This window comes from Astyanax mexicanus, chromosome 14, assembly GCF_023375975.1.
Source record: "Astyanax mexicanus isolate ESR-SI-001 chromosome 14, AstMex3_surface, whole genome shotgun sequence".
Lineage (NCBI taxonomy): Eukaryota > Metazoa > Chordata > Actinopteri > Characiformes > Acestrorhamphidae > Astyanax > Astyanax mexicanus.
In genome coordinates this window covers 19,787,831-20,076,188 of record NC_064421.1, presented here as the reverse complement: position 1 = coordinate 20,076,188, position 288,358 = coordinate 19,787,831, and the positions used below count along the sequence as shown (strand labels likewise).

Here is a 288,358-nt window from a genome sequence, read left to right as displayed (position 1 = left end):
TTCAATTTGGTAAAATCATACAGCAGTAAACCCTCTCCTTTTTCAATTTAAACCAGTTTAAAAAAGGGGGATGAAATGTGATTGTGATAAAGCAGTACATTTATTATATGAGGCATCATGTGGCACAAGCTGTAGTGTGCTAGTAGTGCACAGGTGGGACGGGTTCTCCGAGACGAGTGGAGAGATGACAGTTTCTGTGTCCACATGATGGTATCCTGATGAGGTGACAGACAAGCAATCATGGCCAGGAGGGGGTGGGTGGGTGGTATTAGTATTCTCCTATAACAGCCTGACCCCTGAAGATCGCCCCTATTTCTCCCCAATCCGGCGCAGCACCCCCCACTCCCCCCTCCCCTCTCCCCAGTCTCCAGCCTCCAGTCCCCTCAGCAGGTAGTGGGAGACCCCACGCCCCCTAGGAATAAAATTATTGATGGCTAAATCAGTCTCGGGGCTCGACAGTGTTTCGGCGCTGCGTTTACAGGCATAATGCTGACAAGGAGTATGATAATGGCCGTCACAGATCAGCACAGGAACTGTTCAACCTTCACAGCTCAGAATAAATTGCATCTCACTTATTTATCCTGCATAATAGGGCCGGGGAATAAAGCGGGGCGAGCGAGGCATATACATTACTATACAGAAGATTACAGGCTGATGGTTGAGAAATGGTGAGATGGAACAGATAATGGAAATGTGTTTTCATGCTTACTGGTGTAAACTCTGAACATTCAGGCCTGATGTTTAGCTGCTCCCTCAGGTGCAGTATGTTCTGATCTGCTGTGCTCCTTGATCGTTTCGTAGTGCAGGTGTTTTTTTATCAGGAGCGTAAATGATTAGTGTTAACAGTACAACCATTCAGGGTACGTGATTGCTATGGTGTCCCTGGTGGTCGCTAGGTGGTTGCTTTGGTGTTGCTAAAGACTTGTTAGGTGGATTCTGTATAATCCCAAGTGGTTGCTACAGTGTTGCTGACTGATTGTTAAATGGTTGCAATTTTGTGTCTTTGGGGTTCTTCTGATATATTAGGTGGTTCCTAAGTGGTGTCCCAAGTGGGGTGATTCCTGTGACATTTCTAGATAATTGCTACATTTTGCTCTGGTATTTTGAAGTGGTTCTCATCGTATTCCAGGTGATTCCTATTGTGTTGGGAAGTGGTTGCTACGGTACCCCAGATAAATGTCGGCAATGGTGTTACAAAGCGGTTACTACGGTGTTGCTAGGTGCTTGCTTTGGTGGTGTTAGGTGCTTGTTATGGTATCCCAGGTGGTTTCTATGCTGTTGCTAAGTGTGTTTGAACAGAACTGTTAAAGCTCATCAGAGTATATACAACTCAAACATGCAAACAATTATACTATACAAACAACGATATTATATTAAACAACATTTTATAATCACCATCTTTACCAAACTTAACTTTTATATTATTTATTATATTTGACCAAGATTGATGCACAGTAGCAGCGTTTTGTAGACCGTAGGAAAAGTGAGTAATGAATAAACCTATTAAACTTTCTCAAAATGTGGCCTTGTGATGTCAAACCAATGGTGAAATATATTTTTACATTTCTATCTGTATTTTACTGTTGGCTTGACATCACAAGATCACATTTTGAGGATTTTAGATTTACTTGTTACAAATTATGTCTGGTAAAGTCTCTAAAGTGCTTCTCGAGCTGGAGAGAAATGCATAAACATGGCCATACGGTGCTCTAATCTTGGTCAGATATAATCCAATAAAAGTGAAGGTAGGAGTTGTAAAGGTGTTTGGGTCACTAAATATATTTGAACCGTAAAAAGGGATTGCACTATAAAAAATGTTTAGAACTGTCACACTTTTTTAATTTATTTATTTGTTATTTTGTTTATACAGTCCTCCAAAGATTGGTCATGTCTAAAATACCCAGGGAGAAAAAATTACTCTGCTCCAGTTTGAATCTAGGCCAAGGCCGGGCCAGGCCGAATGCTGCATGTACTAATACCCCAGTTGCTGAGTATAATACGGCAGTTGGCCCATGACACTTTTGCCAACTCTCTGATTGCAGAGAATAAACCACATCTGGCCCAATTCCACCTGGCCAGTGCTGAATCCCAGCCAATGCTCTCATACATCAGCTGAGCTTCGTGCTATCTGGGTAAAGAGGAAAAATATGACATTTGAGGCTCAGAGGTCAAGGGTCACAGGTTCTGTACACTACCCGTGCCTGTGCCTGCAACAGCACTGACACATATTTGAACACTCTCTCTGAGATTGCCTATCTCACCTAAACAAACAGCAGCCGCCGACTGCTAATAAGATTTGAGACAGAAAGTGGATTGCACAAGGGAAAAGGAAAAAAGAAAGAAAGAAAAAGACTCAAAACTGCCCTGACGAAGAGAAAGATAATGAATGGTGGCACCAGATTAAACCAAAGGGGATTTTATACTTCTAAACATAATTCTCATTAGGATGTTCTATGAATTATGCATTTTATGTCTAAGTGCTAATTAAAATGCTAATAACTTCTACACCTACATGATCCTAACAACATCAAACAGTCTTATAAAAGTAAGGCTGCACAGAGTCCGGAGATGAGGGTGATATCTTTTTTTTTTTTTTTTTTTAATAATAATTCCAATTATTTCTTCATACTCATATAATGTGCTGTGGATTCTTCATTTGTCCAGACGGTTAATCCTAACATTCCTTTAGCATTTCACTCATTTCTCTGACTTCTTTAAAGTGCTGACAGAAGCATGTCTGCTGAATAAACTTTAATTTGGGACCATGAGCGATAAAACCATTCAGAATTAAAATGCAGGATAAAAACATGCACCATTCCCCAGACAAAGTGTCAACAGAATTTTATACAGCAATGGCTTGTAATGAGAGCGAGAGCATGAAAGAGCACTAAAGACCTGGGGGATTCTCTTTAATGAATGTAATTTGTTTTCTGCATTAATAATTGAACAACGTACAGTATTGATTCTAAGCAGTTCACACACTGACATATGAAACAGCTTAGTGTAAAATCTGTACTTTTTAAAATCATGTAGCATAATATTTTCTGTAGCCCAGACACCTCCAGGTGAATGTCTGAGGCAGATAATCTATAACTGGAAACCAGACTAGAGAACATGTACATTTTCTGTGTGAAACAAAGGACCTCAGACATAGTCTGGTATTAGACAAACGCTATACGAAGCTTTTTTTTTTTTTTGCTGTATTAGGAAAATTCACCATGGCAATTAGTAGTGTGTTTTTGTGGCTAATTCTGCTTTCAGTATACAGCAAAGCAGTATAAAGTGTTTTTAAAATTGTGTATAACCTCTCGAATCAGTCCCTATAATGACGCTCTATGTGGTGATCCACACTTGTAATTTGCGCACAATTGTATGCGGAATGCAGCATAGTTCTTAATAATCAACAGCACCTAAATAAATGATAAAAAAATAATTGCCATCATTTATTTTAGTTGCTTAAAACAGGGTTGGTGAGTAAACTCCATATAATATTAACTATGTACTATTTTCCATGCGATGAGACTAATCACTATTGGACTGATGGGAAAAGCTAATTAAAGCTAGCTATGAAATTGTGTCATACTGGAACAGTCACTGGTTATTCTGATTTTTTCTCAATTTAAAGCTGTAAATGAAGTCAAATGTAAGTCATTATAGTTGTGTTTCTAATACTTTTATTGTAGGTTAATATTATGAAGTACGATTTGGGTCAAAAGGAGGAAAAAATGTGAGAATTGTGAGACCAGGACAGAAGGGCTAGAAGAAAGCCCCAGAAGGTTACTGGTTTGATCCCCTGAATTGGCCACAAATCGGAGGAACAGGGGTTAATCCTGCATTAACATTCATGGCTGTCGCACATTTCAGCAAAGCAACTGACAACCAGCTGCTTCCTGGGCACTGACGCGACTATCAAATCACTAGTATGATTTAAAAAAAAAAAAAAAAACAACAACAAAAAAAGGCACTTTTTTTGCTGCCAGGACAACCGCAATTACAAAAAATACAATTGCTAATAAAACAGGCAATACAGAACAACAGTCAGTACAACAACTAGTCCAACAGCTAATACGATAGCCAGTACAAAACAATATTCAGTACAACATATAGTACAACAGCTAATACAACATCCAGTAAAACTCAGCACAACAACCAGTAAAACAGAATATTAGCTAGCTAATACAGCTTGTACAGTAGCTAATACAAGAGCTTGTTTCACAGCCAGAACAACAGCTAATATAGCAGCTAGTACAACAACCAGTACAACAGCTAGTATAACAGCTGGTACACCAACCAGTATATCACAAATTACAACACCCAATACAATAGCATGTTTAAAGCTAATGGCCATAACTTTTGGCATTTGGGTGATTTGGGTCCCTTTCTGGTGAGAATAGGTAATTGCACCGAGCATGCAGAAAAAAAAATTTAAACTGGGTGGGTGTGATGCGGTCTCCTTTCAGCGCGGATGAATCCGATTCCAGGTTATGTTTAGTCAGAGAGCAAGAGCGCACTTAGTCAGACTCAGCATCACTCACGGAGCTCTCTCCACTATTCAAACGCCAATCCAATATTAATCCCGGTTTTAGTGTGGACTCTATCGCGTTCCTTTTTGGCTTCAGAGCTTGCTTTAACCTTTTGTTTCTTTGGTTTTACTATGAGTGAATGAGCTACTGAGGTCTGAGTTTCCCCTTCTGAAGTCTCCATTGCTCCACCAGCAGCTCATGTTCAGTAAAACTGAGCCGGATCCTCTTTAAGTGGCTGTACGCGTGACGTAAGTACGTAAAGACGTGTGACGTGGCCAGAAGAACTAGAATTCATTTTTAGAATGAATAAATTAGGCTTAGCAGGGGTGGTTGTTCCAGCACACAGGTACCATTAAACACAATATTTTATCCCTTCTCCACTCAGAAATGCTTCTGCTTTCAGTTGAGAATCAAAATATTATGGATTGCCACTTTAACAGACAGTGTAGATAATGGGTATGACGGCTAGTACAACAGCTAGTATAACAGTTTATATATATATATATATATATATATATATATATATATATATATATATATATATATATATATATATATATATATAAACCAGTACAGTGACTAATACAATGTCCAGTACAACAGCCAGTACAACGACTACTAAAACAAACACTACAATAGACAGTACAACAGCTAGTAAAACAGGTTATAGAACAGTCAATGCAACAGCTAGTAAAAGAGTTAAATATGCATGAAACATATTGGGACTGCAACCTGCATAGAGTAACATTATGCATTAAAGGTATTAAAGGTGGTTTATGGCTTTGGTTCCTAGTTATTTCTTCTGTCAGACAGACAGTGATGTATTCAGGAGTTTTGTTATTAGGAATATTAATATCCTGAAAGTGTCCACTTTGTCGCCATTTGTGTAAATTAAACCCATTGCTCTGCTTTGGATAGGAGCCATTTTTCTTGGTGCTGAGATGGATGTCTGCCCTTCACGTTAGTGAAATCATATCTCACTGTGCAGATGCAAGCGGAGATTTCCTTTCGGCAGCTAATGTTTTAGAGAGCGGAGGCCTGAAAAGTCTGCATTTACATAAGTGCGGGGGCCATTTACATAATATTACCGTAAAACGATGTAACCAGTTTAAAAATGGAAATAAAAGAAAAGGTCTGTGTGGTATAGGTATAAGATAGCGCGCACAGTCTGTGTTTGAGATATGATCACGTTCACTCGAGGTTTGGAGCTCTGTGGGGATTCCAAAGGAAAAGATCTCCCAGCTATTTAAATAAGGCGTATAATTTATGATTTGGGACCCAGCCAAGAAAGTTATCTTTGCCGTAATGCAATTAGCACAACATGCTATGACTACTCCCGCAGCTTCTGTTCTCCTAAGACTGGATAATATGAAGAGAGATCTCCACACCACTTCAGAAATCAAAGTGGTGGAGCAGACTGGGTCTGTTTAAACCCAATATTAGTATACATTTTTGGCGATTTAGGTTCGGATTTAACTGTATCTCATATAGTTTAATAGAAGTGTAAACAGATTGCGTTTTTAAAATCTGCAGGAAAAACATTAATATGAGCTATTGTTATAGTGTATATTGTCTGCTCTCTTGTGCTGTATGAGTGGGTCAGAACACAGCAGTGCTGCTAGAGTTTTTAAACACTGTCAACTCACTGTCCACTCTGTTGCACACTCCTACCTAGCTAGTCTACTATATACAGTACATGTAAAATAAGGGACAGAAGCTCTGAATCTGTTACTGTACTGTTTGTGTTTGTTATCCTCTAGTCCTTTATAAGTGGAGACTGGCCACAAGACGCTCCCCACAGGATGCTGTTAGTGGACTATTCTCAGTACTGTATTGACACTGAGGTGTTTAAGAAATCCAGCAGCACTGCTGTGTCTGATTCACTCATGCCAGCACAACACACACTTTCAGTGCACGCAGTCATGTCAGTACAATCACTGCAGTGCTGACAATGATACACCTCTTAAATAATACCTGCTCTGTGGTGGTCCCGTGTGGTCCTGACAATTGAAGAACAGGGTGTGTGAAAGGAGGATAATGGAGTATGCAGAGAAACTGCATAGATCTTTAATTGCAGAACTACAAATGATCTTATGTGCCCAGTGGAACAGAAAAAATTATAATCGGTCTGGTAACAATGGAAATGAAAGAACCGTCTACTGTTCCACTGCTTTGAAGAACACTTTAGCCCTATCTGGACGGGATTAGTTTCTCAGGGGGACGTCTGTGTAAAAGAAAATAACACTTCTACTCAGTGATAAAACTCTTGCATCCAGACTGCAATTGAAGAAAAAAAAACAGGAGGACCAGTGAGTTTTCTTTTTACTTTCTCAGTCACGACATTGCATTTGGTAGCTCCTCTATTTCCACTCACTGTTGTGTTTACGTGGAAGTAGGAAGTTCAGCCTGTAATTTTCTCAGAGATTGTCTGAGAAAAGCACGTACGTACATGGTTGTTCCAGACAGGAATAAAATCACAGAGGACCCCCTATAGAAGATAAAATTACCCCAGGACCCCATTAATAACTAATCCTGTCCGGATAGGGTTTTTAAGAGTGTTTACAGTGTTGCCCTCAGCAGGATAATTTTAAAATGAAAAAAACATTGTTCACGAGAAGAAAAATGGAAATAATGCTTGCACTGGTGTTCTTTTTAGGTGGGAAAGTAAAATCAGCCGTCATCTGGTCACTCCGTTAAATCCAAACGCGGCCCCCGTTGATTTTCACTGTATGTTAGATGTCAGATTTCTCTGTGGATCAAAAAGATACCTGAAAGACCCCAAACCTGGATTTGGCTTGCTCAACAAAATGAATTATTCACATGAACCGCACAACACAAATTTGTGGACTTGGACCCTAAATGCCAAAGCCAGGTCGATTTAACCTTACAGATAAGAGTCAAATAGAACCATGAAAACCAATTCAGAGTGTATTCCCAGTTCCAGAATCATGCTGTAATTAGCATTCAGCCCACGTCTGCTTGAAAAATACAACTGACTCGGGTCACTGAGGTCAAGGAGCCAAAGGAGCTTCAAGCCACCCAACAAGGCCAAAACACATATGGCATTATTTTTCCTCCCTATTTTATGTTTTATTATTTTTTTTTGTGTGTGTGCATATTTACCTTTCTCTCAAATATGCTTCAGAATAACCAATAACTATAAAAATGTAAAATACTGAATTTAATTTATAATTTTTTTTTTATACCATGTCGACCACAGCCTATTATCTTTCTCTCCCAAAGACAGCATGTTGACTTACTCTGATTTGGTTATGCGTACATCAAACATTGGCAAACATATTGGCTATAAATATTTCAGCAGTACATACAGTCAAGCATTAGCGATAATAGTGCCTCACCCTGTTAAATTTTTTATGTTTTCGATTGGGCAGGGTTTGGGCACAGCTCATGCTGAGCCTGTCTTATCGATGGCTTCACACTTACGCACTCCTCTGCCTCAGACAAAGGAACATCGAGGCGGAAAAAAGGATTAGAGCAGGTCTGGTTTGTCATCCTGACTGAGACCTGGTGAGGATGCTCTTCAATGAAGTGAAAGAGGCCCCGTTTAGGCTTAGCTCCATCACTCAGCTGCCCCTCCAGTAATGAGCCCATTAACATGTAGATCCAGGTGCAGGGAAGACAGGAGCATGTGATCCCCTAATTCATATTTAAAGCTCAGAATGGACACGTCACACTGGATTACGTAGCAGGGCTTCCTGGCACTGAGACCTCTATGGTTCTTCAGGACTTGAAGTGGTCAGACATGACAGTAGGAGGAGTAGGAGGTCAGCTGTATGAGGATCTATGTCACAACAACTGCTGCAGCTTTGGACAAACTTTGGACAACAGAACATTTGACAAAACGTTTCCTCAGTAAGAGACACTGTAGTCCACAAATACTATAGGGTAATTTCAGAGTAATAATTAATTCTAATGATATTTATTTATTTTATATTAATGGATGCATCAACAACTGATCAAATTTCATATTCCGTTTTTAATTGGGGGGCAGTGCTGGCATAGTGGTTAGAGCAAGGGTATAAGGTGAGGCACTAGGGTACACCAGGGCCCTGGTGCCTCAATGATGGTTGCCCACTGCTCCACCAGGTGTGTTACTGCGTGTTTTATGTGTTCGCTGATGTGTATGTGTGGTCTGTTCACTGCACAGATTGATTAAAGGCAGAGGCTAAATTCCAGCACAAGTATGGTCACTATGTTTGTCTTGTCTAAACACTGTAGGCCCAATTAAAAAGTTCACATCACAAAACCAGAACGAACTATCTGAAATATAGTTGATATCCCAAAAACTAAAAATATGAAGAAAATGGAAGAATATAAATCAGAAAAACAATAAATTTTGGAATTGCTTTGCAATACGCAGCCATAAATAATACCACTGATTAAAGGGATGAGCAGCATTATAGTGTCATTTAAATTCACAGATAAATAATACTAAATATTGGTAATCCTGGTGGTTTTACCTAATTTAAAAAAGTCTGACACATCACACACATTTATTCTTGTGATATCTGAATGATTTATGTCTAATAGCAAAAAAAAACTAAGAAAGCAATTACTTGCAAATTAACTGCATATTAAAGCAAATCTATTTTTAATGTGTTGTACAATTAAAAATATGTAACATTTTGTCTCCAGCATCTGAGCCATCCTGTATAAAGTGGCATGTTAAAATTTTATTTGATTTCAGAAAAGGCTGGGTAACTGAGGGGGTATCATGCTGATTTAACTAACATTAACATTTCTAATACATAAATCAGATTATGCAGATTTTTGTATTAAAGGTGTTTAATTTTCATTTATATTTATATTATATTATTATATTTAGTTACATATTTCCTTGTCTTTGTGGCTGTGTGGGAATTTTAACTGAGACAACACCCACAGTGCCATGCCCCTAAAACCTAAAATGTGTTTCGAAAGAACATCAGAGAAATATCTTATTTCATTTTCTAATAGAAATCTAAGAAAATATGACTGTTGATGCACTGCGCTCAGCAGTAACATAATCCATGTTCCTGTCAATTGGCTGTATGATGCAGAGTGTGAAGATACAATCATGCAGAGATGTGCTAAGCATAAAATAGATGAGAGTAGGCAGATGCATTAAATGTACCTGTAAGCTATTTCAGGTTTTAGCCTGTTTATGTGGGAGTGTTTAGGTGAAGACCCCCATTAGTAGGCATTGCCTTTGTGTTGAGTAGAAGCTGAAATTGCTAACTTACTGTAATTCGGTGTGGTGCAGTAACCAGTGGCGATTCGAGCTTGTACGGCATCCTGGCGACCCCTCCTCCCCTTCACCATTACACTAGTGCCCTTCAAATAACAAACACTTCAGGTAATTGCACAACTGGCATTTAAAACCTCATACAGTACTTCTGCTGAACAGACTTTCCTAGACAGTAGTTAAGGAACTGACTGGTAATTTTTCAGTAATTCAGTAATTTTTCTAAAAGGCTGCTTGTGTGAGAGCAAGTGTTTTTTTTTTTCTTCAATCTCAGCACTATTAGTGCCCATTGATTCACTTGATGATTGATGAGGAATTTGCAGAATTGTGTCATAAAAATGTATTTTTAGATATAAAGATTTGAATAAAAAGATTTGTTATTAGCTGTTGTTATTTTAGCATCTGACATGCCCACATGATTTTATCTATGTAACTGAGTAGTATTAAAAAATGCAGACTTAACTGCGAAATTCAGAACACAACACCCCAAAATCGTTATTAATCTTTAATAATAAAATTATGAATTAGTGTACAAATTGCTATCTGTGCAGAGTTATTTATACCATATGAACAAATGAATAAGATGTGTTGTTTCAGAAACTGTGAAGTCACCTTAAAGCTTAAATCCTCATCAGGCTCACTTTTTTTTAGCTTATGAAACACATTGGGACATAGTTCTTATAAAGATCCAGTGCCATTTATTATGTTAATTATAGGCTAGTTGTTAATGCTGTTATTGATTCATTAAAATGATATTCCAATTAAATGTATCTGTAAATAAGGAGAGGAATGTTGTTGTGTGTGTAATGTGTAGGATGTTTTATTCAGCAGTTAAGAGGCCCTTGTTTGTCGTGGGTGTATTTCACTCATTTTCAAAAAGTGCACACCAAAGCTATGAGTGCCCTTATTTGGAGAAACTTTTTGCCACATTAAATTATAGACATGTACATTAACAATACAAATAAAAAATACAGTACCAAATTATAGTTGATTTGTCTGAAAAACTGTTAAAATAAACCTTAAAATCTGATCAGCAGATCTAATCAACTGTAATCTGAAAAGATATGATTGACATTTGGGAAACTACAAAATGCCTAGCTGCCTAACTTGTTGCCAAAACATGGAGAGGAAAAGAAAGCCATGATCAGCAGTGCAGAGAAAAAAGAAGGCTGGCTTCCTTCTCAAAGCCTTGCTCAGAGATAATTAAACAGCCTGCAGTTGATGACGGTTTTTGGTGTGGACCAGATGCCAGCCAGTGTGGCTACTCACCCTGCTCATACTTACATTCACCAACTCAGTATTTCAGTAACTAACCAACAAACTAAACACACATACTCTATGGTCATTACTTTCCTTGTAAAACAATGACCTTGATGTCTGTGAGGAATGACCGTTCTCATTTTTGCTGTCAAAACACACCCACAGCTCTCAGCCATCTTTGCAGTTCACTGGTCAAGCCTGACAGTCGAAACAGAAAGAAGACTATAGGACGTGTCCGACATGTCCACTGAGCTGTGTGCACAGAGAGCTGCGTTGAAGCTCACAAAGCATGTGAGGGTTAATCCTCCATATTTAATGTGTCTTCACCTAATCTGTCTACAGTAGAGAGGTGCTGTATACAAAGTGAGGAGCCAAGCGCTAATCCAAGGCGTCGCTGTTCCAGTTTCTGGACCCTCGTGAGGTGTGGCTATGGAGATAAATGGAGCTTGGGGGATTAAATGGTCCTGAGTGCACTGACTGGTTAATTGAATCCTCTGTGGGAAAAGAAAACGCAGCCGCAGACCCTCCCTGCAGCTGAAGCTTATTGAGGGAATCTGCTTGAGGTGGGAACCAAAGGTTTTTTTTTTTTTTTGAGTGTAGAGTGTAGGGCATGGCGGGGGCTGCTCAGTGGGTCATGCTGTAGGTGTGTAGGACCAATCCTATTCTTTCACAGTCTGTCAGGGAGAGATGAATTAGCAGGCGTCTTTGTTACACTGATAAGTGATGGAGGTGTGAGTGCAGACGGTGCAGACAGCGCAGACGTTACAGTGGAGCAACTCAATACAGTGCTGCGGTCTTTGTCTCCACTCATCACAGACAAACGTGCCTGTAGGCAGAAATGTGGGGAGCTGTATGTGTTCAGTTATTAATCTGTATATTAGAAAGCATTTTCTTTCTGCGACAGACCGGTGGACACGTCCATCACCGCTGTGGAGGAGTGTGTGAATGAGTGAGTGTGTATGTGTGAGAACAGCATCCAATTACCGGTCTAAACCCACTAAACACCTAGGGCTTGCTGGCTAAATCAGAAATCCATTTTTTAATACATCCAGCATTGTTTACCATGTAATTAGACCACAAAATCTACCTACTCTCTATAATTGTTTACACTGTGTAAGAAATTTGCATCCATGGTTCTCTGGTATGTATGGAATCTATTATTCACATTCTTGCAGTATTATCGACACTATGCAACGACATCAACACAACCCAACAGCATAATACTCCTATATTCCAAAAGTCATGGGATAGCAATATGTGTCATAAAGTAATCTTGAAGTGTTACCTCAGGATATGGCTTGGAAATGGCCACACCTGTATATGTTGTGAGGTGTGAGTTTGAACACTGAGATTTGAGGTTTGAAGTAAGGGCATCACATTTAATTCAATTTTATTTATATAGCGCTTTTTACATCAAAAGTTGTCAAAAAGCAGCTTTACAGAGAAAAACAGGTCCACGCCTCTTATGAGCAGCACCACAGAGATATGCCAATTATTGTGATGACAACAGTGGCAAGGAAAAACTCCCTTTAAGAGGAAGAAACCTTAGGAGAAACCAAGACTCAGACAGAGGAACTCACCTCACCTCGGGCCGACCCGCTCAGTACCAACAAATTACAAATAACAGAACAAAACAACACAGTACAGAAAGATACATTACATTACATTTGGCAGACGCTTTTGTCCAAAGCGATTTACAATAGTGAATAGATAGATAATGTGAGCTATAGCTAATCGAACAGGTACTAATTTATTAATGTAAAAATGTGATGGACACATAATTTGGATAGTGTAGAAACAGGTACTAATCTATCAATGTGAAACAGTGATGAGCACATAATTGATAATGGAGAGATATAGCTTATGTAGAAACAGGTACTGAATGTGTTAATGTTGATAAGTGCAGGGTGCACACTTAAAAATTTGAGTTTTATTATTTTCTTCTGAAGATCCTGTTTGTGCAAGAAACACCTGCTCCATATCTAAACTGTTTTATGAAGATTTTGATTTGCCTGTCTTTTCCAGATAACAATTCCAGATAACAGCTGTATATTAAATGTGTATATTTTCACTGTTAGGGCTGAGTATCGAAATTCAATACCAAAAAGTACCGCCCGAAATTTCTCGATACTATCGAGTACCAAAAGTCTAAAAAAATTCTATGCTTATTTTTCGATACTTTACATGAAACGCTCATAAACGCGCCAAACGTGGAGAGAATGCACAGCGAGGTGCCCTGACACAAACTGTTTTGCTCGCGGTCTCATTCATGCTGTCTCTTGTGCTGTCTTTACCTTTCTCACGCCATCTCTCCCTCTCTCTCTGTGTCTCTTTTTCATTCGCTATCTCTAGCTTTCTCGCTTACTCACGCTGTCTCTTACTCTCTCTCGTTCACTCGCTCTGTCTCTCGCAGTCTACCCCTCTCTCTTGCACTCTACCCTGAGATATCATAATAAGCCACACTACACTATTATCACTGTCTCCCTCCCAAAAATACAGTGAACTCTACGGCATTACATCCTTGTGTGAATATTAACCATTAATATTAACCATTAGGCTGCCCCTCCACTGCACTGCAGACGAACACCCACACGCACTCCTGAACCCGTCACATTATCAGCAGAGACATCACTGAGTGATTGCCGTGAGCCACTGCTGGGTTATTTTAGCGCTTTACAGGAATTAAGTAATACATTAAATAAAACAAAGGAAGCCACGCAAACAGTGTTATCTATCACTGCTGCCCACCCTGACTCTGAGCACTCCATCACACAAATGTAAAATACAGACATTCAAAATACATTTGCATGTGCACAGTGGTTCACTCATACCTAACACTGTTTAAAAAGCAAAGGAAAAGACCCAAAAAGTTATATTTTAAAAGATACTGATGACAATGGTGAAATTTAACATAGCACTCTCACCTTAAAAAAATTCTATAAACTCGATATTACCAATTACATTCATTTTTTTTTTATTAGTTTATTTTCCCCAATTTAGCTATGCCGATTATTCTACCCACTCAACTGCAGCCCCCCATTACTAGTATGCCCCAACACCAGGAAAGAGAAGACTAGCACATGCCTCCTCTGATAAAAGTGAAGTCACCGCCTCTTTTTTTTTTCGAACTGGTGATGGTGCAACATTGCCGTGTAGAATCGCAGCACGCTCGGAGGAAAGCACAACGACCCTGTTCTGATACATCAGCTCACAGACGCCCTGTGCTGTGGACATCACTTTTTAAAGTGATGTGTGAAGAGAGCGCCATCCACCCACCCAGAGAGAGCAAGGCCAATTGTGCTCTCTCAGGGCTCCGGTAGCTGATGGCAAGCTACATAAACAGGATTCAAACCGCCGATTCCTGGTCACAGTGGCAGCGCTTAGCCCGCTGCACCATTTGGAGCTCAAAACTGTTTTAAATGTGAGTAGATACATTATTATGATATTTTATCAGTATGTTAGTGAATTAAAATGACAAATATTGTTTAGCAAAATGAATTCTGGGAAAATATATGTTCCAAACAAAAAAAGTTATTATGACAGGTCTAATTAGACTTTGAATGTTAACAGATAGGCTTTCATATAGATACACAAGCTACTGCAGGGCATGGATCAATATTAGCTATGCGCACTTAGATATTCTCCGTTGTTTCATCATCTAAAATTGATGTAATGCTGGGTGCTGCTAATATCTTTCCATCTATTCTGTACTGGATGATGTCAGATTCCTGGAAAACACAGCAGGTTTAGGCTTTTCAGCGATTAATTACTCACAGAATATTAATTAGAAAGAAAGAAAACAATTTCTTCTTCGTTAATCAGATTAGAAATGCTAACTTGATTCATGATTAGCAGGTTAATTAAACCTCTGTGAGCCAGTGCCTGTGTGGTGCAATCCACACAAAGCTAATAGTCAACATGCTAATTTCCACCTGAAACACGGGCAGAGCTAATTCAACAGGAGAACAGAAAAACAGCCAAATCTGTGTGAAGCAAAGCGTGGGGGTCAACCCAAAGGCAGCGTTCCACAGATGGGTTTTCCTAGTGCTGGGACTGCACTGGGAAAGGGGTATTATTTAATAAATAAAACAAGATCCTCTGGGAGTGTTGTGACTCTGGGAGTGTTCTAAACATTTAGGATCATTTCTGCTTTTGTTTAATTTGATCTTTATCGATTTAATTTGTTTAGTAGAGAGAAAAAGTCTAGGGAATGGGTCAGACAGACAGCTTGTATGGAGTCACCCTAAAATACTGTATTAAACATGTAATCATAACCTGTATAAATTGTAAGTGACCATGCCTAGCAATATTCTTCTCAACAGTAGCAAAAAAATACATTTCTTTGAGCAGGAACACAAAAAACGCTTTTGGTTCCATAATGAACTATGTTTGGGATTGTGAATAATCTTTTAAAGGTTATTTTTAGGATAAATCTTGATGTTTACTTACTTGATGTAACAGTATAAATGTTATTAATATACTCACACTACTACATAACAAACTTCTTTTACAGTAGGGAAAAATCAATTACATTTAAGTGATGGTTTAGAAGCTTTGAAAGGTTCTTTACAGATCTCTTTACTAAACCACTAACAGTGGTTTTGATGATATTGTTCAAAGAACTATTTGCATCACTTACATGTTTTAACTTAATACATACAGTCTAATGTTCAATTGACACATTGTCTTGGGGATTTGTGTGAAACTAAATAAACAATGTGTACCACTTTAAAATAAGACTACCTTTATAAAGGGTTTATAAATGGCATACAATTAGTTTATTAATGGTTACTAGTTAGGTTGTAAATGCCTTAAACATCATTAACAGCAGTTATAACACATACGTAGAAAGGGCAACAATATAGACGGCTGTGGGTTCACTATTTGGCAAACAACAGGTCATTGTTGCCCTTTCAACATATGTGTTATAACTGATTATTAAAGATTTTTAAGGCATTCATAACCTAATTAGTAAGCATTAATAAACTAATTGTAAACCATTTATAAACTCTTTATAAAGGTAGTCTTATTTTAAAGTTGTACCAAATAAAGTCTTATACAGGACTAAAACAATAATTTACTTTTCCAGCCCATGTTTGATTAAAAATTACTGTATATTAAATACATGAGATGTAACACACAGTCAAAACCGTGATATTTCTTTTGCACATAGAGCAGTTTTTTTCAGTAAATGAAGCTATTAATAGCCAATTATGTCTTAGAATGTGCATACTTGTATATTTGTAGAGGTTATGAACATATTGTCACTTAAAAGTGACCCATTGTGCCCAAAATGGAAGTAATAATAATAATTATATTAATAATGATAATAATACAACACAATAATCCAAAAAAATCACCATTCCTGTTGTTTTTCCATTGTCAAACTGTAGGTTGTAGTATAAATTGTCTCACAGCAACTTTAGGGGTAATATTTGCACCTCAGCCATCTGGTGGCACTGTTCCAATTCCGTCTAATCGAAGCCCACTGGTTCCCACCAGTCCCCCCACTGGTAACTTGTATCCAGCAGAACAAAGGAAACACTGATTTGCATTACAGCTGCCAGTCTGCCAGTGACATTCATCACTGTACTGCACTACACACATGGCATATGGCCAGCATTAACCTGGGGTCATTCCCAACAATACAGACATAAATGTTCTCCAGTAAAACAAGAATCTGGATCATTTTTAGTGTAAGAGAGAGAAGATCAGTGTAAATGTGCTGGTGAACTGCCCAGACCAAGCCAGTGTGCATAATTTATCACTGATTTAACACAGCAGTGTGCAGAATTCATCCAGTTCATTTCAGTCAATGGCTGTGAGCGGATGAACTGATGTGCATAAGTGTACTGTCACTGTTAGCTGCTCCAAAAATTTTTTTTTTATATATTTAAGATGACGTCATTTTAAAACAAGTTTATTCCAGATCATTTTGGAGCATTTGTATGTTGGTTGGTTCATCTTGATAATTTGTAAAAAAAAAAAAAAAAAAAAAAAAAAAAAAAAAAAAAAAAAAATTGAAAACCATATCTAGATTATGATTAAATCTTAAAAATGGGGGTACAAGGTTTTTGTGTGAAATTAACAACAAAAAAGCTTGAATCTCCAAAACAACAACTTTACAGGAGATCGAAAAAACATGTTTACTTTTAGTGCAAAACAATGTTATTCCAGATCATTTTTGAGCATTTCTATTGGTTTGTTCATGTTAAAATTTTGTAAACATTTGAAAAACCATATCCAGATTATGATGAAATGTGAAAAATGGAGGTTCAAAGTTTTTATGTAAAAATGACAACAAAAACCTTGTATCTCCAAAACAACAAACAACTTCACAGGAGATGGAAAAAAATACTCTTAACTTTTAATAGCTGTTAAAGTAAAGATATTATCCTAAGTTATTTTGGCACATGACTATTGATCTAGTACAAACTTTGATAGAAAGCTAGATAAACATTGTGTTAAAAAGTAAAACATGGAATAATGGAGATACGCAAGTTTTTTTGCGTGACTCTGACGATAGGAGTATAAATGCTGATTTTAGTTCCTTATGCATTGCATAAGCATACTTGCACACAAATGTTAGAATACACTTTCCACATTCCACACTGTGCACTTGCAGGGCATCAGATTTCATGCGTACATGTGGGAACAGCACTATCACTGAATGGTAAAGTCACATTAGAATTCATTAGGTGAAATTGTGAGGGGCTTTCATTACCTTCTGAAGGATAGTAAGAGCTCATTTGGGTCCGCTAAGACCTGGGCGTGACGATAATTCTTCATTTTCTTTGATAATGCTATCTGGTTGTGGGGAAGATCATTTAAATGTTAATGGACGGCTTCCCTCCACTGTGCTGCTATCAGCAGCTCTCTGGGTGTGCTGAAACCACAGCACGTGGGTCAAATCCACAACAAGCCTCTCCTCTGCTACACTCTAATTACTCGCTCATATTTCATAAAGCATGACACTCATAAAATATGACAATCTTGGAAAATCACATTAATTCCCATTCAATTACAATTTATTCAACTGCTGCATTTATTAATGCTATTAATGAGCCAAGAAGGAAACTAATTCTCATTTTTTATGTTCCACTTTGCACCCTGCAATGGATTAGTGGCATATTCTTGGGTATTCCTACTTTGCACCAAAATATTCCAGGTGGTCTCTGGACACCACTGTTACCCTGATCTGTAAGAATCAGATATTAAGCTGGATGAATGAATGGATGTTTCCATATGCACCATGCAATGGGCTGGTTTTCTATCTAAGGATATATAGAATGCACTCAATGATTGCACCCAATGATTCCTGGTGGATTTAAGGATGATCCTGACCAAGACGAAGTGGAAAAGAAGAAGAATGAATTAATGGATGGATGTTCTGGGTCCACCCTGTGATGCACTGTTCTGTCCAAAAAACATTCCTGCCTAGGCAGCGTCCAGTTTCTTAGGAACCCCTTCCAGTAAGAAGCAGATAAAGAGGTTGGTTGGATGAATGGAAGGATGTTCCACTTTTCTCCTGTGATGGACTGGCAACCTGTTAAGGCAATATTTCTGTCCTGTGTCCATTTAAACTGGAGAGGCTCCAGATCTTATTGAATTATTGAATTGCTAAATTTCCTTCGGGATCAATAAAGCATCCATCCATCCATCCATCCATCCATCAATCCATCAATCCATCCATCCATCCATCCATCGTGACTCTGACCAAAACCATATTCTCTTATGGTTTAAAAAAAAAAAAACCCTTCCCTAGTGAAAATAAAAGTAGATTATAGTGTAGTAAAGTATACCTGTAGCCACATTATTAATCAGTATATGTAAAGAGTGCTAAAATGGAACAACGTTTTGTGTACTTATTATACTTTAATTGTATAAAAATAGTACAAAAGTCCTACTTAAATTGTGCTAAGTGTACTTAACTGTACTAAAATGGAACTATTTTAAATATACTTAAGTAACATTTAAACTTACTACTTCAAGTATATGCTTACAGTAAAATTGTAATACATTTAATGAGTATTACAACTGTATACATCGAGTATATTAGGAATCCACTAAAAATTGATGTTGAATATATTTATATTAGAGTACAAATATGCTTCCTGTTCCTGTCTTTTGTAAGTAGCACACTTCAAGTATACTTCATTGGATATAAATATAGATTTTAATATACTGTACTACAATTTTTAGCATGTTACAAATGTACATTTTATTAGTATTAGTAATTTAATTTGCCTTCTAAAAAGTTAGATGATACATTGTACTTCAAGTGAACTACTGTTACAGCTGTTTTTAACATGATTTGCTAAAAATGTCCAAAAGTATATTTGGAACTAAGTATTTTAGAAGTATATTGAATTACATTAAACTAAAAGTGTACTTCATAGCAGTCTATTTTTAAAAAAATACATTATATTGTACTTTTTAAAAAAAAAGTATGATCAAAGTTTACTTTCAAACATTTGATTTAAATGATAATATTAATGTACTTTTAATATATTTTAAGTAAGTACATAAATCTGTTATATAAGTATATTTACAGCATTGAGACATTTCTCAATAAGTTAAATATATATATTTTTTCACCAGGGTTTCTAAATGCGTTTTCTAGTTCTATAAACTTTAATTGCTATAGAATCTTACCATTGTTTTGAGGTTCTTTTCAACTTTAAGTCTCTTTGGACCTTTTCAAATCCCTTAATAATTGGCTGTTCGAGTTAAAGAACCACTAAATTCACAATATTTATAACACTGCTTTAATAATGTAATGGAAGCTGTAGTGTAAACTGGTATTTTTGGTCTTTTCAATCTGTAAACACAAACTGTGTTAAAATTTAATTTCGCAACATTAAAAGGTAACCAAATTTTAGTCGGCAAGGTCAGCAATGTCACAGATGAAGAATGATTGACAGCCACACTTTGACCACCCCTCTAGACCTCAGGGAATGGGGTCCAACCCCCGATCCTCCTGGGTTACTGGACTTTAAAGAGCTCCTCAACCCCTTCTCCTCCCAAAGTGAGGCCGGCTCTAATGAGCCTTCTCCTGGGGCAGAGGTTTACTCCAGGGGGGGTAAAAAGGCCATCATGTCGCTCATTTACCGCCGACATATAGCCATGACTTTCCTCTAATTGTGAGCTTGAGCTGGCTCATTTGTTTTTGCTCATTAACATTCAGTCCGAGATACAGCCCCCACCTCGCTCGTTCACACAAACACACACACACACACACACACACACATATACACTACACTACCCCACACCCACAAACATGAAAAAACCCACTAACTGGGAAAAAACGCCTCCACCACTGGGAAATTTAGCCGTTCAGGCTTTTGTGGCTTTGAAGAGGCTTGTTTGACCTCCTCTAGATGTGAAGCAGAATAAAACAAGCCTAATAAGCATAAACATGTGCGCACTCAAATGTATGGAGACACACACCCACATAAAGACACACACACACAGACACCACAAGAAAAAAATAACAAAGATATCCACAATAGTCCCCCCACACAGTCTGTATGCAGATAGCGCACACACACACACAGTTTCAAAAGAACAGTGCGGTTGCACGCACACACACACACACACACACACACACACACAAATCCTCTAGGGACTGCGTGATTGCTACTTGCTGCTTGTGGCACATTTGAAAGCATCAAACATCAAACCTCTGTGAGTCTGGCAGAGAGAGACCTTTAGTTGGCTGGTATTAAATATTGATGGACTAAAGATATGCAGATTGTTTATTGACTGTCTTCTGAGGGGAAATGAGGGATGGAGCCTCTCTCTGGCCTACACTTCTCCTTTAATGACTGTTTTGTCTGATTTCGGATTTCCGCTTGAGTATGTAGTGGCGAATCTGTGTGTTAGCCCTGGCTGTAATTACCAGACATTAACGGGCAATTAAAGGAATAATGAACAGAATATGCTCTCTCTCTTAAATGGTATTTAGCTGTAAAATGCTTGCATGGAGGAGTATAAGTCGTAGGAGTGCCACACAAGCGCTCCGCTAATACCCACTAATGGCCTCAATTATGCACAATTGTTGCTTATTCATAATGAACAGGGGGCGCCCCACGTTTCCGACACTTGACACGACGGTGACATTTTCCAGGTGGTGTTTGCCTATATGATGTGCTACTCTTCATCAAACGCCCTATAAACAAATACACAGAGGGATTTCCCATAAGACACGTCGCGTGATGAATATTACACTAACAAGGAGATTGGCTGTTACAGGCTGACCACCTGCTGATGAGAGATAGAGAGAGTGTGAAAGAAAAGAATGAAAATGTAAAAATTCTATCTATCCATCCATCCAATCATCCCTTTGCCCATCATTCTTGGCAATGAATGAAATGAAATGGATACATTAAAGCACATAAAATTGGCTAACAATCACCCAAACATGCCAATAGTCATGGGACAGGAAGTAGTATTACGATTCTCTTCTTTTGATTCTGGACGTTCTTTATCTCTGTACCAATCAAAGGGCCACATGGCCACTCTAGGAAGACATGATATAAAAGCCCAGAATTCTGCACATGACCAAAAATTCCATGACTGCTACTGTGGTAGGCCAATGTAGCAGGTGCCCCTGCAGCCCACACCTCCGCATTGACCACACTGCCCACGTCTGTGCCCAGTTAATGTGCCCGCAATGCCAGGCCCTCATGGGCATCTCCACTTTGGCGCTGTGACAACATGTTCAGGCCTGTCATAATTCTGCAGCAGAGATGCCAGACAAGCCGATGGGAGGTAATCCCCTTATCAGTGGGGATTTTTCTTTATCAGGCACAAATACTGTATCTTTCTGTGGGAGGATTCTGTGATCAGGCTCTGCATACTGAAACATACATATACATATTTGTGCTTTTTATTAGAGAGGATAATTTGCTAATTAAAAGTAAATAATGTGAGATAATTAGGTTGAAATAGAGTAATTAAGACTGTATGTTTTTTTTATATTGTGTACATTGGCAGAACTTGGCAGAAAAGCACTGCATCATAGGCATTGGACTCACAGGGTAAAGTATATGATATATAGCAATGTTTATATTAATATTTTTTCAGAATAATATTATTTCTGAATAACGAAATGCCTTTTTAAAAGAAGACATTGAGAAATTTTGTGAACCACTACTTTTAAGTAAATTTATGTACAACTCATTATTTTTTTTCTATTAACAGTATCATTTATTAAAGTCATTTTAAAATTGAGCACTTAAATGTAGTTTGGTTCTAATCATTGAAAGATCGGGATTCATGTGTGGTTATGAGACAGCATAACTAGCCTTGTTCTCTCTCTGAATAGGTAGGCTGACCTTCCATATCCTCTCATCACATTTGTAAATTAGATATACCAATATTGCTGAACATACACTACAGGATTTTGTAAATCATATCCAATGTAAAACGTTGGAACACACATCACACCTAATTCAGATCTCCTTTAGCTAAATGACGCATGTAAAAATCTCCCAAACCCCAAAAATTTCATGAATCAGCAAAATGTTGCATGGTGTAAATTTATATGTATGTACTTGACTGTCCTTTTGTCAATGCGTTCATGAATAAAAACCTATAAATAAGTATAAATTGTAGCATATTGAATGCATAATAATTATAATCCCATTTAGACAACAACATGTCTTTGTCAAACATCATTGTATTTATTACATTTATATTTTATAAATACATAACTATAGCTTCTGTTTAATTTTTGCGACATTTTCAGCTAGACAACTATTGGCTGAAGTATCTGCCGCTCCCACTTTAGTCATATTAAACAATCAAACATTTGAAAATATCAGAGGGCTACTGATCAGCTCGGTACTTTGATTGGAAGGTATAGAATTGACAGAATTGCAGGTATTGAAGCTTCCAAATTACCAGCAGTCGCTTCAGATTTAGCTTTAGCTTTAGGAATCCATTTCTGATTGGACAGTTTATCAGAGGGGTAACATTGGGGTTAGAATCAGGCAAAATATGTTTATTGTTAGCCAGGCTTTAGTGTTATGCTAACCAGCATGGGTACAAATTAGCTGAATAACAGTATTTCACAGTAAGTGATTTCATTCAAGTGTTTTTTAGCAATCTGATGACTTTTCAGGTCTTTTTCAGGAAATATGCACTGGCACATGCACATTTCAAATGTCTTGGCCTGTGAAGCACAAAGCTATATGTTTCCAGCACTGTTGGGAGGTAGTGGATCAGAACCGGCAATGAGAAAATATTGAGGCAAACATTATACAGCTCTGGGAAAAAATAGAGATCACTTAAAAATGATGAGTTTCTTTGATTTTACTAAATTGAAAACCTCTGAAATATAACCAAGAGGAAGATGAATGATCACAAGCCATCAAACCAAGCTGAACTGCTTGGACTTTTGCATCAGGAGTGGCATAAATTTATCCAAAAGCAGTGTGTAAGACTGGTGGAGGAGAACATGCCAAGATGCATAAAAACTGTGATTAAAAACCAGGGTTATTCCACCAAATATTGATTTTTTAAATCTCAAAACTTTGAATATGAACTTGTTTTCTTTGCATTATTTGAGGTCTGAAAGCTCTGCATCATTCTCATTTTCTGCAAATAAATGCTCCAGCGCTGTATTTTCATTAACAGATTATTATTAAGATGTTGATTACACTGTATAAAAATGTAAATATTTAAAAGGACTGAAGCCAACTGCCCTTCTCTTGGGAAACGATGCTGAAGGCCAGCTTGCACAGTTGACTCACCTCTAGAGACTACATTTCCATAATTCTACATTTCCCCTATATATCTGCAATACCCAGCAGCCCTTCCAGTGTCTGTCAAAGCAAGACCTCACCTGCCAATCAGCAAACCGTTCAGCTGGGTTTTTCCTTCTCTTCTTGTCTTCAGAAGGTCTTCATACATTTGCAGCACCACAGCTCTGTGTAAACTCATGCTCATTAGTGTAACTGTGAACAACAACAATAACAACAGCATGTAAACCAAATGCCAACTGTGTGTAAATGCTTCATAATATATGAGAATAGATGAGGAATTATTCTATGACCGTATAAAATATTGACTTGTTACTCTAAAGTAGATCCTGAAACTGTGTGGGTGAATCATATTTCAAGGTTTGGGATTGAGTATCTATCACTGTAAGCTGTTTCTGCACAGGTACAGCTCTGGAAAAAAATAACCACTTAAAAATAATGAGTTTTTTTTATTTTACCAAATTGAAAACCTCTGGAATATAATCAAGAGGAAGATGGATGATCACAAGCCATCAAACCAAGCTGAACTGCTTGAATTCTTTGCACCTGGAGTGGCATAAAGTTATCCAAAAGCAGTGTGTAAGACTGGTGGAGGAGAACATGCCAGGATGCATGAAAACTGGGATTAAAAACCAGAACTGTACTTTATGAATATGAACTTGTTTTCTTTGCATTATTTGAGGTCTGAAAGCTCTGCATCTTTTTTGTGATTTTAGCCATTTTTCATTTTCTGCAAATAAATGCTTTAAATGACATTATTTTTAATTGGAATTTGGGAGAAGTGTTGTCCATAGTTTATAGAATAAAACAACAATGTTCATTTTAATCAAACATATACCTATAAATAGCAAAATCAGAGAAACTGATTCAGAATCTGAAGTGGAACACCAGGCAAAAACCTGGTGTTCATAAAAAATAAATTAAGGTTTTAAAGAAATGAGTCTATTGGTCCATGCATCACGGAAAAATGTAAACTACAATCACATATATTAAACACATTTAAGAGCCACATCGAAAGAGATCTATCTTGTATTTAAACAAACAATAAATAGATGTATTTACCCTTTAACAGATTTTGTATATAGACATTCTATTCAATTTTTTTTATGCTTAATGCATAAAAAACAACACACAAATTGCCTTTTGAAATTGTCATTTCAACCAATTGGCAACTGGAATTTTTCAGCAGGAAAATGCTTGTTCACACACAGCATTGATGACAACTGGGACCTGCAGTGTGAACAGAGTAGAGATGGACCAACAGGATTTTAGAGCCTCCTTTTAATTATAAATTTTTCTTGATAAACGTATCCTTTCTTTCTTATATAGTAATCACTTACATACTGTATATCATAATTAAAATCACACATATAAATTTCATTCAATTCCAATAACTCCTTCTTGGCATGTTTTTCGACAGTGAGTATCAGTTAGTATAAGGTGTAATAAAACTATTACATTTTTATTCTCTGTATCATATTTTAAGCAAGGTGAAGCTCGATGAGGATAAAGATAAATGTGAATGGGAAATGCTGTAGGGAACATTACTGGCCTACATTTTAACTCTCTACAGAGAAAGGCTGGGCATAGTAGGATTGGCAGTTTTGCTGAACAGGCTTCTTCCCTTCTACACTCTTTCACTCTGGCTACTCTCTCTCTCTCACACCCACCAGCAAACACAATCATGATCAGAACAAAGACTCATCTTCACAGTGGCCGAATAAAAAAATTGGTTGAATAAAAAATCTACCCCTCCCTCCAAAACAAACACACACACACACGCACACACAGTTGGGATCACATCTGCCAGGAGCAATGAGAAACTACAGCACACAAAATACAGAATTCACCCACATGGTGGTCCTGTGCGCACACAGCCCTGCTGAATCCTGCTTTTCACTACAATCTAATTCACTAAACAGCAAACCGGCTTCAGGCCTGGGGGGTTCGTGTCAATTAGACCTATTCCTCACTGTCACTGCCATTACTAATTCAGGTGGCAGGACAAATTAACTCGTAACACATAAACTAACACACAACCATGATAAACACAAGCTGTTGTAGATCTTGAAAGGAAAAAGATTGCTGTCCAGTTTAAAAACAAACAGTCCAGTTTTTGCTTGTTCTTTAAAACAGGCATCTCTATAAAATAGTCACTATTACTAATACACCCTTCAAAATAAACACTTTTTGTGTGCGGTTTTATTTCATCATTTCATCATTTTTTTTCTTTTCAGCACAAGTGTATATGCTGAGTCCGACTCCTCATCTACTGTGAGTCAGTTACTATGGCAGCTTCTGTAAATATCTGTGTTTCTATATTACATTACATGACATTACATTACAAAATATATAATAAGGGGATAGAGACGTGAAGGAGGAAATGAGGTTAGAAGTAGTTAGTTAGTTAGAGGTGTTAGGAGAGTAGGTGCTCTTTGAAGAGCTCTGTCTTCAGGAGTTTCTTAAAGATAGCGAGAGATTCTCCTGATCTGGTAGTGGAAGGTAGTTTGTTCCACCATTGGGGAACTCTGTATGAGAACAGTCTTAATTGCTTTGTGTGAGTGTTTGTTTGGTAAAATGAGGCGACGTTCATTGGAGGAGCGCAGCGGCCGGGAGGTAGCGTAAGCCTTTAGGAGTGATCAGTGCAGGTAGGAAGGAGCTGTTCTGTCATCACCTTGTAGGCGATTGTAAGAGTTTTCAATTTGATGTGAGCATCATCTGGTAGCCAATGGAGCTCAATGAGCAGTGGGGTGACATGTGCCTGTTTTGGCTGGTTGAAGACCAGACGTGCTGCTGCGTTCTGGATCATCTGGAGTGGTTTTACTACACAGGCCAGGAGGCCAGTTAGCAGGGCATTGCAGTAGTCGAGTCGTGAGATGATGACTGCTTGTACCAGGAGTTGGGTGGCCTGTTGCATCAGAAACGGTTGAATTTTTCTGATGTTATAAAGCGCGAAGCGGCAGGATCGAGCAACTGAGGCCACATGGTGCGTGAAGGAGAGCTGGTCATCAACCATAACACCCTTAATTAAAAATCAATTTTACTCAGTACTTGTCAGTTAATGTAACAATTTAAATGATGTGAATATTTGTATACTATGTATACTATGTTTTTTCTATTGTTCTAAGCAGGGCTTTAATGGTCAAGGTGGTTAAAAAGCGTATTATCCCGGTAGGAACACACCCTATAATGGTAAGCTAGCTAATTAACCTGATTTTGACCAGCATAGGGGGTGTTGCGTTTCATTTTCGTCATGGTTAATTATGCTCAATCAAACTCAACTCAAAAACAGCAAAAACCTATAATATACTAAGCTTAACCAGCTTGATCAGCGTGTGCTTGACCCAGGCTGTTTCTAGCTGTTTAGCAGGGTATTCTCATGCTAACTAGCCAAAAAGAATGATGCTTGAGAAAATCTAAAACAATATCTGCCAACTAGTGAACCCACTGATTTTCGAGACAAAGTTCTCCTGTCAATAAAAATTTAAATATGCCAACTACTGTTTTGTTTGTAGGCAAAATCAAATGACAGGAGTAAAATAAAACGTATGGTATTAAATCCTTATCAACAAATTACAGAAACCCTGGCAACGTTACACCTATAGGGTCTAACTATGAATTTATGCTGGTGCGAGGGGGCTTGTGGGTTGGAATGGGATGGTGCTAGCATATGTTAAAACTTTACTTTTTTGGTGAAAATGGGTAAATGCACTGAGCTTGTGGATTAATCTGGTTTGGCCTTGCTGAGATAGTATTCATAAGCCAGAGACAGCTTTCCGAACCCAAAGGTATCGAATCCACAACCCTGCCATCAATAGCCCAGTGATCTAATTATTAAGCTACCTCTAAGCCACTTCTTCACAAACCAGAGCACCTAGTTATGGTCAGGTTGTTTTGTAGGACCCTTGATGTGCTTCCTATAATGAGTGCATGGACTTTGTGTTTTAGACTTAAGAGGACAGTATGAATTCTTTTCTGAATGGTGTGGCACATGTGTGCATGTGACATGGCTGCCATGTACATCCATCATTCCAACTTGGCAAAGTGTGGTGGAAGCAGCATAGCACAGTTTGATGTTATATCATCAAACACTTCTCTGATATCTCTTTGTGCTATTTTATACTTTTGTGCTCAATCAGAAGTGTTAAAAAGAAGCATTTCTTAGGCCGGCAAAGGATGTTTTAAATTGTGTACTTGTGAATTAGCGCATCAGTAATATATGTAATTTCACAGTGCAATATACCACAAGAAATCTGACAAAAAGGCTATTAACATTCGGAGCCCCTACAGTGCATCTGAATGTTAATAATCCATATAACTAAAAGAGAGTATAAGCCAAAAGTGCAAAAGCGCTTACTGACAGAGGATGATAATCGCCTGGAACACTGGTTAACTTTTCTTGTCACTCGCCGCTTGAAGCAACTTGTTTGTTCTCATTTGCAAAATGTCACAGGAACAGCAGTTAGCGCTTCCACAGCTGACAGGGAACTGCAAGGCATGAATATCTGAGGAGTTTGTTGGAAAATCCTTGCCTCTGTTCTCATGGAGAACATCTCAGGGTTTGATGCAGAGGAGTGAAGTTAAAACGATAGCGTAATGGGAGCCTTTAGTGGCAGTGGTGTTGGTTTATTCATGGTACTGCCAGAAACTATCAATGCCGTCTTTTACTTTAGTGCTCTGGGAAAGTCTATGTTGCACACGCTTGCATTTCAGTCAAACAGACCTTTTATCATGCACCAACCTACCAAATCACTGCAGCATTCTCTGATAAGGATTTACACTGGCATGACAAATGATATGGGATATGAAACTATGACTTCCTCCTATGACCTTTTGACTTTTCTAGCCTGACTCCCCCAATCTCCCAATCATTTACTGCACACTGCGCTGTCTGCTGTGGGTGATAATACCTTTTTTTAAGTTTCACAATACAAACATTACGTCCCATATATGGAGCTGGACAGTGTTTACCCTCACTCAAAAGATACCCTACAAATGAAACTTGACATGTCCATGTTCATTGTCAGAATTGTGAAATTTTGTGTCTTGTAAAGGCACATTCCCACCTACCTTGTTTGATCTGGACTTTCAGTTTACTTTGAACCAATATAGCAGGTATGAAAGGTGCTGGATTAACTGAATCACGCTTTCTTAATAGTGTTTGAGTCTTGAATAATAATTTACAAATAAAGAACAAATATTAATAAGAATGTGTGGCCAAACCTTTGACTTATGCCGTACTTTCTTGTAGTGGTGCAGGAAAAAATCGATTCGAGCTCGAATCTCGATTCTAACATTAAACGATTCAGAATCGATTCTCTTTTTAAAAAAAAAAAAAAAAAAAAAAGATTTTTTTGGGTGAAGCTACTGTCGCGTGGAGCTTTTTAAGTGTACCTCGGAGCTCTTTAACTGTTAAAAAGTTCCGCGCGACGGTAGGTGAGCTCCGTGGCGACGGTAGGTGAGCTCCGCCGCGACAGTAGGTGAGCTCCGCCGCGACAGTAGGTGAGCTCCGCCGTGACATTAGGTGAGCTCCGCTGCGACATTAGGTGAGCTCCGCTGCGACAGTTAAAAAGCTCCGCGCGACAGTAGGTGAGCTCCGCGGTACAGTTAAAAAGCTCCGCGGTACAGTTAAAAAGCTCCGCGGTACAGTTAAAAAGCTCCGCGCGACAGTAGGTGAGCTCCGCCGCGACATTAGGTGAGCTCCGCGGTACAGTTAAAAAGCTCCGCGGTACAGTTAAAAAGCTCCGCGGTACAGTTAAAAAGCTCCGCGGTACAGTTAAAAAGCTCCGCGCGACAGTAGGTGAGCTCCGCCGCGACATTAGGTGAGCTCCGCGGTACAGTTAAAAAGCTCCGCCGCGACAGTAGGTGAGCTCCGCGGTACAGTTAAAAAGCTACGTGCGACAGTAGGTGAGCTCCGCGGTACAGTTAAAAAGCTACGTGCGACAGTAGGTGAGCTCTGCGGTACAGTTAAAAAGCTCCGCGGTACAGTTAAAAAGCTCCGCGCGAAAGTAGGTGTGCTCCGCGGTACAGTTAAAAAGCTCCGCGCGAAAGTAGGTGTGCTCCGCGGTACAGTATGTTGCAAAAAGATTTAATACAGTAAGGAACCTAACTTTATTGTTTTAAATAAATGTTCTATTTGTTTAAATTGTCCTTTCATCTTTTTATCTTCTCACATAATTTAAACTAAATTTATAGGCCATTTGAATTGAAAAATCGCTCCAGAATCGAAAATCGTTTTTGAATCGAATTGTGACCCCAACAATCGGACTCAAATCGCCAGACACTGAGAGATTCGCACCCCTACTTTCTTGGATGGTTGAATTATAGGAAGTTGAGGCATTACATAATAAAGAAAGAAAAAAGACCACCGAAATCCAATTACTTTTTAGATTGTATTTTTGGACTATAAGGCGCACTGGATTATAAGGCGTAATATCAATAAACGGCTGTTTTCTGGTCTATTTTCATATATGAGGCGCACCAGATTATAAGGCGCATTAGCACCAGTAAACGCCACCTGATAGCATTACACTGAGGAACCCCAAGTGTTCTGGTGACCCACTGTGCTATCAGCTAACGATTTGTTCCACGTAGCTTGTTTTAACTCAGTAAACACACAGACTAAAGTCCAATATACTCACCTCTATATTAATGCTAATACTGCTACATCCCAGTCTTAGTGCTGGAGAAACTTCACTGAGTGTCTTTACTGCTACTTAATACCTGACGGGTAGAATTCATACATAAGGCTCACGTGAGTTTTTGCGCATTGTTGGTTTTTGGGAAAATTTTTAGGATTTTAAGTACGCCTAATACTCAGTATTGGTGTGAAACTGTCAGTTCCTGTATCTACTGTAACTGTAGATTAACCCTTAAATATAAACAGAAATAAAAGAAACTGGACTGAACCACAGTGTCTCTGATTCTAGTTCAGGTCTCAAGACAATGTCATCCTTGACGCGTGTGCACTAGTGAAGGGCTTAGGTAATGTTTGGAGAGCTACCTCTCATTTGCACCCAGCAGCTCTCGATGTGCCGTCTATACCCTACGAAAAAAGGTGTCACCATGGGTGGCTGCCATCATGCTGTAGATAATTGTCTGCCCTGCTGTACTCAAACCCCCCGGGGCACATCATAGCCTCTGGCCATCGTTTTCAGACAGGGTGAAAATGAAAAAGGAGGAGTACGAGGAGGAACACACACAGAGGAAGAGAGAGAGAGAGAGGGGGGGGGGAGAGATTGAGCGAGAGTAATAATAAGAAGACGAAGACAAACACCTGTTCTCAGGGGAAGATTGGCAAACCGAAGGCTAAAGAGAAAAGAGAACAGTTCTAAAAGCTTCTGATTTGAAGATAATATAAAAGCATCTGATTTTCTGAATACTATACTAAATATAGTTGATTTATTTTAAACTGTTATGGTTAAGAAGACTTGCATTTAGGTGAATAATTAACCAAACTAAAAGCTTAAAAAATAATTTTGTAATGTGCCACAGCAAACATAGAGTTTAAAAAAAAACTGAGGCCAGTACTGCTCACTGATCATCATTCTTATTATTAATATAATTTGAGGGCTGGGCTGGATGCTACATTAAAACTCCTGGTAAACTTGGTAATGCCAAATAATATACTTTGTTTAATTTCTTTATTCTGCCTCAAAACCAGTGTTTAAAGCAATACTATGTAAAGAATTTTACCCTTAAATAACAGTATCGAAATCAATGTAAATCAATCTTTGTAGTTGCCAATCCGAGCTCGGTATACTGCTAACTGCGCAATGTAACCCTGAAAAGTTGGTAGGAATGTGCTTGCATGAACTGCATAACGACTCGAGTCATACCTAAGTTAATTAATTAACGACCTCAGTCCACATGCTTCTGTTTGTTTTAATAATGCTTTTGTATCTTTTACCGTGTATAGAAAAACATGCCCTCAAGGTGCAATGGCTCGAAGTGTAAATTACCCTTACTGTTGCCCGGGAGTAATAAATACCATAGTGTTTTCCATAGTGATAAGAAAGTTTACATGAGTGAAGTATATCCAGTTACTGTTTATTTTTCAGTCACAAGATAACACCTCACAACTTCATACAGATGGTAATACTTCATGATCAGTTTACATACTGCTGTTCCCTGTAGGGCTACACAGAATATTGTTTGAGCATTGTTATTGCAGTGGACACATCGCAAGATGTATAATCTCATGATCCTTAATACAAAAAAGATTTACAAAGTTTACACAACATGCAATATTCCCAGAGGCAGGGGTTTATCTGCCCAGTAGAATTTCACATCTATTTTTTATAGATACGATGCATTCTTAATATCGTTAGATACTGGATCTTGGATATCTGGAAAAACCTTTTTTATCGCAATATATGTAGCAGAAAAGAAAGCTATTGCAGTGTCATTTTTTCCAGTATAGTATCGTGCATCCCCTGTTCTCTGACGTCAAGTCATACAGCTTAGCGTATTTCAAGATTTATTTGTTATTTTCTCCCAATTTAGGTAGGCCAATTGTCCCACCAATGTAGCTGCTACTCAGCTGTATATATCTTACCACTGGTTATGCCACAACACCAGAAGGGTGAAGACTAACACATGCCTCCTCCAGCACATGTGAAGTCAGCCACCGCCACTTTTTGAACTGCTACTAGTGTAGCATTGCCGTAATCTGTAGTCAGCGCGCTCAGAGGAAAGAGCAGCGATTCGGTTCCGATACATCAGCTCACAGATGCCTTGTGCTGATCGACATCAGCCTTAGGAGTTATGCGGGGAAAGAGCGCCATCTAAACACCAGCAAGACAGCAAGGCCAATTGTGCTCTCTCAGGACTCCAGCAGCTGATGGCCAGCTACATGACTGGGATTCGAACAAGCGACCTCCCGATAATAGAAGCAGCATTTTAGACTGCTGGACCATTTAGCCGCCCAGCTCAGCATATATTTGAAGTATCATATTTGTGCTGATGTGCAGTCATAAGCCAAAATAATAAAGAAAATAAATCCTATTTTTTAATAATTTTCGTTGTTTATTAGTATGTGTACTAGTGTACTGGACTAGTTTCCTTACAAATTGGTGATGAAGATGATGATGATTGAAAGTGAAGCTAATTATTCTCACCCATGTTCCTTCTCTGCACCTTCTCATATGGCCTAATATGGACCCACAGTAATAGTGTTTCATGCCTGAATCACACAAACAACTGTTAGCTAATATTATACCTTTTTCTCAGCTTTTAAATACTTTATTTTTTGCTTTTCATGACCCTCCCCCCTACACATGTCTGTGTGGCTGAGCCAGGGTTTCAGTTCCTAAGGGTGACTAACTGAAGCTGCATTCTGACAGCATTTGTGTCCATTTAGCTAAAAATGTGCACAAGGTTCCTTGTGGTTTTACGAGCTTATCTGACTTGGCACCATATCTGTCGCTCATGGCATGCCTGTTGCCCAGAGCGCTGGAAAACAAGGTGGAAGGGAGGGATGTGGGGGGAGTTTACCGATCTTTGTTGGTGCGCCACAGATGTATAAAGATTTACAAGTTCACTTATAGCCCGAAACGTTCTTCCTCACAGGAGCGGGGTTCTTTTTTAATACCTGTGCTGCTGGCGGTGAGAGTGTATGTAAAAATGGGAAAGCCTGTCAGGGTGTCAGAGTTCACAGGGTAGGACCCGAGGCAGTGCCTAAGAGGTGTTAAAAGCGTTAACTGAACCAGCCTTTTCTCCCACATCTCCTGGAGGCAGTGAACATAAAACAACTCCACAGTGCCACTCGTTTCCACTCGAGAGACGTTGACACGGCACAGCAGGCTCTCTCTGAGCCCACCGATCAACAGACAACCCACTCGGAAGCGACCCTGGGATGCGAAGGGATGAAAAAAAAAAACACTCATACAATCAGGAAGGTTATTGAGGAGGTTGGGTTTAATTATAGGCCTCTCTCATGCATGGAGAGACATGCCAATCTGGCTCATAAGTCTACCCCATACCCAACCTACATTCTGTTACACTACATAATTCTTACACACACACACACACAACATCGTAAAGCTATCTTGGTGTACCTGAACATCGCTATACCTAGACCTAAACTGAATTAAACCAAGCATTTTGCTGATTTGGATCAGCAAAATGCAAGTGGGAGACCACTTCAGTTTCTGAATCAGTTTCTCTGTTTTTACTATTTTTAGGTATATGTTTAAGTAAAATGAACATTGTTGTTTTATTCTATAAACTACGGACATATGCAGAGTTTTCAGACTTTAAATAATGCAAAGAAAATAAGTTCATATTCATAAAGATTTAAGAGTTCAAAATTCAATATTTGGTGGTGGAAAACCCCTGTTTTTTAATCACAGTTTTCATGCATCTTGGCAAATTCTCCTCCACCAGTCTTACACACTGCTTTTGGATAGATTTATGCCACTCCTGGTGCAAAAATTCAAGCAGCTCAGCTTATTTTTAGCGGGTCAACCCGAGTAGGATGGGTTCCTCTGACTGAGTCTTGGTTCCTTCCAAGGTTTCTTCCACTTAAAGTGGAGTTTTTCCTTGCCACTGTGTCACCATAAAAAATTGGTGCTGGTCTCTGTGGTGCTGCTCATAAAAGGCGTGGATCTGTTTTTCTCTGTAAAGCTGCTTTGTGACATCTTTTGTTGTAAAAAGCGCTATATAAATAAAATTGAATTGGTTTTATGGCTCGTGATCATCCGTCTTCCTCTTGATTATATTCCAGAGGTTTTCAATTTGATATTCTATATATCAGTGGTGAAAAGGTGGTGTTGGATCAGATGAATACCAGTGTTTTGGAGTGCATTCATGTCTGTGTTTCCTTCTGCTTCTCTTTCTATTAAGTAAGCTGAAGTTGTTGGATACACTCTAAAAATGTTCATATTGTCTAAACACCATAGAACCAATTAAAGCTCCTTTTACCTCTCCTCAATGGCTGTCCTTTTTATTTGATGTCAAAGTAAATTTTTCTTATCATAATGAGGACATTTGAGGACATGTAATCCAAACAAAAATATAAAGACAAGCCTACATGTGCGCACATCTACGTTATTTGCTCTTTGCAGATGCTGCACTTACACAGCAGTCTTGTCTTCGCTGTAGACTGTTTACTGAATCCCCTTCCTCACTGTAATAAAAGGTTGGAGGGCTGAGGCTTATCGTCCTCCATATGGCAAACCTTCTGGCCTACACACACACACACACACACACACACTCAGCACGCTGACGGCGGCTTTCGCCTTTAGTCTGATATATGTGGAGACCAAAGTTCTAATGAGCACTCTCAGGGCCCCACGCACCTACATGCCACATCTGTAGGCACTAAGTGCTAACACACACACACACACACACACACAAGCTAGCTCTCCATCTGCAGTGACTCTGCGTTAATGACATATATGCACTCGCTCACACTCTCCCACACACTACAGAGGACCGAAACGACAAGTCATGACACACGGCTTCTTTACTATTTTGGGTGCATGTTTCCAAGCCTATGCCTGTATCTATAAATCTCTCTCTCCTGCTTGCTGTGTGCATAAACACATTTAATCTTGGCATCGTTCTTTGTCTTCCCATCAATTACAGGCTTAGGCCTCACATCACATTTTCCCAGAAACTGCCTCAATGTAAACGCAGTGTAAGACTGAATGAGTTACGAGGTGAAGGCACCTTTGGGAATTTTGAATGTATATGCATTGCACATTAAATCATATATGTTCATATTATTTTGTCAGTGTTACAGAAAACAGTTGGGCTTTTGAGGCTGCGCTGGTGGGAATAATTCACCGACATTTCACATGTAAACCAACAGAATAAACTCCCTAAAAGCACATGTAGAACGTTTCACAGTGAAAGTCCAAAGAAACGAAATACTTTTTTTTTTTAACACTCATCATCAACGAAGTAGATACAAACATAACCGCAACTATTGCATAGCAGAAATAGGTGTTGGATTGCTATGCTATTTGTAAGGATGTCATATTCATTGAGCTACACATACAGAATAGTATGCATAACATGTATAACCCAACATGCCAGTTGTTGCAGCATTGAGTTGTAGAGGTTCCTAATAGTGTCCTGCGATAATGAATTTCATGCTGCTTGAATATTCATCAGTTCCTGTAGATTTTGCAGCAGGCTATAGCGCTAACTATAGTATTTCACACGTTTAATTTAAGATAGGTCTGGCGAGGTTTAACATGGCATTAGCATCTGTGTCTTTAAGGCAAGCTCCTGAGATGGTAGCATTTTATGGACAATCATTGTCTTGTTGCAATAGGTTTTTTTTTAAGTTTCAACCTTTTAGTGAAAAACTACATAATAAATGGATAATAGTTTCACATTGTTTTTTTTCCTTTTCCTGTGAACTTTTGTAATTTGAAGAATTTTGTCCACAAGCCAAACATTAATATCCCCAGTCTTTTGGTATGTCAGGGTATTCTATGTTTTTAAATAAACTAGGATCATAGTGGCAGTATTTTAAATCTGTCTGTGTACAGGACAAACTTTAACCAATGGAAAGCAGAAGATTAACAGTCTCCAGTATCCAAACAGGAAACTACAGGTCAGGCTAAGCTAAACACTGAATGGCTCAGTGGTCAGTAGTCTGGCCAGTTTAAGCAGTGGTAGATAAAGGAAGACGATGATCTACATGAGAACATGGCAAAGGTTATATAATACGATAAAGAGTCTTTTACATCTATTAATCCATGTGCACTGTACAGTAATCTGTTACTCTGCAGTTCTCCACACTCACTGCCTTGAGAACTGGGAACATTTTTGTGACCAGTTTACAGGGAAACAATATCCAGACATACTTGATTCTTCTAGTTTGATTTTTGAGGGATCCAGAGCCAACTTGGGAATCATGCAACACACCTGATCCAACTGATTAAGCCATTCACAACCATTTTTCAGAGTTGTAATTGGTTGGTTTAATAAGGCATACCAGGAATATGGTTGGGAAACACAGTGTTAGTTGGTGCAAGAGAATAAACAGTTAGCAAAGAGTTGTCCAATAATTTGTAAGGTTTTTTTTTTTCAGTTGCCGAGTGGTTTTTGGGAATATCTGACAAAAACCTTGGATCAGAAGCACATTGTCAGTTACTCTGAGCTCACTCAGTCGCTATGTGAACAAGACTAAAACTCAAATATTTAGCAGGTTTAATATCTGGACCTGTCAGTGACTGCTACAGCCAATGGGAGTGCAGGAAATGGATGGTGTGAAAAGAAAGATGAGCGTGGAGCCCTTCCTTTATTATATTATCCATATTCTGTGTGTTTTTGTAACAAATTTTGTCACTTGGTTCTTATAGAAATTCGTTTTTGGGAAAAAAAAATATATTTTGTGCATCACATCAGTTCTTTATCGTGGAAAAGACCTAACTAGTGGGTGGAATTGACCTTGAATAAACTGGGGAGAAAATCTGAGTAAAATTAACCAAAAAAAAGCAAAAGAAATGTGCAAAAATGTAATTTTGACCCAACCAGAAAAAAAAATGGCTAAGGGGCCTCTTGACCACTTCGGTGAAATCTAAGATTAATGCTAAACGAGACTTGACCAGTTGTGTCTGTAGATAATGATTAAGTTGAGTCATTATAATAACCTGTTATTAGTATATGATGTATTGTAGAAACAGTTGCCTAGTTTCTTGTATTTTGGATGAAGCACAATGTTGGTAACATTGTGATAGAGATGTCTATAAGACATTTGAAACCCAAAAACTAATCATTTTAGAACCAATGATAAGTTTTCTCCATGTCTAGTAGATTCAGTCAAGGGTGAAAAAGGTTGAAGAGGCTTAATGGTGAAGAGCCCCCAAGGCCTGGTTAAATATCACGCTAACCATCAGGCCCATCTGACCTGCAGTGAGGGTTCATGACCCAGCCTGAAGAAAAAAAATGCTAGATTAATGCTAGATAAGACTTGACCAGTTGTAGATAGTCTGTAGCTAATAAATGAGCTGAGTCATTATAAATGATAGTGGAAAGTATAACTGCTAATTGATTTTTTCAGTGAGTTCCAGAAAGAATTGAAATCCTGCACTAAAACAATAGCCATGGTAAATGACATCAAAAACTCTCATCTTCCAAATGAACCTGATTAACATTATAATAAACAGAACAATACTGACACACTGGAGTCTTTCATGCGTATAGCTCACAAATTAAACAGACCGACTTCCACTGTGATACGAATCTGCACTTCCAGACAAAACAACAAAACAGAAGCAGACAAAGCAAATTCACTCCCACCGGCAGCGCGTACTCAAACGCCTTCCATTAAATATGATAAAGAGAACGACAGACAAACGTTCTCATACACATCAGCAGGGGGCAGGGAGCGATGCAGTGAAGTGGTGGAGGGCTGATATCAGTCTGCGGGGGTCCGCTCGGAGCACATGTGCTGCATGTACGAGCATATGTGCCATACAGTGATGGAGCCTGAGCGTGGTTCTATGCGTGAAATGACTTTGTGACATTATGAGAACGCTGGATGGGTAATCTTATAAAAGGCCAGTCAGCTGGAACTCCACCTTGAACCAGGATCCATCAACAGTGAACCTACTGCATGATCATATTGTGGAAATCTATACGAGCACGATGACAAAATATATGATTACAGAAGACAATGAAACTACAGATATATACTGTTCCATATACCGCACCAGGCAGGGGCCATGCAGGAGCATGAAGCGTGAATCTGGTTACACATAAGGCAGTATTTGATACCCAGCATGCTGTCAAAGGCACAACAAATCAGATGTGTTTAGTTTGAGTTCAGGTCACTTCCTAGAGCTGTCCTTTATTTAAACTCTATTTATCAAAGTCTTTTTAGCTTAAGGCCATGTCTTCTGCTTCATCCGTCAACAAGTATTCTTTTCTTTTTTTAGACAGCTCACATTTATCTATGACAAGTAGGAGGTCTCCCAGATTCCCCAAACCACTGGAGTGGGTTTCACAAGGGGCCGGCTGGCGAACATGTGGTCTTTTTTTTTAGTAAATTTATTTTAACATTTATTTTTTTACATGAGCAGCCTGCTGCAAATGAGTGTTTACTTGGTACTCAGCACAAGCTCTTTATGAACAAGGCACAATTCATTAAGAAATTGTAACAAAATGAAAACAACTGACTATTTGTCCAAAAAAAATGTTTGTAGACAGGTTGTATTCCTTTTGCTGCAGTAAAGCCTCATTGCTTGACTTTTCACATTGCTGAGAAAATGTAAGAAATTTGAAATTAAGTGAATAACATTTATCTATCTATTAATACAGATGAGTGTGTATTGTTGTAGAGGTTGTAGAGGTTACTAATGATGTCCTACAATAATACAACTCATGCAGCTTGAATATTCCTGCAGAATTTTATGTTAGAGATGGAGTGTTGCTTGTGTGTCAAATAGCATCCAACCCATTTATCAGGATGGTGGTGGTGGTGATGCTGGTTATGGCGTAGTATCTGTGTCTTCAAGGGGAGCTCTTTGGACAGCAGCAGTATGTGGAAGAGCATTGGCCTATAATGCTTTTTTTTCTTGAAGGCAGAGCAGTCTAACACTTTCTCTCGGTGGTTGAACTATATATGAACCCTCCAATTCTCAGCCACAACATGTCAAAAAGGATCCAATACTTTCTTTCAAATTAAGAAATTGTCATTAGTTACCATGGTTTGACAGATTATGACATTACTGGTGGTTTTAAAAGGCCTTCTTAATGGATCACACATCTTCCAGAGGATGGATTACTGTTGCATTACACAGTCAAGTCAAGTGTCAACAGGCAGGGGATGCTGTTGTGGAGATTGCATTGCATTAGTTTGTATGTTTCTTCTACACAGCAGGACATTTAAACATAAGCACATGTAAAAAAAGTATTGAAGTAAAGTATGGAAAAGCTTTTAAAAAGACTTTATTGTTCCTAAACCTTATTTTCCAATGACATCATGAGCTGTAATGCTCTGGAATGATTAATGTGAAATGTGGAGCAGATCAACATATGGCAATTGTCTAAGAAGATGAATAGGTTATTATACTGTGGATTAAAACATGTCCGAGGGTCAGTTTGCTGACAAGTGGGGTCAATAGACAGATTCCAAGTGGACACAGGTGGATCTGGTGTCCCTCATTTATTCCAGGGGAAGGGTCACTGGAGTCCAGACATCATTAGTCAGGTGTGACAGCATTAATCTTACTGGAGGATTAGTCTTGACCATCACATAGCCTACAGGCCAACAGCCCAGCTTTAATAAGTTGTCTTAGCTTGCTTTGTTTTGGACATTTAAAATCTACTTAGAATTGTTTCTATTAAATCTTTTTAAATTCTAATATATTTTGTAAGACACATCTGCATCTTCATGTTCAATGGGAGTAAAGGGGATAGAAAAGGACACACATTTAAAGGAACCAGAGACACATGGCATCCCAATTGGGTTTCCTTTAACACTTTAAGTATGATTCCAATAGTGGAATTTGAAAATTGGTTGTCAAATGTGTCAAAATTCGGTGAAAATTACCAATAAAACCATAATCCCTGGTATTTGCTTATTTAGGAGTATTTTATCCTTATTAGTAAAACAGATGCAGTGAAGTATCGTAGAAAATTGTCTTTAGAAAATTGGCAATATATCGAGTATCACAGAATCAGAGTATTGAGATGTTGGACGTTACCCATGATAATATCCTATCGTGATACATTTTTAAAACGGATACAAATCCGGAAACAAATCAATAAAATCATACAAACTAATGGTCCTTCCACATGGACACTGTTTATCCATGTTTACTTCTGGTAATTTATCCATATTTTGTTTAATGTCAGTACAGTATACAAAGACACAAGTGTAACACTTACATTCCAGATCTATTTCTACATACAGTACTGTGCAAAGGTTTTAGGCACCAAAGCAAATTAAACTAATCCATGTATCCCAGCAATGAGTGTTTTTACCAGAAAAAGCAGCACATACTGTATGATTTGAACAGATGCACACTTAGATGAGTGGTTAGCTTCTAGGAATCTTCCCGCAACCAGTTGAGTCCTTTTTGCAGCACAGAGCAGTAAAAGTGACTTTATAGAGCGGTTCATTAGCCTCTTGCTTCTCTTGGTCACTTTTTATTAGCCTCAGTGCTGAAAATCATGTTTACCCCGTGCCCTGTGAACCAGCGACAGTGGCAGATTCACAGCAGATTACAGACTCGCTTTGAACATCGAGAAAGCAGCTGTAAAACCCGCTCTCCTTATACCAGAGTCCAGGAAATTTGGAAAGTCCTGCCTTTGAAGTCAAGTGTAAAACAAGCACATGGGTAACAAATCCTTTAAGCTAATCACACTTAAAACCTCTTACTTTCTCTCATTCATTGATTATAAAACATTCTTATTAGAAAGGGCCATGATGGGTTCCCCATGTTGCCACCAAATGCTGTGCAGTGCTGTCGTAAAGCCTGGTTCCTCCTAAATAGACTCTTTTTACAAGACTAGAGCAAGAAACGGCAACAATCAGCAGTATAGATTTAAACTATTGGGATGGAGGGGAAGTTCAAGCATTTCCTAATAGGTTTCTGACACTATGACGTGTTATCTATCAGCACAGAGTCTAACCTGTGGTCTGTTCAAGTGGCTTCTGCCGTTGTGAGCATTTATACAAGATACTTTTGCACCTACATTCCTCTGCATTTACACTGCTGAAACACTAGCATGCTGATTGAGGAGTTAACATCATTTGTTACTTTTTCTTTAGAGAGAAAAGACGCCCAAGAAGGTGATCTGTGTTTCAAGTATAGTCAAGTCAAGTAGTTTTATTGTCAGTACTGCATATGTACAGGACATACAAAGAATTTAAATTATGTTGCTCTCCTTTCCAAAAGTTACAGCAAGTACAGAGAATAAGATTATAAATATAAAAGAATGGGAGACTCTTTATTTACAATACAACAAGGACATAGACATACATGAGACAAAAGTCACAATAGTGCAATATTGATAGGGGGATATAAACAGAACCCATATAACAATAGTGCAAATATAGAGGTATAAAAAAATAGCTTTAAGGCTAGTAAAGTGAACAAGTGCATACAGTTTTTTTTAAATAGATGCTTGTATGGCCACTAAGAGACATGGACTCTACACAATATGTAGTTTCCTTTCTGACACATTCCATGTTTGGTCACTAAAAAGATTCAGTTTGGAACCATAAAATGGCTTTAACACCCAACCGAGAACATTATACGAATGTTTAGGAATGTTTTGAAGAAACATCAGCCTGTAATGTTACAGAAATAACATTCCCAGAATATTAAAAAAAAGTCTAACCTAGTAATGGTTTACATCATAATATTATTAGAATGTTTCTCACATAACATTTCCAGCTCAAAGAATACTGACCAAGTAACATACCCAAAACTAACAAATAAAACATTGAAACAAGCGAGGTTGCATGTGATATTAACAGACCATTTAAAAATGTTAAAAAAAATGTTTTAATCAGAACATTTGACAGATAAAATGTTCTAAGAACTAAAGATGATTAGCTGAGATAATTTTTTTTGCAGATCACATGAAATCCTACAGTTCCAGAAATGCCCAGAAGCAAATATTAAGAATATTTCACTGTGAAGGAAATCTGGAAAATCTAGCTATATCTAGTTAATGTAGTTCAAGTATCTAATCTATTTCTATTTTATTTGAGATTTTGAGTTTTAAGATTAAAGGATTAGATCAGTTTTTAGTCATTTTAATGTATTCCGGCTTATAAGGTGCACTAACAATAAACGTCTATTTTTTTTCATCTGTTTTCATACATAAGGCGCACCGGATTATAAGATGCATTTTATGCGACACTATTAACTAGTAGTAGGAACATGGGTGTCGCCATGTTTTTCTTCTAAATTCAGCAGGTCTCGCCACCTGTAAAGCTAGGCTAAGTTAAGTAAACAAAACTGTAAGTTTTGCAGGCTGTTGAAAAAAAACATTTTCAGACAGACAGTTCTCTCCTGAAACGGTTTATTTGGGTGAGTAAAGCGCTTCGATTGATCAACAGTAAGCTTTTATTTACAGATTTCCACTAAAGCTAGAACATTAGAATTAGCGACCAATGCTGCTCCAGCAGCGCTATCTGGGGTTAGCAGCAGGGTACAGGCCAATAATACTCACCTCTGAACGGTTAAAGAGCTAGCGCTAAGCGTGGTTAGCAGCTAATGATGGTACTGCTGGGGAATTAAACTGAAATTCTGTCTAACGCCGTACTACTAGAGGGGCATTACTGCTTCTTACAATCTGACTGCTAAAATTCCTATATAAGGTGCACCGGATTAAAAAGTGCACTGATGATTTTTGGGAAAATTTAAGGATTTTAGGTGCGCCTTATAGTGCGAGAAATATGGTAAGTATCTGATTGCCATTGGCATTATTTCATTTGATAAAACATTAGCATTTAACATATGAAAACATTTTTTTTAAATCAACCAATTGATGGGTTGATTATTTTGTGTTACAGTCTGTATAATGCTAAATGGTGGGTTATAATCTTCCTCATAGCGCCTGCATTGCCTTTAAAACTTAAACATCATCAGCTAATTGACACAGGTGGATCTTGTGTTTCTCATGTATTCCAGGTCAAGGGTTATGAAGTGTAAAATGTGAAAAATGTATAAAATGAGATTTTCTTGACTTCTTCTTTTCTAAATTCATGTTTAGAATTGGGTGGTTGACATGTGGTTGTTATATTATCCACAAGAGTCCAGTGAAACCCCCCGTAGCAATGCACATTAGCAGGTGTGTGTCTAGACACCCGCGTTGTTGATATTAGGATGGACAGAGATGAGGAGTAAGTGATAATGAGGCACTAGTGTGCTGGGACTCTCAGTCCCTTATGAGTGACGGGTTTCGCTCATCTAACAGCTAAATTATTCCAACCTGTCAGCCGGCCGACACCTCCTGTGAAATATATGTACAGACTGACCTGCAGTAAACCGTCACGCTCTTCAGAAGACCGTGACCCTCAGGAATCACAGATTGTCTGCTACATTTCCTTCTAATGTGTTTTTTCATCAGACCTACAGTATGCCATATGTGTGTATTTCAGCTACACGCCTCGAGAAAAAACACCTCACAGAAATAAGAGAAAATGACAAGTGGTGTATGTCTTGCTGTAAGGTATTAAATCAGTAAATAATGGCACAAATCTAACAGAATTAGTAAAATGATATTTTTTCTATATTTAAATTTCTTTTAAGGCACAGAAGCTGGCTTGCCTGGTCTGTAATGTGGCCGTTCGCATGGGGTATGTATAGAAATAGAGGGAATTATTTGGTGTGCGCTGATTTTTAAAAGCCTATCATTTCTGCTTTGTGAAAGTGTACAAGTAATCCACTCAGAATTCAGAACTGATAGTTACCATTGAAAAGTCTTCAGCAAAGTGCCTGCAAATGGCTACAGTGCCATTTCTGCCTTTTTACAGTAATCACTGAATAGCAATGCTTTAGACTCCCAATTTCCATAAGTAATGTTCTCAGCAAGACAACTGATAAAGCAGCCTGACATCAGTGGAGAGAATTTGGAGAATTGATGCTGCTGCTGCTGCTCTCATGAAAGTGTTCATTTGCAGTGATGACATTTACAGTGGTTAGAGGTTAGGCTGCACTTACACACATGAAATACAAGAAATCTCCTTTGGAACAGAAGTGGGCGATATGGTCCTAAAATAATATCAGTATATTTCATGGTATTTATGTGATAGCGATTTTCTTGGTGATATGACAAAACACTGAAAATTATTTTAGTAAATTAAAAAAGAAACAAAAAATGTTTGTTTTATTTAGTGTAACAATTAAAAAGAAAATCGACAGAAACCAAAATGACTAATTACTGTCTTACTTAGGCTCAACAATTATAATGTGACAGAATAGTATAACATAAAAATAATGTAATATGCATAAACAGCTGTGGAAAAAATAGTTTCTTTGATTTTACCAAATTGAACACCTCATAAAAAACCTCAATCAAGAGGGAGATGGATGATCACAAGCCATCAAACCAAGCTGAACTGCTTGAATTTTTGTACCAGGAGTGGCATAAAGTTATCCAAAAGCAGTGTGTAAGACTGGTGGAGGAGAACATGCCAAGATGCATAAAAAAAACAGGGTTATTTCACCAATTATTGATTTCTGAACTCTTAAAACTTTATGAATATGAACTTGTTTTCTCGTTGCATTATTTGAGGTTTGAAAGCTCTTTTTTTTGTTATTTTAGCAATTTCTTATTTTCTACATATGAATGCTCTAAATGACTTGTTTGAATTATTTGGAATTTGGGAGAAATGATGTCTGTAGTTTATAGAATAAAACAACAATGTTTATTTTACTCAAACATATACCTATAAATAGCTAAATCAGAGGAACTGATTCAGAAACTGAAGTGTTCTCTTATTTTTTTCCAGAGCTGTAAACTGCCAGTTAACAACCCCAGTCAGCATTTCAAGCTTTATTCACAGTTGAATCAATGTCATATCAAGGCTGAATCAGTGTTGATATTGTGATGTTGTTTAGGCATCTTTGCATTCAAATTCTGAGTATTGTTGGAACATGGGTGGAGTCTGTTGTTTTCTGTTTTAAACACGAATTTAGATAATTGAAGTGGTCTTATGATCAAATAATATAAAATATATACAGTGTTGATTTAGAAGTATCTTGTTAACCTTTTTAGAACAGTAAACTTTGTTTCAACATTATACACAAGGATAACTGATATAATTTGAACCACATTTCATCATTGAAGGTCGATTTGCCAGCTGGGATTATTACATATACAGATATTATTATATATACAGATAGATATACAGATAAAATAACAAAATAAATATAAAATAGACTGCTTTCAACACACAATAATGCTATTACCAAAGTATTTATTTTTTTTAGCCTTTTAAATATTATAGTGATATTATTTTGTATGAAGATGCCGCAGTGTGCACCACTGATGAAATGGCTTGTGGTCTGCTGCACACTTGTGTAAGAGTTGCACTGACTGTAATGTAAATTCATCATCATCCAAGAAGCTTCTTGGACTCTCTGCTTTTCTTCTGAACAACTCAATTCCCACTGCGGTCTTCCCTGTGACCCACGCCGGTCACACAATGATGACAGGTCATCTCTTCAGCCCCGTGGACAGATGGCTGGTTGACTGGCCCCAGTACCTCTATGTACAAGGTCACCCACCCCACCTCCCACCCCTTCCCTTTATTTTCCACGTCCCACCTCCTTCACTCCTTCAACCAGAAACCCCCCCATGTGTACGTCCCCTTGCATGGCTTTCCCCCAGACATCGTCAGCACGTGTCACCCAGGTGATGAGGGGGTGCTGACCCTGTTTAACCCCCAGCTCCTCAGGGACGATAGGCTGGATTTATAGAGGGAAGCAGAGAGAGGAGAATTAACCAAAACCTTAAGTGTCTCATTACACTGGAAAGCACTTAATCTCATTTTACTAAATTCACACAGGGGTGTGTGTCCTACTGGACCAGTTAATCATATGATCTGACGCTGAATAATCTGCATAAATACCTAACATATTAGTTTATTCAAACATAATAAGGATCTGATGCTTTTATTTAGTTATTACTTGTTATTACGTCTTGTTGCTAATTAGGCCATTCAGTTCCCATGAATAATATGTTGGATCAAATCTAAACTAGATTTAAAAATAGTTTGAAAATTAGAAAACTGTAATGAAAAAAATAGGGCAAATAAGAAAATGGCTGAAATAAAATAAAAAAAGACGCAGAGCTTTCAGACCTCAAATAATGCAAAGAAAAGAAGTTCATATTCATAAAGAGTTCAGAAATCAATTCTTGGTGGAATAACCATGGATTTTAATCACAGTTTTCATGCATCTTGGCATGTTCTCCTCCACCAGTCTTGCACACTGCTTTTGGATATCTTTATGCCACTCCTGGTGCAAAAATTCCAGCAGTTCAGCTTGGTTTGATGGCTTGTGATCATCCATCTTCCTCTTGATTATATTATAGAGGGTTTCAATTTGGTAAATAAGAAAAAGAAACTCATTATTTTTAAGTGCATTATTTTCTCTTATTTGTTCAGAGCTGTATGTATATATTATATAGATATTTGATCTTCATTTAAACTCTTTAAATCTGCAGATGTATCCTTATACATAATATAGTTGTATTATAACTATTATGTTACGACCTCCTTTAGATTATTATTCTTACATTGTATTCATATAATTCTGACAGACTTTCTCTGTATACCTTATCCCACAATTAAAAAAATATCAACATATGGGGGTGGAACACATTTTTGATGTTGCATTATATTGTATCGTTCCGAAACATATCTATATGTTGCATGAAATATATATTTTTATTGGAACATAGGCACTCTAAACTGTCTTGCTTCACATGGTGGCACTAATCAAATGAGTAGGGCAAATCTGTGATAAAGAATTTTGGTTGTCATCAATAAATCCATAAATTCTGGTATTTTCTTATTTACAAGTATTTTATCCTCTTCAAGGACACAGCTGCTGTAAAGTATTGTACAGATTAAATTGTATTGCAATATCGTTGTTATCGTGTGCAATAAATTGTAATGCATTGTAATAAGATACTCTGTGATTCCTAACCCTAATCAACACCATTTTAAATCCAGTTTGTTCAGTTGATTGTCTGGTGAGACTATTATAGAGCTTTTTTTGATTGGATGCACTGTTTTCACGTAGCAACTTATTTTTACATGTTTTTTCAGAAGGGAATTACTGGGGTTGTATTGTTTTGGCACTCAAAAAAAAAATTTTGTGAATGCCGAAAATGTCACAACAATCATCTTGCTACACTGTAGCACCTGTCTAGCATCCATCCACTTACGAACACCATAGCAACCACCTGGGATACCAAACCAGCGACTTGGCAACACCCTAGCAATTTCCTGGGGTCCATACCATCCACCACATAACCACTTAGCAACTACCAAGCAATACCTTAGCAACTACTTAGCAACACTTTAGCAACCACCTTGAATACTATAGTGACCATCTGGCAACATAATAGAAACCACCTGGAATACCTTAACGCCACCTGGAGTACCATAGCAACCGTGTAGCAACACCCTAGCTACTACTGGGGTTCTATATCTGTTGGTGCTATTTTGGCAGAAACACTGTTTACTGCACTATGTAACTTTAGTGAAGTTGCAAAAGAATAGATCTGCTTTGTAGTTTCAGTATGCACCTATAGCAGCTGTAAAGGGTTGCTGTTGGAGGAAGTTTCAACTCTGTAATGTCCATTTAATCTTGAATATAAATGTAATGAAAATGTTGATGGGTGATAAAACATCTTGAAATAACAACCTTAGTCCAACTAGGATGGAACGTTTTAACAATGTGGGTTTTTTGCATCCCTTCTCATCCACCCCTGAAACCAAGCCCTGAGTAAAATAAACATCACAGTATTAATTTAATAATGCAGGCTTTCCTTCTTCCTTCTGTTTCTTGGTCTCTTGCCAGGTGTCAGTGCCTGTGCTGTGCCAGGACTCTGAGATTTAAACGGTGATAAAACAGAGGACCAGACAGTCGCATAGCGAGATGTTGGGGCCCTAATTATCAGTACATCCCAATCTGCCATCCTAAATCAATGGCCGGCCAGTTCTGGAAGAAAGAAAGCTATTCATCCTAATCCAGAACGGACGAGAGCATTGATATGCTGGACGGGACGGTGAGTATTGATGGCCGGGATCAATGATCTATGATCAGAGGAGGAGTGTACCTGCCAGAGGGAAAAGACGTGCCCATCCGGAAGCTCTGTCTATAAGACACTCCATCAGATCACTTCAGAGAGAGAGAGAGAGAGAGAGAGAGAGAGAGTAAAACGACTTCACCAGCCCCTCCTCCAATCCAATCAGCTGAGGCTTCTTCACAGCCAACTTCCAGATCTTTGTTTATGCAAGCTGCAATTAGTGAGATAGTCAATAAAACAGTAGGAGGCTGTGATCACAAAGCAACTTAGGGAGGAGGTGGGGAGTTTGGGCCTGGCAGATCCTGCGAAGAGGCAACAATGACTAGAGAGAGAGTGAGCTAGAGTATCTTTGACAATTCCATAAAATAAATAAGGTAGAAATAAAAGGGAGAAACGATTCCAACCTGGAAGAAACTGGTGAGCACACAAAATCGGCCTATTTCCAGTCAAGTGGATAAGCAAAGGCAGCAAAATGGAGCCAGGAGCAACGGAATCAATTCTAGCACAACCGAGGTGCCATTAAGATGTGATTTTTATACCTGCACTTCAGCATGCACTGTAAACTTGTCCTGAATATTTATGGCGGTTTTAACTGTCCACCACATCACTCTCGGAGGTGTCACAAAGCAGCTGTAATCAAGACTCGGGAGATGAGTCCCACTCCACTGCTTTCTCTCCTAGCAGTCAATAGCGCTGCGTTCTGCAATGCATGTAAATGCTTACCGCCTCATTCGGCAGCTCATCAGCTGACTCAGGTGGCAGAGCTGCGGAAGCTATACGTGGGCCTAAAGCACGGCTGTTTTGAAGTCAATTACAAATCAAAATGGACTTTTTACTTTGTTAGTTCCGACTCTGTCCTGCGTCATATTAAACATAATTCATCATACTGCATTATACAACATCATTCCAAACGTATACAGACACATATCTCTATAACAAAGCATTGTCAGCAAAATAGGATGTTGTGGAATGTTTACACTTTATTGCCTTTATTACGTTTGGTGTTGTACGTTTTAGATGCAGCTGCTCGGCCATGGAAACCCGTTCCGTGAAGCTCTCTACGCTCTAATGTTCTGAACTAATCTGAAAGCCACATGAAATTTAGAGGTCTGTATTGATTGACTTTGCAGAAAGTTGGTGATCTCTGCACACAATGCGTCTCAGCATCTGCTGACCCTGCATTGTCACTTTGTTATGATGGCACTGACAGTTGACTGTGGCATCTTATCACAGTACCAGGCTGGAATTCACTGAGCTGCTGAGAGCGACCCATTCTTTCACTAATGTTTGTAGAAGCAGTCTGCATGCCTAGGTACTTGGTTTTATACACCTGTGGCCATGGAAGTGATTAGAAACTGAGTTCAATGATTTGGATTTGTGAGTGGATACATTACACAATACTATATGAGCCTTTGGTCAGCATGCCCAATGTGAAATGTAGGCTAAAGGAATATAAAGCCCCCCAGCATGGACCTATGTACCCTAGATGACGCTCCTCTCAGTGGTTTTTGGAATCCAGAAATGGAATCCAGAGACCTCCAGTGTCTGCCTTCACTAATATTCTCATTGCTAAATACAATTGGATTGAACATCCAAACAGGGATTAGGTCTAGTCTTATATTTTCTTTTAACTGAACATTTCCATTTAAAATGCTTTGTAGTTCAGGGCTGGCCTTAGTTCCTGTTTGGGAAACCTGTCCATAGCATATTAAGTAAAAGACTAAAATTTTGTTTAATTTTCTAGCACAATGTTCCTTTCAGAAATCTCCTAAAGATCCTTAAATTGTTCTTGCCATAAAACATTTGGTAACACTTTACTTGGATGGTCCATTTTATGGCCTTGTTGATGCTCAACTGACATTCAACTAACACTGAAGTGAATGTCCATTAAATTTAACTTAACCCTATGTTGAATGTAAATGATTAAAAATAGAACCTAACCCTACACCTAACCCTAACCTTAACCCTTAATTAACCCTAAAATCTAACCCTACACCTAACCCTAACCTTAACCTAAGCTTAAAATCTAACCCTAAACCCAATCCTAAAATATTAAGATAAGCGTTTGGATTAGAGTTGAATGTAGGGTTGTATCCAATAGAGAAGCATTTACTTTCACCTTTTAGTTCATTTGCATTTAATAGACATGTAGTTGAATGTTAGTTGAATGTCAGTTGAGCATCAAAGAGGCCACCAAATGGACCATCCAAGTAAAGTATTACCAAACATTTAATATATGCAGTGTACTGTTGAGCGTATGGCAGTTCTTTAGACATTGACTCTATCACATTTACAAAGGTACTTTTTAAGGGCCCTTTCTAACCTGAATGTTCAGACCACAGTCTAGACCAGGGTTCATGTGCTTGTTACATTGTATTCATTATATAGTATTTGGACTGGTTAGGTTTGGTTTCACATTGCAGTTTCATGAGTACACTTTAAAACTTGCACTTCAGGACAGGCATTTGTCGGACAGGGATGGGTTGGGACTGGTGGCTCCAAAAAGGTTAAGTGTTTAAACATCCATCCATGGCAACACCTCAAAGATCCCATCATTTAAAGTATATAAGGATGTTCAGTTGAATAAAAGCTTATTTTAAATAGTCTCTCTCCCTCTCTCTCTATTATTTGCTCTTTTATTTCTGTTGTCTCGAGGAGCAGAGAGCAGATGTCCAGGAACAGTGGGTTACGCTTCACAGCAGGACTGGAACATGTTAATACCAAAGGGTTGCTGTTTTGTTCTCTGGGTGGGATGACAAAATAGATTACCGCAGTGCAGTACAACACCATTATGTCCTTGAACACGGCACCCATGCCTGGCCTGATGATCTTACTGATGACAAATGAAGGCTAAATAAGAACAATAGAGAGCAGAATTTCTTATCTGTCTCAGAAGAAATGGCTGGTCAGATGTCATTAAAATTTAGAAAACGTTGTGTGATTGCCCTTCATCACAGCCACAGTGGAAACCTGGTGGAAATGGAAAGCCATTCTGTCTGGAGATTTTTAGTCTGGTGTGATGTGTTCTGTTAAGCTTTGTAAGCTTTGTTAGAGTTTGCTCATTCATGCTTTATTGATTGCAGGTCACTGAAGCACCACACGTTAATTAGGAATGTATACTCTTGCTGGAGAGGAAAGAGAACAGAAACAGTATTAGCTGACCAGAGCTTTAACAGCAATCCCTGATTATATCTGTGCCTGCTCCGTCAACCATATCTGGCGTACAAACACAGGGAAACAAAATTGGTGCTGCAATCGAATGAAAGTGAACGAAAAGGTTGCTTAAGCCACGGAGAATGCAATGATGGTAGAGCTGTTTTTGTAGGAAATTACAGCGACGGGGAAGACCGAAGACTTTGTTCTTTTCTCAGACAACAAGCATGATGACTTTGATTCATTAACCGTCCCAACTTCTTGTCCTACAGGTATTTAGATAAGTTTAATTTTTCTTTTTCTTCCATTCACCCACAGGCAGAGAGGAGCTATTTTAATAGGACAAGGAGGGTGCACCCGTGTATGACGGCAGCCCTATGGACATTAGAAAGAGCTAGGTAATACATGCCACATTTGGGTTTCTCTCTCTCTCTCTCTCTCTTACTCTTTCTCTTTCTCCAGTAGTATGACTGGGGGCCAGGGACCCCTACATTCCCGTCTTATCTCCTCTCAGCAGCCATGTCCTGCTGGGGAGAAGCATCCTCATCTACTGGGAATTGGATCCTGTTTTGGGTTATGGTTTAACATTACAAGCAGGCTTTATCATTACACCATGAGACCTGGGCCTTCCCAGGCTCAGACAGCCACAGTGTAGACAAGGGGAAAAAATGGACAAAGTTGTGTCCCCATTTGTAAACAGGCATTTAAGGCATTGATTTTGTAGTCCAGAGGTCGACACTTGCCATTTCCTCTCCTGGAGTCCTGGGAGTCAGCTGGTAGATTAGCTGGATATTAGCATGGCAGGAATTAACTCCCACTCCGCACCTCATTCTTCCAAGACTTAGAAGTTTTTCTCTGCCACATTTCATATTTGCCAGGCTTTCTTCCGCCCTGCACACACAATTAATCACATCAATTTGTATGCGCTTTAAGATCTGTCCTTTTGGAAATTAGGCATCTTCTCAGGCTTCCCGGAAAAGCAAAGCTCAGTGATAATTAAATTCATCGGTGATGGCGCTGGCACCGAAACAAAGAATCCCCTCCCAACAAAACAGTTTTTGAAAAGCCTGGTGGAACAGAGGAAAAGTTAGCCTTCCTGGTCCCGGTGGGGCTGCCTCTTTGTTCCAGGCACAATAGTGAACATCTCAGAGAACATCAAAGGAGCAGGGAGCATTTCCAAACCCCCACGCTAATGAGAGAAGACTGCTCTGCACGCGTGTGATTATGAGGAGGGGATGGTACAGTGAGGGGAGGCTTCAGATGCCATGCGTCGGAAACTCTGCTCTTAATTCGTATGTGATTTGCAGTGCTAGCAAGTGATTGACAGAGGGTTGGCTTTATTGTAGCATTTTAGTTGTGCAAAAGAAAAAAGAGGGCTTCCTATTTATCATGTGTTTGCGAATTGTAAAAATTGTAAAAATTAAAAGAGATTTTTATGCTAGAATGAGGTGGGAAATTCTGAATATCTGAATTGCAAAAAAAAGAGTGACAGAAAACAATAATGTGCCAAGATGTAAGCACTTCTGCCCCGCCTGGTTATACTGTTTTCTTACACTGTTTAAAAAGATTTTTAAACTGTACATATTCATTATTGTACTATGTGCATACTAACAGCAAAGACATGCATAAAAAAAAATACTTTTAAACACCTAACACCTAACACTTAGCACTTCTCTGTTTTTAGATACCCAGAAAATGTGCCTATATACGATTTTCTTAGTTGGCACTGGTGGCTGGTGATTGGAAGCGACTGTGAGCATCTGAAAATGTTGCTGTGTTTGCACTCCCAGATTTTTTTTCGATTAAATTGGCAAAAAAAAAAAAGCAGCACATGTATACAACTCACACTCATACACATAAAACCCAGCTGCTTGGCTTCTGTCTCTTTTAAAGCCTCAGTGCGGGTGAAGTGAGAAGCTAATGTTCATGAAATATAAAGAAAGAGAAGTAGAAACATTGACATAAAGCTGTTGGTAGTTTTTATAGTTTTTATAAGCCATGCCAAGAAAAATTAAGACCGCTGCACATTCTTCCAGCAATCAGATCTTGAGGAAATAAGGCTTGGCTTCAGAACTACTTAACCTTGAAAATGGTTTTCTGACAGGGGAGCACCACTAAAAGATTATTTGTCAGCAGCAGCTCCACTAGTAATGCATCATAGGGCACTGCTACCAGCCATGGTATTTACTGTCTGACCAGGGCTCACTAATATCACTATGGATTATACAGTAACTTTGTCTGAGAATTTACTGCATTTTACAGCCACTGGATTGCTTGGGTCACTTGGTCTATAAATGTGAAGGAAGATGATTCTTCATGGACTGAAAAGGGGGGGGGGGGGGGGGGGCTTGCCTTTTCTCCTTTCTCCAGGTTCCTCTTAACACACCCCAAATCAGGGATTCCCAACCTTTTAAACAGAAGCTGTCTGTACTCTGAAAGGGCAAAGCTGAATAGATTATTGATCCTCCCCCCTCACCTCAAATTAGCATAACCAGTATGAGATCCCCTCAAAAAAATACAAATCTGTGTCTTTCATGCTATCCTGCCATGCCTGCCACCTGCCTTTTCAAACGGGTCTTATCAGAATTTCATGAAATATCAAGTTTAATCACTTTAAGCAGCAACTAATATACAAAACAGTATTTAACCAATGGCGAAAGATCTTGAGTCAAGGTCGAAGGAAGGTTTTTGATAAAAAACAAATTAGCAACAGGCCATTAAATGTCACTGGTCCCAAGAGGACACTTACTGTTGGGGGCTAGTTCTTGTTCTGCCAGTCATATTAACATACACTCATCATCAAAAAAATGGTAGATCCGAAAGGAAGAATGATTTAGACTGAAATGGGCAACTTCTGCTCATCTTTATTGAGCTACAGATATAGACATAGTGTGTATCACATGTGTATCACATGTGTAACGCAGCTTGCCGCACATCTCAGCATGGAGGTGTAGAGATTGTGGTAGGGGTGGAGTAGTGATGGCACATCCAATAGCATCTCACACATTTTCGATCCTGGATTGGTTTGTTAAAGTGGCTGTTCTTGCACAGCAACTGTAATTTAAAGGCAGGTGGTTCAGATAGCAGCAGTTTTTGTTGGAATAGTGCACCAGTGTGGGCCCTTAAAAAACAGTAAAATACCATATTAATGTAACATTTGACACTCTTAAGATGAAGATCTAAAGATGAAGTGAGTGAGAATTGTATGAAATTGCACCTCACACCATGACAACAGGCCTTGTCGACATGTGATACTTGATAACTGTTGATGTTGGCACGGACCCCAGTGCCTCCACACATAGATTTGTTGGTTTTATTCACAAGACAAAAGCAGGATTTTTTTTTTTTTAAATAATTTTATTTAAATTTTTTTCCCATTTTCTCCCCAATTTACCCAACTCAATCATTAGGAATCCCCCTATCACTAGTGATAACACAATATCAGGAGGGTGAAGACTAACACATGCCTCCTCTGATACATGTGAAGTCAGCCACCGCCTCTTTTCAAACTGCTGCTGATGCAGCACTGCCGAGTAGCATCACAATGTGCTGGGTGGAAAGCGCTGCGACTCAATTCCGATACATCAGCTCACAGACGCCATGTGCTGATCATCATCACCATTTGGAGGCCAATTGTGCTCTCTCAGGGCTCTGGTAGCCGATGGCAAGCTACATACAGGATTCGAACCGGCTATCTCCTGATCATAGTGGCAGTGCTTAGCTCTTAAATGAAGATGACTCGCTGCTATTTTGATTCACTCTGACAGTTTGGTATAGGGCTGCACGATATATCCTTTAAGCATCGTCATTGCAATGTGCGCATGCACAATAGTCACAGTACAGGACGTGCGATGTCCCCTTAGGCAATTAACTCAAACATGTCATGTTGCAATGTTTTGATTCTTGACCCAAGAATCAGATACAGAGTGTTGTGCACAGTGTTGTCTCTGTGTCTGTGTGAGTGACAGACTGCTGCTGCCTGAGCAGCACAAGAGGGAGAGGGAGCAGGAGTAAATACGATTAACCGCATGACCTCCACATGGCTGTGCACGTGCTTGTAAATGCAGCAACAGACAGCCTATCGAAAGCTGTGCACCTCAGTTCAGCACAGTTTTGAGCAGATATTTCCAGTTTCAGCCAAAATCATGCTTTTAATCTAAGAAAAGCACTCTTATTTACCTTTTAAAAGGCCATTTAAATGCCAGATAAAAGCAACAATATTTGTTGTTTTGCGGTTTTCCTCAAGTTAAATATTGCGATATATATCGTCGAAAAAAACATTGCAATGTAATTTTTTTCCAATATTGTGTAGCCCTAGTTTGGTACAACTATCCACCAAGTTTCATTCCTGTCATGCGAGTCGTTCCTGGTACATTTTTAATAAAATCAGGCTTGTTTTAATCAGTAAATACTCCCTGAAAGACAGCCTGATGTTTAAACTTACTCTTAATCTTCTGCTCTTTTTTCCCCCTCTCTGCCAGAGTGAGTGAGCACTTCCTCCCCCATCATTAGAGCAGACATTATCACACAGAGTTTTTTTATGGTAATTCCACTGGAAAAACACCATAGCAGGGATAATTATCTTGATTATTCAGGATACATTATACAGGGTGGATGGAGCAGAGCCTCTCATCTCTGGCTGCAGGGCAATCCTTTCCCCCCACAAGTGGAAGTAATTGTAATGAGGCAGATGTTTAATTATTATTATTTTAAACATAGCACATTTTAATGAAGTGCATATGATTTGTGCGTTAGCTGCAATTGAATCCTCATCTATTCACACTTAAAAAAAAAATACAACCAATATATAATTACCCTAAATGTATTTATTAAATTAGGAAATGCACTAAATCTTTATAAATGGTTACAGTATATTTTCCTCTCTTTCAGAATCCTCTGGTGGACTAAGCATACGATTTGGTAGCTCATACAAATTCCAAGCAGGTTTTAGCCCTTTTTTAAATCTGTGCAGAAAAATAAATGTCTGTAAAGGGACTGGTCTACCATGTCTCTGAACTGGTCATAACCAGATCAAAAAATGCTTCAAATTCAACATTAGAGAGCATATTTCTCAGAGCACACAGCGCGCCAAGTGTAATTTGACACTCTTCTCATGTAAAGTAAGGCAGACAGCCAAAAAAAAGGCAGATTCAACCTCACTGTATCCAGAAAGAGAAATAGCACTAAACAAAAGAAAAAGAGAGAAACCCCAACCTGATGCTATCAGCTCTTCTTTTTAAATAATAAGAGGAGCAGGCACAGGGGCAGCTGTCTCAAAGGACAACATCTATTATTCATCTAAAGGCCTTATGAATTTGCAATGAGATAATCTATCCATATATGTTTTACATCAAAAACAGTAAAAAAACACAATGTTGCTATTAACATCAGCCTTTCCTCCTTTTTGTTTATAATAGGCAGCCCAGCACTCATGCTGCGCCAATTATTTAAAAAGATTCATAATTAAGATGAATGAAGTGCTTGATAATTCTGTGTAGAATGGATCAATTACAGTGAATAAACTGATTTGGATGTTACTTGTATTTTACATAGAAGAAAGTAAGAACTTGCAGGCTATGAGTATGAGTCACTGAGCTAACCTAAATAAAAATACTATTACTATACTTTTTAATAACATATTCATCACTGTAAACAAATTTGATATAATTAAACTGACAGCATGTTACAGTATATCTTGTTACACCAGCTTTTATGAGTCAAGAGTTCACGTTCTATCAATCAGACTTTTTACAGATCATGTTCTTTGGAATACTAATGCCATTCCTCTGTTTGCTCAAAATATATCTAAGTTGTTTTCTTCTTTGTGAAATATTGCCATTGTTCTCAAGTTACTAAGGGTTATTTCATTATTTCAGGTTTAATATTTATTGTTTTCTCAACTGTTATTGTTTTATCTTGATTGTCCTGTCTACTTTTGCTCATTCTGGTTTTGATCCTTATTCATTTTCTAGCTTTTTCTTTTCGGTTGATTTTTTTTTATAAACTCAGACTTCTATTATCTGCTGCATTTTATCGTCATTGTGTATGCATAAAATGTGTATGCATAAAATGTAGCACAAATATTCTCCAATATTTAGCTATTAAGCATAAACAGCTTTTCAAAAATCAAATCAAAGAAGAAATATAGCTTATAAATTCCCTCAAATGCAGTTAATCAAGATTTTGGGAAATATTTCTTTACCTGCTTTAAATGCATCCAGATCCAGATTGCTTTATTTTGCATGATTAAATAAATATTGTTTAGAGCACAAACACAAAAATATGCTTTTTCAGATGTGGCACCTCTGACCTGTGGGTCTACTATTTTGAGCAACTGTTTAATTCTTAACTGCTTGAATGTTTAAAACATTCTATCTATGGACGCTGAGTGGTCCAGTGGACTAAGCATTGATCCACTATGATCAAGAGATTGCTGGTTTGATCCTGGTCATGCAGCTTGCCATCAGCTCTTGGAACCCTGAGAGAGCACAATTGGCCTTGCTCTCTCTCTGGGTGGGTAGGAGGCATCTGTGAGCTGATGTATCAGAACTGAGTCGCTGCACTTTTAGCAGCAGTTTGACAAGATGTGATTGGCTGACTTCACATATTTTGGGGGAGGTATGTGTTCCCTTTCAGTCGATTCACTCGGTACAACACATAATGTATGGGATATCACGCCCTTGCCCCCTGCATATAACCCCACGTCACCAGCATCACTCCTCAGTTCTTATGCTCTTCACTTCGCTGAGAACACCTTACACCTTTTCTGCTAGTCTAGTTAGCTCAATTCAGCAATCCTTCGGATAACTTAACTGTTCCATTAGGCAAGCACGACAACAACCTCATATTGGTGAGTCGTCTTCCCGCGGAGCGTTATTTAAAGGATTTTGCTGCTTTTAAATCTGCTTTGCAAGTCTCGGGGCTAGCCTGTTTAGCCTCGCTAACAGCTGCCTAAAATGAGCTCGCAAGCCAACCTTACCTCTCAGCCTGGCAAGAAAGCCTCCCGTCCTTGTCCTCAGGGATGTGGTTTTGCCATTACCGAGAAGGACCAACATGATGCATGTCCAGTCTGCCTGGAAATCGTCCATGCTAGGAGGGCCTTGGTCCAACCTGATGCATGTGCGCTCTGTCGCCAGCTCAGGCGGTCGACCCTCGAACGCCGTGTGACGTTCGTTGAGAAAGTTCTCGGACAAGCAGCAGTGGCACGCGAGGATCCCCTGATCTCCGGAAAGGCTGGGCCGTCCTGTTCGGACGTCGAGGAAGCTGAGTACGAAGGGGAACCTTGCCTTAACTGGGCTGAGCACATGGAGAGTCTGGAGATGTGTGAAATGAATTCGCCGTCGCTGACTCTTCCGTGTCAGCCGCAGCTCTCCGAGCCTGCAGCCGAGCTCGAGGACGACGACCCGTTCGGTCTCGGTGTAGACGAGCTTGATTACTCCGAAGACGAGCAGGAGGAGCTGCAGGTTCTAGGTTTAGCGCACACAGGGGCTGTGTTATCCCATATTCAGCGGCTTGGCTTCTCGGTCAATTTAAAAAAGAGCTCTCTAATTCCCAGCCAGAAGCTGTCTTTTCTGGGGTTGGAAATATGCTCTCTCACCAGCCGAGCGCGTCTGTCAGAGCGCAGAATATGTGCGTTCCGCGACTGCCTCGCGCAGTTTCAGCTGGCGCGCAGTCTACGTTTTCGCCAATTTCTCCAGCTGTTGGGTCAAATGGCGTCACTGATAGCGGTAGTTCCGCTGGGCTCACACCATCTCCAGAAAAAGATAGTTGTGACCCAGGGTTGTATGAAAGCACTATCTCCTTGGAGAGAGCCCCGCCTGCTCTGCCAGGGCTCGCCTATAGGCAGAGTTCTGTTTCGTGTGGTGGTGTCAACAGATGCGTCCCTGACAGGCTGGTGTGCGGTGTGCAACGGAGCAGCTGTGAAGGGGGCGTGGTCTTCAGCGCAGCGCTCCCTCCACATAAACTGTCTGGAGTTGCTCGCGGTCCATTTGTCCCTAAAGCGCTTCCTCTCAGAATTGAGGGGGAAGCATGTTTTAGTCAGAACTGACAACACCACCGTGGTGTCTTACATAAACAGGCAGGGGGGCACGCGGTCACTCCCGCTTCTGAATCTGTCCCACTTCCTTCTAATGTGGAGCAGTTTTCACCTACTTTCACTCAGGGCGACACATGTGCCAGGCCGCCTGAACTTGGGGGCGGATCTCCTCTCCAGGGGAGGTCCTCCAGCTTGAGAATGGAGACTCAGTCCCCTGGTGGTGGAACAGATCTGGGATCGGTTTGGCAGGGCCAACGTAGATCTCTTCGCATCCAGAGAAAACACGCATTGTCCTCTGTTTTTCTCTCTAGCAGACCAGGGTGCTCCCCTGGGAGTGGATGCACTGGCACACCTCTGGCCCAACACACTGCTTTATGCATTCCCCCCGGTGGAGCTGATCATGCCAACACTGGAGAGGGTGCGCCAGGGGAACCTCTCTCTGATACTTGTAGCTCCCTGCTGGCCATCAAAACCATGGTATGCAGAAATAATCAGTCTCCTTGCAGGAGATCCATGGGCTCTCCCACTTCACTCAAATCTCCTGTCTCAGGCAGGAGGGGAAATTGTTCACCCCCGGCCAGAGCTGTGGTGTCTCCATGCCTACCCGCTGAAAAGTCTGCCTTGATGGCCAGCGGTTTGCCCTCTAATGTTGTGGCTACCATTCAGTGTGCGAGGGCCTCCTCTACAAGAGGTTTGTATGCTTATAAATGGTGTGCATTTGAGCACTGGTGTCAGGGAAGAAATTAGATTCCCTTCCAGTGTTCCATTGTGGATGTTTTGACGTTCCTTCAGGAGTTACAGGAGCGTGGGCTCTCATTCTCGACAATAAAAGTATATTTGGCGGCTATATCAGCCTGTCATGTTGGTTTTGGGGGATTGTCGCCTGGGGCACACCCCTAGCTATATGTTTCTTAAAGGGAGTGCAACGTCTAAAGCCTGTATCTAGGCCAGCCGTTCCTCCCTGGGACCTCACTATTGTGCTCGAAGCCCTGCCTGGGCCTCTATTTGAGCCCCTAAATTCTCTAGACATGAAATATGTTTCGTATAAGACGGCTCTGCTGCTTGCTTTAGCCTCTGCTAAGCGTGTGGGTGATCTTCATGCTCTGTCAGTGCACCCCTCATGTACCCAGTTTGCACCAGGGGACATCAAGGTTACATTACGCCCTAATGTATCAGTCGAGTTTCCGGTGCTGACGAGAGCGGCAGCCTTCCAGCAGCTCTGTGTAGCGTTTCACCTTAAGTGAACTTTTTTCACTGTTTACTTTCTTTTTTCGTCTCTTACTACGCTGTAGTGTGTGTTAATATGTATCCCATGGATACGGATCGCCAAACTCTGCACATGGGCTACAGAAACTTTGTTTACTCGAGGGAAGAACTTCTCGCGCTGAGAACAAAGAGCCGCGCCGGCGCGAGGCACCCCATTCCGACGGAGCTTAAGCGATGCTCCAGGGGCTGTAAAGCCGGAGCTAAGCTAAAGGCTAAACCATGGGAAAACCGCTGGAGATACAAGCCCTGTATTCCAGCAGTGGTGATGGGGAACGTGAACTCGCTGGCCAACAAGACAGACGAGCTCGCAGCGTTAGTGAGAAACCAGAGGACCTACCGGGAGTGCAGTCTCTTCTGCTTCACTGAGACTTGGCTAACCGCTAGCATCCCCGACGCTAATGTAAACATCCCCGGATTCGTCACTGTGAGAGCGGACAGAGACAGCGCGCGGAGCAGCAAATCTAAGGGCGGTGGGCTCGCTATCCTCATTAACAACAGATGGTGTAATCCTGGCCATGTGACTGTTAAAGAGACTATCTGCTGCCGGGATGTTGAACTGCTCGCGGTGAGTTTAAGACCATATTACGTCCCGCGGGAGTTCTCACACGCCATTGTTGTTTGTGTGTACGTGCCCCCCCGAGCGGACGCGGAGGCTGCGTGTGACGTCATACACGCGACCATCGCTAGGCTCCAGACACAACACCCGGATGCTTTTGTCGCTCTCTCTGGTGACTTCAACCACATCACGCTGGACTCCACACTGACTTCTTTTACCCAGTATGTGGACTGTCCCACCAGAAAAAACAGGACAATTGACCTCCTGTATGCTAACATCAGTGATGCGTACACCGCCATCCCACTGCCCCCACTTGGAAAATCTGATCACAACCTGGTTTTCCTGAAGCCTCATTACAAACCCTGTGTGATGAGGCAACCAACCACAACACGCTCCTTCAGGAAGTGGTCTCAGGAGGCAGAGGAGACCCTGAAGGACTGCTTTGCATCCACAGACTGGAGTGTGCTTCAGGACTCTCACGGTGAGGACATTGAGGGGGTAGCAGACTGCACAACTGACTATCTGAACTTTTGCATGGACATTGTGGTTCCTGTAAGAACTGTTCGCTGCTTTGCCAACAACAAGCCCTGGATTACAAGCGACGTAAAGGACCTCTTAAACAAAAAGAAGAGGGCCTTTAAAGACAAGAACCAGGAGGAGTTGAAGAATATTCAGCGTGAACTCAAGTCCTGCTTAAAGGAGGCTAAGGAGACCTACAGGAAGAAGGTTGAGCAGAAGTTACAAGTTAACAACATGAAGGAAGTTTGGGACGGTATGAGGACAATCACAGGGTGCAAGCCAAAGAGTGATAGTGCAACAGCTGGTGGTGTGGAGAGAGCGAACGAACTCAATCTCTTCTATAACCGGTTTGATTGCCCTGTTTCATCCTCACCTGCTTCTGTCTGTCCTGCTATCTCAGCAACCTCAGCCTCTGCCCCACTGGACACCTCCCTACCTCTTCTGAGTGCTGCTCAGGTCTCCCTCTCACAGAATGTCAGCACATCCAGTCCGCCCCCCCCCCTCACCCCCCCCCCCCCCCCACCTCTCTGCAGACCAGGTCACAGGGGCGCTGAGGAGACTCCGCTCAGGGAAATCAGCTGGACCTGACGAGGTGAGCCCGAGACTTCTTAAGGCTTGCGCCTTTGAACTTGGGTTACCCTTGTCGAATATCTTCAACATGAGCCTGCAGTTGGGGAGGGCTCCTACGCTGTGTAAAACGTCATGCCTGGTCCCTGTTCCCAAGAAACCTCGCCCCAGTGAGCTCAATGACTTCAGGCCGGTAGCTTTGACCTCGCACATTATGAAGACCATGGAACGACTGCTTCTCCCACTCCTCAGACCCCAGGTACAGCATGCACTGGACCCTCTCCAGTTTGCATATCGGGAGAAGATTGGTGTTGAGGATGCAGTCATATACCTCCTCCACCGAACCTACTCTCATCTTGACAAGGGGAGTAGTGCTTTGAGAATCATGTTTTTTGATTTCTCCAGTGCTTTTAACACCATCCAGCCTCCACTTCTCAGAGACAAGCTGGTGAAGATGAATGTGGATCCTCACCTGGTGTCCTGGATCACAGACTACCTCACCTGCAGACCACAGTACGTGAGGCTCACTGACGGCACATCGGAGACTGTGGTCAGTAGCACTGGAGCACCACAGGGGACTGTGCTCTCCCCCTTCCTCTTCACTCTCTACACATCAGACTTCCAGTACAACTGTGAGATGTGCCATCTGCAGAAATTCTCGGATGACACTGCCATCGTTGGGTGTGTGAAGGGTGGTCAGGAGGAGGAGTACAAGAGACAGGTGGATGACTTTGTTGCTTGGTGCCGACTGAACCAACTGCAGTTGAACATATCCAAGACCAAGGAGATGGTGGTGGACTTCCGTAGGTCTGGACCACCCTTGCAGCCAGTCTCCATCGAGGGGGTTGATGTGGAGACTAGGGCTGCCACGATTAGTCGACTAGTCACGATTATGTCGACTATTAAAATAGTCGACGACTAATTTAATAGTCGATTAGTCGTGTTTTTTTTTTTTCTTTGTTTTTCTCTCCAAACTGCTGCGACTGCCTTTCTGTCCTGGACGCACATGCACAGTAGTGGAAACCGGGGTAGGTAGTGGACGACATCTCAGGACATTATACAGACAGGCTCTGGTTTCATGGCTACCCCGCTACAGAACTCAAAAGTGTGGGATCACCAAGAAAATAAAAGTGAAACGCGTGCAATGCAATATCTGCAATGAAGAACTTGCCTTCCTCGGCAGCACAACCGCGATGCACGAGCACCTGAAAAGGAGGCATGTTGTGGCTGATTAAATGACGAAGAAGCTAAATTGCTATTTAGCTGCTAAAATTAGCGTAAACAGAGCGTTAACTTAGTACTTAACTTACTCATCTTGATAGCTTTACAACAGAGGTCACTAATAGGCGGACCGCGATCCGGATCCGGACCCAGACGTTGTCACAAATGCCGTCCCAAACCGATAAACTACAGAGAAGGATTTCATTCTGACAGTGGCTTCTGTTTTCAGTGCTTTTCGGTGCAGTAAACTCACAGATCAGTCATGTGTGGTGTAAAATCACCAAACGCTCTCCTCTGCCAATCAGATCTGTGCAGACCGCTGCCCTGTGTACGGTAATGTACACAATATCTGGACAGAGAGGCATTTTTTATTAATATACTTTTTTTTCATAATAGTTCAAACAACCTCACGGTTGAGATGTTTCATAAATGCCAGTGCCTTATCCTTATTTTACACAGTTGTTTACACTTTATGCTAAACAGTAAAATAATTGGCTGTTACAACAAGCTGCATATTTCATTAAAGGTTTAATGAACTATGATTTTAATTGTTTTTATTTTTAGTTAGCATATAGCTGAAATCTAATGTTGGTTGTATAATAGCAGCTGCATTCTATTGTGATAAACTGTGTTTTATATTCAATTAACGTATGATCCGATTAGTCGACTAATCATAAAAAATAATCGGTGATTAGTCGACTATAAAAATAATCGTTTGTGGCAGCCCTAGTGGAGACAGTAAAGACCTACAAGTACCTTGGTCTGCAGCTGGACAACAAACTGGATTGGTCAACAAATACAGACACCCTGTACAGGAAGGGACAGAGCCGGCTCTATTTCTTGAGGAGACTGCGGTCCTTTAACATCTGTAAGAAGCTTCTGCAGATGTTCTACCAATCAATCGTGGCCAGCATTCTCTTCTACGCTGTGGTGTGCTGGGGAGGCAACATGAAGAGGAGAGATGCATTACGGCTGGACAAGCTGGTCAGGAGGGCCGGGGCAGTGGTTGGAATGGAGCTGGACTCTCTGGTTACAATAGCTGAGAGAAGGACTTTGGATAAACTGCTTTCTATCATGAACAATGATAGTCACCCACTTCACACCACCATCATGAAGCAGAGGAGTGTGTTCAGTGGCAGACTGCTGTCACAGAGATGCACAACAGACAGACTCAGAAAATCCTTCATTCCGAGAGCCATCAGACTCCCATCGGGGACGGGATTCTGCTGACGACTGAGTTTAATCCAGGCACACCACTTGGACATTATTCAACAACTTAATTATTTATATTAACACTTCCCCAACCTCGCTTACATTTAAGTATACCTTACTCATGATTGGGTATTCACATTTTCACATTCTCTTTTTAGAACTGTCTTGTAACGTATGCATACTTATATTATATTATATTTCTATGTCACATCAGTCACTTTCGTAATCGATGTCATTGCACTTTACTCTGTTAATTATTTAATTATTTATGACCATTAGCAACATCTACTGCACTGCTCCGTTTACAGATAGATCCTTACCTTGTATAGTTAGGTTTTTTTTTTTTTATAGCCTTATATATTTTCTATTCTTCTGTGTTTTGATTTGTCTGAGTATGTTTCTTATTGTATTGTGTTGTTGCTGCTGGATGCCTAAATTTCCTTCGGGATAAATAAAGTATCTATCTATCTATCTATCTATCTATCTATCTATCTATCTATCTATCTATCTATCTATCTATCTATCTATCTATCTATCTATCTATCTATCCATCCATCCATCCATCCATCCATCCATCCATCCATCCATCCATCCATCTATCTATCTAATGCAGCGTATGTGCCAAAGGTGCTGCCTATGTCTTATAGTCCACTAGCCTTTGAGCTTAATTCTTTCTCTCATCCTCCATTTGCTTCTGAGGAGCAGCAAAAAATGCACACGCTCTGCCCTGTGCGTGCACTGCGTACATACATTGATCGTACTCAGGCTTTCCGTGGGTGTGACCAGCTTTTTGTCTGTTTTGCCAACCCAGTTCGTGGCAGGGCTCTGTCTAAGCAGCGTCTCTCTCACTGGGTTGTGGAAGCTATTGCATTAGCTTATAACAGCAAGGGTCTGGAGTTGCCTGTGGGGGTGCGGGCTCATTCTACTAGGGGTATGGCTGCATCTTGGGCCCTTTTTAAGGGTGTCTCCGTTAAAGACATTTGCGCTGCTGCCAGCTGGGCATCACCTCATACTTTTGTGCGCTTCTATCGCCTGGATGTGGTGGCCCCTTCAGTAGCTCATGCTGTTCTTTCTTCGGGGTCTGGGGTGCTCTAGTGTGCCCTCTTGGTTCGGTGTCTGCTCCGCGGGGCGTGTATATAGGTCCCATACATTATGTGTTGTACCGAGTGAATCGACTGAAAGGGAACGTTAGGTTATGAATATAACCCCTGTTCCCTGAAGGAGAGGAAAGAGGTACAACACAGGTTGCCCCGCTTCGCTGTTAGCTCAGTGAAGAGCAGCATCTTGAACTGAGGAGTGATGCTGGTGACGTGGGGTTATATGCAGGGGGCGGGCCCTCCTGCCCTCGTCACTATGCATCATCTGCCTTTTAGGCGTGATTAAAGGTGTCTTCAGCCAGACACGCAAGGGCGTGATATCCCATACATTATGTGTTGTACCTCATTCCTCTCCTTCAGGGAACAGGGGTTATATTCATAACCTAACGTTAGTCTTCACCCTTCTTGTGTTGTGGCATCACTTGTGATGAGGATATATAGCTGACTAGCAGCTAAATGGGTGAGATAATTTGTGAGAAGAAATGGAAGAGAATTAGAATACCTTTTAGAATATCTTAAAAACAATTCTGTGGTCAATTTAACTTATTTAAATAATTTTAAATAATAACTTGTTTAAAAAGGGTTTAACAGATGTTTTAAACTCAATACATTAAGATGATTGTGTTTGAATGTATTATCAGAGGTAAGGTTGGTTGCAGTCCATTGTTTAGCAATGTTAGCCTAGCATCTTTGGTTTTGTAGTAACAAAGGAAACCTCAGATATTAAGCATGTTTTGGTTGATCAAGTGCATCTGGGGTAAGTGATCAATCATGTTAATTTGATTTTTCACCAGACTATTCCTTTAAGTAAACTGCCCCGAACATGAACCTGTATTCCACTCACAATCGCTCCCCAGCACCCAGCCAAGTAGTAAATTCATTAATCTCTTAATTAATAATCACCGTTCAGGCCCGGCAGGCTGCGGAAATGAAGATGTTGTTAGACTGTAGTTACACTTCAGCCAATGCAAAGAGTAATTTGATATGAAACATTAAAGCAAAATTAGTCCTTGATTAATTGTCTCCCATGTGATTAATTAAGCATAAATCTTTACGGTGCTCCAGACCCCTGTTCAATTCATTTTTTTTAATGACGAGAAGTAACCACAAACCCAGACTGAATATATATTTGCACGAAAACAACCTCCCTGGAAGACTTCGTCATGTAGACAGTGTCCATTCATCACAGCCAAACTCCCTGACAAGTGGTCGTAAGCGACGCTCTGAGGTGCCGAGCTATGAAAACCGCCGTATCCCTGAGCAACACAATCACCATAACTCTCTCTGTTAAGTACCACCTCACCTCCTCGATGATGAGCTCCAGTCCCAAAGCCAGTCCATGAGCATTCAGAGACCCCGCAAATGTATTTATCGGAAAGGTTTTGAAACGACAGATAGCAGCACATGCTACATGCATGGTACTGATCGGAAGAGTACTGAATTTTACATAAGAAACAAACCCCTTCTGGAAAGACACACCTGTTAAATTACAGATGAGTTGCATATGGTAACTGTTACGCAAAAACCTTACATCTCCATTTTTGTAGTTTTTACATTTTTTTCATAATTTTATTCCAAGGGTCAGTAATAGGTGGCCCGCGGGCCAGATGTTTTATGCTTGTGGGCCACATCTTGAGGTTGTTTGAACTATAATAGAAAAATAATGAAAAGAAAAGAAAAAAAAAGCTTCTCTGGTGAGCTTTTATTTACATTTCTCCCCTGTCTCTCTGTCGCTCGGCGTGACTTTAGTTTTGGCCCTGTCTCCTTCCCCCCCGTTCTTGGGCTACCCATCCCCATATAAGGGCGTGGCAGCGATAGTGTATTGGACCGTGACCCTGACTCGATCCCCCGTGAGAAGCGGTTGGTTTATTTTATTTTTTTCTTTCTTCTTAGGTTTACCTGCTTTGAGTTTAACTGTTCTGCAATTGGGTTCAACAACCCTCTGGGATGGAGTTGCTAGTCTGTAGCGCTCTATCCCATTACACTTCATTTTCCAAAATAGTTTTTTATTTTTTTTTTGTGGTCCGCCAGGTAATGGCATGGAAAATATCTGGCCTGCAGCCAAACTTAATTGCCGATCCCTGTTTTATTCCAATAGTAAAATAGTGTTTTATTTTGTGCAAATGTAATGATAAGTGGATCAAAAATATTAAAAATGACTTTGAATAAACGTTTTTACACTGACTTCCACTAAAAGTTTAATTTCCATTCATGTAAAAATGAAATTTAAGTGTGTTTCCTGCCTTGTTTGTTCTGGACATTTAGACTTTTCAGTTTGGTCCACAATAAACGGCAGGTGTAAAAAGTGCTACAAACCACAGTCAGGACTAAAGGTCCAAAATTTGGTCAGACTAAAATAAGTGGTCTTGGGCCAGATGAGCTGAACCGTGATTCTGTTTGGTTACAGTGTGAATGCACTTTTTTGAATGATTTAGACTCTCATTTACTAATAGGCACGTGCTTTGAATTAGCATTTAATTCCTTTATGACAACGAAGCAAATGTTTTACCCTCTAAGAGTCTTGATTAGTAGTGAACCTGCTCTTCAAAGTCTCAGGATAGTAGCTTGCTGAAGCTTTGGTAATTATGAGCAAAAACAGGCTTTGAAAAAATGCGTTTGTTGTTTATCAACTTGATCTTGCACTAAAAATGTGGAAAAAAGTCTTTAAATATATTTGGAAAAAGAATTTTTGTTGTCTTTGAATAATTTTGTCTCTTTGAAGATTTATATTTTTCTCATATTTTCAGTGCAAGATCAAACTGATAAACAGTGGAAAGAGCAAAGACAAATTTTCATAGCCTACTCTTGCTTCTGTTTACCAAGTGTGCCAATAAATCTACAGGACAAAGAGTCTGTTAGTCATATACTTTATCATATAGCTCTGTGCACTGAGGGAACACACTGTCGCATTAGAGAGTAGTGCATCTGACCCGAGAGTGGAAAGGCCAGGGTTATTTTTCCACTCAGACTTCTATTTTCTAGTGTTATTTTTCTCTCGTTATTGAGCTGTAACACCCCACTCAGATGTCCATCTGCTTGCCTCCTACAAAGGGCAGATGTCCCTTGCCCTAAGCCCTTTTCTCTGTCTATCTGGACTTCTCTCCTCTGACACAAGTGCTTTTTTAATCAGTGCAGCATACTCTCAGTCTCCTGTTCCCCGTGTCTACTTGCACAGGGACGCTTGCCCATACCGGCATCTTGATGGTGGCTGACCAGGCCGTGCTGCCTCTGAGACATAATGGGATCGGACAGGATGCAAATGTGTGCCAGCAGGCGAGGAGAGAAGACGCAGCGAGAGGGATGTGGGCTGGGCTGAGGATATTGCAGACATTCAACAAATCTGTACTGACTTTCAGGGATGGGCTGTTTGCTTTCTTTAAACGCACAATTAATTTATATGCTGATTCCGAACGTTAGCAATTTAAATGCTATTATTCGAATACTGCTTGAATGTTGTTCAGCATTAACAAACATGTTCTATTTGAGCTAAAAAAAAAGAATGAACATAGATATTTATAGTATATTTTCCCAGATTTAAAAAAATAACTCTGCCAAATTTCTATTGTTTTCCTGCTAGTAGTAAATTGATCTACATTTTTGGGGACAATACTAATCTCCAATATTTTATTTTAACGATTGTCACATGATCCTGATTAGGCAAACTAAACTAATACATCATCAGTCAGGGCTTCTGTAATGTTATGTGACTACTACAGCTCTGGAGAAAAGTAAGAGACCACTTAAAAATGATGAGTTTTTTTTTTTATTATTTTACCAAATTGAAAACCTCTGGAATATAATCAAGAGAAACATGGATGATCACAAGCCATCAAACCAAGCTGAACTGCTTGAGTTCAGCTTGCACCAGGAGTGGCATAAAGTTATCCAAAAACAGTGTGTAAGACTGGTGGAGGAGAACATGCCAATATGCATGAAAACTGTGATTAAAAACCAGGGTTATTCTCTTTAGACTTTATGAATATGAACTAGTTTTTATTTTTTTGCATTATTTGAGGTCTTTTTTGTTATTTCAGCCATTTCTCATTTTCGGCAAATAAATGCTCTAAATGACAATTTTTTTTTTTGGAATTTGGGAGAAATGTTGTCCATAGTTTATAAAATAAAACAACAATGTTCATTTTACTCAAACATATACCTATAACTGGTTTAGAAACTGAACTGGTTCTTTTTTCCAGATTTTCTCCAGAGCTGTATATGTGACAATTCTGAGCACTCGCTGTGAGAGTCGGGACATTCCAGTACAAAACTGTATGGTGGATCTCTGGTATGGTTATTGTTGTCTTTTAACACTGTGTCTGGATACTCACTGTACTAGACTGAGTATTAGTGGTGTTAAAAGCCTTTCTGCATCCTTTACAAGGAGTGTTAGTTTTACACATTCTACAAATTGGTATTTTAACAGGAGCTTTGATCCAGAGACTTCGCTTTCTGCTTTTTCTTTTTCCTTTTACCTTGTAGGTGTATAGTGAATTGTGTGTAACTAAGGATCAGGAAAAGTACATCAGTTGCATCCATTAAAACACTCTGAACGACTGCATTTCTCAGGTTTGTGCTTCAGTAAAAACATTCAATATTTTGATTCTGAGCATTTTTACCTTGTCTTTAGGGGGGCTCTGCTGCCGTGCTGCCTGCAGCAATTAGTAATACAGTATATGGATTTTATGATCAGACCCCATGAGCTACATATCATGCAAATGGTAGGTAGAATTACTATGTTAGATGTTAAATTTTCTATAGATGTGTGTGTGTGGTATCAGGAGGGGTTTCTGTCTTGTGCCCAGTGATTGTGAGTAGAATAAGGCATGGCGAAAGAGATGAATATTATTATAATGGGCATTTTAAAACACATGCACTGTAGTAAAAAAAAAAATACAGTTACAGTTTCACCAGATATACTTTACTCAGAGTAGCACTGGCTTTACAAGCTCATACTCTGTCATCACACCCTGATCTCATGCTTTATATGATGTTTTAACAGCTGTTTTAATATGTTGTTAGTCTGAGAACTTTTACAGATCATGGTAAAGCTTGCAGTGCTGTTATTTCACTCATGGTATGACATGTAGAACAAAAAAAAACGTATCCACTATCAGTGCATTCAGTTAAAAGAAAGAGTTGCATGTTTCTCTGGTTTTACAGTTGATATAACCTTTGTTTTTTTGAGTCCACCCATATTTTTGAGCCCCATGTAAATCCCTTACCAAAACAGCATTTTTTCATCTTGACAACATTGCACATCTCTGCTCTCTTCTTACTGACACTGATGGCAAAATCTTTAGTACATTGCTTTTATTTTTTCTTGCAGTGATCACTGTATTTTACTTCTTTTCACTCTTCCCTGCTCAAAACTCAGCTGCTTGTGTCCTCACTCTTACCAAACGCCCTGAACCCATGCTGCCTATCCCTATTCCCATATTAAATACAAAATCCTACTGCTAACTTTCAAAGCCCTATGTGTTCTTGTCCCTTCATACCTCATCCTCACTGTTCCTCATATCATCCGAACCTCTGGCTCTGGGTTCCTGCTGCCCCAGAAATTAAATTAACATCAGTGGGCGACAGATTGTTCAGTGCCTCAGTTCCTTATCTCTAAAAGTCTTTGCCACAATCTCTTCAAACTGCTCTACTCTCTCTTCTTTTAAAAGTAATCTAAAAACTTTCCTCTTTTTTTTACACAAATGTGCAGAGATGGGTCTTGATTTCTGTTAAGTATAGATACATATACCGTTATTAAATACATATATTTATATAAAAATAGTTGTTTGCATTTTTTTATCACCATTTTGATAAAGTTGGTTAGTCGTTTCACCTCCCGAAAACACACCTCACACTTCAGCTTAATAGGCAGCGCTAATGCACCTTTTTTTGTGATATTAATATTTTGTATTGTTATTGAACACATGTAGGTAAAAATATAAAAGAAGTAAAATTTATATGTATACAATATTATTATGAAGGGAGCTCTTGTATTGGGCTTTCTATTGGTTTTGGCCCATTGGAAATCTGATCTAAACAAATGGAGATTTAAAAAAAATGGGATTGGCCCATCAAGGCCAAAAATATTGGGACACGATACTAGTTCCTGTCCCATTAAATATCTGTAGCATGTCTGTGTAATAGGACTGATCAAGCTCCAATGCTAATATACAGCTCTGGAAAAAATTAAGAGACCACATCAATTTCTGAATCAGTTTCTGTGATTTTGCAATTTATAGGTAAATGTAAAATGGACATTGTTGTTTTATACTATAAACTACGGACAACATTTCTCCCAAATTCCCAAAAAAATATTGTCATTTAGAGCATTTATTTGCAGAACATGAGAAATGACTGAAATAACAAAAAAGATGCAGAGCTTTCAGACCTCAAATAATGCAAAGAAAACAAGTTCATATTCATAAAGTTTTAAGAGTTCAGAAATCAATATTTGGTGGAATAACTCTGTTTTTGTAATCACAGTTTTTTTGCATCTTGGCATGTTCTCCTCCACCAGTCTTACACACTGCTTTTGGATAACTTTATACCACTCCTGGTGCAAAAATCCAAGCAGTTCAGTTTGGTTTGATGGCTTGTGATCATCCATCCTTCTCTTGTTTATATTCCAGAGGTTTTCAATTTGGTAAAATCAAAGAAACTCATCATTTTAAGGGGTCGCTTATTTATTTATTTATTTATTTATTTATTTATTTATTTTCCAGAGCTTTGTGTTAGCTATAAGATTTTCTGATGCATTTTAAACTACTGAGGAAACTCAGTCTATACTACTTTTCAATTTTAATATCACCAAAGTAACCTAACTTTATTTAAATACGAATTTAGACTACTTCTTTCCTCTTTGTAATAAAAGTATTCAGGCGCTCTTGCTCTTGTTTACTTTATAAGCATAATAATCCTCTCTGCTTATCATGTGTGCTTGTTGTTGTCCTTACAGTAATGTCTACATTTGTATTATTAGATCAAACTATGACAGGGATCATTTCTTTTAGATTATAAACCTCTTTGTCTGGAAAAGTGGATAGTTAGTCAACTGAGCAGCCCAATACATCAAATATGCAACACTATACCAGTCCAGTCTCATATATCTGCATTTCTACCTGAAACCATTAGACCCAATTCTTTAAAATGATAAATGAATCTGGCAAAACTGAAGTGAAAGCGGAACACAGACATTTCTGTGTAATGAGCCGAAAGCCTGTCAGCTCGACCAGAGTCTGGGAGAGCACAACTCTTCTGCCCTGAGGGACAGAGAGCACCTCCAGGTGATGGGCAAATGCTTCCACGTCTACTGAATGCTAGACGCGCTTTCTCTTTCTTCACCAGTGAGAAAGTAGAAAAGAAAAATAGTACTGTCAAGTTACAACATAAATGGGTGGTTTTCCAGTCATAGAAAAAGTATTATTTCATTCAAAGAAGGATTGTTATACTGACAGACAGTTGGCATAAAAATGTGCACTGTTAAAAAGAGAATCCTAGGGTTCTAGGCCTTGTTGTACAAGAAAAACGCTCAAGAGAAGATAGATTATAGATTCTATCTAGGTTTTAACACATCCAGAGATCCTGTACATTTCTCACATAACTGTAATTTAACCAAAATGGTACTTAAAGCTTTTAAATCACCTTTATTTCAGATGAACACAATTGCTCACAGGTTAAGGGCTCTGAACCTGCATGAATGAGTGCAAGACGAGTTAAGAACAGAAAAAGCCTACTGCTCAGAAAATTCACATTCTAGAGTAACTAATTTAAAGATAACATACTGCTCAGATTATCAGAGAACACAGCTCAGTGCTTAGCTAACTGTACTGAAGAAAATGATCCAGTTGGGAGTCCATCTTGTAGTCTTTTTTGGCTCTAAGCCACATGTGTCAAACACAAGGCCCGCGGGCCAAATGTGGCCCGCCACGTCTTTTTATGTGGCCCGCGAGAGCTTGTAAAATCTTAGTGTCTATAATAAATAGGTCAGAAGCGTTCTTTGACCAAAAAATACATTTCCCACAATGCTTGTCGATTGTATTACCCGCAAAGTTACGGCTTACTGCCACTACACGGCAGTGTAGTCATTGATGTGGAAACCCTGCCGGAGGGAAGGTGTAACTTCGCGGGTGGAATTGAGACATGTTTATCCCATAATATCCAGAAAAAGACAAGTTGATGCAGACGGACGGCTGTGCTTCAAGGCGAAAGACCGGTATGCATTTTGTGTTACTGACCAAAATAAACGCTTTTTAGAAGAGATATAAATTATGTGTAAATATTTATAAGACAATAGCTGATAAAATCTGTTTTAATGAGGTTAATAAACATCACTGTGACATCGCTAGTCGCAGTTTCACCTCAGCAAAGGACGAGGAGGTGAATCACTTATCTAACCAGCCTTTACTGATTTCTGCCCCCAATAACCCTTTCAATAACCTCCAATAGCCTTTAATAGTCTCCAGTAGCCTTCAACAGTCTAACCTTGCAGCCGTGGTGTGTTCTAAACTCCGTAGTTATAAACATCCTGAGGTTAGCAGCGCGCTAACTGACCTGTTTATAATGTAATCCGAGCAGTGACTCCGGGATGGCTGCTCTAAACTGCTGCTGTTAGCTGCTTGGGCTGAAATATGAACTGTAGAGAGCTGTATTATCCGGTTAGTGGGGTTATTTTATTTCATACACAGAAGAACTTAAAATTTTAAAAACGCTCCAGACTGGCTCAGCTGAGTCCTGTAGCCCGTGGCTGGGCTGTAGCTCTGACTCAGTAAAGACTGTGGGCTTGTGCTGCTGCAGCTCCCACTAGTGGTTGGATGAGGAAATGCTAAATCTGTCACAGCTCACAATTTTTGATTTTATATTAATTAAGCCTCTTTTCAGTATCAAACGTTTTGATCAAAGTTAATATAACTTGTATTTTATGTCATTTCTATTCACTTGTATAGTTTGGTTCTTGATTGATGGAGTTTTTGGATTTCATAACAGGATTTATGTTAATAGAGCAACAAGCAAACATTTTTTCCATGCAACTGTAATATTTGATTGAATAAATAATATATTGAGAGTTATTTAACATTAAGGAGTAATTACATTCATTTACATATATTACATTTGGTTACATTTTCTTATATTTATAAGTTACATCTGGCCCTCGGAGGACAGCCAATATGCCAATGTGGCCCTCGGCCAAAATGAGTTTGACACCCCTGCTCTAAGCTATCTCAATAAAAAAAAAAAACATGGCAAATATATATTGACGTTTTACTGCTTAGCTGGTCATGAAGCTTTTTAGAAGGATACACAGGCTTTTTAGCTTGAGTAGCAAGCTAAATCTCTGATCCAGAAAACTGTGTTTGCATTTGTGTTTCATACCTGCCAGACTGGAGTATGGAAATGGGACTTGGGAAAGGGAAGTGAGTGGGACCAGAAGTTAAAACACAACAGGTTTCTGCTCTGTAAAGAATAGGTTAACCCTACGGACTGATCGCACCAAAATTGCACCTTGTGTTCTCAGCTTAATTACTCAGGAATCCCTTCACATACAAACATAATCCATATATGGTTAGAAAAGGCGGCACTTACTTTATACTCTGTAACGATGACATCACAGTGTAGTAAAGCATCTACAAGAAACCCATTGAGAAAAACACCTAAAAAGTGAGATCTCCTTCCCCAACCTATAGTATTTAAATGAGTGCTTCAAACATATTTATATAATAAATATAAACAAATAATATCAGTAACTGACTCAAAAGTGTCCACAGAAAAAGTGTGAAACAACCTGCACTCAAACTAAATATAAATATGTGTGCCCTACTTTATATAGTTTTTATTTTACTTGCACTTTTTTACTAAGTAGTTATTTTGCACTAAACATTTTTATTTATTTAGACTAAAAAGTGTCCATTTTTGTATATAGCTTTCTTTGTGTTTCCTGATCAAAATACTGAAAGGTATAGGCTGCTCTGAGTGTCAGGTTTTTAGTATCTACATGTATCCTAGAGGTGTGATTATCCAAAAGAATAAGTCCGCCTGATGCTGTTCATGTATTTTGTCAAAGTAATAATAAGCCATGTAATGAACTATCATCAATATTCTTATGCTTTCAACTCATATAAACTCTAGTCTAACCATTTTTGAAAATATATCTTAGGTGTGAATATATTTAAAGTCTATACATTCAAAAATAAGAAAAAAGTAATAAAAAAACATGGCCAGTTCCAGGAAAATATAACTATTCTGCTTCCTGTTACATTTTAAATTATTATATTTTTGAGCAGCCGTATGGCTTCTGGAGTAAAAGAGCTCATGGCATGTGGCTGTCTTTTATAATTAATGTGTTATAAGAGCTGAAAGAGGAACTGACAAAAACGAAGAAAAAACACACCAAAACAGCCTAGGGTTCAAAGGGTTAAAGAAGAACATACAGACTGAAGCTCTGCTGTCAATGTCAGTGCTTAAACTTATCATGTTTCCTTAATATCTGATGACGCATCCGGATATTTTTTTATATATTTTTTTTAAATGTACAATAAAATAATTTATCCAAAGGTTCATTGTACTAAAGCACACAAATATATATATATATATATATATATATATATATATATATATATATATATATATATATATATATATATATATATATATATATATATTCTTTTTTTTTTTTTTTTTTGCAGCTTGCCTTCTATAGAATGCCCACATTCTGTATGATACAATGAAGCCTCTTATTAAACCTCTTTAAATATGGTAAACAAGTATTTTTATACAAATCCAGACAACATTAAATCAGAGCTGTAAGTAATCGCAGGCTTACGCTAACTAAGCAGTCTGTGCTGCAGTGCTTCAGTGCATATCTTATATTCCCAGCAAGAAGGCAGTTAGGGTTTAAGTGAAGCATGGTGATATTTTAGTCTCTGTGCAGAGACTATGGCAGACTCACATGCCATATGTTCAAGAAATGCAGGCTCAGGTAGCTTGTCACATTCCTGCACTAAATGGGCCAATTCTCGCACATTTAGCAGAGCCATCATGTCCAAGTGCATGCTGGAGCCATGTTGGTGTCTAATCTATTGATGTAAATGGGCAAAACATGCCAGTCAGACACGCAGCAGCTCAGAAGGAATTCTCTGAGAGAAACAAAATTAAAGATGCAAGAGCAGCATAACAAAACATGCTTGTACAGAGCTCCTGCAGAAATCGTATTATCCCTAAAGACTTCAGTATAATTCTGCAGAGATTGCATTCGTCTGGCTTTGGCAAAAAAAAAAAAAAAAAATCTGTAAATGTGGAGAAAGCGAACAACTGCAGATGTCACATGGAGGCTTTATACCTGTGTCAGGCACAGGCTGGTTGGTGACTGGTCTGTGTGAAATATTTGTATTTCAAATCGTTCGTTCCTCTCTCACTTTCTTACTGTCATTGAAATTACAGTAAAATGTCATAGTGCCACAGACTAAACAAAACCATGACAGACAAACCATACCTGCAAAGACTATGCAGCGTGTAATCTCTTTAAGTGTTGAACCCACCTTTGTGAGCTCAACAACTTGCAAACTCAGTTTCTTTTGTCTGTTTTATATAGGCACTTCAATAAAGCTGGTGGTGCTATGATTTTTTTTTTATTATTTCTTTAAAGAGAAAAAATGTTCACTTATTTGGGATTCCACTATTTTGTAGCAGTGTCCAAAAACATAGTGCTGAATTTTAAGTACAAAGTAGCGTTCCCACAAAGCAGCATAATGTATATTGTACAAATGATGCACCTTATAGGAAATGGGACTCATATAATGTAATATAATATAATGTTCCCTAAAGAATAAGTTTTCACATTAAGCATGTGAGCTTGTTGCTCTGCAACTGCATCCCATAAACAATTGGTACAAAATCATTCACTAATTCGTCGAATTCAGGTATTTCTGAATAGTGCATAGGGCACAGTTTTAGACACAACTATAGCTTCACTAAACTACACATTGGTCAGTATTGTAGAAAGATTGTAGACAGATTTCCACCATGCTAACATTCATATTATTGAGCTCAAGTTTTTTACTTAAAGGTCTCCTTCTGCTAAAATCCACTTTTTTTTGTTCTTTGTGAAATACAATAGGTCTTTCTACGTTTTATATGCATGCTGCATATGAAACTGTTCTTCCAGCCCCATTGTCTGCAGTAGCTAGTAAAAGAAAATACCCCGGAAAAATGAGCTCATCATCTAAAGAGCTCACAGCTCTGTGTAAACTACCTAGTTAAAGTTAGCTATCTTGTGTAAGTAACTATAGGTTTAAATTGGATCTCCGGTGGATTCTGTGTTTTACTGAGACCTTAAATATACACTAGGGACAAGGTAGCTCAACTCAACAGAACATCGTGTCAGATTTTATGATATAAAGCGGACCCTGGGGCTTTGTCGTGGTAAAACTGCCCAAGCACCGAATCACCAAGTCTGAGGTAAGAATTTAGTAGCGTTAGTTTAGCTGAAAGAATCGTTATCAATGCCCCGGAGAGAGTTGCATTGATAACATTTCTTTTGGCTGCAGTGATGTTAGCAAATTAGAGGCGATATGTTTGCATGTATGAATATTCATGAGAAAGAGTCAAAATCCTGTCTTTCTTTAGAGACTACTAATTTAGTGAAATAAAGCAGGGCTATTCAGAAAGACCGGAACACTTTTTTTAAATATAAAAAATGGCTTAAATGACATTAGTTCATACAAGAGTCTACAAATAGACCTTTATAAATTTATTTAAAAAACGATGGAATGAGACATTTAATCTGCGAAATAAAGGAGTGTGTGCTGCACTAAGAATATATATCAGTGGATTTATGTTAATCTATTTGGTGACACTCTTGGACAGAAAAAACATTTGTTAGGCACAATGCTTAATGCCAGGTGTGGGCTAGAGGGGTATAAGGCTTATAGTATTGAGCTGTAAAGCAGTGGAACTGTGTTCTGTGAAATGATGGTGCTCCATCCAATATTTTTTGGCATGTGTTAGGGGTTGGGGATAAGGTGAAGTGGTTAATAAGTGCGTACTTGAAAGAAACAACAAATGAGCAGGTGTCCTAATACTTTGCTTTACAGTGTAGTTGAACATGGCATTTGGAGTTTTGCCCAAGAATGTAATGGTCCAGTGTGACCTTTTTGAGGAAAGGCCTATTATAGTCTACCACACTTCATGTAAACATTTCCGTAAAACGTGTCCAACCATGCAACTGATACTGCAGAGGAATCTATTTCTGGGCAGAGCCTGAACATATCCAGATAAACAGAGAATAAAAAAGATTGTTACTAAATGTCCTTTAGGAAAGCTCAGGCTGAGAAGTAAAAGTATGTTAATGTGTTCATTTTGTATTACTTGGCATTCTCTCTTTACGGAAAATGATGGGCTTTTTCATTCCAAATGAGGATTTTCTGTCCAGTAAGATAATGTGCCATCTGGATTCTGTTATTCTCTCCATCAATGCTAAATCATGACTTGGAGGAGCATAGCTGGAACCGTGGTGATATTTTTAATATACAATCTGTGGTGTGAGAATCCTAGAAAAGCATGTGCTTACAATAACGGGTGTTTTTCCCTGTCTCGCTAATCTGATGGGATTTGATGTTGCCGTTGCTTTCTCTTTCCCTCACTTTCTCTCCATTACTCCAGTGTATTCAAGCATATTTGACTGATGCCAGTAAGACCACACCAATGGAAATCTCATTTTTAATGCCAGACCGTGGACCAAATGATGATTACCCATGTCGGATTTGAATATGCCACAATTCCACCCAAAGAAATAAGGCATTATGTTAAATAAATCCCCATATCTGTGCTAAATCTACCATAGACAGTAAAAGAGAAGAGAAAAGGGCCTTTGAGATTGTGTAAGTGTGTGTTTCATGTACAGTTGGCTTTCTTTTGTTATCATGTGCTTCACATTTTATTTTTTATTTTTGTAGAATATATTTTACATTCACACTGTCTGATCTATCATTTCAAAAGGCTTCCCCACCCATCTCTACTTCACTCCCAATAGGAACCGCTGGCAGGGGGGACGGGACGGGACCCCCTAAGGGGTGACAGCACACGTCCACAAACAGCGCTCAGACTCTGCTTTTAACAATGCCTGATGAATATTCAAACACATTGGCAGGATGTAGCCAGTAGCTAGCAGCCATGCTACCTCGTGCAGCCGTTAATTACAGGGGCCCAAAATGTGGGATGTGAAGCCCTGCGCGTCTGCTTCCCTCAAGCTTTTAATTAACTAAAATGACTGCACACTTTCTGCCCATTGATCAGGGCTTAGGGGATTGATTATTCCAGCGGCAGACAGAGGAGACAGAGGCAGAACACTGCTCCAGGTGAGCAGAGCCCCAATAATGAGACACCAAGACTGAGTACCGGCACAGGCCAACAAAACAGTGGCTCAGCCTGAGCTATATATTATTATGTTTTTTAAAAAAGGCTTATTTTCATCTGAACTGCTACCGTTTTCCCTTCCTGACTCGTTTCCAGAGCAACTTGCAGGTGAAGATAAACAAGAGTTGGTGTGTCGCTACATCTCCGTAGTGTTTCAACAGAGGTGACTGTAGTGTTAGAGTTGGAATTTTGCCAGGAGTCTTAACAGTGTGGTATTTTTGTCAGGAAAGGAAACTCTGAACCTCAGTCTTCCACATGGATGGCAGCAAGCTGTGTTATCTAACTGTAATGTATATATTTTGGCTACAACAGAATGAAAATTTGGGTCCGAAACCCCAAATATTTAAAACTATAAATTGGGCAAAGGTTGTCCACCAAATACTAAACATGATCTTTTGCAGGTTTTTATTTGTTATGCCAAATCTTTCACAATTTATTCAAATTAAATAGCCTAAATCAATTATATTTGCTTTTTAAATAAAAAGCTATTACAATACAACAATTAAAAAATCTTTATTAATGGTCTCATTTCATCGTTTTTTCATTAATTTTAAAATGTCTAGTTGTGGTCTCTAGTAAGAAGAATGTGAGCTGTTTTTTTTGTGGAATAACGTGCTCTGGTTATCTGGGGGAGAAGCGATAAGATTTCGGCTCTTGCTCATAAATATTCGTACTTCCAAACATATCGCCTTTGAATGGCTAACAGCAGTTAAAAACGTTTTAAAATAGACATTTTTACACTAATAACAGTTTTTGCAATGTCATATATTACTGTTACTTTGTGTACTATTTTGGTGCATATTAATGAACACAGTACAAAAGTACAGTTAAAAAAATGTTGATTAATAAACTAAATTGATAGGAGCAAGATTAATTTGGTTAGATGTTCTGAATGTTGGTTTCAGATCATTTTCTATACATTTTTGCCCAACCTTGTTATAAGCTATAGTCAGACTGAGTATCACTACCTGACTTATAATATTATCTGTCAAGTGCATGTGATCAAGTGCATGTGATCAAGTGCATGTGATTTATGTGGGCAAAAAAAAAAAGAAAAATGAAAAACTAAAATTTGTCTATGCTAAATCTATATGTATCGATTGTAGATGTTTGGAAATGCTGTTGCTTTTAGGAATAACATATAAAATGTACATTATTATTTGTTATCTTACCATTGTTCACCTGCTCGGCCATTTTGGAAAACCGTTTGTCAGTTCATGCGGCATCAAAAATGTAGATACTGTATGTACAACTTCAGGTGTCTGGTGCTGCTCAAGGTGAGAAATGCTCTTTCTCTCTCACTATCTGCCATTTTAGGGTCCTGCTAGACTTAATTAATGACCTTGAAGCACAGAGGACATCCTGCAAGGACAGAGATGATGATGGTTTGTAACTCCCAGGTGGAGGCAGTGTCATTTATGCCCCAGAATCTCGTGCCATATAAAGCACACACACACACACACACACACACACTAGCAACATTTCTTGTCAAGATTGAAGCCGATGGGAAGCGATCCTATTTTCTAACTTAAATTAGGTAACTACTGTTATTCTTGATCTCCAGGATGTATGGATGAGCAAGCCAGCGAGGGAGAGACTGAGAGATGGGTACAAGTCTTATTGTTTGGCCCCAGTAGACTTTTTTATGGAGATAGACAGGCTGCAATTGGTGGGCTAAATGGGGGTGGATGGGGTGAAAATGGAAAGATGTGTTAGTGCTCTTTGGGAGCAGGAAGAGTGTGCTTTTGAATTGTTCTTGTTGCTCTGCTTGGAAGTAATGCATTTAGCCGCTTAGCTCTTTCATCTCACCAGTTTACTGCGATAGCCTGCATCTCATACACCAATAGTCTTTTCTTGATGTCTTAAGTACACTTTGCTATGGTTAATCCTAATGCTTAATATTTGGCAAAAAATACTGTTAAAATGTCAAGACAGGAAAAAAGATCATGATAAAATTGATGGAATAACCTGGTGCTTCAGATGTTCAGATAGTCAGCTGACTTCATTCTTTAGACACATAAGGGTACTGAACCTAGACCTGACCAACTTATCAGACTACATGGCCTTCTTCCATTGCTCCAGAGTTCTTTCTCTTTATGCTCCCTGCTTATTTTTTTGCCAGTTAACCTTATTTGGTGGTTTTCTTAAGGCTAAACAGCTGTTAATTCCCAGTCACTTGAGTTCTTTTTACATAATTTTACTATTAAACATATCCCTGAGTTCTAGCGTTGTTTTTTCTTTTTGATTTCAGGATTTATGAGTGCCACATTCCTTCCTTAAAAATCATGTTTCCCCACTGTCCTTCCATTTTTTATTAATCAGTGGGCAGTCCTTAAACCTGATCTTAGTAGTATCAAAAATCTACATGCAATTCTGAAGCAGATCAACATCTTTTCTACGACCACAGGATGTGTCTTTCCACAAACAAATGAGAAGCTACTCACTGCATCACTTTAAATTACTTGTTGCCAGAAAAATAAGCAACTTGGCGTAGCTGAATGCGTTCATTACAAGGGGTCCACAAAAATGTGGACATATAGTGTAACAATATTTGATTGTGATTTATGGTGAGCAAATCTAACATCTGATTATAGTTTAGACATTAGCTTTTAATGGAAACATCTACATGGCATGACATTGCAACATTGTTAGTTATTGTAAAAGTAACCAAACCAGTCAATGTTGGGTTTCAGCATTGGGTTTTGACACCAACGTGTAATTACTTTCAAGGAAAGTAATATCTGTTTGATATTTTGGTGAAACAAAAAAGTGAGTCTTAGTAAAAGTGTATTATTAAAGATTTTGTGGGCTTGTATTAGTCCTGTTAATAAGATAGTTTAGTGCAAACATTTTCCTGTAGCATAAAATGGAACAGCAAATGTTAACTAGAAAAGGCAAAGTTCGTGAACGAACTTTAAGTTGGCTTGGAAAAGTTTGCTAATAACGTTGAAAAGTTAAAATGGTTGCTAAGCTGTTTTTGTCTGAAGAGTGTGAAGAGTCGTTGATATGCTGTTTACTTTTGGCTAAACGCTAAATACCAAAAATGCTGAAATCTAAAAACATTTGGTTAAATGCTTGAATCTAGAAATGTTTGGTTGAATGCTGAAATCTAAAAACGTTTGATTAAATGCTGAAATCTTAAAACATTTGTTTAAACGCTAAAATCTAAAAACTTTTGGTTAAATGCTGAAATCTAAAAAATTAGGTTAAATGCTGAAATCTAAAACTTTTGGTTACTTGCTGAAATCTAAAAACTTTCCAGGTGGTTGCTAATGTGTTGCTAACTGGTTGCTAGGCAGTTGCTAACATATTCCACATGGTTTCTAAGTGGTTGCTAGGCAGTTGCTATCATTTCTAAAGTGGTTGCTAAGTGGTTACTAGGCAGTTGCTAACGTTTTCCTAGTGGTTGCTAACTGGTTGCTAGGCAGTTGCTAACATATTCCACATGGTTGCTAAGTGGTTGCTAGGCAGTTGCTATCATTTCTAAAGTGGTTGCTAAGTGGTTACTAGTTAAAGTGGTTGCTAAGTGGTTACTAGTGGTTGCTAACGTTTTCCTAGTGGTTGCTAAGTGGTTGCTAGGCAGTTGCAAACATATTCCACATGGTTGCTAAGTGGTTGCTAGGCAGTTGCTATCATTTCTAAAGTGGTTGCTAAGTGGTTGCTAGGCAGTTGCTAACATTTTCCATGTGGTTGCTAAGTGGTTGCTAAGTAGTTGCTAGGCAGTTGCTATCATTTCTTAAGTGGTTGCTAAGTGGTTGCTAGGCAGTTGCTAACGTTTTCCATGTTGTTGCTAAGGTGTTGCTAACTGGTTGCTATGCAGTTGCTATCATTTCTAAAGTGGTTGCTAAGTGGTTGCTAGGCAGTTGCTAACGTTTTCCATGTGGTGGCTAAGTGGTTGCTAAGTGGTTGCTAGGCAGTTGCTATCATTTCTAAAGTGGTTGCTAAGTGGTTGCTAGGCAGTTGCTAACGTTTTCCAGGTGGTTGCTAAGGTGTTGCTAACTGGTTGCTAGGCAGTTGCTAACATATTCCACATGGTTGCTAAGTGGTTGCTAGGCAGTTGCTAACGTTTTCCAGGTGGTTGCTAAGGTGGTTGCTCAGGTGTTGATAAGTGGTTGCTAAGCCCTGGCTGGGGTTCCGGGGAGTCCAAACTTTTGACTGATAGCTGCTCCATACAGCAGCTGCTCCATACACACACAGTACTGGAGGAGCAGGGGAGAGAAGGGGTTCTACGTCAAAAGCCCTAGGAGGAGATAGTGATTAAATTTTGAGCGCGGAATAATAATAATAAGAAGAAGATTACGAAGAACAATAAGTTGGCTTTTCCAAGCCAACTTAATAAATGACTCTTTAACACACTCTACAGTGCTGTTTAAAACTACTAATATAGCTTGATAATTTGAACAACATTTGGGTGCTGAATATTATACAGTGCCTCCTGGGCTTGCTTTAATGGAGCTCCCGGCTTTATCTTGTACAGTACGTGCTAGACTGTCATGTTGGTTCATGACAACTGTATTAGCCTATGATCTTCGCTTGCAAAACAAAAACCTTATATTGCAATGTCATTGAAAAGACATGCATTATGGAATAGTATTAAGTGCCTGGAGTGTATAGTGTAGTGTGTGTGGGCGGCTCCTAATCCTCCAGCTTACCCTTAGCAATATCACAGGCTTTGGCACTTTATTGTAACTGGAGACACAGTACTGTACAGAAGACAATAAGGAATGGGTAGGGCCCGGTATAGCTAAGAGCCTGAGGAATTGATGTCTACACAAAGGAAAGACCTGTATGACAGTTCTGTGCTTCATCACGGGGGACTTGGGGTGGAGTAGGGTGGGTTGGTACGGGTCTTCCACTCACCCACTGAGACGAGTGACACAGAAATGTCTGAACAGAGAGGGACGGAGGAAGTGTGTAAATTTGGATTGCCCCTGTCTGTGGTGACATGTGGGATGAGTGTAATAATGACAGGCTGTGTTGTGTTGTCTGAGACAGAGCGTTGCAGGATCACTGCAGGACCTCTTCTTCAGAGGACCTAGAAGGCATAGGCAGCAACACATGCTCGCCACACACACACACACACACACACGCACACACCTTCAGACTGGAATGCCTTTGGCCAAACGCAGTGACACAATTGTGAACCTTCCTCCAAACAGATGGGCTTTTTACTAGAACCGCTTGGGTAAAGTACCTGCTCGAGGGGGTGGCAGCTGTCCCTCCTAAATTCCAAGTTCACCCCTTCCCCTCTACTTTCCCTCCACTCTTCTTTTTCATCATTCTTTTAAGCTCATTCCACAGCGAAAGCTGTTAAAGGAACATTCCAGCATTTTTAAACCACATCTCTGCCTGCAGAATGCTGTTGTCTGATCAGTTCTTTTTAGACACTTTTTAAAAAATATATAACCATATATATTTTTTTTGTCACAATTCTTGTTTTTTTAGGTTTTTAGTAGTGCTGTCAGGTGCTTAAAATAATCTAGTTTATTTCATGCTCTGTGATTAATTAATTGAAATTAATTACATTTAATCACATTTAACATCAAAGTATTGTACTTTACAATAAAATTTTATTTTGGCTGAAGAGCAAATTAATAAATGAATAACTTGCATTGACTTAAAAGATCCCTGATGCTGTAAATACTGTATATCTTTCAACTCTACATTTATTTTAAAGCTGTATCTATACAATTACAAAACAACTTCATCTAAACAATTCCAAAAACATATATAGAAGACACACAACATAGATTATTTTTAGGAGATTCTAGACTACTCTATTTTATCTTAGAGTAACAACATTCTAAGACATTTTTTTACATTAATAGCTGGAATATGTTTCTCTGTAGTATAAAAGATACCAGCCCTGCTTAAAATGAGATGCAACTTTTAACAATATTTAAATATTTTACCATTATTTTAGAAATTATAATATCTTATCTAGCCCTGGGGCTCTTATTGTGAAAAACAAAATAGCTGATTAGCGATAATGGCTATCAGCTTACTGGCGATGCTAACCGCTAACTGGAGATGCTAACTGTGTATCCGAGATGAATTAATAGTTGATGTTTAATAGCAGGCGGACGGCGCTGTGCTGGTTAGATAAGTAGGTCATGGGGTTTGATATGATAGGTGGTTTATGGCTTTAGTTCACCCCAGTCTTTAGTTATTTACCGCAAAACACCAGAGTACAGCTAGCGGCTCAGTGCTAGCTAACAGCCGAACTCAGCAATAAGGATTGGAGGGTGTTAGCCTGGATGCTAACTGAATTTATTGAGCTTAATTTATCGGCTGGTGTTTGATATCAGCGTGGTGTCACTGTGCTGGTTGATATGGGAAGTTCTGCTGTTTGAACAGACATCATACACATATCAGACAATTACTCTGGTCTTCAGGTTTGAAGGTCAGAACACCAGCACCAGGCTACAGTAGCTAGAGTTAATTAACTAACTAGCTAGCTAACTAACCTACATTTTCTAACTCTATGTATTTCTCTGTTTATATCTGAATTCCGCTTTTTTCCTCATTTCTGTGTTTCCGTCCCCGATTATATAGACTCTATAATAGAAGCCATTTGGGCAGATGGTGTTCAATAGTAAATCATTATTTAGACCAATTGTATTAAGGTATGATATGTACTACATAATTTTATGTACTATAGTTTTTTTCCCCAGAACACACAACTAACTAGCTAACTAGCTATGGATAAGGAACGAGGGTTGGTGGTGCCCACCAGAAAAAGAAAGTAATATGCTCCATCAGTAGGAACTGGATAAAAATCCTAAGCATGCTGTTGTAGAAAAGAAAATGAAAGATGGGTCCACACCCACCCCTCATACGGGGTACAACTCCCCTACGTGTTCGTTTGATAGAGAGTCGCAGACAGGTGGAGTGAAGTTGAAAGCAAACCAAGTATTTATTACAAAGTACTGAATATTCAGGAGAACCCACACATGAAAGACCGTCTAACAGCCGTCCCAGTATAAGTTCTGACCCCCCTCTGATCTGACTCCATGTTTATACCCCAAATGACGTGAAACCTGCTGATGAGGCGTTGCTAAAATCATCTCATGTTAGTATGCATAATTTCACGTGTTAGTACTCAAGTTTCACAGGTCTGACCGGACCACTAGTGTTTGGCCTTGACTGTATCCAGCCGGACAGTGTGGTATTGTTTTAAGAATTGACTGGGTCCAGTCAGACAGTGTGATATTGTTCCTGTAATTAGACAGTACCCCCCCCCCCCCCCCCCCCTCATGTGCGCGCGTCCTCCCGCTTTGGTAGGTGAAGGACTTTGCACGCACAGAGAGAAAGGCCGCACTGTTCGTCCCGAAATCTCCTTTGTATCAATTTAGTTCATACAGAGTGCACTGGCTGATGATTGATGGCCGTTAGTCAGAGACATGCAGTAAACGAAATGCTTCAAGCATGAGCTACACAAGCCTCACAATAGATCTCATATGTAATATGTTAATGTGTTAGTAGCGTGTGGTTAGTCCGCCATATAATAGGTCCTATGTGTTAGTAAATGCCTTATGTATCATGTGGGTTAATTTCTCATAATAGAGTCTGTGTTAGTCACATGCCTGATCAAACAATGTTTATCTATATGTGTAAATAATATGTATTGTGAGTATTGGTTAATCTTCTATATAAATGTGTATAAAATACACTGTGAGTAATAAAAATGATCAAATACAAGGTGAGTATTGGTTAATGCATATAAAATACAAGGTTTCACACAATGATTATGTAATTATAGATACTAAGATAAGTAATCATAACTGAAAGATATTTGTCAATACACCCAAGGTATAATAAACAGTTACTCTTCAATGCTAATTCATTTTAATTCATAATCAAACGACTTTAATGAAGTTACTCTAGCTTTAAATTACAATAAATCTCATGCATTTACATCAGCAAATGATTGAGTTTTGCAGCATGTTTAACTGTATTGTAGATGTTTATTTTAATTAACCCTAATTTACTACTTATCATGTGACCAATTTAAACATAATATATTCTAGGTTATTGTTAGAATTTTTTAAATACGTATTGTTAATGTCCAACAAAAGGTAAAAAAGAAAAAAGGCTGAAAACCCTGAATATGACATGTAATTATTTTAGAATGAGAAATTAGACTTTACATGCTATTTTGTGTGTGTTTTTTTAGGTGAGAAGAGAACACTGAAGATTCTGCTTTGGATAAGAAGGCCAGACCTCCCTCTGGTAAGTGTTGTTAGTCTTAAAGAATACTGTATGAGTTAAAGCAATGTGAAAGATTGGTGGTACATTGTAAATAAAGTGGACACCAAAGGTATTCATGGATTTTTTTTAAGTGTCTCAGATGAAGCATCTTAAAAGTATTATTTCATAACAAAAATGAATGCGTATGTTTAACACGTTCTAAACGAGGAGACCAGTCACTGGTGGGTCTCTCCCCATTCAATACAGATCAGATCCTGGTCTTTCTTCAATAGAAATAACTGCCCAGTAGCATTGGAAAAAATAGCAGCCAAGTGAATAGACCATTCCATAAGGACTATACGGTAAAGCTTACTATTTTTTTCTAGTCCATTACATATTTTGACTTGTAAACGTCCTAGTAATAGCAATGGTTTTCATATATATATATATATATATATATATATATATATATATATATATATATATATAGTCCATAGAGTAGGGATGTTTGTAAAATAGACAGACTGGAGTTTTCACTAATTTCCTTGTGTATGTCACAGATATTAGAAAAAAAGTAAAATACTTTGGACTTCTTGTGTGATGCCCCCGTTCCAGCTTCCAAGCTAGATAAAATAAGATCAGCTTTGATAATACATTTTCTCAGATCTCATCCTAACTCCTAACTTACTGTTTGATTTAGTGGGTTTTCTATTTTTTCTGTGTTTCTGTGAATCCTAATGTTTTGATAGATACAGTCTGTGAAATATAGTCTTGGTTATTAAAAAGATGGAACATTCCTTAAATAAAGCATCATTACGGTGTGCTATACTGAAGTATTATTTCAAATATTTCCTGTCATGCTTATGGAGTGCCATAGCTCTTACGCTCAGTCCTTAAACTAAAGTGTTAACAATGAATACGTATTGAATAGCTATAACTACTGAACGCTGAGGAATAAATCCAGGGTCCCTTCTTCAGCAGACACAGCCGTGGGGCAGGGGATGACACTGTGTAAAGTAAAATCTCATTTCTGCAGCAGCCTGACATGCTGGAAGTCTCTATCACTCAGCCAGCGCTCAATAACCTTGAGCTCATATTTCTCGGCTGGTGATTTAGGACCTTACAGCATTACCCTGGGTTTTGGGCCTGCTCTGATGCGCTGTCTAGAGCTCTGTCTCCTGCTCGCATTATTTATTTCACCCAGCTACAAGCGCTACGATGACACATGGGCACAGGCCAATGCCCCATTCATCTCTGGGTTAAATATGTGTCAGCCAGATCAGTTTTGGGGCTGAAGAGCCAGGTGAAGAATGTTGCAGATTGGCCGGACTTGGACCATGAATCAGCCTGTCTGCCTCGCTGAGAGTTCAGGGCAAGTTTTGCTTGTTGTGCGTTTCGTGTCGATTATGCTATCACTCTGATTAATAGACCGTGTAGACTCAGAGGGAGAATACGTCCACATATCACGATGATGAGATGTTCCATGGTGTAGCATATTGAAAGGGATTTTTTATTACACAAACGGGAGGAGTGCAGGAAGTCTGAATAATGTGGGCGGAGTGCTGGCATTACATCACTCATTCATTCAACAGGAGTGTAGGACCTGTTGGGCTGGGCTTTTGAGGCTGAGGCCTTTTTGGTAAATTAAATCACCGTAGCTGGTTCTCTGATGATGTTTGATGGTCCAGAATTTTGTATTTGTTTGGACAAAAATTGTTGAATGGTTTTGGGGTACTTGTCGATCAAACATACCTGGTTTGGTTTATAATCCATCTACAAAGCTCCGTTTATGAGCTTGTGTGGACTGTCTTTCTCGCTTTCTTCATTAAGCCTGATACACAGCTAGAGCTAGAAAATTGTAACAGATTTGAAAACCGGAGCACTTATACTCAAGGGTCCACAGACGTATAACTATTTTTGTACGGAAGATATATTGTTAAAAGAAATATTGCTGTAAACAATATTGTTCTCATTTTATGCCAGAAATATAATGATATAATGATAATATAATATCGTAATGCAGTTTCTCCCTTGTAAAGAGAAATAATCTTGAGGATTGGACATGAGGATTGTTTTATAGATACAATTCCAAGGAGAGTAGGCTCTCCTTGATAAGAAAAAAATAACAGCCAATGTTGCAGTCAGCATAAATGATTGAGCTAATGTCCATATATTGTATTGAAGCACATCTCACATGTAACCTCCTGTAGGTGTCTTATATCATAACAATGCGTACATGTAAAAATAAATCTACCACAGCTTAAATCTTTTGTGAACGCAAACATGGGCTTGGCAATTTCCCAACCAATGCATTGTTTTGGGACTGTAAAATGAGTTCAAATGGCAATATCAGGTTCAAAATTTTGAGTTGTAGGCATATCTCACTCAGACAAAGACGCAGCTCTATGTATATTATATGAATTCTAGATGAAAATGTATACTAGATGAAAAAGGGTATACTAGATGAAATACTAGATGGAAAAGATAGATGTATACTAGAGTGTAGAAATTTCAGCATCTTCCGTGCAATAAATTATTATTTTCCTATTATGTCAGCATGAATTCACAGACTAAAAAAACACATCGGTACACTAATGCAGACCTTGTAGGAAACCTTTAATCAAAACTACCAAATATTGAAATTGCAGGAAAACCAAATACATGCACACCCTGCCATATAAATTGAGTTAGAATTTAGTATTGATTTGGAAAAATATCATTTTTAATGCAGTTTATGCATTTTAAATAAGTATTTGTGCAGGAGAATCTACAAGAATATTTAATATGCCTGATTTAAAAAAAGTCAAATATAATGCGGCTCTTTATTGAGGGGAAACAGTAGGTGGGGGATGCCTGTCATGAAATGGTAGCTGAAAACCCCCCACTTTCTTATTTGGCATCTGGAAAAAAAAAATGTCCATGAAAAATAAATGAGATGCAATAAGAAGGTAAGTATGTATGTCAATTAGCGACGGATTCCTGACGAAATCCTGCACAAAGAAATCGACATGTCAGTTTAGGGGTTCTAAAATAAAGAAAGAAATCAACAAAGGAACAAACAAAATAAGCTTATAGTAATCTTTCATGTATTTGAAGTCATTCATGTATTGCTGGTGGAACACACAGTCTTATTTTCTTTAAAATCACCACGCACTCACTTGTGTTCTGATTTGATATTTGATGGTCCATCTGTTTTTCCGTTGGCTACCATGTAATGCCTATAGAATCATTAAAAGCTTTACCTCAGACTCAGTAAAACAAATCAGATATTTTTTTTTCTTTTCCCATTTTTTTGCACATGGCACAGGAACAGTGTTTCTGCCAAATAAGATCCCTCAAGACTACTTATTTATTTACCAGCGCTAATTATAATGCAGCACATATCACCAGCCCCTCCCTTGTAATTACTACATTCTGTGTGCGCCTGCAATTAATTCCTACACTACACGGAGCAACAGTATAGACGTGTGTGGAAACCCGCCATAAATATGCATGTCGTTCTAAACTAACAGAGAAAACTGTGGAATATATATGAGCTGCTACATGGAGAGACTGAAGGGAGGTTCCTTTATATGAAACCATAATATTGACCCATGGGATTGTTGCATGGTTTTGTCAAAACCAGCACATCCATTTTGGCTAGTTTCAGCTAGTGATCAAAGTTTTCAGGGACCTTCTTACCTCGTGGCCGTATCCTGAGCACAGGTGTTCAGTTGATAAAGCTCAGGATAAAGCTTCTCCCGGTGGTTGCTGGCTAGAGGTCCCCCCTGCCAAACACTGAATAATTCATAGGATCTATTCAGAGTAATTACCATAAACCTGGTTTGGTTTGCAGCCCAGCTTCCATGCTCCCCATAGGAAGGGCATGTGGACTGTGATTTTAGCTTTCCTCAGCGATGTTATACTGAGGAGAACATCAAATTTTGGCTTGTAGGTGTCTTTCATACTGGTCCCACACAGACAGGGGCACAGTAATATCTTTTATATCTCAGTTTCTTTATAGCTACAAAATCTAAGGGCCAGGTTTAAGCTGCACTATTGTAAAGGTGCAACACAAAATGTGAGTTATGCAGTTTCTATGTTTTTTTTTCCACAATGTGTATAAAATTTAAAATTAATCCTACTAAAGGTTTCATTCCATCGTTTTCCCCATTCATTTTAAAATGTCTAGTTGTGGTCTCTAGTATGAATGAATGCCATGTGAGCTGTTTTTTGTGAAAAAAGTGGAGGACTAGAGGATGGGGGGAGAAACGATAGGAATTGTGCTTTTGCTAATGAATATTCATACATGCAAACATATCGCCTTTGATTAACTAACAGCACTGAGAGGCAGCGAGACAGACAACAGTTACAAACGTTTTAAAATAGACATTTTTACAGTAATCACAGTCTTTGCGATGTCATATTTTACCACATGTGTAATGCCCTGCTAAGTGTAGTTCAGCCATTACCTAGTCTTAGAGTCTCTGTAAAATGCCAAATCCACCGGAGATCCTATATAAACACACAGAGGTGGATAGTCCAGGTCCAGAAAGTAAAAATCCAGCCGCAGCAGAGCCGTCCAGGCAGTTAGAACAGTTTACCTTTAACTAGTGTAAACAGAACTGTTTTAAACATACACCTTCCTATCTCAATTGTACTTCGCTGGTGGTATTTCATAGACAAATTCTAACAATTTGTTCCTTAGCTCTGAGTTACTGGGCAAAGTGTAGAACACTGATGGGTTATTTGCATGAATAACACAGGAACAAACTACCATGCTGTTTCTAGCGCTGTTAGCTCCTGTCTGTTGAGATGGCATCGCTCAGCCAGCAAGACGGCGGCTTCTGCTCTGCCTGTGTGCGGTTGCGATCCAAGGTGGGCAAAGCCATGAATACTAATTCACGACTTGACATAGAGACCGAGCTTTTCCTGATCGACTCGTTTTTCTTAATATTTTCTTTTACTAGGTACTGCAGACAATGGAGGTTGAGGAAGAGTTTCACGTGCAGTATCATATACAACTCAGAATGAACAATTGTATTTCTCAATGAACAAAAAAAGGGCATAGGATAGGTGCATACAATTGCCTATTATAGTGGTATTCTTTGGGGTGTCAGGTTTAATATGTACATTAAAATATTGGAAAATTGAAAAGAAAGTGTTAAAAAAAAATCATAAAGCTGTTACATTTTTTACCATCAAACTTTTTTTGGGGTGTATAAATTCTAGAGGAATTTACTGACAAATGAAAACTGACTAACTGTAGGAGGTAGCTTAAGCTATACTGCAATGTCACTATCTTATTCAGAGCTTATTATGTAAATGCTGTCTGAACATAAACCCTTATTATGTTAAAGCATTTAACAGATACCCATGTCTGACTGTTGCTCTTCAATGTAATTTATTTATATTGATTGTTTTTTTCTATTAATGGAAGCTAGTTATTTTAACTAGGTAGTTATATTAACTTGTTAGTTAGCTTTTAGTGCTGGAAACATACTGTACAGCTTCGTACAGTATGTTTCCAGCACTAAAAGCATTATTTTTTATGGTTATCTTTCAACAAAAGGTTTTTGCCATAATGATTATTTTAGCAACAAAGATAAAGTAGTACATGACTACATGCTGTCTGAAATTCAGCATCTATTTATCCAGTTAGCTCCAAAAGCACAATTTATCTGTATTAACTGTCAAGCATAAGTCTATGTGAAGGAACAGGATTACCAGGTCTGACACTTATGCTGAGATAAGGGGTACTAAGAAATGTTAAAATATCATATCTAGTTACAGCAAAGCAATATATTTATTTATTTATTGTTTGTTTCAGAGCCATCTTAGACTAGAAACTGTGGTACTGTAATAAGACAAAATGCTGAATATATTAAGGACAGTGTTAAGCAGATGTTATTTCAGAGCAGCTTTCATTTACTAGGGTAGAACAATCTAAAAACAATTTTTGTTTTTGAAACCCATAAAGAGGATTTTGTCTGAATTGTCTATTTTACATTTTCCAATAATTATGCTCTAACACAAAACACAAGATTAGAGCAGATAGACTATAACAATCTGCAGAGGAAATGTGCAGTAATTTAATCTGTCAGTTGGACATCTTGTCTGTTATGCAGAGTCTATTGACTGGCGCTGTGTGTAATTAAGTCAGCACGCCTGTATTGAATCAGCTCATACAAAGTGCTGACACGTCAGTGTGTAAATGAGGGTTTGGCAGGGTTTGGCATGCCTCTCCAATTCGGAAAATCAGTCAGTCTGCCAATCCATTACCATTCTGATCAAATCCATGTCACCGTATCGATGCGTTTTTTTTTTTTTCTTGACCATCCAAAGAAGAGAACCAAAATAGCCTATATCCTTTTGTTTTTAATCATTGTGTGTTTTGGGGTCACTGCAATGTCAATCAATGTAAACATATTCCATTAATGTCAGATTCAATCTGAACTATTAAAGATCACTTACCAATCCAACAAAACCAATTTATCAACACAGTACTTTTACAAAGTAGACTCAGTGCCATGTACCACTACCATGACAGTACAGAGGACAAACTGTCCCCCAAAGTGACGACCACAGCCTGTATTTAGGAAGGCACCCGATGCAGTTTATAAGATAATTAATGCCTGATTGGAGAGAGCTTTGATTTCATGGATTGAGCTGGGTCAGTAATATTGATGAGCTACAAAGCAATGCAGATTTCAGTTTGCTATGTTGACCCTGAGAGCTTATTGACACATTTACTGCTGGGAGCTTTTTCTCAGAGGCAGCTGCTCTGCAGCACTATGCAAAAAGACAACTTAATAGCTGCTTCTGAGATAAATAGAGAATGTAATCTGCTAGAACTAGAAAATGTCCACACCAGCTGCATAAATGATGTTCCAATCAAAGAACACAAACAAGAGATAAGATAGGAGAGATACAACTTTACTAATCTTCTAAAGGAAATCAGAGTCAGTGTTTAAGCTGTGTGCATGCAAGAATATATGTACATATAAAGTGTACACATACAACACGGCTGTTAATTACAGTGTACACTGTTCCACCACTAATTTTTTTAAGAACAATATACACTGACATGCCAAATTTAAGGAAATGGCGGCATGTGAATTGATCAAGTGAAGTTTTAAAGTGTTACTTAAGTATTACATTAGGTGATACATCACAGACAGCATCACTACAACCCACAGTCGGTAGCTTAGTGGTTGGTAATGATTTTGGTTGGCGGTATCTGGCTAGAATTGTCCATGCATTCAGACAAACAACTCTGGCAGAAATCACTTCAATACGTATCCCACATGTCAGGGCAGTCAGTTTAAATGAATTGCATAGACTAATCAGTGTATCATAGTATGTTTTTAAGAAATGTTTAGTTAAACTGTTATTTTAAAAGTGATATGGGTCTTTAAAATAAATACATTTGTGTGTAAATAAAATGATTTAACAGTGGCAAATATTTAGTCTTTCCCATGAAATTACATACAATGTCCACTTTTCCAGTTTTGCCCTGGCATTAGATAACTGGGAAGATATAAAAAAAAACGATAGCTTAACATGTGTGCCATGCGAGGGAGGGATGCTGGTTTGATATAACGAGAGGTGGAGTGTGACATGCCATGCACTGTGACAAAAGGCAGGCATTCACCCAAAAGCACTAGAGGCACACAGGCATCACTCCAAACGAAGCATGCTCAGAATGCCAAAACCGAGAACCAGACAGAGGATCAGGAGTCAAGAGAACAACAAAGAAAAAGATAGAAATAACCAAATACAGTCAAACATGATCTCAAACAGTCTTATAGAGCATGCGTGTGTAGGTGTGTGCAAATAATCATTATAATCACTACCTCACAGAATCCTGAATCATTTATTTACCATCGAACCTTCGACATTGATCATGCTTCAGAAGTAAATTATGGAATGTTTCATGATGGTTTGTCAATCACTGACAAAAGAATGACATGAAATGAATTTAAATAACCAAAAAAAATCATTTCTGTTTAAAATATCAGGTTAAATTATGTATCGCTATCTACAGGGGTTTTGTAATTTTGTTAGTAATAAAAAACATTTATATAACACTTTTCATGCATTTAAAATGCAACTCTAAATGCTGTTTGTACACAGACAAGAAAGCAGAACTTTTAGAACTATTTAGAATTAACAAAAGAAGCAAGTAACTGCATACAGATTTTTGCAATATTTATGCAATACCAATAAAAAAAACAGGAAAACAAGCGAATGAATAAATTAATAATAACCCAAAAAGTAAGGACTAGGTATTGAAGAAAATTAAATGCTAAAATGAAAAGTTGGAAAGATGTTAAAAAAAAAGATAATAAAATAAAGAAAATACAGATTAATATGAAACAACTTCGTAGAAAGTTAAAAAGAATAAAGAAATATGGATTAAGACGAGAACCAGAAAAAAGAGAGAAACAAGACAAGCTAATAATATTAGCTAATTACAAACTAACATAACAGTTACATACAATAAAAGAAGGAACCTGATTATCTATTTGTAATGTATTCTAAATTTGTGGCACATAAAAACAGAAACTGCTTCTCTGCTCTGTAGGGATTTATACAATGGATGTGTGCTAGTTGATTAGTTACAGAGAGTAACAGAGAGCATGCAGATTTCAATACACATACATAATAAAAATGATTAAATAAACAGAAATTGTAATTGTAAACTAATAAAAATAAGAATGAATGTGAAAAATCTTTAAATTGGTAAATAAACTTTCTATTAAGAAAAGTTTAAGAGCACAATTTCCATAATCAACCAAAAGAGCTTCTTCTACGGTATCACCCAAAGAACCAATTGCAGCAATCTTATTTTTTAAATGTAAATTTCCTAAATGCTATATATAAGATTCGTATCTCCTACAAATGATTTCTTCTGTTATTTCTAGAAAAGAAAATCAACTATCTACAGTCATTTGGGCAGAAATGTTCACACTTGTTTATGTGACTGTTTATTCCAGTGAATGCTATCTTATATTCTCTTTATTTTTCTCTGCTATTTGTCTTCCAGCTATCATCTGTTTGCAGTGATATGGAGTCACTGTCTTAGCCATTTCAGGTGAGGCTATTCTGGGCGATTATCGGCAGTGTCATACTCGTCATTCCCTCAAGTGTGTAATTTGATTAGAGCCAACCTGGGCTGGTGTGGACACGGTTGCTTATTGTTGTGGCCTGTTTCTCTATTCATGACCTTGAGCCACAATCATGGTCCAGGAGCATGCAAATAATGAAATATTCACACACTGACAGACACACACTGAGCCTTTCCCACTGAAACAACTGCTCTTGGCTACTTTTCTGACTGAAGGTTTATTGGATTTTTAATTATAATGCTATTTATTTTTAAAATATTCCCTCATGAATTTCCTTTTTCCATGCTGATACGTTATGATGTTCCAGTTATTCTGAGCTTGAGGTCAGAAATGTGGGGGAAAAAGAAACCTAAATTTGGATGGTTCATTTTTAACATATTCCAAGAAAAGCTCTGATAAATACAGGATTTGATTGGATTCTGCTGATGCAGGTGCTCTAACCCATGATGAACAGCTGTGAAAAATGAAGCATCAGTTGTTCTTGGCTTGTGGTTCCCCTTGATGTTCTTCTCATTTCAGAGCCGCAGTCAATACAGGTCGAGCTGCCACAAACTGACCAAAGACATTAGAGCAGAGGATGACCATAACTAAAGCTGACGGCAGAGGTCAGGGTCAGGTAGAGCTCTTCTCTCCCCCACAAAGTCACCTCAAAGACAAAGAGATATAGCAGCACTCTTAGCTACATTACAGATTACACAGGACCCAGTCTGGAGGGAGGGGTAAGAGCCTAATCGGATTGGGGAATATTCAGCATGCCTAAAAACTGCATTAACACTCATCCTGCAGTGGTAATTACATCAGCAGGTTAATATCAGCATTCACTCTCCTCTAATCAGATTCAGCGGGGAGTGGGAGAGTGTGGCTGTTAAGGCTATTTGATTGGGTTAGCCGCTATCATTTTCAGCAATTCAGCAAGATTTCAGTGGAGTTAATCGGGTGATTCACTCACCCGCCACATCCCAAAGGAAATTAAAAACAAATCAAACATGACGAGAGAAACAAAAGAACCAGAAAGGCATCAAAATAAAGCATCCATCAAAACAGGCTCAGTATTCACGTTTTATTGTTAACGTCTTTTTATGTTGGACCACTCAAATCAGCAACACATCCACATGTTCTTCATATATTTCAGAGCACAACTGCTCCTGACCCTCTGCCAAGTTTTTTCCAGAGAACGAACAGAATCCCAAGAGGTTTTCAGCTGATTAAATAAGAGTTAAAATAGTTAATTCACTTGCTAATAAAGAGACCAATCAACAATGACATGAATCCAGATGTGAAAAAAGTTATTACCAAATTTTAAATGAATACAAAGGAAAATACTTTAATAATAATAATATTTAAAAAAAAGCAAACCTTGCTACAAATTTGTTTATACTGCAGTGAAAATTTGATTTTTATATACGTTTTTAAGAAAGTTAATTTAAAATTTTAAGTTAAAACTCACCAGACAAATCCAGCACTTTAGCAGCTTCTGCAGGTCCAAGTTGGTCTTTAGTGGTCAAGGTGGTGGTAAATCTGGTCTTCCTGGTTAAACCATGTTCTGGCAAACTGTTCGAGCAGCTCTGTCATGCTGGTCATAGTGGTTGAGCAGCTTGGTCAAGCTTGGTTGTGCCGGTTGTATATATTGAGCTGGCCAGGTTGTTGTTTTTTTCTGATTTACATTGGTCTGTAGTCTGTAGTCATATTCTCTTGCATATCCACATTGTTTCCTATAGTACTAACACATGCATGAATGTTGTGGTAAAAATGTAGGGCTGCACGATATTGAAAACTTTTTTTTTCCTTTGATATATATTGCAGAAGTGGAACTTGTCACTAAAGATGATATGCTACCATTCTAAGTCACTCAATGACAGTCCGGCGCAATATCATTGCATCTTTGGTGATGTTGTAAAGTTCTGTGTGTGTGTAATCTGGTGTTGTGCAGCCAGCTGCCAACGGTGCTATCACTAACAGAATGACTCAGGGAGGGCATCACTGCTTGCTGAATATCCACCGAGACATGGGTCACTTCATGCATATCATACAATCTATCCGTTCTCCCTCTTTCTCCTTCAAGTTGTTGGTGCCGGCTGCCAAACAGAGTGCTAGTGCTATAATCACAATCCCAACAAGTTTTAGTTCTGTTGGTTTGATTTAAAATCTGAAAATCTGTTGCTGTCTGTGTGTATATGTTGTAGTTGTATGACTCATGTCATTCACTATGTAGTAAGGAAGTATTTGAAATTAAGCCAAAAAATACGTTACCTCAGTGTTTTCTTAAAGCTCTGTTTTTCCCCTCCACACAACAACACTAAGAACAAGCTCTGATTTCAGTGACTGAAAATGACATTTTAGCATTATAATGGTTCTTCAGAGCACATCAGCTTAGAGATTAACTGGGCACATCAATTATTGACTGTATGTTACTGCAAAATTAACCTTTGCATAATACAGCATTTGGGATCACTTCATTGACCAGTTATAGACATTAAGCTATGTCGCGCTAGATTCAAAAGCTCTCTTAGATCTTATTCCTCTAGTTCTTTTTCCAGCTTTCACTGGTTTCTATGCATTTATTTACGTTGTGGACAAAATATTGGTTAATCTAATGAGCTTTTGACTGGAATGGATCAATTATTAAATGGTGATACAATAAAGGGTACTGTAAGTTCTGGGGCTCTTTAAAATTCTATCAGAAAATGCCGCTGGGTAAACTGTGTTTTATGTTCACCCAGGAGGCTTAGCAAAAAATATATACAGGCTTATTTATAATTCCAAGCCGAAAAAATGAACACGAATAAATGAACACAATTGATGTTTGGATATTTATTATGCACAGACGTATTCATCAGTATTGAATTAGGTTCGCAGCACGAATGATTGATTGGAGTGTGAACAGATTAGCGGGTGAGGACAGGCCATCCCTCCGACGAGAAAATCATTGCAAACAGAATTCTCTAGCAAACGCTCAGAGAGCGGGCGAACGAGAGAGAGAGGAAGTGAGAGCAGTGAGTGGTACTATAGCTAAGGAGAGGCAGTGGTAACTATCGTCAGCATATTCATTTCCACCAACTGCTCTTTCTGTGTTGTTTACCCCTTCCAGCCATCTTGGGTTGCGGCACACTTGCTTTATGAATTTTGCATGCTATCCCCTCTCTCTGACTTTGAAAGACAAAAGCCCTTCTCAAGTGCCAGCTCTGTGGAACTCGTAAGACCCCCACTTCAGACCCCCTACAAGGCTGAAGCTTCCCTGAACTCCAAAGCCAGCATCTTCTGAGCTTCTGCAGCAGGCCCAAGTTCAGAATACAGAGTATCCGTATTCATGTCTACATCAGTGGCGGAGGACTGGCGAGGTGTTGAAAAGCAGCGACCACTGAAAATGAGAAATTCTCTTTAACCGTCTCGAATCTTGAGCCCTGCCAGGCAGTGTGTGAGGGAGCCTAGCGTGATGTAATTAACCTGCGGCATTCTGACAGCCCGAAAGCATCTTTATTTCATGTGTCAGTCACCATTGTTCCAGCTGAGGCAGAGAAACGTGTGCTCCGAGAGTGGAGGAGAGCCAGAAACTGGCTTTGGGCGTGCTTCATCACACTGTGATCTCATCCTGAAGAGGAATTCTGTAGTGGAGGAGAGGTAGAGGGAAAAGGGAGTGAGGAACACAGACAGTGGGGAACATCCCTCCCTACCCTGCTTTGTTTCACCGAACAGAGATGCCAAACAGGAGTGAAGTTGATGGCATGTTGTTTTTCTTCTTTCTTTTTTCAGGGCTGTAGCTAAGGAGGTGTGCAGGATTTGACGTGCCGATGTCTACTGCTTGACAAACACAGCTTGAGGGGTAAGAGAAAGACCCTGGATACTATGGATCTAACAGAATATGAATATATTATTGAGAATGAACAGATAATGCATTCTAAACAGAGAAAAATACAGAGGCAAATGTCTGAGGCACTGTATTTGTTTTACTTAGGTTCTAGTTTTTCATCAATAAGCAATTATTTTCATGTGGTATAGACATAAGCTCAAGATACACCATAATCACCACTTACCTGGGTGCATGAACACTTCACTTTAACTTTCCTTTCAACATTTTGCCTCATTTGTAGACCATACTCTTAAAAATATGTAGCAGTTCTTTGAAGAAGACCCTTGTTAGGTTACATAAAGATACATGGATGGAATTGGTTTGGTGTGAGAGTACAGGTCTATTAAGGTGTAAAGAATTAAGATGTATGTTAAGGACCTGTTCCATCAGTGTCCAAAATCCAGCCAAAAATGCAGCCTGTGGACAAATATTAATTGGCCCCTGCTTCACTTTTAAGAATACATTACTAGTGGCCTACAATTACATCCTAGAATTTCCTTTGCCACTCGTCAGGGACAGCAAAGTGTTGCCTCACTTTGCACAATAAACCACCATTAGTTTCTCTGATTGAATGTTACAGAATGTAATTTCAACAAAGATGGAAGTTTACTATTCAAGAGACATCCATTATAAACTAATCCGAATATGATACCCTTCCCAGAGCAGTGTGATGATGAACATCAAGTCTCTCTTTTAAACATTTATCAACTGTTGAGGTTTCCCCCAAGTATAAACACACAAAAAGATAATGCTTGGCTTTTTTGGAACCACTCAGACCTTCCCTGTTATAAACTTGTACAAGAACCACGTTTGTGGTATCTTGCTACATATATGACAACTATAGCTGTTTTTTTTTTTGTTTTTTGTTTGTTTGTTTTTTTAACAGTTTGAGACATTGCTTTGTTATTGAGTTCCATACGTCTGGTCAGCCATAGCTACTGATACAAAAAAAAATCTAAGTTCTATATACTGAATATACATGTTTTTAAGATGCAGTATTATGGAGTAATATTTTGTAGAATCTGTAGTAAGCTATGGCAGCTGTGGCATAAGGGAGGCTGGCCCTAAGGTGTTTTGATATGGTGCAAACTGGTGAGAACACATCCGTTCTATACCAATACAAGCTCTCTTCTAAATCTTCTTTATAAATATGACATTGTTCAAAAAAACATTTGCAGCACCTTTGTTCCAACTATATGTTTATTTTATCTGTATTTCTGAACATTCTATAGAAATGTACAGACATTTATTGGAATTGAGCAGTAACACTGTAGATTTGCCAATAATGATTTGAAAACAACCACTTATATATGAGCACAACAAAGAAGAATCTCTGGCAGAAAGGAACTTATAGTAAACTGTTTACAGCCATTTTACACTACTCTCTCTTTTTGTAGTAAGTACATCATCCTCCATCATGGACATGTTTGTTGTCTTCAGAACCTTTCGACTCTGAACTGATTAATTAACACCCATGCCACTGTAAAGAATACAGTATGAAGTATAATGTGGGCAGTGATTTTTTACATTGTTTTTAGAACATACATTCATATTTGTTTATGAAAGCAGTATAAATGAGCAATAACAGTGCATATTATGACATAAACATATACTTCAAATTTGAGTGCAGACCATTTTCTGTTAAGATGCAAGGATTTTGAGCATTAAACAGATATATAGCTCTGCTAGGTGTATTCTGTGTAGGGCCATGGTGGATACACAGTAACTCTGTCTAGGTCTTAGTCTCAGATTCCAATTTGCCTGCATTTCTTGTTGTTTTCCATCTATTCTTTGGAATTTATTACACCATTTATAATTGTTGATTTAAGAGAAAATCGACACAGTTATGATTAAATTTGTTAGTCCTCGGTTTATGTGCGTTCCAAATCATTTCTAGTTTATCAATTATTTGACTATTAAAATACTCAGTGATTTTAGTCCATTAAGTTGATTAGTTTTTGCATTCATATTGGATAATGTAACTTGGTGGTTAACAGCCCTGTGTTGGGCTAGTGTACAATTCCCTGGTCAGGTAAACACCCTCTCCCTGGGCTGCCACCTTATCGTGGTGGAGGGGTTTGAGTGTCTCAAGGATCCTAGGAGCTATGTTGTCAGGGGCTTCATGCCCCCGGTAGGGACACCCAAGGCAAACAGGTCCTAGGTGAGGGACCAGACGAAGTGCAGCCCAAACGACCCCAATGAAGAGATACAACATTGGATTAAGTGTTCCCTCGCCCGGACGCGGGTCACCGGGGCCCCACTCTGGAGCCAGGCCTGGAGGTGGGGCACGCTGGCGAGCGCCTGGTGGCCGGGCTTTTGCCCATGGAGCTCGGCCGGGCATAGCCCGAAGAGGAGACAGGGGCCCCCCTTCCCATGGGCTCACCACCTGTGGGAGGGGCCAAAGGGGTCGGGTGCAGTGTGATTTGGGTGGTGGCCGAAGGCATGGACCCTGGCGATCTGATCCTCGGCTGCAGAAGTTGGCTCTTGGGACGTGGAATGTCACCTCTCTGGAGGGGAAGGAGCCGGAGTTGGTGTGCGAGTTAGAGAGGTTCCGGCTAGAAATAGTCGGGCTCACCTCGACGCACGGCTCTGGCTCTGGAACCAGTCTCCTTGAGAGGGGTTGGACACTCTTTCACTCTGGAGTTGCCCCGGGAGAGAGGCGCCGAGCTGGGGTTGGCATACTTGTTGCCCCCCATCTCGGGGCCTGTACGTTGGGGTTCACCGCAGTGAACGAGAGGGTAGCCTCCCTTCGCCTACGGGTGGGGGGACGGGTCCTGACTGTTGTTTGTGCCTATGCACCGAACAGCAGTTCAGGCTACCCACCCTTTTTGGAGTCTTTGGAGGGGGTGTTGGAGAGCACCCCTCCAGGGGACTCCCTTGTTCTGCTGGGGGACTTCAACGCTCACGTGGGTAATGACAGTGAGACCTGGAGAGGTGTGGTTGGGAGAAATGGCCCTCCCGATCGTAACCCGAGTGGTGTTTTGTTATTGGACTTCTGTGCTCGTCATGGATTGTCCATAACCAACACCATGTTCAAGCATAAGGGTGTCCATATGTGCACTTGGCACCAGGACACCCTAGGCCGCAGTTCAATGATAGACTTTGTTGTCGTGTCATCTGATCTGCGGCCGTATGTCTTGGACACTCGGGTGAAGAGGGGAGCGGAGCTCTCCACTGACCACTACCTGGTGGTGAGTTGGCTCCGATGGTGGGGAAGGATGCCGGTCAGACCTGGCAGACCTAAACGAATTGTGAGGGTCTGCTGGGAACGGTTGGCAGAGTCTCCTGTCAGACGGAGCTTCAACTCCCACCTCCGGGAGAGCTTCAAACACGTTCCGGGGGAGGTTGGGGATATTGAGTCCGAGTGGGCCGTGTTCCGCACCTCCATTGCTGAAGCGGCCTACCTGAGCTGTGGCCGCAAGGTTGTCGGTGCCTGTCGTGGCGGCAATCCTCGAACCCGCTGGTGGACACCGGCGGTGAGGGATGCTGTCAGGCTGAAGAAGGAGTCCTATCGGGCCTTTCTGGCCCGTGGGACTCCGGAAGCAGCTGACGGGTACCGGCAGTCCAAGCGGCATGCGGCACGGGTGGTTGCTGAGGCAAAAACTCGGGCGTGGGAGGAGTTCGGAGAGGCCATGGAAAATGACTTCCGTACGGCTTCGAGGCGATTCTGGTCCACCATACGGCGTCTCAGGGGGGGGAAGCAGTATCCCACAAACACTATTTATAGTGGGTGTGGTGTGCTGTTGACCTCAACTCGGGACGTTGTGGGCCGGTGGGCAGAGTACTTCGAAGACCTCCTCAATCCCACCAGCACGCCTTCCATTGAGGAAGCAGAGCCAGGGGACCTTGGGGTGGGCTCTCCAATTTCGGATGCTGAGGTCACCGAGGTGGTTAAAAAGCTCCTCGGTGGTAAGGCACCGGGGGTGGATGAGATCCGCCCGGAGTTCCTTAAGGCTCTGGATGTTGTAGGGTTGTGTTGGTTAACGCGACTCTGCAACATTGCGTGGACATCGGGGGCAGTTCCTGTGGATTGGCAGACCGGGGTGGTTGTCCCCTTATTCAAAAAGGGGGACAGGAGAGTGTGTTCCAATTACAGGGGAATCACACTCTTAAGCCTCCCTGGTAAGGTCTATTCGGGGGTCCTGGAGAGGAGGGTTCGTCGGATAGTCGAACCTCGGATACAGGAGGAGCAGTGTAGTTTTCGTCCTGGCCGTGGAACACTGGATCAGCTCTATACCCTCAGCAGGGTCTTGGAGGGGTCATGGGAGTTCGCCCAACCAGTCTACATGTGTTTTGTGGACTTGGAGAAGGCGTTCGATCGTGTCCCTCGGGGAGTCTTGTGGGGGGTACTCCGGGAGTATGGGGTACCGGGCCCTTTGATACGGGCTGTCAGGTCCCTGTATGACCGGTGTCAGAGCTTGGTCCGCATTGCCGGCAGTAAGTCGGACTCGTTTCCAGTGAGGGTTGGACTCCGCCAAGGTTGCCCTCTGTCACCGATTCTGTTCATAACTTTTATGGATAGAATTTCTAGGCGCAGCCAAGGTGTTGAGGGGATCCGTTTTGGTGGCCTTGGGATAGCATCTCTGCTTTTTGCGGATGATGTGGTCTTATTGGCTTCATCAGCTCGTGATCTACAACTCGCACTGGAGCAGTTCGCAGCCGAGTGTGAAATGGCCGGGATGAGAATCAGCGCCTCCAAGTCCGAGGCCATGGCCCTGAGCCGGAAAAGGGTAGAATGCCTTCTCCGGGTTGGGGAGGAGGTCCTGCCTCAAGTGGAGGAGTTTAAGTATCTTGGGGTCTTGTTCACGAATGAGGGAAAGATGGAGCGGGAGATCGACAGACGTATCGGTGCTGCGTCAGCAGTCATGCGGGCGCTGTACGGGTCCGTCGTGGTGAAGAGAGAGCTGAGCCAAAAAGCAAAGCTCTCGGTTTACCAGTCGATCTACGTTCCTACCCTCATCTATGGTCATGAGCTTTGGGTCATGACCGAAAGAACGAGATCACGGATACAAGCGGCCGAAATGAGTTTCCTCCGCAGGGTGTCTGGGCTCTACCTTAGAGATAGGGTGAGGAGCTCAGTCATCCGGGAGGGACTCAGAGTAGAGCCGCTGCTTCTCCACATCGAGAGGAGCCAGTTGAGGTGGCTTGGGCATCTGATTAGGATGCCTCCTGGACACCTCCCTGGTGAGGTGTTTCGGGCACGTCCCACCGGGAGGAGGCCCAGGGGAAGACCCAGGACACGCTGGAGGGACTATGTCTCTCGGTTGGCCTGGGAACGCCTTGGAATTCCCCCGGACGAGCTGGCCCAAGTGGCTGGGGAGAGGGAAGTCTGGGTTTCCCTGCTTAGGCTGCTGCCCCCGCGACCCGACCCTGGATAAGCGGAGGAAAATGGATGGATGGATGGATGGTAAACACCCTGCTTTATACCAGTATATCAGTCTTCTTATACTCCTACTGCTACATTTGAGTCAAAGTCAAATGTACTTTGCTCTGGATAAGATTTCCACCAGGTCTATTTCTGGTAAAGATACCGATATATCAAGCACTAAGCAGATATGCAGATACAGATAGTGGCATTGTATTACACCTCTACTAGTTGCTTTCTGTGCAGGACTGTAGTGGGTAGCCCTGCCAAGATCTCATTTGAAGCCAATTTATATGCATTGCTTGTCATTTCTTTCTTATAATAAGTCTAAACTTTAGTACGTTACTTAATAACACTTTTCCCATGCATGGCCATCAAGTCCTCTTGTTATCACCTGCCTTTTAGTGGCAAAGCATTTGGACTTTTTTATGTTGATGTGATTTATGTGGACTTGCAGCACATTAACGATGCTAGCAAGGCCTGCCTGCCATCCATATTCATGAACAACTGTGAGGAGAGGAAGAGGAGGGGCTGAGGGGGGGGGCTGGAGGGGGAGGGGCCGGGGGAAGGCAATGTTGATTCTGCCAAAACTCTTAGAGGCACAAGTCTGGATGGCGGAGCTGCCAAAGGCAAACGTTCAACAGTCTGCAACAAGAGAGCCAAATGTAAAATAGACAGTGTAAAAATATGAGGACTGAGTTTTTGAGTCTCTTCGGGGCTAACATACTCATTAACATGACAGGCTGAATAGATAAACACAAAAGTGCAGCACTGTTTAGTGCTTATTCTCTAGATAAAGCATAGCCGGCGGTTCTGCCTAGGCCTAGTGAACACACTCAAATAGCCTGCATAAAAATATGAGGGTTAAATATTTGAGATTCTTCAGGGATAGTATACTTATTAACATTTTACACGAAGTGCAGTTTAGAGTGACTGTTGTTTTTTTTTTTTTTTAGATAAAGGATACATACTCCAAATGCTCACACCCACACAGGTGTCAGCTTTGTGGCGTCACCGCCTCCCACAGCCCTATCTCATCCATTTCAATAAAGGAAGCGTCTGGGACCTCACGTCTTATTAGCCATCATGCCCTAATCAATGAGCTGTAGCCCTAAACCAGCTGACAGCTAATTAAAGGGGCACTGCGTGTTTTCTGCCGTAGCACCAGCCAGGTAACCAGCGGTAATTAAACCTGGAAAGAAATATCTGCTGAGAGGCCGGTGAGCAGAGAGACAAGCTAGGCAGCACAAAATGAATTGTTTGGGCGCCTCCAGAGCAAAGGCCTAATTTGCTCCTTCGAACAAATCAATAAAACCATTTCATCTCAGGCACAACAGTGGAACAACAAACACTAAAACACAATGAATCTATCCTTGGGGAGGAGCCCAGGCTAACGTCTTCTTCTTCTAACAGTTGGGGAAAATAATCTGTTGTGAGTATCACAAGGAAGACATTTCATGAGATGAGGCCTTTCGGTGCAGTAATTCTTCAGTTTCCAAGCGTGTTCTGCAAGTTTCTTATGATTCTCTTGCTCAAGTCCATCATCAGTACATGTTAGTTGTTAGTTTGTTGAACATTTCAAGATCAACTTTCCCATTAATTTATACTATGTTCATACATCAAACCTGCAAACCTGTTCTCTGTCTGTCTAGCAAAAAAAAGGAAAAAATCCAACATATAGTTTTGAAACTGAAGTATTGTAAGAAAGCCAACTTGCACCAAAGAATGAAGTGATTGACAGCTTTAGCTGGAACTGAGTGTGTGCATTACATAGAGTAGCTGAGCTGCAGTTAAGCTGTCAGGCTACTAGCTATTATCGATCATGTGCTGATGTGCTGTTGGATACATTGTATACTCTGTACAAAGTTTTTTTCAGTTTCCAGTAAGTCTGACGTCACGGAAAAATGGCCAGTTTGATCTAAAAACTGTTTTCAAACCAGTTAGTGTACAAACATTAGTGTAGTTAGATGTACTGTACTAACTACTTTTGTTCTGGTCTAGGCCAAAATAACACCATTTTAACCCTCACCAGTTCGCAGCAGCTTAGGGGTTAAACTGGATTGTTGTAGCACCAGTTCATGTAATTTGAAGAAAATGAACAAACTGGGTGTGCAGTGAAAAAAACTTTGTGTTTTGTCCAGAACTACATTATAAACTCAATCAAGGCTGTCTGAGACACTTGTTCTTGGAAAAGGAGGCAGGTTTACCAAATGAGTAAGTGTTTCAGGCTCCAATTTTGGTCTCTACTGCACAGACTCTGGTTAAGAATTTGACAACATAGCAGGCATTTTTGGTTTCATTTATATACTGTGAAACAGAAGACAATGGCACCATGGTAGCCATTGTTTTTTACAATCTTTGCTTGACTCAAAAGCAAAGTCAAAGCAAAGTCAAATACACACTCATTATAAAGACCCTGTCAGTGACCAACAAAGCAGTCATATTTGGGCAGAATACCAGAGTTGAACTCTCCACTGCTGTGTGAATGTAGGCCATGATTTAATAGAAACCATTGGAACAGGAATCACTGTGCTCTTTTTCAATGCCTACTGAATATCTGAGGTAACAGCTAGGCAGGATTACCCACATTGTGGCAAAATGGCGAAATCATAAAAGGGCATCTATTAAATTCAGCTCTATGATTTGAGTGGCTTCTGGGATTTCCCTGCACTTTTCCTTATCATGTACCCATACCGTAAAGCACAGTAATTAGCTCTTGAGTACGCTGTCAAAGCTGTCCGGCAGATCTTTTGATAACCCAGCCTCTTTGTAGACTGGAGACTCTCTTCTGTGAAATACTTCTTTCTGTAAGAGTTGCTGTACTTCAGCCGTTATCTCACAGCAGGGAGGAAGCTACTTTATGAATCATAGAATGACTAGACTAGACTATACATGCAGACATTTCACATAGACAGAAAAAACAGTAATACTTTTCATTGTTTGTGATTGGTGCTATTATTTTTATTAATTATTTTTTAATTGTTTCCGATTAATTATTTGTTGAAATTACTAACTGTAATTGAATAATGAGACCAATTCATTCAAGTTTTTCACTTCATTTTCTACTTGTAAATGAAAATAAAAGTGTGCTTCAAGAAACCTGCATGAAAAACTCAGATGCCTAAATGATCTAGGGATGCACCAAATATTCAACAGCTAAAAATAAGACTGAAAAGACTGTATCCTATAGACCAGTGGTTCCCAACCTTTTTCTTCAGGGACCCATATTTTTACCATTGTAAGCTTTGGTGACCCAACATACCCACCCCCCCCCCCCCCCCCCCCCACCCCCCCAAATGTAAAGGATGTAAGTGTATAATTGGGGTGGGGGGGGGGGATTAGAAATGACAAATAAAAACTGACATTTACTATAGATGAATAAAATAAACACGTAAAAAAGGAAAAATTGATACATAAAACATAAGGAATTTTTATCTTATGAAGAAAAAAATAATTAGATCAATAAAATAATACAACTATTTAAAATGAATAAAAAATAATTAATATAAAATAAAAACAAACAAAAAAAAAAGAATAATTTCAGTTTCAGTTTCAAATCAGTAAAACAGCTCACCAAAACCTCAACCTGTCCAAATATTGGACAATAATTGATTAACTTTACAGGCCCTCACTCACTTTCATTTATTTAACTAAACTTTTTATATTCTTATATTATTATAATCAGCCTCGCGCTGAATTCAGCTCCGCGCTGCCGGAGAGAGCGCCCGCGCGCGCGCCAGAGAGAGAGAGAGAGACAGAGAGAGCGCAGCGCAGCGCGGCGAATTTTGCTTACCCTAGACTATATATAGTATTAAAATTAAACCCCTTAAAATCAAGAGGGCTTCGCGACCCATCGTGGATCTTTGGCGACCCATAGGTTGGGTCGCGACCCATAGGTTGGGAACCACTGCTATAGACTATATAGTAGAGTATAGGCTTTTTAATCACATCAACTAGCTTAGCCTACATTGCTAGGGAATGGTAGATATAAAAATAAGATGGATGACCATACTGCAGGGTCAGTTTTCCACACCCTTTCTTTAGGCAGTTTTCTACAAATTAAAAGTCTTTTTTTATCATTATGTAATTGTGCTATCATGACAGTTTATAAAAGTGGAAATGGCATTCATTTAGCATCAGTGAGCGAGCACTGCACAATATATGTAGGCTCATTATTGCAGGTATGTCTCCTGGGATGTTAAAATGTTTAAACTGTGATTGTGCACTTGCTTTTCCTTGCGAAAGCAAGACAAGAAACTGAAAGGCTGTTAAAGTTTTGCAGTGTTGAAAAAATGGTCAAAATAAATGGAAACCTGGAAAAAGCTGAGTTCAGTATTCAGCCTTCAGCCAAATGTTATATTTTTGTTCAGTTTCTGTTGCAGCCATTTTTTTGGTGCATCCCTAAAACAAATGAAATGCATGGCTATGTTTGGCACCACAACATCCCAGAACTGTTTACCCTGGTGGTGTTCACATCACTGTCTACTGGCCTTCCCACTCAGTCCAGCATCTAAAAAAAACTGTTAGAACCACAGCCACGTTCAGCTGAGAAATACGGTCAGTAAACTGTTTAAGACATAATATAGGTTTCAGTTTCTCTATTCCTGCTGCACCCAGTGACCAAGTGAAGGAGGTCCTGCACTGCACGATGCCAGCAATAAACTGCAATGAATTTCTAGAGGTTTGTAGGATGATTAAATGGACCACTCCCAACTTGCAACTCATTAGTAGTTAATCATGAATTACTGCAGATCCACCTTGACTATACCTGTCCTGATAATTCCATTATTAACTTATTGCTACTAAGTTGGCATACTACTATAAATGGACTTGCTGACCTTGATATATGCGTATTCCATACACACATACTGTACTGCAGCATGGGGAAAAGTATATGTCTCTCAGACTATGTTCTTTAAAATGTGTAATTTTATTATTATGCTATTATATTATCATTAGAGCAGTGGATTGAAATGGTCTCTAAAAATGACAAAAATAAGAAACTGTATTCAGAGCTGGGCAGGCCAAGCACACAGAGCTGTTGCCTCCACCTCCAACAAACACAGTTTTATCCCTGTCCTGTTTCTTTGCCAGCCATTAATAAAGATGAGGCGAAGGGAGTACCTACCTGCCAGCTAACTCAAATAAGCAAACAGCAGGATGTCACACCAACACCCCAGAAATGCCTCCACCTCACACACGCGCACACACTTCTGCAACAGCACCAGCTAGCTTGCCGATCCACAACATACAGCATATGAGTTTCTGCAGCAGCCAGAGAGTAAGAAAATAAGAAGGATGAGACACAGAGAGGAGGAAAATTAGAGAGCTTGAATGTAAATGTGAGATAATTAGGCTCTTGAGCGGTTTGCAAGCTTCGATATGAAGCATGTCTGGTCCTTGTAACTCATGCTGGTTAATCATAGGCTGATCTTCCTTTGAGTGAGACTACATGCTGGGCAGGGTCTGCATGAGTCCTAGTGCATGTGTATATTTTCGTTTCTTACTCTGAAGGAAAAGCCCTTTAAAGATGCTACAGATGCATTGTTTGTGTGAGCTGCATTATTATATAGCACTGCCTTAACTATCTTTTTCATGGAATTTACTAGAGATTGAGCATTCCCCACAAGTGATTGTTTGGGTTTGGGTTTAGGTCTGCAGACATACTTGGCCAGTCCATCACCTTTTCCTGCAGCTTTAGTATGTTCATTGTGTTTGAGGTCACTAACATGTTAGAAAAGTGCTATGCGGCCCAGTTTTCTTGTGCGTCAGCTTTAGAAGAGTCTTCCTTTTTTTCTGAAAGCTGAGTTGATTCAGTGTGCGGCGTATGGTTTGAGTACTGATAGGCTGAACTCCCACTTCTCCAAGCTCTGCAGCAATACTGGCAGCACTCATGCTTTTATGTTTTTTTGAAAGCCATCCTCTGGATATGATGCTAAGCATGGCTTAGTGGACTTCTTTGTTTGATCAAGTTGAGACCTGTTCTAAGTGGAACCTGCACTGGAAAACCACTGTATGACCTTGGCCACTGTGTTGTAGCTCAAATTGAGAGGGTTAGCAATCCTTTTGTAGCTTTTGTGAAGAGCTGCAATTGTATTTCTCACATCCTTCGTTCTTTGACATGAAGTACCACATTGAATATCCAGTGGCCAATATGAGAGAATTGTACAAAAACACCAAATTTAACAGCCCTGCTTTTCATTCACACCTGGATGCTTGTAATTATAATGAGTCACATGACCCCAGGGGGACAATGACATATATGGCACAATAAAGACAAGATTGCTGTGAGTTTGCCAGCTATTTAGACAAATGCTTGTGTGTTGAGAAATCTATTATCTACTATATACAGCAGATTCCTTGTAAATATATACACAGTACAGGTTACAGCCTTATCCAGTCTAACCTGGATCTAGTCTGGTCTGGCCCAGTCTGATGTAACTTGACTCAGAGGCACTCACTCTTAAATACCCATTTTACTCTTTAGGCTGGACCAGTATCAAGAAAGATGCTTATTCAGGGGTGCGTGTTTGAGAGTGAGTGTCTGCCTGTGTGTGCGTATGTGTATGTATGTGGGTGTGTGCATGTGCATCCACAAAGTGATACAGTCACAGCTAAAAAATACTAGACAGACAGAGAGACAGGCTGCCAGACACAGAACGAGAGTTAGAGATAGAGAGACAAAGAGAAAGAAAGAGAGAGCGAGAGAGCAGACAGTGTTTGTCCTGTCGCTGAGAGCAGACTGAAGAGCGAGGCAGACAGCACAGCTGCTCTGATGTAAAGGGGATCTATGTCAGTTAGAAAAAAGCTCTCCGGTTGAAATGGAAATGGAGGATACATCAGAGAACACGGCGTCTGACACTGAGAGAATGTGACTGTATATAAATCTGCATACATACAAACGAAAGACCACTGACAACCCAGTATTATCGTCAATTACAACAAAGACATATCTTTGTCTAACAAAGAGAGTGAACACATACTATTATAACCCTAATAGAAGTATAGGCTATATGAACTTTATTTTAGAGGAGTTTCTTGCATTAATTAAACAAAATTGCTTAATCACTATATTAATTTATATTTTCACTTGCATTATCTACCCAGTTACTGCAAGCTGCATAACAGGAAGGATAGTGATGAGATGGACAATTCTTTTATTAAAGCATTTGATGAAAATGTGGTTAGCCTAAAGTTGCAAACTAAATAAAAAACAATTTAAAAAATAATATTATAAAATAATTACTTTTAATTGCTGAACATGCAGCAAATGTCTTTAGTCCCTTGAAAATAAACAATTTGAAGGTATGTAAAGGTATTTTCAGAGGGGCATATCTTAAAATGACAAGCTAGATGGGATTTTTTTTCAAACATGTTTAAATTATTAAAACTGTAAAACTATGTGAAAACATATTTTAAAGCAATTATGTTATTTAGCCACCTAAAATAACTATTGATCTTAATCAGGCAGCTCTAGAGACATGTTAAAAAGTGTGCAATTTAAACACCTATGCTGCAGATATAAGAGGCATGTTGCATTAATAAAACCTGGGTAAAGGGTATTTTTACAACTGAAGGTTCAGACCAAGATTTTATATTATATAAATTTGATTCAGTTCGTTTTAGTTTTACGTGGCGATTTAGGGAGAACACTAAAGAATTTTGCATATATAATATATAATATACCTGCACCCCCATCTACAACCTACATCACTATACTTGACATTGATTCATGGCTCTGTGTTGCTGTGTTGCTGTGATGTTGCTGTGTTGTCAGTTCGGCAGGTAGCCTTTCTGAGATATAACCGCCTCAGTACTACCTACTATCTTGGTAAAAACCAATCAAAATAGTCCAAAGATTTTGACCAAATAAGGTAGGTAGAAGGCACTAGGGCTGCAACGATTAGTTGACATAATCGACAAAGTTGACTATAAGAAAATTCGTCAACAATATTTATTTAAAAGTTATTTAACACAGCACACCTTGATGTGGAGAACGCATGGGAAGGGTAATGGGCTCACACACCTAGACGGTAAACACACCAGATAAGGGACAAGACAGCCATTCTTACTGTACATCAGCTCATTACACATTTAAACATATTCTCATCACTTAAACCCAAATAGAGTGCCTTCTGTTGTCTTGTCGGTTGAGAGAAAACTGACAGCAAGTTACTGCCAGCTGCAGTTAGGGTTCCCAGGTTCAGCAAAAAATTACGTTCAAAGTTTGTGTAAACCCGCCAACCGGAGCTTAAACCAACCCAATATGTGTATCATCCCGCTTGTGCCACCTATACCCTGCTACTCATCCTTGCCTGACCATGATACAGAGTGTTTTTACATGCAAAAGCAGACTGTCAAGATACACTTTGTAAATATTTATTACCAAATAGTGTTTTTAAAATGAGCTGTTAGCATAGTTTTCATTTACAGACTGTACAGATGTTCAAAATGTAAGGAAAAGCATGCTGACGCTAAAACAGGCCCTTTAAAAATGAATGGTGAAGTGAATAGTGTCAGTTTACTCATGTTAAAATGACAATTCTGAATGCTGATCTGGTGAAAAGTCACAGGAAGGCTGGTTTAATGAATAATTTCTCTGCTCATTTTCCACCATTCAGAAATATGAATTACCGTTGTGTGCAGGCGTGTCACTGGATGCATTATTCTAGTCAGTGTGCGGTTTGGCCGCTCGATATATTAAGGCATCACTTTGCGCTGCTTTCGTTGTCCTTTTTCCCAGTATTGCTCAATTTCCAGGATCAAGGCCACTTTAGGTAGAATATTCCTCCCTCTCTGCCTGATGAGCAGAAATGAAAGCACCGTTCTGTACTTGTGAATGAGAAGTATGGCTCTTTTATGCAAATGAGAATTCCTTTTGAAGGTGGAAAAGGCAGCAACAGTTCCTGATGTTTATTTCATGGCCATGTTTGTAGGTGTGCTTTGAAGGCAGCATTCTTTATTTGCTCAACTGCTGAAAGGAGTGCCATTAAACGGGACGTTTGTATCCTCATCCATGGCTTTCAGTTCTAACTGACCGGTTTGGAGTAGGTCCCCACTGGCTTTGCTTGGAGATAAAGTGCTTAGAGGAAAAAATTTGCAACATGGTGAGAAAGCGCCACATCTGAAAGACTCTTTTTCTCAGCCTTCACACAGTTCAAAGAGCTTTTTTCCTCACTTTGTCTCCTTTCCATCTACAGACAAGCAATTTATCCAGAAAAGTGAGTTACAAAACGACCTTCTGTGCGCTGTCTGGTGGGAAAAGCAATCAAAGCTCTACAAAATCAAATGTCCTTTTTTGAATAGACCATGATAATAGAAAAAAACTTTCGCCTGCAAGGAAAGGAGAGCAAATAGGGCAGAGAAAAGACTTAATCTGTACGTTCTGTTCTGCAACAAGCTAAACCTGTCAATCCAATTCATCTTATCATGTTTCTATAATGGAGAGCAGCCAGAGAGTGACTAAAATACAGTCTTACTGAGGCAAAGAGGAAATGAAGTGCATTTGTGTGAGTTAAACATTACAGTGTGGGTGAGGTAAAAATATAAATCATTCAGGCCAAATAAACCAGGTTCACGTGTCCCACTTAATGACACTCCTATAGCAACATTAACATGGTCCAAGCCTGGCATTTACTGGTGGCCCAGATACACTTGGAATGATATTCCTGCTGCCATTCAATTTTATTTCTTAAAGCCATAAATACACAAGATATATGATGAGACATTAAGGGAGTACAATTGTTAGAGGACCTTAGGTTAGAGGTGATGAAGATTTGTTGCAAACTTGTAAACAAAGTACAGATTAAATTTATATGGGCCCAGAAATTTATTTCACCCTATTAAAAATATATATATATATATGAATCTTGCCTTTGGTTATAAGGTTTGTACAAACAGGTATTGTCAGCCTAAACAGGGTTCCCTCTGGTCCTTAAAAAGTCTTAAAATGTCTTAAATTAAAATCTGGGTGATTAGGGCCTTAAATTGTCGTACATTTACTGTAAATTTCCTGTAGGTATGATTTTTTCAGACGATATATTTAATGCCAGTGGAAAAACAGTGGTCCACTGTAAACATCTAATCTGAGAAAAGAACTAAGATTAACAAGGAGCTAGCTAACACTAGCGGCCAGCTAGCTAACATACTAATGTAGCGGTGAGTTAATTAACGTTACCAGGGAGAGAACTAAGGTTAGCAGAGGGCTAGCTAACATGCTAACATACCAACGTTAGTGGCAAGCCGGCTAACTGGAAGGTCAAAAAAGACTATAACAAATAATAAATAATTTTAGGCTGCATTTTACAACTGTGGTTCTCAAAGTGTCAGTTGGAGACCCCCTTTGTGTTTAAGTTTTGATTTCCAATACAAAAAAAATTATTACCAAAACAATTATGACTACATTTTTTGGTCTTAAATTACATTTATTAGGGTCTTAAAAAGGTCTTAAAAAGCATTAAATTTTACTTTTCTGAATGGTGTAAGAACCCTGCTAAAGAGTTCTGTCAGTTATCAGGAGTTTGATTATGACTACTTAGGAAACAAATATTGGTTTTAATTGGTAAATTATTAACTAACAAACTGTTATCCTTGAATTTAGGGTTAAAAGTAATGTATCATCACTATTAGTCAAAGAATGTGTATCTTCAAAATGGTAAGTTTACAGCATAGAGGGAAAAAAACTTAACATTTAATGGAAGTCAGTGTATTACGTTTGTTTCAAGTCTATCTGAAAAATTTCTTTCAGTCCAGTCATCCTACAATTTCATCTTGAGATGTAGTAAAAAGGCCAAAAACAGCAAAAATGGAGATACAAGCTTTTAGTACAACAGTCACCTTTCTTGCTCTGACAATTCCACTCATCTTCAGTTGCAATTGCTGAGCTAAAGGGGTGTAACCTGCATGATGAATAAACCCCTCCTACCTCCCTTTACCCCAAAGACCACCGCCAAGTCTACTGAGCCCAGAGTAGGCCCCCCTCAGAGCCAGCCTCTCGCCTGAATCCCCAGCCCCTTTCCAGCTCACTGAAGTGGGAAGCAACATGAGTGCCACCCTGCCATCCTGCAGCCCATGCCCAACAGATGGCAGCTGCTGGGAGCTCAGTATAGGGCCAGTTCGGTCAATGAAACTTTATTGGTGAAAGAGGGGCTGTGCGAGGTAAGTAAACGTCCTCGGACAGGCTAATTAAAAGGGCTCTTTTCATTAGAGGAGCCCATCTGTTAGGAACACAGGACCTGATGGAGTCAGAGCCACTGTAAGAATAGCAGCATGAGCTGGCACCAAAAAATATATTTGGGCCTGTCAAGCGAGTTGGGCCCTTTTTGCAGGACTGGATGGGGGTTCTTTGGGATTGGTGGATCTGCTCATTTCACATGCAGAAATCTGCAGCTCGGTTCTATTAATTGCAATCATTACTAAGCTCATTGCATCTCATCTCTTCAATTAGTGAAATGTGATTGCCTAATGCCATATTCAGTGTCCTGTACAACCTGAAAACAATGACTAGCTGAGGTTATCTAAATATCTATGTAAATGCAGAATGATCTCTGAATGATCTCTCCTGCATTTATTAGAAGGTTAAAAATGTATCGTTAATGGACTTCACCCATTTGCATCTGTGTAGATTACGTTCTCTTTTGTCTTGTCTTAAAATTAAACAAGTAAATCCTAAAACTGCTGACACAAGCTGTAGTTAAATAAGGAATCGATTAAAAAAAACAAGGGCATTGAGATCACTAGTAATGACACTAGTGCACTTTTGTAGTCTTCTACCACAAAGCTGTAAAATGCTTTGAACTGACTGATAATGAGTATACTGATGTGCAGAACCATTGAAGGAACCAAATACTGCATTTATGCATTAAGTATGTTAAGTTGTTCTTTGACAAATAAATAGTATGTTGCTTTGGATGGGAATGCTGAGATCTCGTTCAACAAGTCTGTTTTTTATCATTTTCCTTATACGTAAGTTTTGCTGAAAAAATGGTTGTCTTTTATTAAACCTCAGTTAGTTCTGACCCTGTAAGGTTGTGATTGGCTGAGAGGCCTCGTGCCGACAACCACAGCACAGCAGTGCCAATATCACACGTTAAAGCAACCCCCTCTAATGCAGGGGTCGGCAATAGGCGGATACACCAGGCTTTTGCTTCATTGGATGCTGTGATTGAGCTCCCTCTTCGCGTACTTGCAACTTGCACAGGAAAGACACAGAATGTACATTTTGAGGCCATGTTTTGGAATTAGGTTATTTTCAGCTCTGTTTTGCTTGTGCTTCCGTTTTATTTTTGCTGTAGCACACCTTTAAGCTAGCAGCTCGCTCAGTGCAGTGTGAGAAATGGGGTTTCTTCTGTTGTAGTGAATGTCTTCTTTTGAACAGACTAAAAGTAAAAATCCATTGACTGTATCATAAAAGAATTCTAAAGCAATTCCTCAGAAAGCCCTTCTGAAGTTCAGTAAGACAATGCCAGAACAGTACAGTGCTCAAAACTGCCTCCACAGCTGACTCTTCCCACATCTCTCACTCCACATCCACAGAAGGATTAAACGGTAATTTAGTTTCATACCTTTCTCCACTGAATGCCTTCAGGCTTTGAAAGAAACATTTTTCAAACAAACTGTCTAACAAATACTGCAGCTACTGCTTTCATCTGACACTCTAAACACAGTTGTTTTGGAATACTTGTCACTACTACTGTAATCTACTGTATTTTGCCTGGTGATTATAGTGGCAGTTGCGACAGGCTAGTGTTACAGTTGAATGCTGTGATAGTTACATGACAACTGTAACCACAGAAAACATGCGAAGGTCAAAAGATGGAGCTGCTGGAGGAGGGGTTCAGAGACATACTGGGTCTGATGTGTGGATGGAAGTGTCAACAGTGAGTTGATAGTGTAGAGTGCTTCCTATATACAGTGTAATTTCACTATTTAACTTCTCCAGGTCTCAGCATATACAGGGTGTGAACAGCTGGTCATAGATTGCTGCTTCAGCATGTTCTCAGTTCTTTCAGGTCACAGATCCAGTGAGGCCTGACAGTGAAAAAGGTGATATTAAAGGAGAATTACACCAGTATTTCAACATTTCTGCACGAGTGGTTTGATGTGACTCAGATTTACAGTGGTGGTAACAGGAAGCAGGCGTTGTGATATTTGGTCCAGAAATATATATTATATATAAGCTTTGTCTGAGTTTTCATATATAATATCAGTTCATAGCATCCATGAAAAAAACTGTTCGACACTAGTATATAAAACAATCCATTTTGTTGTCCATCACAAAAATTTGACAAAATTTAGGGCAGCAAATAGAAGACATAATTTGGCGGGACTGTCAGTTTTATTTATTCTGACTAAAAATGAGGGGAAACTAAGGCTATGTTCACACAGCAGGTAAAGTACATCAAATCCAGTTTTGTCACAAAATCCAAGGTTTGCTTTAGATCGTTTCAGTATCTTTTCAATGTGTCCATTTCCACTTCTGAAAAAGATTAGATTTAAACCCCTTTCACTTGTTGTGTACCGTATTTTTCGGACTATAAGGCGCACCGTATTATAAGACGCACTATCAAAGAACGCCTATTTTCTGCTATTTTTCCATACATAGGGCGCATCGCATTATAAGGCGCGTTAAGTGACACTAGAAAGGGTGCCTATATCAAAGTGAACAGGGGTGGCGCCATGTTTCCCTTCCCCCACCGGGGGTGGTCGCTTGCCGGTGGAGCGTCTCAGTATATATAAATCTAGCTCTTTCAAAGTCAAACGAGTGCTGGATATTAATCTACACAGATTCCTCTCCTGAAAACTGTTTATTTGGGTGAGTAACGTGCTTCAGTTTATTTACAGTAAGCTTAGATTTCCAGATGTCCACTAAGGCTTGCTGCACCAGCGTTAGCATAGCTATCCGCTAGCACGCTAGCTAGTCACCTAAACTAGTAAAGTTAACCCAAACTTAAACGACAGCGTTACACTGAGTAATCCTGCGTGTTCTGGTAAGACAGTGAGATATTAGCTAGCGATTCGTCCCCCGTAGCTTGTTTTAACACGGTAAACAAGCAGATTACAGGCTGATAAAACTCACCTCTGAGAGAGTTAGCGCTTAGCATCTAGCTAATGCTAGCCAGGCAAAGCAGCACAGACTTACAGGCCGATAACTCACCTCTGAACGGTGAACGCTTAGCGATTAGCATCTAACTCTAATAATACTGCTCCAGCAATATTAAAAGTGCTAAATTTAGAAAATACTGATCTCTGAACAGTGAAAAAGCTAGCTAGCTAAGCGGTTAGCATCTAGCTAATGCTATTGCTGCTCCAGCCTCGGAGCGGCACGGCTCTGCACGGAGTGTGTGTTTACTGCTCCTTACACCTGACGGGTAAAATTTAGATAATACTGATCTCTGAACAGTGAATAAGCTAGCTAATGCTATTTGCTGCTCCAGCCTCGGAGCTGCACGGCTCTGGACTCTGTATAGCACTGAAACTCTGTATAACGCTGCACGGAGTGTGTGTTTACTGCTCCTTACAACCTGACGAGTAAAATTTAGATAATACTGATCTCAGTGAATAAGCTAGCTAGCTTAGCGGTTAGCATCTAGCTAATGCTATTGCTGCTCAGCCTCGGAGCTGCACGGCTCTGGACTCTGTATAGCACTGAAACTCTCTATAACGCTGCACGGAGTGTGTGTTTACTGCTCCTTACAACCTGACGAGTAAAATACATACAAAAGGCGCACCGTATTATAAGACGCACTGTCAATTTTTGTGAAAATTAAAAGTTTTTAAGTGCGCCTTATAGTCCGAAAAATACGGTAAATATAGCCCAGTTGTGTTGTCTACTGGCATCATGCCCAATTTTTGTATGAAAATAGTTTTGTGAACAAAAACTAAAGTTTTTTTTTTTTGGACAATCAATGTGTATTACTCTACCCTGAATCTTTGTTTTTAATGTATTTTAGACTCAAACCTTTTTAGACATTTAGACTCTCTGCAGCCAAGTACATTCAAACCCTTACCCTTAATGGCTTTAGTAATTAGTTTAGAGAGTTTAAAAATCAGTGGCTCTGAATGGCTTTTATACAGGACTAATCCGTACTCTGCCCACTCAAATGCATGCTCAAATTGGAATAAGAAAAAAAATTCAATTCAAATAAAGTAATTAATTACTTAATGGTACTGTGTTAACATTACTGTGGACAATAACAAATGCATAATTCTATTCCGTATTCTCTCATAACTTTAAAGTAAGCAGAGACCTTGTCTTATTATCTGAAAAACATATTTAGACGTAGAATATCCTCATGTAGAGTTAGATTTGATAAACATGATGTGCATGAGTTTTATTTAGCAAAAAAGAAAAAAAATACAGTGCAGACTTAAACTGTTAATCGAGCAATTAAATCAAGCATAAACCTTGCTTCACCAACCTGATGGATGACAATTATATATCCGTATTTGCTTCAGTTCATTGTGTTTCCTACTGCAGTTATTATTAGCATCTCCTCTGGTGTTCGAGCAGCAGCAGTGTGTAGGGGTCACTTGTCTCTGGCCACCCAGCACGCTCCTCTCCTCCCGTAGAATGGAGCTCAGTGGGGAGTATGGAGGGGATAATGATGAGGATGCCCCAGCCCGCCTGACTGCTGCCAGGTTGCTGTCATCTCTGATCAGGTCTGTGGTTGCCGTGTGTCTCCATTACTCCAGGCTCCTGGGTAGTGATTGGACGAACAACAGCATGCCAGCCAGCCGTGGGTCAACCTCTCCACACCAGACAAATCAGATACATATGCATGTAGAGACATTGTGGGCGATGGAGCCCAACAATAGAAAGATGAGGAAGTTTAAAGAGCAAAGTTTCCCTTGGACTGATGCCACTAAAGAATGGCAGGCTAACCGCTGCCACTATGATCAGGAGTTCGCCGGTTCCAATCCTGTTCATGTAGCTTGCCATCGGCTACTGGAGCCTGGAAAGAGCACAATTGGCCTTGCTCTCTCTCTGGGTGGGTAGATGGCGCTCTTTCCCCACTAGGGGTGTGCCATATCGTATCGTACGCGATAATATCGCCAATATTTTTTAATATTGTGAACGATATTATACCCTGAAATATTGGGCCATATCACCCACCCCTAATTATCACATCAGGATACTACTTTTTGCTGTTTTTAGCAAAAGAATAATTCACACTGTTCTCATCTCCCATTCTATATCTACTAGAGACAGATTATATCTGTTCAGTATCATTTATTTTACTTTAATCCTGGATATATGAAGATATTTGTAGTGCATTATTAGTATCATGACATTCTGGATCATTGACTTCTGTTACAAATCTGATAAAATTCTTGTATTTTTTAATATCTCAGTTAGGGGTGTGCCATATCGTATGCAGTATTAACATTTAATTTTTATTTTGTTGCAGTAGTATATTCATTAAATAATTTTAATTTGAGTGTTTTGTTGTATTGCCAAGAGTGTCGTTATCACAAAAATACCATGAAATATTGTGATATTATTTTAGGGCCATATCGCCCACCCCTACTCCCCACATCACTCCAAAGGGTGATGTCTGCAGCACAGGGCTTCTGTGAGCTGATGTAACGAAATCAAGTCGCTGCGCTTTCCTCCGAGCACACTGGCTACTTGGCAATGCTGCATCAGCAACAGTTCAAAAAGAAGCTGTGGCTGACTTTACATGTATCGGAGGAAGCATGTGTCAGTCTTCACCCTCCTGGTGTGTTGGGGCATCACTAGTGATGGGGGGAGTCCTAATGAGTGGGTTAGGTAATTGGCCATGTTAATTGGGGAGAAAATAGGAAAAAATTTGGGTACAAAAAAAAAATAAAAAAAACAATATATATATAGATTTTTTCCCCCATTTTTTTTTTACCTAACCCACTCATTATATATATATAATATATAAGAGCACATTCTCTGCAGCATTAAAAACTCCCTCTGTTGTTGCACATGGTTAATAGTATTGTAGTTTACTTTTATTCGCAATATTGTTACAGCTTTTAAGATTTTTTTTACTGTAAAAACTCATGTTGCAATAAGGATTAACATACAACATACAATCTTATAGCCTTAACAAGAACCTTAAGAACATATGACCATCATTGTATGTAACACATGCAGGCTGATTTGAGTGCAGAGGTCCTGTCCACTGTCATCTTGCTAATAAAAAAAAAGTGTGTAAAGAGTGTTTTTGAAAACGATAGGATCCCTCTCTTAATATTATTCAATTCCATGGAGCCAGCCATATTTTCCATTGTAAGCTTCTTTTTATCTAATATCTGGTGCTTAGACAGAGACACTGGTCTCTAGGCTGTTAGTTTCTGCAGTCGTTTTCAAAGAACCGACTTCAGTCTCTGGTGCAACTGCCTCTCCCAGAGCTCTAAGCCTTCTCTCTGACCCCGAGTCCCACGAGATGCTCCTGCTTAAAGCAGTGGGTAGGACTGGAGGAGAACTCGTGGATAATGATGTGTGTGTTTGTTAAGGTTTGTCAATAGTTACAGCACCCCTGAAGCAAAGCGAGGCAGAAAAAGAGGCATGTGGGGTGCTAAATTTCTCCCACATACTCTGGTAATTTAAGATCCCTTTCCAAACCAGCTTGTTTTAATTACTTAGAGTAAGTGGCAGCATTTGGTTGGGTTTATGGCTCCTCTTAAACGAGTAGAGCCCTGCTGTAGAAGGCGAACTCTGTCTGATTGCAGAGCTGTAAATCGCTACTCATGCAGGCCCTCTAACAATGCCTGGGCCGACCACACAATCCCCTGACTAGAGGGCACTCGTAAATTCTCTTTTAATTTTCTAACTCGCATAGACAATGGGCAGCACAAACAACCCCACAACACCCACAGAGCACATGCAGTCCTGTCTCAAAAGGATGAAAAGGAATGTATGGTAGCTAGGCAATATTCTAAGAGAAATAATCAAATGATCTTGCAAGCGTCTGCTGTTTTAGGAGATGAAATTTGGATATGAACAGAGGGGTCAAAATGTCTGAGAACCCTAGAGAAATTGCCTCTAGTTCACTAGTCTCATTCTTTAGTTTTTTACTTTATGTAACTCAGGGCATATTCCCAGTACATATCTAGCTGTGTTTAATGTTTAACAATTTAAAAGTTTATAAAATTATATATTTTTTTATCTAAACATAATCTATTGCCCAATTAAGATGAATATAATCAATATAAAATATAAAAAATATTAACCCCATACAGATCCTGGTTTACATCTGACAAATAAAAGAAAAAAATCCATCAACATTATTCAATTCTTGATACCAGTTTCAATAACCCAACAAAAACAGTATTTGTTACGCAAATTAAGCTAAGATGAAACGGTTTCATTCTCCAAAAAAGTATTATGAATATTTTTATACATGTATACAAATATTTTTTGAAGTTTAGTCAGTTTTGAAACTAGTAAACCGGACCCACCAAACAACAGGAGTGTTACATTACTAACAATTACAGTGTGACCTTTAGTTGGCATGGACAACACAAATTGATCTAAGGATCATCTGAACACATCATTTTTTTAATTATAGAATTTTGTTCTTTAGATTCAGGTTTAAATAAAAACAATGGATGGTGGTCACAGATACACGTCTACTGCAGAAGAAGAGGCCTTATTGCCATGGATACGCTCTGCAGAGTGGCCGTGGAGAGTTGCGGTGGGCTGCTGAGTCCAGGCATTTTAAAAGCTGCTTTGACCTTCCCATCAAATTAGTTTTTGAATTTGTCTTTGTCTCTGTGATATTTCACTTAGTAAGAGAAGTCTTTAGCATATTGTTCGCATGATTTGTGTAAGTCTTCTAATTACACTGATGATTAAATCAAGTTAAATGAATTTGGTGAACTTTTGTGACCCAATTAATGAAGCCATTGAAACAAGCAAATAAATATTCAAACCATGTCGAGGCAGAAAGCAAAAGGTGTCAGAAAGAACCTTTTGAGAGTGCAGAGTAAACAAGGACCCTGGCTAAATTAAAACATGAATATTTCATGTCAGGGCCGAACCAAAATAAATTACAGAGGGGGTGATAATGTTCTCCTTGATCTCCTTCAGCAATATAGGGATTGGTTTAGTTCCCCTACAAATCAAAGGTGCATTTTTATGGGAGTGACCGACTGAGGGACCCTGCGTCGTTAAGGTGCTGGTACCTCTGCTCATTAGAAACGACTGGGGGGAGTAAATCTGAGGATCGCTTCCTCTTTATGGGCTGTGGACTCAGCACTGGGTGAAACCATGAACACAGAGCATCTGATTTCCATGTTTTAGAGCATGTGGGGGCATTAGCCTGCTATCAATTACTGGTAAAGGTACTGGTTTACGGGGCTTTGAGTCTTCTGATTCATATGGGCTCGATGTCTTTTTTGAGAGATTCATCTTTCTGTTGTTTTTGTTGTTAACATCACTTCCTCTGTGCTGATTCAGAGCATTAGTCTGTGATTGAGATTGGCTGGAAGAGGTGTGAGAGCGAGGCTGAGCTGCAGTACGCAGATGTGTTGGGTTTATGAGGCTCTGGTGGGTTTGGCGTCTGCGTCCGCATGCTGATGGACCAGGCATGGCTACAGCTTGAGTAAAGCTGCGGGGGATCCTGCTGACTTCTCCCTGAACTCTCCCTCACTGCGCTACTCTCATGTTCTCTACCCCAGGAGAGGCCAGAGGCTCTCGGTTCAGAGGGAAGGTCAAAGCAGCTTTTAAAATGCCTGGACTCAGCAGCCCACCGCAACTCTCCACGGCCACTCTGCAGAGCGTATCCATGGCAATAAGGCCTCTTCTTCTGCAGTAGACGTGTCAAAGCGTGTCACTCATTGTCTCTCGCCCAAAGCTGAGCTTTCTCAGCAAGAGCAGGGAGATCTCAGCAGGCTCTAGACCAGACGCCACAGGGCCTGGCTACACAGGGAAATGTTGGGTGAGCAACAATATATAGCAGCCAAATCAGCAAGAAATAGAATGAGAGCATCACAAATTAACATTAGCATGCAGAAGCCAAGCATATCTCATTTCCCCTCATTTGGGAAACCCTACGTTTCTGCATTCATAGCGCAGATACTAAGCACCATAAAACAGAATGGTGTGTCAAACCTCCGGAGTCTTATTAAACTAATCCACTACGACAGCAATTGGGATGGACAAAGAAAAAATGAAACCATATCCCATATTAGATTGTTTCCCCCCAAATTATAATTCGTACATTTTAATCATTGTCATTTAAAGCATATAACCCTCTTTCCTGCTGTCAAAAAGCACTCGCAGCCAGCAAGACTAAAGGCCACAGATTTGATTAGCCATATACAGGCCAGCTGCTCCAACCAAGCAGCCAAATCATTACTACTGTATGCTCTGGTTTCAATCAAATTAAATCAACAGTGGGGAGGAAAGATGGGTACAGGCTAAGGTTATTATATTTGCTTTGTAAGTAGGGCATTATTTGGCAATATTCTGCTCAACTGTAGATTTAGGCAGCTCTGCTGAAATGGATTTAGAACAAACACATATGCATATGCAAGAAATATCTTCTGAAACTGTTCGGGCAAGCCCCACAAGCGCCTTGTTAATCCCAATCAGATAAATGGGGAGGACCCTTCAATATATACAGCATTTAAAATGGTTACAACAGTGAAAACGTTTGTTGTGACTTATAACACTTCACGTTAACTTGTTGTAGCATATCAGCTTCGGCCTGCACAAGTCTGGATGACCATACTATTTTATCTAAACATTGAGTGCGAGCATTTGAATGTTGAAATGACTTAAAAGGGCCATTCATTATAGTGGTTGCGATAAATTACCTTGCTAACATTTGCCAAAGCTTAGTGCTTACCTGTTCAGGAAAAAGACTTAGTAGTCTGTAGTAGGGGTGGGCAATATTATATCGCATACAATATATCGTGACACAGAAATATCATGATATTAAAAATCCATATCATGATAATAGGGCTGTTCTGTCTTAAAAGTAGTCTACTATTTACTGTGAAGCTTTAGGTGTATTTATTGTATAATTGTTTTAGTTTGCAGTTTATATGCATGCACTAAATATTCTGCAATATAATTTGCATTATATTATTTTATGCTATATTATTTGTTTTGCCACATTATGATTATTCTGTTATACTATTACACTATATTCCTGAAATGAATTATTTTTTTTCTATATCGCCAAGTATATAGTTATCGCAAAAATACCCTGAAATATTGTGATATTATCTGGTCTCTAAAATGTTTCTTTCTTCTTTCTTTGATCATGAAGCCTTTTTTTTTTTTTTTTTTTTGCCTGTTATTGTGTTCCATACCTGGCAACCTGGGTTGGGGAATGAGCAGTGGGTGGGGTCAGAATCTAAAACACAAAGCAATTCCTGCTTTGTAATGGACAACTGAAAGAAGAATATATTGGCTGCCAGCGCATAAACTTGGTATATTGACCAGTTGTACCAGTTGTAAACTGTTTGTTGTGTTGTGTGTTGTGGTCAGTTTTGTAATGTGTGTGTGGGTGTGTATGTGTGTTTCCTCAATCAAATGGGGCACTTGAGTGTAAAACTCAGAGCAGGTGGCAACGCAACAGGATGGTAGGGTGACGGGACAGCCAGCATGTGTCTGTGTACACGCTTTGCTGACAGAGTTAATCATCGTCTACTATTTTTACTACTCCTCATATTCCAGCACCTGTGGATTCAACGCTCATGATGTACAGCATGTTCACTAACTTGTTCACAAGAGTAATGCATACTAGTACTTACACTATACTGAAAAAAATATTCTAGCTATGATATTTTAAGTATAATCCTGAGTGTTTATGATGGAGCATATTTTTAATTACAGAGTAGGTGATTTACACGTACATTATTACAGTGCATGTAATTCTACTTTCATGTACTGTGTAATACATTACTGTTACTGCATATACTACATATTATTTGATAGTAGTCTGGCATGTTGCTTACATCACAGCTCTAATCCAGCTATATTAAGCCATCCCTGGTTCATAGTGACTCTTCAGCAGGTATGACATACATTCATGCTGGTTTGCAATGTGTCACAAGACTGCAGCCAATCACTAAAGAGATCACAGCCTACACTATACTTATCTAAAATAGATTTTTTTTTGTGTTTGGAATACGATATTAATTTACAATGGTTTGTTTAAATTTAATCATGGACATTTGTGGCACATACTGGACATGTGCATTATGGCAGGTTTGAGAAGGCTTGGACTAGAACTGCATGTGTTTAGTCTGTAAAGAACATGCCAATAAACTCTTCTTCCTGTCAGTCATGCTAACTTGCTGTGACTGAGACTGAAATAGTTCATTAAAGTGTGCATCTGGTTAAGATTGACTGAGAAAGACGATTGATTAAAAAATGCCAAATCTAATAAAGCTCAATTTGACAGTTTATAAATTGAGGATGTTTAAAAAAGAAAATATGGGCACTCCTAGATTTAGGATTATGCATTTGTTTTATTTTTTTATTATTATTTATCTGGCTTGTCTACTTCTGTTGCATTCTATTTTCTGTCAGGCAACTTTTTTCTTTCTTACTGCGTTTCCTAAAATTTGTGTTTACGCTAGCAAATGGACTCCAGTGCACTGCCCTCTTGATATTCGTGCAGGTTCTTGATAGCTACATGAAGGTTGCATGAGATTTGATTTGCCTGTCTTACCATCAATTGAGTAGTTTTCAAACGTTCTTAGTCCTCCAGATCTCATATTGACCTACACAGTTCCCCTAAACTGCTGTTTCTTAAATATTAGATTTAGACACATTTATGAGTTGTTTTTTTCTCTTGTTATGAATGACATGATAAAATAATTTTAGCAGTGCTAATGCAGTTATGTTTGATTACCCATAGGAGCTGTTTAGTAATTATCAATCATTTAATTTAACTAAATGTGTAATTTGCTAAGGCTGCTCAAACTAAACCTAAGACATGTATATTTGTCTTTTAAGAGCTTAACTTTACATAATGATGCGTTGAATAGACATTCAGACACTGTTATAAGAATGAACACGTTTTATTCACAAGAAAAAATGTCATCCCAAGCTGCCATATTATACATTTTTACACATAGTCTGAAAATTCTTTACAAAATAAAAAAAACATTAGAAAATATGATTTGATATGAAATATGACATACATCATCATTTTGAATAAAAAAAGGTTCAGTTTGGTGTTAGTTGGTTAATCCATGTTCATAACCTCCTATGACAGTGAATGCCAGCATCATTACAAAATTAAATGTAAAACTGAAGCAAGGATCTAAAAAATAATAATAATACAAAAGAAATCTCATGCAGCATTGTAAGAAAGGGCCTGAGAGTGTATACTTGTAAAGGTAAATAAATCCAAGACGATTTTCTGAGAACAAGAGAAGTGACTTGTAAATTATTGTGGATGACGCGAATGTTGCTTACAAATATTTGATGAAAGACGGTTAACAAACAGCCATTCTGAACAATCCTTACAATACAGCACAGCTGACTCCATGACATCAGAAATACAGAGGTATCTGTGAGAGGTTGCACAAGCTGACGTACTGTGACATAAGAAGTATAAAGGATGAAGTTTGGATTCCTAAGCTCTAAAACCGTTTGTGCTAAAGGCAGACTGTAGCTTTTTGAGGTTCTGTGTAAATAGAACTCTTCGTTAGGAATGCATAGAACCAATGTCTGGCACCTTTAACTGTACAAAGTGTTTGATATCCACAGTGATTCACTGAAACAGCTGAAGTAGTTGGTCATTTAGTGTGCTGTTTATTCAGTGTAAGAGAACGATATCGCCAGTTGTCTGGGAATATAAACCGTTATCACTGTGCTCACAATGATATCACTGAGCAACCAGGATCAGAAACTGAAAGGCATTTTATGAGACTATTTGTTGTTCAGTTTGCTGAAAGTTGATTCTCATTACATCCTTTAGTAAAAAACTAAAGTAAAGAAAACTGTTCTTTCTGAATTATGGCCTGTAGGTGTTTTATACAGAGCCCCACTGATATATTCCCACTGCCAAACGAAGCGGCTTCTGTAAACAAAACACGAGCTCACATGAGCTGCATTTTGATAAGATCAGCTTAAACAGTCATGCAAAATTAGTTGAACTGATATGTAGAGATTATGTGATATGTCACATTCTGGCCATTGTTTGGGTCTTCGCTGAAAAAGGGTTTCTATAAATCCGTATGTACATTCAAAACGTGGCTGAACTCCTTAAACAGTCAAGTGAGAAAATGCAGTACCAAACGCAAGACATCAATCATATTACCATAGCACACACATTCTTCTTCTTCTTCTTCTGCAGAACTGGAGATAATTTGTCATGTTCCATTCAACTCAAATCATCCAAGGCAACCGAGTCGAAGCTGAAAATGGGCTTGCGTCAACCAAGCATGGCGATGGTTGATTAACAACAGTATTACAAATGTAGCTTTTAAAAAAGACATCACAGATTTGTTTTTGATATGTACGGTAGAAAGTCACACACACTAGAAATTGAACATAAGGCTCCAGAGGTTAGATGAGAAAATGCTGACAAGAGGTGATAGTATAGGAGAAAGGCAAAGTCTGGGAAAACGCAATAACATTAGCTTATTGCTTTCCTTTCCTCGTTCCTTTAAACATCCCACCAAAAATGGTATTTTACAGACTGTTTAATCATATAAATACACTATACAATGCAATATAAAATCATTTTTTTTATTTTGTAAAAGGAATATGTTAAGGGTTGGCTTAGGTATGCTGGTTAGAGCACTAGCACCAATACAAAAAATAATGATTGAAAGAGTCATATGACAAAAGGCACTTTGCGGTGTAGCAGAAGAACTCTTGGGTCAATGGTGACGATCCCACATTCATTCAATCGTTCTTTCTTTGTTTCTTTCTTTCTCCTCTTTCTCTCTGTACAGTAGATGTTCCAAAAAAAAATAGCTCAGGTTGTAGACTCCTCATCTTCTAAAAGTCCATCCCACAAATCGAGGCACTGTATATTATATTACCAGTACCAGTCGCTCCTCAGAAGATGACGTGTTCCTCCTCCATGCAGTGTTCATGTCTCTCATGTTTCTTCCTTGTTCTTTATTAGCATCAGTGGATTGGCTGCTACATTCCATTTTATCCTTCTGTTCAGACTTCCAGGTTTCTTTCTCCCTTCCACTCCTCCATTTTGTCTCTCCATCTCAAACCCGTCCTGTTTTCACACCTCCACCTCTCGCGCTCCTTCTTGAATGTCCGATGCTACTCTGATGTCGAAGCAGGTCACCATCATGACGCGGGACTTGCATAGGTTGACGCAGTACTCCAGCTCACTTGTGGCTTGCTCTAGTGCCTCCAGGTACTCCTGTGACTCTGGGTCCAAATCCTGGTCCACATCAACTGTAAGGAGCACAAATAATCATGAATTACTGACGGAAAACTCACAACTGAGGGTGCTTTCTTAAAGTACAGAATTCAAGAACATCAATCAAGAACATTCATTAACTCTGAAACTCACACTCTCCCATCCACTTGCTGGGATCCATCATCAGTCTGGCCTTGGTGTCCTCAAGTTCTTCCTTCAGAGTTTCATGTTTGACTCTGAGCTCTTTGATCTGCAGCTGCCTTCGCTCCACGTCCTTCAGCTTTGTGTTAAAATACATCAAGCCCTGCAGAGAGATGGAGAGATTTTAGGAAATTTGGATGCAACAAGAATACATAGAGTATCTTAAAAGTTGTTTGTAAAAATAAGAGATTCTGTTGTTAAAAAAAAAACAGCACTTATGATGAGAAATGTTTGCTTAATACAAAAGTATTCTAAAAGGTTCGGAAATATTTTCCAGGTATTTAAGATTAAGACCATGCTTCCACTTAAGGCTCATTGTTGCTCAATATTAAATATAAATACTGTTATGAACAGAGCCATCTTGTTGTACTTTAGGCTCATTTAGTTTGTGTTTAGTTTTATTTACTTGCATGCACTTTAATCTACATGAATCAACATACCTTCTCAACATCCTGAATGGACTGCTGCTTGAGAGAAATGGAAGAAAACAGGGGAGGGGATGGACAGAGCAAAAACAGACAGGTTATTATGATGAATTGGGAAAATAATGGATTAGTAGTATTTTACCATGTATTAGTATTACTGTTATAACCTAGTCTGCTTGCCTTATTTTATATCCATAAGTGCCATGAAATTAGACCATTATCATAACTGTAGGAGTTGTAACATTGTGACTTGTCCTAACTTATTCCTCACTAAACCAATTAACCTCTTAAAGAACCCTCTTCCAACCAGCCCGTATTCAAACCCCAGACATTTCTTCAGTCACCCAGGAAGATACAGACACAAGCACAGAAATTCAGACACAGCCCTTCACTATCAGACGTGCTGAAGGTCAACAGTCTAGGCCACAAATTATCATCACTCTCTTTAATAAGATGCAAAGGGCTGACAAGTCCTCCGTTCAATGGCTTGAAGGTGACGCATGTGGCACACTGCTGAGCTAATGACATTCCCTTTCACATACCAGACGCATGATCAACTTTAAGATGCACACTGAGCGCTGGGAAGCTTTGAGAGGAATGAAACATGAGAAAGAAAAAAATATCTACGTGATATGTCAGCTGTCTGACTGTGGAAAGGGGTCATGTTAATTGTATCATCACTGAATGGGCTTATGAGTACATACTGCAACAGCTAAGTAGTTCATCTTGTACTAAATGAAAATCTACTTTCAAGAATGACATTCATCCACAACATGTGCATCCATGTGTTTTAACAAGTGGCCATAATGAAAACACTTTAGTGTAGCATGCTAGAGCCGTGCAATATGGCTGCTATCACCCCTTTCACACATGCATGGGAACCTAGAACCTTAATCTGGATATTACCTGGAGGAGCTGTATGTGTGAACACAAACAACTGTGTCAGTTTTTCTGGATATTGATTTTATTCTACCAGGCCCTTTAGTACAAAGTCCAGGTAACATTCGAGTGAGCCCAGGTGTGAACAGAGCAGGTCATTTTCTAGAGAAGTCAGGCTGTGTGTCTCCTACATGAGCTACACAGGCACCTCTTGTCTAAACCATGCAGAATTTCCCCTGTAGTGAGGATGCATTGGACACAGAAAATCTACATGTGTAAAAGGGCAGCTCCAAATAATGTCCAGACCTGATTGTCTAGATATTTTATATACAACATGAAAATTGATGTACACATCCTTAAAAATACTTTGGAACTGTAGAGAAGTAAATGTTGTTGATGCTGTCCACTAGTGGTATGCAAATGCGCTCTAAGATAGTTTTATAAATATACATAATTTTTTCCGTATGTCTTGTGTGCATCCTAAGCTAACAATCAAGTGATCCATTAAACGTCACTAGAGCTGAGTTTCTGGGTGATAGTTGGTAGTGTCACCCTATGCTCACCTCAACTGTCTCCTCTTGTCTCCGTCTCTGTAGGCGTTCCACATCATCAATCTCGTACACCTTGATCTCAAAGGGCTCTTTCAATGGACCAGACATAGGAGGCAAGTCCACCCACTGGCCTGTGGAACCAGCCTTCTTCCCCAAGGATGAGGTGTCTGGCAGTGGAGCAGGGATGAGACGCCGCCTCTGAAGGCCTGAGGTACAGCACAAGAAAGACCGGCATTAGAGAGTGAAAAAAATCAAATACAAAAAGATGTGCATGGATGGATGAACTTGTGGACAGATGTTCAAAGAGGAAGACAGAGACATGTCAATTAAGGCAAAGTATATAATACCATGGATTGTAGCTGGCAAAAAAAAAAAAGACAGGTTATAGTAGAAAGATTTATCCCTTCTCTGTATGTATATATTTATGAGCATGCAGACTTAGATGGTGGATGATAACAGGTTTATCTAGACCTCTTGTATGTTGTTTTTATAGCTTATGTATAAGGGGCAACAACAAAGTCAGTTTTATGCAGACAGACATGAATTGCAAATAGACAACAAATGGAAAGCAGTGTGACTGTTGTGCATACATGACTTTGTTGCATTAAGTGCCCTCTGAAAAAACAAACTGCACAATACCATGTATGCATTGGTATAAAAACAGACTGGCAAATTTATATTAGCAGACAACAAACAGGAGCAAACAGACATACAGAATGAGTTTCATGCCTCAGGGATGTCTACAGAGAAGGACTGTTAAACTGAGTAGTTTTAATCAAAAGACAAGACTTAGACCCAAACCCATGCCTATGGGTAGGATGGCCTGATTTTTTTGGGGATAGAGTGTGCTTTGCCATCAACACAGAGTGACAGGATCATCTAAAGAGCACCTTAAGTAAACTGGTAATGATTTTTATAATTTTTTATGGTTCTTGAAAGGTTGTTTAATTTCTTAGTGGAAAGGGAAGAGTGTCAAGGGAAGAGTGTCATTTAAAAAAAAGGGTATAAACTTCACAACAATACTCACCATTGGATCTCTTTTTGGGTGGTTTGGAGTTCCTAGTGCGTCCAGATGAAGACATCCCACTTTCGCTCATAGAGTCATGAGCTGAAGAGGCACTTCCAGTAGCCTCGCTGTCCCGGATCATGCTTTCATAGCCACTGCTTCCTCCACTGTGGTAGAATAGTGCAGTTCTTCCCATGGCAGGAGGCAACTCTCCACTCAGGACACTGCTGTTGTCACTTCCATGCCCACTACTGTACCTCTGTGGCCGTCTTGGGGCAGTGATCTTACTATAAGGAGATGGCAGGATGGGGATGGGTGTGGGTTTGTCTTCATTGAGGTTGACTCCACTGTCGTTGCCGCTGTCAGAGTCGCCTGACCCTTTCAGTTGTTTCCCAGGAGGATTACTCGCCGCCAGCTCACTAACACGGCTGTTGGCAGCCCGCATTGCTTGTTTAGTGCCCATAATAGTCCCCCTTGTTGGTTTACTGCTGCATCCCACTGCTGAACGAGGTATTGCACTCTTCCCTGAAGGTGGAAGGTTGGCATTCCTTGGTCCAGATGCTGTGAGAGATTTGGTTGAGGAACTTAGGGCTTTGGAATTGCTGGCAGATAATGTACGGGCTTTGTTTCCGTTAGCAGGCACTGGTCTTGCATTAAGGCTGCCCTTGACCTGCCCATTTTTGCCCACATTGACGAGATTAACACCAGGAGGTGGAGAGGTGCTGATAGGGGAGGAGGTGGAGACAGGTGACCCAAACTTAGCAATAGATCTGCTTGACTTTCCATTGAGACTTGCTCCACTGTTCTCTCGACTGAGCACCGGTTTAGATCCCAGTGATGTCAAACTGTCACACCTTTCAAGAGATACCTGACTTCCATACAGTTGTCCACCTTCTCCTCTCACCCCTCTGGACTTGAGGCTGGAGGTTGCTTTAAGTAAACCATGCTCTGACTTTAAACTTGACGCTTTTAAACTGTTTGAGTCTCCTCTGTACCGGGCATCGTATTCATTCTCTGTCTTTGCAGGCCTTGCTCCTGAGGACTTTGCTGCCTCATACGCAGATTTTAAGGCACTTGGGGGTAGCAGAATTCGATTCTTCTGATCCAGACTGGATTTGCGAACAGGAGGTGGAGGAGGTGACACGCCACCTTGCTTTGGCAGCATGCTGACATCCTGTGTATTTGCCTTCCCATATTTTTCCAAGGATGAGAACTTTAAACTACCAATCGACGACCCAATGTCCAAACCGACCTTTACATCAATTGATGTATGAATTACTGGAACTGTCCCAAGTGTGGTTGCTCCTCTTCTGAGTTGTGGCATTTTACTAGGGACCTCCGCCTTTCTGATGCAGCTAGATTTTTCACATCCATCCACCACTCTCTGTGATGAATTAGGCCCCTGCATTTTGGGTATTCGAGGTATGCTGTTGCAGTTTGTGCCTGCTTTTCTAGGCGGTATGCCACTAATTCCATTTTTTAACAGTTTAGAAGAAGAACATGAATTTGAGGACACAGGCAAGTCTGACACATTCTCTACCCGATACCATGGGTCATCTGGCTTGCCCTCAAGCCTCAGGGGTTCACGCCTCCAAGTACTGTTGTTGCTGCTCTCGCTAATGTTGCTACTCTGATTTGGAGATGAGGTAGGTTTCATTTTCCTGGGAAGACTACAGTGCACATCATGGGAACCTTGCAAAGTCTGGATAGGAGATGAATTTGTATTATTAGATTTTGTCAGTTTTGGTGAATTTCTGACTGATGTTTTTGTGGATTCTGGAGAGGATGAGGATTTACTAAGGGAGAGTTTGCTTGAAGCGGCACTGTCACTGTCCAATTCTGAGAAGCTAAAGCCACTATCATTCAATGAGTTCTTGGGCTGTTTCTGGGGGCTGCTATGGAACATGCCAAGGGAATCGAGATAAAATGCACTTCCTGGGACAATATGTGTACCTTCAGGGAGAAAGACGTCCGCAGACTGTGCTCCATCACTCTCTAATGTGCAGACACTTACTTCACTAAGCCAAGAACCAATAGAGGAACTGCGGCTGTCCAGAGAGGCAAATGTTTCCTCCTGCAAGGGTGCTACCATTTCAATGTTTAATTCAGAGTTACCCACACTAGATGTGTAAGCATCAAACTCATCATTGATGCTGCTTATGATGCTTACTGGTCTAGATCCTGAAGCAATGGCCTGTACAGAGCAATCACTGTTAAAGCTTATGATGCTGGAAGGCCTTCCATTGTCTACAATATTTCCAATAGACAGTTCTTCTACAAGAGTAAAGACCAATTCATCTTCTCCATTAAGCTCTACAGGTTGCTGGAGGGTTACTGTAGTCCTCAAGATATCTCTGTCCATGCACCTTTCTCTAAGTGTGGACCTTAGTTGGCACACCTCAAGTGGGGTCCTGGGGTTCAGATGATGGACCCTGCTAAAATGAGAAGAGCTGATACTTGAACCACTCTGCTTCTGAGTTTGATGGCTCATTCCAATGGGAGGAATTCTTGTGGCAGTTGGCTCTTCTGTCTCTCCATTAGGTCTTACAGAGTCCCTTTGTTGTGGAGGTGGAGGCGCAGGTTTGGGGAGCTGTTTTTTGTTGAAAAAGACCTTTTCTCGCACCACTGGCTCTGAGTTCGGAGTTGTTGAAGATTTTACTTGTTTTACTGGAAAGCATGGACTAGAGGTTTCTGATACCAGGTCCTTCTCTCCTTCTATCCTTGAACAACACATATTCTCAGGTATGTCTCTATCTGACATGGTGGTACCTTGCCATTTGGAATGTTCAGATTTGCATTTGTGGTTTGGGCTGCTGGGCAGTTTGCTGGTGGTACAACTAAGTTGTTTGGTTAATACATTGTCCTGTTGAAGAGTTGAAGATGGTGTTTTGTTAGGGGAAGCCTTAGGGGAACCTGAAAGAGATCCAGTCCCTTCTTTGGGCTTCGTTGCAGTAATGTCCATTTTAGGGCTTGCTTGACCACCTATAGTTTCCCCGACAAAAGCTGATGGCTCTTCACTCCCATCAATACATTCCAGACGCTCTTGAAGCTCAGCAAAGGTGTTGCACTTGAAATGGTCACGGTCAACTGGCCCGTCCTTTCCGCGCTGCTTTCTATTGAGGGAGGGGATGATGGGAACAAAGGCTGGAGGACCCTCATTATCACTGAGCTCTCGATCAGAGATCGCAGCTCCACCAGGACCAACATAAATGACAGTGTCACATGACTGCTCGCTGCTCGAAGAGTAGTCGGGATCACTGAGTAGTAAGGGCAGATCTGGGTCCAGGGCCACAGTCCGTGGATGAAAGGGTCTTAAATGTGGTGGTCGGCGAATCCTTCCCTCATCACAGGAACTCTCTCCACCAGAGGAACTGGATGCATACTACACAAACAGAGAGGAACTAATATGAACCAACGAGAACATCAAGCTTCAATCAATAGATGAGCAGAGATCAACATCAATAATACGAATGATTATACCAATAGTAATTATGCCTGAGCTGCTGCATTAAGATTCTGTCATTCTAACTATCCTATATTTACTGGTAATTACATCTCCGATATGTGAATAAGTATTTTGAACATCATTACACAGTTCTATTGATTTTATTATTATAAAGTAGACAGGGCAGAGAAACTAGCTCTGAGTTACTGTTTGTCAAATTTCTTTGCATGTGCATTACAAATGTCACTTTGGACATTTTTGTATTTTGTTTATTACACAGTAGCAGCAGAAAGAATCACCAACAGAATTAAGAGATCCAGATCAGTTAGTGTATCAATGTGTCATTTTTAAAAAGCTTAAAGCCTCCTCACCAACCTTGGACTTTTTCTTCCTGACGCGGTGGATTCGAGAGGCCAGCTGGATAGTGGTGAGTGAATCAGCATAATGCGCCGGAGAGTCTGAGACGTGAGCGATCATCGTCGTCCTGCAGTTGATGTTCCCAAGTGAATCACGCAGCAGCATCGTAAGTTTGCTGTCCCTAAAGAGTAGAAGATATCCAAATGATTACAGCATATCATTATTATATCATTAGGTCTGTAGAATAACTACAGGGCATGCATTTCTTTTTTTAAATGTTGAACATAAAACCAATTAAAGCCAATCAAAAACACAACAAATACTGTAATTAGCATTGAAGGTAGGATTTTAACTGCCTAATAAAGTATGAAGCAGAAACTGTAGTGTCAGTTTCCAAGCACATACAGTGATTCAGGTATGACCACTGTGAACCCCAGACAACAGCCATGTATGCACCTGATAATAAACCTGTCAACACAACTCAACATGTTCAGTCTTGCTGCTGACAATTTGGGTTCCTACACTCCTGTTCACTCCTACTCTGTTACGTCATCGGAAAATGGAGTCACTGAAAAATCGCTCCAGAAGTTTGTACACTTGTGAAAAACCCTCAGCGATGCATTTTATCAACTTTAGTTTAAAAATAATGTCTTAAATGAGCTAATTCATATTTTGCACAGCATCAGATTTTAAGCAAGTTCAAAATATCATTGCTGTCCTCTAAAAACCCTGTATGTCAATAATTCTTAACTTTCAATAGACATCAAGAAAAAAAACATTTAAGTCAAAGTAATTTTGGAGCATTTCTATTGGTCTATTCATCATGATTTTTTTGACACAGTATAAACATCAACTTCTATACTCACATTATGTCAAAAGGACAAAAACTGTTGTCCAACAACAATTACATGAACAGAATATGCTGTTGCAGTCTGCTTTCTCTTACCTGTATGGTACGTGCTTTGCTCCGTTTGCCAAGGCCAGAATGACGTTGCCTAAGGCAGTTAGGGACAGACACAGACCACCTCCACCGTCCCTGCTCTTACTCAGCACCTTCTCACAGCTGCCCAAGTCTATGAGATGAAGCCTACTTCTACCTCCAGACACTGGAAAAAAAAAAAAGACAGATAAAGAGAGAGAACATGAGATACAGAGATAAAACACTGCTACAAACATTACGTATACACTCAAAAGCTTCTAATGATGTTCAAAGCATGATAGAACAGAATAGCAATATGTTTCAAAGACAGAAACAAGCTACAATACGAGTGTGAATTTAAGCTTTTATAACTTACCTGCACCAGCTCTAGTAAGTAGCACAAATCATAATCCACACACTTTAGATCGCATAAAACTTGGAGATTCCGTTTCTGTTTCAATTTGACACCATCATGTCCTGGGAATCAAAACTTAAACCCCGCAAAAAAAAAAAAAAACACAACCTGATCGGATAAAGACTAAAGTTTAGACCTAGAATATATTTATATAATAGTTTAATTCGTCAACCGCGATACAGAGACACCAGAAGATACAATCCCACAATGAGTCCAAAACAGTAGCACAGCGCTTATAACACATTGCAGACACACCCACTCTGAAGTAATGTCGGGGAGTGTAACGAAGAGCACCCACCCCGGAGGAACACAGACACCCTGAGCAGACAAGTGATGAGCATATCATAGTTGTGATTTATTCCTGAGTAATCTGAGCAGTCCAGTATGAATCAAATCAGACAAACTAACAGATAAATAAGACTAGACACAGGCAACAGACAGCGTACGATGCAAGTAAGTTAAAAGTTATGCAATTAATCACTGCCACAACGCACACTAAAGCTCGTAGATTCTATACATTCTAACCTAAACTACCTGTTTAAAATGGTTCATTTCTTAAATCAACCAAATTTATTTTACAAAATCTGAAGAGGGCAAATCAGAATCAGTTTGGTGGTACACAGACTTGTTAAAATAAGAATAGTGTTTCTGTCACCAATACTCCGACCCCTGAACATCTGCTACTATACTATATAGCAGGGCTTCTCAACTGGTCTCAGCCCAGGACCCAAGTTTGGCCACAGTCAAGTCATGACCCACTTTTATACAAACCAAACCAATTTATTAAAAAAAAAAAAAAAAAAACTAATTATGAGAGAGAGGCAGGGTAAATCACACTCCTCAACTGTAGGGGGAGGCCAGGAGCAAGAAATACATTCACAAGATAAAACCTCACAAATTACACAGTGTTGGGTGTTCCTTAGATATCCACTGAGGTAAAATCTTATAGATCACATAATATAAATAATGTTATCCTATTGCTTTGCTTTTGGCTTTTCACCGTAATATTCTCAATATATAACTCAATTGTGGGACTTCTAGTCCTCCACCCTACAATCTATAAATCTGTAATATCTCTACATTTAGCATCATGTAAATACATTTAAGCACTGTGAACAGGGTTAAGGGGAAAGCGAGGACATTTTCAGAGCAACAACAAAATATAAGAATGCTTTTAAATCACAGTATTTTAGTCATGTATTGTCACTATTATTTCTCAAATCATACTCAGTTTGTTGAGGGGCAAACAGAGGACACAGAGACTTTCTCCAATGATGTACACTAGATGTATGTTATTTCACATGATTGCAGAGCAAAGAAGAGCAGCAGCGGAGAGTGGGCTGGAGTTTTTTTATTCTAGCGCTGCTGTTTTCTTTGTATAAGCTTGTAGTCAGCTGTCCACCTCCATTTAAAACAGGAGGGTCTATTATGCATGCAGAGTTATTCCTGTGTTATCAGATACTCAGCATTTACCTATGCTAATGTGCAGCGCAGCATCACACTCTGACAGGTACTTCTACACTATGATTATGGTCATTAGCTGCTCATGAATTATTACTGTCTGTTAAAATTTCCATTAAAGTTTAATGAAGTGGTCAAAGTAGACCTGATTGATTTAGCTTCTACATGATGGAGCGAGAGGAGGAATGAGAGGGTGATGGGAAAGCTCTGATTTGCTCTGTAATATCTCTCAGCTATTAGATTAATGAGTTTCAGATGTGGTTCTCCTCCTCTGTGAGTATGAAAAGTGAGAAAGGAAAGTAAATGGGAGTGTGGGCCATTGATTAACTGCACAGGGGGGCCTTCACCATCACTGCAGCGTGTGAGCATACAATTAACCACACACATGAACAGACCAAAGCAAGTAGGCACTTACTTCCACCTTTACCGCTCTTCTCCATGCGGTACTGGTAGATGTGGAGGGTGAAGAGCATGTGCGAGTTGCGGCGGTCCTCCTCATCTGCGTCAGGACGGCTGGTGCTACGAGCTGCGATGGCTGCGTCCAGGAAGTGGGCCGCTTTCTCCGCTGTGGGGGCTCGCAATTCACTCTGATTCTGGAGCTAGAGAACAGTGAGACAGAGTCAGTTCAGTCATTAGTGTTATTGTAGCAGAACACTATAGTATGAAACAACTCACTGACTCAGAGTGAATGGCAAATACAAAAGTATGTAAAAAAAATAAATAATGTTGACATGAACACTAAAAATGTAATTTTTTTCCCCACATGAAATATATATGTTTACACTTATGGATAACATGCTATATATGACCCATGTTCTTACTGATTTCACTTTAAGCCCTTTACAGGTCTTGGAACATATACATTCTGATTTACATTCTGAAAACTTCGAGCGCTTTGAAATCTCCTACAAGTTACTTGGAAAAGCTGCCTGTTTACTCTTAAAAAATGTTTAATGAAGTTTAGGGAAGTGCCAATTTTATGATTGTTATTTATTTTATTTTTAAGGTTACAGATTGACTTTTTCTTTAAATAATTTCTATAACAATTACTATGGGAATTTGTAGTAACGTTCATTATCAAACATGACATTTTTATGTAGTGCTTGAATATAAATCTTTAAGATTTAGGTGTGTAATATCAGGCAGAAAATTTACAAAAATTCTGGCCTACAAACCCTTCAAAATTAAACACAATGTGTGCAACCACTAATCTTATTTTAAATGTGTTTTGCTATTTTATTAAAAATGTTGTGACCACTTTAACATTTTCAGCAAGGTGTACTATAGTGCATTCAAGTCTGTTATTGTTTAGCTCCAATTACACAACACTATATTACAAGCAGAATACCAAATAGAGAGAGAGAGAGAGAGAGAGAGAGAGAGAGAGAGAGAGAGAGAGAGAGAGAGAGAGAGAGAGAGAGAGAGAGAGAGAATATATAGATAGAACAGACAGACAGAAAGAGCTATTGACACTGAGGAAGAAAGAAAGAAAGCCACTCTACACACAGCTAGCCCATTAGATTGGGTCTCTTGGGCAATCAATGAGACAAATATGCACACAGAGCGAGATGTATTATTGGAGGAGGAGAGCAGTGGATCAAGAGGGCAAAAGACAGCATCTCTGCCCCAGGAAAGAGCTTCCCCTGTGGATGCAAAACAACTAAGAAGTAAGACCCCTGGGTGGCTGAAAAGGCCAAGACCCTGATAAAGCCTCTGCTGGAGGGAAGGGAAGCAGCAGGCTGAGAACCTGGTGCACTCCCAAATTTCTAGGGAAAGAGGATCATTAAAGTGAGAATAGCAGTTCCTGTACAATAATGTTACAAAATACTGCTTTTCTATGTGTATAGTCAGCCTACTAAGACATTTCTAATGTTAGTGTTTATAGTGTTCAAAGTTGCTATTTTTATTCTATATTGTATGTGCAATTCTAACACCCTGGAGTTGTCTGTGTGTCACATTTGATGTTCTTTGATGTTTCAATTCATATATGCCCCTTATCTGCAATTGGTGGGTTTGTATGTTTATCTATGTTGTGTGAAACTGACCAATATACACTCAGGAAATCAGTAAAGAACTGCTTCATTGTATAAAGGCAGAATGAGCATGAATGCAGCAAAATAGCTAGTTAAACTTGTGTCTTTGGAAAGGCAAAGGATCAGGTATTGGGGCGTGATGGAAATCTCAATACTTCTTCTTTGTCTCATAACTAATGATATAGCTCTATATAAAAGGGCAGAGTCTACAGATTTAGGAAATGTTTGTTCCACAGTTCTGTGCTAGATTATTGCAAAAATATTCAAATATTTAAATATTGAGATTTCCAAATGTTTATTGCCACCTGTTAGCATCATGTGAACTGCATTACACACTCAATTCAAAACTATACATTTTATCTCTAATACAGGTGCTGATGTGGCTTCTGTCTCTGTATGAAACAGTGCTGTCTAACATGGGAAATGTTTTGATAAATCCACGGTTGCTGCTGCTCCTGATTTTAGATGATTTTACATGCTTTACATATTGTAAATAGCCCAAAAGTCAATTATATTAACAGTACTTATTAACAGTACTTATGAGAGAATGTATTAACTATTATTAAGTCAAGACATTATTAAACATTTAAGACGTTTAGCCTGTCTATTCTGTATTATTAACAACATTTTGATGCACTAGTATAATTATTAGTATAACTGCTGTCATTATTTGTGACCCTACAATGTGTGTTACCAAAAATTCAAAACAATTGTGTCAAGAGTCTGATATGCAAAATGCGTATTGATGAAGTGAGGCTTCCATTACATTCTAGTACAGATGGCATATTGGTATTGATTAGTATCGGTATTGGGTCAATATCAGCTGAAAATACAGGTTTGGAGATCAGATGGGAAAAACAATGAATCTCATCTGATCCTGTAATAAACAGCACACACTCATACTGTTATGTTTTTACTGTTTCACAAGAAGATATTATAAGTATAATATAAGTATTTAAGCACCATAATCTACCAGTATCACAAATTAAACATGTATTAGCTTAATCAGCTTTGCAGCTTCAGTTCAATCCTAAAAAATACAACTAAGGACACCAAACACTGCTTGCCTGATTGCAAACAGCTGGGAAAGGGAAGAATTGTGTAAACATCATTTTTGCCAAATTATCTTGGTAATGTGTATTCAGTCTGTGTTATAGATAAAAGCTGTTGTTAGTCCTACACAGACTAAACTTTAAGTTTTGAAATAAGTAGTATGGGACAGTCATCTTCTCCAGCTAGCAGCAGCGGAGTTGGACACAGAGGAGAACACTGCGGAGCATTGGGTGGAGCCCGACTCCCCGTATCTCAACTTCACAAGCCTCCAGGCAGCCTTTGAAGTGTTGGCCTCATATGGACCCCAAAAAAACAACATCTGACGCCAACACCTGGCAGCACTTTCAACTACCCCGTCTCCCACCCCCCCAAACGCCAACTACCCCCCTACTATTTACCCTCCTCCAATGAAGGGACTGGTGGGGGAAGGGAAAGAAAGACGGCAGCAGCACCCCCAGATGGATGCTGAAGGGCCTTGGAGGTAAAATCACCAGAACAGCTGCCTGTCAGCACAAGGTTTCATTATGACACACCACAATACCGGCTGCTGAAGGCAAGGTGAGATGTGATTAAAACACAGAACATCTAATTAGTGCAGAGAGGAAAGACCAGGGCATTGAAAGGGCAAATATAAATGGGGTCCATAAAAAGATCAGTTCACATACGCTAAGTATGGTTGAGCTGATCAGTGTTTTGTGTGGCTTATGAAGCTCATACAGATGAATCAAGAGTTTTCATCCTGAAAACAAAGCACTGTGTACAGTTAATTAAATAATTAATAAAATGTACACCAACCTGTGTGCCACAGATGGGGTCCTCACGCAGGTAGACCCCAGGAGACTGTCCGTCCTGCAGGCTGCCTGAAGAGACGTCAGACAGCAGGTCCTGCAGACTCTCGTCTTTGCCATAGATCTCCACCGCAGAGACTCGAACAGAGAAGCGGGTACCGGTCTTCTCCTTGCGCTCGCTGATGAGCTTGAAGAGCCAGGAGATGGCACAGGGCGCGATGCCAAGGCTCTGAGCGGAGCTGTCTTTGCCAATCATGGTGTATGTCTTGCCTGGTGAAGGGGAGAGAGACAGCTGTTGATTCTGGCACAGTGATGACACCAGGATTTCAAGCACTGGAATGTTAATAGAGCGATTTTGCTGATAAATGTGAGAAGGTATGTTTTTTGGCCTCCCAAGTTGAGCTGTTTAGTTTTTTCCATTTACTCTTTAGATGAAACCAGTGTCCTGCAAACATCATGACCTGCAACTTGAATCGCCATAAAGGAAAAAGCAAATTCCAAATGATCAACAGCCTATCCGCCTTCCTCATGGAGAACACACACATGTTTAAGAGGTGCTAAGTAATGGCCGAGTGCTGAGTCCACATTTTGCATGTTACGAGCAGCGCAAAAAAAAAAGTGTTGCAACACTTAACAGGCATGAGAAGCACTGCCAATAACACAGACCCTCAAACACATTCGAGTGTGAGGGTCAATTACCAAGCTCTTAATTATACTCTCTGCCCTCTAGCCCTTCTGTTTCCAATCAGCTATATACAGACATACATATGGACACACACAGACGCTCACACACATGTAAGCGTGTATCCAGCCTTTTAAAAGCGATGGAAAGGAGGAGGCAATTTTTCTTCACGCTTAGCCACTAAGTGGTTTGCATGCTATTAAGCAAAGAACCAGACCTTAGGACCCATCTTATCACACTCATTGGTAATTAATGAGATGAGTAATGATGAGCTAATCACTAGGACCTTTGGAGCTTACCAAGCTTGACATGGCCGAAGCAGAAGATACACCCATCTGCTCCATTCACCACCGACTGGATGACTTCAGCCACAGTCCCTGAGCACACTTCAGCCTGAAGACACACAGCAAAAACAAACAAGTCAACACTTTGCTTATGACAATATGTACAAACATGTATTAAAAATATGTGAATATTCAAATATGTTCTGCAGTAAATTAACAAGGATCACATTTTTGGAGTAAATGCATGTACTGACAACATTTTTGGGTGAAACCAGACCAGCAATAATTAGCCCCACCCCTAAACAAACCCAGAATCTGTCCTGTGTTGATTCATAAATTCAGGACAAATGAAATTTGTGAAAAAACACCTTTGGTTGCTTCTTTTAAATAAAGATCTGTGAACTGTGCAGTGTTCCAAACCCGATCCTTGTCAGTCTGAATCACAGATATCCCTGCTGTGTGCACAAATCAACTTATTGCATCATTGGCAAAAGAAACACAGCAAGCCATTGAGCCTACAAAGCAGCATCTCATCATGGATTCATTGGGCATCGGATGGGAGGTTTACTAGAGAACTATCATTACAATCTTTTCCACTAGCTCCTGTTCCACAGGGACAGTTTGTTACTGCAGTAATCTCCTTCCATATCTCAAACCGCACATATACACACACGTATAACCCTAACACTCATGCACACACATATATAAGGACAAACAGGCACTCTGACTGTAATCTGAAAAATGGCCAACTTAGGAAGGCAATTCACTTAAATATCCTTCCACTATTGCTGCAGAAAGAGTGATTTTAAAGATCCATACACACTTTTTTGACTAACACAAAGGCAGTTTTACCACTCATAAATGTGCAATTATTTCTAGCAATAACAAAAGAATGATGTGCATTAATATTAAATATTTACCACTTAAGAAACAGGAGAAGTTTGTCAAAACTGTGGCTTCTAAACTTAATTTCTAAAAAGAAGTGTTGAATAAAAATGCTTTACATTAAACTGACATGCCAAATGTCATGGGACTGATTCAGTGAGTTTCCATTCAATTCATTCCATTCAATTGACCTACTCAGCAAAAAAAAAATATATATATATATATATAAATTATATATATATATATATATATATATATATATATATATATATATATATATATATTTTTTTTTTTTTTTTGCTGAGTAGGTCAATTGAATGGAACGAACTGTATATTACATTTACTTTCATTTTTTTATATTGCCAATGTGATCTGTGTCTAAAACGTCTAAAAGGTGGATTCAATGCTGTGGTCTGAAAGAATGAGCTTTAAGATTTTGACCTAAGCTGCTGCAAAGCCACAAACAAATTGTTCCCACTTAATCATTCTCAAGGACTGTGAGTGTTTCCTAATCTTCATTTTTGTGTGGTTGTTTTAAAGGCGCCCGGTCTCAATTTGGACGCCCCTCGTGGCTTTCGAGTCTGGGTGATGAACTGAGAACGAGCTGCTGGGTATATGTGGCCGGAATTCAAACCATTTTCCAGACTTAAAAGAAACAGCTGTTGAGCGCATACTGTGAAGAATGCTGCTGTCCCAAGATAGCCATTTTTGCATTAAGCCCCAGGCCCGGCCCAGAATGTGTGTGTGCGCACTGTGCAGATGTCCTCCTGCCCTTGAGGAAATGTCTTTGCCCAAACACACAATGATCCGGCGTTAGGGCAGCAAAACAAACAGCAGCAGCTTATCCATAAACGAGTATTCAAAAAGACATTTTCATTCTGTGCTGAATAATAGAGTGCCGATCAGCACGGTAATAAAGTGACTCTGCAGTTTCTCTTACTTGTGAGGCATCTTGGGTGAAAACGGCATCGAAGGCGAACATTTTTGGGGCGGCCAGTGGTGTGCGACGGTGGGCTGCGGTGGGCTGGGCCAGCAGGGAGGGCTCATATAGGGTCAACTGCTTCTTTCGCTGGTCTACCTTGAGGAAGGACATGGAATCGGACGACTCCTGAACCCCAAGAGATGGACAGATTCGCATCATCACCTTCACCTGCTCAGGGGAATAGGGGAAGAGGATGAAAGAAAATGAAACAATTAAATAAATGAGAAATACTTTTGTCAGAAAAGTATCTGTTATAGAAGATCATTATGAGCATACTATAGGAGATGGTACTATTTTAAATCTGATTAAGAGTCATTAAGGATATACGTTTATATTAAATGCATATGGCAGAAATTTGTGCATGTGTGAGTCATCCAGTTCTACATCAGCTCTCTCATACTATATCATCCTATTAGTGTATTGTCAGATACAAAATATTTGAAATTAAATCCATAATCAGATTTGTAAACCTACAAGCATGACTAAAGTAGTTTACTTCTCAAAATATAATTACAACAACCAGCTAATGTTTCTGTAATGTGCATGTGTCAGTTACTTTGCAGTTTGTTTTTAGGGACATTAGAAGTTTAACAGTTCCAGTTCTTCCTATATGCATCAACATTTCATAATGAATGGACCAATAGAAATGCTCCAAAATTACTTGGAATAAAATAATTGTACGCTGGTTTTCACTAAAGCTACTAGGTTTACCTTCAACAGCATCGTACAGCTCAGCATGCTTGGAGGATGTTGCTTATTTAGTAATACCAGCTAATATATTAGAGTAATAAAGGAAAAAATGAATCCAATTATTCTCTCTTGGACTCTCAGCCATAGATATTTGTAGCATCATCAGGAATCAAGCTTGTGATTTCCCACCGCCAGGGCCAATGTTTGGACAGTTGTGCCAGTTATGCAGAAAATATAGCATTCATGTGTGATTTCTTTTGACAGGAAATGAACTCCACAGAACAAAACAACTCCACAAAGTCAGATTCAATACAGAAGCCTTGAGAAACTTTTCCATGGCTTTCTGCAGTGCCATGTGTTTTACAAACGCGACCACCCACAGAGCCAGCCCGAGAAAGTGCCCAGCAGCTGAGGAACTGTGCTAATTAATGGTAGCATGATCATCACATCAGTGAGAAACCGGCGTTGGTGACAGGATGTGGCCTCAGAGCACATGGCAAAGCTAACAGAGGTACAGTATATTCCCTATGGAGCTCCTATGGCACTCAAAGCAGCACATAGTCATAGTATTCCTCTTGTGAACTATTTACAGAACTGTGGCTCCAATGCAAACAGAACAATGTCAGGCCTGCCAATCCTATGTCAGTGCCTGCGGTCAGCGGAATGCCTGCGTCGCAACGTCAGCGCAGGCTGGCCTGCTCCACCGGGGCCGATTACCACTGATGGACGTGTCCACATGGTGAACAAATTACAGCAGCAATGGCATTGGAAACAGCCTTCCATATATGACCCAGACATGCACAGGTTGAACTAACTGTCTCCACTATATTTACATTTGTGTGTCATCTGATATGAGGGGGGGTCTGATGAAGCCTGGATTTTCACACCTCCTGCTAGCCATACTAATGGCTCTGTCCATTCAACCCTCAATCCCTCTACACAGCCATTAACCTTATCAGCTCTCCCACCCTGGATCACTGACCTGAGAGCCAGAGTTTGGCCAGAACCACCAATCAGTGCATTTACTTACTTGCTCTCACTTACTAAATAACAAGATTCTATACAAATCTCAGGAAAAATGCTACAGTCCATAATTTGAGCAAACAGTGGGGTCAGTGGGTGTTCACAACAACGGACAAATATGGTGCTGATATGATTATTTATGCTCCACAAAAGTTGTAGATGCATACAAGTTTTCGCAGTGAAAACCAGCAGGAAAGCTTGAATAAACCATCCAAACTTCAACCACCAGTCGAGTCCATTCAGACATGAGCAGCAGATGTGAGCGTTCGGTAGTGGGAAGAGGAAGCTCATTAGTGAAGCTGGGATTCAATGAGTCCATTCTCAATGGGCAGTTAACAATCATCTCAATGGGCTGGAGCTTTTGGCAACATGTGCTACAATCATCTTGCAGAGCAGGTGGTAACTAATCTGGTACAAATCTTCTCCATCGCTATAAATACTGTAACACGGAGTCGAATACAATACCCAGTAGACAAAGGGGATGCATTCCGAACACTTGCTACTGTTGGCTTAGCTCCCTCTCTGACGTTACTGAAGACACTCTTTGACAAAAAAAAAAAAAGACTTTCCAGAGAGATGTTTCATATGTAAAGTGATCGTTTTTACATTTTAAGGATTTAAATATCCCTCTGGTGAGAATGTTAAGTTGCGCCAAGCAGGTGTAAATATATTTAATAAAAAAATTTCAATGCCCTAAAAACATTTCTTGCAAAAACGGCCAACAAAGGGAAAACCAATCAACACCTTAAAAGGATCCTAAGAGAATGAACCAGAGTAAAACGTGGGCTGATGACATTGCCTGAGATTTATGGCACTGCATCAGCCCACAGCCAGTCTGGCCTGAAGTCTGGGCAGCATTCTGCATACAGACAAATGTGGCACCCTCTATGCAGCTGTGTCAAACACCCCACTGCGTGTGTGTGTGTGTGTGTGTGTGTGTGCACACGCATGTTTGCGTGAGCATTTATCATACCACTTAACCACCCAACCCGCATGCGTTTTCCCCACTGAACAGGGAGATGTATGGCTTCGCATTTCTCCTGCTCACTTTAGGACTATAATGCACAGCTCTTTATTCACTGTCAGAAAGAGTGCATTTGTAAACATGCTGCTTTTTGCTGTGTGTATGTGTGTGTAAGTGGTGTGTGTGTGTGTGTGTGTGTGTGTTTATCTCTCTGACCTTGCCCATGCCGGGATTCTCCTTGGCCTTTGAGCCTGCCCTTAGCAGGCATGGTGGAGCGGGTGGAGGGGATAGCTGGATGATGCTGCTGAAGTTGGTGGGGTAGATGGAGGGCTCCGGCGGCAGCAGCACAGGTGGCTGAGTCTTCTTCCGCTTAGATGATGACAGGTTCAGCTTCTGTGCAGCCCTGAAAATGAATACAGCATAGAGTTTAGTAAGAGCGCACCAAGAAACCATCTAAAACAGGTTGAAATAAGAACAAAAAGATGACCAAATGTAGAGTTTTATAGTGATTAATTTAGTGACAATGTATGTAGTTCTTCTATTACCTTAAACACAGTTCAAAAGATAAAAGTGCAAAAAGTCTCAACATTATTTTTATACAGTTTTCTCTCTAGACTGCTCCTCAATTTTAACTGAGCCAATTAATCCATCTCTTGCAATGTTACAGACACTAGCAGGGTGGAGATTAGCACATGCTTTCTCTAATACGCTGCTTATTTTCCAAGTGCTGACAATGCAGAATCAATGCGCAGCCAACAAAATCAGAGGAAAGTACCGGATCCCCAGCTCTACATCTGCCAGCATTCACCTGTGCTGGCCAGCATTGCAATAAAAGTGATGAGGGGAGAGAGTGCCATCTACCCACCCAGAGAGAGCATGGCTTATTGTCGGTCAAAATTTTAACTCTCACTTCTCTGTCAATAGTGCCACTACATTACTATTAAACACTATTATCAATAAAAAAATAACAAAATTTAGGATAAAAAAAAAACAAGACAAGACAAATCATATACATCATACTTGTTTTGGGCACAGATGAAATCTGGCCTCTACCTTTAACCCATATGTGCAGTGGGCACATTCAGAAGACACTAACAATAATATTGTGAGCACTCATGCCTGGAACAGTGGGCAGAAATAGCTGTGATGCCCAGGGAGCATGTTTAAGGGCTAAACAGTGGCAGCCCACCAAACCCACAACCTTGTTGTCGATAGTCCCGTGCTCTAAACACTGAGCCACTGGCTGATGCTACTATTCATTTGCCATGTCATCTTTTTTCATCTTTTTTTTTTTATAGAGCGTGCAGTGTCAGAAACCCTCAAGTCTACTTAAAATTCCAAATACAATCCATTTTGAGGTATCAAGCTGTTTGTACGAAGGCGCATCACATTCAGACTTCACATCAGAAATGGTTTCCGTGTCATATGTTAAACTGAAGTCATAAAACTGTGATCGCTTTGTCTGGTTCAGCTTCCAAAGCCTGCCACTCTGTCAAGGACACTTCATCATAAAACAACCAAAATTTCCTTACACTCCACAGGAAAGAAGGTTTCCAAGGAGCCAGCAAATATGCACTTCCCATTTAAGTTTGGGGGGGGGGGTAAAAAAAAAAAAATCAAATCTACTCTTGATTGATTTAACGGTATAGCCTGACATTTGCAATCCAACAGTATGAAATCAGAACTGAAAGGTCAAAAGCTCCAGTCTGAAAGCCAAAGTAAACAGAGACCGGCCTCGCTCTCTTTCTCTCGCTCCACAGGCTCCTTCACACAAACCAAATGGACACATTATGCCCCAGCACCCCAAAAAGCTCTCCCATTTTTCAGACGGAAACATGAAACCGCAGCTAATGGGGTCAGTGCAGTCATTAGCCTTGACATCAACCATTTGCTGCTTCTGACTTTACAATAACCCATAAGCCATAGTCCTGACATTAATCTCACCATTCACATGAGATATAGCCTTACAATTTCAGGTAGATGTGGTGGGCATGACTGTCTGAAGACCAACAGCTAAATCAATACATGGACTTTAGTAACCTTCAACTGAACTGTACTGCAGCTCTGATCTGAAAAGTTTCTCATGTGGCTGCCATAGCTCTATCCAGCGAAGGAGCGACGGCATATGAGAAAAAACTTGGAGTGCATCAATCTGTTTGTTTATGGCTGATTCTGACTTCTTTATAAATCAGCCAATTTTTTTGAGAGCAAAAAGTTCAAGGCCTAAAAAAGAGGATCCAGATGGATTTCATCCAAATCATAACACTTTATTAAAGAGTTCTATACTAAACGACTCCTACATAAGCCTTTCATGACAGATGACATAAACCTACATAAACATTTATAGAGGCTAATTCCAAAAATGCATCTGGTTGTCATAACACTTTCTCAGGAGAAAAGAGATCAAATTTGACTAAAGAAATTGCTTTGACAAGACTGCCACCTAAAATACACCTTTTTAAAGATTTGTGTAGGTTACTGTCAGCTGTAATAAAGGTTTTTGTAAGTATCATGTAGCCTTACTAATGCATTGTAAATTCTGCCCTAAAGTAATTTTACAATCTAACAATCTCTACATTTTATAGATGTTTATGCATCATCAGTACTGCCAGATGCAACTCCAAAAGTGTTTGTGGACCCCCCATTTGAATGAATGCATTCAGTTTCTTTAAATTGTACCCACTGCTGATGCAAACAAACAAAGCTTGTCGAGTCCTTGTAGAGAAAAACTGAACAGAATATGACTCTCTGAAGCAGAGAGTCCACCTATGATGAATCTATTGGCACCAAGCCCAATGCCAGATGTGGGCTAGACAGGCATTAAGCCACCCAGCACTGAGCTGGGGTACAGTGGAAGTGTGTTTTCTGGAATGATGGTGCCCCATCCAATCCTTTTGGGATAAGTTGGGGAGAGTGCAGAAGAAATCATTCCCTGGACAGTAGAGACACTTACTCTAAACAAACGAAGGATGAATGTTTTTAACCCCCCTAAAGTGTAATGTATGACAAACACCAGATTCCAGTACCACCCCAGAATTCCTATATTGGGTAATTCCTAGACAGACCCAGCCAAATTAAAATAAAATGGTTAATTGCTGAGTGTGTGAAAGAATTGACAATCATCTAGAAAAAAAGAGAAAAATAATAGAAAAATGGCAAAATACAAAGCAGGAGGAAAAAGGCGAGCTAGGAAATGGGAAAATGGAAAGGCAGAAGGTAGCGATTGATGTGTAGGGGCTACAAGTAGCTCTCATTAGGAGAAGCCTTGCAGGCATTGGTCTATGCTGTGTGTATGGACTCCACTAAGTGGAGAGGAGCTGACAGACTGCATCTGTCTTAGACACCAACACCACGGTGCTGAGGAAGGAATTACCCACAACCACACACACACACACACACACACACACACACACAAACCTCAAGGAGAATTCCTTAGGGACAGAAACTCCCAGCAATCCTAACTCTCTCCTCACAGCTTTCTAAGTCAAGATGATAATGTATAAAAGTGCTGAATGAACTGTTTAAAAGTTCTCCTTCTTGCCAGAAATGGGGAAATTACGACATAATACTCAAGTGTGTTGTGCTTCACATTGTGTCAGTTGATAAGTATCACCAATAGAATAGGGTTCTCTAGAATAGATTAACCAGAACCAACTGGCACTCTGCCTAATGCTACCAAATGTGGGCTAGAGGTGTATAAGGCCCTCCAGCATTAAGCTGTAGAGCATTGGAACTGTGTTCTCTGGCATGATGGTGCTCCACCAATACTTTTGGGGTTAGCTGAGGAGATGCGGATGAGGTGGTTGTGGTGATCATCTTGAATATCCTGATCTCATTAACCCTTTTGCAATCAAGTCTGTGTGTGTCTACTCTTCTCCAGCTAATAGAAGACTGCTCATTAATCCAGTTGCTATCCCTTTGGACACATGTAGACTACTGTATGTACTGTGTGTCTACTAGATGTCTTCTTGTCCTCCCTTCCTCTTCCCTTCTCTCTCCATTTTGCACTTTCTACACCTCCATGAGTGACAGACACCCTCTCTCCATCTCTCAGGGTCTGTGTTCTACACCCCTCCTCTCTCTGCTCCTGCTCTCCAGCCCACAGCGACAGCCCAAGAGCACAATCAGGGAACACACCACTGGCTGATGAAATAATTATAGCATCCAAGAGGAATACAGGAGGATTTGCTCCCCAGGGAACTGCCGGCCCGGGAGAGAGGTGTGTGTGTGTGTGCGCGCGCATGTGTGTGTGATGTAGTGGGGGAAAAAGAAAGGCAAGGAGGGGTCTTAGGCTGGCAGAGTGCCTTAAGTTTGTGATCCACTGTCAGTAATGTACAGTAAATCTCTCTCAAAAAAAAAGTCAGCAGATCTGTGCCTCATGCACAGGGATCAGGATTGAACAATATTAGGGGAAGGGGACAATATTTCTTTCAAAATTAGGAGTATTAAAATATATATATATTGTGCTTTTATCTCTACTGTACAGAAAGTTATTTTTTTTCACTAAATTATTAGAACACTATTATGGAGCACTGCTGTGAGGATCTGATTGATAAAAAGCTTAGTCAGGTCAGGATGTTGTATGATCAGCACTTCGCCTCATACCCAACCCCATAACTCATCCCAAAAGTAGCATCATCATTCCAGAGAAGATTTATATTTCTTTATATTCTGCTAGACTCCACCTGGCATTAGGCATGGTGCCAACAGATTCATGTTTATCTAGCAGAGAGTCCTATTCTATTGGCAGTACTTTTCTACAGGGACAGTACAATCTTATTGTGTGTGCAATTGCACATCTGGTTTCAGCAATGACTGATATTTAAACTAGCTGAGTGCATGAGAACCTGAAAAGTCCACCCACAGCCATTTATTTGAAATTTATTTGCCTATTGTAAATCACTGTATGTTGTGGTTTTTAATATCACTAACTGTCAGACCAATCAGGGACATGGGACCAATGCAAAGCTCATTCTCTGGGTAAATGATTCAGCTTAATGCCATTATTTTAGGCATCAATCATCAATGTAAGTGGTTTAAAAGAAGAATGAGTATCATTCACCTTTCACTCTGGACGCACACAGCACATATAGACAGAGTGTGTAGCATAATGAATACGAAAGAGAAGAGGCGAGAGAAAGGTCAGAGAAGGAGAGAGTGAATGAGCGGCCATGTGATGAATAGTGCACACTCCATGAAAGTGCAATAACAGCTTTAACTCACCTTGTATGCACATGCGTACACTAATGAGAAAATTAATTGCTTATCCCATGTGCCCTCACCTCCCCTTCCCCTCCCTGACTCACCCTTTCCATTCCCTCAGCCTCAGCCTCTCTCTCTTTCACACACATTCAAGAAGCTGGCTCTGTTAATAGATGGACGCAGGCTATCCACCTGTTTAACCCCTTCCTTTTCCCATCACACTGCATAGTGTACAGTACATACAGTAGTATGTGCAGTAATGGCCTCTCACCAATCATCACTAAGAAGCACGTGAGGGTATAAGATTGTGAAGAGCCTATAAAAGGTCTAGAGAACCATACACGATACATCTCTGGTTTAAACACAGTCCTTTAATGGAACCAAACATGATTCTTCTATGGTGTCCCTTAAGTAACCATTTAGAGTATTTTAACAGTGTAGTTAAAGTGCCATTTACTTTAGCCCTGAGACACACACATACATGCTTACACACCAAATCTGTACATCATTTAGGTCTGTTGCAAACACTGTCTATTATGAAACCAAAATCGGATCTTTTCTACTGTCCCTTAAGCAAGAAATGTAGGCCTCTTTCTAACAGAGTATAAGAAAACACACACACACACACACACACACAAACACTAGGCTTCATGGCAAGGTTTCCCAATCCTGAAAAACACTGCTTTATATAACCTAAATTGGTTATTCTATGGTGTCCCTCAAGGAGCCATTTAAAGCCCCTTTATTTTTAACAATGTATTTGCAGTGAAGTGCTTTAGAAAGTGTATAAACAAAATTCAATGAACACGTGCAATGAGGAGGAACAAAAAAAAAAAAGAAGTGCCATTAACCTTAACCCTGACCGACACACACACACACACACACACACAATGCAGAGTGAGCAAATTTACTTACACTTCTTTCCAATCCATCATCTAATGTAGTGAGTGCTCGATTTTGCCAGAGAAAGTACAGTACAGTACAGACTGCAGTCCACGTGTGTATATCCACAGTGTGCCATGGAGAAGGAGGAGAGATAAAAGAGAGCACACTTTAAAAACTCCAAGACCTCCACTCCATTCTCTTCTACACTCACTGAGAGACACCTCTAATATTCCTCTATTAAAAAAAAAAAAGAAAAGTTTCTGGAGTTGGGAGGAGAAAGTGGCAGAACTGAAGGATGTGGGGTGGTGGGAGGGGTCTGAGGCAGCTGAGGCAGTAAAAGTGGAGGGCAAAAAGTCTCTCTTCACCGCTCATTTCCCGAGCGCCGCTTTACTCCACACAGCATGAAGCTGCAAATCCAGGCAAATCACTCAGTCCCATTCACTCCAGAGCTCACGGCTCAGGTAGCTGCGCTTCTTTACTCCACCATGCTTCTTCTCACTTCCCATTCATGCCTCTGCATTTTTTATGACCCATGCAGAGCTCCACTGCATCCCTCTTTTCTTTCCTTCCTTTCTCCTTCTCTCTCTCTCTGTCTCTCTTCATTCAGTTTTTTTCCTCCTTTCTCCGTCTTCTTCTCCTCCTCCTCCCCTGTTTCCTCCTGCTCCGCTGTGAGCCAGGATTGAAGAGTGGATGAAATCCTGCAGTCGTTCTGCTGTAGAAATGCTGCGCGCTCTCTCTCTCTCTCTTTCTCTCTCTCCCTCGCTCTCTCACACACACACACACACACACACACACACTCTCACATACACACACTTACACAGACGCACTCATTCACACACATACAAGCATGCAGTCGCTCGCCTGCTCACTCGTTTCCACCCTCCCACTCTTTCTTTACACAGCCCTGCCCCTTTTTACTCCCCACAGCCAGAAAAGGAGTCCACACTGCGCGAGGGAGCTCCTCTCTCTCTCCCTCTCGCTCTCTCCCTCTCTCAACACACACACATACGCATACACACACCCTCGCTGCATGAATACTTCATGTCTAAAGGAGCCCCTTCTTTTTTATATTCTGTCCCAGACTTCAAACAGATTTGCTTAGTGTGTGCTCCATGCCTTCATGTGTGTGTGTGGGTTTTCAAGAGGAGGGGAGTGAGAGAGAAGGGGAAGACAGGAGAGAGGAGGAGGAGATGGAGTGACAGAAAAAAATGGGGTGGAGAGGTTGTGTATTTGTGTGTAGGTAGGTGTGTGTGTGTGTGTGTGTGTACTGAATGGTTTTCCATGTAAGGCTGAGTGGCTGAGTGAGCATGTGCTTCAGTCAACGATGTGATCAGTGTGATGGGGGAGATAATGTTATTCATTACTGCTAATACCACACGATTAGTGCATTGTGAATGTGTGAGTGAGTGAAAGAGAGAGTAAGTGAGAGAGAGAGAGAGAGAGAAGGAGAGAAAGTGCTGAATGTATGTATGTTCACGAGCATGTCTGGGTCTTCAGTTGCAGCGTTAACTGTAAAATAATACAGGCCAGAGAACAGTGGTAGAACTTATTTAAAGGCTACCTATAAAAGGGACTTTATAATAGGCATAAGTACTGAATAACACTTTGAGACCTGAAGAAAGAATGGGTAGTGGTCTTTATAATTTTCATGTCCATATAGATGTTTCATGACAGTGTTATAAACAAAACAAATCAATATGATTATTAATGTTCCTTAGGAATTAATCTCCTGCATTGAATGTGGATGTGATTTGCGGCACACATCCCACATGTCATTGTAGCATTTTTAGATTACATGGTACATTGCAAAAGTCACGGGACATGCAGTCACATTCCATCGTCATTTCGGAAATAATAATCAACATTATTATTAAATATAAACTGTACACAAATAATTAAACAAAATTCACACACATATATTTGCTATTATATGCTTATCCATGCACATTAACATTTCTACACAATTACACTTAAAATAAATGATCAAATATGAACCTTTGCACATAATAGCTATCCAAAATATGTATGTAAATCACATGCTTGGGATAGAAAAGCCCTTGCCCCCTAGTTAGTGAAAAAGAAAGACAGAGAATAAGCAATGAATGGAACACCACTAAAGTTCTTGAAGTAAAGGCTCCATATTCCCTTGACTGCCAATTTGAGTCAGTTAGGCAGAGGCTGTGTGTGTGTGTGTGTATGAAAGAGAGAGAGAGAGATAGCAAGAGAGAGTATGTATGTGTGTGTGCAAGAGAGATGGAGAGAGAAAGAGAAATAGAGAGAGAGAGAGAGAGAGAGAGAGAGAGAGAGAGAGAGAGGAAAGAAAGTAGTGTGTGTGTGTGGGAGCATGCTGTCTTCCCTCTGCAGCCTGAAACTGAGTCTCGCTCTCTGTAGCACAGCTTCACACACTGCCCTCCTAACACACTGCCCTACATATGCGCACTGGAGTGTACAGTCCCACTGCATTGTGCAGGAGCAGAGGCAGTGTAGTAAAAGCAACACACACAGACACACACACACTGAAGGCTAAACAGTCATGGTTTCAAATCCCAAATGTGAGATCTTCTGCTCTCCGTAATCGAGTTTGGCTGCAGAGCACCATTTGGCACACACCTAACTGAATACAGATCGAGTCAAAGTGGAGGGTCATATTTCTTCCTAACACAACGTGGTACGCCTTGTTCATTTCTGCTATACGTTTTCTTCTATCTACATCAAAGTATAAGAAAAGGTTCACTCTAACCTGGAGAGCTTAAAAACACCAGAATGAATAAAGCTCATAGTGAATGAAGTTTATCTTATATAGTCCAACATGTGCTGTGGTCATCTAGGAGGGGGTTCAAAAAGCAGATTGTTCACATTACAGAGGGAGGCATTTTGTGGTGACATCTATGATCAGGAGACTCATGAGACACCTCCTGCTTTCAGTAGGGATAAACCAATTATTAGTCTATAGACAAAAGTTACATTAAGAGATAATTGTTGTACTGCAGTAGGGGAAATATATAAGTTTGGAAACGAAACAAAATCATCACTGTATTATGATTAATCAAGCCCAGTGTCCACAGACTTCAATCTCAAATCGACTGTAGGTCATTTATAAAAGCCCTCCAGAGGGGAGGAACAGGGAACAGGGAGAGGATAATCCATTTGGAATAGGTAAAATAAGTTACAATAAGAAACAACAGTTGGCAATAGGGGGAATATATAAAGTATGGCCAATTAAAATGAAAATAACTGACCCTATTTAAACACAATTTAACCTATGAATCTGTAGATCTGACAGGAAATCCATTTTTGCATTTCTTTGATGTTAACCTAAAGAAACATTTGAATGTCTTAATGGATTCGCTAATTACCTGGTTAAATGGTTCTTTTTATGGTACAATGTCTATTAATGTCAAATTGCATTAAAACACCATGAAAGATAAAAAAGGGGGGATTAATGTCAAATTACACGCTAGGGTACTCTTCAAGACGCAAATATGGATTCTAAATGCAAACAGTGTTATATGTTTGTTATAGAACAATATTTACATATATTCATATTTCTAAATCTGATCTAAAGCTATGCGTGTGTAGTTTAAATCTCGCTTTTCAGTAATATTGTTCAGGAAGCAGACAAAAACCTTAGTTTTTAAAAAATATCTGAATACTCGTGGACGGGGCCTAAGAGACAACCCTCCTCAAGCAGGCAAATCAGAAACATCTGACCTATATACACAAGAACAAAGTGCACATCTTTCACAAGAAATGCAAAGAATTTTTAATATATGCCACATTAGAACTGCATATGTTAACAAGAGTGCAAGCTTTTATAACAGTTCCATGTTTTCCAGCTCAGCCCTGCTCTGGTAGAGCTTTCTGCACTCTATCACTTTTCTTCTCTTTCCTATTCATGCTGCTGTGCTTTCCTATAACCCATACACTGTGTTCACAGCACCTCACTCATCTTCCAGTTAATTCATTCCTACAGCTCCTCTGTCTTGCCTTTCCTTCCTCTGGTTTGCCCACAGCTGTGCGCCAGAAGGATGGAAAAGATGAAAGCTGGGCTGCTCAAGTTTATTGCAGTTTGCAACAAAATCATCACAGTATGGAGAATGACCAAGCCCAACTTCCACAGACTTCAGACTCAGTAAGTTATTTATAAAAGGCTTTAGAATGAGGAAATCTACAGGGAACAGGGAGAGGATAATCCATTCAGAACCATTCATTTCAGCAGCGACAAAAGCCTTACGGATGCAGGGTCCACCTGTAAAGCCAGACTTGGGGAAGCATTAGCAGCAATCGATGCTACAAATACTAATGTGTGTATCGCTCAATGTGACAGAGAAGCTGAAGTCGCTGTTCTCTCAGGCTGCACAAGCAATTCAGGAACAAGAGGAAGAAAAACAAGTAACCAGGGCTTTAAATTAAGGCTTAAACTTCCACTTTTACACAGTATTATGTTTAAACAGTACTGGAGGAGTTATAATAAGTGCAGTATGTTGCTGCAAACATTACAAAGTAAAGATGAGTAGTTGTGTGTGATTTTGAGGGTGTTTAGGATGTTAGTGTAGATGCGTGTGAATCAATGTGTGCATCACGTACAGGTAGCCTATCCCCTCTTGTGAGAAGCAGAAACCATTTGGCTGGTTGTCGATAATCTTCCCAGACACGGTTTTCTCCTATTCAGCTTTTGTCAAATTAGCAAGTAGAATTCCTCTGACCAAGGGAGTCATTAGCCCTGTAGGCCCATTAGCTTGTTTGTGAGGATCTTGTTCTCTCTCTCTCTCTCTCTCTCTCTCTCTCTCTCTCTCTCCATCTCTCTCTTGTTGTCAAGATAGCCCCTGTGGCTAATTGCCACATTGGCCCTATTTACCATCCTTGACATTTTGCATTTTAGTATCAGGGTGTTTTTTTTTTTTTCCTTCAGTCGACAAGATAACAGTGCTCTGGTCATTCAGGCAGGGATCAGATCACCCAGGCTGATATCAGACTGCATTACCCACACACACCCATATGTGCCCATCCTTGTTCCACTCGGCTATCTGTTACTGTAAGACCAGCTCATATTTTCCAGGGGAGTCCATTCAACTGGATGTGCACTGACAAAAGAACATTCAAGATCTTTACAAATGCTGATGGAAACGAGGAGTGTGGAAAAGAGCTGAATACTACAACTGCATTATTTATTATTACAGTGATTCAAGATGCCATGATGACAGAACAGGTCATATTACCTCTCATGTGCATTGCAAGAATTACATAATAAGGTAGGGAGGAATAGCATTACAAATCAAACAAGTGTGTTTCATGTCTGAGTGGACAGAAAGTAATTTAACCATTAGATTATTAGTCGATTAAAAAAACGACTGCTTTGTAGTGTCCTAATAATTATTTTTAGTTGAAGTTAAAATTTAAATGTTAAAAGTGTGAACAATTATGTTTTACTGTGGCAACAAACCTCTCATTATAAAGACATCATAAGAATTCTTACATTTTAAAATGTATATCGCATCACATTGTGATGTGCATCTTATCACCAGATTCTTCTCAATACACAGCCTGAATATAAAGGAGAGGGTAGACACATGCTTTATAAAAAAAAAAAATATATATATATATATATATATTTATTATGTAGCCTGACTCAACACTGACTAAACACAGATTTATCAGGCCACTGCTTACTCCCTTAATGGCCTGCATTGATTTGTAGCCCAATAATGTGAATACTAAATGCTGGACTGTGTCCTGGTGCCTGTAGAGATTTGGCTTCTGTTTTTGTGAGTCTGATGATATCACCAATTCTCAGCAGTGGGGAGAAGTCTGCTGCAGTGAATGGATAAGATAGTGGAATAATGTCATTAAGGAGTGCCATTAACGTGGATGGTCACTGTCTTGTATTTTTAAAAAAAAAAGATGTTTCTTTTTTTCAATGTTTAAACACCATTTTGTGAGGTAAAACTATGACATCACTGTGGAGGCACTTGATGATATCTAGATTCTGGTGTTTGTATAGCACTTGCTACTACTGCAGGTAACAGTGTTTCTTTGCCCTTCTGATTAAGAAAATGGTGACTTCATACTTCATGTTAAGGGCCTCAAAGCATGATGTCATCCTCCACACACACACACACACACACACACACACACACACACACACACACACACACACACACACACATACACACACACACACACATACACACACATACACACACATACACACACACACATCAGCTCCAGGTCACAAGTTGTGCTGAGATTTAGTGGTAGGGTCAAGAGGCCCCTCGTCAACAGTCATGTCACACAAAGAGCCTTTAACGCCTCACTTCATTTAGCTGACTTATTATGAACTACAGATTAGGCATGTGCGTTAAGTGCTCAGGAGTATTTTTGAGCATTCAAAGCTCGTCTGTTGGTATGTCATATTTGACATTTGTTAGAGCACACTCAGACCCTCTAGCTAAAGCCCTCAGCTAAGGTTAGCTTCTCCCAAATGCATGCTGGGTCGTGCAACTGTAGCTATACATATTAGCCCAGCGGTATGTGAGCAGAGAATATCAGTGGAGTAAACAGGCGATCCTTAAATAACCGCAGACACGTGGCGCTATGTTGTTTGTGGAGTAAAGAGGGGCAACATTTTTTTCCCATGAAGGGATATAATAACAGCAGAGGGTCAGCGATGGAGAGAGTGTGAAGAGACTAATTGGGCCGGTTCTATAAACACTGATGTCCAATGAAAATAAACTTTTTACAAGCAATATTGGAGCATTTGTTAAATTGTAAAGTTTTGTAAAAAATGTACATAAAAAGAAACACGTTTTTCATTGGACAGCAGTGATATTTACTCCTATTAAGGGACAGTGAGAAATGCTGACGTTGTGAAGAAGCTTTTGGTACCCTCTTGTTCCTACTGAGTGCGAGCGATGCGCGAGAGAGACATATGACATCAGTCAGACTGTGCATATGGCTTCGGCTGTCGCTCTCTCTACGTGTCTCCTGCACAACATGCCTGCACAGCATGGCATCACACACTCCTGATGAGGCACTCCAGATAATCAGTCCTGCAATATTCAGTCTCTTCTCATTGCTTCTCCTGCTTTGATTTAACTCCTTTATCTCCTCTTTAATACATTCATCATTAACTGCTCCTTCTCCTGTCCTCTCTTCACCCTCCTCTCTCGCCCCTCTCTTTCTGTCTCTCTCTTTCAGTTCAGTAGGGTTTAAGAGCCAAGCATGGAACTGAGATGAGCTCTTTAGCTCGCTTTCTCTCTGGAATTTGGCCTCAGTTTGCTGCGATCTGTCAGGTGCAGTATCCGCCTCAGCTGCACCCACTGATCCGTATCCATTAAGTCCATTTCCAGCCCAGGAAACTGGTCTGAGTTGTGTGTGTGTGTGTGTTTCTTCGAGTAGTATGATATGCATTTGGGAGAATATATAGCTCAAAAATGATAATACTAGCTGACTCAGGAACATTTAGCCTTACTTTAGTATTTTGCATATATAATGCAAAAATGTAACTATCAGGGATGAACATTGCAAAATTATAAATGATAAAAACAGAACTTTCGCTGTTCGGCCACATAAGTAAAAAAAGAAAAGAGATAAGAACAATTACAGTAAATAATTTGGACCAAATAATGACACTGTTCAGTGTTATTTTTAGATTGTAGCATTACAAAAGGTAAATTTATACAATAATGAAAAAAATGCACATTTAATTAAACACAAAAACAGTGCATTTAATATTAGGTCAAGCGGTTAAAAATAAAAAAGTAGTACAGTTCTTCTATTTATCACAACTTACCAAGTTTCATGGTATGTCCCCATCCAAACCCCACCTTAAGCCTTCTCCAAAGAGTTCAGCTAAGTTTAGCTCCACCCTTATATTCATCAGCCTGCTCTCCAGACTGGAGGGCACCATCTCTGGACCTATCCCACTGGGCCCTGACATACTGAGCTAATACTCTGACATATAACATGACCATGAGGTGCTATATTTCTCTGGCCCCAAAAAAAAAAAATTACGTATTATTTTAAGCTCATTTTTTCAATCGTCAGTAGTCAGGCCACATTTTGGAGTACATAGCGGTTGGAAATGATGACATCTGACGTGAAATATGGACACTAAAAGGGAGTCACTATCCTCCTGTGGAGAGAACATGCTGACTCAATCAAAAACACAGCAAACCACAGAAGGTCAACAAACAGACATCGAGTTATTAATCATCTGAGATGTAAAACTGTCTGGAATTAAAAGAGGAATATGATGAAAATATATGCTGGAAGATGATGGAAATTTGCTACAAAGTGATCATTTTTAAGGGCTGCAGTTAAAACATATCATTGTTTCCAGATTGTTTAAATGCTTAATCCTTTTCTCACAGTTGATATAAGAGTGTAAGGGAGAATTTACACAGACATGCCACGTGTCATGGGACAAGACAAGAACTAGTATTATGTCCCGTGACTTTCACCATGTCCCATGAGAGCAAAAGAACACTGAACTGACCTGAGACGTATGCATGTAAGGTCTCTTGCTTTGAAATTGGATGTGATTTTACTCGAATGTTGGAAGGGACAGTTCTAGCCAGAAGTTACCAGTCACCATCATTACCACAAGTGAAGAATGTTGAATGCGTGCACAACTTCAGAAACAGAATGTCCCATTCATATTACTTAATTACACCGAACACCAAGTTATATAGTTGTGGATGATAGAAAAACTGTACCTTGCGGTCCTGATCTCATACTTTTATTCACTTAATCTTTTCCTTATTTATGACACAATTTGAAAGTGCTGCTTGTTCATTCACTGAACCTTATTAAATAATACATACTTTCAAATTACACAAGAATGTTCTTACTGTAAAAACTTGAAAATCTTCACTGTCCCACAGAAGCTTGGAAGAATGTACAGGGTGAAAAGTGACAATGAAAGGAGTAGTAAAGTAGGATAAAAGACAGAAAAAGACCCAATAACGTAGGAACATAGGGATGAGGAGAGAAAGATTTTTGCATGGGTGGGAGAAAGAGGGGAGCAGATGGGTTTAAACAGAGTAAGAACATGATCCTAATGACCCTAAAAGAGAACAGACCACAGGAAAGAACAGGAACAGGACATTTGTTTTAAAGAGCTGAATGTGGATGGTAAGGAATGGCAGAATGAGAGAGAGTTTTAAAGAACGGAGCGAGCCGGCTCCGGGGTGCCCAGCATTCGAGCGTTCGTGTGATCACACTATCCCTCTCTGAGCTCTGCGTATTGGCGGGGAGCCAGCCAGCAGCTGTCTGAATGGAGGTAAATCATTTTGAGGCTGAGAGTTGAACACTGAAAAATGATGGCTCGGGTCGTGCTGAGCCCAGGCAGGGATTGCTTTATTCCCCCAGCGCGCCTGGGCCAGGAATCCCCAGCCAGCCCAAAATAAATGAAGCAGTCCGGGTCTAAATGGAAAACATTCTAATTAAAAAGAAAGAAACAGGGAGAGAAAATCCCTAAATCCTTAGTGCTTTTGGAAACGGCAACAGTTTCAACGCTCTTCCCTCCTCTGTATGTGTGTTAGAAGACAAAAAAAAACTTTAATCCCTTTATCTATTTTGTTTAAAGTAATTGTGCATGCTTATTATATGAGTGAATGTGCATAGAGTTTTTTTAAACAGGGGAAAATAAACCAGCTTGATTAAAACAGCTAACCTAATTATGAGCATAGCGTCGTCTACACAGCTGGCTGACTGGCTTTGAAGTCCAAATTAACAGGACTGGTCCGTTTCATTAATAAACAACGAAGTATAACGACCTGTCGTGATGCACAAGCTTTAACGTTTACCAAAAGCACACACCAGACTAAACATGCCACAACCCCCCCCCCCTGCTACGGGAGGGTTTTTTTTTCCGTGAAATAATCCTGCTGTCTGTTCCCAGGGAAGCCTGCATTGACTAGCGTACCCACAGGTAGGTGGCAAACTTTAAACTTCCTGCTTCCTGGGCTGGTTATGTGACTAATAAAACAGTAAAACCCAGACAACATCTTCACCCAACACCCCAAACAGCACCACAAAGTCTAGCCTTCTATCTCCCAACAACGCTGGAGGCCAAGTCGAGAGTGGAAGGCTCTGTCTTAAGTACTGAAAAGGCGGGAGGGGGGTTTGGACGTGGTGGGGGGCTGAGGTTAGTACTCTCTTCTGTTTGCAGTTTCCTAAATTGCCCCCCTCAATGGCATCCCAAAAACACACAGGATGTGCGGCTAATCCTGGCTTGGCTGCTCATGGCTTAGACACGGTGGGGAGGAACTGAGCAGAAGCCGTAAAGCATGGCTGGGCCTTTTTGTCATTTAATGAGTTGCGTCGTTCAGGCCTGAGCCCCTGTGGTAGAGCGCTGAAAAGCCACAGGATGAAGTTACCAACCGGGGAAGTTCTTTTGGTGTTATTCGAGTGTGATCTAACTGGACAAGCTTTTGGGCAGAATCTGTTTAATGTACAAAAAAATACAAGTACAGCAGAGAGAAGTTCTCAAAATGATTGATTTTAATGCCAGTAGATGTTTAACAGATAATTAAGACTTTGATGCCTCTTCAGTTGACCTTGTCTGTCTCTCTGTTTATGGAGATTATCTTCTAGTTTCATCTCCCCCTCCCGCTCTCACTGCACGGCTGGGAGACGAACAGCGTGACAGGTACGGTGCCCTAAGCATCAGGTTTCTCTCACAGATTATTGAGAATGGGGAATTCTCTGTGTCAGTGCGAACACGTGCAGCTGCTGGCACAAAAGCGTTCCACAACCCAAAGCATTCCCAAACATCCAACAGTGCCAAGCAGAGGCTCAGTCCACAGCTTTACTTCAACGTCTGGACACTTTTTTTTTTGTCCAAAAGTATTTGCATTTTAAATAAGAGATGTAAGAAAGAGCATCAGAGCTGAAGGCAATCAAGGGGCTATATGGGCACGGAGTGAATGAACAAAGGAGAGAGAGAGAGAGCAAGAGAGAGAGTATGCTCTTGCTCTCCACCATCTCCCCTCATCCCTCGTTCATTAATCACTGTCTGGCATGGAGGACACCTAGCGCTTATTTATTTGCACTCCTTCACTCTGGGGCTATCACAACAAACAGCCCCAGTGGCTGCTGGGAACATTTGTGCGTGATTAATCAGGGAGGAGGCCGGAGTGACAGAGTTGTGGTGAGGAGGGGTAAAAGAGAGACCGAGGGATAGAGAAAGAGGGAGGAAGAGAAAAAGAGAAAGAACTGGGTGAAGGAGACCTGACAGAGGTCCAGCACAGCAGAATGTGTGGGTCAAACCAATCAAACCTTGATGATCCAGGTATATGGGTACATATAGGCACAAGGGAAGGTCAATATGTTTGGCTTAAACAAAAAAACTGCACAAATATCTCTCAAACTATTAATTATGACCTACTAATAACAACAATGTCAGTGTAGATACTGGATAATTCATTACAAGATTAATAACTGAACCAGAAGAACCCAGAGTGTAAGGGGTTAATGGACTATCCCAAGAGCAATAAATACGTCAATAGTCCTTATTATGCACAACTTGCCTCGACACTGACAGCAAGATGGATATTCTCCACACCTTCAGAGGGTGACGTTATTTTTCAAAGCCACGGCCCAAAGTGTGCTAGATAATTAAAAGGCACAGTGCCAGTAGACCTAACCATGGGGATTCAAGTAATTTCCATACATTTATAGGATTTAATGTTTCTTTATTAATATGATCATTGCTGTCAAGGCAGGCAGAGCACTTTGACCATAAAAGACACTGGTAAGCAAGACAATGTGGTGGTTTGAGTTTGTCCAGTGAAGTGTAGCCCTGTTCAGAACAGACATTCACAGTGTACCAATGACATGCGTCACAATGTGGTGTTTTCAACAGCAGTAAACAACAAGGTTGGTGGTAATTATGGTGACCGGTGGCATCTGGTCAGAAAAGTCCATGCGTACAGACAAGTACCTCTGGCAGAAATCATATCCTCAGTCAATGCAGGAGGGCCCATATGCACATCCCACAGCTCAGAAATGTCATGGGACATAAGACCAATCGACACTTGGCATATCAGTATATACTGTACGTGAGAATCAGGGATTCTGCACTGGAAGTCCTTGGTTTACTCACAGGCCAGGCTTACTGGTAACACTTACAGCTTAATGCAGGGAAGCTGCATTTAGAGAGAAAGACAGAGATGGAGAGGAGGATTGGGGATTGCTACAGCATAAAGAGTTTTTTTTTTTTTTTTTTAGCAGACGAGCTCTACTGCACTGGGTCATGAACTGATTACAAGCTATAATCCACTCAGCTTCATATAATCTGCATGTGAAACGGCAGCGTTCAGTAAACAACCTAAATCACTCTTTCCCACTTCGTCTGTTAGGGTCAACTGCTACAGCAGTGTAAAGACAGCCGTGCAAAGTGTTTACATTAATATATCCAGCACTCAAAAACGTGGGAAGGGGCACGATGGTCTGACGGATAATCTTCAGGACCTCCCAGACTGGTACTGCAGGATTTAGTTGTGTTTGCCTGAGGATCATTAAAACCTTCATACTGTTTCTAGTTATTTAAACATTCTTGACAAGTTTATACCGATCGGCCTTAACATTAAACCCACCATCCTAATACTGAGTAGTCCTCCCTTTTGGGATCTGACCATTTAAGGCAAGGTAAAGAATAAAAAAATGAGTTAATCTTTGATATCTGGCACCAAGAGATTAGCAATATTAGAGTCCTGTAAGTTAACCTGGTTGTTGGCTCACTGGTTGTCCTTTCTTGGAGCTTTTTTGGTGGGCACCTGATGTTTTGGAGATGTTCCGACTATAGCGGTAAAGTACAGTAAACTGTAATTTTTGTGTTATAGATATGAGATTTCCCAGTGAATGCCACAAAAGAGCTGTGATGGAAAAAAATTAAAGCAACAAACTTAATTTAGCAATTTAGCAACTTAAATTATTTTATTATTTATTTATCATGTTTCACAATGATGTACTATTTTTTTCATATCGTACAGCACTATTTTTAAGTCATAAAAACCTGTACCTGATAGTCGATCCTAGGTGTTAAGTAAAAAAAAAAGGACAGTTCCATAAGAAATACATGTTGCACATTCTGTAAATCTAATTAAGATAAATACAAGCTCCATTTCAACCTGTAACCCGTTAGACGGTGCGCATAAAACAGAATTAGAGCATACTGACCTAAGGGTGGCAGAAATTCAATACTCCAGTGATGAAGGAACGTGTCTTAACTACCTGCTTTGGCAATTCCAATCAGCCTTGGTGCCAGTTTATTTTAAATGAGTAAAATATGACCCTGTGCACATATAGTGACAAGCAAGAGGGAATCCATTAGAAAATCAAAAAAGTTTGTGTGGGAGGGGGTGGGGGCTGCTGCGTGAATAAGAATGAATTGTGAAATTGAGCAGAATTGGATGGGGAAATCAACTTGCAGCTTGCAGACTAATTAGACATAAGGCTGTTATCAGATATTCACGCTAGTCTGGAGCTCAGAGGCTGTTGGGGTGAATCGAGACGGGGGATGAAGCTGCCACCTTTGTTTTCTTCAGGTCATAACAAAGGAAATGTGAACAGAGTGACCTCATAGACATTGTCAACTGCAAACACATGTGTTTTAAAAAGACAATAGGTCATAAAAGCTTCAATGCAAATTCCAGCCCACTTGCTAACACAATTAATATCCTTTCTCAGCTTGGCCTTTGTTCTACTGTACAAACCATGCAACTGGACACTCTTGGAGAGATCAGCTGACCCTATTTTGTAAGCATATTTTTATTTGACCTGTATTTCTACCCTGTATACTGAGGGTCAGCTTTAATAAGACGTCTAGGAGAAGTCTAAAGACTAAAGAACTACAGTAGCTTCAGTTAGAGCTAGGTCTATTAATCCATCCATGCGACTGTGCTGCCATGTGAATACTGTAGTGATTAATGCAAACTAGGCAATTTGTAAAGGATAAAAATTCAACCTTAGGGATATGTAGAGAAGTCTGCAGCATGCTGATTGATAAATACAGATGTCATGCTGTATTTCCATGCAATGCAGACTCTCTATCCATCTACGAGACTCGTTCTGCACCACCTGAGGACCTGCAAACAAAGTCATCTCTCTTCCCCAGCAGGAGGCCAGCCCCGGGGCCACCGAGACACTTCCAGCCTGATTGATTTGACAGTGTCTTCTCTTCTCCATTTCCTATCTTCATGCTGTGTTTGAGTATAGTGAGGCTCTCCTATGGCCCTGTGGGCTTTAGGAGGTTCGTCATGAATCAGCAGTTTTTTCAGTGTCCAGGGGGCCCGCTAATGCTTGCCCCCCTCTCCCTGGTGGCACTGGTTGCTGGTTCTCCTGACAAAGCACTTTACGTGGCCAGTGAGTGGATGTCAGGGCTGTTGCAAACCTCGACTTACTGAGTCAGTAGGGAACTAAAATGTGCTAACCCATGGTGTAGCCTAATGACTCTTCCACAAGTCATGCTCTGTTGTCATTAAATATAAAATTATTTAGGTGTTTTTCTAGACCACCAGTGCAAATTGTTGCAAAATAGGCTTAAATGTAAATCTACCTTGATGCTTAAGTACCCAGATGTTGATATTAGGGCTGCCACGATTAGTCGACTATTAAAATAGTCGACGACTAATTTAATAGTCGATTAGTCGTTTTTTTTTTTTCTTTGTTTTTCTCTCCAAACTGCTGCGACTGCCTTTCTGTCCTGGACGCACATGCGCAGTAGTGGAAACCGGGGTAGGTAGTGGACGACATCTCAGGACATTATACAGACAGGCTCTGGTTTCATGGCTACCCCGCTACAGAACTCAAAAGTGTGGGATCACCAAGAAAATAAAAGTGAAACGCGTGCAATGCAATATCTGCAATGAAGAACTTGCCTTCCTCGGCAGCACAACCGCGATGCACGAGCACCTGAAAAGGAGGCATGTTGTGGCTGATTAAATGACGAAGAAGCTAAATTGCTATTTAGCTGCTAAAATTAGCGTAAACAGAGCGTTAACTTAGTACTTAACTTACTCATCTTGATAGCTTTAAAACAGAGGTCACTAATAGGCGGACCGCGATCCGGATCCGGACCCAGACGTTGTCACAAATGCCGTCCCAAACCGATAAACTACAGAGAAGGATTTCATTCTGACAGTGGCTTCTGTTTTCAGTGCTTTTCGGTGCAGTAAACTCACAGATCAGTCATGTGTGGTGTAAAATCACCAAACGCTCTCCTCTGCCAATCAGATCTGTGCAGACCGCTGCCCTGTGTACGGTAATGTACACAATATCTGGACAGAGAGGCATTTTTTATTAATATACTTTTTTTTCATAATAGTTCAAACAACCTCACGGTTGAGATGTTTCATAAATGCCAGTGCCTTATCCTTATTTTACACAGTTGTTTACACTTTATGCTAAACAGTAAAATAATTGTCTGTTACAACAAGCTGCATATTTCATTAAAGGTTTAATGAACTATGATTTTAATTGTTTTTATTTTTAGTTAGCATATAGCTGAAATCTAATGTTGGTTGTATAATAGCAGCTGCATTCTATTGTGATAAACTGTGTTTTATATTCAATTAACGTATGATCCGATTAGTCGACTAATCATAAAAAATAATCGGTGATTAGTCGACTATAAAAATAATCGTTTGTGGCAGCCCTAGTTGATATAAATGACAGTCTGGTGACAGCCTACTGATAAGACCACTTTTAGGCCCTATTCAGATGGGATTAGTATTATGTGACAGGTGGTAAAATTTAGATAATTATTTCCAGAATTTCTTTTTAGTCTTTTCAATTCAGATTTAAGTCCTTTCTGAATGTCCTTTCTGAATGTGTCAAGTCAGCTGGTTTTACAGACTGCACCCTCCCATGTAAATAAGAGATCCTATGTCTTGTCCCTTGTGTGTCCCTTGAAATTGTTTCCTTCTCCCCCTCCTTTCCTCCTTCATCCCATTATTTCCCTTTGACCTCCTTTAGGCCCTGTCTAAAATGTTTTTTACCTTTAACTTTTATTACTCTGTACATCATTATAAGTCGCTTTGGACAAAAGCGTCTGCGTGATGTAATGTTATGTTTATTCCATGCATAGTGACGTGTGGCTATGAATGTGCTCATATGTTGTTTGAATCCAATATTTTAACAGTATTTTCTCAAGTATTTAGGCACTAGAGGACACTTAGTTTCACTAAGCATTACACAGACACTTCAGGTCATTCAAATTGTGGCAAACCTCAGTCAAATCCTCAGATCCACAATGCTACTAACCCTACATGCATGTTATGAACATGAGCTTCCAATTTTCCAACTAAAATTTCTAGATCACCATCAGTGGGTTATAAGTTTGGTCACAATGAGATTTTTGGACTTGATGGCAGTGCATAAATCGAGTATCCATTTCCATTTTCTTATTACATGCAAATCGGCCATCAATTTTGTAGTAAAATGACATTGCTACTCCTCCCCATGTAAAACTAACGCCACCTGAACACAGCTTTAGACCATAAATAAATCCTACAACAAACAACTTGATATTATACTCCATTCTGACCCAGGACACTAGTAAATTTCCTTATTCAACAAGCTTAATAAACCTAAATTAAATGATTAGATAAACCAAGTGTTATCAGCAAAGAAAAAACAAGGCAGTCTTTCATGGCAACAACTGAATGACCCTACAGTATGACTTTTCATACAGTTGCCGTCCTTCACCCCAAATAAACATTTGTTGTAGTAGAAGAACAGCACAATCTGACACCACACCTCATCCTCTGTCAGTACTCTGCAGTACTCATCAAATAGTCACCTGAGGACACAGAGTGAACCTGTCTCACGAGGTGATTGTTCTCAGAGACATTATAATGCTGCCTAGCTCTGCTGGCCTCAGCTCTGTCACAGCACTGCACACAAAGGTGGGATTCTGATGAGGTGGCATTCTGTGAACCGCTCAGCAACAGCGTGCCCCGAGGTCACTACAGATCTCTCCATATACATGTCTAGTTGTTTGTACACTTGTAAAAGCCCAGGAATATACATCAGGCAAAAAAAGAAGTGCAGGTGAAAGAGCTGAAAGAAATAAGGCGGAGGGCTGCGAATCTGCCATCTCCTGCTGCAAGACAACTGGCTCAATTGAGATGTTAAAATGCTGACACGTTACATTTGTTTCACAATTCCCTTCAAAGGCAGGCCTGTTTCCTTCAAGACAAAACAAAGAGGCTTCAGTGTGTTCAAAGTTTTCTCCCTGAAGGTGATAATCACCCTAGTGTGAACTTTCATGGCGGAACGGGTCAGGGAATAGGGGCTATTAATGAAACTTGAGGGGAGGGTGTGTGGGGAAACTTAGTAAAGGGGAATCTGTTATGCAGTTCATTGTTTAACATAGTAAAGCACTGATCCAATATAAAAGACTGGGGTGTTGGCACAGATAGTAGCAAGGGGTATAAGAACATTGAACTGTATTGAAGTATCACAATATTAAGTTTTATATCTCAAACATTCAAAACATCATGGTACTGATTCATAATTAATACTTTGTGGCAGAGAGCCAGATCTCTAGGTAGCAGTGTTGTACTTTGCCTTTAGATCTCACCATTCACTATATTTGTAAAAAAAAAAAAAAAAAAAAAAAAAAAAAAAAAGTGAACTTTGATTTTAATCAGATTTTATGCATATGTATGTATTGTTACATATCCATTATATTGAACCCTAACCCCTGTATGAAACACATCACTATGATACACACTGTATTGTGGGGTTCTTGCACAGCTCTAACATTAACCTCATTAGCTTTTAAAAGTTAGAATAAAAAACAAATAGTTTTTACTTTAAGGTTAAAGTTTATACTTTAAAAAAACTATTACTGTTTATTTTGTTTGATGATTGCAGTTTCTAGCAATAGTAGAGCAAGCCTCATGTACCTCTTAAAAATTGTTAGAAAACAAAGTGGATAGATTGTATGGTTTGCAATGGCCAGTGCTGGCATACACACACCATAACTTACCTGCCAGCAATCACCAAAGCCTCTAAAGACCAGGGGAGAAGAAAGGTGGTGAGAAAGGTGGTGAGAGGGTGCAAAAACAATGCTAAAAAAATGAATGGCCATCTTCAACATGGAACAAAAAAAGTGAAAAAAAGGTTTAGCCTGCCTTTGTTGGAGTACCTGTCTACTGATCGAGCTTTCTACTAGATTTTAAACTTGTAAGGGCACAAATCATTCTGCAACAGAGAGGATGTCCACACACAAAACATAGTGGGCATATAGTGTATGTATGTATTTGATCTATCAGTTTGACACTTTTTGTTTTAATATTGGGGAAAAATTTGCCGAATTGGTCCAACCCTATTTTACTGCATTACAGAAACATCTAACCAAATAGTCTGTCCTTTAGATGACACCCCTGTCCTTATCTCACAGTTTCACCTGGACAAGGATAAAAGCACAATGAATAACAGTGGATTACGTCCACTTATGATGATACAGAAGCTGAGTTTAGGATGTGGCTAAACCAGTGTCATTAATAGAGATCCATCTGGAAGCATCAGCATTGCCAATCAGAACCCCTAAGGACAGGAAGTGGGTAAAGGCTTTAGTAGATCCCCAGGGCCATAGGGTCAGAATGATAGATCCATCAACACCTCCATCACCCACCCCCAGCACTCAAACCCACACAGCAAAACGTCTCACGACCCACTGCAAACCCTTCACACCTGGACTTATCTGCTCACTGAGTGCTTCCCTCCCTTACTCAGCTCCAGCTGCTCCTGCTTATACTCCATGACCATCACACACACACTCACTCACACACACACTCACACTCTCTCACACATGGATGATAGCCTGATTACAACTGAGGACCACCAGCTGGTCTTTCAGCTCCAGAGTAAACACAGGGTAAAAACAACGGAGCAGAATCTCTGCACTTATACAACAAGCTGCTGCTGATCCTATTACTGTCAGAGCCCTGCTGGGTCTAAACTGTTCGTTTATCCAGAACAAATGTTGGGTAAAAACAACTTCACAAAGCAAAGCTTCAAATTTTTGACTCGTGACTAACGTGCCTGCTTTTCAAGGCTTCTAGAACATAGTCACGGCCATCAAATTAGCAGACAACACAGACAACAAGCTGTCAAAATAGCTCAAAATATGTCAAAAATATTGCAGCTTTAGTGGTGAAAAAAGGAAATGAACGAAAAAGGACGAGAAGCCATCAAAAGTAAATGTAAAAGTTCCCTACACAGACATAAAAAAAACCACACTTACTGAAGTTTCATGGTGGTACCCAAACGTGTGTCATCCACAGTGTTCAATCTTTTCTCTTTCCAGCTGGATCCAGTAGTGCAAAGCATCAGCCCTAGCTTTCCCACCATGGGTCAGTGGGCTCAATGGGCTTGCATGTCCTTCTTCTTCAAAGTCCAGTGCTTCTCTACAGCTTCCTGTGCTTCCTCAAGGTAGGAGGACCCACCTCTTGAGTCGGTGTGAGTTGGAGGGGGTCTGTACGTGTGTGTCCTCAGCCTTGGAGCTCACTCATGCTCCACTGCTCTCCCACTCGGCCCCCGTGATGCAGCTGCACGACAGGCTGCAGCTCTGCTCCAGGGCCAGCAGCACTCAGCATTAATCTGTTTTGCCAATTTGTCCCTGACACGGATTAGTGCAGTCAGTCAAAAAGCAGCCAGCCACATGGACCATTTACCTGCTTTCCCCCCTTCCCTCTTCGGCTATCCGTCCATCTTTCTGCCCCTGATGCCCTCCAACCTCTCTTTCAGTCTTTCAGTCTTTCACTCTCTATCTCTCCCTCTCTCCACCACTGAATCTCTGACAGCCTATGGAGACGATCTTATCAGCTTAACTGAGGTAGGCCTGCTTGCATGTGTGCACATGAGCTAAGTGACAGTGAACTCTGAACCCTCTCCCACCACTTCCCCCACTGCCGTTCAGCCAGTCCACTCCACTCCCCTCCACTCCCACCCCCTCCCCACCCCCCGTTTTAGGCATGAGGAGGCCCCGACCCCCTATTAGCATAGACCCAGGGAGCCCGAACAAGAGCGAGGGGGCGGCCTCCAACTGTTTACAGTCTCTAGCTGTATTGTCTGTGCTGCCGTTCTAATGCTGGAATAGGAAGCTAATCAGCTTAACAATGTGATTAAACAGATGCATTTATGTACCTAATTGATTTTAAATGGGGCCACCCTGGGGGCATTTTTTTCGAATGAGGGCCAATACTGGTTATTCAAGAGTAACCAGGCTAATTTCGCACGGGTTGATGATAATGATTAAGTAATTATTAGATATCTACCGAAGAAGAAGCTCAGCCACCCGACAGTAATAGCTTCACTCAGGCTCTCTCAGCCTTCCTGTAGACCTCATTGACATCTCATCAAAACAGCGTGAAATCAAGACACACTAAGAAATGAAAAAGGCAGCCATACTTACAATCTGCAAAAGGATATATAATGGATATAATAGAGCCCATACATTATGTCTGCCTTAGTACTCAGCTGCACTCCGATACGTTCGCTTGACGGACGTCATCAGCCTACCTTTGTACTTACTTGCCAAAAACACTTTGTTACTATGGCTACTCCCTAAGGCCTGGGCAACAAAACACTTTGTCATCTACAAAGGGCAGGCCTTGTCTGGGGAGAGTCTGGATTGTTGTGGGGGCAATTATGGTGGAATGCCTGCTCCAATCATAGTCATTACCAGCCAGGCTCACCTGGACGAGCATCTGGACGAGACCACGAATGCTTCCCCGTGCACTCTACTCACGACCACTGGAAGCAGGGCTGAATACCTCCAAACAGCTGTGCTCTTCTTATGTCTACACACACGTACACACACGTACGCACACTGATACACAAAGTAAAAGTGCCTCCTGTCCAATGTATTAGTTGACCAATACAACTGTCCATTGTTATAACTAATTTGTTCCTAAAATGTACTGTTACCATGAATTTACCAGCAACACAAATTCAACCTTAACCTCAATTTATATACATGATGCTTATTTTTATATGTGTTTCTTAGTAAAATACACAATTGGGGTTTATTTGGGTTTAGTGGGAAGGAAAGGTTAAGCATAAATCAATTAGTTAATATTATTTATTATAATATTATTTAAATATGATATTTATTGTTGAATTTAAAATCTAATAAGTTCAGTGGTATTTTTATTTATTTAGTACTTGTGAAATCTGTATAAGTTAGTGTGGAGAGTTTGATAAAAATCTGTAATTTGACAATGATAGCAAGCAGTTACAAAATGTTAATTTTCCTATAAGCTGTTTCAAAACAATTTATTACTTTATAACAGCGCAGTGCATGACCTGTCTTCATACTGTCCTCCTCCCTCTAAATAAAACCCACATATGCCCACACAGACACACACGCACACGAAACCTATTATTCCAAAGCTCTGCTTTTCTCCATATGTCCATCCATTCCTCACACTTGTCCATATCCACAGTGACAGTGCCTCTGTTCTCCTCTTACTCCTCTCTCTCATCCATTTGGAAAGCAATGGAGCATGTGCCCATCTTAAACACAGTCATATTCTTTCAATCAATTCTTGCCTGGCTTCCATCTACCACAAGCCCAGAGTGCTTCTCCCCATGCCTCTGTTCAGAGGGCTCCATTTGGGCTGCTTTGGCCTTTTCATCTCCTGGAGCACCCAGGTGGAATAAGAATACACAGGCAGCGCAGTCGGAGGCTGCTGACTGTAACCGAGCATCAGAGAGGTCTAGCGCCCTGCCAGTGTCTCTGTCTGTTTTCATTATGGAAGCCGCAGCGAATGTCAATACACTAATCATATGCTTCGTCACACAGGAGCGTACGCTGAGATTGGGGGCTCGAGCAAAGAGATCATTCGGAACTATCCATCATTGTCCTCCAGTCTCATAGCTCAGCACTGTTCTTCATGGCCATCCACAACCCATTCGTTTTAGTAGAGCAGGGCAATAGCTCCAATAGATCAAAAAGCTCAAGTCATTTCAAAGCATCTTCACAGTCAAAATAGGTGTATAGTGAGAGGGAAATGGAGTATAGAGACTCAGTGATGACCTTATTCAAAACCTAGTGAGACTTCAACTCCTGAAAAAATATAGAACTGAAGTATAAAAATGAATAAATCCTGAATAAACCTTTAGCTATTAAATGAACAGAATCAACCCACAGGTCCCTTCCTTCGTGACTCACAACCTAAATATAACCGATTTTGTATGAGAGCTCAGCTTCCATGCTGAATAATATGCCTTAAGGTGTGATGATTTAATAATGCAATAACTTTCAATACTTCCAAAATGTATCTATTTTAAAGTGAGCACTATGTTGATGTTTTAAATTATATTGCATGACTTACGCATTACAAAAAAAAATTAAAAACATCTTACTCTTGGTATTGAATTTATACATAAAGTGCCTTTAGAGCATAGTATATGCTGGCTAGCCAATTATGTTGTTTAACCAGCATAGTCATGATGATTATACTGGTGACACTGGACCAAGAGGGTTGACTGACATGGCCACAATGGTTGACTAAAAATTGTTGAAATATTGAATTGTAATATGTTTAAATAAATTAATTATGTCAGACAGTGGCTTATTTTATATACAATCTATGTGGATGTATAATTTAATTTAAAAGCTGTTTGGCCAGTGGTAGGATGGTCCCCCCCTTATATGTGAGTCTTGGTCCTCCCAAGGTTTCTTCCTCCTCCTGCAGCTCTGAGGGAGTTTTTCCTTGCCTCAGCGCTCACTGGGGGTTCTGTATTCTGTATTTTCTATGTTTAATGTTTTGCCTGATTCTTTGTCCTGTGATCATGTTTCTGTAAAGCTGCTTTGTGCCAACACCAGTTATAAAAAAAACTATATAAACAAACTTGATTTGATTTGATTTATTTTATATAGTGCTTAAACTTTGACCACTAGCTGCCAGTGAGCTACCGTATCTGGGTAACTTTGCTGTGCTGCTTCATCAATAAGAATCCTTGGGTAAGTCGCTCTGGATAAGAGCATCAGCTTAATTCTGTAAATGTAAATGTCTATAAAAAAGTTTTCCACAATGTGATAAAAAGGTCCCAATATATCTGTGCTTACAGCATCACAATACATCACGATAAACTGAATTGAAACCCTGAATTGTATCATGATACATATTACATTACACAGCCCCACAAGCTTGGTCATACTGGTCATGCTAAACCATCAAACTTACACAAAAAACCCTTTATGCTGGTCAAAATGCTACACTAGCCACCAGCTCAAGCTGTTTTTTTTCATCAGAAATTCCCTACATATTAATTCCATATTGAAAACTAAATTAATACTGGTTACTGCGTAACACACCCATAGATTAATAGCTGAATAATAAGCTTAGGAGTTTTACGGAGTTGAACATGAAATAAATGGTTTTACTGAGACTCTAATCTGCTTTGCATTCAGTTCTCAGCAAACATGTCAGTCCTACGAAAATATTTAAATAGCCGCCTGCATCCAGTCCCTGATGATTGAGGTGCTTTTAGTTCGTGCGAGGCAGGGGTGAGGAGAGCAGAGCAGCAGTGAGCAGTGAGGATGAGAGCGAGCGAGCGGACTTCCTCCCTTGCTGCTCTCCCCTCTTCCGTGCCCCTCTAATTGCACTCTAATTAACATTTCATTTACAAGGGAAGCACTGCTGATCCTGCAGGCCTGCCTGCATGTTATACAAGTGGGCACAGAAGCGGCCACACACCGGGGGGAAGGAGACTGGAATGGACACTCCGCCTGGCTCATCTCCCCAGCTCGAGCTTTCATTGGAAAAGTCCACTAATTAATCCATTTGAGAGTGAAAACATGTTTTTCATATTTGTCTTAATGGAGTGTCTAGAAATACTGATAAATGCTGATAAGATTATTATAATTATTATTTTTTTTAATGATGGTGAGGCTACACTTGAAAGAGGCAACTGAATGAATTGAGGACACACCACTGTCAGATGCATGTGTGCCTACAAACAAAATATCAGGTTTCAGGTGTAAAAAAAAAAAACATCATTAGACATTTTATTTACTTTTAATTCAACCATTTCTAACACAACAGGCCACAGTCATCTCACGCCTTGACTACTGCAATGCCATACTAACAGGCCTCCCAGCTTGTGTCTTAAAACCACTGCAGATGATCCAGAATGCAGCAGCGCATCTGGTCTTCAACCAGCCAAAACGGGCACACGTCACACACCAGCTACATTGGCCACCAGTTGCTGCTCGTATTAAATTTAAAACTCTTACATTCGCCTACAAGGTGATGACAGAACAGGCTCCTTCCTACCTGCACTCACTCCTGAAGGCTTACGTTACCTCCCGGCCGCTGCGCTCCTCCAATGAACGTCGCCTCGCTTTGCCAAACACTCACACAAAGCAATCCAGACTGTTCTCATACAGAGTTCCCCAATGGTGGAAAAAACTTCCTTCCACTACCAGATCAGGAGAATCTCTCGCTATCTTTAATAAACTCCTGAAGACAGAGCTCTTCAAAGAGCACCTACTCTCTTAACACCTCTAACTAACAACCTTCTACTACCAGATCAGGAGAATCTCTCGCTATCTTTAATAAACTCCTGAAGACAGGGCTCTTCAAAGAGCACTTAATCTCCTAACACCTCTAACAAACTCTAACTACTTCTAACCTCATTTTCTTCTTCTCATCCTTTTCTCCTCTATCCCTACTATTTCCATTTGACCTCCTAAAGGCCCTGTCTTAAATGTTTTTTTGTTTTTTTGTTTTTTACCTTGAACTTCTATGTATTCTATTACTAAATGTATCAAATCATTATTGTAAATCGCTTTGGACAAAGGACTAATAGTAGCAAAATGTCTAAAAATATTTAGGCCTGTACCACACTGACAATTGTGTCTATAGCAGTTACAATAATTTCAACAAATTCACTGATTTGCAAGTTCATTCTCTTTCCTGGACAAGTAGCTGTTGAATGCTAGGGTGTCTAAGGCAGTAATTAAATGCACTGCCAACAAAAACACCATCAATTCTTGGCTAAAGTCTAATATTTGCAATGAACAAAAAAAGGTGGTAACCATCACCATTTCCTATTTCTCCTCTCCTCTCCCTCGAGCACACGAGCAGGAGGGAAAAAACAAATCTATTTTCTATCTTTCCCTTCCAGACTTCTCTCTCCGGGACAAAGCAGTGCCTCCCTGCCTATCCGCTTGTTTGAGACCAAGTCCAAAGAAAACACCCTCGCAATTATAAATCATTGCACAAAAATTAACCCTGTCCCCCCCTGAGGTCTTCTCCCTCTGTTCTCCATGTGACCTGGAAGTGCTTTTACAGGTGGCAGCTCACAGAACGGATTTTCAGCCTGTGTTGCCATCCCTCTCCACACAGGGAAGGGCCGGTTAATCACAGCATATGACGTCACGCCCAATAATAATTCTTAATATATTCTCCTGCCAGACTCACACATACTTTTGCTGGCTGGGCTAAGAGTCACCTAATAAGCCAGTTTATTTTAGAATACTGAACATCTCAACGTGGTACGAGATAAATGTGTGATAATTTAGATATTCATTTTTCACTGTGTGGACCTAAGGTGTGTAGTGTAAGGGCCTATTGATTTTTAGCTATGTCTGTTAGCTTCACAGCTCCTTCACCAATTGACTGAGGAAAAAAAATCTTTGAAAAATTGATTACCACCAAACTACTGCTTTAACCTCCCTGTTATGTCCAACTGCACGGAACAGCAATGATATTTTCTGGTCAAGTTAATCTATACTGCTCATTGAGGTCATCATTGAGGTTATCATTGATATGTTCATTATAATTCATTATAATAATAGAGCAAAAAGGAAAAAGTTCCAAGCTCCAAAAGCTCCAAAAATTATTATAAACATTTTCCCTGTATTTTTTTTAACTATTAACTAAGCAGCAATATACAAAAATTGGTATTTTTTGCTAATGGGCTCCCCCTGCAGTTGGGGAGTGTAATTCACTCCTGCCCTAAACACACATTGCGCTTTGATCTTCTTCTCAAGGACAGCTGTACACATGCATTTGTTGACAAGCTGAGAGATACAGAACTGAAATATGTAGTGAAAGGACCATGTTTGAAACAGAAGAGTAATTTTACAGAATTTTACACAAATATGACTCTGTGTTATGCTGAGTAACTGATTTCATGTCTCATTTCTGCTTTGCCCAAGTTACACCAAGCAGTGGTGTATAATACAATTCCATTAAAACATTTTAAATAATAGTCTGGATGAACCTCTGGTGCTCACTAAACCCACTCAAGATAAGCATTGCTCTTACCTAATGAAGAAAGAAGCAGCAGCTGAGGTAGGCTGGCTTGAAGACAGTGGCGCTGCTGGGCCGTACTGGACAGGACTCCGCTGTCTGGGTGGGGTGAGGGAAACAGCAGAGATGGAGGTGTCTGGCGGCATAGGCTGAACACTCTCAGCTATAGGACCCTGTGTCTGAGAGGAACATGAGAGAAAAAAAAAAAAAACATGTACTTGGTCATTATCAGCTCACAAATAAAAATAAAAACCAAAATTCATATAGACTATTGTAATGTAGACATGACAGTTTAACTAAATTCCTGCACTGACAGGTTGTTAGAGCAATAATCACAGATTAGATGGAAGCTAAGGATCTGTACACAGTAAGTGACATCAAAAAGAAGACAAACTCCCTGAAGAGAAGCTGCAAATGGCTCTTAGAATAAGTGAAGGAGAAATAATAAGCCTCTGAGGATCTGTCCTCTGCTCGGTAAAGGTATGTTCAAGACTCAGGTGGATAGAGGGACAAGACCGGGTCACACAAGGTTCTGGAATGAAAGAGACAAACAGGAAGAGGCAGAATGTGGCAGCTCTGAACTAGGACCCCTCAGGGTAGCTGTAAGAAGGGGTGATGAGGTGGAAATAAGTCCATGTTCAGGGACTAGCAAAGGACGGTGGATAGAAAATGCAACTAAAGTGACAGAGTGTGTGACATTCATGGAAGCTTAAGTTACCGTATTTTTCGGACTATAAGGCGCACTTAAAAACTTTTAATTTTCACAAAAATTGACAATGCGTCTTATAATACGGTGCGCCTTTTGTATGGATTTTACTCGTCAGGTTGTAAGGAGCAGTAAACACACACTCCGTGCAGCGTTATAGAGAGTTTCAGTGCTATACAGAGTCCAGAGCCGTGCAGCTCCGAGGCTGAGCAGCAATAGCATTAGCTAGATGCTAACCGCTAAGCTAGCTAGCTTATTCACTGAGATCAGTATTATCTAAATTTTACTCGTCCGGTTGTAAGGAGCAGTAAACACACACTCCGTGCAGCGTTATACAGAGTTTCAGTGCTATACAGAGTCCAGAGCCGTGCAGCTCCGAGGCTGGAGCAGCAAATAGCATTAGCTAGCTTATTCACTGTTCAGAGATCAGTATTATCTAAATTTTACCCGTCAGGTGTAAGGAGCAGTAAACACACACTCCGTGCAGAGCCGTGCCGCTCCGAGGCTGGAGCAGCAATAGCATTAGCTAGATGCTAACCGCTTAGCTAGCTAGCTTTTTCACTGTTCAGAGATCAGTATTTTCTAAATTTAGCACTTTTAATACTGCTGGAGCAGTATTATTAGAGTTAGATGCTAATCGCTAAGCGTTCACCGTTCAGAGGTGAGTTATCGGCCTGTAAGTCTGTGCTGCTTTGCCTGGCTAGCATTAGCTAGATGCTAAGCGCTAACTCTCTCAGAGGTGAGTTTTATCAGCCTGTAATCTGCTTGTTTACCGTGTTAAAACAAGCTACGGGGGACGAATCGCTAGCTAATATCTCACTGTCTTACCAGAACACGCAGGATTACTCAGTGTAACGCTGTCGTTTAAGTTTGGGTTAACTTTACTAGTTTAGGTGACTAGCTAGCGTGCTAGCGGATAGCTATGCTAACGCTGGTGCAGCAAGCCTTAGTGGACATCTGGAAATCTAAGCTTAATGTAAATAAACTGAAGCACGTTACTCACCCAAATAAACAGTTTTCAGGAGAGGAATCTGTGTAGATTAATATCCAGCACTCGTTTGACTTTGAAAGAGCTAGATTTGTATACTGAGACACTCCACCGGCAAGCGACCACCCCCGGTGGGGGAAGGGAAACATGGCGCCACCCCTGTTCACTTTGATATAGGCACCCTTTTTAGTGTCACTTAACGCGCCTTATAATGCGATGCGCCCTATGTATGGAAAAATAGCAGAAAATAGGCGTTCTTTGATAGTGCGTCTTATAATACGGTGCGCCTTATAGTCCAAAAAATACGGTAGATTGTCAGTGTACATTTTAGAAAAGGTAGAAAATGGGATTCTTAATTAAAGGCAGTTGTTCTTTACAGTATTTAGTGTGTTTGAATATTTTTGAATTGTTAAACGCACCAAAATAGGCTATTACATAACAGTTTTGGTACTAAATAGGTTATTTTACTTTATGAGTGCTTATCATAATGTGAAGAGACTGCCTAAAACCACCCAGTTGTCGGAGGAACACCGTGGGGTAGTTTCTCAGACAGGAATTAAGCCTAATCTTGGGCTACATAGCATTTTGAATTGGGATTTTCCAGTGAAAGGAAAAAAGTGTATGTCTAGACTGAATTCCCTGTCTGAGAAACTGACCATATTGGGCCAAATATTTGTGAACACCCCTTCAAATGCACACACAGCTTATCTACTCTCTGTAGAGACAGTTACGCCAACAAAAGCAGAAAACACTCATTATTAATGTCCCTGATTTTGAAGGTATCAGTAAATGATCATGTGTTCCAGTACGTTTGTCCATACATTATGTGCCTAAACTATAAAAAATCACTGCAACTAAAATAAGCTTAAAATCATTTCAAGTTAAAACATTTAAATGTGACTCTAATTAAGCTTCAGTGAGTAAGCTAAAGGAATTGTTCACCAAAACAATCACATATGTGGGTATTTCCAAGCCATCTGCTGAGCTAACATTTCATATTCAGTATACATACTGCTATTCCATGACTTTTGGTATGTTAAAATGTTCTCTTAATATTAGTCTAATTCAATACATTATAATCCTAATGTAGTGGATAGGTCAAGACAGGGGCGCAGATGGAAATTTTGAACTGGGGGGACCAAGCTGTAAAATCATATATATATATATATATATATATATTTATATATATGCTGCAATAAACTTTAGAATATTCACTTTTCTGATCAACACTAGCCATACTGAAACTGTTATTGGTCTGGTATGTCCCCAGTGCCATCTGCGCGCATTCTTACACTATGATGCCAAATCACTGACAGCCTAGAGACAATCGGCCTATGATACTTACATTGTTTGGTTTTTGAAAAAACGCTGTTATTGTTTTTTGTTTCTTCATTGCTACAGCCTAGGCAAGACCAGGAAGACAATGTTAACATTTTACATCTTATAATTTCAGTTAACAGCGACTGCTTACTAAAATAACATCATGATAACATCATACATAAAATCAATGGAGAGAGCCGCTGCATGCCTCGGTGCATGCCGGGTTGCGTTGCGTTTAACGCAGCTCCGCCCTCCGGCTCAACTTTATTCAAATAAATCCGGCCGCCACACTGTGTCCAGTCCAGCCAATCAGGGAAAAGCAGGCTGCATCCAGCCAATGAGGGAAGAGCAGGCTGCGTCTTCACACACACACACACAAGCCTCTTACACACACACACACACACAGAACAGGCGCCTTTCAACCACAGAAGAGAAGCTGAAAGCGGCAGAATATGGATTTATAGAGCTATAGGTTACAGTGAGGTTGGTAAAAAAAATAAAAATATTAAACTTATGACTGTCTACTTCTTGCTTCATTTTAATTCAAAAACGATCAAGGAGATCCAGCGCAGCGGATTGCGTTGAAAAAAAGTGCCAGTGGACACGTACGGAGCTGGTAACTGCCTGTGTCTGTAGTCTACAGGCAGTTACCAGCTCCTTAGAACCCCGGACTTGAGAAGGTGCGTTAAATTTACATTGGAACTGGAACACGGAGCTCCGAACAATGTAACCTCTGAACTGAACGCTTCCTAGTTTAAAAACGAGGGCATTGTGGAACACAGAATTCCACAAACGTACAGTTAATTAAATTAAAACCCCAACGTTTATGCTTGTAGATGCTAGATTTCGGATGAGGTCACTATAAATCTGTGCCATCTGCGTCCCCAGTGCCATCTGCGCCCATGGGTCAAGATGCTTTTCCGGTTTTATGTGTAATGCTACGGTAAACCTAACTTCTGTAAACAGTAACAAATGTTGTTTACAGTGGGCTAACCGCTGCCACTATGATCAGGAGATCGCTGGTTTGAATCCTGTTCATGTAGCTTGCCATCCGCTAGCGGAGTCCTGAGAGAGCGAAATTGGCCTTGCTCTCTCTGGGTGGGTAGATGGCACACTCTGCCCACATCACTCCCTCCAAAGGATGATGTCGATTAGCACAAGGCGTCTGTGAGCTGATGTATCAGAACAGAGTCGCTGCGCTTTCCTCCGAGCGCGCTGTGATGCTACTCTGCAATGCTGCATCAGCAGCAGTTCAAAAAGAGGTGGCTGACTTCACATGTTTTGAAGGAGGCATGTGCTAGTCTTCACTCTCCTGTTGTTGGGGCATCACTAGTGATGGTGGGAGTTATAATGAGTGGGTTGGGTAATTAACCATGAAAAATGGGGAGAAAATGGGGGAAAAAAAATTCAATAAAATTATTAAAAAAATAAATAATTAACTGCAAATGCAACTTTTACATTAAACGTGTCTTGGCAAAGCCTCTATGTTTGGCATATGTAAAAATAAAAAATAAAAATAGTGTGCGAAATAGAATTATTTGAGGAACAATTCCTTTACCAGACTATTCAGACTGTGCTGATATCTAACTATTAAAGGCAAATCATTTTTCCTGGACTGTAATAATATTATGTCTGAGGTCTTATAATGTAACATTCATTCATTTTCCTGCAAGTCGTTTCCACGGCTAAAATCAATCTAGAAAAACACAGCACAGAGTATTTATTTAGTCCAGGCTGCCTCTTTATCGAGCTCTGTGAGGAACTAAACAGCATAAGGCCGTGATCAATATCAACTGCCAAAAGCTTGTTTTGTGTGTAAGCAGAGCACTAGGAGCGGCGTGTAAGGCTGGGCCATTTCCCAGAGTCTGCCAAGATTTAACCACACAGAGCAACTGAAAACCTTGACTTCAACACACCGTGTCATCTTAGCAAGATGTGTTTTGTTAGTGTGTTTCAGTCACTGCATGCCCAGTTTCTCCATGTTTGCCCTGGGTTCACAGTCTCGCTACTAAAATAACATCATTTACAATCTTTTTATAAAGCACATGCCCTCCAGTGCATGCAATACGTCAATGTATCCTGACAGCAGCCAAACTATTTATATAGCTAAGACGATATACAAGCTGCACACATCAAAAAACTTGGGACGCCAAGAAAGACTTTCACACAAGACAGAGGGCACTGCACTGAGCCTCAATAATACAGCAGGCTACAGCTAGCTTTAAAAGAACGTACACTCAGCCAAAGTGTGTTTTACAGCCATGTGACAAGGGGCCTGACAGTCTTTACAGACTTCTAAGGCTGTTACTTACTGGTTATATATTTGAGGAACATTGGGGCACACAAATATACATTTACTTATGCCACTAAGGGCATTACCACCCACAGTAGAACAGCAAAATGGATGGTAATGAACAGGAATAGCATCTGGCTAGGACTGACCTTACGAACAGACAAGGGATTCTGCAGAAATCGCATCCAGATTTGATGCAGGAGGCCCCACACACATATCCTGCAGGTGAATGCAGGGTTTTAGTTTCCATGGGTCAGGGCAAAAGTTACGGGACACAATACTAGTCCCCTTCAGATGACTTTTAGCTTATCTGTTTATATTATTTATTAATAGATAAGTATTAGAATAATAAGAATCAGTGCATTTCATGTGTTCCATGAACCCACACTGTGAGCTTTGGGTAAAACAAGCTAATATAAACTGCAAATAGAGCTTTATAGAGCTTGTCTAATTCAATTATTTTTTTATTATTATCTTTTTTTTATTGTTTTTTTTTTTGTTTGGATAATGTTCCAATGCATTTTTTATACTTACAGATAATACAGGGATACAAAAAAAAGTTTGGACACTAAAATTATTTGCTTTGTTGACTTTCTATATAAAACAATTCTCAATGGATTAGTATGTTCCATTGAAAAACTGAAAGGTTGTTTCATTAAACACAACATACTTTACATACTATTACAAATATGAGGAATGAGGAACTATTAATGATGGAAGGCTTTTGCCATTCTTCTGTATTATTTATGTGTATAATATGATCGTATAAGTTCCAAGTGTACCACTTGGTGTACTCTACAGGTACACTGAATCACAAGTGCAAAACAAGTCCCAAAAAGGCTCGTGAACTTTATGATAAACCCATGAGGCAAACTCACATCATCAGAGTGGGAAATGCTCTCATGCTCCAACTCCAGGGCAAAATGAAAACAGCACCACGCTAGAGCAGCGACATGACAAGCGGGGAGATCACGGCACACTGCGCTCCGGTTCCACATGAGCCGCAATAAATAAAAACAGCTTCACACTTGTGCACGTGGTGACGATTTGGACAGCACATAAAGCTCCACACACAGATAAGTCAAGAGCACTGCCAAGCCTTCTATCAAAACACACACCCACATGCACACACGCATACGCCATGTCAAACTGCTGTCAGAAAACCCTGCAATCTTACACTTTGGGAGGTGTGGGCCTTAAGCCCTTGTGTCAACCTGTTTCTATGAGTGACAGACAGAGAGACGCGTGTCCTAGCCCCTGGTCAGGTCATTAGACTGCGGCTACGTTCAGTCTTCATCTCAGCACAGAGACTGAGGGAGAGGCAGTATTACTAATGGGAACTGAGGAGTCAACTCAGACATCAGATTTCAGATTTATTCGAGGCATGTGTCAGTCTTTGGATGCTCCCTGATGAGCCCTGATCCACAGCTCCCAGCAGGCCAGTGGGCCACCCCCACACAGATGGGACTGACATGGCTAATCCCAAATACGCTCAAATTATTTTCTTTCTGCTAAAAATCAGTCTGTATGGACTGTAAAGTATTGGGACACATTTGTATTCACTGATTAGTTGTTCCTTCCAAAATCAAGGGTATTAATAAAGAGTTTATTCTGCTTTTCAAGGAGTTTCTGTTTCTACAGTACAGGCAAGTCCTTCTACAATATTTCAGGGGATTGCTCTAATGATTTGATTGTGTTCAGCAACAAGTACATTAGTGAGCTCAGGATTTTGTATGGTAACCCAAATATACTAAATGATGCATCACCAAACCAATAGAGATCACAGCTTCACAGCTCAAAGCTGGGGGGCTTTATACCCTAATAGCTCATGCATGTCATTAGACATGATGCCAATATTGGCAATACTTCTCAACAGGGATTAGACAAGCAGTGTATGCACATTTATACATCTGTGTCAGCAATGAGTGTAGCTTTATTTAGCCGAATTCATTCATTAACAAGGGTGTCCACAAACATTTGGACATACAGTATAGAAGACATAACACTGAGGTTAAGGATGAGTAATAGAATAATATGATAACACCATCCTCCTTTTACTTCCTATTTTATTGCTGAAAAATTAGATTTTAAATGCACATATATATTTAAAATGTTTACTTTGTTAAAAATGTATCCTGATACAATCTTGTTTTTTTATACTTTTTTATACTTTAGCTCCTTATTTACAATGCTAACACCATGCAATAAATAATGCAACTCGTGTGTGTCTGTGTGTGTTTTTGTATGTTTGTGTGTGTTTACATGCACCCCTTTGTCTCTTTGTCCAACATCCAATTAAAACCTTCTTCGCCCTTGACACTTCTCACTCTCTTCCTTTCTCAAGTGCACACGTGTCTGAGACCCAGCCGCTAGCTTTGTGCCTTGAATTTTACTTCTTCTACTTTTCTTCTTCCTCAGCCTCCAAAGCGTCTCCTTCACAGGTGTCCCATTACCGGGTTCAGCAGGCCCACAGCCTGAGGCGACGCAGCGCCAGCGCCTCTCTCTAAAGGCCTTCTGTCAGGCCCAGTCCGTCTCCAGGCCTTTGTCTGCTGCCTCCCATCACTTTCCCCCCACAGAAATCACGCTGCCGCTCTTACAAATTAAAGCTCCTGCCTCGTCGCTCCCCAGCGCTCCCACCAGCGTTTTTGTCATTCTGCCGAGATGTCCACGTAATGAAAGAAAGGGAGTCTTTCCAAATCACACCGGGCGCATTTCTGCATGACGGGGAAAGCATACGTTCTGAAGCCTGAGGGGACACCACTATCCCTATGGATGGCTATGGATGGTGTGCGTATGTGTGTGTAAGCGTACGTATGTGAAGAGTGTCTGGATGCCACAAGGCATCGAGCTTCATCCCACCAAAACCCACTGCTGGCTCCTCCACCCATGCTGAGAGAGCAGTCCGTCTCTACAGTTTTTTCCAAATCAAAGCTCTTTATGCCATCTGAATGCGAAGCACATGCTGGCTGCTAAAAGCTTCGCCAGCCGCAGGCTTACTGGACCAAAAGCACTTGTTGACATTCAAGCAAAGAGGGGGAATTCAGCCACATTGACGCTTTTAACCTCCGCTATTTATGAATAGGTGTACCGCCTGCCAGGAACAAAAGAGGCAGATTGGAGGCAGTGTTTTTAAAAGCAACATAAAAAAAAAACAAGCAAATGAAATCAATTCAGTTCAGAGCAAAAAATAGAACACAGGCTCATAAAAAGGGACACTTATAGACGAATTGGCACCTGTGGTGCGAAATGTTTGTTTGTTTAAGCCAATGTATAGCAAGGCCACTCAGCTACGGTCCAGCATGGAACGTCTGAATGAATCGCAGACAGGAAACAAACAAATCGATGATGCGTGGCCAAAAACAAGTGACCAGGGGTCTATCCATTATTACAGCAGCTTCACAACGTTTCACAGGCCAGAAATGCCAGCTTTAACTGCTAATTCCCACAATAACAAAAGGACCTGATTAAAATTTCTCATTGCTCATTCAAGTTGACAGGTGTGTAATTACACTGCTTCCACAACAGAAAAATCAATGAGATGTGAAGCTCAAACACGCTCTCACTTCCTCCGACAACAATGTTTGAAGTTTGTCCCAACATTTATAATTCAGCAATGTTCACCAACGTACCTGCTGAACACATAATTGTAAATAACTGCCAACACTTACAAACTGATGGCTGATTCTCATTAAAACAAAAACACAATGAAATAGGAGTTATTATGCAGAATAAATATCCCTCTTTTATACATAGTAATAGGAGAACTAAAAATGTAAAAATATTCAATGTTGACCTTTAACAGAAGAGAATTTTGAGATTATGATTTATTTCAATGAAATGTTTCAAATTTTCATGGGTGTCAATCACTAGACACATTCCATTCAAACCTTCTCAAGTCTGCATATATTCACTGACACTTATTTAGTACATTTCTGTCATTCATATCATTAGCAATAACTGCAATCTGATAATTGATCTGATAAACAAGCTTTGTTAATTATCTCTTTATGAAAAAAAGCATAAAAACAGCATTTGACAGTTGAGTAGTTTGAGAGATGTGCTCTACAATGGTAAACTGTCCTTACCTCATTCCCATTAAATTACCTACAACCAGCCCACCTAGTGAAAGCCTTTCTTTGGGAACCCCTAAGTACAGCAGCTTTTTTGGGAAAACAAGAAAGCATTTTAACACTATCCAAGTCAAGCACGGATTAAACTAATGACGGTTACAGGTATCCACACTGGGGGAGCGAATAAAGTCTAGGCAAAAACGCTAACCCATACACTATTTTCTCATCTAGCTTACCAATAATTACAATATTCTGGTAATTGTTCTAAACATAAAGCTGTTATGCCATGCTACATGGCTAAGGTGTGCAGTTGTAAACCAATCAAAGCAGAGCTGATTTTCAAACCACTCTACAGAGAAAATAAGCATGTTTTATTCTGAGGTCAAAGGTAAAGCCACATCAGGGCATTCTGTACCCCAAACATGGTCATATAATTCATAATTCTACAATAAAAAACTTAAAAAGTGTCAATATTTTAATTAATCTAATCCATGAGACACTAATAAAAAGATAAAACTATTTCATTTATTAGTAAATTTTAATGATTCATGTAATTAATTTTCTTTGCCAAATATAGTCAAATCAAAAACTTAATTTTTAAACATTTTCATCCCTAAAATAATTAATACATACCGAATTGTATCAGAGTGATTATCTTGAGCATCTCTGCAAACTATTAAAGGACTTTTGTCCTACTCAACTAAAATGAAACTGAGCTTCACGTACCGGGCTTGGCTGAGGCAGGAAGTTGTTGACCCGGGAAATGCTCCACATGCCTTCCAGGTACTGTTGCGCCTGGATGGTGACAGAACCAAGTGATCCTGTCAGTGGGCCGCCTCCCACAGTCACTTGGACACTGGGCTTGGAGCTGGGAGTCCAGGCCAGGCCTCGCCGCTGCTCCGCCACAGTCAGCATGCTGTTGGCTGGGTGGGGGATCCTGGAAGTGGGTGGCCTGGAGGAGAGTGTCACCATACTGTGGGCAGTCAGTCTGGTGGGCTGTTCACTGGAGAAGGTGCTGGCGGGCAAAGCTGGCATTTCTACGCCGTGGCACGGCTCCTGGAGAGCTTGCAGTGCCTGCTGCCTCAGCTGCTGCACTGGAGTGGCACACACCTGGCACCGAGCGCCCTCATGCCCTCCCTGCTCTGTACAGTCCAGCACCTGCAGCTGCTCTAGGAGGAAGGTGGCGAAACCAGGGTCCTAGAGGAACAGGAAGAGAAATGTAGAAAAGATTATTACAGTGTTTTCTTGTATCAAAGCTAAGACTTTGTATGTCCAAATTATTATTACAAACACAGATTTACGCTTTTAACAGGGTTGAACCTTAATTACAGTTGGGAGTTCTCCTGTTTGTATTATTGACAAGCAATTACATTTAATTTTTAGCTAATTTTTCCAACCTAATAATAAATTCTCAAAGATTAAAAGATTTTTCTACTTTTCTACAAATGTCAAACGAAAGAAGTTTAGATTTTGTACATGAAACAAAACTATTCTAATTTTCTTTTTTTAAATAGTTCTCTCAAAAGAAGTAAAAATAAAAACACAAGGTTCTTTATTCTCTCAATCACAAACATTGCTCTTTATTCTATGGCATGTATGATGTACTAAATTAAAAGTGTATAATTTAATAATTTCTTATCGTTTTTCAGCTGAAAATCTGATGAGGTCTAAGGAACGGAGAGGCTGTTGAAGGTAAGTGACGGACTGATGGAGGGAGGAAGGAAGAAAGTGACTGGAGAGACAGCAGCTGAGACCAGACACAATACTGTGTGCAGTGCATATTTGCATATGATAAGACTCCGAGCTGGGAGAGATATAAGAGCCTCTGTGTGGAAATAATCACCTTCTACTCAACAACAGGAGCATGTAGACAGTTCACCTTCTGGATGAGAGGTTATATCATATTTGCTTAGTCAGAACCTAGCAGTTTAATGAGCAAACACATTAACCCACACAGACACCTGTTATTACCACAGCTACTGCATGATAAAACACAATAAGAGTGAAATTCCATAAACTGTGACTACTTTTCAATAATTATCAACTTTACTGTATGCATTATTTTGTGTAGAAGAAATTGAGTTTAGAGGAGCTGTGGATTGTTAGTAAATTGAGCACTGGGTATGTAGTGTGATAGCAGATATTCTCCATTGTGTTTCTTTACAATATTTTGACGACACTGTTCAATTGCCCTTTGGTAAATGATATTTAATTAAGGGCTGCAACTAATGATTATTTTTGATTTAAATTTGGATTTTCGATTTATCAGATGATTATTTTTTCGATTATTCAATTAGTCAACGATTATTTCCACCATGTCCTCCATCTACAAAAACGATAGAAGATGGACATTGGATTTAAAAGGCATTTAAATGTCTGAGTGTTGTTTAAATGTGAAAAGTACTGATATTTAGTGATTAAATATGTATTATATCTGTTGTGTTTGGGCACTTTTGGAGCCACAGACTAAGTTAAGTGTAACCTGTGTGAGTGAGCCATTTAGCCATCACGCATTGTGCTTCTGTCCCCAGCACCTTGTGTAGTGTGGTCCTGTTACAAATTAATGATTAGTCAAAAATTAAAATTGTAGTTGACAATTTGAAATAATCAGCACTGTCGATTATATCGACTAATCGCTGCAGCCCTAATTTAATTACATATGTTTTTACAAATATTAAATATATTAACATTCAATTTAGATTATATATGAAGAGCATCTGCACCCTGTTGTTGAATCTCAAGAAACGGCTTAAAGGTGTAAATGTACAGACATATAAACAAATACATGAACATATCATCCCTTCATGCAAAAACCTTATATATCTATAACAGCAACTTTACAGAGAAAGAAAACTTTTACTTTTAACCTTTTTACATAAATGTAAAGAACATCTGCCCAATAAAATGGTCAAAAAGTAAAAAAAAAAAAAAAACGTACAGAATTCTTGCAAGATACTGATGATATATGTAGTAAACTTTTGCATGGATGATGGCAATGGTTAAAACACAGCAGAAATGCTAGTCTTTCACCCTGACAGCCACACACACACACACACACACACACACAAACAGGTCTCCCGAGAGGCATAAAGGGAGCGGGTCTCTGGAGCAGTGGTGAGATACGGGCTGAGTAAATGTTTATGGGGCCTCTGAGTTTCTCCCAGCGACAGTGGTGATCATGACCAGAGACAGCCTAGACTCATTCACAGAGAGATAATCAGCTGCCCGCTAAATTGTCCTTCAACTGCTCCACACACATAATGCATCCAGCAAGAGAACGGCCATAACTGCACTCTGTAGTAATGGCCCAAGATACGACGAGGTCTATTGTCATTATCCTGCAGAAGTGCTGCACATGCTTGAGCCCTTCAGTAGAAGATAATATACAACATCTACATATTAAACTGTATATATGCACTAGAACCTCCTCACTCGCTTTCTCTCATCAATTGTGGAATAAACACACTGTTTCGGAATTTGGTAACGAAGGATTTTGAATTTATCATATTACAGACCATCTAGTTATACTGGGAGCAATACTGAAAGGGTTCTACTGGCTAATGGTGGGATTTGTTAAACAGACTCCTTATGGAGTCGCTCTGCTCAAAAAAGTATGAATTTTTAAAGAGGATTTGAAAGGGCTCTCAAGTGGCTGAGAGTTGTGTCCTATTACCAGGACTTGTGCTGGAATCTCAGTGATACCACATCCATGTTTATTAGCAAGAACAATTCTAATAATCTATACTATAATGCTTTAATCTAAACATAACTTTCAAAACTTTTGAATGAAGACAAGAAGACAAGACAACAGTCTCTAGAAGCCTTCTTTACACTGTAGTGCTGAGCTTTCCCACAGCCACTTCATGCCCTTCTAAGATAGCACAGGCTTCTGAGATCAGATACACTTTCTTTTTCCATCTGCTGTGCTGCTAAATCAGGACTAAAAGGGTGTCTCAGCACTCCATGTGTGCAATAAAGTTGCTGTCCTTACTTCACCAATATTATACTAAATAGCAATGTGGACAATTTTTAATCATGCTTAGATTTCTATTTTAGAATTTTTTTTCCAGAAAAAAAAACACCATCTGTGGCATCGCTTTCAGACCTCAAATAATGCAAAGAAAACAAGTTCGTATTCATAAAGTTTTGAGAGTTCAGAAATCAATATTGGGGGGAATAACCCTGGTTTTTAATCACAGTTTTCATGCATCTTGGCATGTTCTCCTCCACCAGTCTTACACACTGCTTTTAGATAACTTTATGCCACTCCTGGTGCAAACATTCAAGCAGTTCAGCTTGGTTTAATGGCTGTGATCATGCATCTTCCTCTTGATTATATTCCAGAGGTTTTCAATTTGATAAAATCAAAGAAACTCAGCATTTTCAAGTGGTTTCTTATTTTTTTCTCCAGAGCTGTATGTACTAGCTGGCTTCATGTGTTTTGCAGGAGGTATGCTCTTGCCATTAAACTCCAGGACTGGCTGATGGTATACAATAAGAAAAATGATTTTAGCAGGTGGCATTAATTGAGGGGAGCTAAGAGTGAAGAAATCGTTGGGCCAAAATCCAATTATTTGAAAGGATTTCAAAAGATACCCAACCACACACACTCACACACACTGTGCCCTGAGACTTAAGGTCTACCCAGAAGTATTGCTGGGGGTTTTCAGAGGCCAACACAAAAGCTTTCATGTTCACAGTACTGTACCACACACACACACACACACACACACACACACACACAGATACACACATACACACAAACTATCCTTCACCATTTTTATTCCTTGACCTTCCTCCAACACCTCAGGGCTCTGTCCTCATGTCACAAATCAAGCCTGCTTTGTATTCAGCATCCCAATCCCTCAGTGCATTGTTAGGAGTTGATTTAAGGAGCATAATAACATTTCATCTGCTGACCCCATCTGCTGCTGTTGCATTGTGGGGGTTGTAGGCTAGGTGATGCCAGCGAGACAGCAGCTCACAGTTTGGGACTTGAGTTGGTGGAAAGTGGAGCTACTGTATACAGTGTTAGAATGCTGCAGGTCAATTTAAGAAGTGAGAGATGAAACAGTTGTATAGATGCAGTGAGTGAGGCAGAAGAGGGGGATGGCACAAACAGTCAGAGAGAAAGAAAGAAAGAGAGAGAGAGTAAGAGCAAATAGAAAGGCAGAGGAAGAGAGAGATGATGAGGGTTAAACCCCTGGCCTGGGGGTTTGTAGGCCATTGTGTTACTTCATTGCCAGTCAGCTCAGATTTTTATGAAGCTCTGGGGATGAATGAAAGCCTACACTATCTCCTGATTAGGAACGCTCTGAAGAACAGGAGAGGCAGAGGCAGGATAAATGACTGCGTGCGTGCCCTCGGCCTGTCTGCCTGCTGAACTAATGATGATGAGATATAGGCAGAGCGAGGACTGAGATGGAAGGGGGTACGATGAAAGAGAGAGAAGAGGGAGAGAGAGACGGCAATGGATATGGAAATACAGGTGATTTGAGCTGGAGGAAGAGAGGTGGAATAAAGGGATGGAGGAAAAGACAAATGAAACAGAGGAGACAGAGATAGAGAGAGGGGAGAGGAAGAAGCTTTCATCTGAAAACCTTGACCCCTGCGTGGCTGGAGGAGATGTTCTCAGCTGTGACCACTTAGTATCCAAGTGGAGATGAAAGCATGTGTGAGTTCTATCATTCATTTTCTTACAGAGACAATGTTCACACACCAGTTGTGGGTAGTCTGTGGAAGTCATACTGGTACACCCTACCCACCACTACCCATCACTTGCTAAACCCTATATCATATTATGAAGAAGGAGCCTCTTTTTAACCAATGTTTACTTCAGTAATTCAAGTGATGAGCTAAAAAAAAAAAAAACCTGTTGTGGCTGTTTACAGCTCCATTCATAATAATACATAAGCAACTCATTTTAGTGTCAGACATACATCTCACACCTGACAAAACTGCACAAGCCAAATGTCAATAGTCTGTCCAAATGGACAATTCCAGCCAGACACAGCTGGTCACGATCATTACAACCCACTGCAATGTCCACTCTCTCAAATGCCTGACCAGCTTCAGAAATTAATTGTCTCATCAATCTAGCAACCAAAATTAGGCTTTACCCAAAACTCTGATATTTCCAACATCTCAAAAGCAGCCTGCCACCTCTTCAGACTCATCCTTGCACTTACATATGCAAAACGACAAACAGGGTGAGGTGGTCAGGAAGCGATATAGTCACTAGACTTTGATATTATTTGCAATTCTGGACATGCCAAATGTCATAAGACTACTACCATGCCCCATAACCTTTGCCATGGCCAATGGAAGCTAAATATTTCTGCGCTGACCTGCATGATATGCATGTTAGGCATCCTAAATTGAATGTGGATGTGATTTCTGCTAGATTCAGTTATAGGTTGCACACACAATTCTAGCCAAACACCGCCAGTCACAATGATTACCACTTATTTTATTACCTTGTTGACTGTTGGGGTTAATGCCTTCTATGATATAATGACAGTACGTACAGGACACTGTGGATTGAAGAAGAATGTTAAATTTCTGGATAACTTTTGAAATGGAATGCTTCATTCATCTGGAACCAACTATTCACTGCCTTGCCAGGAGCACACGGTTTCATTGTTCTACTTTACTGACGACCATAACTAACAAAAGTTAGAGGTGTCCACAAATATTTGGACATATTTTGCATAGTGTACATCATATAAATTGAGGTATTCTTCTTCTTCTTAATGCATTATACTTTTTAATGTATTTATGTTTACCTATATCTGCTAATATAGTAGGTCATGTCCTCTGTTTTAAATAATATGTGGTTGGGTAGTTAAAATGTTTTCCACACTACTGTACATATCTCTGCCATGTAAAAGCTTGTATCTCCATTTTTGGTGTGTCTCACTTTTTGAAGTATTAGCCTGGCAGTTGGTCTTTGAATTCTATTAAAACAGACCAATAGAAATGCTCAAAAATGAACAAATATTTGTTTTTCCACTACTCCTGAAAAGTCGTCATTTTGGAGACAGCAACAATATGTGTACACATCTATACAAACTAGGCCAACACATGTTTCAGATGAAATTTAAAATGAATCACAAACAGATTAAAATATAAAGCTTTTGAGTACTTTCAAAGTACTTTCCCAAGCTATTTGGAGCATCAATTACACCTTTAAATGTGGGAAAAATTTGGAACTGTTCCATTTGCTTTTAGTCTACATAGTTGAGCAGGCTACTTAATAAACACTGACTAATCTCAGCCACAAAGTAATGCTTTATGTGTCTGGTTATGGTATCTGACACCAGACCAGGGGACGGACAGTGAGCAGACTGAACAAACACTCAGTGACACCATACACTAATGGAAGGGGATGGTACTGAGCCAAGCTTAGATTCAGAAGATGTGCTCCACATAAACCGCAGAGCTTAAAAGCACCTTAGACACTCCAGATACAAATTGTTGTATTGTTTTCAGCTTAAATGGTGAGCAGCTGTGAGCAGCAGGACATCAGGCCAATTTTTCCCGCAGGTAGGTGAATGAGGGGTTTTCCCCGTGAGTGGAAGCAGGGTATGGGAGAGCAGGATGAGCAGCTGCTACCACACTGCCCACAGAGACACAGGAGGAGAGCAGGGCCTTCTCACTGCAGGCCATTAACACACATTACTCTCGCTGTGCTACTAAAGACCCCAACCAGACCTAATCCCAACTGACCCTCACGCACACACTTGCCCAAGTCAATCCTAGGGAGTGGGGGCTTCTCCTCTGCTAGGTGATGAGCAGGACCCCTGTGGACTTAATGACTTTCTGTTGAGAAGAACAGCAGCAGACCGATCGAGGAAGCAAATGGAGAGAGATAGAGTGAAGATCTTGCATGATTAGGAGTCACCCCCTCATCTCAGTCTCAGAGGTGACCCCAGGTCAGCTGACAACTATCTGACCACAACTGGATTCTGCAAGTCATTTTCTGACTGGCTATTCGTACTCCTTTTGTGAATTCTCTTCAGTCGGGGAGAAACACACACTTAAGACATCTTTAAAAGTTGTTCAAACACTCTCAGTAATTCTAACTATTCAAAATATTTAGTCATTGGTTACTTAACCTTTATATTATCCATATCGCAGAAAATTCACTTAAAAAAAAAAGGTTTGGGAAAAAAATGGAAACTTTATAAATGGTTTCCAACTACTCACTTTACAATCGACATACAGCCATATAGCCACCTCTTCAGCCTCTGGCAGTTTAGCCCCTCCCACTCACACTAAGCTTAAAGGGACTGCCTTTTGTATGAAGCACACTACAGAACAACCAATCACAACAGAGATCAGACAAAAACCTCACAGCTATAAAATGGTAAAATTACAAGAAAAGAAGGAAAACTATTCATTAAATTAAAATTCTCTCTTAAATAATTATATTCTAAGTATTTTTTTAGTATTTATATTAATCCATTTACCAAAAGCTTGACATAATGTAAATGGAATGTAAAAAAATTGTTTTTGAGAAACAGTGATTAATCTTACAAGGCACAATAACAAAGCAGAGTTAATTCTAAGATAATTCTTACAGATGGAGAAAATGGTAAGGTAAAATATTTTAGGACTATTATGTGCCTATGAGCAATACAATAATATAATATGAGTGGCCCCTTAGGGGAAAACTAAACACAAGAAAAAAATGGTTTGAATGTTGAATCAACAGCTAGATCACTAACTTACAGCCAAAAAACTAAAGATTATCCTAAATATTAAAGACTTAGACCCTTTGACGTGTTAATGAAATGTTTGTCATCCCTAACTCCTTAGTCATGGTTTTTAAAAGGAATCTAATTTGTGATTTTTTTTTTTGGTGAATATTCATTTTTGTCTCAACACACACATACACACAGCAGCAGCTTCTGCTTTAGGTTCAGAGGACCATATCCACAAATTCAACAAATATTAAAGCAGTCTTGTTCAAATTTGTTCAGTTAATCAGTAACACCCACAGAAGAGACCCAGGCAGGTAAGTGAAAGCACTCTGAAGAGGAAAGTGCCAAACAAACTGAGACCCAACACCCACATGTTTACTGCAGCAGCCTAGTCAGAGAACACACACACACACACACACACACACAGTCAGGAGACAGAGGGCTCAGCAAAAGCATATGTTTGTCTCCGTTTCTCTCAGGCGACAAACCTGACAAGGAACAGCTGGTCTTCTCTCTTACCAATAACTGATTTATCATCCTGTCTTAAAGCTTCTGTCATTATTTCCACTAGTATGACTGAGCAATATACACAACATATTGTTAATTTTTTTTAATGAGTGACAGAACCATTATGTGAATTTTTCCAATAAGAAAATATATATGGATAACTAGAGACTGGAGAAATATCGGTCATGATGCACTCCTTCCACTTCCAAAGACAGAAGTAAGGCTGGGCAATATATGGTAAATATATTTATAACTTCCAAACTATTTTATACAAGATATAAAAATGACCATACAGTAAAAATCACACTGGTTAATAATTACAGTAATTTAACTAATGCTACTAATCTTGAGTACAAAAGACTGTGTGGAAATGGTCTGGTTTCCATGGGGACAAAACATGCAATTAAAGGAGCATCTGGAATCAACATGATCCAGTGTAGTTTGCGTAATTGTTTTTATTTTTTATATTTTTACATATATTAATTATATTAAATCTATAAATATATCGCTATATATTTGGGAGACATTTTGTCTGTAGTTTATAGAATAAAACAACAATGTTCATTTTACTCAAACATATACCTATAAATAGCAAAATCAGAGAAACTAATTCAGAAACTGACGTGGTCTCTTATTTTTTTTCCAGAGCTGTATGTATGGACATAAATTCTGTAAATACACAGCAAGCTATGTTGTTACAAATAAAATCTAATGCCATTATATTTTGATAGGTTTTCATTTCAAATTGCATTGTAGATTACCAATTTTCTTAAATATATCAAGTACTCTTGACTGGAACTTCAGATAACTACAGATAACACCGCTGACGGAGCCACTGACCAGCTTCAGACTGATGACCGTAGAAAAGTCAACGGTAATTTTCCACACTAAAGCTAGAGCTTAACGGTCTTTCAGTCCAGATAGGAGGATTAAAGAGTGTTTACCTGTAAAACTGAAGTATGCGCAGTGAGTAAATTCTGCTCCTCTAAGTCAAAGAAACCCAGAAACACACAGCTATAGGGGAGTGTTTGCCAATCCATCACAGAAACCTCTCATCACTCGTGACTTAATTACCCTTTGCTGCTCACTCAAGCTTGCAAAAGAAACCAGTCCTTTCTCAGAGTGTTTAGACAGCCCCTTACCCTCACTAACAATAACACCCCCCAGCCAACCGACTGACTGGCCATCTCACTTTTCTTACTCTTACTCTTTCCCTTTTCTTCTCCTCTCTCTTTCCCCCTCTCTCTCTCTCTGGCTCTATCTGTCTCTCATGCATCACTGCAGTTGCCATAGTCAGGTTTAGGTTAGCTATTTTTGGTAAAAAAAAAAAAAAAAAAAAAAAAAAAAAAAAAAAGATATGACTAAAACCTCATCAATTACACAGATACTGCAATGTTAAGTAGCGGTGAAACCAAAACACGTCTGGCATTTACACATCTTTACATTTAATGTTTGTTTTAATGTAATTTATTCATTTCACTCAAAAGATTATGATCCACGCAGCAGAAAAAAAACAAAGACAACTATTACACTGTGTAAGTATGTGCTGTTTTAGGCTTAACTTGTCACATGACTTGATCAGATTATGCTAGCCTAATATTAGCCTAGTACTTTTGACTACAAAGGCAGATCCTGTATTTTGAACAGTGCTGAATATATAGTAATGGAATATCAGTATTTAAACTAATCATGAAATGTTATCTAAGGGGTCAGATTGGGATGTCCATGCCTGTATAAGTTGTTAGGTGTTATCCTGTAACTGAGAGTGAACCCCTAGTAAGATTTAATTGAAATCGTGAATTGAATGGACATGATTTTCAATCGCAGTAGCTGAGATTTAAAATTAGCCAATAGCCTACAAGCCTGCTCTTCCGGAGACGCGTCACAATATGTTACTGCGATTGTAGTCCGTAGAGTGCTGGGGATTGTAGTCTCTGGGCTCATAGTCACTCCCATGCTCAGTGGATTTTTTTTGTTGTTGTTGTTTGTTGATAACTGCATTTAATCTGAGAACCCTGGGAATATTTTATGTGGAAAGAAGTTTATATTTATATTTGATAAATATGTTAAACACGTATACAGGTTTAGGGTTTAAGGGATTAAAAATAATCGCAATTTAAATTGTGATCGCAATAGTCTGTGGGGGAAAAAAAAAAAAAAAAACGCAATTTTGCCCAAAACGTGCAGCCCTATCAACATGCATGTTCTGCAGGTCAGTGCAGCATTCTTTAGCTTGCCTGTGGGAATACAAAAGTCATGACACACAATACTGGTTACTGTGCCATGACTTTTGGCACATCATTGCTTATACTGTATTTAATGTATGTCCTCTAAAATAAGCCAGTTTGACCCACAGCACCTGATCAACTAAGAAAAGCAGATGATATGAAGCTCTGCACTGACCCAATAGTATAACCTCAGTGTAGCGTTCTTCAGCTGAAGCTGAAGCTTGCTCCCACATAAGAATGTCTGGAGTCAAACCAAAGCTTTGCATCTCTCATGTTTTTTTATGCATCAGCTCCACTGCTTCTGTGTGAACACAATTAAAATACCTGATTTGCTGAGACTGTATGACGGTCCACCAGATTGCCCTTGATATTTATTTATTTTGCCAGTATTTATGCAAAAATATATATATATAATTGCTAAACAGATCATGAAAATGTATATTAGGAGTCTTTTCTGGTAATGAGGTGTGGAGAACGGGGGTGCGGCGTGGAACTGAGAGGGGTCTACAGTATTTATAATCAAGGTGGATTCTACTAAAAATAACAAGATACCAGCTCCAGCTCAACATGGATACAGATACAATACCTACTATTTAATGGCTGAGTGGAATTATTAGTGATTCATGTTAAAACCATGTTTTTTACTGTCAGCCTTTTTAGTTTCACTGGATTCTGGGGTGGTATACTCTTGCCTGTTCTTGCTCAATGGGAGAGTTAATGGTTTGTGGTAAAGAAAACGTTTACACGAGGCAAACAGCTTTCAGTTATCAGACAAAACACCATTCTGTTAAAGATCACATTCATGAACTGTTTGGATTGGACCCAACTAAGAAAAAAAACAGGTAGGGGTAAACAGACCATGAACTTTAATGGGTGAAACTAGTCAAGGAAACATTTTAGTCAATTTAGACAAGTAAACATTTTCAGTGTTGCTTTTTTTGTTGGCCAAATTTTTTTATCAGCAGCAGAAACAAAGACAGTGTGAGATAACTAAACATATAGGCACAAGCATGCAGCTTTTATATAAAACACATACACTAACACTGATAAGTCAAGGGACAGCAGTATGTAAAGAGATCATGAAGAATTACTTCAGGGAATGGAATCGCTAAGGAAAACTCCCAACTGTATAAGTTGTGAGGTGTTGCCTTCAATTGTCAGTGCAAACAGACAAGCAACTCTGACAGAAATCACATCCACATTCAGTACAGAAGGGCCACAATCTGCAGGAACGTGCTGAGTTCTTCATAGCAAAAGTCCCGGGATAAAATACTACTTCCTGTCCTGTCATTTGGTATGTCTGTGTATATTCTGTGCTGGATCATACTGTTTAAATAATAATAAAAGCATCCCTAACAAAAGAGTACACAGTGAATACACTTTTACAACGTAAAAACAAGTTATGGCCCTCTCATATATGTACATTATTTCTGAAAAGGACAACTGTGGGTTAACAACAGAAAAAGTGCAAATCTAGTGTGTAACTGGGACAGAGTAACGCAAGTCGTAAAAATTATCTTAAGACAGGACTCACACAGCTTCATATACCAGATGGTTCTTTATATCTGCACAAAGTAAACATCCCCTAAGACATTATGGAGATTTCAGCACAAACAAGCATAATCAAAAAAAACTCCAGCTGTCTCCAGCCTACTAAATCAGAACTTTAGCACCCCGTACCGCACACGCTATATTTACTCACATCTACAAATACAACTCAAGCAAACATCCACTCAACCGCCATTAGCTCTTCTCCATTTCCTGATGGCCGCCAGGGGCGCAGCGGCAGGTGAAGCCAGCCTAGGCCATCTCCCTCAGCTCCACCTCACAACAAAGTGGGAGAAGTTAATTGCAGACTAAAAAATGCAAACAGGAAGAGGTAAACACTCCAGCACATTTGCATGAGACCCCCTCATTCACAACCCACTGCACAAGTTCTGATGAGATTGCTCTCTCTCTAGCTTTCATCGCCGGGCTTCAATTTTCCCAGCCTCGTCTAAAGCTGCACATCAGCATAATTAGCCTGGATAATTTACAACCTAAACTGGTGCCCTTGACTAGTCTAAGTAGGCAAACTTCAGAGTGCCCTGTAATTTAGTCAGCTGTGATTGCTGCATAGTTTGTCATACATCTGTCTCATGGATGACGGCAAAACTAGTCACAGATTTGTATCTCATCAGCAACTTCTGAAAAAAATCCATTTGTGCTAAAAATACTGGGTAAAAATTCTTTGTCTAAAGTCTTAGTGTGACAGCAATGTTTTTTTGCAGTTTGCATTGGATTACCAATCTTTGTAACACTAACACTTTGTAACACTTATTGCAAAAATTGTAATTGTAAAAATGTGATCTCTGACACCATTTTCTTTTATTTAGGTGCTTTACAGAATACAGCTCTGTGAAAATAAAAAGAGACTATCTAAAAATAATGAGTTTTTTTTTTTTACCAAATTGAAACCCTTTTGGATTATAATCAAGAGGCAGATGGATGATCACAAGCCATCAAACAAAGCTGAACTGCTTGAATTCTTGCACCAGGAGCAGCATAAAGTTATCCAAAAGCAGTGTGTAAGACTGGTGGAGGAGAACATGCCAAGATGCATGAAAACTGTGATTAAGAACCAGAGTTATTCCACCAAATACTGATCTATCAGTACATCTATAATATAAACTTGTTTTCTTTGCATTATTTGAGGTCTGAAAGCTCTGCATATTTGTTGTTATTTTCAGCCATTTCTCATTTTCTGCAAATAAATGCTCTAAATGACATTATCTGTATTTGGAATTTGGGAGAAATGTCTGTAGTTTCTAAAATAAAACAATGTTCATGTTGCTCAAACACATACATAAATATATAAACCTAAAAAGCAAACTGAAACTGAAGTGGTCTCTTAATTTCTAGAGTTGTATATTGTAATAATATTTTTTAATGGTATATTATTTCATAATAGGTAAAAATCACCATAAAATGTGAGTGAAATCATGGTCTGGTCAGAGCTAAAAGGCCACAGATAGATATAAAATGCTTATGAATACAGTATAACCATGCTTCCCTCTGTACAGTTACTTCTCTTAAACTTCTGTAAATGGGATGAAAAAATCTAAAATTCAGCAGGCTGCTGTATACAGTAGGGCTGGAACTGCTGTCACAGAGCTGCTCAACAGAAAGACTGAGGAGATCCTTTTTTCCCCAGAGCCTTCAGGCTTTTGAATTCCTATTATTGGGGACAGGATGCTGCAGTGCTTCCACACGTATGGATGGGTATATGCACCTATGCCAACATGCTTATGCTCATGTATGCATATACATTTAGATACTTGCATATAGGCATTGCAGATTACTTCATCTTTCTTCATAAACATATGTATCTTTCCATCAATCACTACATATCAGTGCGTAAAATATTTGATGTTGTTTGCTACACAACTGAATCTGATTAATTTATTTTTTTATTCTTTGATGTCCAATGGAGAATTTCCTACATCACCGGTGTGTGCCAGCCAATATGACTTCTCTAGTACAGATATTTCGTCACTGATTATAATTGCTATAACAACCTGAAACAACCTCAAAATCATTTGACTAGTTCATTTCTCATCACGGCAAAACAATGACTGCCAAGCTTTTTCTTTTCTAGGCATAGAGTAAGGAATTGCACATTAACCCATAAAAAAAAAAACAGCCTGAAGAACCTCAGTAGACTACAATTAATCCTGGAAATTTGGTGTGTCGAGCAACAATGTGAATCCTCCAGTTGGAAATGAAATTCTAATTTCCCATTATCCATCTATTACGACTTTTCTTTGTGTGGCAGGTATTTGGAGACAGTGGAACTGCTGATAGAAACATCTAAAAGCCCTGCAGCCTGAACGGAATGAATGCTTTCTTTGGGCTTACGGAGACGTCTAGACAAACTCAATAAAGATTCTCAGATAGAGAGACGGAGAATCCCCAGAACCCATCTCTATCTAGACCAGGCACGTGGACAAGCAAACACAGACACACACATTAATCCACTTAAGGGTTGTAAAGGAGGGTTTCCTCCTTTTTTTTGGTTGCCTGTTTTTGTTAAGAGCTTTACTTATCAAGAAAAGCGACAATGACCATTTAGTCACTACGTCTGACGGGAACAATGGGGGAGACTGCAAACGGCCTTGTACCGCGCTGGAAAAAAGTCTCTCCGCTGTGCATTCAAATAAGAGGTTAGAGGGGTGAGGGTGGCCCTGAGTTATAATGGGCTGAATTGAAATGGCAAAATTACACGAGGGGGAAAAAGCCTGGTGTGAAGAAAAGGCACAGACAGAGGGATGATTGCTGCTGCTTTTTGGCTGTGAATTGGTTTCATTTCATTGGCACTGAGACTGTTCCTTGGTCTGCCAAAAAGCTGCCCTATAGTCTGAATGTAGGCATAAAAAAACAGAAATAAAGGTCTAAATCTATGTGGTTTCCAAGCTTTTACTTATATCTGAGCTTCACATATCTGCCAAACTGACAAAATGTTGATGCACAGCACCTGCATGAGACATTTCTCCACAATGTGTGAATAAAACGGTTGATATATCCCTGCTATAGAAAAAAAAAACATGTTAACCTCTGTCCAGCACAGCAACTGCAAAATAAAAGCAGTCCAGACTGTCTCCTATCGTGGTGTCACAGGTGTCAGGATGAGCAGAGAGTGCATGCGGGGCTAAGGCTGAATCGAGGCTGATTTGCATTTGAATGTGGGCAGATTACTGTATGTGACCATTAGGTTACTTTAATGGCTTCTCCACTGCCAAAGCTACTGCTTAGCCATTCAGCTCTAAAGCGTGAGAGTGAAACACACACTCAGTCCTCCAGGCAGAGGGATTCTGGTGTGTACATTGGGTGATTTATAAACCCACCCCTGTGTGGTCCTGATTATTGAGATAATCTTTTAAAGCAATGTTTTTAATGCCATTTAAACACAGGCTTGCTTTATAAATAACATTGTAAATGAATTAATCCAGAATTTCAGAGTTTACATACTAGTTTACCTTAAAAAAAATAACAATCAGGACAATACAAGACAATTCTAACTAAACAATGTTTACAGTTTCCAGTGGACTATAATTAGTCCTAGGGGTGCACTATATATCAGCAGCCAATATTATAATACTGGCAGAGAAAATGGAACAATAATTATAACTAGCTTCATATTGGAACTGCATTCTATAATTACAACTGCAATCATCAAAATCACCCTATTTTTGGATTAAGCATGCATCAATGCATGCATATTCACCTTATGGTGGTCATTTCCATTCTTTTCAATTGACACCAGTAGATAAAGTGGTAGACAACACCTCCATATACAGCTCTGGAAAAAATCTTCTCAGGTTCTCTGATTTTGCTATTTATAGGTATATGTTTGAGTGAAAATGAACATTCTTGTTTTATTCTATAAACTGCCTTAAATGAGTTCAGAAATCAATATTTGTTGGAATATCCTGGTTTTAAATCACAGTTTTTTAATGCATCTTGGCATGTTTTCCTCCACCAGTCTTACACACTGCTTTTGGATAACTTTATGCCACGCCTGGCACAAAAACTCAAGTAGTTCTGCTTGGTTTGATGGCTTGTGATCATTCATCTTCCTTTTGATTATACTCAATTTGGAAAAAATCTTAGAAACTCATCATTTTTAAGTCTCTTATTTTGTCTAAAGCTGTATGTCTCACAAACTTCAATACTATATATTTTTTTACAGTTAGCATTAATATAAAAGTCTAAATAAAAAATATATTTTTTGTCCTATAGTTGTTTAAAATCAACAACAGGAACATTATACTTTAAAATAACGTCTTTAATGCTCCTCAGACTGAATTAGAGAAAACAGCCTTTATATCATTCCTACCTGATGGTTGTCTTACCCCTTACTGCACTATGCAACTCGGGGCCGCACATGAAAGACCTGTGTCATGCTATGCTATGTAACTCGGGTTTTACTTAAAATAAAAATGTTTAATCTTTCAAAAGCGCAGAAGTGCATTTAACTGAAAAACCCAAAGTGCTTTGTGTGATTTACCACTGTCATAACTATTTAATATAAATAAATGATGTGTTTTCAGCATTGTTTTCACATGACTCACATACAAATGTGTTTTCAGCATTGTTTTCACATGACTCATATAGAAGTGATAATCTGAAACTAAAAGCGAAAAGGCAAAATCATGTTCAGTCAAAATGACTGGTTATTGGTATTTGGCATAAAACGAGGAGTTAATTATCAATTATTATTTTCAGTGACTTACATACTAGGGGTGGGCGATATGGCTCTAAAATAATATCACGATATTTCAGGGTACTCTTGCGATAACGATATACTTGGCGATATAGGAAAACTAAAATAATTCATTCATTTCAGGAATATAGTATAATAGTATAACAGTATAATCATAATGTGGCAAAATAAATAATATAGCATAAAATAATATAATGCAGCAAATAATATTGCAGAATATTTAGTGCATGCATATAAACTGCAAACTAAAACAATTATACAATAAATACACCTAAAGCTTCACAGTAAATAGTAGACTACTTTTAAGACAGAACAGCCCTATTATCACGATATGGATTTTTAATATCATGATATTTCTGTGTCACGATATATTGTATACGATATAATATTGCCCACCCCTATTACATACATTAGAATAATTTTACACAGGCATGTCCATGTAGCTACATTCAGCCACAGTTACCTACACTTACCGACTCTCAGGCCCCCTTCACGTATGCACAGTAACCCAGATGTGCGAATATAAATACTTATATCAGTTGTATAGGAAGATACCTGGACTTCCTATCCTTTCGTCCCCTTAATACAAAGTCTGGGTAATGTCAGAGTGAGCCCATAAATATAAATAAAGCAGGCAGTCTCCTGGAGAATTCACAGTGGATCAGGCCGTGCCTCTAGCGCACGCTCTACACTATACAGGCTCTGTCTCATGTCTAAACCATGCAGAACATTTCCTGTAGTAAGAGCCAGTCTGACATGAAAAATCTCAGGCTGTATGCTGCATGTAAAAGGGTTCAGCTACTGATAATGCCCGGACCTGGTTCTCCGGACATTTTCCAGAGTTCATATGTATAAACGAATATATTGGTGTAGGGTAGTGTGCTGGTCTGACATGGGAAATGAACTCTAGTCTGCCACAGGGAAGACGAGGTTGTTAGTTGTTATACACTACACCACACCACACCACACCACACCATCTCATGCCCTAAACACACATACACACACAATGAAATGTGGGATAAAGGATGCGTAAGCATGAGCTCAATCTATGCTTGAGGGTTTATTGGCAGACTCAGAGCTCAGAGGTTAAAGGTTGGTTAGTAGTGCAGCTTGTGGCGGTGTGTCGAGCCTCCGGGAGCGCTGACCTCTTCCTGCTGCCTCTCCCCTCTGCCCTCAGCAAACACTGTATTAGCCAGCACCAACATGCACACACACCAACAGCAGACACACACACACACAATCACAAAATCACCAGCTGCGTAACTGCTTATTTCACAATACTCCACTACATACACACACACACACACACACAGTTCATAACACTGAAGTTCTGCAGTCACTCTTTGCATCTTACTGAATAGCTGTGTGTCTGTTTCATAGTCACTGATTTATCTGCCTTATAAACTCAACACGCACACACACACAATATCAGTCTCACTATCAAACCATCATCCCTTTTCTAGACTGTTTGATGATGATGACCAGGACTTCCACATGGTCTGGCTGTCTGAAAACCTCAAACAAACCCTCTCCACCCAAACACAGCACAGCAACAGGAAGTGCAACAAGATTGCGACTTCCTGTCCAAGTTCACTTTCTCATGGACTGCAGGAAGCAGAAAGTCTGGCAGCAGACACCAGCAATTATACTGGCTCTGGGGGTTTAAAGGGTCCAGATAATGCATGTAGGTTGCATTTTATCAACACATGTTTAAGAAGTTTATGTACCAAATAAAGCTGAACACTGTATGAAATGTCTTTAATCTTCTAACAAGTACTTTTTTTAAACTCAGCTATAATTTGGGCTTCACAATATATTGTTTTAGCATCACTAATGTACACATGTACAATGTTCCATTGCATTTAACTTTTTTTGTTGTTTGATACAAAGAAAACTTCACACTGTTCTAATTGTGCATTAAAATGACTAGATTAACAAATATATCTACCAAAGCTCTTTTTTTTTTTTTTTTAATACATTGAGAAACATATTGCACTGTTTTCATATTGGATCACTGACATTTAGGAAAATTCCTGTATCTTTTACAAAGTTGATTTTGTGTCAATTATGTGTCAATTTGTTTTATTTTTAATTACGCAGCCTTAGCTACAATGGGACGTTTGTTTGGCATAATACAGATTTTTTTTTGTCTGATTGGAATTCATTTCTGTGTGACCACTTTTTTGTTTCATTTTAACAGCATTTGGCTTTGAATGTGCATTAATGTGCATCCAGGATTAAAAGAAAAAGATAAAGTGAATATTACTTTTTCCCACAAAGTTAATCATTAGTCCTCTTTCTAATTAAGCATGTAGTAAGTTAAAGGCTGTGTGTAATGGTTTTATGCAGGCTGAAAAAAACAGCTTATTTCTTGTTTTTAAATTGGAGAAAAGTCTCTGTTCATCTTTGGTGCAGAGGGTTTTTACAGCATGACGAAGTGCGCACACACAGAAATACATATTTAGATCCATTATTAATTAATGAGTAAACATTAGCCACCTATTTACCTGTGTCTATCTAATTTTAAACAGTTCCACTGACAACATTCTGATTCAATGATGGAGCTGGTCAAGTTTTTTTTTTTTAAGCACATGTTAATCCAGTTAAGACATGGGTCCAAAAGATCATTAACCAACAACGTTGTCTCTTTATTGTCATTTAAATGCTTTGAAATCAGGAAAACATCCGGAAACATTAGGAAAACCCCCTGGCGTGGGTGCCAGTGTTAGCCTAGCATCTCCCTCTGTAAAGATGCAAATGTCAGATACCTAACATACCTTGGTTGATTGACTGCATCTGGGGCAAGTGATAAATCAAATCGAATCTGATTTATCACTGAACTTCATTCCTTTAACACACCCAGTGAACTCAGTTCATCTGTTAAATGAATTAACTCGGATGAACAGGTGTAGCCAAGACATGGTTCCACCCAAAATAGTTATAGCCGTGGATGTCGAGGAAAGGAATGAGCAACTGCTGTGTGTGACGTGTAGACATCAGAGAGGCTTAACTCCCGCTGGAGGAAGTTAGGTGTGAACAGAGAAGCTGACTTCCCTGCGCACAGCGAGTCAGACGAGAGTGATGGATGGAATGAGACAGAAAAACAAAAGCAGGTCGGCACTTTCGGAAGTGTGCATTGTGCGCAGGTCAAGGGGACCATCCTGGGAAGGAGGGCATGGCTTCAGGAATGATTAACCACATTCCCACAAACGCTTCCTATCCTAAACACCAGCGGCAGGCCAAGCTCATTAACGGGGCGTTAGCAGCAGCAGCAGCAGCATGTGCATCTGAGCGTGTGCTACCTGAGGACAGCTTCCAGCACTGCCCTCCACTATATCACCCTCTGTGATTGTGTGAGGGAGCTCTCTCCCCCCTCTTCCTGCGAAAACAGGAAATGACAGAATAGGAAAGTGCTGTATTTATGTATGTTGGCTGAAGGCCTGTTTCTACAGTCCTGAAAACAGGCATGGGGAGGGTGGGACCTGCAGCAGTGATATTTTTATCACTTTATCACAAAGAGCTACCACTGATCCTTTTCACAGCTGTTGTCACTTCAGTTACTTTGTGCTATTGATTTTAGATCAGCTCTTAATGCATGTGGATGATTAGTAAAGCTCATAATTAAGTTTGTGTGCACTCAGCGTTACACTAAATAGAAAGACACATGCAAACAGTCTGAAGAATCTGGGCAATATTGACGATTGATTGCCAATACTGATTAAAACTGAACTTTTTTTAAGGCAGGAATCATCTGACGGATAAAGCGAATATTAACAATGAATGAATGAACGACTGGATGAATGAATGAAAATAAATGTCTCAATAATGTAAATATCATTTTAAAATAAGTTTCTAATCATTCAATATACATTGTTCATTACAGTAGCACAATCTATGAATTGGCATATACATTTTTTTTAATTTGTAGGTAACTGCATCTGTTGTGGGCATTTTTGGATTTTTCTTCTGGCTTTTATATTGCTCACATCAATGTTCAGAATTCTACTGTATAAATTCAATTGCTTATATTTATTTATTTATTTGTTTATTTATTTATTGTCCAATTACTTTAATTCTCGAAATGAGCAAGATTACCTTATCACTAGGGGTGTCACGATCTCGATATTTTATCGAAATCGAATCGAAATGAGGTCACGATCTCGAGTATCGAAGTCAAAAAGAGGATCGACGATCCCTCCCGCGCGCTACGCAAATAGCGCAGCGCGCTACGCAAATGGCGCGGCACCAACACAGCGCATCCTATTCATTTAAATAGAGATAGCCACTGCATGAGCGCAGTCGGCGGGAGTGTGATCACTGTTTTTATCTGTCCAACGGGGGAGGGGGGGCGGGGGTTGGGCGCGCAGGTTTTGTATCTGTATCTAACGGAGGGGTGGGTGCGCGCAGGTGAGAGCGTGTGAACTCGCTGAAATGCGTGTGTCAGTGTGACTTGAGAACACTGACTATAGATCACAGTGAGGTGGATTAAAAATCTTAAACTTATAATTGACTACACCTGTTGCTTTCCATTGAATTAAAAAAACATCTTTCTCTCAGATAAAGTAAACACAAGCGTGTTTCTGACTAAAATAAAAGCTTTTCAGGAGAGATATAAGTTATGTGTAAATATTTATAAGACAATACCCACATCACTTATCTAACCAGCCTGTACTGATTTCTGCCCCCCAATAATGCTTTCAATAACCTCTTGTAACCCCTGGGAGCCAGGGGTTACACTCTAATAGCCTTTAATAGTCTTCAGTAGCCTTTAAAAGACTTACCTGGCGGCCGTGGTGTGTCCACTAAACTCCGTAGTTATAAACATCCTGAGGTTAGCAGCGCGCTAACTGACCTGTTTATAATGTAATCCGAGCAGTGCCTCCGTGTCGGCTGTTCTAACCTGCTGCTGTTAGCTGCTTGGGCTGAAAGATGAACTGTAGTGAGCTGTATTATCCGGTTAGTGGGGTTAAAACCTTTATTTGTTTACAGAAACAGTAAAAACGGACTGGCTGAGCTCTGTAGCCCGTGGCTGGGCTGTACTGAAGTAGTGACTGAGTGAAGAGAGCTGGGCTTGTGCTGCTGCAGCTCCGACTAGTGGTTGGATGAAGAACTGCAGCTTCATGTAACGAGCAGTTTCACCAGCCATCCACACACAGCTCTGATAAACTGCTTGTTTTAATAGTGCACACTGTTGCTACAAAAAAAAAGTCACTAGATGGCATTACCATATATATCTTAATAAATAATAATAATAATATTTATAATAATAATAATAATAATAATAATAATAATAATAATAAATATATTATTTAAATTTTATGAGGCATAAAATAATAACAAGAAAAAAAAACAAGAAAATCGAGAATCGAATCGAATCGTGACCCTCAAATCGAAAATGAAATCGAATCGAGGATTTAGAGAATCGTGACACCCCTACTTATCACTAATGAAAACTGCATACAGACTGTGCCATCCCTATACACTCTAAGCATTGATTCTATACTGCAGTGATACTGGAGGACCCCCTCCTTAAACATTTTAATGTTTACCCTGAAGAACCCTTTTTAAGAAGTGTAGCCAATCTTCTGACAAAGAGAAAGGAAAGAAGGCTTTCAGGGAAAACAGTGTTGTGTGTGTTTGTGTTTGACTGAAAGTGTATTTTTATGTATTATGTCTGTGTCTCCACGTATGATTTCTGCATTAGTGTGTGTTTTGGGGTAGCGGCGTTTGATCTCTTTGAAGGCCGTAGGAAGGTGCTGACAGGGGTTCTCTCTGCGCTGGTGTTTTGGGCAGTGTGTGTTCTTTCATGTGTTCAGGAAGCTACTCACTAAGAGACACAACAAACCCCTTCGCTAGTCTCTCTGATCTTCACTGGCCCATTGTTTAAGAGTCAATTAAGCATTGTCTCGCACGCGCACACAGACCCCCTCTCTCACACTCGAGCTGTTTTAGATGTTCAGCCTAAAATACACACACCCGGAAATACACACTGGCATTTCAAAAATAGCTCACGCTCGCTTTAACTGGCATTGCAAACAATATATGAGAAAACAAACACTCTGACTGAATCTTTATACTAGGGACATGCTGATACTACTTATTCTATTTTAATATTAATTTGGTTATTTAAATTTGAATACCTGTTATCCTTAATTAGTTTATAAGAGGTATTCAAATCCATTCCTTCTAAAAGATTAAAGTACTGTTACTGTAAATTGACTAAAAAAGTGTAGAATTGAAGTATAAAGAATTAAAAAAAGGTCATGAGAGCCAAATTAGGCCCTTCCCGAAATTAATAGAACGTTCCTTTTTTACGTTGTGTAAAATTGAGTAGTATTAAACAGATTACAATTTTCATTTGAAATTTTCATTTTTCATCTCAACCTGCCCAGAAATGCATGTGAAAAATGTGTCTTTTAGGTGTAGATCAAAGCATGGATTCCACTTCCCAACTGTAATAAATTTTACATAAGAAAGAAGAGATCTCAAAAAAAAAATTCCAGTGCGTCACTCATTAAGTATCTTTAGAACTTCACAAAATAAAAATGCTATTCTGTTCTTTTCTTTTTTTATGAGGGAAAATTCAGAAATTGATTTCCCTTCATTAATTCAATACTGAGTCTCCTAAGACAAAGAAACATAAACAAATGCATATTTGATAAAAACACTACTGATTTTTATTTTCCCCCAACACACCACACCCTATGAATAACCACATGCTGGGATACCAGCTTGATGTGTAAACAGAGTTTCCTGACCACTGGGATTGTTCTGTAGTGCAATGGCTGCCTGGACATGCAGTGGATATCAGAGAGGAACCCCTGCTACTACACGTCTTCTGTTAGTGGTTTTTCCCACAACCTGAAGACCTTCAGGCCACAGATGGAAAAAGAGGGGGGCAGATAGCCTGCGGCTGGACACCTTGACTGCACAGATCTTTCCCTTGTGGACGGACTCGTAAAACCTAACAGGCATCTAACCAAGGCCACAAGCACAGGATGGCAACTTCTTAGGAGGCTGAGGGATTTTAGTGTAGCTGGTAGAGCTGGTTGGTTCACGTAGATTTGTATTTAAAAGGTGTTCCGCTTTGAATATACAAGCTAACTCTATAAATCACAGCCTGAGAACAGCTTGCACACTTCAGAGGGTTTGGGCTGTTTAAGGTTCACAATCTAAAGAGGTGAGAGGTTCCACAGTGTGCAACACAAAATGGCTAGGAACAAACAATAAAGCATAATTGACAAATAGAGAAGAAATTGCTTTATTAGTGGCTGTTGATATGTCTTTATTTCATCACATGAAATGCTTTATTGATCTTGTTCTATGAAGTGTAATTCCAGCTTTTAGATTACTCACAACAGGTCAGGTTTTCTTCACAAGGAGTGCAATTTGTTCTGTTTGTCTTGACTCTGGTACACATCAACAAAGCATTTCTTCAAGACAAAACATGTCATGACTGTAAAAAAAAAAGCTGTTTTGATAGCTTGGGGAGCCCCAGTAGGGAGTAACTGTTCATTTAGCTGAAGATCATGTGAAAAGGCTTTTATCGCTGATGTTTTAGATATGTTGTGAAACTAGGGCACAAGACACTTTCACACCAGCCACTCCCTTGTTTATTACGGGTAAAGCAGGGTCCGACAATGTGACACAATGTGAAAAAGGGGGCACAGTCACTGACAATTAGCTTCTAACAATAAAACTTTAAGCGTGGCACACAAGGATGTGGAACAAAGGGACTAGAATGTGGAGCATCAAAGCTCTGAGGCCTCCTGCAAGTTCACGGTCTCATGTCAAAGTCCTGGCTGTTCCGCTTAACGGCACGTGTGTGGCCACCGAGGACTGGAGAGCCATAGACTGCGTGGGAAAGACAGCAGAGGGCCTCGTAAAGGGAGGTGCGAGTTAAAGTAGCTGACACACTGCGGGGATAAAACACAAGCTCTCCGGGAGGACACTACCACTCTGACATCATAAAAGCTCTGTAAAGTAACTAAAGGCTGGAAGAGAGGGACAGCTCCACTGTGACATCATAAACGGTGTTGTGGTAACAGTGGCTATAATGTACTGTCACTTCAACTGTGACATCATTGCCATGGCGATAGATTGGGCGAGACAAAGCCCTTCTTCTTAAGTGACATCATAAACATTAACACTGCCCGGAGAGGGTTTGGAGATTCTGGGAAGAGCGATTATGACAGTGACAGAGTAAATGGTCCCAAAGAGACAATGAGTAACAGAGAACTGTGGTACTGTAATACTCTATTGAGTAAGCATTTACTCACATAGCTCTACTCTGAATGCATGACATGTAATGCTATGTAAAGAAGCAAAAGAGAAGAATTGAATAGATTATAAAGGGGTTTAACACAATGCAGTATCTGTGAATATGTCTGTGAAGGCTGTCAGTCATGGGCGGACAATGAAGCTCCCAAGCCATGTGTATTTAATATTATACTACATGCTGAATCCTTTTGACTTACACCAGCAATGTTTCTGAAGAAATGTGGTCTGTTTGGAGGTATGTAAAATATAATCATCAAGTGTTACCTTAGGGAACCTCTTGTAAACACCCACACCTCTATAAGTTATTATCTTTAAGGTTGAACACTCATGGGATATTCCAGGAGAATAATACACCATGCCAAAGACCATAAGTTGCCCAGAACTTAAACTGTTACAAATCTCTTTGTTTGAGAAAATTAATTTGAGGAAAAGAGAGGAAATTACCCATTTATGATCTTTTAGTCAGGTTGTGTATCCCAGATATATATCTTTATAGGATTTTAAATAAAGGCCTATGCGCATCATCTGTTCTAACCCGTTCCAGGCACCTGCTATTAGCAAACTGGAGGATATATGTCTTACAGCGAAGTGTGATGCTCCACAGATTTTGCTTTCGAGCTTATCTTATCTGAGCTCCAGGCATCCAGCTCATAGTACAGATAGAGACCCTCTGGGATCAAAGACCACAGCTATCACAATATGGGACCTGAGAAACCTGATGCTTTGCTGTTCTTTGTAAGAAAATCATAGGCAATCAGTTTATTTGACAGGAGGCTCAGACACTTTCACAACAGCTGGGGCAAGACATGAGTGTACCTTATGTTTTCTAGCTTGTGATGTGACAATACCTGAAAGCTGTGTGCTCTCAGGATAATGGTGAAAGGAGAAAGTGAGAGAAAGTCTAAACTGAAAGGGGTTCTGATCTCGATCTGGGCACATTCACAAAGTACATAAAGACCACACAAAGCCCGTCACGGAGTGATGACACATTACCTTGAATTGCAATGGTTGAATGAGCGCATTCCAACACAAACATGGAAAAAAGCAGCTTTCTAAGAGAAACCAGACAAATTATTTCTCTTTACGCAAAAAAAACATAAGAATGGAAGAAAATGTTCATCATATAAAATGCAGCGTATAATTTCTCTCAACCACATGTTCGACACACACATAACTGTGCCACACACAGAGGCAGAGCCTGAAGCGTGAAATGAGCTTGGGCGTGAACTTTGACTGGCATTTCCATGCCCAGATTTATGGAGCCCAGCTACAAGTGTGAGCTCCAAACAATTGAGAATAAATAAGGGCATACCAAGGACGCATCACACAATGCACAAACATGCGCACAGTCACACACACATACAGTGTTTACATTCACTAGGCAAACAGCACTGTGGTTCCTATGATACATGCCAGAGGAGAAGGAGAAATGAATAGCTCTGCTGACAGTGTCCCATTGAGATCAGCTGGTGAGAAACACAAGCACGTGAGCAGCTCTTTGTTTGCTGAATGAGATTGGAGCAGTTCTCCTTTCCTGAATTCTAATCATTCTAAGCAGGTCTGGAAAATGTAGCTGTGTATCTTTTAGCACTGACTCCAATCACTCACCAATTGCTTTATGCTTAATACAAATGTGCTGCTTATGTTTGCTTATGCTCAGACGAGCTGCTGAAAGACGGAGGAGCCCATCTGATTCAAATAAACCTGACCCATATCTCCTAATGCGTAACAGGCAGACAAAACATACCTCGACACACTCACTGCATTACTCTGCTACAGCCAGACATTATGCTTTGTAATGGTCTGTTCTGGCTTTTACGATTCAGTTTGCTTTGGCAAGCTGGTGCCTTTTGAACGCCAATCATCCACAGTCGAGGAGCTGCTGTACTGACGGAAGGGTTTAAAGGTTCTACTCAAACAGCCAAGAGCTTTCAGCTTTTAGTTACTGAAATTAATTTCTATATATGTTTGAGAGGGAATGTCACACCTTACTTATAGGTGAGGGTAGTTGTGCCGAAAAAAGGTTGTGGGTTGTATGAAAAAAATGATGGCAACTGCAGTAGCACATCCAGTGCAAGTGAATTTATTTGGTGAAGGTGCACAAAAGTTGCAAAATACTAAAAGAAAACAAAAAGAAAACAAAAAAAAATAAACAAAACAAAATCTATTTACAAAAATTTACATAAGGAATCAACATATTCTTTAAGTCGTACATTGGTTCACATGACAACCAAGCAACCATACCATATCTCAACCTTAACCATCCTCTAACCAACATGAAATGAGGCCTTAAATAGGCCACCACTGGTCTACCCAACCCAGCCAAAACCAACATATTTCCACTTTAGGGGGATACAATTATAAACAAAACAAACAATAAATCAAATAAACATACAATGGAAAATCTAAATATTCAAAATGGTCATTATTCAGATCATAGGCCACAATCCAATAAAATACACATGAAAATAAGAAAAGGAAAGAAAAAAATAAAATATTTTGAAACCTCAAAGAACCCCCTCAAAATGGTATGGCCCAAAATGGGCCCAGTGAGCATGCCCCAATTTTGCTCAGGCCCTATATAAGGGCAGCTAAAACAATGGTTGGGCCCTTTGCCAGACCAGGAAGAGAGTACAGGTGAGCGTGTGAATGTGAAAACTGAAATGTGTATCCCAGTGGCATACTTTTAGCTGAAAAATATGGAAATGTCCCAAGCTAGCAAAATGTATAACTTTCTAAAGGGGGAATAGTATTAAATGGAAAAAATAGCTGTGTATGTGTATGCACTGAGAAAAATACAGCAGGGACAGAACAGGGCTGAAAACTAATTTGTTTGTTCTGTCACAGGGAACAACATGTTTGATTTATTCAAAATGGTCATCGTTCATCAAGGATTTTTAAATATTCTCCCTATATAAATGTTGTGTGACAGGTAAACTAGCACAATATATTTAGGTATAAAATAATTGAGGTTGGCATTAAACAATTTTAGCTGTCTGGATGTAAATCCAGTGATCCAGACAAAGTGGAAGCTAAAAATTAGTTTGGGCTGCCTCAACACTCAGTTACACTATAATGAGGTGGGCATCAGGGTACGGCATAGGGTATAGCTTTGGGGGACGGCACAAAGTGTGGTGCAAGATACAGCGTTACGGCATAAATTTGAGACAGAAGCATAATTTGTCTATAACACCCAAGCTGCAGCACACTAGCTACAAGCTAACATGCTAGGCACAAGACAACAGCATATTATACTGTATAATGACCATTGTATTTTCCCCTGGGTTTCCTCCCTATGAGCTGTTTTACTACAGTTGTTCCATGTTACTACAAGTGTTCATTACTGCATTACAGAACAAAGTTTCCACAGACCTCAGAGCTAGGAGTTAACCTTTATCTTACATATCACAATGGCCCACGTGCATCCCCCGCTACAGGTGCATGATTACAATTTGGTAAAGGGGTTAGCTAGTGGTTCATACCAATCCTCACAAACACTCTTGCTGTTACCCAGTGTAAAAGTGTGGTGTATAATGCTGATGTGAGTGAATGAGAACTGGGGGAGGTTCACTCTTCTTACCTGATCCTCGAAGAACCAAGCTTTGACTTGACAGCCGGCCAGCCCAAGCACACAGAGATAATGTTCAATAGGGTAGGCAGCAATTTAATACATCCAGGCCTCACTCCTGCACTAGGCCCCAATCCCATACCTGAGACCTTCCTTTGAAGACTTCACGTCAGGACCTCAAGAAGAGAGAGACCTCCCCCAGTGGATAGAGTGTGTATTGTAGAAGTGTAGTGTCTAGCTTAATGCATCTAACTTTTCCTAATCATTTGTTCAACATGTGAGTAGAAAGCATTTTTGTTAGGACGTTCAGGTGTAAGTTTATTCAAGTTGTGGGGTAGTATAATATTATAATTAAGTATTATATATTTTATTATATACATCATTACTACATTCATTGCTGTCCAATGAAAAACAAGCACTTATATTACTGTCAATTTTTAGGTCAGTACATAATTTGAACACACAAACAGTTCCTCGCACTGTGTTAAAATTTTCTTGATAAATTGTCTTTACTTTCTTTTGTAAAGTTGATGTTTTGGAGATTCATGTTTTTCAATGTACAGCAACAATATACAATGTTAGCAGCCAAGAACCTGTGTGCTACATGATTTGAATGCTGTAGATTCAGCATATGGTAGGCCTCTCCATCCCAGCAGACTACGAGTTTCATATCAGTGTATCAGTTTAGCCTGCAGTGTGCGAGTTCTGAGCTCTGGGAAAACAAAAAATATCCGACATAAAATATACAGCATGGCTGGTTTGGTTGTCTGCCTCTTGCCTTCAGAATAAAACTCTGGCTATAACAAGAGTCCGGCAGGAACAAATACGACCACAAGCCGATTTGGCAGTAAACATCAGTGCGCCCCCAGTCATAGCTATTCCTAGTCATTTAAACAGTAAAGCAGCCAGGAAAAACAAAAGCACTCATCCAGCAGACAAACACAAAGCTAGACATCTTACAATCTAAACTTTGCCAGACTGCATGAGACGACCCACTCTGTCCTACCTGCTCCTGTCTTTATCTGCACTGCAATCATGCTCCTCTGATGATAGACAGGACCAGACATGGAAATAATTGACATTATTACACTGGTTAAAGCATTCCAGAGAGTTATCTTCCACCACAATATCAACCAATTGGTGTGTACTTTTATCCACTGACTCCATCTTCACCTAAACACATATACACACAAACACCCACAAAGCCCCTTCAGCCTGTTTCCCGTGTCGCACCCTCCAGCACAGAATAGCTTCCTCCTGTTGTTGCCAGCTTGAAACTGAATGCATTGACAGAGAAGCAGAAACTAAGAACTAGGATCTTCAGGCAAGCTATTTCTCCACGCTGGTCTTTTCTTCCATTCTATGTTTGTCTGCACATCATTCCTGGACCCATTCTCACATTTTATATTTCTATTGCTCCTTCTCCTTTTGTGCTCTCACTTTCTATACTCTCTATCACCTCTGCCTCTCACACTTGCTTCTCTCTATAGGCTGTGACTGATGCCTGCTGCTCTGCTCCGCTATCTGACATAAGATTATCACTCGGCTGCCTAATGCATCCACTTCAGGGCTGGCTATACGCTGCATGTGGTGTAAAAAATACAGAACATAGCAATTCAACACTGAAAATGCTTCGCTTCTCATGACAAAACTGGTGTAAAATCAGATCAACATCTTACATTAACAAACTTAGCCACAACTGTGGCCGAACTGAGCTTGGTTCAGAATCAGGGTATGGACTTGGGACTATGGTTTGGGTTTTGAATAGAATTCAAAAGATATGTATTTAGCTAGCGAGGTAAATATCTACAAATCATCTAAGGTGTCCAATCCAAATAATGTTATGAAATATGAAGCTACTGTTAAAAGCAAAGTTTAAGGCTTATAAACAAGTCATCAAAACTGCATTGTACATATATCCCTGTTGAAAACAATATGAAAGATGCAAGAGAATACAATAATGATTCTTAGCATGCAGTCTTTTTCTCTGTTCACTCAATGAACCAATAACGATATCACAAAGCACTTAAAATAAAATATATTAATGTTCTTTAAACATATACAGCTTTGGAAAAAAAATAAGAGACCACTTAAAAACCAAGCTGAACTGCTTGACTTTTTGCACCAGGAGTGGCATAATGTTATCCAAAAGCAGTGTGTAAGACTAGTGGAGGAGGGCATGCCAAGATGCATGAAAACTGTGACCAGGGTTACTTTACCAAATATTGATTTCTGAACTGTAAAAACTTTATGAATATGAACTTGTTGTCTATGCATTATTTAAGTTTTGAAAGCTCTGCATATTTTGACATGACATGCTATGACAATATTTTTGTTTGGAATTTGGGAGAAATGGTGTCCGTAGTTTATAGAATAAAAAAACATGTTAATTTTACTCAAACATATACCTATAAATAGCAAAATCAGAATTATTCAGAAACTTTATAAAATAAATATAATATATATTTATATTAACTTAACTAAGTGAACTGTCTATGTAAGTCTATGTGTTAGCATGTGCCTGCACTGTAACCCATGTGGAAAGCAAACACCTGTCTTTCTAAGGGTTAGTCCACTGAAACACTATATCACATTAAAGAGTGCACACAGTGACGGTTAGGTCAAAGGCCAATCAACAAATAGTTAGAGAAGTCACCCCAGGGCTCAGTAGGTTTGTCTGTCTCTCTCTCTTTCTCTCTCTCTTCATCTCTGTCTCTCTATCTTTGTCTCTCTATATCTGTCTGTCTCTCTCATTGTCTCACACTCCTCTGCTCAGTATATAAGCAATAAACCTTGCGACCTTATACACTTCTCTACACTCTTGTGAGAAGATGTTGTTTCCTCTCACACTCTGCTTTAAGTTCAGCTCAGAATAGAACTAGAAACCATAATCCATCATGTGCCAAGACCAGTCTCAAGTAACATCTATATCTGGAATGTGATATTACTACACGACATAACACAGACAGAATAATACAAGATCCTGAAGCACCTGTTTAAATGTCTAATCTGCCTCTATAAGTATATAAGTATTCCTAACCTATGCTTTATAACCACAGACCTCTAGCAGTGTCTTTCTTCACTGTGTGCAGTAAATGACTAAGCCAGTGTCTGAAATAATAGTTGAGTGCCTCTAATGGCCATGGTGTGTAAATGCATTCTGCAGAAAGGGGATCCAAACCCAGCTCCTGAGAGCCAAGCATACTGCTCTTCACCCAGGCCTGTCAATCAACAGGATCAAAGTATTGAAGACAGTAAAAATGCCTTGTTTTACCCTAGATATCATTTGTGTGACAATCTGCATAACAGTGGTGAAACCCTTTAGTTGGCACATATGTTTAAATATTCTATACAGAGTAATAGAGTAGGGGTCTTTCTAAATATTTGAATAATCATCATTTATCCAGGCAAAGAACCATATAGGCATTAAAATGGTTCTTCAAGTAGTCTTGGTTCAAAATACGACCACTGCTTTTATTAAAAAGCCCTCAACAAACTTATTTTTTTTAAGTGTATCTTATCTCGAAAATGACAAACTTTACAGCTTCACTATATTTGCTATATATAAAATAATTTTGGACAAATGTGCACACACTGCTCAGTTCTGTGGAAAAATCCTAATACCATATACGTATACTGGATCCAGCTCAATGCTGGGGGGCTCTATACCCCCTCCAGGTACCAATAGGTTTATTTTTTATCAGGCAGTACGTTTCCACAGGGACTTGACAAGCTGTGTATGTGCATTTGCAAATCTGTTTCAACACTAGATGCAACTTAAAGTGACTGAATGCATTTAGTTAGAAAAATACTCCAAAACATTAGACATACAGTGTAGAACAGTGAGGATTTACCTCTCCATTATAAAATGGCACACACACTAATTTAGCTTATCGGCTAAATACACACCTTATCTCTGAACAGCTCCCAGTTCAAACACTTGCCATGATTTACACAGGCAAACATTATCAGCCATGGACGCATTTCACTCAGCCACTATCATTTCCTCCAGCTAAAACTCGGTGGAGTGGGGTGAGAGTTGAAAGGTTAGGAGCAAGGGGAGCTGCATGCAGGAAAGCTCCGTCTCCAGAGCACTGCCCTCAACCTGCCCTCATGTGTGTCCACTGCTGCCAGGTATTCACTCTCTTCCGTTACATACGCCCACCGTGTAGGTTATAGCCTGGCTTCCAGCATGTCCACTGCATTGGCCAGAAGGTACAGTACAACAGAATGGTTCTGCTGGAAAATTCAGGCATGTCGAGGTCTTAGTCGACTGAGGAATCTACTGATGTTAGTAGGTTGAGAACTATTTTTGTATATTTCAGTGACACTTCTGAGAAGTCATTTTTTGAAATGTAAGAAATAAAGAACAAAACAAGCAAAGTGCCCCATAATTCAATAATAATAAATCAGAGACTAAAATTCTTCTAGCGAACCTTAAGCAAACAATAACGACGGACTGTATTCCCACACACAAACGTATCAATTACCAGCTCTTTCATCCGCTGTATATTCTGCCCCCTATTGTTTATGCTGTATAAATAATCTACTCTGTCATAGTACATACTTAGATTATTTATTTACTCTGCTTATACCACTTCATATTTATAACCTCTTATAGTCTGTACATTCATGACCTGTGTATACCTATACATAGCTACAATACTTAACAATTTACTGTACATTTGTTATATACATATTTATTTACCTTTTGTTAAGCACTTATGGATGGATTTAAACTGCATTTTGTTGCTCTGTATTTGCAACATGTGAAATGACAATAAAAGCTGAACTCAAATTCTAATTTTAATTCTAATTAAGGCAACAGATATTCTGAAAATCAACCTGTATCAAATGTATCAGCCAAGCATTTCATTTTTTTGTTTTTAGAAATGTATTTATTATAAATATATATTTATTATTATTTTTAAATATATATTTCATTAGGACAAGAGCATTAGTAAAGCCATGACTTTGGAAAATCACCCCTTCCCTTCAAGTCATCATGCATTTCAAGGTCTCTGTAGAATAAGGAAGCTACAAAGCTACAAAAAGCTGATATATGCTGCACGCAATCATAACTGTTTTTGTACATTTAAGTGACACTTCTGAAAAGTCACATGTCACAATTTACTTGAGCAATAAAAGAAAGTGTTCAAAGACACATTCAAGCTGAGCAAAATAATGTACCAATACAGCCATAAATCAGAGATAAAAATTCTTCTGAAGAACATTGAGACACCAGAGATGCTGAAAAACAGCTTCATAACCCCCGTCAGCAGCAAGCGGCAAGCACAGAACATTAAGAAAACAGAGCATGAGAGAAAAGAACTGAATGTGAAACCATTAGAAGCCATAAATGTGATTGATTTATTGCAGCTGCTGAGGCATGTGCGGGGCACCCTCCCCTGCAGGGCTCAGGGTGAAGAATGGGCTGAGCCTGTCGAACCAGGGCTTTCAGTAAGCACTTACCTTTCCCTTCAACTGGCCTGCCTTCCCATGAGAAATCTGCACTGCTCTGCGCTGTGTGGGGTGTGAGGAAATAATTGTCGTCATTGAGTCATCAAAGCGGCAGTTTACCTACTTCCCTCAGGCCTGTAGCCACAACAAAAACTAATGCAGCTCACTTTAGTTTATCCCACTGCTCACTAAAGTATGGGTCATTAAGCGATGGAAACAAAGTGACCAAGGCGATTTGATAGTACGCAGTTGTAGCATGAAGAGAACTGGCCATTTCAAATGTATATTCATTTAAATGAAACAAGCAAAGTCTTACATAATTGGAGGGGGACTGCAATTTACGTAAATGCATAACTTATGTCAAACTGTACAGAAATGCCAGCAGCTCTTTTAAAACATACGTCAAAAAGTCCTAACATTAACACAACCTGACAACAACAACAGAACTAATCACTTGAGACATGGTCTTCACCAAACCTTAAAAGGAGGCGCTAAGATGTTAGCAGCAGATCCTTTAAATCCTGTACATTTTGAGTTGGGGCCTCCAAGGATCATGGCCCTATCGCCAACCAATGGTTGTCCCTTCTTAGACCCCGTTTGGTAAACACAGTCTAATGCAAATTAGAAACAAAACCCACAAGATCTTCATGATATTTTGGACATGCTTCGACCCATTGATTTAGAAGTCACAATTTGGCCCAGGTCAATGAGGTTTTTTTTGCGCTTCTATCACATTGTCCTCAAGAACTTGACTGTTCACTTTTATATCCTAAAATATCCCACTCTTGACAGATGCCTCTCTAAATTAAGATTTTTCATTTCACCGTGAGTGGTGCAAACATCATCATAGCTGATCAGTGCAGATTAGGCCTACTCTTTAACTAAACTGTAATATAAAACAAATCGCACTTCTTTAACCAGGTCCTATGTCAAGCTGTTCCATAATGCAGTCTGATAAAGGCAGATCAGGTGACACATTCAACTCGAGAACGTCCAAAAGACACACGTGCATTTGACTGGTTATATGAAGGAATTTCAAATGTCTTACAGGTCACAACACAGGCCTTGTGGGCCCATGGAGATGCAGTGACCAATTGTAATTGAGGACAGCCACTTCAGTCCCTCTCTTCAGACAATGGAGATGAAAACCACCCAGCTCCAAGCACCAATTCATCTTATTGAATTTGATACCATGTACAGGTCCCACAACAATGGCAGGGGTAGAAGGGTTCTTTTCCATATGGCAGGGCTGCTCTTACCCAGGTGTCCCAGCTTCTCAGTCTTGCTGAAAGATCTCATAATTGCTGTGCACAATGCAGCAGGAATCCATAGCTCTCAGGTTCCGTCTTACTGGTTAATCTCCACTTACAACCCAGCAATTTCAGGATAACTTCAACTACTTGAGCCATCTTTTTTTTTTTTTGGAGGTTTTACCAACTATGCTAAAACAGCTGTGGGATAAGTGTTGAAGATTTTGCGATACGTGAAGTACAAGATTTTTCTCAATGCTTTCTTTACCCATTGTGTTGTGTTGTGTTATGTTGCGAGTTGAAGAATTCCATCAAGTGTTCAGCCATTGTTAAAGCATTAAGTGGCTTGACATTGAAGAGCATAAACTATTGAGGCGTAAGCTACAGCATTGTATGGGACCAAGTGGCCATCGCTCAAAGATATCAGGCACAGGAATCGCTGATAATAAATAATAAAACAAAGGACGGGGGGCACCCTGGGCATGCCTTGTGGAAAAAAAGCGGGTCCATTAAAAGCTGTGGTGTGTGAAGAAAGACTAATTGCTGCCTGTGAACATGTGCACTGCACGAGACTATAAAGAAAAGGCCTGTCACCAGAGCTTTGGTGCTGACCAAGCGCTTCCTGGGCCAAGCATCACTGTCAAATTACAAGCTGCATTACTGTATTACTGAGATAAACTCATTTTAAAGACTGCACACCAGTGCAAACCCAAATTCCATGACTGGAATTAGGACTACGCAATTTTGTAAAAATGAGATTCTCCTTTGAAAGTACTGCAAAATATGGTGCAAAGCTACTAAGCTTTAATCCTTGCCCAGGAAACACATACCTATATTAAATTAATCTTAGAACTATATCCTATTTCGTTGCCTGACAGAATGAAACTGCTCATATTTAAAAATCATTCATACTAAAGTGCTTACTGACCAAACATTCCTTCTGGAAAACAGGGCTGCTATTGAGAAGTACACTGCTGGCTCTACCACTGCTATTTTTGATACTGAAAGAAAATTCCCCACACAGGACTTTATAGACCTCAGCGTCTACCTTGTCTGCATGCAGGTAATTAAATATTAAATAAGGGCTTTATGCTGATCCCAGCCACTGCGCCACTGAGGTCTCTGCCAGATTCCAAAAAACGCCACAGGAGTATCATTCAAGCCAAAACAGCCTCTCCTTGAATGCTCAAATGGACTCCACCGGACCACTGGAGGGATGCCAGATCATTAGGGTAAACTAATCTCCACTGATTCACACCAGGGTAATATTTCACTATTTCACATCAATTATGATTGAGGTTACTGGATGGTAAATTAACAGCATATGAATGCTAATATACTGTAGAGCACTTGTTTAATGTTGAAATATTAGGACAGAGCGCTCATTCTGAACACATTAAGGCAAGGCAAGGTTGAAGTACAGTTCAACAGCCTTTTTTTTTTTTTTCAATTTGCTGTCTAATAAATGTTAATACCATCCTCAGAATCAGTCCAACAGTCTATAATATTATCCAGGTCTAGAAGATCAGGTGAGGTAAGCCCTCCACAACTCTTATAGACAATGCATCCTTTCTGCTCTTTAGCTGAGGAAACCAATCCTTCCAAACGCAGCCTCCCATGGCGGTTGTACCCATGGCCTCATTAAGCCATCAGCAGTGGGGCCGATAGAGTAATAATCCCCTGCTTTTACCCCCCCCCCCCCCCTCCATCTCCACACCTGGAGTAGACCACACAGGACCGAAAGAGTGGTCTGGATGGCCAGTCAAAACAAGGCCCTTCCAGTTCCCATGCTGAACCAGCTATAGTGCCCAGTGAAGGAGGACAATACAAGATAAGGAAAGGAGAGAGGGGAGAATTGTAGGTACAGATATACAGTAAGTCAGCTAAGAGAGCCCTGTTTAGTCAAGTAAAAGCTCAAAGAGTAGGGCACTATACCATACAAACACACAAAAACACTTAAACACACACACAAAGCCCCTTCTGTCCCCTCTAGTAACCTGGAGAGGGGAGAAGAGGGGGGTCAGAGCAAGCTGGAGGGCGTGTAATCCTACCTAAGCGTGAGATCTTCCCCTGAAACAGCACCACAAAGAGAGGAGAGATGGAGGGGGACCTGAGGCTAGCCTTAGCCACAAGTCAGACAACAATAAAGAGTCGCTAGCCTATATTTAACAGTGGTGGGAATTCGGTGCTGGGTATACAGGAACACTTTGAATGCGTGCTGAAGGTCAACTGGGTGTCCGTTTCCTCCGCAGACTCCTGCAGCAAATCTGTGACCATCCACCCCCCCCCCCCCTTCCAAACCCACCCCACCAGGGTCGACGGACAAGGAGTGAGATAAGCATTGTTTCCCAAAACAATGGGCCACTTCCAAACAGTGTTTCACTCCACAAACTCCAAGCTACTAATACTTGTGTATAAAGTGTGTGAAAGTAGTGTAGTCATGAAGCATTTAGCATTCATGGCATTTTTTGTTAAATTAAAGGTCTGTGCAAATGTTTTTGACATTGAAGAAAGATACTGATGAGGGTGCATTAGCATTTGGTACTTTAAATGTGTAGAAAATAACAACAGTACATTAACAGAGCTTTTCCACTGCATGGTTCCCACACTACTCAACTGTACTCAGCTGACTGACTGTACTTTGACATCAGCAAATTTGTGTACTGGTACTTTTTCGCATAAGTATTGCTTGTGGTTGGACAGAGAGAATAGTCACTGTACATGACAGAAAAAGCCACAGAATGAGAATCTGCAACATAATCCCTTCAGCCGTCTCCATTGTTCCAGTGTTGTCACTCTGAAGATTACGCAGTGACAGTGTTTTGTGATGTCACCCGCTACATTTAGGGGGAGGGACTGCGGTAGTGGAAAATAAACCAGGTACCAAATACCAGGTACCAATAAGAAAGTAGAGTCCACTGCATAAGTAGGTTAAATTAATCACATATATTGCCACACTGACATACTGTGTTCACAGCTTTTTCCTGTTTATACAGATTGCTGCTAATCATGTACATAACAAGAAATTCACATGTGCCCCCGGCAAAGGACAGGGGATTCCAACTCACATAACTGAGCATCTCACATTATTTAGGGCCTCCCACTGTGGCTTGTAGATTCTAAAACAGTTGGTCTAACCTTGAGCCAAACCAATGTGGAAATCGTAAGGTCTTCTATTGTGTTTATATGCATGTTTGTTCACATATATATATATATATATATATATAAACAGTGTTTTAGCCGGTTATGCAATTACAAATGTTTCAATAACTGCAATTCCATACACACATTGTGGACTGAAGTAGGTGAAGATAAATGTACATAGATATTAATCTGTGATTCATTTAAATGTTGTACTCTTTACAAGGGTATAATTGCTAATATTATGCTATTCTTTTAACATTATGTCAGTGGCACTTAATTGTCTTACAATGACAATATCATCTTATATCGCAATCATTTCTTGCACAATATATACTGCACAACTTCAGAAATGGAATGTCCCATTCATATTGCACCTATCAAATATCAGGTCTTAATCAACCCCTTTCCATGTACATACTAATCACTATTTAACCTCACTCACAAGACAAACATTTCACACCTTATACAAGTGTGGGCATTCTCAAGTCGTCCCTTTAGGTAACATGATCAGGCTTCATGATCAATAAACATAGTGGTATCCCTAGACTTTTGGTAGGTTAATGTATAATACAGAAAGCTCTAAACTGGAGATGCGAGTGTTTGAATGCAATTTAATAACATGCACGTTAAGCCCACCTCCGCTCTCCCACAGCTTTCTGAGATCCAGCAATTTTGTGCTTTTTGCCCAGCACTCAGCGCATTCAGGGCTTTGGGGCATCCACCTGCGCCTGCAGATAAATCACTTTATACAACTTTAACCAGGCTGCTCAAAGTAGCTCCACACCTCTTTGGTAGAATCCAGAGAGCCCTGACAATTAAAATGAGGCATTAATAACATTATAAAAGTGCACAAGAAGCTTATTAAAAACCTCTGTTTACAATCTGTACCTTAACTTAATCTCTGGGCACCACCATCACTGTACTGATCATGACTTTACTTCAAGACTGCGGCACCCAAAGATTAGGTTACGCTACAGGTTGTAAACAGTGGTTTTTAATAAGCTTCTTGTGCACTTTGATTATGTTATTAATGCCTCGTTTTAAATATCAGGGCTCTTCAGAGTCTACCAATGAGGTGTGGAGCTACTTTAAGATTCGATAATGGTGTAAAAAGTGATTTATCTGCATGGGCAAGTGGATGCCCCGGAGCGCCTGTTGTAAAGAGTGCTGACAAAAAGCACAAAAATACTGGCTCTCGGAAAGCTGCGAAAGAGCAGAGCTGGGCTATTCAACAAAACGTAAGTACTCTTTATCATGTTTTACAACACCAAAAGTCAATTTTACACCAGAGTTCTCCTTTAAATTCTAATTTCTTTATAAACGTAATCCAAAAAAATGTAACCAAGACAATCCCCCACCATGATCAGTGGAATGCAATGACTGGAATGGTCAGTCCAGGGCAAGGTTATGAGGGTCAAGAGGTTATGACATCTACAAATATCCAGATCACACTGACTAAAGACATCACTCTGACAATAAAAGAGGCTGACCACCATCTAACTTCTCAAGATACTCAACGTTTTACTGTAATTACCATCACAAATATAGACAGCATGTGGACTTGTGTGACAGTTGGACCATAAAGGCAGCAAGGAAGCAAAAGAACAAGGGAGCAAAAGGACAGGAAACAAGAGTTATTCCAAACATCCTACAGACTAACCTTGAGTGAGGCCGGGTCAGTCAGCGCGAGGGCTTGTCTCTTCAGCTCAGCTACGACGATGTGACAGTGCGCGCACAGGTGGCTTTTGGTGGTGAGCTCTCTCTCCGAGCCTGCGCCCTCAGGAGGAGGCCGGGGGCTGCGCCTCTCCTCCTCCGCTGAATTCAGCCTCTTCCTCGGGCTCGGTTCAGGAGAGCAGGAGGACTCTGCGCTGGAGCAACCCTCCACCTTAGACAGGAGAAAGAGAGACACAGGGAGCGCGAGAAAGAGGCTTAATTATTAACAGGTGCGTGCAAGTTACATGCGTAACGACACACGCGCATCCATACCGACTGAAAGAGGAAAGGTTTGCAAAAAAGCACGAGACACCCAAAACACAAATCTTAAAAAAGCCCTTCAAGCTACGTTTTGGATTGTTTTAGATAGTTTACACTGTAACTTACAGCGAGGCGCTTGTTCTGGGACTCCCCATGAGCAGGAGAAGTCCTCTGACTTGGATTCATTTCGCTTTAGAAAAAGTCATAAAAGAGGTCACAGCAGGGCAACAGCACGCTTCCCCCACCTCACTGCTCCGGTTACGAGGAACTTTACGCTCTACTCGCCGGTCTCGAGCGTGGCTGGAGGAGTGAGGAAAGCCTGTGTAAAATCCCATAGAGAAGAAGTTGTGTCTGGTGTGAGAGTTTGTCCCATGGCCGCGTTCACTGAGTGTATAATAAAGCTGAGAAGCTGAGCTGGAGGGAGGCAGCGTGGTGGAGCACGCAGGGCTGGAGGGGTGTGGCTGCTCCACTGTTTAAAGCCAGTCAGAAAAGGCATAGCGAGGGAGTTTGAACGACAAGGGCTCTGTCTCAAACTGCTTCAGAAGAAGTTTACCTAGCTGACTTGATGCCTTGCTGTCCACGCTGTCTCAGAATGCAAGAAAAGTGGCACTAAATCCTAAACAATATTTTTTCCATTAGTAGCAGAAATGTGTCACTTTGAAATTATGAATCCAGTTCTGCTTATTTTTTTATAAACATTTACTAACATTTATAAAACACTTTTATTGTGGTATTTTCTGCCTCTGCAGCGCCCTCTCAGGTGTGTATTTGTGTACTTTGGTACACAGACAAATCACAATATGCAGGTCAGTCAATCAATAATACCGCCCCCATGCTGTTGTGTTAAATGCAGCCCCGCCCTCCAACAAAAAAGTTTAGCAGCTAAACTTTATTCTAATGAATCCGTCAGCAGGCACCTTTTAACCACAGAAGAGAAGCTGAAAATGGCAAAATATTGATTTATAGAACTATAGATTACAGTGAGGTTTACTAAAAATTCAAAACATTAAACTTTTGATTGTTTGCTTTTTTTACTTTATTTTAATTTTAAAAATGTCATGGACACGGCCACACGTGGCAAGCCGAGAGATCCGGCACGGTGACATGCGTTGCAGAAAAATGCCAGTGGACTTGTACCATCAGAGGCACACTGCTGCTGCTGCAGCTCAGCCAATCAGCTCTCTCTCCTGCCCTGCCTCTAAACCCATACAACACCCAGTGCCCCTCCCAAACTACCCCTCCCATTTTTTTAGCCTTTTTCAAATTTGAGCTGAGGGGGGAGTCAGCAAAAATAAATAAAAAATCAGGGGGTTAAGTGCCACTTTAAGGTTACTGCTGCAAGGCAGTAGGAGATGAGTTTACATAAACGGAAAGTGTGTGGAAAGTGAAGTGTGGATTTTTTACCAATTTAAGTATTTTAATAGCTAATGACGAAACAACCAGTGGTTATATATACAGTACCAGTCAAAACTTTGGACACACCTCTTTTCAATGTGTGAAGACAATATTAAAGCTATACACTAACACATGAGGAAATAAACCAGAATGTGTTTTGTACTTTAGTTTCTTCTAAGTAGCCACATTTTAATACCTTCGAGGACAGATCTGCACACTCTGTATTTTCTCAGTGTCTTCATGAGGAAGAGTCACATGAAATGGTTTTCTTAGCGTCTTGAAGAGTTTCTGGAGGGGCTGAACAATAGATTTAGATTTAGACAATAGAAATTGTTTTTTCTTCGCACTGTAAAGCCCCAGCTCATCTCAAATCACCATCTCAGTTGGGTTTAGTTCACGGGATTGTGCAGGACCAACACTTTGTTTTTACTATGGAATGGCATGTGTTCCTTAATTGTTTTTATGTCCTTAATATTCATCTACAATGTAGAAAATAAATTAAATAAAGAAATGAGGAAAAATATTTTACCTGGTACTGTACCTTGCAGTAGGTTGATGATACATTGGCCTTTGGCTATTTTTTCAACCTTTGGCTATTTTAGCATTAGCTATTAGCTAGCATTTTATTGTTATTCAGCAGCAACACATACACTGCAGTTTACTTTTTAGTTTACTTTTCAGACACAACCAAGGGTTTTTTACTGACTTCAGTAGACTGGAAGAAGCAGGACTACGCAATATTAGCAACAAAAAAAATTAGTTAAGAATATTGTATTATGGCTAAACCAGACAGTATTTAAAATAAGGAATTAATTTTATTTTATATATTAACGGCTTTCCCCTTGCATCTTTTTATTCCTATGCTGTAACCTGTTTATTTATAAACTTCATAAATTAATAATAAATGAACACATGTTGAGCACAAATGATGTCATCTTGTTGAGCTGTATTCAGTGAAATGGGGCCTGGCTGATGCTGCTGCTACTAAAGCAGCGCCTGGACAGCAGTGTGATTTCAGGGCGTTTTTCCTGTTACTCTGGCGCCACCCTCTGGCGACTCCTGTAAATTACACCCTGCAGATTTGTAACAGGCAAAAAAAACTCGGTAATTTTAAATATTTAATTATTCATATCTAAATATTTGATAGTGATGATGTAAGCACTGTAACCACATGATTTGGAGTCACAGACGAGTGAGTCGCTTCCCCACCTCCACCTCATCTGACCCACTTCTCTTTGTCTACTAGTCAGAGACTCAATGAGCATCAATAGGTAATGAGCTGCTCGCCAGCAGGTTACTATTGTACAGTACCACTGAACACAATGCACGCGGGCAGTCTAAAGTGGTGGGGTTATATATACGGCTTGCATTGGTTTTATTTTGTTTTATGCATTTCTCACTTAAAAAAATTGAGAAAGAATGTACAGTTAAGTAGAGTTAAGCATCCCACTTTATTAAACGTATTAGGTCCGTTTTTTAGACATGTATAAACACTATTCATAGGTTTTATTTTTTATATTGATGGAAAATCTTTGTTCATAATGCTGCACAGTCCAAGACTGGGCTTAATCCCTGTCTCAGAAACTGCCCTATGTAAACCAACAATTAAAAGTAAAGCTTAAAGGTGTAAGTGGCAGGTGCAGTGATGTCCACACCTGCTGATTGGCTTTAGAAACAATTGAAACGGCGTTAAAATCGTGCTTATGTTTATTGTGTTCAGAAAGCACAGCATTACGCAAATTACTTAAACTGTCCTATAACCTAAAACTCTTCCATCACTTATAATGATTAAAGCTGTACGAGCCGTGTGAAGCTGAGCTAAAGTACAAACTCCCAGGGAGGAGTAATCTTATAACGAAGGCAACACTGACATATATCCTGACAGTGCCTGACTGTCAGGCAAGTATCAACATCTCTTTGAGCCTCTTGCTAGCTATTGTGTCATCAACTATTAGCATTTTCATCTAGAATAACAAAAGCTAACTACATTACCAAACGAAGCTTACTGGACGTGACTGTGTGTCTGTCTTCCTGCCTCAGAATCCTGTCTTTCAGACACAGCCAAGGGTTTATCACTGACTTCAGTAGCCTGGAAGAAGCGCAACTACGCCATATTAACAAAAAGGAACGAAAAAAAACGGAGTAGTTTGGAATAGTTAAGAATAGTTCATTATGGCTAAACCAGACAGAGTTTAAATGTAGAATTAATAATATTTTTATATATATAGCCCTGGACAATTAAAAGACCACTTCAGTTTTTAGTTTCTGAATATGTTTGAGTAACTGAAGCTGAGCTGATGCGCATGGGTGTAGTAGTAGTAGTGGTATTGGTGACCATGTGCTCAGTAGATAGATTTAAAAATGATAAGGGTTGATAAAGGATGAGCCAAGTCTAATAGTAGCAGCTCTACTCTAATCTAATACTGATCAATTTAATAACCCAGGCATGATCAGTTGATCCCTGTGCACTAAAGTATATATAGCTATTTTTTGCTTGTAATAATAAGGTGGTCTCCAGAAAAGCAGGGACTTTAACCAGATGACTGTCAGATAGACAGCAGATAACGGTTCCCTGAGTTCCCAGAGAGCGGTTGTGATCCTGAGAATCCTGAGAGCTCCACTTAAGTCCCCCAATTGAGTGCCATTAATTGCAATTGTAGTTTATAGAGTTAATAAAAGTAAGCTTAATAAAGTACTGAGATTCATACATGCGTATTCTTCTCAGTGCATCTCATAATCATATTTTGTGCACATTACGCATAACGCTTACTTTTACGCGCAACTTGTGGAGCGCGCTGTTTCTCCTCACCTTCGCTTTTCTCCTCAGTAGATGTCTGGTGAATCCAAAGATGATATCCGAGTCCATGAAGAAGGTGCCCAGCTCGGCAAGGCTCCCGCTGCCTCCGGCCGGTCCGGACGGCTCCTCTGAAGGGTGCAAATCCATGATGAGAGCCCAGGTCACAGTTCCTCAGCCGGGTTTAGGTGTGTGTTTTGCTCCGTGGAGGCATTTCACATCTTATTACTCCTTTTCCTCACACATTCCCCATATCCCATAAGCCCATATGCAGGGTAGTATAGGAGCTCTGTTGTCCTCGCGCTCAGAACTCCGCGTGCGCACAGCTCTCGCTCTTCTTTAACATGCTTTATTTATTCCAGCGAGGACAAGAATCAGCCGCGTGCCCATCAAATCCAGGCGTAATCCGAGCGAGCGCTGAAAACACACACGCGCACACACAAGCTCACACACACGCGCGCACACATCCCTCATAAAGAATCCTTTCCTTACTGCTGTCCACACTGCTCCATCCATCCGCACACACACATGCCGCACACAGACTCGGTGACCGCCCCTAAACACTACTACCACTACCCCTCTCTCTCTCCCTCTCTCTTGCTCTTGCTCTGTCTGTCTGTCTCTCTCTCTCTCTCTCTCTCTCTCGCGCGCGCATCTTTAACTCTCAGTGCGCACAGGTGTCCCCCTAGACTAGGGATTCCCAAACTCCGCCCCCTCACCCACACATTACTACACAACCTGACGCTTTCCATCATCTAACACACTTCACACCTAAATAAACTTTTTTACTTGTTGTTTTCTGGGATAATGTTTTTCACCTAATGTTACCTTGTAAGAGAACTAACTAATAAGAACATTCATATAGATGCTGTGTACCTGCTATTGTATTGGCTGTATTATATATTGATCAAAATACTGTGCAGGACTATGGAAGCCTATTCCCGCCACCTAAAAAAATGTAAATATTCCAACACACTTTTTTATTTGTATTAGGTAAACTGCTATCTCATATAACTTCCATGACTGCAGTTGTAAATAAAAAAGGACCTAGGCATGCAGACTGCTTCTAGAAATAGCTCAAGTGAGCAGATACTTTTGGCAATATATTGTACAAGAAGTTAAACATGTATAATTGTGGATCTAAACAGCATCTTTTGCTGTCACGTCTGCAATTCATCACTGATGCATTCTTGTTTTTTTAGGGCACTTTAGCTATTCTTGGTAAATACTGCTGCGTCCCAACTGCATACTAATTACTTATACCATCTAGTTTTTGAGTATGACATATCTAGTATAGATAAAAGATAAAAGTTGAGTATACTCAAAGATGCACAATGTATAGTTAGAACTGATCACATTTGAGAGTCATTACAGTGGACACAATTATCCCTCAATAAAAAGATAAATGGAAAGAATGGAGGTGCTTACCTCTGGAATTATTGGACAGAATTTCCAAATCTGCATGATTAAGAATAGTATCTAGTATATACCTTAAAGTATTAGTGTGTACTATGCATTTGGGACACACCCAAGGTTCTTGATTGGACTGCAACTTGGCCGGCATGAGATGACATCAGACAAGAATACAAAGAGGCAAAAACACAGAAACCAGAGGGGGATTGACTTTGGGTAAATGTGCCCTATAAACACACAGACACACACACACTCACACAGAGCCTTGGCCGAAGCATGAACCCAGAGAAGTGCAAGCTGCTGGATTCTCAAAAGAAATAGCAGCTCCAGCTCACACTGATGCAATGCCTAACCCACATTGCTATGGTTTGGTCAGAAAATGATGATAACATTGTATTTTTCATTATTTCTGTTTTTATTCTGAGGTTCAGAAGGTTCATTCCCACCTTCAGCAGCATACCTCTGCTTACAGTATATAATGTTATACTCTGGACACTCAGACTGGACCCAGTGCGCTGTGTAAATTTCAGTATTATGATGTTGCACTGAGTCAGTGAGATGGTGTCCCCTGTAAGCTGAATACAGGACATTACTGTGGGACTTAATAAAAATCTTATCTGGTGTCCACAGAGGCCCTGGCTGGAGATAAGCAGGTGGCCATTAGTGCTTCAATAAACTCAGTCTGTGGCCTGATGGAGGCAGTGAGAGAAGGAGGGAGGAGGGACCATGAAGAACATTTGAGGATTGCTGCAGGAGGGGACTCTGTTTGGAACGTCATAAATATGTCACCTATATGCTTAACCAATACAGACCCCACACACAACCACACACACACCCAGACATCTGTCCATGTGTGTAATAATGAAAATAAAGTCCCAAATGTGTTATATATGTCCAAATATATATATATATATATATATATATATATATATATATATATATATATATATATATATATATATATATGTGTGTGTGTGAAAATGCTTTTAAAAATTACAGAAATCATTATTAAGGAACAAATTAGGTAACCATAGTTGGTTATAGAGAGGGGGCTCCAGTGCAGGTAAAAATGGAATTAGTTCTGATTGAATTTATACAGACTTTAATTTTCTGGAGTACAGAGAATGAAAATTTTATAAGGGTGTTGCTACTGACTCTACATTCTGTAAAGCACTTTGTTACTGTGCTATACAAATAAAGGACAAAGCCAGAAGGTAACATAGACATGGGAGCACCCTAAAACCAGTGGTATCCATCCGCATCCACATTAGATATGTCTTGACATAGCTTATATAAATCAATATATTACCTATATTACCATAGCATATATTACATAACATTTACATATAAGGTATTTAGCAGATGCTCTTATTCAGAGTGACTAACAAAACTGCTTTGTTGCTTTCTTCGAAATTATTTTTAGCTAGTGTGTAGAGAAATAAGAAAAAAGAATAAGAAAATTGCATCTAGTTTATATGTATCATTTATGTAATGGCAGTCTTGACTTCATTCCATATGTCTGTTTGTAATGATCTCTTTCTACAAATAGCTCTCTTATAAGAACAACACCAATTTTTGAATTGAAATGTTGAACAACATATACACACACACATTATTTTTTTCAGCTGATGGTGTAGGATGCACTGCAGTGATGAGGGGCTCACTCGTACACACTCATCTTTCAGGACCTGATGATAACACTCTGATGTAGAGGTGATTGAACAGTTTCTTGAGCACAATCTGGGCGTGTACTGTGTGGACAGGCAGCCTCACACGGACACGCTGATGATGCACCCAGGGGACAGCCACTCTGCATCTGCCACTCTGCTACCCTGCTGTACCCTGCTGCCCTCTGCATGGAGGCACATTGCTGCAGGCTCCTCATTAGGAGCTGAAGTATCTCCTCCTGGCTGGGTGGACACGCTGGGCCGGCGGGGGCCAACCAGGAGCAGTTAGTAAATATTGGCACTGTTTAGGAGCTTCACTGAGATCAAGCGGAGAGAAAGCCCTGTCTGACTGGGATAAAGCAGAGCTGGGATTGGATTGAGGGCTAATGAATAATTTATGGCGAGACAACGCAAATGTGAGTTGAGTGAAGGATTAGACATTTTTTGTATTTCTTCTCTGGAAAATCATTTGATGAAAAAAGACATGATAACTGCATGTGATTTTATGAAAAAAAATATGTTGAAGTAGAAAGCATATATCATCTGTTTTTAAGAGCTTTTAGCAATTTTAACAAAATTAACTTGATAAAAAAATAGAATTATATTCTGTAACTTTATACTTAAATGTACTCAAATGTTTGGACACACTCTTTCATTTAATGATTTTCGTTTTTCCTAACAATTAAGTGGATCTTACCTTTAGTGCTGTCAACTTGCAGTTAAGCGGTTTCTGAGGCTGGTAACTCTGATGGACTTATCTTGTGCAACAGAGGTAACTCTTGGTCTTCTTTTCTAGGAGCGTTCCTGATGAGAGCCAGTTTCATTATATCGTTTGATGGTCTTTGAGACTGCACTTGAAGATACTTTTAAATACTTTTGTTGATTTTTTTTTTTTCAGATTGACTGACCTTTTTCTTTACTTTAGTTGAGTAGTCCTTGCCTAATATGGTTTAGAACTTTATTTAATTACAGCTATTCACTCCACACCAACTCTACCTCTTCACAAATGTACAACTGATGCTCTCAAACACATTAAGATGCAAGAAATTCAAGTAATTATCTCTTGACAAATTCAGCATAGCTGTTAACTGAAAGCCAGCCTAGATGACTCTATCTTATAAAGCTGACTGAAAAAATCCATCCAAGATGTGCAAATCTAAGCAAGAGATGCTTACTTTAAAGAATCTAAAATATAAAACATATTCTGGTTACACTTTATTTAGTAAATATTATTTCTTGTCATAGTTTGTCAAATATGCCTGGTAACTGCAAGAAAATACTAAAAATAATGATTAAAAACAAACAGTAATATTCTGGCAGCAAAGGCACCAAAAAATGGCTGTAAAACAGTAATTATCTAGCAGGAGGAGTGCATAAAATGTTTGTAATAAAAATATGAATTTATTCTCAGGCAGAGGGAGCGACAGAAAATGTCTGTAAAATGTGATTATATTATTTTTACAGAGGTTTCCTTTATTTTTTACATGTATTTTAAAGTATTCTCAGTGTACATGTTTTTTTTATCAGATTCAGAGAGTGTTTTTCACTTTTCCTGTTTTAAAAGCTGTTAAAAATAAAATGGTTCAGATAATTATTTTTCTCAAAATTGACTCTTAATTTGTTTTTTAATGGGTCGTGGAGGACTGGATCCTGCCATTTCACATAAACAAGATGTTGTGTCTAGAGCAAATGTCTCTTTTCTTCTGCAAACTTATATGAAAAGTATAAAATATAAAGTATAAAGTGTTTTATTAGAGAATTGTAATAATGATAATAGTAATAGCAGGTCTTTAGAGGTGTGAAGACCCATAACCTTCAATAATGTGACACTTGCTGTTTTATTATGTGTTTCTCTGTGTGGGACAAAATCAATCTTATTTGAATTCCATCCCTTATTTACAATTCATGAGAGGTCTCAGTCTGCGGTGTCAGAGGGCCACATAATCCATCGGATTTGCTCACTAATGGCTCGATATTTGCACAAAGCGTGAGGATGTTTGGAGTGGGATGCTCCCCGCGCGCCTGCATCAGTCACCAGCTCTGCTAATGAGTTGGATCATTGTTCAGATCCACCACCCCCCCCCCCTCACCTCCCCCTCCCGCTTAATGAAAGTGATTTACTGTAATAACTGCTCCTATTGATTTGTGTGATTGTGTTGTTGTGTGATTGTCTCTTGTTATGAATTTGTGTAGTTTAAGTGAAGATCAGGAGCTTATTGTGGAGCGAACAGCGACTGAACTCGAGCAGAGGAGAGCAGAGCAGGTGAGGAGAAGCCGGAGGAACCGCCGCCTGATGAACCCCAGGGTGGAGGAGGAGGAGGAGGAGCTCTCAGCACCATGGAGAGCAACAGCGCCCCGGTACTACAGCCTTCAGTTACTCTCACACACACACACACACACTTCACTTCAACTCAACCTGAGAACAATCACACTCCTCTATAACACCAGGGGGCATTAGCGAGAGAGAGAGAGAGAGAGAGAGAGAGAGAGAGAGACAGAGAGAGACAGAGAGACTTTTGATTGTCCTTCATTATTTAAACCAATCAACACTCATCTACAGTAAAATAATAAATTAATCAACGATTAAAATAAGATGACCACAATCAGATAAAAAAACACATACAAAACTCAACAGCAAAGCAAAGCTCCTTCTCATCAACTGCGCACACTGCCTCATCCCATCACCACACAGATGTAAGAGCTGCTAAACTGCGCATACTTTTGTAACAATTAAAATAAAAACTTAAAATCTGAATCTGACCAGGATTCTTGAGAATGTCTGTATGACGTCACACTTAGCACTACCTGACTGACATAAATAGCCAACTTAGCCTGTCCAAGGATAAATATGAATAAGTTGACACTAGGACTCTTGACATTTTTAAAACCAAAGATAAAAGTCTGGGGTGTAAAAGTGATGTTAAAATACATAAAAACATCAAATAAAGGAAGCAGCCTAAAACAGTGCACACGAGCAGAAAGGGCACTGTGGTAAAATCTCAGGGTTTAAAACAAAAAAAAAGAGAGAGAGAGACAGATACAGAGAGACAGAGTATCAGAGAGAGCAGAAAAAGAGACAGAGAGGTTGACCGAACGAGAGAGAGAGACAGAGACACAAAGAGAGATAAATAAAGAATAAAACTGATGGAATTGTTTCTTATGTGTTTGTTATTGTTATTTTTGGTTGAAAAGCTTGGTAAAAATTGGTATATTTATAGCCATGCCGGTGACTCTACCTTGATTTCTGAAGCAAGGAAACAGAGAAAGGGTGAGTGGAGTGTAGGGAGATGAAAGAGAGAGAGATAGAGAACAAGAAAAGAGAGAGGGAAAAAGAGAGTGTTAGAGGTGGACTGAGGGAACAGAGTATGAGAGTGTGGGAGAGAAAGAGGAGAGATTCATAAGAAAGAGAGGGGACATTAGTGTGTTTGTGTGTGTGAAAGAGAGAGAGAGAGAGAGAGAGAGAGAGAGAGAGAGAGAGAGAGAGAGAGATGAAACAGAGAGGGGACAAGAGTGTGTGTTTGTGTGTGTGTGTTTGAGAGAGATTGTGAGAAATTGGAAGATTAGTGTATGGGAGTGTGAGGAGAAGATATTTTTTGAGAGTGGGAGAGAAAGAGAAATAGATCGGAGGAGAGAACTGAGTGAGAGAGAGAAAGAAAATAAAGAGAGAGAAATAAAACAGGAGAGAATTAGAGAGGAAGAGAAAGTAAGAAACAGAATGTAGGAGAGAATTTAGAGAGGGAATGAAATGAAGAACAGAGTGTATGAGAAAGAGAAAGAAGGAGATAAGAGAGAAAGAAACACATAGAGAGATGTGTGTGAGAAAAAATAGAGTGACATTAGATTTAAAATTTAATTTAGCTTTATTAATATGACAGTAATGATAACAATATTGCCAAAGCATTAAAACAATATCAACAACACATTACAATAGTATAACATAGTAAAGATAATATAAAGAGAATATATACAGAGAATAAAACAGAGAATTAAACAACAACAGTAACAAAACAAAGGTAGAAAATAAAACAATAAAAAAGGCAAATTTAAAAAGGTATATATATTAAATATATTCTGTATAAACCTACTTATATATAACAAAATATTGTACTATTTTTTTGTAATTACTGAATTAGCAGTAAGTATTACTAGATACTTTATCTATATACTGAATACATTAGATCAGCTCAAAAAAAAGAACAAGACCTCCCATGCATTAACACCCCCCTGACAACCCCCCACCTCCAATAATCTCGTAGAAGATGCATAAACAGTAATAAAGAGTAAGAGAGAAAGGGAGATAGAGAGAAAGAGAGAGAGATACAAATATACAAACATAAGCAAAACACACCCAAACATTTCTTACTGCAAATAATGACGTTTATTTCTAAAAAAAAATAAATTAGATCAATCAATTAACTATACACGTATCATTACCTTATTAATAATCAAGTCTAGTATCATTACATTCTCTAAATCCAGAAATTAACAGGTGAAATCACAGCCCTTCTTTCAGAAACAGACAGCAGATCTTCCCTCAGTCCCTCAGCGCCAGAGCACGTGTCCGCCTGATCAAGTGGTCCTAAACATTTCACAATTGTGAGAGAGAACTGTTGAACTGTTGAGAACCACTGCATCAGAGAGACCACCACAGTGCAGAGAGGGGTCGCCCCGCGTGTCGAGCTGAGCAGCGCGCGCTCTTACCCTCACAGTCCCAGCGTAGCGGCGTCCCGCCGACCCTCCACATCCACAGCGAGAACAGCAGCAGGAAGAGCGTCAGAAAGAGCGAGAGAGGCCGAGAGAGAACAGCGAGAGAGAGAGAACAGTGTTCCAGACTCTTCCTCGAGCAGAGACACACACTCTGTCCGGACTGCTCCGTGTTTTATACTGAGAGCTGAGGGCTGTTCACACAAGCCGTTTCATTCACAGCGGAATGAAGGCCCTGCAGGTCTGACCGGCTCTGCTGGAATCCACACTTCTACATCACTATACACTGATACACGGATACACTACTATACACCACTAAACACTGATACACCTCTATACACTACTATACACCACTATACACCACTACACACTGATACACCACTATACACTACTATACACCACTACACACTGATACACCACTATACACTTCTACATCACTATACACTGATACACGGATACACTACTATACACCACTAAACACTGATACACCACTATACACTACTATACACCACTATACACCACTACACACTGATACACCACTATACACTTCTACATCACTATACACTGATACACGGATACACTACTATACACCACTAAACACTGATACACCACTATACACTACTATACACCACTATACACCACTACACACTGATACACCACTATACACTTCTACATCACTATACACTGATACACGGATACACTACTATACACCACTAAACACTGATACACCACTATACACTACTATACACCACTATACACCACTACACACTGATACACCACTATACACTTCTACATCACTATACACTGATACACGGATACACTACTATACACCACTAAACACTGATACACCACTATACACTACTATACACCACTATACACCACTACACACTGATACACCACTATACACTTCTACATCACTATACACTGATACACGGATACACTACTATACACCACTAAACACTGATACACCACTATACACTACTATACACCACTATACACCACTACACACTGATACACCACTATACACTTCTACATCACTATACACTGATACACGGATACACTACTATACACCACTAAACACTGATACACCACTATACACTACTATACACCACTATACACCACTACACACTGATACACCACTATACACTTCTACATCACTATACACTGATACACGGATACACTACTATACACCACTAAACACTGATACACCACTATACACTACTATACACCACTATACACCACTACACACTGATACACCACTATACACTTCTACATCACTATACACTGATACACGGATACACTACTATACACCACTAAACACTGATACACCACTATACACTACTATACACCACTATACACCACTACACACTGATACACCACTATACACTTCTACATCACTATACACTGATACACGGATACACTACTATACACCACTAAACACTGATACACCTCTATACACTACTATACACCACTATACACCACTACACACTGATACACCACTATACACTTCTACATCACTATACTCTGATACACGGATACACTACTATACACCACTAAACACTGATACACCTCTATACACTACTATACACCACTATACACCACTACACACTGATACACCACTATACACTTCTACATCACTATACTCTGATACACGGATACACTACTATACACCACTAAACACTGATACACCACTATACACTACTATACACCACTATACACCACTACACACTGATACACCACTATACACTTCTACATCACTATACACTGATACACGGATACACTACTATACACCACTAAACACTGATACACCACTATACACCACTATACACCACTACACACTGATACACCACTATACACTTCTACATCACTATACACTGATACACGGATACACTACTATACACCACTAAACACTGATACACCACTATACACTACTATACACCACTATACACCACTAAACACTGATACACCACTATACACTACTATACACCACTATATACCACTACACACTGATACACCATTATACACTTCTACATCACTATACACTGATACACGGATACACTACTATACACCACTATACACCACTACACACTGATACACCACTATACACTTCTACATCACTATACACTGATACACGGATACACTACTATACACCACTAAACACTGATACACCACTATACACTACTATACACCACTATACACCACTACACACTGATACACCACTATACACTTCTACATCACTATACACTGATACACGGATACACTACTATACACCACTAAACACTGATACACCACTATACACTACTATACACCACTATACACTTCTACATCACTATACACTGATACACTACTAATATACACTGATTTACCACTACACTAATAAACTACTACTCAAATACACTACTATACACTGATTTAACACTACACTATTAAACTACTACTCAAATACACTACTATACACTGATTTACCACTACACTATTAAACTACTACTCAAATACACTACTTTACACTGATTTAACACTACACTATTAAACTACTACTCAAATACACTACTATACACTGATTTACCACTACACTATTAAACTACTACTCAAATACACTACTAAATCTATATAAAAATCTCACATAAGTGCTCCAGAATCTTACTTTAGTACCCTTGATTTGAAAATAAAGAGGATTCTTGCCCCTATTATGTTTAAAGCTTCTATAGCTTTGGAATTACAGATTATGAGATCTTTGGAACTAAATGCGTTTTTTAAAAGCTATTTTCTTCTTATGACCCGCATGTATAGATTGGTATAAAACTAGTCAAATGGGTTTAATATGCTGTAATGATAAGTTCCACATTTAAAAACTATATAAATTCACAATAAGTAATGAATAAAACACATTAATGGCAACATTAGGCAACAATACGCATCAAATATTCAGAACCCATGCACCCCAATGTACTGTTTCATTGCGTTCTCCACATCACAACAGTTCTTTAGTTTTTATTTAAAATGAAAAAGTCTGGTATGTTTAAATGAGACAAAGATAACAGTGATGATGAAATGTTTATTTTCATCTTTGTGTGTTTAACATTAAACAGCCAAATACAGAATACAGAAACATAGAGAAATATATCTCTTATACATACACATCAATATCCTCTAGCTTTATGAGGGAAAAAAATAAAATAAGAGTCAATGTCTGCAGCTTTGTGCTTTCATTTGGTTTTCTTCTGGAATTCTAGAACAATTGCAAATAATAAAAGGTAAACAAGTCTAAAGAGTCTAAAGGCATCTAAAGAATAAAGGCAGTGAATATTTGACAAAATTGAATATGAAGTCTGAATGAAGTCTGATACACTGTAATGTGAAGAATAAGGATAAGTTTAAATGCAATCAGACCGATATACCGTACTTTATCCCCATTTACATAAACCATTTAAACCCACACTGCTGACATCTTAATATAATAAAATGTACCTTTCATACAGACATTTAAACAGATAAAACATTGTGATATTACCCTTTATAACTTTTATATCCACATATTATAAACATGTATTTTGTGCTTTATGTGAGACATAAAACAAGTCACTTACATTTTGGCTAAAGATGATAAAAACTGTCTAGTAACAGAACAGATGATAGGAAAAAAATGAACAAATAAATTACCTGAGTAAAGTTATTTTGTATGGTTGCACTTGTTTTTTTTAATTCCAGCATTTTTGCAGGTCAGTATGAATTAACAGTGAATTATTATTAGAGGAATATTAAGGAAATATTTAACTTTACAACATGGGTGTCACGTACAAAGATGGAGGGGACGGACATAAACGCAGATAACAAACAAGATAAACAAAAGCAAAACAGAAAGCAAACATAGGGAGGGAAACGTAAAAACAAATAAACAAGACAAAGCAAACTATACTACAAAGACAAGACTAAAGATAAGACTAGATGGATTTAACAAAACTAGGAAAACAAGAAACAGAAGCATGAAAACACAAACCTGACTGGGATTACACAAAGCAAACAAAGAGTTTACAAAAATACTATGCTTAACAAAAATACAAATACACAAACTACACATGGAGCACACAGACAAACAAAAGACGCAACGAGGAACACTGAAACAAAGAGGCTTAAATACACAAAGAGGGTGAGGAACACCTGGACCTGGTAACAAGGGGGCAGGGTAAAAACAACTAATGACATGGTGGGGCTAGGGTGGAGACAGGACAAAAACAAAACAGGGCTATGTGCTTAAAGAGCTCATGGCTAGGAACACAAGACAGAAGAACAGAGGACAGACATGGGCTGTGGTGTGACAATAGGAATATGAATAAAATTGACAAGAACATATAATATAATATATATATATATATATATATAACATAGTGATATTGCTAAATACATTCTGTGGCAGTAGACATTAGCTGATGGTAAGTTAGCTGTAGCCAGAAACTTAAAGGCCCATGTTGGCCAGCTGTAACCATCTAGTGCAAATCACATTTGCCACAAAAATATCCCATATTTATACCAGAACTACAATAACCAACAAATCAATACAACAGTGTGAACTGGATCAGTTCACCAAGATGAGGTGTCATAACCTGAAAACACCTTCTAAACATATAAATATTGCATCGTTCTTTGTGTGGACATCATTAAAATTACACTTTAGTGCTATTACATACTGATTTGATGTCAGTAGAGCAGAGCGTACATTTATAAACTATTCTCTACCATCAACATCGCAATACATTCACATTTACATTTGTGTGCTTAGCACTACCATGGACAGCCTGAAGGCAAGATAAATGAAATGGCTTTTTTAAATTAAAAGCACTCAAATTAAAATGATGCGTAAATTGGGTACACAAAAGAGAACAGTTAAAGCTAAAACTGCAAAATCAAAAAATGGAAGGACGGAAATAGCAGGAAGTATCTGGTGTAGCAGGATTGTCTTCTTATGATTTCTCTGGACGAGCAGTGAACTCGATGAACTCACCATTCTAGGAAAAAGAATAAGGCAAGTTAGATAAAAATAGCAGATAAATGTGAATGTATTTGGCATCATTTACTGCTATTTGCATAGCTTACTAATATTAATCTCAAAAAATGGGAAGGGCATTTAAAAACAAAGTGACCATAAATCACTATATATATTATTCTGCTATTTTCAATGTTTGTTATTTGGGGGATGTTTATGTAAGTTGGTCTGTGTGGAAGTTATAAACTCACAAAAGGTACATAACAAAGGTGCATGGGTTTTTACTCCAACATACTCCAGGTTTAAGAATCCAAAATCAGGTTGAACAAGACTGGTGCAAAATGGAAGCATATTCCAGTTAGATCACATCCCTTCCAGCTCTCATATCCTCACATCTTCGATACCGTTCACATTATATTTGTCAAACCCAGTAGTTTTGTCCACAGTCAGAATTTGAACATAATTCCCGGTACATTTTAAATTTAAAGTAATATGTAACCCTGGTTTTCATGCATCTTGGCATGTTCTCCTCCACCAGTCTTACACACTGCTTTTGGATAACTTTATGCCTTTACTCCTGGTGCAAAAATTCAAGCAGTTCAGCTTGGTTTGATGGCTTGTGATCATCAATCTTCCTCTTGATTATATTCCAGAGGTTTTCAATTTGCTAAAAAGTAAATAAACTCTCTCTTGGTCTCTCCCTTTTTAGAGCTGTATACCCAACTACTACTACAGGGGAAATGCCCCACAAGCAAAGTTAGATTTGCATGGGAAAGAGAGTTGAGACAAATGTTTCAAGATGCTTGGTGGAAAAAAGCTGTATATGATGTTAATTATCTTTCCTCTGGTGCTTATGTTAATTTTATACAGTTCAAAAACAAGGTTTTGCATAGAATACATTTACGTAAAACAAGATTATCTAAATATATTTATCCAGATTTTTGATCAGTCATCTGGTCACAACTGAAACAGTGATGGAAGTCAACACACACGTAAAATAACAAGCAAGCAACACCATAACTAAAGTGTAACACAGACACTGATCATGTTGTGTTCAGAGTGTGCAAAGCCAATACAGTCCATTCTAGCCACCGTTACAGCCCCAATCAGGGATTTCACTATAGGCCACTTTTGGTTTTGTGTTGACACAAAAAGATGAAACTTAAAAAGCTTTGTTTTTCTGATTCACAAATAGAGAAGCAATAGCAGTTTTTCAGATCCCTGATTGTTGCTTTAAATGCAGTACCAGTTATAACACCAGACACAAACCAAACCACAATGTACCTCTTCATTTTCATCAAAAACTGGCTGCAAAGTAAAGAATAGTCATTGATAAGCAGGAAAACACAAAGAACAGTAGATAACAGCACATGCCACAACACCTGGACATGAGTGGACACCAGCATATAAGATTTAAGGAATTCACACACATACACACACACACACACACAATTAGGCAAATACATGTCACTCTTAACACTTTAAGTGAAAAAAGAGAGGTAATCTCCCCTTCTTCTTAAAGCCTCAGGACCTTTATGACAAATAGATCAAATAACCCTTTATTATATCTGTCATCACAAGCCAATCTAATCTGTATTACAGTGTATTCAATGAGCTGAGGAACTGCTTCTCCAGCAGTTCTACAAACATCTCTATTTCATGTAAACATGCAACCGTGATCTGACAGAACAGAAACGTCAATATTCAATCGCACTCGAGAGTGAAATGACAAAAAAAAAGTCATGTTTACCTCATTAAACTCATCAGTCTGATGCTGAAAAGTGCAAGTGGGAGCACATAAATGAACACACAAATAATCAAATTGATTGCTACGGCTAAGCCCCAATTTTAATCTGCCTAAAAAGTGTTTGTGTGTGTCATTATAAGCTGTTTTGTATTGTGTCTGCTTGACTTTTTACCTGAGTTCGGTACTGAGCAGCCCACTGCAGGAACTGCACCACTTCATCAGTGCCTGACTGTATGGCCTGAGAAGAACACATAACAGGTCACACGAAAACATCCACACAAACAATGTCAGATCAGATGCAGCATGTCACATATTATGTTCTCTATATGCACAATAAAATGAAGAATGAGACATTATGTCTATTTTGTGTATAGATTTATTTTTATAAAATGTTTTGTTTTTTTTTCTCAGTGGGCAGAAGTATGACCCAGAAATCAAACCAGCGATCCTCGGATCATATCAGCAGCGCTTTATTCAGCTGAACCACCCGGAGCCCTGGTGTATACAAGCTAACCCTTGGGCTTCTGCTAAGTTTAGAGGAAGTTTACATATAAATACATACCATCTCTATAGGCAACTGCCCACTGTAACTTGACATGGTCACATCAGCACCAGCTAGATGCCAAAGCTCCAGGCCCTCCAAATCTCCACATGCTGCCAACCTACAACACACACACACAATAAAACAGAAATACAGATGACTCAATATCTATTTATTTATCTATGTACCTTATTGTATTCATATAAAGCCAAGCCTCATTAAAATACACATGTAAATACACACCATACATATTTTAAACAATTAAAAAATTGATCACTCAAACTTTGAGTGGTCTGAGACACATTTTAAAATGTGTTTGCATTCTTATATGGATTGATCTTATCCAGATACAATCCTGATACTCAAGATGAATGAAGCAACTCAGGTGTAAACAGGACCTGGAAGAGTGTGACTGCATACAGAGAATTGGCCATTAACACTGAACAATATTACTATAATAATTTGGATTGATTTATAATTATTATTATTATTATTTTTTTTTTTTTTTGTGAGTGTGTATTTTTGCTGTGCTTGTATTTTTATTTTTATTCATTATCCCATTCAATTTTGCTCTATTGTGAGTTTGTATGACTAGGGTGGACAAAAATGTTTGGGGGGGGGGGGAAGGGAAAAAAAATGTTGAGCATAGAAAGTGTTGTTTTTCACTGTCAGGTAATTTTAACCGCTTTTGATTTTGCTCTAAAATAACAAAAAGAAAAAAAAAAACACTGACCAATATGGTTGTTGTCACAGAAAAAACATTTACTTTCAAAAAAGCTACTTTACTTTTAATGAAGCTTAATGAAAAAGATTTTGGAGCCATTTGTAAATTTGGATACAATAAAAAAAGAACAACTGCCACATTCTGCCAAAAAGTTAGAAATTATGAAGTGATCATAAACGTGAATATAAACATCTGTGATTGATAAAGATAAAATATTATACTCTGTACATGGTTTAATTGTGTACAGTGTATCACACACCATTTGTTTTAGCACATGAGGAAGGAAATAAAAGTTGTGTAGCGCTTGTGTTTGCTTCAAAAGCTAAATACCATGCATAGATATGTTGTCTGAATGTAATGCAGTTGGGGAACATTGTAAAACCTCGTGAAGGCCCTGATTGACTGGTCAGACCTGCGTGAATGGTGCACAAGACAAGAATTTGTTTGTCCATGCGTCTGTCACCTGCATAACTCGGTTCCAGCATCCTCCATTTCGTCCCAAGAGAGATGAGCACCAGTTTTCCTTAGAAGTTTCACAATATCTTTGTATCTACAAGAAAGAATGAAACAGAACAAATAATGAAAAACAGGTATCATGTTGGCCAAAGGCTTCACTAAACAGCAGCACAGTAGTTATAACCTATTAGGCCCTTTTGGTCTTTTAACCACAGATCTTCTTATAACAAATCTTCCTTTTATAAGGCTTACCACTTATAAGGCCACTCATATGCAGTTGCACACTTGGCTCGTATGCAAGCCAAGTATGCAGTTACAAATATATTGATATAATTTGGTTATCATTTCAGTAAATTACATGTATAAAATTTACAACTCATGATAATCAGGGATATTTTACTTATTTTTTTGTGTATGCATCAAACAATCAGTGAAATTGCCCTGATTACCATGTGTTGTAATTCTGCATACTTCAATCAATGAGATGTAACCTGAAAGCCATTCATTCATGTAGAATGGTTTACAGTAGAGAAACATGGCAGATGGCAGGAACAGGATGTCTACAATGTAAATAAATCATTTATTTAAGAATGTAATACAACGCTAAATGTATTTATTTAATAGTAAATAAAGAAATACTCTAGAGACTTTGCTGTACAATTACTTGCCAAAAATTCACAAAACCCTAAAACCTAGTCTTAGAAGGCAATAAAAACCTCAGATGCTCTCATTTAACACCAGCACAGGGAACACAGTTTATATAAACTCTTACTAGGAATTTTCACACTGCTAGGGTGGCTATTCAACTGAATATGTATTAAGACATATGGGGATGTATAATGACATTCATTCATTAGCTGTCTGACCAGAGAAGGATGGGTCCCCCCTTATTATAGCCTCGATAGTACATATAGTACAAGATACACGTGAGCCTTGGTTCCTCCCAAGGTTTCTTTTTTCCTCCTTCAGCTCTAAGGGACTTTTCCTTGCCTCTGTGATTCAGTGGGGACTCTATATTGTATGTTCAATGATTCTCTGTCACACTACCACATTACATATGTAAACTACTCAAATTAATTCAGAAAACTTCTCTATAACAAAGAATTTTACACCAAATCTCAATGAAAGACGTTTGATTCATGCTGACTTGGTGAATACACACAAAAACATACAAATATAAATTGGAATTCCCCTTTAAAGGTAGTATTAAGTAATATTATTGCTAACTACAGTAAAATTAAGTCTATTTAAAAAAAAAGACCCTGAAACTGAGAACTTAACTGCAGAAAAGGCTACGCTTAATTAAGCCTATGTGCTTAGCAACTGCTGGCACAGGTTTACAACACAAGGGTAAGTGTAATGGTTCAGACAGGCTGGGACAAGTCGGGGCATCGTCATTTAATCTCCCAAAACAAATACGAGCCACACAGAAACACTCAGAGTCCCTACAGCTCATTATATAACTCCTAGTTCCTAGAAGATTTTTGAAACAATGTAAATGGTATAACTGAAAGGGTGTCATGATCACTCAAAACACAGTATAATAAATTATACAATAAATGTGTTTTATGTATATAGAAATACATAGGTTTACAGTGTAATGTTTAAGAGGGTAAAGCCTAGGTCTCTCATGCCAGGTTTCTGTGACTTCTTAGCTATTAGATATTCAGTTGTGTGACATAATGACAGGTGTGGTTCTTTTGTAATGTATTTCGGGTACGTTTGGTCGCATTTTGGCCCTACCCTCACATGCATGTTTCACTGTAAGTCACTGACAAAACTAGTGGCTGTTGAATATCCAGTTGGACCTACCTTAGGTAGTCATAGTATCTGTCAGCCACTAACAGAGTAGCAGGTACGGCTGGTTTAGATAACACACCCTTTTTTATCTGTCTTGTTTTCGCTTCCTTATAGGAACATGACACTTTCTTTTTCTCCATTAATTTGAGGTCATATTGCCCAGCTCTCCAGTGAATATCGCATGTTATCATACTGTATCATTTGTGCTACATAAAAAAACATTTTACAAGATCTACACAGAGCTAGCCACCAACGTTTAAGTGTTTTTGCAAATTGTTCATGCTGTCATGGTTCTACAAAGAACAAAATGCATCGCAATGCTCACTGCCATCTTACACTCCATCAACAGTCTATTTTCACGCATTGGGCCTGCTGTTAACCTGTCTATCACTGGTGGAGCAGCATTAGCATTAGCCGCTACACGCCAAGCACTAGCTCTTTCGTCTTTTTGTTTCTTTCTTATATCGGAGTGTAGACTGCATGTTTACAGTAATAATGTTTACAATAAGCTTCATTGGATGCTAGCTAATACCGCCATTTAGCACCGGAACATTCAGGGTTCTTCAGGTGTAACGCTGTCTAGCAAGCATTTACTAGCGCCAACCGCGGCTAGCGCTTAGCCGCTAATGCTAATGCTGCTGCAGCCCAGCCATAATGAATATCTGGAAACCTAAGCTTACTGTAAATAAACAAAACTGCATTACTCACACAAATAAACAGTTTTCAGGACAGAAATCTGTGTAGATTAACATTCAGTGCTCGTTTTACTTTAAAAATTTTTTGTTTGTTTGTTTTATTGCTATTTTGTTTACCTAGCTTAGCTTTACTTAACTTAACTATCCCCCCACACCACCAACCAGCGGCAAGACCTACTGAATTAGAAGGAAAACATATCGACGCCCCTGTTCCTTACAAGTGTCGCATAATGCGCCTTATAGTCCAGTGCGCCTTATGTATGAAAATAGAAGAAAAAAAAGTTCATTGATAGTGCGCCTTATAATCCAGATTCCGAAACAAATCAAGGACACACATTACTTTAACAAAGAACATTGAAACTGCAGCACAGAGAAGTGAGCCTCTCCCCCAGGACTGGAAATGTGTAGAAAGTCTCTGAACACCAGTGAAATATAACAGCTGGAGTCAAAATTAGCACCAGTGAATCTGTGTATCTCATGATTACTCTAATTAAATGATAATTGTTGTCAAGGCCTTTAAACATCAGCTCTAATTCCTTCTCACACACAAACAAGCGCACACACAGACACAATCATTAACACTCATTCCCGTGGTACACAACTGTAATTTAGTCATAACCCCTCCCCTTCATCTCCACTAATGAGATTGACATCTCATCCTGCTCTGTTTGTATGTTATTTCTCCACAGAGAGAAAGTCTGGGAGTGAAGAGGCTGCTAATGGTCTACGGGGGACTGGAGAAAATAAAGAAGAAAGCCATTCTGTCCCAGTTTCCTCAGCCTAACTATCATTTGGTGTGTTTGACAGACCGTGCCACGGCCATTAGGATAGTGTGCTCCATATGCACACAGTGGAATTAGGCCAAATTTACATCTACCGTTTATTTTTGGAGTTTAAGTTGTAGCATGAGAGGCTCAAACTAAGGTTGTGGATCAGGCAGAACCGAGGGATAAATTAAGATTAGCAGAAGAGCAGCGACCCTCCGGAGATGTTTAAAAGAAACTGCAGCAGTATTCTCACTGCCAAGCTTTTACTGACTGTAATCAGTATGAATTAATACTTTTATATGGAACATTTCTGAGCCAATTTTAGTCAGATACAAGGGTTTTTCACCCTAAATGTTAAGTGAGTACTCTACCAATTATATGATAATAAAGTTTTAAATTCTCTAACTCCCCACACTTATTTTTATTTCAATGTTTTCCCATTTTCTCCCCAGTTTACATGGCAAATTACCTAACCCACTCATTAGGACTTAGTCTTACTTGCTTACAATTACTTCCTATTTACTCTCTATATCTCTCTCTATACTTCTGATACCCTTATGATTGGGTAAATAGAATCGTAAATATTTCTGCTCTTAAAAAGATGTTTTTTTTTTGCTGGCCAGAGTATCCAGTGCAATTTTTATGTATTTGGATATACAAATGAACCAAATGAAAGGAACATAAATTAGATTGTTGTTTCCCCCCTAAAAGATAAACTAAACTACACATATTCTTGGATTCAAGCTATGTTAGCCCCCGAAAAGCTGTGTAGTATTAAACTTTATATTAATCTTTGTACGTTGTGCATGCTCCATTACTGTTCAGGCATTGTTTACTATATTTTTAGGTGAATGCATTTCTTACAATAGTGATCCTATTGGATACCCATCAGTGCCAAAAGCAACTACGACACTAAGCATAATCTTTTCAGTAAGCATGCTAATGTACTCCATTCCAATATTACACTGGCACAGAGAGGTAATATCCAAATGTGAATCCATATTTTCAATATGAATAACTGGATGGAATACAAGTTAATTTAATTAAAAAATACACTCAGACATTCCCTGCATAAATCCTGAGCTCTTTTTAAAAGGTTTAGCTGAACTAAATGTGCTGTGTGATAAAAGACCTGCAGAACAAGATGCCCACGCACTTTTACCCACCCACTAACACCTACGCTTTCTGTTAGGCACGTATGCAACAGCACATGCCATCACACACACACACACACACACACACACACACACACGCTCATGTGCGCGCACACACACACACACACACACACACACAAACACACTTATCTGCACACATATATATTCATACAGACAAGCATACATTTAACTTATGCACAGGTAAAAGTATACACTGAAAGCATTAGCATTTTCAGCTTCCATTAGCGCATACACACACACACACACACACACACAGTCTTACCTAAAACGAATAGCATTTCGTAGGGGTGTGTCCCCATAGCGATCTTTGGCGTAGACGGTGGCTCCTTGTCCCAGTAAATATTGCACTAATTTCAGATGTCCCTCGCAGGCTGCAATATGCAGAGGAGTACGGCCATCATAATCTGCCATACTTAAATTAGAACCCTGCAGAAAAAAAACAGTCAATCAGGACAAAACTCTGTCTACCTAGGGGAAGAGTGGTAAAAAAAAAAAAAAACATAATACATACAAATTAATGTGGGACATTGTGTGAAAGATATATTACTATCTTTTTATTTAAAACCTAAATAAGGTAGATATTCTAGTTGTTCTTTGCATTGTGTCAAAATGTCATGATGAACAGACCAATAGAAATGCTACCAATTCCAAAAGGTTTTCATACAACAGCAACGACATATTAAAAGCATGGCATTGCCCATGACATGAATTTGTTACAATATTAGTTACAGGTTTGTATTAAAAATATTTCAGAAATGTATTATCTTTAACCCCTGTTAGCACCACTTTAACGCTGTTAGAACAAGTACTAATACCACTGCGTCAGCATCACTTCTGCAACATTAAAATCATTGTGCCGGCCTCACTCAGCACTGCTGCTGTAAGCCTTGTACAGTGTTGCTACTAAAGTGTTAGCATCACAATTGTGCTATGGGCTATCAGACTCGTACAGCATTTCTACACTAACAGTAGTCACAATCTAAATAGTAGAAAAAAAATAGTAAATATATCTTAGAGCTCTGTGCTCTATGCTTTACAAAGTCTAATTCCTGTACAATTACAGCATTAGCTCTCTGAAAATATCTTCTCATATCCAAACAAAACAAGTAAGGGAAATATAAAAAAAAAATAATAGATATTGAATTGAATTTAATCGGAAATCAAATAGAGCTGAGATTTTGTACATTAGAATAAAACTAATCTGGGAAATCTGTGGTGATACCCAGCCCTAGTTACAAGCTAATATGTCCCAGGACTGAAGAAAGAGACACCATATAAAGTCTGGAGTAACTTGCAGAAAGCAACAGGTATAACTAAAAGACAAACATAATTTAAACCCCCCAGTAAAATTCAAAGCATGCCGCTTAACCTTGCTTGCTCTTTTCCAGCAAAAACACTTGGCTACTGCTAAAGTACAGTTCTACGGAGTGAAAGGTTATCAGTGGTGGGCCTTTACAAACATAGGCTAGATGCCATCTCATCAGTCCACTAGAAGACTTATCTGAGCCTGACCTTTCTCTCTAATTCCACAAGACTAAAACATGTTTGGCTTCCTCTGTTTTGTTTAACTAGGGATAGAATGATAGATATGTTTTCATTCAGAGATAACACTGCTGGTTCTCTTGACGTAACCTTGCACAAGCACAATATTCAGCTTCAAAGTCGGCATTAGCCAGCAATAGGTAATAGTTTAAAATGCAATATTACATAAATGTTACTTCAAATGTTGTACAGAACTGTTGATATTGGCTTTATAAACCTAAATCAAATATACAGCTCTAAAAAAAATAAGAGGCCAGTTAAAAATAATGAGTTTCTTCAATTTTACCAAATTGAAAACCTCTAAATTATAATCAAGATGAAGATGGATGATCGCAAGCCATCAAACCAAACTGAACTGCTTACATTTTTGCACCAGGAGTGGAATAAAGTTATCCAAAAGCAGTGTGTAAGACTGGTGGAGGAGAACATGCCAAGATGCATGAAAACTGGGATTAAAATCCAGGGTTAATCCACCAAATATTGATTTCTGAACTCAATCTAAACTTCATGAATATGAACTTGTTTTCTTTGCATTATTTAAGGTCTAAAAGCTCTGAATCATTTTTGTTATTTCAGCCATTTCACATTTTCTGCAAATAAATGCTCTCAATGACAATATTCTTATTTGGAATTTGGGAAAAACTTTGTCTGTAGCTTATAGAATAAAACAATAATCTATAAATTGCAAAATCGAAGAAACTGATTCAGAAACTGAAGTGGTCTCAATTTTTTTTCCAGAGCTGTATTTCTAATGCGTTTAAAATCTTACACAGTCGTTTACTGGAGAGAGAATACACTGTCACTGTCTGACCCAAGAGGTATTTTAACTTTACTTGTGGGGTGTGTATGTGTGTGTCATTGAAGAGGTGAACTAAAACAGGTCTGAGAACTTGTCTGAGAACAGGTCTCGGGACTTTAGAAGAGATAAAGAGTGCTTAGAGGAAACGGAGACGGGGCAGATCCATTCCGAGCTAAGGGCATACTAAACGGAAGACTGTCTGAGAGGCTAAGCTTTATCAGATCAGTGTTTGATAAAGGAAGTTTTAAAAGAACAGAGGAGCGGCATTCTAATTCATGTTGGGAGAATCTGACTGCAGGATTGTGTTGGTACATTTATACATAAGGGCACAGAACCTAGAGAACAGCTTACCATTTCCCTGATTGCTTCCAAGGCCTCAATATCACCAATCTTAGCAGCAGCACAGGCAAGCGTGGGGCACAGGGCATCACGGATAGCTTCTAGTTCCTGAAGACACAGACATTTACAACAATCACAACCTCAACAGTGCTTTGTGATGCGAGTGTAAAGCTAGACTCCGTTGTAGCCTGTAGCTATGGAGAAGCTAACAGTCAAACTAGTTTTTCAGAGTGTGTTCAGGGGTCTCACCTCTTTGCAGCTGATACTGAGGGATTTAGCGATGACCTGAATGAAGCGACTGTCACTGAGAGTCAGCTTGGCCCCCTCCAGGTCAGCAATCATCTCACCACGCAGGTTGCGGCTCAACATCTAAAGGCCCAAAACAACTCGTGATGCAATCTGATGTAATCTGATAACACAATATTAGTACAAAGTGGAGCCAATCCATGAGGATCCTCTCCCAGTCCATAGTGCAGTTATTGCAACACAATACCTGAGCCAGGTAACGACAGGGAGGAGAAAACTCTCTTTAACTGGAATAGCAATTTTTGGAAGTTGCAGAAAAGTAGGCTAAAATTGCACATAGCATAGAGTGTACTCTAGTCTAGTATAGGAATTAATAATAATAATATAGAAAAATCACTTATATAGCTCTCTCTTTTTTTAGTAAATTAATGCACAACTTTCTTATCTGCACACTTGACAAACTTAAACTCATGTGATTCAGACTACCTTTCTCTTCTCCTGGGTGGTGAGCTCTTTCTTAGCCAGCACATAAGAGAGTTTAGATAAAGCAGCTTCTGGGGTCATATCACACCCAGCTACCAATCCAGCATCACTCAGAGCCTGAAAAGAGAACAGAAAGCCCCATTACAAACACATTACACAACTAGGAGAATAAAGGGCCAGTGTTTCAGTGGTCAAAATAGCTGCCTTCCCAGCACAAGTAAAGTGCAAACTACTAGGTCTACTGTGAGCAACACAGCATAGAAAATTCACTCCCATGCCATTGAAAATTTACAACCAGTTAAAAATATAACAATCATTGACATATTCAGCTTTTGCATTAAAATTATGAAATTTATTGAACCCAAAATTCCTCCCTAATTTGTATTTAGTGCACTAGGTCAGAAAATAACAGCTTTGATACTCAAATAAGGTATTGCATCTAATGTAAAGCCACGTTAAAGCCACTGTATAACGCCATGTTTCACATTAAGTTCACTATTTGGATGCCATAGTACTACTGTTGTGCATAGGGTGAAGAGAGTCACTTGAGTGATACGGCCATAGTTTACACTATAAAACCTATGAATTCTAAAACCTGGTATAAAATGGTCAAACAGAACAAAAAATAAATTAATACAAAATACACTAGATATTAAGGCTGCACAAAACTGGAAAAAAATATATTTCTCTTTTTTTCATTCCTTAATTTCTCACAACTGAACAACTAACATTTTTTTCTATGTTTGTTAAGAAGAAAATAGCCATAAAACTACACATTGAACTATGGTAATATAGTGTTAATTATCATAATTTGTTAAAAATTATGGTCGCTTATGTCACCATCTTGTCAGTGTTTCTCATAGCCCTCTGTTTTGATCGAACCTCTAAGAAAACTCTGTTTATAGTGTCATGTAACCCTAAAACTTCTCTCTACCCCCCCAGTCTAACAAGAATCAGGACACCCCTACCTCTAGGCGTGCACATGCAAAACAAAGGGGTAGGGCTAAGTGATAGGGACAAGGGGTAAAATGTGATTTTTTTAAATTCCAGATAGTAAATATGTAATGGAAAATGAGAACAGTATGAATTTTCCTTTTGCATTAAGCAGCAAAAACTTATTATCACTTTATTCAATATGCCACACGACATTGCACTTCCTGCAATGTGACTGTTGCACATGCATACATTGCAATGATGACGCTAAATAAATATGTTGTGCAGCAATTCTTTATATCTTTTTTTGAATGTGAAAAAACAAAACCTTATCATATGGTGGTTTTATGTATCTATGCACACACACAAACACACACCTTGCCAGTGGCGTAAGATGTAGTGACAGAGCCTCTAAGACACTGGGTGCAGTTGACCATGATGACTCCTCTTTCTGTGGCTTTGCGGAACTCCTCCAGCAGGTCTGCACGGTTATCAGGAGCGTTACCGCTGCCGTACGTCTCCAGCACAATCCCCTCCATGGGCGGCTGCAGGAAGGCTCTAACCTGGTCAAACAAGAGATTTCAACCACTTAATTATTACCACACTGATACTCATGCTTTTGATACCATCAAATCAAACAAAAAAGAAAGAAAGAAGTTCAGTGATTTTCTGTTCCTTGTACTGATCCAAACACACTGGTGATAACAGCAGAGTTTATTACCAATAAAACACAGAGCGCGTTGCAGAATGCTGTGAGTTCAGTTTTAATTCTGTACTCTGCAGTAAAGGGTCCCACTGGGAAGTAGAGCCTATCACATCATATTGCTTTACTTTAGGGCCTGTTTGGCCCAATAGTCCCAGAGAGAGAGGAATTAACGATGCCGGAGATTAAATTAAAATCTCGCCAACCCCCCACTGCACTGCAGCACATCTGGAGCCTCTCCCAAACACCTGAACACTCAGAGACAGGAAATATATATATATATATATATATATATATATATACATGGGAGCTGCAGATGAGGGTGAAGATGTACAAAGATATATAATATTTGTTAATATAATATAATTTTTATTTCAATAAAAAGGACAATGCTGAAATATTTTGTCTTATTTACATTTGTGTTAAGCTTGTGTAACTTAAAAAAACACTGCAACAAACTAATAGCTAAAAAACAATAAAAAAAAACTTAATGAGAACCAAGTCCAGATTCATGATGTGTTTTTAAACTACAGAACTGTGCTTGCAATTTAAACAAGTTTTTTATACTGTCTCTTTCCTATTGCTAAATCTGAGTTTTTCTTATTTATGCAACACTGACTTTTTTTTTTTAATCCTAAAAGGAGCATTTTTAGTTTCCATATAAGACAAAACCACATCACACTTCTCTGTAGATAGGTCGTAAAAAAGCCGATAAAAAATCTATTGAGGCATAAAAGGGGAAAAGAGGCAGATTGAGGTAGTAAATATTTGCTCCCTCCCCCCTCTGCTGTTGATGGGAGCTGATGGAAATAAGAGTGTAAGTGCCAACTCCTCACTCCTTTGTGAAGAATTAGACATGCTCCACAACTCTGTCTCATTACTTAGCTACCAGCACTAGTCACAGGCAAGTGAACCTGTCATACTGTGAACCACTTAGACAACAGAATATTACATTCTACGATAAAAATACAGAAGATAGTATACAGAAGACAGTGATGTCAAAACATCACATCACAGTCTTGACTGCACCTTTATGTAATATGTTAAAATGCAGCATAATAGGACACAAAAAAAATAAAACACAAAAATCTATTTGTTTCAAAATCATCTTACTGTCTCCGCTGTGATTCCAGGGAACAGTCGCAGGAGACCCACGTTGCGATTCATCTGTGTGTTGATCCTGAACTTCACTGTTGTGTTAGCTCTCCACACCGTGTCCCAGTTTACTGCAAAGAGGGAGGAAAAAGACAAGTAGAAGATAAAACAACCCAAAAATCAAGGGTTCAAAACTCTGTTTGTCTAGTTCAGAGCAAAGGTCATGTACAGATGTGCCATAACATTTTTTACAGCATTAAAAAATCCATATAATGATACAGGCTTTAATGTTGGTTTTTATATATTTGTTTATGTTTGCAGTTTATATGCATTCGATAAATATCCTGCAGATTATTTGTTTGGTAGATTTATGTTGCATTGCATTATTTTTTATGTTACATTATTATTTTCATATGATTAGTATTTCATTCAAAAGTCAGTGTTGGTATTTGGTTTACAATATAGACAGAAGCTTACAGATTTAATAAATGTTTGAAACTATTAGGCGTATACTAAATAAGTTGTATATCATTGAAATTAATACAATATTTCTGTTGTATTGTCACGCCTGGCCCTGTTTCCTGTCTGTCCTTGTGCCTGTGTTGTCCCACGTGACCCGTGCCCCTGTGTTCTGCCAGTGTTTTTCCACTCACCTGTGTCCATTTGTAGCTCCGCCCCTCATTAGTCAGTCCCCAGGTGTTACCTGTTCTCCTTCCCGCCTTGTGTGTATATTTAAGCGTCTCTGTCATTAGTGTTTCTGTCGGTTCTTGTGCGTGTATACGTCTGTCACGGCTGTGTTAAATCCCGTCTGTCTGTTAGTCTCCTGTTTCTGTTTGATTTATGTTTTGTTTTCTGTTCTTTAATAAATGATACTTGCGTTAGCGTCCGCTCTCCTCGTCCAGTCCTTCACACAGCGTTACAGAAGAACCGACCAAAAATATGGACGCTGCAAGTAATCCTTTTTTTGGATCTAGGCTGGCTATCCGACCCACTCCCTTCTCTCGCGGCGTTCAGGAGGAGTATGCGGCTGAAAACTCCTCCACTTCCCGGCGCCGGAGGAGAAGAGGTGGGCGGCGGCGCTCTCAGCGCTCCCTTTCTCCGGTGGAAGATTTCCGGAGCGGAGAAAATTTTGGGGGGGCGATACGGGTTGGTGCGGTTAGCCTCGGTACTCTTTACAGAGGAGGCCAGGCTACCCGGGAGCCGTGGGACTTTCTTGGCTGTGCTCCCAGCAGCTCCGAGGACGAGGAGCCTTTCCCCGCACCAACCCGCCTTCCGCTGCCTGATCCCGCACCTGTTTACTGGCCGCCTCCTGTTTCCACGCCGCGCTCTGTGAGGCCCGTGGATGGGACGCCACGCTCCGTGACTCCCGTGGCTCATCCGCGCTCCTTGACTCTCCCGGCTGAGACGGCGTACTCCGTGAAGCCAGCGGATGGGACGCTACGCTGTGTGATTCCCGTGGCTCATCCGCGCTCCGAGAAGCCGCTCTCTGAAGCTCCGGCTAAGCTAGCTAGCCTGCTAGCTCCACCGCGCTCTCAAGCTCCACCTACTTCCAGCTCTCCAGCCCGGACGGATTCCAGCTCTGCGAATCCTGATCCAGAAGCAAGCTCCGGTCCGGTCTTTACAGCCTCGCCTACTGCTCCAGTCCTGTTAGCGGCCGCCGCGCCTGCTCAAGCTGCACCCGCCGCGCCTGCTCAAGCTGCACCCGCCGCGCCTGCTCAAGCTGCACCCGCCGCGCCTGCTCAAGCTGCACCCGCCGCGCCTGCTCAAGCTGCACCCGCCGCGCCTGCTCAAGCTGCACCCGCCGCGCCTGCCCAAGCTGCACCCGCCGCGCCTGCCCAAGCTGCACCCGCCGCGCCTGCTCAAGCTGCACCCGCCGCGCCTGCTCAAGCTGCACCCGCCGCGCCTGCTCAAGCTGCACCCGCCGCGCCTGCTCAAGCTGCACCCGCCGCGCCTGCTCAGGCTCCTCAAGTCTCCGTGTCTGCTCCAGCTGTTCAAGCCTCCGTGTCTGCTCCAGCACCAGCAGTGCCTGCCACCAATGTGGTACCCACTGTCCCTGACCCTGTACCCGCGGCTCCGTCCGCCTCTGACTCTGTACATGCTCCGAGACCAAAGTTTGGCCCTAGGCCCTGTGTCCCTAAGCCAGCGAGGTCTCCTGCTCCAGCCCCTCGAACTCTGCCCAGGCTGGCCCCTCAGACATTGACTTTTCCCAGCCCTGGGCTTCCGTCTATGTTTGTGTTTGTACCTGTGTCTGTTCCTGTTTTATTTCCAGTTTCTGTCTGCGTCCCAGTACTCATTTCCAGTAGTGTATCAGTTCCTGTTCCTGTCACTGTGTTCATGTCCATCCCAGTCAATGTTTTTGTCCCTGTTCCCCTGTCCAGTCCTGTCCTGTCTGCATCCCTGTCTAGTGTCCAGAACCCTGTCCAGTCTACGTCTCTGTCCACTGTCCAACCCTCTGTCCAGTCTTTCGTCCAGTCTCAGTCTCCTGTCCAGTTCCCCGTCCAGTCTCAGTCTCCTGTCCAGTTCCCCGTCCAGTCTCAGTCTCCTGTCCAGTTTCCCGTCCAGTCTCAGTCTCCTGTCCAGTTCCCCGTCCAGTCTCCGTCACCCGTCCAGTTCCCCGTCCTGTCTCAGTCTCCCGTCCAGTCTTTGTCCTCTGTCCTGTCTCCGTTTCAGTCCCCGGTTTTGTCTCGTGTTTTCCCCAGCCTCTCCCCGCCGCCAGCCCCCGGGGTTCGTTTTTACGCGCCTCGGGAGCTGCGCGTTTAGGGGGAGGCTTCTGTCACGCCTGGCCCTGTTTCCTGTCTGTCCTTGTGCCTGTGTTGTCCCACGTGACCCGTGCCCCTGTGTTCTGCCAGTGTTTTTCCACTCACCTGTGTCCATTTGTAGCTCCGCCCCTCATTAGTCAGTCCCCAGGTGTTACCTGTTCTCCTTCCCGCCTTGTGTGTATATTTAAGCGTCTCTGTCATTAGTGTTTCTGTCGGTTCTTGTGCGTGTATACGTCTGTCACGGCTGTGTTAAATCCCGTCTGTCTGTTAGTCTCCTGTTTCTGTTTGATTTATGTTTTGTTTTCTGTTCTTTAATAAATGATACTTGCGTTAGCGTCCGCTCTCCTCGTCCAGTCCTTCACACAGCGTTACATGTATATTGTCATCATCCAAGAATATCGTTAATGCGAAAATACCCAGAAAAATCATGCTATAATTCTCGGGACACATCGCCTACTGTGAAATGTATGTGTTGGTACAAGTGATTGCAATTACTTTTGATGTCCACTTCAGCATTGGCTAATGCAGGCAGGTTGGGGGAACTAAAAGCATTAAAACTGCCGGCGTCCACTTTGGTGACACGGTTGCCTCTGTAGAGCTTGTGATGGAAGTAGAGACACACCTGTGTGCAGAGATTTTATGTCACCATAAGATTTGACAGTTTTTTCTAAAGGCTCTGGCATACTTTCTTCAAAATAAAAAGCGCACAGTTTGCATGAAGCTCAAACCACATTTCCAAGCTTAAAGAAACTGCTTGACCTAAAATCAAATTAACATCATTTATCAATTTCCCAAGATGCAGAAGATCATTCTTGACATTTTGGGTATTTGGAGCTCCTTTAGTGCAGGTAATGCTAGTCTCAATGCTATTTGAATGCATTCAACTACTTCAAGTTACACTTATGACTGACACAGATGTACAAATACACATACAGTTTGAGTGGTCCTTGGAGAGAAGTACTGACTGTAGAATAGGACTCACTGGAAAAGATACACATGGACGCATTGGCCTAGGTGTGGGCTAGAATGCTATAAAAACCCTTCTGGTGTGAGTAAAAAAATCATGTTCATTAATGTTTTGCCAGAATATCCCTTTAAAAGCTTTTAAAAAGCTTTTTTCCCATGTGCATAAGACCGCAAGCAAAAACTATACCGAGGCATTTAGTGTTACTGGTTAATTTTTTCACGGCAGGTTCCGCTGAGTACAGCTTCAGAGTGGGGTCATTGCAACACCCTGCATCAGTAGGTGAACTGAACAAACTCGATCAACCGGTGGCACGGGGGTGGATACTACTCAGAGCAAACCAGTCTCATTCATCAACGGAACAACAGACTGACAAGCTGAAAAGTCACCAACAGTCACCTGCTGAGATTCTCACTTAATTATTTACATTAAGTTACAAATATATAGAAATATATGCCAGTAGCATTATCTTTGTATTAGAGTATTGAAAAAATGCCATTTCATATTTAAGTCTGGATTCAGTTCTCCTCAATATCAATACACAAAAGTGTGTGAAATGTGTGTCTTTGCCAATTTTGTTATACTGTATTTAAATAGAGAGGCTTAAAGTACAAAAATATCAAAGCCTAATCAACCTAAAAGCATAACAGACTTTAGATATCTCACCTCAGGGATGACAAACTGCCCTGCAATCAGCAGTGCCCCCAGCAGGTTGTCTCTCCCATCATTCCTCATTTCATAGATAGGTACCTGCCACAAACAATCTTGTTATTGAAATGATTGATATGCAGAATTCTAACACACAGCACATAAAGGGGGGATATAATATTAGTATTATCTGTTGGATAATATTTGACAGTATTTTAATTGTACTATTTTATATCATTCAGATCATTTTTCACATACAAAAAGGAATTCTAGCCATGTCAGCATGGGACTGGTGATAAAACGAATACCTGAGAGCCAGTGAGGATGACAGGCTTGCCTAGGTGCTCACACATGAAGGACAGGGCAGAGGCTGTGTAGGCCATGGTGTCGGTCCCGTGCAGAATAACAAAGCCATCATACTTCTCATAGTGTTTCTATGGACAAGACAAGAGAAAAACACTCAACACTAGGGCCATGCAATAAAAAGATTTTAATTAACAGTTCCACCGTCAGTCAAACAAGGCTCTCCTATAACACTGCCTCCACCACGTTTCACAGATGATGAGTAATTAGAGTCTTAATTCTTTACTCCATACTCACATCATTCTTGGATTTATCTGTCCAAGGAATCTGGATCCAGAAGTTATAATCGAGTTATAAAAGTTATAAAAGAGTTATAATCAAGAGGAAAAAACACTAGATGCTCTGTGGAAATTTAAAAGCATTTTCATATTTATTTTGAAAATTGGGGATTCTTGTTTTGTGGCTCCTCCTACAATTGGAAAGTATAAATTGTGCTTTGAAACATCGTCCTCAAGATGGATACGCTTGCAGGCATTTCAAGAAACTTTCATTTTGAGGCAAAAAATACAAGTGTTGGCTTAATTTGACATAAAATGCCTGACCATGAAATTGCTTATCATGTAACTGTCCAAGCACTTCTGAGACCACATTAAAGAATGGGGAAAATCTATTAAAGTATTAATCTATTAGTATGAAACAGATGATGCTAGTCTAAACACTACTTCTTTTTAATCAAGGAAGCTGTGTGTACAGTGCCATAGGGAATCACTGGGTGAAAAATTCAAAATTCCAAAAACAGTTCATACAACACAATATATACAAACCTCAATATCTTTCCCTATTGTAGCCCAGTCATCCGTTGTCATGTTGCAGGAGTCCAGCAGAGGAGAATATTCAATAACTGTATACATTATCCTTTTATTCTGTTTGGACAGGCTGTAATGAGACAGGAGAAAGACACAAACTGAGAAAATTTTGAGATCAAACTCTTACGTCCATTCAGGCAGCATAACAAGCTTAGAAAAAAAAAGAATGACACATTTAAATCAGTGCAGCCTGGTTATGCGCGCAAACCTAAACAAGCTCAGTTAAGTCAGTGTGCCAATTAAAACATCTGAATTGGCAAAAGCACTTTGATAGAGGTTCTTAAATCTCTGCCTTTGTTTGCATTAAGTGGTTCTTTAAGAAAACCATGAGAGTTGGATGGAGTTCAGATTTTCTGGAAGGAGGAAGGAAATGAGATAAAGGGCTATAGGGTGAGGGATGAGGAAAGACCCTGGATGGGAAGCGAAACAAACCTGATTTCAGAGGCCTTATGCTTAAATCAGCGGGGTGCCTAGAGATGCTTCAAATCAAAAGGAGCCAGAAAACAGTCTATAAGAGGAGAAGGTGTCCAAGCTTACGTATGTTTCTAGCACCTTCAACTTTTATATGCTGTTTCTGGTATTATGTTCAAGAAAAAATAAAATTGTCTTTTCTACAGTTGCCAAAACCATTTTTAGCATCTTAAAATATCGATATCAAATTGCCATATTTTGTTTTTGAATACTGCAGCAATTTTCAAAGACTTTCAAAGACAAAAACTATTGAAGTGTTGTACTCTTTCTGGGTGAAAAACATATTTTTTTTAACTCAGATTTTATGAATATTATGTGTTTTTTATACTTTGACAGACTGTTTCAAATATTTGATTTAAACAATTCCAATATATCACCTACAGTATTGCTATACTTCAAGATATTTTACACTGTAACCCCTGTATTGTGATACATATTGTATTGCTATAATTCTTGCCAATGCACAGCTTTAGTCTTCATTTTAAGAGTGCTCAAAACTTGCATCCTTCTTTCTCACTGTTGGGAGGAAGGCTCATGCTCATGGGGGTTTGCAGTGCTGAAAGCGGTGCTGGGGGGCATCCGGCACCTAAACACGAAGAGCGCTCCTCTAGCACGACCCCCATGTTCTAATTAAAAGGGGCCAGTGCACCCTAAACCCCCACATCCATATTAATGGGGCCCGTAAGTGGTGCTGGATTGGACGTGGCATGTTCCAGTGCACAGATGAGCTATCGGAGGAGCAGGGCTGCTTACGGCTCAATGAAAAGGCCGCCTTAATCTCTCCTATTGAAATGCTCCCCTCACCCCAAAAAACCCCGCCGTCTAATATAGACATGGAGAGGAGCACGGCTCAAGCCTTGTTCAGTATTTCAATAGAACAGCGGGGGAGGGAGGGGGCGAGAAACACACACACACATACACACTCGCACTCAAGTACACTGACACATACACACACCTCCTATCCCTCCTACCTCCTCCAACAACTCTCTGATGAGCTGGGCCTCAGCTAGCACTCTAATTAGCCTCCAGTCACAAGAGCAGCCCCAAACATATGTTGTTGATGTTCTTAAAGGATGGGCGCCTCAGGAAAAAGACAATGTATTCAAATCGCCAATTATTCATTTATCTAACAATGTTGGGATGGGTGCGGCAGGGAGGGGGAGGATATTAGCATATTCTGAGCTGGGCGAGAGAAACGAATGCTGGAAACGAGAGAATGAGTGCTAGAAACAGAAAAAGATAGAGAGAGAAAAACACAGAGTAAAGAGACAAATGAGAGAAAGAGAACTAAATAAACACCAGGAGAGAAGGGCTACAACATTTACTCAACATAATCGACAATGCTGATTATTAAAAAAAAGCTGACTTCAAATTTCAGAGTCGACTAATAGTTAATTTGTTACAGAACTGCACTACACAGAGTGCCAGGGAGGGTTAATGGGCTCAATCACACAGTTAACAGAGTGATAAGAGATTACTTATTTTCTCACTAAATATGAGAACAATTCCCATTTAAATGTCTTCTGGGCATTTAAACAGCATTTAATGTGGAACTCTGTGGACTAGCTTTTAATTTAAGCACATATAAGTTACTATGAGGCAGTTTCCCAGTTATAACTGCCCATAGCATGTGTTGCTTACTTGTTTTTCTCTATACAAGCACAATTAAGCTGAAAATAGATGCAAAACACTACAAATAATCGGACTAATCACACTGCGTTAATCAGTTCTGTGTTATTTAAATCTAAAGAGTACATACAGTATTACTGAACCAAACATCTTAGTAGCTACTCAGCACAGTTGTGTGTAAATCATAAAAGCCTATTCTACTCACCAATGTTCTAGTATTAGCCACAAGCACCACACATTTTGTTAATTTAAAACTAGACTACAAACAAACTACTTATCTTAGTGTTAGCTCGCACACACACACTCATATATTAAGACACACTGGGCACAGAGATAGAAGGGTTACATCTGCCGGTTCGTCCCATGTTCCATGTAGCTTGTTTTAACACTGTAAATGCGCAGGCTACAGTCAGATATACTTCCCTCTAAACTGCAAAAGAGCTAGCGTGGTTAGCAGATAACGCTAATGCTGCTCCAGCAGTGCTAGCCAGGGTTATCAGCAGGGTACAGGCCAATAATACTCACCTCTGAATGGGGAAATAGCGGTTAGCGGCTAATGCTAATGATACTGCAGCCCTGGTGCTGAAAAACTAAACTGAAACTCCTGTATAACGCTGTGCTTCAGTGGAGTGGCTTTACTGCTCATTAATATCTGACTTGTAAATTGAATCATACATAAGGCGCACTAATTTTTTTGGAGAAAATTAAAGGATTTTATGTGCACCTTATTAGTGCAAAAAATACAGGTACAAGAAAATGCTTGTCTGGAAAACTTCCCCATATATCCACATATTTTTGTAGCTACTTTACATTACACAGATGTGCAAATGCACACATACAGCCTGTCTAGTATCTGTAGAGAAATAAGGACAATAAAGTAGCACTATAGGGGTGAAACGATTACTCGAGTAATTCCAGTTGCTCGATTTAAAAAAAGTGATCGAGTAATTTTCTGTGCCTCGAGTAATCGTTTATTTAATTAAAAAACTCAGCGCGCGGTAATTCGCGCTTTTAATGTGACGCGCTCAGCGTTACGTCACCCGCGCGCAGGAAGAAGGAGCACGCGGCGGATGTATTTTGAAGGGGCGCGGGGAAAAGAGCTACAACTTACGAGAAAAAATGCCAAAAATAATGGAGCATTTAGGCTGGACAGCGTGTAATCGGTGCAGCATGGCTCTTGCCTCCCACAACAGCACGCTTTAATGCTTGAACCGTCTCAGCCGAGGACACGTTAGCGGTGGAGCTGAGAGAAGGTTAATGTAACATAACGAATCAATGAATTAACATTAACGAATCAACGAATTAACATTAATGTACCCCCAATAACTTAACATCAGCGCTGTGGAGCGCTGATTAATAGTAATACTGTCTAATGTGTGGTTAGTTTATAAAAACAGACAATTCTAGGCTTTATGTAAGTGAATACAGCGCTGAGAAGTTTATAAAGAAATACACGTCACCGGCTTGGTGAGACGAACTTGCTACATCTCTGCTGTTCAGAAGATGTACAACATTATGCAAATATTTATGCCTTTTTTATTGATTAATTACCTAGATTTTTGATACTTACATGAAATCCTTGTTGAAAATAATTAAACTTAATTTATTAAAGTACTAATTATTAAATTATTATTATTCCTTTATTTATTTCTATTTGTGTTTGCAGTTTGGAAATGTATGTTGTGCATTTTAAAAATATAACTTCCTAAAAAAGGAAATCAATTGGTCATTCATTATTCAGTGAAATGTCTTGTTTTCTCTTGTGTATTTTTATTTACTCTTTAAGCAAACAAATATGTTTTTTCGTTATGTTTATACTCGATTAATCAAATCGATTTTTCAGTAGAGTACTTGATACTAAAATAAACGAGAGCTGCAGCCCTATAGGACTATTTAACTCTGGAGCAAAAAACATAATGAAAGCATAATGACAGATACGGGGTTGAGAAGTACAAAGCCCCTCAGTAGAGACAGCTACTCTAACAAAAGCAGGATCATTTCTCATTTAAAATTTTGATTTTGGAAGACGATATACTGAATATTACTGCAACTTTTTCAACTTAAAACTAATCAACTTCACCTTTCTAATGACCTTTTTATAGGGAGTCATTTTAAACATCAGATTTGATCATTTTTATACTCTCCTTTGACTCATCAGAAAAGGCAAATGGGTATGCAGCTGATAATCATATTAAATGGTCTGGCACGTAGCCTCTGTGAGATTTGGTGTATTAGCCTATAGAACCCTGACCTTCATGTCTCTGTATGCTTGAAGATTAGCCATGTAGGGACACCCCACTGACTCTATCTCTCCTGACCCAGAGAAAACGCTCCAAGCTGAGTATCTGGCCCCATCTGGTCCTCTGAAACCAGACACTGCACCAGCCAGCTCACCAAGACTCCACGCATGCACACTTTGAGATCAAACATGTTTGAATCTGCACTACAGGAGCTTAGACTCCAGCTCTTTCTACTGGTCAGTGCAGTGAATCACGCTGGGTCACACTGTGGCTTAACCTGAACCGCAGCTGTACACAAATTTCAGCCTAATGTCACTGAAGGGGCAGATTTAAATATATAGGTATATAGAAAGAAGTTGTGTATGTAATGTAAAGTAAGTGATTTTTGCTTGGTTCACAGCATGGTTATTATGTGATACTGCCAAATGAACAGAAACAACAACAAAAGGATGTCATTTGTCACTTATATCTGCACTTGCTTTACTGTCTGGTGTTTTAGGGACTGACATGTAATACTTACCAAAGAGTTTGTAATGGTTAGTATGTTGTTAACAAGTTCTTAAGAACGTTCGTCATTGTACCTCTGTAACTAACGCAGTACAAGAACCAACCCCCAAATTAATGCCTTACCAAGCCTACTTATTTATTTATATACATATTATTATGATTTTATTCCCAAAATGTTTACATTTTTAAACATTGAGACGAGTCTCCAAAATGTGCATAAAAAAATTATTTTTTAAATCTTCTACAGAAACTTACACATATTTTATTGTTCACATTTATGTAGCAAGTCTTTGCAATATGTTAAATTAATTAAATAGTTAAAGTATGCTTGCTTAGTGTGCACTCTCTGTAGTGAACAAAATCCTATTTATTAATTTATTATTAACAATTATCATGTGATTTTACCAAAAGTGCTCAAACGTTTAATAATAACAATAATACTTCTCAATATTTTGCGATATGAGTTTATATTTCAGTTTATTTCAGAAGTCGTATGCTTGTAAATTATTATTTTGCCACTGCTGAGAACATATTTTTAGCCTGTCTGATTTTAGAATCTGTTTAGTGATATTTACCTGAACACATTTAATATTTGACTAAGTTAACTTTATGTTAATAAAGTTAAAGAATTTTCATTTTTTTCTTTTTACATATACATTTTATGTATATATTTATAATAAATGTTAATTTAAAATTTCTATTGATTTTTTTCTCAAGGTCTTATTTGCTAAGATCGATCACTTTCGAGAAACTTTAATTTGAGCCAAAATATATACAGTATATATAAATTTTAGTCCAGGACATACTGAGCATTTTGGAAACGACTAATTCTACACATAACCCACATAACTACTTAACTACTAATATTTTTTCTAAACAAATCAAGCAAATATATCTACCCGCATATATATATATATATATACACACACAAGCGCATACACACAAGGCCAACCCGCAAGGGCAAACATTATGCTACCAGTACTACAGGACCCATGAAATAGTTCATCAGCATGGTGAGATGGATTCCTGTCAAAATAACACATACAGATTTAAAGGGAGTTAGTGAAGGATGTTTTGGGTGAGAAGGAGGTCAGGTCAAATGCACAAACATAAGATAACAGCTCCCTCTACTGGTCACAAAACACAAGTTCAGTTAAGTGATTGCATGTACAGTTATCATCCATAACATTAATACCACTGACAGGTAAAGTGAAAAACAAAACACAGTGGCATCTGGGGATGGGTCGTATATACTAAGCAGTAAATGAACAGTCACTTCTTGGAGATAAAAAAAATGGACAAGCACAGTGGACTAGGACACTGGAACACTGGAACAGAACATCTCCATAAAATCCAGGCATGGAGGCCCCACATCAACAGAGGACTACGAGGATCTTCTTAGAACAGAGGTCTTGTGGAGTTCATGCAGGTGGTGTTAATGTTATGGCTAATCAATGTAAATTAAATGTTATTTAAACACTATATTTTGTCAAATTAAACTTAAACTATAAAACAATTGTACCTTTGTAGCAATTTTATGGACAGACTATAAATATCATTGTTTTGGACCAACATTGAACATTACATGCTGAAAAACTGTACAAACATTGTTTACAGTTACTTGTTGACTGTAATTACAATGTTTTTAAATATGTGCAAAATGATATTGCACACATTTTGGCAGATAAATATATAATCTGCATAATCTGTATAAAATGGTACATTGTCTGCATACGTTTTGTTGCCTAATGCTGGAGCCAGACAACGCAAAAGCTTTGTCTTTCACAATGATCACTGTGTCAGACTAGGCCATAAATTCCTGCTGTGTGTTGGTCGGGAGACCAGCATCTCCCTACCAATTATGGCCCAATTACAATCACCAGACTACACATTTACTACAGGAAAAAAATTAGAGATCACTTCAGTTTCTGAATCAGTTTCTCTGATTTTGCTATTTATAGTTATATGTTTGAGTAAAATGAACATGGTAGTCTTATTCTTAAAACTACAGACAACATTTCTCCCAAATTCCAAATAAAAATATTGTCGTTTAGAGCATTGATACTTAAATGCTTTATTATATTATTTAAATAATATATATAATATATAGAGTGTAATCAATTTAATTTAATGTGTCAGCTACAACAAAACTATATCAAAATTGGAATATGTTTATGTAGAATGATCCCAGAATTAGATAAAAAAATATATATTATATATATATATATATATATATATATATATATATATATATATATATATATATTAAAATAAAAAAATTATAAACATGATGCACCATGCTTTTATAAAATGGTGTGTGTGTTTGGGTGCACACTCACGGTAGCACTAGTGTGTTCTCCGCGTGCTCAAAGAACTCATAGAGCCTGGTCTGCTGAGCGTACTGTTCATCATGCAGAATGGGGAGTTTGCGCAGGGCTTTGACCAGGGCGTTTGGCTCCGGACACAGCACTATGAAAAAGAAAAAGATGTAGGAAGAGAGATACACACATGGAACACACAGTGGGTTAATTATACACACTATAAACAGAACACGCTTAATCATGAAAACAGCACTGACATTTCACATTGTTGTATTTATATCAGCATTACTATTACAAAGAAAGCATGAAGCAGAATACAGCAGAAGCCGTTCAAGTCCATATCACAAATTGAATAATGTGCTGTGGTTGTGTCTGGCTTGTTAAACACCCATTTCCTCAGGGATATATACCATCTAACAATGACTGCACACTTTGCACTCATCAGTGCTTATTACACATACTAGATATAATATTTTAAGTTTCTAAGTGAATCAGTTATTCTGTTAATCAATGTCAGACAACCTAAATCAATTAGGTGCTTTCAGAAACTGTCACAGAAATCAGTAACAGGTAGTTTTCCACATGGCTGGAGTGGTCCTTGAAGTCACAGAGAGGAGTGACCTATATCAGCTGGGTGTGAGTGTAACTTAAACGGCCACTGGAGAGTCTAAATATGGGTTAAGGCTGGTAAACACAATGCTGAGGAAGAAGCGTTTACTCTCAAACACAACCTTAGGACTTACAAACAGGAACTGTGGTTGAGAAGTAGAAATTAAATTCTTATAAACTGTTGTTTTGAGTCTGTAGTAATGCAGAAAGTACAATGTAGAGTGGTTTAAATTGTGGAGCAGTGGAACTGTGTTCTCTGGAATGATGGTGCTTCATTCAGCACTTTTTGGGAAGAGTCGGTGATGCGATGGGGTGGTGATCGTTCAACATACTGACCACACTAATACTCTTGACACTAAAAGCAAACAAATCCTAAGCTCTAATGCTCCAAAAACATAGTAGAAAGCAGTCTTTGAACAGTACAGACAGTGAATGCAACAAAATGGAATAAAAGACTACAGTGGCCGAGAAAGCCCAGCGCAGTGCAAATTGAAAAGCGCTGCAAAAGCACAAAACACATCCATCAAAATTACAACACAGGCGCAGCAAATAGAAAAACGCGCTGCAAATAGAAAAACGCGCTGCAAATAGAACCACAACACAACGGAAGTGAGTCACAACACAACGGAATTTTCCCGGGGGACCTTAAAAGATGCTGTACCAGCTGTATACAAAGGACAATAAGTGGCAAACAAGCTTCTGAAAAGTAAGTTATGTTTATTACCTGTGATTACCACGGTTGTGTGCATATTATTAAAAGTTCTGCTTCACAAAACGCCTTGTTTGCCACTTATTGTCCTTTGTACACATAGTGAAGTCCGAGACGTTACTGAAGACGCAGCTTAGCTGGTACAGTATCTTTTAAGGTCCCCCGGGAAAATTCCATTGTGTTGTGACTCACTTCCGTTGTGTTGTGGTTCTATTTGCAGCGCGTTTTTCTATTTGCAGCGCGTTTTTCTAGTTGCAGCGCGTTTTTCTATTTGCTGCGCCTGTGTTGTAATTTTGATGGATGTGTTTTGTGCTTTTGCAGCGCTTTTCAATTTGCACTGCGTTGGGCTTTCTCGGCCACCGTAAAAGACCCATGATTTTGGAAAAAAAACTATGGAGGAGCAGGTGCCTCACTTGCACTGTCTGTTTAAATGCTTTTCTGTTATAATGAAAGTATAGAATAAATTTCCTCCAAGTCCGCCTGCTTCTGAATTCTATATAATAATTTACACAACTGTTTTAGCATCTTATACCTATAACAATGTGGTGCTTATGGACTAGAAGTATTTTTTTATTGGTTTATTGATACCAAAATCCTTATTTTAACATGAGGTGGTTAATATCCCTTTTTGCAAAGGGTTTGACCATAATAATGTGACTTTTTGGTAGTATGCCACTTATTTCTTAAAAAAAAAAAGAGAACTTTATTTTCAGAATATTATGATTTTTCTTTTCTAAATATTCTGACATTATTCACAAAACAGTATTACTTTATTCATGTGATATTACGACTTTGTTATCGAAATGCCATTTTGTACGACTATTTTCCTAAAAATATTATGAGTTTAACTTTTTTTATTAGAACTCCAAAACACTGTCATACTATCTATTTTTAATTCTCTCGTTATTTTTATTTCATGAATCAACATTTATGCTTGCTTTTGCATGTATACTGACTTGACTTACATTTATTTCAGTATATTTATGTTTTATAAATGCTATAGGAATGCTTCTTCAATAACAACACGAAGGAAGTCTGGGGTGCGATGAAAACCATCACTGGGTGCAAGAACAACAGCGGCAACCCAGCAGATGGGGGTGTGGACAGAGCAAACCAGTTTAACAACTTTTACAACAGGTTTGACTGTCCTGCTCCTGCTGCCCCCTCCTTCTACCCCCCTGCAGCTTTACCTTTACCATCATCTCCATCTCCACCGCCACCACCATCATCATCTCCATCTCCACCATCTTCATCATCATCATCACCACCATTACCCTCACCTCCATCTTCACCACCACCACCACCACCACCCTCATCACCTCCATCATCATCTTCATCACCCTCACCTCCACCATCTTCATCACCACCATCACCCTCACCCCAACCATCTTCTTCATCATCATCATCACCACCATCACCCTCACCCCCACCATCTTCTTCATCATCATCATCACCACCATCAACACTATCAGCTAGCAGACAAATCAGCTCCTCCAGTCCACCAACCTTTACTGCAGACCAAGTCAGGAGACAGCTGAGGAGACTTCACCCCAGGAAGGCAGCTGGCCCGGACAGAGTGTGCCCCAGAATGCTCAAGGCTTGTGCTGTTCAACTGGGTGAGCCCCTCCAACATGTGTTTAACCTGAGTCTGCGTCTAGGGAGAGTTCCTGCCACGTGGAAGACAACCTGCCTCGTTCCAGTTCCTAAGAAGGCACACCCGAAGGAGCTGAATGACTACAGGCCGGTTGCTTTGACATCTCACGTGATGAAGACCATGGAGCGACTGCTGCTGGACCACCTAAGACCTCAGGTCCACCATGCTGAGGACCCACTGCAGTTTGCGTACCGTGAAAAGGTGGGAGTGGAAGATGCCATCCTCTATCTTCTGCACAGAGCTCACTCTCATCTGGTCAAGGGGGGAGGTGCTGTGAGGGTCATGTTCTTCGACTTCTCCAGTGCCTTCAACACCATACAGCCCCTACTACTGAGAGACAAGCTGATGAAGATGGAGGTGGACATGCACCTGGTCACCTGGATCACTGACTACCTTACTGGGAGACCACAACATGTCAGGATCAGGGACTGCTCCTCTGACACAGTGATCAGCAGCACAGGAGCACCACAGGGGACTGTTCTCTCTCCAGTCCTGTTCACACTGTACACATCAGACTTCAAATACCACTCGGAGTCATGCCACATGCAGAAGTTCTCTGACGACACTGCAATCGTGGGGTGTGTGCGTAATGGTGATGAGAGGGAGTACAGAAACCTGGTTGAGGAATTTGTGGTTTGGTGCAAAACGAACCATCTACAGCTGAACATCTCCAAAACCAAGGAGATGTGCATAGACTTCAGAAGGTCCAGGCCCTCTGCTCAGCAGCCAATCTCCATCGAGGGGGTCAATGTGGAAGTGGTCAAGTCCTACAGATACCTTGGTGTGCACCTGGACGATAGGCTGGACTGGTCAGTGAACACTGACTCCCTCTACAGGAAGGCCCAGAGCAGACTGTACTTCCTCAGAAGGCTTGGGTCCTTTAACATCTGCCAGAAACTCCTGCTGATGTTCTACCAGTCTGTGGTAGCCAGCGTCCTCTTTTACGCTGTAGTGTGCTGGGGAGGCATCAGCAAGAGGGACGCTGGACGACTGAACAGGCTGGTGAGGAAAGCTGGTTCTGTGTTGGGACTAGAGCTGGAGTCCTTAACACCACTGGCAGAGAGGAGAGCCCTCAGCAAGCTGCTGAACATCATGGACAATGTTCACCACCCTCTGCACAGCACCATCACCAGGCAGAGGAGCTCATTCAGCGGCAGACTGCTGTCCCAGTCCTGCTCCACAGACAGACTTCGAAAGTCTTTTGTCCCTCAGGCCATAAGACTTTTCAACTCATCTCAGCACAGCAAACTGAAGACTCTGTGACACCTTTTCTTTCCAGCAATTCTGGCCACACCATGGACATACCCCCATCTATGGTCACACTATCATGCTGATGCCCATAACACTATTTTTATAGTTCTACCCTTTTTTGCACTAGTAGTTCATTCACTAGTTCATTCATCTACTGTTTATGTATCATTTGCACTGCTAAATTTAAATTATTATATAACTGTGTTTGCACTTTCTGTATGGCGGACATCAGTTATCCTTATCCTTACTTTATGCACATCAACTGGTGTTCGCTGTCTATTGTGTTCAACTGCACTACCTCCATTTTACATCACACACACACACTAAAGACTGTACTTTTATAATTTCATTTTATTTTTTATTTTGTTGTATTTATATGTATCATTTATATATTTTTTTATCTTTTTGTAACTTTGTGTACTATACACACCTGCTGCTGGATGTCAAGAATTTCCCCTCGGGGATCAATAAAGTATCTATCTATCTATCTATCTATCTATCTAATACTTACCGTAAGTAAATGTAGAAAGTTTTTATACAGAATTTAAAAAAGTAACACACCATAAACTGTTTGTTTTTGATATAGCATATATGTTTTATGTATGCTATATAAAGGCTTCTTTTAGAGTACTTTAGTAAATGTAGACCAATAATAACTCCATGTTTTTTGTCAAGTTAGATGGTTATATGATATGATGAGGAAACTGCAGCAAATCTTTTGAAACTACTTCACTACTGTACCTAAGAACTAAAATGTTGTATCTGTATCTACTGGAGTATTATTTTTCTCCTACTTCCACTTTTACCTGACTACATATTTTCTATGAGTTTAATACTTTTACTCAGATACAGTTTTTCAGTGCTGCACTGTTACTCGTTAGAATCCTAAAAATGATTAACTGTCTTGTCCTCTAACTTCACCTTTTCCAGGCTTACAGTGTGAATATTTATTAAATAAATAAAATTGAATTCAAAAGAAAAATAAGAAAAACTCAACATATTTATTTATTTGGAACACAAGATACTAAGTAAAATTGTAAATTAAAAGTTAAATCATCTCACTTTTTAGTTGTAATAACGTTTTTATTTATGCTAACCCAAGTTTTCAGTCTCTATTACTTAAAAAAATTGAGCCAAACGCTTGCCTTAAGAAATTTAAGTGAATTCAATGTATCCGTTCTTACAGTATAACAAAAATAAAACAGTTAAATCAACTTCCTCTTTAGTTGTAATAACTTGATGTTTTAAGTTATGCTTACTTAAATTTTTATTACCCATTACTTAACTTTTTAGGCAAACGGTTTGCTCCTTTTTTTAAAGTAAATTCTACTTATCGGGGCTTACAGTGCAGCATGATAGACTGTCACCAGGTTTGATGAAGTTGCTCATCATTGAGTGAATTAAGTGATCAAGCTGATCTTATATATATGTATAAAAACCACACTGCTCCTGGAGAAAGGCTGCTTTCTGTAATAACTACATAATACAATATTGTACTTTTACTTTAAGTATTTGAGTAAAACAATTTATAATTAACTACTTGCCATACTTAAGTACAACAAATGTTGAATACTCTAGTACTTCTACTGAAGTGCAGTGCTAACAGAACACTTCAACTTCTACTTCTAAGTCACTTTTTTAATAGAGCACTTATACTTTTACTCAAGTTTGGATCTCTAGTATTTTTTATACATCTCAGCTCCTGATTCACGGGTGCACTCTTGAGTCATCAGGCTGTTTACTAGCTACAGTACAGGGAGCTACAGGCTAATCTGCACACTTCTAATTATGCAGGTTGGCTAAGCTAACCTAGTTACAGTCGTAGTTATAGAAATTAAAGGTTCAACACACCACGAACTGTGGCTTTTTGTTGTTTTTTAAGTGAAATGTAAGCGCAGCCAGGATTCAGAGCTCCCTCAGCAGCAGCTGCAGCAGTGCCACATGTTCTCAGAGTTAGCCAGGGCTAGGATCAGCAGCGGTAAGTAGTTAGCAGCTTCACTACAGTGCAGATATGTACCGCTTCATGCCAGAACACACTGAATAAACAAGCAGCCCAGCTGTACAGTATCACACTCACTCACACGCTGAGTGCAGGGCGGCAGGGCTGTGTGTATCAGGCGCTGTTGTGTTTACCGTTATTATGGTACATCATCCCGATGGTTCCGCCGGTGTTGATGACCAGGACCCGCGCCTCAGAGCTGGGACTCACATCCAGCGAGTCCAGGCTCTGAGAGCTGGAGATCGCCCGTCTCCTGCCCTGACCCACCCGACTCAGAGACGACTGCGACTGGAAGACCTCCGTCTGGTCCAGCTGACTGAGCGCGGTGTGGGAGAGGGCTCTCGCCAGAGAGGTCATGTTGTCCGCTGAAGACGACTGTCCTGAGGTAGAGGATCTCACACAGTCCGCCATACTGCCACCGCCGCTGCTGCTGCCTCTGACTGAGGGTCTTAAAAGGACAGCGCGAGTCACCGACAGCAGTGGGCGGAGCTCTGTTTGCTATTTCTCTTATCTTAACAACATTTTATTGAACAATAAAAAAGATATGAACACTTAAAGAGGGATATAATAGTTTATTAGGCTAATTGCACAATAAAACTAGTAATACAAGCAATAATAATTGGAGTAATAATGTTATTATTATGTATTATAATAGAGATTATCTTTTTGTTGTTCTTTTTGAATTTGTTTTAAAGACTTAAAGAGAATGTAAAAAAGATATATATAATACATTTATAATACATAATAGTATTATAATGTGTTATTAGCTTAGATTTATTTTTTATTTTCCAGTATTTAATATTTGGTTGGTTTCATATTTTATTGGTTTCAGTGTAGCCAAATATCTTATAGGCTAATCAATTCATTAAAATTCTCAATTAAATTGTTTTTAATTATAATGTGATGTCTTGTTCACCATAACAATAAAGACAACGATCCCTCTATACAGAAAACAGAAGTGTGATTTTAAAGGTGTGGCATTAAGAAACAATGAGTCTAATGAGTTTGGTTGAAGTTGACCGAAATTATTTTTGTGGGACATACTGATACCATGTCCTCTTTTTTGATGATAAGTTAATAAGGATATTAAGTTCTTAGTTAATGGAGAATTGCGTATCACTTTTATTGCATCAGAGCATCATCTGACTGACAAAGCATAACTTCAAAACTGCTGACAGTGGGATCCGCCTCTAAGCAGAAATGAAGCTTCTGATTGGTTCTTCTGCTGGGTGTGCCAGTAGGTCAGTGGGTTTATTTCAGTGTGGACCTTATTTTAAACACAACTGAGAAAACCTTTCAAGTGCTTGTGGTTTCTTTGCATTCTTTCAATTTAAAGCTTTTTCTCTTATATATCATACTTTTTAAACAGTATAATTGTGTACAGTGTGGACACAATAATAAAAACAACATGGCATATTTTTGTTATACTGTAAGGCAGGATACCTTGAATTTACTTAACTTTTTTAAGGCAACTGTTTTTTAATTTTTTTTTAAATAATGGGCAATGAAAACTTGAGTTAGCATAACTTAAAACATCAAGTTATTACAACAAAAAGGGTAACTGATTAAATTTTAAGAGCTCTGGAAAATACACTTGTGAATACCATGGACAGTTTTCAAGGAACTCATAAAAAGTTAATTTAAAGTTAGTTAACAGCATTTTGAGATTTTTACACTGGGCATATATTCATAACTACATTTAGCTAAACGTTCCTTCTAAACTATAGTCTATACTTGTGACCGCAGTTAGTCAAACAAATTCTGTATTTAGGTATTTGAATTTGGTACAAGAGAGGAGCCTGCTAGCTTTAGATTTATTTTTCTTTCCCTCCAACATAAGCCACTTGACTTAGCTTTCATAGAGTTTAACCATTATCATATACATTTAAAACCTGTTTAATAGAATTTCTGGTTTCTTCTGCTGTTTTCTCCTTAGTGTAAGTCATGTGTCAACCTATAAGCAATACTGTCAACTGTTGAGCATGCTGGTAGATTCATGGTATGGGGAGTCTTTTCTGACTGCTCTCTATGATCAGATAATGACTGAAATATATAATACAATTTTAAAATATTATGTGCAGGCTCATAATATTCTCACATAAATGTATACAAGTGCTAGTTATGTTTTTTTTGAGAACCAGGATGTTTACATTCTGAGAGGAAACTGCAAAATACAATAGATTTCCACCGCTTTAATCCTTCAAACGACTAGAGACTTTTCATCTGGAGGAGTGGCCCAGTGTGGTGTTACACTCAGTTCAGAATTTGTTTGACATGCCAAAAATTAAAGATGTTTTAAGAATAGACAATTTCTTGCCAGCTACTAATCAGGTATTCATTTATTATGTCACTGGGTTTGCCAATGGGCCGCCGCGACACCAAGCAAAAATGAAGAAAGAGTTTATGGTGTCCTTGCAGTCATTTAATTTAAACCTTTTTACTTCTATATATCATACTGTTTAAACAGTATAATTATGTACATGAATGGACATAATAATGGAAACCCAGAAGGCTCACATTAGGACGAATGCCAGATACTTGAATGTGCCACCTTTAAAAGAACTCTAAAACTTGTCAGAAAAAAGTATACATTTATTATATCATATTATAAATTATAGAATATAGACCAGTTTACAAATAAGCAATAAAAAAACACACCCCCAGATGTCTTAAAAACTCATCATGCAGTTATGCCAGGTGTGTTCTGATTAGACTGGGTTATGCCACAAGAGGGTGTAAACATTTCAGACGCTACCTTTGGGTAGTTTACCTCTTGGTGAGAGATCATGGACTGCTATAAACTGCAACCATATAGTTTTTAGCAACAAATCCAGATTCTATTTGCCATTTGATGATCTTGGGATCCGTCTTATCTTGTTTCCAGACAAGAGGCAGCCCAAAATGAAACCAAATCCTCCATTGAGTTGTACAGTTTCCCCAAAAAAATTATCTCTTTGCTCTAAAGTTGTTACAACTTATAAATATCATCTTTACATTTACACATATAAAGTTTCATTTGATTCCAACAACTCCTTCTTCATGCATAGGTTTTTTTTTCAGATTTTCATCAGATATAATTTGCACAGTGTTGTAGTCTTCTTCTGGGTATTTAAAGAAATAGAGGGTAGTAAGAACTAAGTAATATGCTGAGTGGAATTTGGATGTTGGCCTCTTTGTGTACTACCAACTACATACATTATGTACTCCAGACATAATATGTATACAAACTTGTGTAACTGTTTATCACAGATTTCCTGAAGTCAATCAACCTTAATCCTAGACTAAACTCATCTGACTGCACCATGTAATCCAAAAATAATCTATGCACAGAAAACTAAACCAATAGGGTGACACTGAAAATAATTCTCTGGATTCTGAAAGCTCAGTATATACACGTATGCTGGACATTTTATTTTGGTCAGCTTGTGGTTGCCTGACCCTTTTATTTGGGGGTTCAGATATACAGTATCTAACAGAGAATACAGCTCAACTGCTCCAAAGCTCAGTATGGAGGGCTTTAGACCCCTCTAGTCCACACCTGGCAGTGGGCATAGTGCCAATAGCTTTATGTTTGTTTGCTCTAGGGAGTCCTATTCTATTGGTAATATGTCTCTACAGGTATCCCACAAGCTGTGGGTGGGCATTAGCATGTCTGTGTCAGCAGTGGGTGCCACTTAAAGTAGCTGAATAGATTCATTACAAGGGGTGTCCTTAAACATTTTAACTTTGTTTTATGTCAAACAAGTAGGCCCACCATGGCCCATTCTGGCTGCTTTTGATCATAAATAAAGGGCTGGTAACCTGTTATTTTTTAAATATTAAGAATAATGCAAACATACTTTATTCAG

The 288,358-nt window shown here is 39.6% G+C and overlaps 2 protein-coding genes and 1 long non-coding RNA gene across 10 annotated transcripts; 1 reads left to right on the top strand and 2 right to left on the bottom strand.

Annotated features, from left to right (window-relative positions):
• Positions 1-86,593: 86,593 nt before the first annotated feature.
• On the top strand, positions 86,594-101,689 carry LOC111193141 (uncharacterized). The gene is made up of 3 exons (XR_002650283.2): positions 86,594-86,971; positions 88,745-88,800; positions 101,619-101,689. It is a non-coding gene; the product is annotated as an uncharacterized LOC111193141 (long non-coding RNA).
• A 28,385-nt stretch (positions 101,690-130,074) lies between these two features.
• On the bottom strand, positions 130,075-239,319 carry kif26ab (kinesin family member 26Ab). Of its 4 annotated transcripts, none has more exons than XM_015607021.3 (16): positions 238,786-239,319; positions 234,268-234,492; positions 193,930-194,400; positions 183,842-184,005; positions 151,671-151,857; positions 148,736-148,945; positions 146,926-147,019; positions 145,952-146,214; positions 142,486-142,669; positions 140,222-140,381; positions 139,294-139,456; positions 135,495-138,855; positions 134,480-134,673; positions 133,053-133,076; positions 132,565-132,715; positions 130,075-132,446 (listed from the first exon to the last, which is right to left on the bottom strand). In XM_015607021.3, the coding sequence occupies exons 1-16, from the start codon at positions 238,918-238,920 to the stop codon at positions 132,268-132,270; spliced, it is 6,165 nt and encodes a 2,054-aa protein (XP_015462507.3). In that variant the 5' UTR covers positions 238,921-239,319; the 3' UTR covers positions 130,075-132,267. The 4 variants fall into 4 exon arrangements, with proteins under 4 accessions (XP_015462507.3, XP_007253854.3, XP_015462509.3 ...); XM_007253792.4 differs by lacking the exon at positions 238,786-239,319 and adding an exon at positions 234,708-235,028; XM_015607023.3 differs by lacking the exons at positions 183,842-184,005; positions 193,930-194,400; positions 234,268-234,492; positions 238,786-239,319 and adding an exon at positions 176,803-177,430.
• A 10,276-nt stretch (positions 239,320-249,595) lies between these two features.
• On the bottom strand, positions 249,596-284,969 carry aspg (asparaginase homolog (S. cerevisiae)). Of its 5 annotated transcripts, XM_022672940.2 has the most exons (19): positions 284,645-284,969; positions 278,307-278,436; positions 276,958-276,993; positions 271,079-271,190; positions 270,260-270,385; positions 269,970-270,053; positions 268,835-268,961; positions 265,599-265,711; positions 264,160-264,345; positions 262,853-262,966; positions 262,370-262,489; positions 262,133-262,228; positions 259,703-259,866; positions 255,011-255,097; positions 253,845-253,944; positions 253,455-253,520; positions 253,286-253,309; positions 252,820-252,843; positions 249,596-251,557 (listed from the first exon to the last, which is right to left on the bottom strand). In XM_022672940.2, exons 1-19 carry the CDS (start codon positions 284,919-284,921, stop codon positions 251,513-251,515), a joined length of 2,031 nt encoding a protein of 676 aa, XP_022528661.2. In that variant the 5' UTR covers positions 284,922-284,969; the 3' UTR covers positions 249,596-251,512. The 5 variants fall into 5 exon arrangements, with proteins under 5 accessions (XP_022528661.2, XP_022528662.2, XP_007253851.2 ...); XM_022672941.2 differs by lacking the exon at positions 253,286-253,309 and having other exon boundaries at positions 284,645-284,968; XM_007253789.4 differs by lacking the exon at positions 276,958-276,993 and having other exon boundaries at positions 284,645-284,968.
• Between the last annotated feature and the right edge of the window lie 3,389 nt (positions 284,970-288,358).

Excerpts from the sequence above, each read along its gene's own strand:
- kif26ab (XM_015607021.3), bottom strand. The coding sequence starts at position 238,920 with ATGGATTTGCACCCTTCAGAGGAGCCGTCCGGACCGGCCGGAGGCAGC. Across the intron at positions 146,215-146,925 it reads CTTCGGCCATGTCAAGCTTG|GCAAGACATACACCATGATT; the intron begins GTAAGCTCCAAA and ends CCCCTTCACCAG. Across the intron at positions 132,447-132,564 it reads CAGCAAGTGGATGGGAGAGT|TTGATGTGGACCAGGATTTG; the intron begins GTGAGTTTCAGA and ends TGCTCCTTACAG.
- aspg (XM_022672940.2), bottom strand. The coding sequence starts at position 284,921 with ATGGCGGACTGTGTGAGATCCTCTACCTCAGGACAGTCGTCTTCAGCG. Across the intron at positions 271,191-276,957 it reads GCTGATGAACTATTTCATGG|CCTGTCCAAACAGAATAAAA; the intron begins GTCCTGTAGTAC and ends GTCTCATTACAG. Across the intron at positions 270,054-270,259 it reads TCATCCTCACTGGCTCTCAG|GTACCTATCTATGAAATGAG; the intron begins GTATTCGTTTTA and ends TGTTTGTGGCAG.